The sequence below is a fragment of the Phyllobates terribilis genome, unplaced genomic scaffold, assembly GCF_046119375.1.
Source record: "Phyllobates terribilis strain yellow unplaced genomic scaffold, ASM4611937v1 Scaffold_4__5_contigs__length_816908805, whole genome shotgun sequence".
Classification (NCBI taxonomy): Eukaryota; Metazoa; Chordata; class Amphibia; order Anura; family Dendrobatidae; genus Phyllobates; species Phyllobates terribilis.
This window is the reverse complement of record NW_027362764.1, coordinates 704998625-705246824: the sequence shown is the minus strand read 5'-3', so window position 1 is coordinate 705246824 and position 248200 is coordinate 704998625. Positions and strand designations below refer to the sequence as shown.

The 248200-nt window shown below is 44.5% G+C and overlaps 3 protein-coding genes across 5 annotated transcripts; 2 read left to right on the top strand and 1 right to left on the bottom strand.

The window, feature by feature from the left end:
- Positions 1 to 15154: 15154 nt before the first annotated feature.
- POLR2K (RNA polymerase II, I and III subunit K) lies at positions 15155 to 20088 on the bottom strand. Its single transcript, XM_073676774.1, has 4 exons — positions 20000 to 20088; positions 19834 to 19901; positions 17277 to 17369; positions 15155 to 15330 (listed from the first exon to the last, which is right to left on the bottom strand). Exons 2-4 carry the CDS (start codon positions 19892 to 19894, stop codon positions 15308 to 15310), a joined length of 177 nt encoding a protein of 58 aa, XP_073532875.1. The 5' UTR covers positions 19895 to 19901; positions 20000 to 20088; the 3' UTR covers positions 15155 to 15307.
- Positions 20089 to 26850: 6762 nt separating this feature from the next.
- On the top strand, positions 26851 to 48733 carry FBXO43 (F-box protein 43). The gene is made up of 5 exons (XM_073679622.1): positions 26851 to 27152; positions 38813 to 40296; positions 43091 to 43193; positions 44581 to 44766; positions 46462 to 48733. The coding sequence occupies exons 1-5, from the start codon at positions 27102 to 27104 to the stop codon at positions 46708 to 46710; spliced, it is 2073 nt and encodes a 690-aa protein (XP_073535723.1). The 5' UTR covers positions 26851 to 27101; the 3' UTR covers positions 46711 to 48733.
- Positions 48734 to 61521: 12788 nt separating this feature from the next.
- RGS22 (regulator of G protein signaling 22) lies at positions 61522 to 226465 on the top strand. Of its 3 annotated transcripts, XM_073679619.1 has the most exons (26): positions 61522 to 61689; positions 63741 to 63769; positions 66579 to 66641; positions 87226 to 87438; positions 89220 to 89305; positions 93436 to 93601; positions 97115 to 97226; positions 102661 to 103246; positions 109432 to 109593; positions 113326 to 113506; positions 118341 to 118489; positions 120423 to 120534; positions 130823 to 130945; positions 136549 to 136650; positions 163450 to 163644; positions 165237 to 165329; positions 176961 to 177127; positions 181734 to 181896; positions 190320 to 190478; positions 192273 to 192341; positions 192845 to 193006; positions 193918 to 194097; positions 206684 to 206842; positions 209122 to 209247; positions 219069 to 219174; positions 222883 to 226460. In XM_073679619.1, the coding sequence occupies exons 1-26, from the start codon at positions 61665 to 61667 to the stop codon at positions 222996 to 222998; spliced, it is 3804 nt and encodes a 1267-aa protein (XP_073535720.1). In that variant the 5' UTR covers positions 61522 to 61664; the 3' UTR covers positions 222999 to 226460. The 3 variants fall into 3 exon arrangements, with proteins under 3 accessions (XP_073535720.1, XP_073535721.1, XP_073535722.1); XM_073679620.1 differs by lacking the exon at positions 190320 to 190478 and having other exon boundaries at positions 222883 to 226465; XM_073679621.1 differs by lacking the exon at positions 163450 to 163644 and having other exon boundaries at positions 222883 to 226461.
- The last annotated feature ends 21735 nt before the right edge of the window (positions 226466 to 248200 follow it).

Genomic DNA, 248200 nt, shown 5'->3' with positions numbered 1-248200 from the left:
GCATCTCCCTGGCAGAAAAAAACGCATGCAGATTGTGCATGCGTTTTTCCTGCAGAATACATGCGGATCCACATGCAGATTGACAAGCGCTTTCCAGGCGATAGCATCACTTGGAAAGTGCTTGACAACTAGGTCACACTATATAAATCCATGCAAACAGCACGGATTTCTACAGTATGAACCGTAAAAATTAAAACAAATAAAGCTATACTCACCCCCGAGGCCCCGGCGTGGCTGCAGCGCTGTGACGTCACCGCAGGTCTTCAAGCGATGCCGGCATTCAGAGAGAAGACGCCGGACAGGTGAGTATAAACTTTATTTGTTATTTTATTCTTTTTTTACAGGTACAATGGTACCCAGGTCTGGATGAGAGTCTCCTCTCCTCCAGAACTGGGTACCATCCGCACATAGAGACGCATAGAAGCCGCTTCTACAAATGTACAGTCGCGGTTTCTGTGCGTCTCAATGCAAGTCAATGGCGGGAGTTCCGCTGCACTTCCGCAAAATTAAATGACATGCTGCGGATTTTTGTATGCAGCATAAACGCTGTGGAAAAATCCGCAGCATGTGCATAGAACATGCGGAATCCCCTTGGGGACCATGGGGTGCGGATTACCTAGCGTTTAACAAGTGTTTCCGCTGCGGAAATTCCGCAGCATAAACGCTTGAAAAACGCTACGTGGGCACTCAGCCTAATTGTCATTTTTTTCTGCGGCTTTGCATGCAGTTTTGGTCACTACAGTTTTTACATGTGAAATACAAAAATGTGTACTTAAAAAAAAACTGATGCAGATTTCAAAATGCAATCTTCCCTGCATGGAATAAGCACATAAAATCGTGATAAAAACGTATGTGTGTGTATAAAGCCTAAGAATAATAGGAATTTTAACATGAAAAAATGCAGCAAAACAAACAAACAAACCCCAAAACGACTTTTGTTTTAATCCAGGGACCACAAAGAAAATGCAATGGTCAAAACTGTTTGAGAAGACGCCGCAGCGCTCGCTGCTTTGAGCTGGCGTGTTGTCATCCTGAGTGGGATTTTTTGCGTTTTTGGGCATTTTTTTATTGCCGTTTTTAAAATCCATTAAGCAATAAAGAAGAAGCGGTTTTTGAGGGGGGGGGGGGCTCAAACGGACGTCAAGACGCCTCCCGGGCGATTTGTTTTTTTTTTGCCCCCCATTACTATCGTAGACTCCGACACTGACTGACAGCCGTCACTAATGCGGAGCTGCTGTCAGTCAGTGCCGGGGTGGAGTTACAGCCAACGCTCTCTATACACAGAACGGTGACTGGACCCACACCGACGCCACACCTGTGACTGAATAACAAACGCTGCCAGGGCGAATAAGGCCACGTTCACACGTTCAGTATTTGGTATCAGAGTATTTGTAAGCCAAAACCAGGAGTGGAACAATCAGAGGAAAAGTAGAATAGAAACACGTCACCGCTCCTGTATTTATCACCCACTCCTGGTTTTGGCTTAGAAATAAAGAGGTAAAATACTGACCAAATACTGAACGTGTGAACGTGGCCTTAAAGCAGACCTATCACCAGGTTTGTCCCACATGAGATAAGGCCACCACCTTTCAGCCCTGATATACAGCATTATATAATGCTGTGTATATGCCCTCAACCCAGCCTGCAAGACAAGAAAAAGACGTTTTAATTAGTGCTGGGCAGTCCGGCTCTTTTTGGTGATCTGGCCCCGCTCACCAAAAACAGCCGGCTCCTTTGGATCCTAACTGGATCCCTATTAAATGAGTGTTCACAGTAGGTGAATACATATTTAAGGTGATGTTAACACTGCCTACTTGCAATCAGCCAATTAAATTGATGAGCGGGCGGAGTTTTGTTTTGGTGGGTGGAGTTACATCCTCTGAACACTGGAATTTTACGCCCAGTGAGAGCCATTCTTAGAATTTAGTGCCTCTCTCTGGGATGCCGGCTCCCATAGTTTGTCTCGGATCATTCACGAACGACCCATCACTAGTTTTATTATACTCACTAGTGATGGGTCCAGTCCGAGGGGCGTTGCTCGTCCTGGTCCGGCACCTCCCTTCTTCTTGCGATACGGTCCTCCTTCGTTGAGTGGATGACACGTCCCCTACGTCGTCCACACAGAGTCCCCGGCATTGCGCTGCTGCGCAGGCGTACTTCTCTGCTCTGCATGCGCCGGGGCTTTTTGACCTTTCCGGCGCATACACACTGCACAAAGTGACTGCAGACTTATCGGTTTTGAGCAGACAGCCCCTTTAAGCTCATTTCCTCCCGGCAGCGGGGCTCTCAGTGCAGGCGCTGCACGGTGTCAGAACGCTGTTAATACCTGCAGGTTAATAGCGTTATTTTACATGACAGGTTCCCTTTAAAAGATGCTCAAAAACCTGAGCATATGAACAGCAAGTGGTTTTGCAGAGAAATTAATAGGAAGATGCTTTTGAACACTTTTTCTGACATTTTAGGAGAGGAGCTGCTCAAAAAGCGCCAGAAGTAAGACAGCGTGAACATACACTGTATTTTTCAAGTACATGGATTGCGGCTTTGCAGGAGGAATTTTGTTACACTGCAGTTTTTTTCTGATTCAGCCGAGTCCCAAACGGTTAGGCCCCATTCAGTTTTGTGATTTTTTTATTTTTATTTTAGAGCCGGGGTGGGGAACCTTAGCCCCGTGGGCAGTTTACGGCCCTCAATGACCTTTTATCCAGCCCCCAGGCAGATTGCCGGGGACCACAGTGCTTGGCCCGGCAGCTGTATTTTATATGCTATAAACATATTTAAAAGAAAATCTCGGCCCTCCATGCCCTCCGACTGACCGATGTATGGCGGATAATGAACCCTCAGGGTAAGGATTATACATATTTTTCACATATACATAACTCATAGTAGTCGCAGAGACCTCTTTCTTTTGAGCCATCACGCTTTGTCTTGGCAACCCAAGACCACAATTAGAGATATTTTGTGGTCGGACCACGCTCCGGTTTTTCTGACAATATCTCTTCCATCCCTGGCCCAACGCTCCTGGACTTGGAGATTAAATGATAACCTTATTAAAGATGTTCTGTGTGAATCAGAGTTAAGGGAGTCTATCGGCTCATTCAGACTCACGCTTCTGATCAAACCTCAATCCCTTTACAGTGGGAGACTTTGAAATGAGTCATGAGAGGGATCCTGATAAAGCATGGCTCAAGGCTAAGGAAAGAGAGGGCTCGGAAAATATGAGAATTATTAAATCAAATTCACTCCCCTGAAATTTTACATAAACAAAACCTCTCTGTCTCCACTCTTGTTGAGTTGACAAAGAAAAGAGACGAATTAAAAGAAATTCTAGATAAAAAATATTTGCAATCCAAGGAAAAATCAATACGTTTCTTCTACAATTTTTCAGATAAACACAGGAGACCATTGGTCAGAATGCTCCACCCACGTATGACGGCTACTTTTATCCCAAATGTTAAGGGGAAAGAGGGCAGGGATGAACATAATCCCCAAAAAATTGTAGATCTTTTTCAGTCTTACTATGAGAACTTATATAATATTAAGAATCAATTTGCAGACATATCCTTCTTAGACCGATCCAATAAGATTAAAGAATATATCCAAGAAACACCTCTACCCAAGTTGAGCAATTCAATGGTGGAAGCTCTGGAAGAGGTGATATCCATAAATGAAATTGACTCTGCGATACGGGCCTCCCATTCATCTAAATGTCCTGGCCCAGAAGGCTTTACGCCGGCATTTTACAAACAGTTTAGAGAGCAACTCTCTCCAATAATGGCTAAAACCCTTAATGCAATTGATGGAAACACTGGATTTGTCCCCCATTCTCTAGAAGCACACATCAGCGTACTTCCCAAACCAGGAAAAGACCCCTCAATAATTGCTAATTTTAGACCAATCTCTTTATTAAATATATATATTAAACTATTTTCAAAAATACTGGCTGACAGGTTAGCTCCTTTACTCCTCTCTATAGTCAACAATGATCAGGTAGGCTTCATCAATGGATGAGAGGCTAGGGACAATACCATTAAGACGCTACTCATTATCTCCAAAGCAAGAAGTGGCTCCACTCCATTAGGTCTTCTATCTATAGATGCAGAGAAGGCTTTCGATAGAGTTCACTGGGGGTTTATGGAGGAAGCCTTAAAACAGATGGGTTTTTATACAAGGCCATTATTTTCCGTAGGTAACAAAGGGCCCAAATCTATCAGCACGGGTAAGAGTAAACAATTCTCTTTCTGCCCCATTTGCAATTAACAATGGAACCAGACACTGGTGCTCCTTGTCCCCATTGTTCTATGTAGTGGTAATGGAGCATTTGGCCAATGCCCTCAGAAACAATAGTGATATTCATGGATACAAAGTGGGATCTAAGTCTTATAAAGCAGCTCTGTATGCAGATGATTTGCTTCTGTACATATCCCAACCACAAATATCATTCCCAATGATCCTAAAAGAATTTGATAGGTTTGGAGCAGTTAGTAATTTTAAAGTCAATTACTCTAAAACAGAGGCCTTGAATAAATCTCTTCCACAGACTGAAATCTCACAAGTTATGACTAAATTCCCATTTAAATGGCAGAAAGAATCATTGAAATATTTAGGGTTTCATATTCCCTCGGACCCTAATAAATTATTTGAGCTTAATCATCAAGCTTTATTGCACAAAACATATGGAGATTTATTGAAATATGGCAAACTGAAGCCATCTTGGTTTGGAAGAACGAATGCCATCAAGATGGATATATTACCTCGTTTTTTACATATTTTTCAAACAGTTCTGATCTCTCCAACTCATAGATTCTTTCGTAAACTAAGATCAGCTTTAAGCAAATTCATTTGGGGTAAGATTAAACCCTGTATAAACATACAGGTTCTCTCTCGTCACAAATCATTAGCAGGAGCGGGCTTTCCGAATTTCTATAGGTACTTTCATGCTTCAGCCTTGATGAGGATTTTAGATTGGCACTTTCATGCAGACTCTAAACAATGGGTAGGGGTGGAACAGGAGGGCTCAGATGTCCCTTTACGACATTTACCATGGTGCCAAGAAGACTCAGTGACCTTGGCCAAAGGGAAACACTCAAAACATGGCACTCTCTGAGGAAAAAGATATTTCCAGGTAGAACTATTAGCCCACTCACATCAATATTCTATAACCCTTCCTTCCTACCCGGATATTTGCGCAGATCTTTCCTCGGTCGGAGGGCAGTGAAGGACACCCAATTGTTTCAGATTTTGGAAAATGGCATGATACCTACTTTTGTATCTTTACAAACAAAATCCCCAAATGTTAAAATCAAGTGGTTCGAATATTTGCAAATGTGATCCTTTCTAGAAGCACACAATCCTAATGTAAATTCATTCTCAAACTACACCGTCTTTGAAAACATGTTCCTTCAGGAAAGTGGTCCAGCTCATGCTAGCTCCATGATATACAGTGAGTACGGAAAGTATTCAGACCCCTTTAAATGTTTCACTCTTTGTTTCATTGCAGCCATTTGGTAAATTCTAAAAAGTTCATTTTTTTTCTCATTAAAGTACACTCTGCACCCCATCTTGACTGAAAAAACCCAGAAATGTATAAATTTTTGCAAATTGATTAAAAAAGAAAAACTGAAATATCACGTGGTCATAAGTATTCAGACCCTTTGCTCAGTATTGAGAAGCCCCTTTTGAGCTAGTACAGCCATGAGTCTTCTTGGGAATGATGCAACAAGTTTTTCACTCCTGGATTTGGGGATCCTCTGCCATTCTTCCTTGCAGATCCTCTCCAGTTCCGTCAGGTTGGATGGTGAACGTTGGTGGACAGCCATTTTCAGGTCTCTCCATAGATGCTCAATTGGGTTTAGGTCAGGGCTCCGGCTGGGCCAGTCAAGAATGGTCACAGAGTTCTGAAGTCACTCCTTTGTAATTTTAGCTGTGTGCATAGGGTCATTGTCTTGTTGGAAGGTGAACCTTCAGCCAAGTGTGAGGTCCAGAGCTCTCTGGAAGAGGTTTTCATCCAGGATATCTCTGTACTTGGTCACATTCATGTTTCCTTTAATTGCAACCAGTCATCCTGTCACTGCAGCTGAAAAACACCCCCATAGCATGATGCTGCCACCACCACGTTTCACTGTTGGGATTGTATTGGGCAGGTGATGAGCAGTGCCTGGTTTTCTCCACACATACCGCTTAGAATTATCATCACCAAAAAGTTCTTTGTCTCATCAGACCAGAGAATCTTATTTCTCATAGTCTAGAAGTCCTTAGAGTTTGCTCAAAAACACACGATGGGGGCTTCCGTCGGGCCACTCTGCCATAAACGTCCGACTGGTGGAGGGCTGCAGTGATAGTTGACTTTGTGGAACTTTCTCCCATCTCCCTACTGCATCTCTGGAGCTCAGCCACAGTGATTTTGGGGTTCTTCTTTACCTCTCACCGAGGCTCTTTGCCCACAATTGCTCAGTTTGGGTGGACGGCCAGGTTTAGGAAGACTTCTGGTGGTCCCAAACTTCTTCCATTTAGGGATTATGGAGGCCACTGTGCTCTTAGGAACCTTGAGTAATGCAGAAATTCTTATGTATCCTTGGCCAGCTCTGTGCCTTGCGACAATTCTGTCTCTGAGCTCCTTGGGCAGTTCCTTTGCGCTCATGATTCTCACTTGGTCTGACATGCACTGTGAGCTGTGAGGTCTTATATAGACAGGTGTGTGCCTTTCCAAATCAAGTCCTATCAGTTTAATTAAACACAACTGGACTCCAATGAAGGAGTAGAACCATCTCAAGGAGGATCACAAGGAAATGAACAGCATGTGACTTAAATATGAGTGTCTGAGCAAAGGGTCTGAACACGTATGTCAGTTTTTCTTTAATAAATTTGCAACAATTTCTACATTTCTGGCTTTTTTCAGTCAAGATTGGGTGCAGAGTGTACTTTAATGAGAAAAAAAAATTAACTTTTTAGAATTTACCAAATGAGTGAAAAATTTAAAGGGGTCTGAATACTTTCCGTACCCACTGTATGAGGGATTGGGTAGAGAGGAGGGAACGGACAAACTGCCATTTCAGCGAGCATGGGAGTGGGATTTGGAGGTTAGTTTGTCCCCTCTTGAGTGGGCAAAAGGGTTCCTCTTCACACATAAGCTCACTAATGCTGCGACTGCACAAGAAAAGAACTATAAAAGAGTAGTTACTTACCGGTAACGAAATTTCTCGGAACCCATGACGGCACCACGGAGAGAGGGGATCCGCCCTTCAAGGACAGGAAACCTACAGATAAAAAGGGCAGCACCTCTCTCCCGCATCAGTTGGTTTACAGAGCACCGAGAGGACCGCCAGGTTAGTAACACCAAATATGGCATTTTTATTATATATACTATATATGTATATATATATTTTTTTTTTTAGACACACCCTGTGACTAAACAACAGGTAGTAACGATTGTGCACACCCATGTGTAAGAAAAAAGGGGAGGGAATGTACGGGTGCCGTCATGGGTTCCGAGAAATTTCGTTACCGGTAAGTAACTACTCTTTCTCTTTCCCCATGACGGCACCACGGAGAGATTGCAGAGCAGTGAAGATTAGGGAGGGAGCACCGCTTCCAGAACCCTTCTGCCAAAGGTAAGATCTGAAGATGATGTTAGATCCAGCCGGTAGTGTTTAAAGAACGTGGAGGGAGAAGACCAGGTCGCCGCTCTACATATCTGTTCGATTGAAGCTCCGGCCTTCTCCGCCCAGGAGGCTGCCACTGCCCTTGTCGAGTGCGCCCTTAAGCCCACCGGCGCTGTTTCCCCGCTTGAGGAATAAGCCAGGGAAATGGCTTCCCTTATCCACCTTGCCAGGGTTCCTTTGGAAGCTTTCTGTCCCTTCCGAGATCCCTGGAAGCACACAAAAAGAGCCCTGTCCTTCCTACACTCCCGTGTGGCCTCTAAATATTGCATAATGCACCTCCTGACGTCCAAGGTGTGAAGGGCCTCTTCCCCCTTGTTTTTTGGGGCTGCGCAGAAGGAAGGGAGGGTAACCTCCTGTGACCTGTGAAAAAGGGATCCCACCTTAGGAAGGTACGCAGGGTCGGTCCTAAGCGTCACTCTGTCGTCTAGTATTTGTGTAAAAGGGGGTCCTGCGGATAGTGCTTGGATATCACTAATGCGGCGAGCCGAGGTGAGGGCTACCAGAAGGGACGTCTTAAGGGACAAGATTTTAAGGGACGCTTCCCCTAGAGGTTCAAAGGGGCCTCTGGTCAGGGCTGAAAGAACAAGATTTAAATCCCACGGAGGAGCCTTCCGGGAGGGGATGGGCCTGGATCTATGAGATGCTCTGATGAACCTGGAGACCCATCTATCCCTTGCCAGGTTGCAGTTATACAGGGCTCCCAGAGCTGCCACCTGAACCTTCAGCGTGCTCGTGGCCAACCCCAGTTCCAACCCCTTCTGAAGGAACTCCAGGATGGTAACCACGGGGGCCTCCCCTACTATATCCGTACCTGCAAAGGAAAGGAATTTCTTCCAAGTTTTCCCGTAGAGCCTAGTAGTTACAGGTTTCCTACTCTGCAGCAAGGTAGAGATTAGATTGGGGGAAAACCCTTTATCCCTCAAGAGTGACCTCTCAAATTCCAAGCTGTCAAGTGCAGGTTTGTTACCTGCGGGTGTAGTTCTGGACCCTGAGACAGCAGGTCCGGAATTTCCGGAAGGACCCAGGGGTCGGAGACTGACATGATCCTCAGCCAGGAAAACCAAGGCCTTCTTGGCCAGAAAGGGGCGATCAGGATCGCATTCGCCTCGTCTTCCCTGATCTTCCTCAGAACTGCCGGAATGAGAGCAATCGGAGGAAAGGCATATACTAGCTGGTGGCCCCATGGAATCAAAAAAGCGTCTAGTGCTACTGGGTTCCCCCTGGGGTCGATCGAGCAAAACGTGTCCACCTTTTTGTTTTTTCAGTTGGCGAATAGGTCTATACATGGGATTCCCCAAGCCCTCGTGATTTTTTTTGAACACTAGCTGGTTCAACTCCCATTCGCCCTGTCTCAACTGGGTACGGCTTAGGAAGTCCGCCGTGACGTTCATTGACCCTTTTATGTGCAGAGCTGATAAGGACTCTAGATTCCTCTCTGCTACGTGGAGGATGGAGCTTGACGCCTGAAGAAGGGAGATGGACCGGGTACCCCCCTGGTGATTTAGATATGCCACCACTACTCGGTTGTCCGAGAACACTCTCATGTGGTAACCCTTTAACACGTTTAGAAATTCCAAGAGGCCATACTTCACCGCCAGAAGTTCTTTCATGTTGGAGGAAGAACCTTCCACCCCCTTTGCCCAGACTCCCTGAGCCACTCGGTCGTCTAGATGAGCCCCCCACCCCCTGGGGCTTGCATCTGTCGTCAGAATCTGGGGTGACGGTATTGTCCATGGGACGCCCCTGCCTAGATTTTCTTTCTTTCTAACCCGAAGGGAAGGGCCCCATACTGGAAGTGTCTGATTGTGCCCCTTATTGGTATGGCTACCCTCAGGAATTTCTGGTAGTCCCTGTGAATGGGGACATGATAGTAGGCGTCTTTTAGGTCTAAGACAGTCATGAAACAGCCTGGAAACAGTAATTTCACACACGTTTTTATTGACTCCATCTTGAAAGGTTGTATATTTAGAAACTTGTTTAATTTCTTCAGGTTCACGATAGTCCTAAGTGTACCATCCGGTTTTCTCCTGAGGAATAGTGGGGAGTAAAACCCCTCGCCTGCTTCCTGAGCTGGGACCTCCTGCAGGACTGCTCTGTCCACTAGGTCTAGGACTTCCTGTTCTAGAGCCAACTGCTCTACCGCTGAGGACCTTACGGGGGTTACTGTGAAATTTCCTCGGGGAGTGGAGAGGAACTGGAGTTTTAGCCCAGATCTTATCAGGCCCAAAATCCAGCCCACATTTGAAATCTTTTCCCAGGCTGGGAGGAAATGGAGCAGCCTTCCCCCCACCTGGGGCTGCGTTTCATTGGGCGGGCTTCTTGCTGTCACTAAGGGGCCTGTTGAACATAAACCCCCTTGGCTTTCTTCTGTCTCCTATCTTCTCACCTGTCCTGATCTTTGGAGGGCCTCTTTCGCATGAAATTTTTGCTCCGAAAACCCTTCCTGAATGATGAACCGGAGAGGACCGGGAATCGTTTTTTGTCATCCCCGGCTTTATCCAGGATGTCATCCAGGGTAGGTCCGAACAAAAATTCCCCTTCACACGGGATGGAGCACAGTTTGGATTTCGTTTGGAGGTCGCCTGGCCAGCATTTGAGCCATAGGGCCCGTCTAGCTGCATTTGAAAAACTCCCTGCTCTGGCTGCCAGTCTGACGGAGTCGGCTGAGGCGTCTGCCAGAAAAGCCGCTGCGCCTTTCATCACAAGGATGGTCCCTATAATATCCTCCCTTGAAGCCTTGTCTTTTAGCTGAGATTCCAGCTGGTCCAGCCAAACTATCAAGGATCTGGCTGTGCAAGTGGCTGCCACTGCCGGTTTTAACTCCCCCCCTGCCGCTTCCCAGGCTCCTTTCAGAAAGGAGTCCGCTTTTTTGTCCATAGGGTCTTTAAGTACCCCCATGTCTTCAAACGGCAGGGAATATTTTTTAGAGGCTTTGGCTACCACCACGTCAATTTTTGGCGCTTTATTCCAGAAAGAGCATACAGGGTCCTCAAAGGGGTATTTCCTTTTTGGGGTCAACAACCCTTTTCTCTCTGGCTTCTTCCATTCTCTCTTAATCAGGTCGTGAACCTGATCATTAAGAGGGAAGGATCTCTTTCTTTTCTGACCTAAGCCACTGAACATTATGTCTTGGATGGACTTTTTGGGATGAGGGTCTACAAACCCCATGGTGGCCCTAACTGCTTTGATTAAGCTATCTGTTCCGTCTATAGGGAAACAGTTACGACCACCGTCCTCTGAAGATGAGGAAGCAGATGATGAACAGGATGATTCAGACCCCGCAACTTCCTCATCTGATTTACTAGACTCTGACTCCGGGGAAAGGTGCCTAGTTTTTTTTATGCTTCTTCCCCCCCTTTTGGAGGGATTTGAAGGTATCTTCGACTTGTGATTTTATCAGGGATCTGAGCTCGGTAGCAAACTTAGGGGTCTCCTCACAGATGGTTTGCTCGATGCATGAGCTACATAGTCTCTTCTGCCATGTGGTGGGTAGATCTGCTGCGCAAAGTGCGCAGGCCCTGTTTTTAAACTTCCCCGTGCTCTTCCTTCCCGCATTCGAAGAGGAACCTGCTCTGGTAGCTGGGTCTTTCGCCGAGGCTGATGCCGTGCCGGAATCTTTGCCATGCTGAGAAGACCTGCCGGACCGACCGCTTCCTCCGTCACCTTGATTATGTTGACGCGGAGGGCCGCTGGAGGGTCCTTTCGTGCGTTTACTCTGAGGCGATGGAGATGGTGAGTGGGGGCGCAGGGACTGCACCTCCTGGGGCTCCTGGTCACTCATACTGCTGATTTTCACGTATGCCAGGAAGCATTTTCCCTTTGCTTCCCTGACAATTTAAGCTATGCAGGTGACCGCCCCCTCCCCCTCCAACACCGCTGTGGGGAGCGCCCCCCTCTGGCCAGGACACCGCTGTGTCCTCCATGTTAGGCCTTTCCCGCGCGCGCGTTTGAATTCGCCGCTCCTGCGGCCGCGTCACTTCCGGCGCGCGCGCGAGGGGGAGCGTTGGTGAGCGCGCGCACCCGCCCAAACGCCGAATCGCTATCCGGCAAGCATGCGGGGCGCGCGCTGCAAAAGGTCCAGATCCTGACCCAGGGCTCAGGCCAACCCGAGCCCTGAGCCTTCTATACTTACCGCCTGGGCCCGACGCCACAGGAGACCGCGGCTTGCTTCGCGTCTCCCTGCCACCCTAGAGGCCCGCTGACCCCAGCTGTGGCGCTTCAGGACACCGCACCAGCCGAGGCAGGGAACCCCCGCTGCCTGAGCCGGACTGGTCGGGCCTGGTAAGTAAAATCTTCTTTCTTCAGGATTTCATCCGTAGGTCCCGGTCCCTGTCAAGGACAGGAAACCAACTGATGCGGGAGAGAGGTGCCGCCCTTTTTATCTGTAGGTTTCCTGTCCTTGAAGGGCAGATCCCCTCTCTCCGTGGTGCCGTCATGGGGAAAGAGAAATACTTACACGATGGTATCACTACCCATCTAAACTACATGCAATGTTCCCTACAGTTTTGGAAACATGTTGGAGATGTGAAAGTGAAGTGGGTTCTATGATTCATATATGATGGGAGTGTTCTAGAATTAAACCATTTTGGGAGAAGGTATTTGACAATTACCAACGTATCACAGGAAACAAGAGTATTGGGGTCTCCTCAAACAGCCCTTCTGCCAATCCTCCCTTCCTCAATAGGTGTACAAAAGAAGGATTTATGTTGATTTTGCTTAACAGCGGCACGGACGGTAATTCCACGGTTTTGGAAACTTAAAAACCCCTCAACATATTATATTGGTACAAGGAAATGGTGAATCTATGTAGAATAGAAGAGCTGTCTGTAGAATGTAATGGAACCAATGATAAATTCAGAAGGGTTTGGAGCCGATGGATTCTGTTCCAGGACTCACCTGATTTTCATACCCTGTTCGAATAGTTTCAACAGATACATGTGATTGTGTTCATAATTAGTCACACAGGTATAAGGACCTCACCCTTTGCCTTTTCTTCTCTCCTTTCTCCATTCTTTTCTTCTTATATGGGCTGTTCAGATTTAATATATAATTTTCCTCAACATATATGATTCTCTTATAGGCAGCTACCTTACAAATATTATATTGTTCAATATACTACCATTTGAATTATTTGAAAAAAGTGACCCCATTTGAACTTTGGACATTTTTCTATAATTCTTTTTTGTTATATTTTCTTCAATATTGAATACAATATATTTTTCTTGATTTGCAAAATGTAAAATGATTAATGCTTAATTGATGTTTAATAAAACAGATTGAATATAAAAGAATCTCCTCATGAAATAATTTGGTGAGATACAGATAGGAAAAAATGGTCTCAGACCATAAATGAATGATTTTTTTTTTTGTTTCAACACGTGTGAATCTGGGCTGAGGCTGGAATCACTTGCAAACACCATTGAACGCAGCAGTTTGCAGTAACACTGAGGTCTTACCATCGCACCTGGATACTTCGTCACCCCTGCAGCTGTTCTAGCTACCGCAATAGTGTAATGAGCGAATGCAGCTGTAGTAAAGCCCGGAAAACCCCTTTAAGGCTGAGTTCACACGATGCGTTTTTCATGCGTTTCCGCGGCGTTTTTGCAGTTGCGTAAACGCCGCGGAAACGCATGAAAAACGCATGGTAGAAGGGCAGCAATGTTCCCCAATGGAAATCCGCATGTGCTGTGCCCATGATGCGGATTTTTCCGCAGCGTAAACGCTGCGGTCAAAAATCCGCAGCATGTCAATTAATTTTGCGGAAACGCTGCTCTTTTGCCACCATTGACTTGCATTAGACCGCATGGATTACGCATCACTGTATATGTTGATACGCTTTTCATGTGGTCTAATGTGCGGATGGTACCCGGGTGTGGATGAGAGGACTCTCATCCAGACCCAGGTACCATTAAAAAAAAAAAGAATAAAATAAAAAATATATATATTCTCACCTTCTGACGGCCCGCGCTGCGTCCTGCTGGCTTCCCGGGCACTTCACGGTTGAATGAAGGACCTTCGCTGACGTCAGAGTCATGTGACGCTGACGTCGGAAGGTCCTAAAGTCTTCACTGCCGGCAGCCGGGACCGATGAAGCAGGACACCGGGGGCCATCAGAGGGTAAAGTATAGATTTATTTTTTATTTTTTGACATACACACTATATAAATCCATGCCGGTTGCATGGATTTATATAGTGTAAAGTTGACAAGCACTTTCCAAGTGATGCTAAAATCGCTTGGGAAGCGCTTGTCAACCCGCATGCGGAAATGAAAGTGAAGACCGCTTCATTTCCGCATGTCCCTGGCAGGAAACCGCATGTACAATCCGCATGCGTTTTTTCCTGCCAGAGAGATGCAGAAACGCTCAGGAAAAAATCCTGAGCATTTCTGCATCGTGTGCACATACCCTAAATGGTCATCAAATGGTCAGAATATGTGATAAATTTATAATTGCTGGAACTCCCATCAATAACTGGAAAGGGGATCTTGTGATCCCCATTAAAAAGAAAGTGGTGGTCATATTTATAGTGCTGCTCCATTCATTGTATGTTAAGTCACATTCATTTTTTTTCTGCAATATACTCCATACTTCCTATCAGATACTAACAGGTTAATGCAAAGAAAATGTGATGGTGAAATAGTAGATATAATGATGCACACTGTCTGTTCTCTCAATAGGAATAGAAATACAATATGCAGCACAATCTGAGCAAAACCTACATGTTACCTAATGCCAGGTGCTGCCACCCTGTGGACACATTTGGGAACAGCACTCAGCTACTGCAGGTAGACAAGCAGGCCTAATATGCACAAAAAAAATCATTACATTTAAGTGGAAGCTGAAAGGACACTGATGATTTTACCTTGTCTAGTAGAAGTGCTCAGAGGTTCCAGGCTGCAGCAGATGGCATCTATAATCAGCTGCTGATGCAATAGTGGCTGTTCCTGAAGAATTTCTCCATTTTTGTTTTCTATCTCCAACATGCGGTTTTTTTGTCCTCCCTGGAGGACGTGCTCACACTGCATCTTTTTATAGCAAAAGCTGACGTTTTATAAACCTGAAGCATCTTTAGCTAGTGTTTTTTCGTTGTTTCCTTAACACCCCCCCCCACCACCACCAATTTGAACTCCAATAAGCAATAATGAAAACGCTAGCTTTTTTTCTGTAGTGAAATGACTTGCCAAACGTGCAAAAAATGCCGTGCATTGTTTTAGCCTTCTATTTGACTTATATTGTATTTATTCTACTTACTGAGAGCCTTTAACTTCCACCACGCTTTATAGACATCATCATCACTGTCCCCATTGGGGCTCGCAATCTACATTCCCTATCAGTATGTCTTTGGAGTGTGGGAGAATCAGGAGGAACCCCGCACAAACACAGGGAGAACATACAGACTCTTGGCATGTTTCTTTCATGTTCTGTAAAATGCATAATGATCAGCGATTTCCCTTAGGGCTGTAGTAGTAAGTCAATAAATTAATGGACATTGAAAAGTTATTTACATCTTAAATTTTTTTATTACAAAGCATGTAATAATTTATAACTTCACATAATGACATCCGAAACAATAAAAGTAGAGAGAGAAAAAAAAAAAAAAAAAAAAAAACACGGGGAAAATTTTTCAGGGCAGATGAAGTTGGAGATTTTTTAACGAGCATCAAAAACAACCACTGAAAATTCATTAAGGAAACGTAACAAATCAATAAGCATAACAAAGTACAGGTACAAGTAGCGGTGCCACATCCACGCGCATCAAGCAGTAAGAGGTTTACTTGGCTGCATAATTTACAATCAAGTTAATAGCCGCCTGGTCTTGCAGCTATGGCTATGTTCACACTTTTTTGGGAATCAAATCAATTTCAAAATTCACCTCAAAAACCTTTGGAAAACTTTTCCTATTTATTTCTATGGGAAATCTACTATGTTGACCATATGATGAGTTTAAAGGGGTTGTCCACTACTTTTACATTACAATGTATGATCGGCCAGGGTCCCGGACGCGGCACCCCCGCTGATCAGTTGTTATCGAGTCAATTGAATGGGAGGCAGATGTGCAGTAGATTGCAGCGGCCACTACCACTTGACGGCAGAGCCCCGCAGGTGAGGACTTCCGGCCGGCGGCACAGATAACAGCTGATCGGCGGGGGTGCCAGCCAATCATACACTGATGCCCTGCTGAGAGGGCATCAGTGTAAAAAGTAGTGGACAACTTCAAGGTTTTTTTTTTTTTTTTACCAAAAAAGAGGTTTTGAAAAACGTCTGGTGAAAAGATAAAAAAGTGCACATCACTTCCTTGAAGTGGATTCTGAAAGAAACCTCTCCAAACTAGGCACCATCCAATCTAGAGGCTACGAAGAACGCTTCAGGAAAAAAACACCAAACTCTTCCATAAATGAAGCATTTCCAATTGAAAAGCTCATAGTTTTTAATGACCAAAAAAAACAAACAAAAAAAAAATCAGTGTGAACATAGTTGAAAACTGTGATACTAGCAGCAAAATAACACTCCATTTATAAAACCCCACTCACTACGATTATAAGTTACAATGAGCAATTTCTGACTCATTGTAACAGATACACAAAAACATTACAGGGGGTTTCCAATACTCAGGCAACCTATATTCTCCATTATAAAGTAATAGCAGCTTTATTCACCTCTGCAGTCGGCGCCATTCCAGCAATGACGGGCACAGGCTCTCCCAGGACTCGCGTTATGCTGTTTTGCCACACAAGCCCTGTAGCCAGTCAGTGGCAGCAAAACCAGCTTCTTTCAGATGTACTGGACATCTGTAGCAATTCAGTCCTCCCTTCTGGGTGTCAGTTTCATCCAAACAGGCCGCTGATTGGTTGCAGGGCTTGGATGGCAAAACAGCATCACGCAAGCCCCGGGAGAGCCACTGCCAACATTGCTAGAATGGTGCCAACACCAAAGGCAGGTATTCTACAACGGTGAATAAAAATTGACTTAAATAGGTGATCCTTATCTGGATTATGGAATAAACTATTTTTATTTCACATGCAGATTCGGTCAGAAAATAAAAAAAAGAATATAGCTCATCTATCTACACTGCCCCATTAACATTGGTCCAAATGAGGTCTGTTTTATTCACGGGCAGCACTTGGCTCGAAAATACGTTCACGTGAACGACCCCTCAGTAAAAGTGAATAACTGGTTATTTTGTAGCAGTGGTACCTGTAAGGGGGTTGGATATATTAGGCAGCAAGTAAACAGTCAGTTCTTAAAGTTGATGTGTTAAAAGGAAAAATGAAAAGGGGAGTGTACAAACCTAACAATGGACAAATTGTGATGGTAGATGACTGGCTCAGAGCAGTACAGTACGTACCAATATTACATATATTTTTCTTGACGTTTGTCATTGTATATTTATGACATTTTCCCATTAGATCTTAAAAAATGTGCACAAGACTGCATTGCTTAGAACGCATCTGAGATTTTTATGACCTATGGGAAAATCAATGCCGGTAAAAAAAAAAAAAAAATCAGGCGAGTCACGCCTGTAAATTGTGGACTCGACTGACTCTGTGCAGCACAGACCGGTGTAGGAGCTGCCTGGAACACATCAACTATTACACCAAACTGCATTGTAAAAGGATACACCTCTTTGTTCTTTTCTTATACATAATTCTGTAGCCACATTCTCGACATCTGATCGGATCTCTGGCTTTTATTTCATTTTCTGTGTGACATTCTAATAAAGAAAAGAAAAAAGGAAATAGCAGAAAGAAAATAAGACAGCAATCAGATACAAGTACACTGTGCAACCAAAGTCCAAGCCAAAGGAATCTATGTAGGATTGGTTTTGGCATAAGTATTAAAAACAATAAAAAATAAATAAAACTACGGCAATCCACCTTACTGCACACTCAACTGTCTGTGAGCTCTCAGTCCAGGGGTCCATTCACACAGATAAAAGACACTATGTGCCCACATAGCAGATTTGATGCAGAGCGTTTTTGCCTCTCTCTGGCAGAAAAAAAATGCATGCAGATTTACATGCGGTTTTTCTGCCAGAGAGGTGTTTTTTCAGCGTTTTTACATGCGTTTTCGTATGAGTTTTTTCAAGCACTTTTCCAAGCGATTTTAAGCATCACTTGGAAAAGTGCTTGACAAGTTAGTCACACAATATAAATCCATGCAACCGGCATGGATTTATATTGTGTGACCAACTTGGATGCTTTAAATGCTGCATCTATAGTATAAAAAAAAATAAAAAAATAATAGGCTTCATGTAGCTACTATTTAAAGAGCATGTCTCTCAAATGTGTCAGAAATATAAATAGTTAAGAAGGAAATGCACCCCCCACCCCCACTATTGGACTGCTGGAGAAAGCCTCACACTGATCTCGGTAGGTAATAACTAGATTGGAGAAACGATTTGCTGGACTCCAGTCCATCAGCCAGATCAGTAATCTGTGACCTCTGAACGTGAGCCCTACAAATCTCCTCATCTCCCCTTGCGTGTAGCCTGTGAGGCGATTTGCAGGGTTCCCATCCAGCGGTCACAGATTACTGAACTGGCCGATGGACGGGAGTCCTGCAAATCGATTCTCCCATCTCTAGTAATAACCCTTTGTAACCATTAAATATATATATAGCTACACTTATTTAATCTTTAGCCCCTTCCTGATGCGTAAAAAAGTACATGACACATCAAGTGTGGTTATATGGAGAAGGGGCTCAGGAGCCAATTTGTACAGCCGTCACTTACCTCTAATGATAGAGACCCGAGCTAACTCAATTCTCTGATGTTTAACTGCTTAATGGGATTCTGACAGCAGAACTGTTCAAACCAAGTGCAGGTGCTCTTGCCCACCCTTGGCGGGGCCAATCATTTATCATTTATACTTTCTCACCATCTCCGCCCCTATGAAACCAGAGCTGTCAAAGAAGAGGGGGTGTGGAGATTGAGGGAAAACAAGCAGGTGGGAAGGTGTATATAAATGCTTACCATGCCAAGGGTAGACAAACCACCTGTGCTTGGTTTGAACAGTTATTCTGTGCCAACAGAGTCCCTTTAAATATTTGTCAGTCTGTGATAGCAGCAATTAAAGGGATAGATAGATAGATATACACACACACACACACTTTACTCACCCTTGCCAGGTCCAGCTCTGATTCTCCATTGTTGCTTCTGGTCTCTGTTATGGCCTGCAGTGCTGGCGTCACTTGAACAGCGCTGCAGCCAGACAGTGAGTGCAGCGGCTCTGATCATGTTGACTGTTATGTTCTGCTACCAGAGCTAAGGAAAGAGAGGAGATCTGTCCCTACGATAGAACTCAGCTTAATCCCTACGATGTAACAGGGGACCTGATCCTGCGATCAGACCTGCTAAAGTCCTAAGCTAGTCTGTACGGAGACCTATAGATGTGGGGAAGGAATCCCTACAAGTACTAAGGACTGGGAGGAATATGGGACACCTCCTAACATAAATAGTAGCAGACAGACGAACAAACAAAATATATAGAACATAGGAGGTCAGTAGACCAAGCAAACTAACAGAGCAAGACACAGAGCACAGGCTAGCTAGAAAGTAGATATACAATGAAGTCCAGCAAAGCCAGAAGGGCGGAGCAGGATTAAATAGGCCAACAAGGTCATGTGACCAGCAAAGGAAAAAAAACCTAAGAGCAAGGTTCTAACATTGACAGCATGAGCAGCTCACAGTCATTGATTGGCTGCAGCGCTGTTGACATGACGTCAGTGCTGCAGAAAATATGTCATCAGTAGAAGAGTGTTGGACCTGGAGAAAGTGAGTAAACCAAACAGCAACCAGGAGACACTAGTTTTCTGAAACTGTAAAACCTTCATAAATGGAGAGATCGCATTACACGACTGTTCCCAAGGAAGGATGCCCATGTGTTACCATGGGGTGAGCCGCAGTCTGGGCTTCATATGACGATTGTTATTTCTAAGAGAGAAGTATAGCGGTACAGAGAACAAGGGACAAGACCCCTGCAGGGACTAAAAATGTAAAATAAAATAAAATAAAAAAAACAAACAAACACTTTTTTGTACAATTAATTTCTGGAAAAAGCAAAGATAAAACTGAAGTGTAAAAATGAAAAGTCCTCAGTGATGAATGGGTTAATGTCCCAGGCTACATGATGTCATCATCCTATAAACAAATGACCCCAGGAGCCCCCACTTCTCACCTCCACATATGTAGATCATAGGCTGCTGCTTCGGTGGGGGGGCGTCCTTCTGGGGCTCCATATCTACCCTACAATACAAGAACAAGAAGGGTCGTCCACCTTACTGACGAGACACAGACCACAAGACGTGAAACACGGGACAAAGCGACATAAACGCTCGGCGTACCGGACAGCGCGGAGCTCACAGCCCAACGTGCGCTCCAAGCAGACGGTCGCAAAGTTATGACGTACACGGAAATGAGCAGTGTACAGAGCGCGCTCTTCACTGACGTCACTGTTTTGGGCGGAAGTGCCGCGGTGGCCATTTTTATTGTGGGTAGAATTAAGTTTTATACTGCAAACTTTATTTTAAGGGTTTTGAGGATTCACTGGACGTTATTCAACAAGTGTGTGCGCTTATTCCTCCTCCGCAGTATCCAGACTGTGCGGCTTACAAGTATATTTATGTAGTTTTCTATTTACAGCATGTGGTTGTAAGCTGTAAACCATAAGAAAGGTTAGAGGTCCTGAGATCACCCCCTTTATTCTGTGACTCTTACACCCTTCAGTGTAGGAATAAATGTACTGCATCTGAGTCATAAAGCTGTCTAAAAGAAACCCGGTTGCCCATAGCAACCAATCACAGTTTGACTTTCATTCTGAGTCGTGCTGTTTAAAAATAAAAGCTGTACTGTGATTGGTTGAAAAATAAACCCAATATCTGAATATATAAGGACGCACCAACTGTAGCCAGAGCACCTTCATATACAGTGGGTACTTTTAGGGTAAGGTCCAAGAATTAGTTTTTTGACGCTGCATATTTTCACTGAGCAAAAAAAAAAAAACGCGGCGACTTACTGTTCCCGCAAAGTGCATGGGATTTATAGAAATCTCCTGCCCACTGTGCGTAAACTGACCTGCAGTGTGTGTTTCAGATCTGTAATATGTCAATTTCTTGTTCAGATTTTCTCAACGGGACACTTAACTGTAAAAAATCCGCAGGTAAAAAAAAACTGCGGCAACACACAAAAACAGCATGTAATACACACATGAACCATTCATAAATTTAGTGAGCCGGGTTTGTCACACTTCTGTTGAGCCCCAGCTTGCCCACTTTGCTAGAACTGGGCGAAAAGAGAAAGCCATAAAAAAAGTCTCAAAATTTTAAACACAGCCTCACACTGCACCAAAATTTTTCAACTTTTCTAAGCTTTTTACGGGAGTAAAAGCTTTGATGAACCGGGCCCTGTGTCTTAAAAGATATTTAGGGGTGCAATTTAACATATTAATACATTCTTTTTATTGCTTATTTTCCCTGTAATTGGGGTTGATATATTAGCCCAAGTTACAGGGGAATTTCAGCTTCCTGCCTGCATAGCAGAAGTGTCTGGGTCTGACACTGCAGCGTCTGCTCTTTTCTTACACCCTGCAATCTTATGACCACTGGGTCCGAAGGCTAATCTGTATACACAAGTACTGGTTCAGCTCTGTGCATACAGAGATCGAGAAGGTAAACACGGTAATAAACCATATTTCTCCTTTCTGGGGTGTCTGACAGCTGCTCCATCTTATACAAGATGATTACACTGCATTGACATTTTAGAACATCAATGCAGAGCAATATGTGGACTGCTCAGGCAATGAGCAATGTAGAAGTAATCGGGGGGGGGGGGGGGGGTCAGATTGATAAGACTCACACCCGATCGACAGAACAGGGCAATTTTATCCCTTTGAGGCTGAAGCAGCAGTGTGCATGCCCGACTACCGCTTCATTCATTCCCTATTTGGTTGCTGAGCCCTGTGCACGTCTTTTTCCAACAGTCCCATGAATGAATGGAGCGGCGGTGAACATCTGACCGGTTGCTCCATTTTGTAACCGGTATAATTGCCCCATCGGGAATAAAAATATCCCCTTCTGCCAAATCGTTCAGATCCCAGCAGTTGGCCGTCCACCGAACAGTAATAAGAGGGTTGTCCGGTGAAATAAAGTCAAGATGATTCTGTGATTGTACTAAAAAGAAAAAACACTTTCTTCTGCCTTTCCCACAATGAGTATTTGTCCTTTATTTCTTTTTCTGCTTGATAAGTTTTTGTCTGAAAATAAGCACAGATTTTTTTTTAAAAAAAACTCCCCAAAGTAAAAAAAAAAGTTATAAGAAAGAAATATAAAAAATGCTTAAGATTTTTGATGCTATTTTTTTCTAGAAAATTCTTTGCCTTGCATGAACCTACCTTCTCAGAATGCTATAGTACTAGCTATGGTTCATCCCATCTAAGATAAATCACTTTCTGCTTTAAAAACAAAAGTAAAAAAAAAAACAACCCTATTGAACGTCTAGTTGTCTGGAAATAATCAATGGACGCTCTGTACCAAAAGGAAGTAAAAAATCATGTGACCTGTGATACTTACTAATGTGAAACTAGGTTAATTAGCAGTGCCAGGCTAATTAGTAATTGCAGGTTGTTGATGCCTCACTTTTCCTAGATTGTTGGCTCAGGAATAGATTCTGTTTTATTTGCTGGAGAAGACTTCAGGTGACGAAAGGCCTATGGATATGCAGGTCTGCAAAACATCACTGCTCAAACTAACTCATTTATATTGTTTGATGGAGTAAATGTCTCTGATGAAAAAAGAGTGAAAACCGCCCATATCCATACATTTGATATATACGTGTTGCCTTGTTTTCCATGACTTTATTATGCTGGTAAATGAGGGATGGGAGGTTAAACCCACAATGGTAAAAGATTGATAGCCTCTCCCGAGGACTGGACAGCAGGTTTTTCAGTCTCAGATAATTTTTCTCTCATGAGCCCTATAAGGCTATGTTCCCACGATGAGCTTTTGATGTTGAAGATTTTCTGCACCGTTTCTGCATTTGTTGGGTTACTTGTGTGTTTTTTTTTTTTTTGTTATTGCATTTGTGTGCGTCTTTTTTACATGCGTTTTTATCACGTATTTGATGTTGCAGGTTTTGTCTCTGCTTGGTGTTCATGGTATTTGGCATTGACATACTTGGGTGAGAATTACGTATGTATGTGTGCATTTAATGTGTGCATTTCCGCCCCAGAAACTCACTTTAAACTCCTGTGCGTTTTTTACCTGCGGAATTTCCGCTTCTATTGCAAATCTATGGGAACATTTCACACACACAACTCCACGTACCAGCAAGAGAAATTGACATGCTGCGGATTCCAAACACGCCCCACAGGTCAGCTTATGCTGCGTAAAAAAGCACAGTGGGCAGGAGATTTCTATAAATCCACCCGTTTGTTGGTCCCATTGGGCACTTGTGAATTATTATTTATTTTTTTTTTTTCATATGAAGGGGAAAAAAAAAAAAAAATTCACTAGTCTGATCAGTTATGTGTTTTTTTTTGTTTTTGTGTCTTTACCATCCGTACGGAATCTGATTTTCCAGATGCATTGCAATTATTTAACACAGAAAGCTGTTTTTGGACTATAAACAATTTTAAGATATTGTATTTATAAAACAGAAGCCATACGGATGTGGGGAAAAAAAAAACAAACACCTATAGATGAAAAATGGACGCATTTTTATACACTCGTCTGACCCTGGGTTTTTCACTACATTGAAGTTGATCCTTAAGTCATCAATACTAGATTGAAGGGGAGCACGATAAGTCACCCTAATTGATCAACTGTAATTGTCTCCTGCAGATCAGCTCCTTTTCAAGTAATAGACAAGCAAATTTAAGTGGCCACCTCCCTATTATTGACACAAGCAGGATCGACACTTGACTACATGTATGTAATTCCCATACTTGCGATCACGTGATGAATGCTCAAACCAACAAGCAGAGCCGAATCCACTGATTTGACATGTTACAGTGCTTGCAAAAAAATTTGCCCTGGTCTGGAAAACATATCATTCAGATGTCTGTATTTCTTCACATATGCAAAAAAAAAAAAAAAAAAAAAAAAGGTCCAAGTATTATCAGTGGTTTTTTTTTTGATCCAGCTTTCATCAGTGTTTGGTCGGTTTCTACTATTGGGTATTCATTAGATTTTCATGTACGGAAAAAAAAATAAATGACAAAGCTTCTTCTACCCGTTGCAGTGTGACTCATGGACACCACACCGATACCATCCATGACAGTGGTGTAACCTGAAGCTCATGGGCCCCAATGCAAATCTCCAACGGGGCCCCCAATTATTGCAAATCTCTAATGCACACGATGCGTTTTTGATGCGGTAAATCTACGTGGAATTGGCCCCAAAAAATGCATTGCAAACCTTAACCCAGCATTTTCTTTTAGAATTTGCAAGATCTGTGCACATGATCAGGAATTTTCCTGACAGAATTTTAGTGCTTTTAAACAAGCAGCATGTCCATTCTTTGAGGATTTGCCTGCGTTTTTCCTATACAGTGCATTGGAAAAAAGGCATGGCAAAAACGCTGCGTAATTTCAGCAACATTTTTGCTGCCAAGAGGTGCAGAATCTAGCATGAAACGCTGCAGAAATTTCTGCAAGCAAATACTGATGGTGCGCGCATACCCTAATTATATTGGTCTTTTCATATTGGCCAAAGGGACTTTTGGGGCCCCTCGGCTCCAGTGCCCAGGTGCGATTGTAACCCCTGCACCTATTGTAAGTATACCCCTGATCCATGTGCTGTCCGTAACTTGAATTGGTACTTTTTATCTGTAATGTTGGTAAAAAAAAAAACAACCCAGACATGTCTTTGTGATTTGTGCACACTGTTTGCAAAAAAAAAAGAACATAAACAGCCCCATAGACTCAGACTATCCGTGAAAGTCACTGACAGAATAAGTATGTGAAAAATGGACATCAGCCTGAGGCAAAGAGGTATGTTCCCACGGTCAGGAGCCACTGTGGATTGGACACTGCGTGTTATGCCACGTCACACCCGCAGCTGCCAGCTGTTACAGCATAGTGGATGGGATTTGTAAAAATCCCATGTACACTATGCATCTACGGCACACCCGCGGAGACTGACATGTCTTTCCAGACCGCAGCATGTTAATTTCTCTGGCGGGTCCGCATGCGGGCTTTCCCCATAGACCTATCCTCTAGGGGGAAAATCCGCCTAGGTGGAAATAAAAATTTGGCCCCGCTCATTTGCACAAAATGAGCGGAAGCTGCTGCCGGCTATCCTGCTGCGTCGGGGCGCAGGCAGCTCAAAACAGTGTGCACATACTCTAAAGGGGTTCTCCATCGTCTCTCAATATGTTGTGTCTTGGTGCGCGCATGTATCCTGGCAGGATCCTGTTGACGTAATATCATCCGCGACTCACCTTCTGATGCAGAACTGAGACACCAGAGAACACCTTTTAATTATTGCTGCTCCTTTTCCTCACAGAAGCAGCAGTGAGCACTTAAACCTTCACCATATTCCCAGATTGTGGGCAATATATTGTGCGCAGCAGATGATGAACTAAAATACTGTTTCACTTCATCATACAGCCTCAATAACACATCCATACAGCACAGGCTAGGAGAAAAATATTGTTTTGTATATCAGATTTGGGCTGTGTGTTTTATACTATCCAGGTTTTGCCTCCAAACTGGAGGTTTCCGAACCTCCTGCGAGTATGTGTGCGCCGTCCATGTTTTTTTTATATTTTTTTCTGTATGAGCAAAAAAGTGATGTGTGAATTTGGCCTTATGTTAAAGAAGTTGTATAGTACTTTATATTACCCCCCCACCACCACCCAATGTATCCCTAAGACTTTTTGTAACTACCTTACGTTGCTGATAGCGCCGCTCACAGATATTATTGCTGGCCGCTCACAGGCATCACGTGACACCGCGCTGACATCACGACAAGTGAGGCGTGACTCTGCCCTGGGGTCCCTGCGGTGGCTGCTGGGTTGTGGGCAGGGTTACCCCCCGCGTCACACCCGTCATCCACCGCGCGCTTTCCCAATGAATGGGGAGAGGCAGAGCGCGCGGTGGATGGCAGGTGTGATGCGTGGGGGGGGGGGGGTAACCCCGCCCACAGCCTGGCATCCACCTGGAACGAGCAAGACAAAGACCCCCGGCTGCTGCCAGCACTTGTCGTGACAAGCGGATGTCAGAGCCGGCTGCAGCCGGGGGTCACGAGATGCCAGTGATAGCGCCGCTCACAGGCAGTATCTGCAACGTAAGGTAATTACAAAAATCCTTATGGGCCCCGGGGGAATATATATTTTGGGGGTGGGGTAATAAGTACTGGACAACCCCTTTAAGAATATTGTCCACATTGATTAAGAAAAAAAGCTTTAAAAAGTTGCTATGTTTTTGCGCAAGAAATATGCAACTTATGCTGTTTTCGTCGAGCTTTAACAAAGTGGGCAGAGATCAGGCAGGACGGGGGCCACTATGCGCCTTGCCTGAGGCATGTGCCGATGACTCGGGAGCGATGGCTCCCACAGGTACCCTCATCAAAAATAGTGAGAGAATCGCCCCCTATGTGTCGCAGATGGTATCAGTGCGCCATCCGTTATTAACCCTGTAATGCACAGGAGAAACTATATATTTCTCCATGAGAAAATTAGAAAATCACTGGTGGGAAAAACTGACCAAACACTGAGGACACGCAGAAAAAAAAAAAAAAAAAAAAAAATATATATATATATATATATAGGTTTCTGCTCCCAAAAACCTTCTCAAACTCTGGTTGTAATAAATGTTGTCGCTTTTGCTTAATTTTTGCCCATTTTGGCAGAGCGGCTTCAAACTGGAGATGCCGAAAGTCGCAAAAATGATTGCAATTTTTTCTAAAGTGTTTTACGCTTGACATAAAAAAGTTGAATTTGCTCCCCTACCCCTAGAAAAAAGGAATAAATAAAATCTGCTGCAAAATCTATGTTTTGGTTGCGGCTTTAGATGTGGATATTAAGAGAATTGAAAAAGATAAATGTAAACTCTTTATTTAATTGGTGGAGGTCCTGCCCGGTGCTGAGACCCCCATCCCACCCCATGCTTGGTACAGCTGCACTTTCAGGAGACCTTTCCTCCTCACTGCTCTGAGCCCATGCGCGCCCCCAGCTCGCTGCGCGCTCCCGCGCCTCCTCAGGTGGTGGCGGTTGGGAATGGCGGGCGATTTGAAGGTGTGTGAGGGAAAGCTGCCGCTTGTGGCTCGCAGTTCCCATAGAGAGCGCAGTAGCCACAGGCGCCGGATTGGCGTTGCCATAGGGAGGCTGGCATGTCCTTGGCTCATTAGTGTGGTGAGGGGACTGCCGTGTTATTCCTGTGTGACAGCGGCTGCCACTGACCAGCTTCTGCCATCTTTGCTGTCTGCTTCCTGCAGACGATAGTTTATTATGGAGGAGAAGTATGAGGCCGGCTGCTGGAGTTTCCTGCACGGACTGAAGGTGACATATGGAGGGAATGCTGGGAGTTGTAGTGACAGGACAGCTGCCAGGCTTATTACAGAAGGGTCCATATGTCTTCATGTTTGAGATATAGATATTTACAACCATTTTTTATTTTTGCGCTTTTGTTTTTTCTTCCCCCTCCTTCCAAGATCCATAGCTTTAATTTTTCCATCAACATCGCCGTATGGGGGAAAAAAAAAATATATATTTTTTTTGTACTTTGTCCCAGTTCATTTTACCGTATAATGTACTGAATAGCGATAACAATTCCAAATTAAACAAATGGGGAGGAAAAACAAAATTTCTGTCTTTTTTTTATTGTGGTAAAAAAAAAAAGAGTAGGATGGTGACGGCGAAGCTGAACTTTGTAGGTTTTGTTCACACATTGCGTTTTTTTTTTTTTTTTCACCCGCAGGCGAAACCTGCTCTCTTGGCAATAAAGAAGCAATGTCAAAAAAGCAGGTTTTGATGAGTTTTTGCTGTGGTGTTTTTTTTTTTTTCATTGCTTTCAATGAGTTAAAAACGCTGAAAGAACTAGAAGTGACCGGCTGCATTTTTGCAAAAACACAACTCTGACAAAACAGGGGGAAAAAAAAAAAGTTGTGTGCATGAGATTTCTGAAATCTCATAGACTTTGCTGGAACTGTAAAACGCAGCTGAAAATTTGCATAAATGCATTTGAAAAAAAAGAAAAAACGCAACTTGTGAACAAAGCTGTATAGTGTTTTTTGTTAGTTTTTTTTAAAGTGGTCAAAAAAAAATTGTCACCATTTTCTGAGACCTGTAACAGTACGTCACCTGGAGGGCCTGATGTTGGATGATGCTGTCAGAGACTGAGAGCAGCATTGAATGGGTTAATTGCAGCGTTTGGAGCTACCGTAGATCCTGCCGCTTTTGTTAGAGTAGGATGTCTGCTGGGAAAGGGTTATAACTTTTTTTTTTTTTTTTTTTTTCTCTCTTCCCTCGCCGTATGAGGGCTTGTTTGGCTACACGGCAAGTTGTAGTTTTTAGAAGTATTATTTTAGGGTTTATGGTGTGTGTGTTTTTTTTTTTTTTTTTTTGTATGGTGCACAACCAAACAGATATTATCCATTTGTAAAGACAGGCTTGTCAGTGGGTGGGGAGAAGCCACCGGGGACCGCCTGTCTGACTAATCTCCCATGCAACACAGTCCCCTGCGGCATTTCAGAGTAAAGCATACATGGCTGTGATCGTACAAGCAGGGCCTGATATGTGCTGTCCACGGTTTTCGCAGCATGTGTCAGCTGACAGGTTCCCTTTAAACCCTTTCTGACATACTACGTAATGATACATCCCTGGGCCTTATGGACCAGGTACGTATTATTACAACCAGGGGCGGACACAGACTGTAGTGGGCCCCTGTGCAAGAATTTTTGCCCCCGCCCTTCATAGGGGGCATGAAGGCCCCCCCCCCCCCCCGTGCATCTCTGATTCACCCCACTCTTAGTTAATTAATTGTATTTAAAAAAAATAAAACTTGTTCTACTTACCCCCAGGGCCGGCTCCAGGTTTTTGTGGGCCCCTTTAACACATACCATGATTCATGATACACAGATACCGCAGAGATATATATATATATATATATATATATATATATATATATATATATATATATATATATATATATATATATATATATATATATAGCCAAGGATTTCACTTCTTACATTACATGAGCGATATCTATTGTAAATTCCTCAATAGCTCAGAAACCGGCGAATCCTCACAGCGCACAGTGCAGACCAGACAGTATAGTCCTCCATACAGGAAACTGGTCCCCATATAACACTGCATACAGAATACTGGCCCCGATAAAATGCTCCATGCAGAATTCTGACCCCCATGTAACGCTCCATGCAGAATGCTGACCCCCATGTAACGCTCCATGCAGAATGCTGACCGCCATGTAACGCTCCATGCAGAATGTCACCTCTACCCCCCCCTCCTTATAATGTCCCCATGCATGAAAAAAATAAAAAAATCCAATACTCACCTCACTTCTTACCTGCTGCTTGCGCTGCTCCGGACTCCAGCGTCGCCCACGTCTTCCCGCTCTGCACTGTGACAGGTCAGGAGAGAGGGCACGCGGTGTAAAGACATCACCGCGCCCTCTGACCTGAGACGTCAGTCAGAGGATGCGGAAGACTCTGCGGAGGCACGGGGAGGGGTAAGCATTGTGCCGGCGCCGTCACATGACCGGAGATGACTCTGTGCTCAGCGTGGGGCCGGGGGCCCATGCTGAGCGCAGGGACATCTCCGGTCATGTGACGGCAGGGGGGCCCCATGAGGAGACGCGCAAGAGGGGGGCCCCGACCGGCCGGGCCCATGCTGGAGTCAGGGCATGATTGCCCTGATGGCTGCCCTGCTGGAGGGGCCCCCTCTCCCTCAGGGGCCCCCGTTCAATGAACCGGCTGCACGGGCGGTAGGTCCGCCCCTGATTACAACATGGCCATCGCCGCTGATTCTGACACTGTGCCAGGAGCAGTCCTGGCAAATTAACTTTGATTGCAGAATTTCGGGAGCAGGCAGAGATAAGACAGCCCATCTTACCTTGGATCGGAGACCCCACGACGTCATCGTGGGGTCCGATCGTTGCCATGGTGACTTGATGTCGTCATGACGACATCCGGGTCACCAGGCACCAGCAAATTAGTTAGATCATGTGCAGTGCATGATCTATCTAACTTGTCAGTGCAGCGCTGACAGCCCGCATAGCATAGGGATGCTGCTGCATCCCTATGCTATAAAAGCGATGAATCCGGTAAAAAAAGAAAGTCGCCCCCCACCCCCCCCAAAAAAAACAAAAAAACGTTTCTTAGTGTGACAGCAACCAAACATAAAAACCCCAATATAAATCCGGTATCTCTGTAATTGCACCAACCTGAAGAATAAAGTCGTCTAATCACTTATACAGCGCGAGGAACGGTGTAAAAAAATAAATAAAACCAGTTCTTCACCTGCTTCTGATTTGTTCATTCTGCCTCCCAAAGATCGCAGGGGTGTGTTGGGTTGGGATTTTTTCAAAAGTAAAGAGAAAAAAAATAATAATGATGCTATGGCGACTAGTGTTGAGCATAAGAGCTCGCTACTTGAGTTTGCATCAGGTACTCAGGTATGCACCATGTATTGCGGGTGCTGGAGTGACATGCTCGAGTCTCCGCCCCATATGTTTCACGGCTGTTACACAGCCAAAAAGAACATGCGGGGATTGCCTGCCATGCACGGGCAATCCCTGTATGTTATTTTATTTTTTTTGTCTAACAATCGTGAAACATGCGGCCGGGAACTTGAGCATATCACTCGAGCACCCGCAATACATGGTGCATACCTGAGTACCCGATGCAAACTCAAGTAGCGAGCAATTGCGCTCAAGACTAATGACAACTTATTCAATATCATGACCTAATGTTATCAAATTCTGTGTCGTACCTCTGGGTTCAAAATGTTCATTATACCCTTTGATAAAATCCTTGAGGGGTCTAGTTTCCAAAATGGTGTCACTTGTGGGCTGTTTCCACTGTTTAGGCACAGCAGGGGCTCCCCAAACGTGACATGGGGTCCGCTAATTATTCAAGCAAATTTTACATTCAAAAAGTCAAATGGCGCTCCTTCCCCGCTGTGCGCCCAAACAGTGGTTTTCCCCCACATATGGAGTATCGGTGTGCTCAGAAGAAATTGCACAACAAATTTTGTGGTCCATTTTTTCTTGTTACCCTTGTGAAAAAAAAAATTGGGTCTAAAGTAACATTTTTGTGAAGAAAAGAAAAGGTTAAATGTTCATTTTTTTTCTTCCACATTCCAAAAATTCCTGTGAAGCACCTGAAGGGTTAATAAAGTTCTTGAATGTGTTTTTGAACACCATGAGGGGTGCAGTTTTTAGAATGGTGTCACTTTTGGGTATGTTCTGTCATAAAGGCCCCTCAGTCACTTCAAATGTGATGTGGTCGCTATAAAAAAAAAAAAGAAATGGTTTTGTAAATTTTGTTGGAGAAATCGCTGGTCAACTTTTTAACCCTTATAACTTCCTAAGAAAAACAAATTTTGGCTATAAAATTGTGCTGATGTGGGAAATGTTGTTTAGTAAATATTTTGTGTGACACATCTCTCTGATTTAAGGGCTTGAAAATTAAGAGTTTGAATATTTCAAAATTTTCCATTTTTTTTCATAAAGGAACGCAAGTCAGATCGAAGAAATTTTACCACTATCATAAAGTACAATATGTCACGAAAAAAAAACTCAGTGGGATCCGTTGAAGCGTTCCAGAGTTATTACCTCATAAAGTGACAGTGGTCAGAATTGTAAAAATTTGGGCTGTTCATTAACGTGCAAACCACATTCAGGGGTAAAGGGGTTAATGTGAATGTGTTTCCAAGGCATGCACAGGTCCCACTGTGTGATAAATGGGACTGTTGCAGAAATATGCACCACATATGATCTTTTAATAGAAACATTTTTTTTTTACATCTTTTGAGCTTTCTGCAGTATTGATTTACATGTGTTGTCCAGGGCTGAGATGTTGCTATTTCCCCAGAATAGATCATCAATATCTGATCAGCAGGAGTCTGTACGTTGTGTAGTGGCAGTTCTCGAGTACTGCAGCTGTGAACCAATTGAAGTGAATATGATCTTAGCTGCAGTATCTGAGAACAACCACTACAGTGTATGATTCTGGGGTCCCAGCACTGTATTCTGTGAACTTCCAATACCCTCACTTCCAGGTATAAGCTGGTGACAGTCTGACACCTGGCACCTACTCAATCTGATATTAATGACCTATCCCAAAGGACAATTCCTTAAGTTTTCCCTGTTACACAGCTATCCAAGGATTTGCTGATGGACATATTTACACTATGTTCACACACGTTGTGTTTTGCTGCAAATTTTCAGCTGCTTCTACCAGTACCAGCAAAGTCTATGAGCAACCAGACTTCTCTGTTCACACATGTTGCTTTTTGTTTGCTGTGTATTTTCTGCCTTGCTTGCGTATTTGGAAAATAGAGCATGTCACTTCTTTCAGCGTTTCTGCAGCAGAAAACGCACCTGCGTTTTTCACCCACAGGAAGTAATGGGTGGTCAAAAATACGCAGCAAATATGCGCGTTTTTTACGCAGCGGTTTTCCTGCCAGAGAAAAGTTAGCTGCAGAAAAAAACACAACGTGTGTGTACATAGCCTTAGGTTACGTTCACACGATGCGTATTTTTGCGCGCTTTTTCAAAATACGCAATGTGCCTTGTGTCTGCCGGCAAAGTGAATGGGAAATTCACTTTGCTGTTCAGACACTGTTTAGTTTTACGCAGCGCAAAAGCGCAGCTGCGTAAAGAATTGACATGCGCTTTCTCCCATATTGTGCCCATTATAAGCGATGGAATTACGCAGCGGTGTTCGCACACTGCGTAATTCCAGCGTTTTTTTACGGAGGTGCAGGAGAAATGTGTAGCACCCTGAGGATTCGGCTGCTACAGGGGTATTACACCTCAAGCCAGAGGTGTGGTATTCCACTCCCGGGTAAGGATGGAGTGTGGGACTGAGCTCAGTAAGCTGCATGCACTACATACATCCCATTTCCGGGGGACAGAACTACGGTACTCCCACCAAGTAAATGTGCAGGTACGACAGCGTCTGTCCCTGGCTGGAGTGGGAGGGGGGTGGAACATCCCAGTAGTGTAGGGGCAGATAGGGGGAGTACTCTGGGTAAAGCTAGGAGCTCATTGGGTGCTAGTCACCTGGGCTCACACATAGAGGGAGTATATAAGGTGGGCACCATCTTAGGACAGGGTCTTTTTAGCCTGAGGAGCAGAGCAGAGGAGTTCAGCCAGGAGGGCTGACAGGGAGCTGTGGCTCCGGCTGGGCCCAGCTCCAGAGCTAAGCCTGCAGAGGAGAGAGGAGAAAGAAGGACCCAGAGAGAAAGACAAGAAGGGAACCCCAAGATCCCAGAATAAAGACAAAAGGGTGAAGGGTTGGCGGACAAGGGTACCGGATCCCAAGCTGGCAGAGGCCAAAACAAACCTTAGCCAGGAACCGGAGGTTGTGGGCAGGATCTGCCACGACCCTCACCAAATCCACCAGAATGGCACACCGAGCATAGGGTCAGGGAAGACAGGGAAGGTTCAACCAACAAGAGACCCGAGGGAGCCGGACACGGGTGGATCCCTGGTGGGAACGGCCAGAGAGAGAGAGAGAGTCAGAAGGGAGCTCAGGACCACGCTCCGGAATCGCCTGGGGGGTTAGCCGAGTCCAGGACCTGGTGGACGCAGCACGGCTCGGGTGGTCACTCAAGGCCAGAGTGACCAAAAGAACACCAGTAAGTAAAAACCCTGAACTGCATCTCCTGACTCTGAGTCTTCTTTCTGCATCATCACAACCCCCATCATCCACACCTGCTGCCCTGAGGCCATACCCCTCCCGTTGGGGGTTATACCATCACTGCTGCACATATACCACCGGCCTCAGCGGACTGCTCTGCAGCGGCGGCGTCAAAGCCGCACTCAACGGGTGGCGTAGTCGACAATCAAGTTAACATCTACTGCCATAGACTGCCACTTAGTTTGACACCCTGGGCACGGACCGGGTCATCGCCACAAAGACTACTACCCCTATCCAGATCCGGCTCCGGGTATCCCTTGCACATGGCCCAGGGGGTGTGTCAAATGAAGGATGTGACGTCACACGGGGGCAGCCCTAGGGAAAACAGGAACCGGAAATCCCACTATTTTGGGATTCTTTGTTCCTGGTTCCCCGCCGCTGCTCACGTGTGACGAGCATGGACACCTTCAACAGAATGTCCATCAATGTCGGTGTCCTCATCGAGGCCATTGCAGTTGCCAGATTAGCCATGCTGTATACTCCAGTGTATAATCTCTTCTCAGTAGAGAAGACAGGAAATGACATCAATGACACTTTTTTTTTTTTCAACAAACTTTGTCGGTCTTTGTAGTGTACACTGCAGAAAAAAAACGCATGCGTAAAAAAACGCAGCAAAAAACGCAGTGTGTGAATGGAGGTGTTTTTTTTTTTTTTTTTTTTTTTTTTTTTACCTGCCTAAAAACTGCCGGAAAATACCCGCGCGTAAAAAAAAAAAAAAAAAAAGCAGCAAATACGCAGTGTGTGAACGTAGCTTAAGGCGATTGTTCACACACGTTGTGTTTTTTTTCTGCAGCTAAATTTGCTGACAACTTTTCTCTGGCAGGAAAACCGCTGTATCAAAAAGCAGGTTTTCCTGCGTTTTTTGCTGTGTTTTTTTTTTCACTGTCCTTCTGTCTCTATTTAGGCATGTACACAAAGATCTGTGAAAAAAAAAGAATCCCATTCTATTTTGCCATCAAAAACACTGCAAATGCGCAGCAAAAACGTAGGTGCATTTTTTTGGTGCGTATTTGCTGCGTTTTTTCACCACCCATTACTTCCGTATGGGTGCAAAAACTTTGAAAGAAGTGACATGCTCTATTTTCCAAATATGCAAGCAAGGCAGAAAATATGCATCAGTCAAAAAGCAACATGCGTGAACAGAGAATTATGGTTTCTCATACACTTTGCTGCAAAAAAACGCAGCAAAACACGAGTCTGAACATAGCCTAATGAATTCTTTTTGGAGCTAAATAAAGTTATTTGAAAAAGAACATGCTTTAACCCTTGAATTACCTTCAGAACTGGGGTGAGTATATTGGTTAATTTTAAGAATGTGTCTGTTGTATTTCAAATAAAGTGTTTGCTCTGTGTGTTTAACTATTCACTTTACTTTAATTAGGTTTGGTGATGAAAGGGTCTGATTTACACCTTGTCATCATCAAACAAAAGAGCTAGGTGTCCGCTAATCCAATAAACCCAATCTTCATTAGCATTTCCTTTCATGTAATTTCTGGGGCAACTGTGAGCTGCAGCTCACAGCTGTTTGGTTAGCCGCTACGTCCCCACGAACATCAAGAAGCAGCACTTTGGACGCAGCGTATTTTTGATGCGTCCAAAACGCGGTGTTCTGATGCCGCACTTTTGTTGTCGGTACATGTGAATCGACCGCATATAATGACACTTCAATCCGTCAAAATCTGTAGCGGAGACTAGCGTGTCTGCTACAGAAATTGACATGCTGCGGGTGAGTTTGGGTACGTGGCCATGATCAGGAGCCGCTGCATGCTTATGCAGCGTCAAACCCGCAGCGTCCAGATGTTACAGCATAGTGGATTGCATTTCTAGAAATCCCATGTCCACTATGCGTGCATCTGAGGCTGCGGATCACCCGTGGACACTGACATGCGGCGCGTCTTTCAGAACCGCAGGGGACAATGGATTCAGATTGGGAGTAATGGTAAATAGGGTTTAATTTAGAATATTTAGAGGAGTCTGTGTGTTTATTTCAAATAAAATATTTTATTCTCTGTGTGGGTGTTTATAGTTCACATTCACTATGGGGTTAGTAATGGGGGCGTCTTATAGACGCCTCTCCATTACTAACCTGGGCTTGATGTCAGCTGGCATTATAAGCTGACATCAACCCCAGCCCTATTACCCCACTTGCCACCACCACAGGACAATGGGCAGAGCGAGGCCAAGGGCCAGAATTGGCGCATCCTATGGATGCGCCATTTCTGGGGCGGCTTAGGGCTGGTGTTTCTAGCCTGGGAGAGGACCAATATTCATGGCCCCTTCCTAGGCTATTAATATGAGCCCCCAGCTGTCTGCATAGCCTTTGCGAGCTGTTAAAATAGGGGGACTCCACATCAATTTTTTTTTTTTTTGGGGGGGGGGGGGGCGTGTCCCCCATTTTAATAGCCAGTAGAGGCTAAGTATTCAGCTGGGGGCTGATATTAGGGGCCTGGGAAGATCCATGTGTATTACCCCCTTCCCAAGCTAAAAACAACATCTTCCCAAGCTGTCTGCTTAACCTCTTGCTAGAGAATAAAATTACGGGGGACCCCACGCCGTTTATTTATACAATCTTTAACCAATAAAATACAGAAAATAAATTTCACCTATTTATATCTGTGTGTAAAATATATATTATAATCTCATTTTGTGTATTTATCGATCAATCGGTGTATAGATAGATATATACATATTTATATATGTAGTGTAGAATATTGTCATAGGAAACTGTAAATGACCTAGACAATTCCCCAATATAAAGGCCCATGTTAAAATCGCATTGCATATGGATGCTAGGTGAGAAAATCGCATTGCACTCGTCTGTTTTTTAAGTCCAGAAATCAGAACTTTTTTTTTTTTTCTCACATGAGTATGTGCCCTTAAATGGAATCTGTCACCAGGTTTTTGCTACCTCATCTGAGAGTAGCATATTGTAGAAAAAGAGACCCCGATTCCAAGGATGTATTCGCACGTCAGTTTATGTGCACCTCATTCACAAATCTGTGTAACCAGTACATGTGGTGCCAGTTTTCACACTTACTGGAGACACTTACACATAGACCCATTCAAATGAATGGGTCTGTGCACATGTCAGTCTGTTTCCACGGACCGTGTGTCCATGTGCAAAACACGTTGACATGTCCGTTTTCTACATGCAGCACGGCTGCAAAACGTCCCACACACTTTCACACTGACACATGGATGTCATCGGTGTGACACGTACTGGCGCTTAGAAATCAGCGGTACAGTTAGCGCTATTCCCAAGTGCAGGAGGCAAGTCTCATCATTGTCCCCTGCTTGCACTGCGATCAGCATGAGCAAGTGACAATGTTGAGTAGTATTCTTCTCCCGCTGTCTCCAAGTGTAAAAATAAGAATAAAATAAAAAAATCATTAAACTCATTTGTCCGAAGATTAAATAACTGTCCCACTCTGTAATCCATCTGACCGGCATTTCTGTCACATCAGTGTGAGTGGTGGCTTGAGGATCAGACCCCTGACACTGAGCTCACTGAGTGACAGGACACTGCTCAGTGAGCTGAGCTCAGGGGCCCGCTCGCTGCAGCGTGCCTCTGGAGCAGTGGTTGGGCATGTGTGCAGCTGCTCTTCATAGTCTATGGACTGATTGTCTCTCTCAATCAAAGAGCTTCTAACTGAGTCTTATAGAGTTTATCTGAGCTAAAACGTGTGTGCCCAGCCACTCCTACTTTCACATGTGGGACACTGATCCCTATTATAAAATATGGAGATCTCAATGGCGTTGCTCTGAGCAATCAGACAATTATCACCAATGTGGCACGTTTTTTGATCATTTTATCAAATCTCTTCCAAACAACATCGAAAAAATATGCACGCTATTGATACATGGTACGTATTTGAAAGCCACAGCATGTCAATTTATGTTGCATATTTCAACTTTCTATAAACAGCCACAGTCCACGTGTAATACAAAATATTTTGTAAAAAGTAATAGATGGCCAGAATTGGGACTAAAAAAAAAAAAAATATGGTCCCATTCATTGTTTATAAATCCATTCATTAGAAATTTGTATAACTTTTTAATATACACTAGTTCTAGATTTATTTTTCTTCATTTCTCACATATGAGTATGTGTCCTTAAATGGAATCTGTCACCAGGTTTTTGATGCCTCATTTGAGAGCAGCAATTTGTAAAAACAGTTTAAGACCTCTTTCAGATGTAAGGACATTTCCGATACTGGAAAAAAACAGATGTCCGTGTGCCTCATCAGGATCACACGTACCGGCGCTTGGGAATCAGCTGTACAGTTGGCGCTGTTCCCAAGTGCCGGGCACTGAACGCTGCCCTCATCATTGTCCACTGCTGGCGCTGCGATCAGCACCAGCAGGGGACAATGTTGAGAGTAGTAGTCTGCTCTCACTGTGTCCTGTTGTAAAAATAATAATAATAATAAAAAAAAAAATTTACTCACCTGTCTGAAGATGTCCTCCGCTGTAACCCATCTGACCGCTCACGCCGGGGAGAATGACTGACTCGCTGCAGCGAGCGGTGTCCTGTCACTCACCGAGCTCAGCACAGGTCAGGGACCTGCTCGCTGCAGCGAGTCCTTCTCATTGGCTTGAGCGGTCAGATGGGTTACAGTGGGGGACATCTTTGGACAGGTGAGTATAATGGTTTTCTGATTTTGTTCTTATTTTTACACCAGGACACAGTAATCGCAGCTCAAGCAGGGGACAATGATGACAGATGCCTGTAACACCCGGCGCTTGGGAACAGCACTAACTGTACCGCTGATTCCCAGGCGCGAGTATGTGTCACATGGATGTCATCCATGTGTCATCACTGTGCACGTGTGCGGGACGTTTTGCAGCCTGCGCGGCAAGAAAGACTGACATGTCAGCGTGTTTTGCCCACGATCAGTGGAAACACACTGATGTGCGCAGACCCATTCATTTGAATGGGGCTACATGTGTTAGTTTCTCCAGTACATGTGGAAACGGACACCTCACTTACTCAAAACACTGATGTCTGAAAGGCGCCCAAGTATGTGTTCCATTGTAATTCCTCATGAAGTTCCCATTCATGTCCTTTCAGTGGTAAAAAGTCTGAGTGAGTGGTGTCCGTTAGTGTCTGCCATTATATTTTCTTAGGCAGAACTTCTATTCAGAAGTCTTTGTGCAGTGATGCAGCTTATACTTGAGCAATATAAGTAGATAACAGAAATCTTTACCTTTTTTTTTCTATAATTGCCATCTTTTACAACAAATGTAATATTGGTCAAACCTATTTTACAGGCTTACAGAAGAAAGAAATCAGAAATGGCATACAAAAGATCCATTTTAGACAGTCCTGCTGTGAATCAAGCAAGTTATGTAGCAGGTTCAAAGAAGCATGTTGACTACAGAAACCGCCTCATGTATTTATCTCAAGATAGTGGGTACAATGAATCTCTAAAGGCATTCAGCTCAGACTCTGGAGAAAGAAGCAGTGATTCATTAGAAAGTGGAACACCATCACAAGACTTGGAAAACTCTGAAAACGTAGATCCTACTTTGGGATGCTCTCCGATACGTAAAATCTTTCTGGAGCCTGGAGCACGCTCAAAGAACAGTAGTCAGGCTACAGAAATATATGAAACTCCAAAAGCTGCTAAAAAAGACTTCTCCTTGAGACGCAGACTCCTTCTTTCTAAGGCGACATCTGGTGGAAACTTGGATTTTGAAGCATCAAACAGTTCAGCTGAAATATTGGGAAGAGAGACAACATTTCAAAGAGTTCCTAGTTTCGAGGCAGTCCTTTACAACCACATCTCCCCAAGAGATGTGGCCTACAAACCAATAGCAACAAGCACTTTAAAAACAGAAAGTGATTCTAGCATGTCATGTAAAAAGTGGAGACTGTCTTTTGCCCAGCAGAGGAGTTCTACCATAGATGAATGTAAAGGTGACGCTCTTGCTTTTCCAGAGGTTGAAAACCTGTCTCCAGTCCGTCACTCCACAGAATCGCCGGACGATAGCATTCTGAGCAATGATGAAGGAAACATTACGGAATTGCATGTCACACCTTCACGCATCCTAATTTCAGATGCCAAAGAAGCATTTCAGACTCCCATTAGTAACCTTGCTGCCAGTTTTCAATTTAATTTATGTACCCCAACTTGTACGCCAGTAACGGATCTTGAAAATTCGATAACTGAGGACAGCGCTTTTCATTCACTCAGCCCAGACAAATCGCAAGACTCTATAAGCGATCATGAAGGCTCTTTTCAGGAACTTATTCAGAAGCAAAAAGAAGGCCCTAAATCTACTCAGAATAAAATTCGGCTGCGGAAACTAGATCGATGCAGGAGATTATCAACCCTGCGTGAACGAGGATCTCAGTCAGAAGTCGAGGATGAAAGTAAGGAAATTCGCATCTTGAGTTCATCGTACAAGTCAAAATTGTCAAGGAACTCTGTAACTGAGGAAAGTGAATTCAGTTTTGACGATAGCGCAAATAGTTCTCTCCTAAAGGTTGAGGATTTAACCGGCACGCCTGCCTTGCGGGTAGTTCGTGATATGCTAGTAAGAAGCACCCGGAAAAGGGCTCAACAGGCCACCGTACAGGAACTTTTGGGCAGCCTGGATTATTCAGATGGATCTGAAGATGAACTGACAAGACTCATTGGCCGGAAAATGGGTTTGGAAACTATAGATATTTTATCAGAGTTGAAATACAGAAATTTGAAGCATATAATAGCATTTATATTTAAACTTTTGAACGTGGAAAGTATATGCAGGTAAATGGGGCTGATTTTCATTAATTTTGCGTGCAATTGGTACTAAAGTAATTATCTAAATTCTGAAAAAAATGGGCCCCTAATTAGTGCAAAATTCATTGTACCTCTACTCACGGTGAAGGTTTGAGTGGAGAAGTCTTTTGCAAGGACTGAAGACCTGATTCATCATGAACACTTGATGACACTACATTAGTGTTTTGCACTCTTTACCACTGTACTTGAATATTTTCTTACAAATAGATACACTTAGTATCCAATTTATGTCAGTGAGGCCTCACAGGAGCGAGAAGAAACGCTCGGATTTGGCTTGCTGGGAAGGCGTATTTGCCTCGTAGAGCACTGGCTTCACTGTAATTGCACCAAATCCTCATTAGTATTGGGAGCAGAGCTGATCCATGGCTTTTACCAGTCAACTCAGACTAACTATTAGGACCCAGGCTGCTGAAGGAAGTGGAAACCTAAGGCTGAGTTCACACGATGCGTATTTAATGCGTTTCCGCGACGTTTTTGCAGTTGCGGAAACGCATGAAAAACGCATGGTAGAAGGGAAGCAATGTTCCCCAATTGAAATCTGCATGTGCTGTGCCCATGATGCGGATTTTTCCGCAGCGTAAACGCTGCGCTCAAAAATCCGCAGCATGTCAATTAATTTTGCGTAAACGCGGCGTTTTCGCCGCCATTGACTTGCATTAGAACGCGCCAATTCCTCAAGACTGCATCTGTACTTGCGTTATTGGCGCGTTCTAATGTGCGGATGGTACCCGGGTATAGAGGAGAGGAGAGTCTCATCCGCACCCAGGTACCATTGAAAAAGCTGTAAAACAAGAATAAAATAAAAGATATATATATATATACTTACCATCTGTCGGCCCGCGCAGCGCTCCTGCTTGGTTCCCGGCACTTGCAGGGAGTTGAAGGACCTGCGCTGACGTCAGTCATGTGACGGGTCACGTGACGCTGACGTCAACAGGTCTTTCAATTCAAAGTTGCCGGCAGCTGGGAGAACGGATTGAGCGGGACACCGGGGGCCATCGGAGGGTAAAGTATACATGTATTTTTTATTTTTACCATTCTCTGGTCACACTATATAAATCCATGCTGTTTGCATGGATTTATATAGTGTGACCTAGTTGTCAAGCACTTTCCAGGTGATGCTAAAATCGCCTGGAAAGCGCTTGTCAATCCACATGCGGAAACGCATGTGAATCCGCAGGAAAAACGCATGCACAATCTGCATGCGTTTTTTCTGCCAGGGAGATGCAGAAATGATGCAGAAATTTTCTGCTTCATTTCTGCATCGTGCGCACATACCCTAAGGATCTGTGCACACATTATGATTTTGTCTAATTTTTTTTTTCACAAAACCTGAAGAATTTCCTAGTACTAGCAAAGTGAATAAGACTAATGAAGTCTCCTACACACGTTGCTTATTTTTTCCTTGCAGATTTAAATCTGCAGCATTTCGATTGTTTCAGCATTTTTGCTGCAGATTTCACCCATACTAATGAATGGGTAAAATGCTTCAAAAGGCATGTATTTTATACTGCGTTTTTCCTGCCAACACATCAGTATTTTTGTAGCAGACTATTCTGTTGCAAATACCGAACATATGCACATAACCTTAAACATCCTTTTATATAGCCCAAGGGCGGGCAACCATACTATTGGTTAGGGGACTGTTCCATTCCCTGGAAGAGAAGGAGGGGGTAAGGGGATGGGCAGGAACCAGGATAATGACAGTGAGAAGAATGACTCATAAGTCTGGAGCACTTTCTTTAAGGGAATCTATCGCCACATTTGAGCTATCTAATGTAACCTATTAATATGGGCATACAGGTTACAGACTGCTGAAAAAGTCCTTCCTGTATCCTTCATACCAGATGTGTTGGTGAGGAAACCGCTTTTATCTGATTTATGTAAATGAGTTATTCCAGGCTATGGGGAGGATTCTGCCGAGATGATAACTCTGCCTCTGCACTTTATTCTCCTATGTATCACCTCCCACAGCGTCACTCTGTCCATGTGACTTTGGGTGCTCATCCGGAAATCTCGCGCCTGCACATTCCATCTCCCGGCATTCCACTCCCTTATGGGCGTAGGTTTCACTTTCATTCTGTGCAGGAGCCAGCAGCGAGCCACTGGTACTTCCACTCCAAACGTTCTCTGTCGCGCGGAAACCTAGCACTACACGAGTACCAGTGACCCGTCTGCTCATGTGCAGAAGGAACGTGAAGCCCATTCCCATAGGAGCAATGTCGGGAGGTGGGAATGCACATGCGTGAGATTTCTGGATGAGCACCCGACGTCACAGGGACAGAGTGACGCGTTGGGAGGTGATACATAGGATAATGAAGTGCGAAGGCAGAGTTATCTTCTGGGCAGCGTATTAATATTCCTAGCAACATAATGGGTTAGATTGCTCAAATGTGGTAAGAGATCACCTTTAACCCCTACAATCCTTCATATTCTTTCATTATTGGAGGGTTTTGTGTTGTGCCCCCATCTTACCATGTAGCCAACATGACTACACTGCCAGACTACAGGAAAAAATAAATTGTCTTAGTAGTGTTTGTTGGTCATGTCATTGTGTTATCCATTACGTACAATGCCAATCCTAACTGATGACCTTTTGAGTGGTGTATAGATGTTTTCAGTTGAATTTTTAATGTTTGGATTACAATTTCTGCATGCTCTTGGAAGTCCATTCACCCGAATAAACAACTTACAGTTTTATATTTAGATTCTTGTTATGTATATTAAACATGTACAGTAAATATATATATTTTTTTATCAGCATTTGGAAAGTTAGTAAGGAATGGCGTGAAATAATAATTCAAGATAAAGATGCTTATCAAAGAAGAATATCATTCCTGAAGAAGGTCAAAGTTGAAACTGAGGTAATGAGTACTTTACCCACCTAATCTTTAGAAAACTGGCATAAAACACTTTGAAATGTAACAACTTTTTCTGGTTTCACACCAGTTTTGTCTGACTTCGCCAAAATGGGTGGAGCTGTAGAGGGGACAGGACATGGTGTAATTCATGACTAGTTGTGCCCTACCTCATGCAACGAATTTTACGCCAGAAAAATTAATCGGGCATCTCTGACTCCACCATGCCCCCTCATCAAAACCAGGCTCCCAGAAGCTATGCTGCTGTGTTGTTTCACTACCCATTTTCTGCTCCTTTTAGATGGTGTTTTCACCTCCTGTTTAGCAAGAAACCAAACCCTATATTTAAATATTGGGTGTATGGGACTTTCCCTTTCTGAGCCTCTGTGCTCCCCTACCCCGTTCTCACAGTGGAATTGCATCGTAAAGAAGCACTCCCAATCGTTTATTAGCTAAACCTATGTGTGTGTGTGCGTGAATATCAGTCTTTCCCACTCTTATCCAGTCCTCTTCTCGTGATTTCTATTCTGACTCGCTGGCTGGCTCACACTCGCCTCTGTTTGAGGTGGAAGTGGCTTATACAATGTAAGTCTATGGAGCGACAGCACGAAGCTCCATGGACTTGCATTGTAAGCAACTTCCAACTCGCACACATACCACCCCCCCACCCCCCAGTGCGATCCATCGAGTCGGAATAGGTGTAGCTATATACATATACACACACACATATCATTGTATCACACTCTCATTTAAGAAAAATATCTATATATATTCACTTATATATATGTTCACTTATGTTTAAAGATGCCCACATAAGTAGAGCCACACATCTTCATAATTATCTGGGCTCATTTACTTAAAGGGGTTGTCCACTACTTTTACATTGATGCCCTATCAATGTATGATCGGCCGGGGTCCCGCACGCGGCACCCCCGCTGATCAGTCTTAATCGGCGGCCGCTAGCCGGAAGTGCTCACCTGCGGGGCTCCGCTGTCAAGTGGTAGTGGCCGCCGTGGTGTACTGCACATCCGCCTCCTATTCAATTCAATGGGAGGCAGATGTCCAGTACACGGCGGCGGCCACTACCACTTGACGGCGGAGCCCCGCAGGTGAGCACTTGCGGCTGCCGCCACCAATACCAGCTGACCGGCGGGGGTGCCACGTGCAGGACCCCGGCCGATCATACCGTATGGATAGGGCATCAATGTGAAAGTAGTGGACAACTTCTTTAAGATAGTGGTAAAGGTAATCTCTTCACCCCTGCAGATGTTCAGTTGTTTTTTTTTTTTTTGGTGGGCTGTTACTATATTCACTAAATATGGTGGAAAGGTGCTATAAATACAACATAGTCCAAACCACTCATCTCCTTTTTAATTGTTCTTAACTTTCCTAGCAAGGATGGATTTTCTCAACTGAAGATTCTGGAACCAGATTAAATCTCCTTAACAGATCCGCTCTGAAATCAGTTCAAGCACAAGCCGGATCAGTATTTCACACCCCAATTTCATGTGGGATTTTCACACCAAAAAATGCTGCTCCCATTCCTCAGTCTGCAAGCAAACAACAAGAATATATTAAGGTCAGTGGATCTATTTTCCATTGGTGTGGATGAAAGGCGAAAAAGTGCTGGTTGGTACACATGGTGTATGTACTATGCATGTAAAATAGATATATATATATTCCACGATATTGAAAGTGCAACACCAAGGAGTAAAAGTCATGGAACTATGCAAATCACAGAATGTATAGACATGTTAGTGATATGCAAATTATGAAAAAAGTATAAACCTTTTCAAAACCTCTTCATTTATTCAGTATCAAGTATGAACGCCAAATGCAGAAATCCCCACACTTACACAAATTGGCTGCTATCACTGAGGTTATTAATGGTCGTCTGAGGAATGTTCTGCCATGCTAAATTCACTTGAGCAAGACCTCAAGATCCGCTGCTGGCAGCTTCATTTGCAATTGGCAAGTAGTAACGTCCCAGATAATAAAGTCTGGAGACGCTGCAGGCCATGGTAGTGCGTTTAGGCCTTGCAGTCTGCTCACAGTAACACAAGGAACATGTGACCTGTCGTTGTGTTGAAAAAACGGCTCTTGTGACACTTTGGAGAAATTAATAACCTCGTGGATAGCTGCCAAGGCATGAAAGTGCGTGCATTTCTGTGAGTGGCACTCATACTCTGAATAAATTGAGATGTTTTGTAAAAGTTAATTCTCTTCTTTTCATCATATGCATATCATTAACATGTCTATCCATCCAACAATTTAAATTTGTCACCTATGTGTGAACGATTGCTTTTTGTACAGGGTGATTTGCTTGCTACTTTACCCGGAAAAATTGTAACTTCTAAGACGATCTATCGCACTGAAATTTGGACTGTACGTGCCTTGACTCATGAGAAACTGATGTTAAAGCAGATGTTGAAAATGTCCATGCTCCGTTCCATATTCCGCAGGACGTCTGGGGTCTTAGCCTGAATTTCTCACTGTATTTTCTCTCGTAGTGCATGTAATGTTCGTGGCTTGTTACTGTACACCCGACCTTTCAAATGGCCCCTAAGGAAAAAATGAGACTGTTGTAAATCGGGCGATCTTGGTGTCCACAGTCCCTTGGTGATTACTGTCATCTAAGGAAGCTTCAATATACTGTTTGGATGGCAGATTTTGACCTCCAAACTTCTTTAGAAACTTACTGTACTTTGGCACCTCTTTAAGGACTCTATTTTCCAATAAGTTTTCACAATGAAAGCACGCTCCTCCAATTCCTCTTACAAGGGGCATTATTGAAATGCCCCAGCCACACTAGATGATCTGTAAATTCATCTAATCTGTGTGTGGTCAGCTTAAAACTAACGACGGTCTTCTCCAATCTTAGCTGTGGTGTTAACAAAAAAAAAAAACAACCCTGTCTGCAAACTAGCTTTGGAGAATCTAACTTGTATTCGCCACTGGTTTCTGACAGAACGTCTGTCGCTTGATCTTGGTTTAGGGAGCTTGGAATATTTGCTGGTCATCTTCTAGAATGCACTCTGATGTTACTATAGGTCCTTCTTCAGAGAAACACAACCTGCAGCTCGCGGATTTTACTCCCGCTTCCAAGAGCAATAACTTTTTGTCCATCATCTTAGCCATGTGATGGCTTGCATTTTTTTTTGCAGGGCGATTTGTAGTTTTGAATGACATATGATCATTTCCCCAATGACCTGCTGTCAGTGATTCATGTCTAAATTAAGGGATATGCCATTTATTTTTTTATCTTTTTCTGCAGATTGCCAAAACCTTATTCACAGATGAAGCTTTGAAACCATGTCCACAGTGCCAGTACCCTGCAAAGTATCAACCTCTCAAGAAGCGAGGGAAGTGCAGCAAAAAAGACTGTGGGTTTGACTTTTGCATCCTTTGCTTGTGCGCTTTTCATGGCTCTAAGGAATGTAGTGCGGGATCAGGGAAGCGAGCCCATAAAAAAGATGTACTCCCTGGAAGTGCGCAGAGCAAGCGCAATTTGAAAAGGCTCTAAAAGATTTCTTTTTTTTTGTAATACCAGTGTTTGTTTTTGTGGGCGGTTTTATGCCCTTTTTAAATCTTGTCTAACAATGTTTGCTTATTTTGCACATCAACATGGCTATTGTAAGGATTAAAGAAAGTTTGTGGTTGGAAAGATTGCTGCATAACAGGGCAAAATGTATCACAACACCGGAAGTGTGTTGCAACTGTAGGTAGCACTTACTGCCGCTGTTTTGTATTTAGATTCCTTAAGTGTTAGACTGTCATGTAAGTTTAATGTTTTATATTGTGTATACATTTACTTTGTCTACAGATGATTTTCTAACTTATTTTTTAATTTATTCTTGTTACAATTTTTTTGTTTTGATGCAATTTTTAAATAAAATTTTTAAAAACCTTCCATATTTTATTGCTATCTGTACAATATTAAACTCTGTATGTGTCTTTCTTTTGTTGCTGTTTTATTTCACACATTAAATCCATGTTTATAGGTACCATACTGACCTAGTTTCTGTTTTTCTTCCTTGAGGAATTCCTGTGAGTGATATGTACCAAAATGGGGCAAGGCATATCCAGAGCTCACGTTTATAGCACTTATAATGTAGTTCCAGACATGGGAACACCTCTCTAATATTCTGAATTTCACCAGTAAGTAAGATATTTTTTTTCTCCATCTACAATCGCTCTTTTTTTTTTCTTCTCTAGAATTGTACTTTGTTTACAGCCGTTAAAGGCTCTTCGTGTGGGAGTGTCTGGAAACCTGATAACTCCCATCACCGAGCACTAATCAATGACTAAAGGAATGGAAGCAGCTCTTGGGAGTTGCATTGTTCTTATTTAATGATCTAGTCATGCTCTGGTTACAGTGCTAAGTGGTAGTACGTTGACTCAAAGGACACAGAATACGGCATCTAATATGTAAGATGTTCTGTCACAAGGTAATTAATTGCCATGCTGTCCCCATTAAAAACCTCTCATTACACTGTATTTAATAACCACTCTTATGTCTTAGCTCTTCATACAAGCAGCACAGGAACTTATTTCTTGGTAGGACATTTATTGCATAGGCATGAGAAGCATGATATTGCTATTATATAATAGAGCTTTACAGTTAGGATTTTCTGCCCAAGTAGTATACACTATATCCTGCTATCCTCTCCCCATATGCCAATATTTTGCATATATATTCAAACTGCCCAGAGTAGATCACTTATTGCAGATCTGTCACCACATTTCCAATTTTCTCTATTATAAAATACCTTACGCTTTTCCCTTTCCTGCTAATCTCTAAATGAGTATTCTTTTACTTCACTTCCTGTGACTTTGTTTGAAAGGAGTGTCAAATGTGATGTCAGAAGAGTCTGACACTGCACTCATTTCCCTGCATCATCTATCGCCCCTCCTGGAACAGGGTGTCATCAGTTACTACAGTTTCTTGCAGTGCCGCCCTCTGAAAACGTTCTGGTTTCACAACGCTGACAAGCTGAGGGAGAGGTGAACGCAGCGCCAGCTTCTATCTTTGCTGCCATAGCTTCTAACTGTGAAGCAAGATCTCATCAGGGGGCGGAGATGGAAGTAGTGAGTGACACCAGTGCTGCCCCACATCTTCTAGCACTGCCTTCAAAAGAATCATCAGGGAGCGGTGATAGAACCAGTGAGTGACACCAGCGCTGCCCCCTTATGACTATTTGAGGGCAGTGCTAGAAGCTGTGTGGCAGCACTGGTGACACTCGCTGCTTCTATCTCCGTCCTCAACGACATCCTGCTTCACAGTTAAAAGGGGTGGAGCTATAAGCAGAGTGCTGGCGCTGCACTCGCCTATCACGCAGCTTCTATCGGTGCCGTGTCAAAGGGCAGCGATGCAAGAAACTGTAGTAAGTAACTTGAGCGCTGCCCCCTGATGACATCCTGTTCCAGGAGGGATGGTAGACGCTGCAGAGAAATGGGATGTACATCCCGAAAACTAAAAAAAAAAAAAAAATTTCCAAACATTTGTCTGATATTTTTAGAACCGGGTTCCCCAACTCCAGTCCTCAAGGCCCACCAACAGGTCATGTTTTCAGGATTTCCTTAGTATTACACAGGTGATAATTCAATCACCTGCACAGGCAATAATTCCATCACCTGTGCAATGCTAAGGAAATCCTGAAAACATGACCTGTTGGTGGGCCTTGAGGACTGGAGTTGGGGAACCCTGTTCTAGAATACATCTAATACCCATCGTGCGGTTTCCCATGCGTCAATGCATTTTATTCAGCAGCATAATCGCCAGACTTCCTCTTTCCAGGTATTCGGCATAGAGAGAGTTATCGCAACTTCTAGGGGTGGAGACGTCAGGAAATGTCTTTTAGGTCATGAAGCATTTTGGATGTATAATTTGGGTACGTGCAGCCTGAATTGTTTGAGTACACGTAAGGAGTTAATGTTCCATTATTAAATCATCATACACTGTCTATTGCTAATGTACCGTATATATTTTGTATGTAATTGAGTTTTATTTTTTCTTCTGTAATTTGATTTTATTCAGTTTGTCATGTGATAAAACAAAAATTTTCCTGCAAACTCGTTGGTGCTTTGTTGTATAAATGTGACGTGGTCACTTGGATATGCAGCTTGAGTTCAAAACGCGTTGACGCTTCTGTAACACTATAGAAAAATGCTCAAAAAAAATTCCAAATAAAGTTGCAATTTTAAAGAAGCTGGATGTTTTTTCTGTTGTGTTTCACTGGTTAGGATGTAAAGATAGATATTTAGAAAAGACATTTTAGGTACAGCACTAACCAATTAAGGATTATTGCCAGAATTACTAGTCTGCTCTACTCATTCCCTATGTACCACTGGAGACAGCCCAGTACAATGCTCTATTTCTGGCAGTCTGAAAGATAAAAGGTCATATGTGCACCTCCATTCCAGCTGCAGGGCCTCACTCGCTACATTAATGGGGTTTTTAGAAGTTGGACCTCAGTGAACAAGAAGTTATCTCCTATGCTACGAATAGGGAACAACTTGCAGTTCTAGGAATAATCCTTTAACTACTAGGTGACGGACATTTTTTTTTTTTCTGTTGTCATCCTCTCTAAGAGCCATAACTTTTCTTATTTTTATGTTGAGATAGCTTTTCTTTTTTTTCCCAAAAAGGATGAGTAGTTTTGAATTCTGTCATTCATTTTAATATATACAGTGGCATGTAATAGTTTGGGCACCCCTGGTCAAAATCACTGTTATTTTGAACAGTTAATCAAGTAGAAGATGAAATAATCTCTAAAAGGCATAAAGTTAAAGATGACACCTTTACTTTGTATTTTAAGCAAATAAATCTATAATATATTATTATATATCTTCATCTTTAACATTTTAAAAATTCCTAAAAGGAAAATGGGCCAATGCAAAAGTTTGGGCACCCTGCATGGTTAGTACCTAGTAGCTCCTCCTTTTGAAAGGATCACAGCTTTTAAACACTTTTTGTAGCCAGACAAGAGTCTTTCAATTCTTGCTTGAGGGATTTTCATCCATTCTTCCTTGGGGAATTCTTCCAGTTCTGTGAGATTCCTGGGTCGTCTTGCATGCTCTATTTTGAGGTCTAGCCACAGATTTTCAATGATGATGTTCAAATCTGGGAGCTGTGAGAGTTATTGTAAAACCTTGCGACTTTTGAGGTAGTCTATTGTGGATTTTGACGTGTTTTTAGGATCATTATCCATTTGTAGAAGCCATCCTCTTTTCAACTTCAGCTTTTTTTTTTTTTTTTTATACAGATGGTGTTATGTTTGCTTCAAGAATTTGTTGAAACGTCATTGAATCCTTCCTTCCCTCTACCCGTGAAATATTCCCCGTGCCATTGACTGCAAGAGAACCCTATAGCATGATTGATCCACCCCCATGCTTAAAGGGAATCTGCCACCACTTTGGAGTTATCAGACCTCTACTATGGGCATACAGGGTATAGAAAAGTAAATGTATGGCCCATGGTAGAGGTCTGAATGCAGAGAAATGTAGTTTTATCTCCTTTGTTTTTCACAGGCTTGGTGTCCCCCGGACACCAAGCTATCCCTGCCCATCTGCTTATTATTCCACCAATTCCCTGCCTATGTGGGACCTGTGACGTGCACTTTTTTCCCTCACTACCCAGCGCATGCGCAAAGTGCAGCTCACAGGGCGCACACTATTTCCTCCCGGGCCCGTTTGGCTGAGCACAGTGCTCTATTGCGCAGGCGCCGGGGAGTCACTGTGGACTCCCCGGCACTGTGGATGGGCTGCTGAGTCACTGTGGACTCCCTGGAACTGTGGATGGGCTGCTGAGTCACTGTGGACTCCCCGGCACTGTGGATGAGCTGCTGAGTCACTGTGGACTCCCCGGCACTGTGGATGAGCTGCTGAGTCACTGTGGACTCCCCGGCACTGTGGATGGACTGCTGAGTCACTGTGGACTTCCCGATGCCTGCGCAATAGAGCACTGTGCTCAGCCAAACGGGCCCAGGAGGAAACAAACGAAGCGTGCTGCCTGTGAGCCGTGCTTTTCGCCGGGAGGTGAGGGGAAAAAAACGCGCGTCACAGGAACCTATGACGTGCGGGGAGCGGGGGAAATATGGTAAACGTGGACATAGGCGGGGAATTGGTGGAATAATAAGCAGATGGGGAGGGATAGCTTTGCGTCCGGGGACGCCAAGCCTGTGAAAAACCAAGGAGGTAAAACTACATTTCTCTGCATTCAGACCTCTACCATGAACCATACAGGTATGTATAGATTTACTTTTCTATATCCTGTATATCCATAGTAGGGGTCTGATAACTCCAATAGGTGACAAATTCCCTTTAATGGTTGGCGCTATATACTTTTCCTAAAATTCTGCCCTTTTTTCTCCACACATACCTTTGATCATCGTGGCCAAAGAGTTCTATTTCAACCTCATCGGTCCATAGGACATGTTTCCAAAATGCATCAGCTTGTTTAGATTTTCATTTGAATACTTCTGATACTGAGTTTTATGGTGAGGATGCAGGTGAGGTTTTCTTCTGATGACTTTTCCATGAAGGCCATATTTGTGTAGGTGTCTCTGAACAGTAGAACAATGTAACACAACTCCAGAGTCTGCTAAATCTTTCTGAAGGTCTTTTGCAGTCACGCGGGGGTTCTGAGTTGCCTCTCTTGCAATCCTACGAGCAGCTCTAACTGAAATTTTGCTTGGTGTTCCAGATCTTATCTTGACCTCCACTGTTCCTGTTAATTGCAATCTCATAATGCCCTTTCCTCAGTTTGAAATGTAGTCTTTGCTAGCTTCTTATAGTCTTCTCCGCCATTTTCATTGTCAGAGTGCTGCCAGTTGCTTAGAAGAACCCATGGCTGCTGTTTTTCCCCTCCCCCCATGACGGCACACCTTGAGAGAGGATCCGCCCCACCAAGGACAGGAAACCGTCTGAAATAAAAGGGCGGCACCTCTCCCTCGCTTCAGTTGGTTTCCTGTCCTTGATGGGGAACCTGTCTGGAAGAAAGAAGACTTACCTGGGGCTGTCCCGGTGTGGAAGAGCAGGCACTGGCCTGTGCACCGGGTTCAGTATCCCAGAAGTGCCGTCCGCAGCTTCCCCTGGGGTCTCTGCGCCGAGCGAGGCGCACGCGGTGAGGCAGGCTCTGTCCTCCCAGAGACCGCGGCGCTGTCCTCCCCCTGCAGTGTGGAACGCTTCCGGGTGTGACGTGCCTGACGTCACGGCGCAGGGCATGCTGGGAGCGGCGCACTGGGTGACGTCAGGAGGCGGCGCCGATCCAAGATGGCGGCGCCCATCGGAGCGTCCCAGGCCGGTTTTTTTCAACGGAGCTCTGGCCTGAGGAAGGGGGAGGGCCCACAGACCGGAGGAGGCTGGATGGCCCTATATTTAAGGGGGGGGGAGCTATCCTGGAAGCATGGTGTGCTTCTGAGACATGGCTGATCCAGATAGCCGGGAGCAGCAGCTTACCCCCCCCACCTCAGCAACAGAAAAAGCAGAGGGATGCATCGTACACAGACAGCCGCTCGAGTAATCGTAGTGGCAGCCGCAGGAGTAAAGCTTCGTGTGCCTCGGGACCATCCAGAATGGAATCATCGGTTCTGCAACAGCCTCCGAATCCGGTACCTGTTTGTGACCTCCGGGGGTGAGTGAGCTTCGTGACTGTCACTGGTTAGTAACGGGAAGTCTCTTATGTGCTTCCTTTTTTTAGGAGCCTAAGAAGAGTAGTGCCAAGCAAAAGCATAGAATATGTGCCCTTTGCCAAGCTTCTCTCTGTCGAGTGGCAGAAAACACTTTGCCAGGGCTGTGTGACCAAAACCATAGCTGAGAATTCCCGGGATTTTGCTGCAAATTTAAAGTCCATAGTACATGCAGAAGTTCAGGGGTCCCTGAAAGGGTTCCTTAGAGGGAAGAAAAGACCCCGTAGAGAGGTTTCCTCCATCTCTGATTCCTCCCAGTCCGAGGAGCAGTGGGATTCATCGTCCTCTTCCTCATCGGGGGGTGGTAGACCCTGCTTCCCCATTGAGAATACAGACAGACTGGTTAGGGCAGTAAGATCAACCATGGGTCTGGAGGAAGAGAGAGCATCTAAATCCCGGGAGGACATCATGTTTGCGGGCTTGGGAGAGAAGAAGAGACGCTCATTTCCGGTTAACAGTAAAATTCAGGGCCTCTTTGACCGGGAGTGGAGGAGACCTGAGAGATCAGGGGCTTTACCCTCCTTCTCCAAAAGAAGGTATCCCTTCGAAGAGAAGGATGCGGAACCTTGGGATAAGATCCCCAAGGTGGACGGGACTGTGGCAAGGTCATCGAAAAGATCTTCCCTGCCCCTGGAGGACTCTGGCGTCCTAAAGGATGCACTGGATAAAAGAGCTGACTCCTTCCTGCGCCACACGTGGGAGGCGGCGGCAGGCGGCCTAAAACCAGCGGTGGCTAGCACCTGTGTGGCGAGGTCCTTGATGGTGTGGCTCCAACAGCTGGAAGACCAGCTTAAAGATAAAAAGGTCTCCAGACAGGCAATACTTGCAGAGCTACCTCTAATACAAACAGCATCGGCCTTCCTGGCCGACTCTTCAGCTGACTCTGTCAGACTGTCAGCTAGGGCAGCGGGACTATCCAACGCAGCCAGGCGGGCCTTGTGGCTCAAAGGTTGCCCAGGCGACCTACCTTCGAAACAGAAACTGTGCTCCCTCCCGTGTGACGGTAGACTCCTGTTTGGCCAAAAATTAGAAGACCTGTTAGAAAAAGCAGGCGATAAAAGCAAAGGGTTCCCGGGATTTTCGGGGGAGCCAAGAAGATTTAGTTTTCGGATGAGAAAATTTAACCGGGGTCGTCCTCCGGGAGACAAAAAGAGATGGGAAGCCAAGTCCAAAAAAGAATCGGGCTACATGTTTGGAGGACCATCCTCGAGTTCGAAGAGATCCTCCCAATGACGCCAGGCTGGAAGTGGGTGGAAGGCTTTCCCACTTTTTTCCAGCTTGGGACGCGATAACAACAAACCCCTGGATTCTGAAAATTATCAGTGGGGGCCTGAAGATCCGGTTCAGCCAGACCCCCTGGCGGACCTCTGTGGTTACCCCCCTACGAAAGGTCCAGGAAGAACAATTAGCCCTGGAAACAGAAGTGTTAGAGTTAGTACGAAAGCAGGTCCTTCTCGAAGTACCAGCAACACAGAGAGGGAGGGGGTTCTATTCCCCACTATTCATGATAAAAAAAACAAACGGGTCCTTAAGGACCATCATCAACCTCAGGAGTCTGAACCAAGTAGTAGAAAAACAGACTTTCAAGATGGAGTCAGTAAGCTCGGCAGTGAAGCTCTTACATCGCAACTGCTTTATGGCTGTAATAGACTCGAAGGACGCATATTATCATGTCCCAATCCATCCGGAGTATCAGAAGTATCTGAGAGTAGCCCTGTTTATTCAGGGGAAGCTGAGGCATTTTCAGTTTGCTGCCCTACCCTTTGGCCTCTCCATTGCCCCGAGAATATTTACGAAACTAATAGCAGAAGTGACAGCCTTCCTACGGATCAAGAATGTAGTGATCGTGCCATATTTAGACGACTTCTTGATAATAGGGAAAACAGAAGCCCACTGCTCCAGTCAGCTCCTAGTGGTCACGGAAGTGTTGCATCAGCTGGGGTGGTTAGTAAATTTCCAAAAATCAAGACTAACCCCCTCCAGGACTCAGACCTTTCTGGGTCTAATCCTAGACTCTCGTCGCCAAACCTGCTTCCTCCCAGAGGACAAAATCTGCAGGTTGATTGCATTAGTCTCGAAGGCCATTCAAGCTCCGGAGATGTCTCTGAGAGAGGCAATGTCCCTCCTGGGTTCTATGACGGCCTGTCTCCCAGCAGTTATGTGGGCCCAGGGGCATGTGAGGCGGCTTCAGTGGGAGGTCCTGTCAGCACAGAGGTCCTGCAACGGGCATTTAGAAGGCAGGCTCTCTCCCCAGAAGTAGTAGATTCCCTTTAGTGGTGGACAGTCAGGGGAAATCTGACCGCAGGCGTTCAATGGTCCAGACCAGTAGATCGGGTAATTACGACCGACGCAAGCAGTTCCGGATGGGGGGGTCATCTGGCAGAACTCTCAATACAGGGTCACTGGGCTTACCACGAGAGGGGAGCATCCTCAAACTTAAAGGAGCTTTGGGCAGTAGAAAGATCCCTCAGGGGCTTCCTCCCTCACATCCAAAATCGCCATGTCCAGGTCAGGTCCGACAACCGGACAGCCGTAGCCTATGTGAATCACCAGGGAGGGACAAGGTCACGCCCTCTGATGGTGGTGGCAGACAGGATCCTTGGTCTAGCAGAGCGAAACCTCCTATCCCTCAGCGCCCTTCACATAAAGGGGGTAGAAAATGTGAAAGCAGATTTTCTAAGCCGCCATACCCTAAGACAGGGGGAGTGGGGGTTGAACCCGGAGGTCTTCCATCAGATTGTCCAGTTATGGGGGCAGCTAGACATAGACCTGTTCGCCACAAGGGCAAACAGAAAGGTGCAGAGATTTTGCTCCCTAAATCCGGCAGAAAATCCCCATGCCGTAGATGCCCTCCAGATTCCTTGGGGGTTCAGGAAGGCCTATGCCTTTCCGCCATTAGTGATGATTCCAGTAGTGGTGAGGAAGATCCGCGAGGAAGGCGCCAGGGTGATTTTGATAGCCCCTTTTTGGCCCAAGAGGCCTTGGTTCTCTCTGCTTCGGCTAATGTCGGTGTCAGATCTCTGGATTCTACCAGAGAGGCCGGACCTTCTCATGCAGGGACCAGTATTCCATGCCCAGGCCAGGGGGTTCCATCTTTCGGCATGGAATTTGAGAGGTCGCTATTGAGTAGCAAGGGGTTTTCACCAGGCTTAGTTTCTACTTTATTGGGGAGTAGAAAACCAATTACAACCAAGATTTATAGCAGAGTTTGGGGTAAATTCCTAGAGTTTATAGATATCCCGCTATCGAGCAAACCTCCGATCAGGGGGATCCTGGAATTTCTGCAAAAGGGGCGGGACCTGGGTCTAGCTACAGGGACCCTTAAGGTTCAAGTTTCAGCTTTGGGAGCACTCTACAATTGTAATCTGGCTGGGAATAGGTGGATCTCGAGGTTTATCAAGTCCTGTGCCAGAGCAGGACCGGTTAGGTCCATGGGTGTTCCTCCTTGGGACCTGAATTTAGTCTTGAATGCTCTTACTAGTGAGCCATTCGAACCCCTACACAAGGTTTCTCCAAAAATTCTCACCCTTAAGACCATCCTCCTAGTGGCCTTAACGTCAGCCCGTAGGGTGGGTGATCTGCAGGCCCTCTCGGTTAATCCTCCTTACACACAAATCTTTGAGGATAGGGTCACCTTGCGGCCAGATCCAGCGTACCTTCCCAAGGTGGTATCTAGATTTCACCGTAGTCAGGAGATTGTGCTACCCTCGTTCTGCAGCAATCTCAAGAACCCAGGGAAGTCAGGTTCCATAGCCTAGATGTTAGGAGGTCCCTGCTACAGTACATTCACATGACTAGTCTGTGGAGGAAAGACTGTTCTCTGTTCCTGGCCTTTCAAGGGTGTAGGAAAGGTCATGGGGTGTCCAAGGGTACCATCTCTAGGTGGCTCAGGGAGGCCATTTGCTTAGCCTATACGTCCACAGGGGTTCCAGCCCCGGACAATGTGAGGGCTCATTCCACCAGAGCCGTTGCAACCTCCTGGGCAGAGAGAGCAGACGTCTCGATCGAGCAGATATGTAGGGCTGCTACTTGGTCTACACCATCCACCTTCTTTAAGCACTATCGGTTGGATCTGTCCTCTTCTGATCTCACCTTTGGGAGAAGGGTACTTCAGGCGGTGGTCCCTCCCTAGGGTGCTCATAAATTCTCCAAAATTCTCTCAAGGTGTGCTGTCATGGGGGAGGGGAAAACACCAAGGTTACTTACCGGTAGCCGGTTTTTCCTGAGCCCATGACAGCACCCGTAGTTTCCCCCCCTTATTTTTTCTATGTTTCTCACACCCTGGTGTGCACTGTTTTGGGTGGTGTGTATATGTATATTGTGGGTGTTGGTTATATGCCTAACCTGTTTAGGGAGGTCCTCTCAATGCTCTGTAAACAACTGAAGCGAGGGAGAGGTGCCGCCCTTTTATTTCAGATGGTTTCCTGTCCTTGGTGGGGCGGATCCTCTCTCAAGGTGTGCTGTCATGGGCTCAGGAAAAACCGGCTACCGGTAAGTAACCTTGGTGTTTTTGGCACAAGGTTAGAGGAGGCTTGGTTTTTATAAAGCTGGGAAATTTGCATCACCAGGCCTTTCCTAACGATGATAGTGAACAAGCCATAACCCTACCAGACTGTCCAAGGTTTCAGACCTTAATTAAAGTTATCTGAGCACAAAAATCTCCTCGGGTGCCCAAACTTTTGCATCGGCACATTTTTCTTGTTGTAATTTTTAAAATGTAAAAGATGAAAATTTATATATATGTGTGTGTGTGTGTGTGTGTATATATATATGTATATATGTATGTATGTGTATATATATATATATATATATATATATATATATATAAATTTTTACTTAAAATACAAAGGAAATGTCATTTTTAACTTTAGGCCTTTTTAGAGATCATTTCATGCCAAACGTTTACATGTCACTGTAATGTACTGAAAAACAAACAAAATCCAAGTGAATAAAATTGAAGAAAAAAAAAAAAAGCAATTCTGCTGCTATCATTTGGTTTTGTTTTTATGATGTTCACTTGGCAGTAAATTTGTAGTGGTGGCAGTGTCCTTATGTGGGGCTGCAAGAGCGCTGCTGGTGTCAGGGAGATGCGTTTCATTGCCGGTATCATGAATTCACAGATGTACTGCTCTGTATTGAAAGAGATGACGCTCCGATCACTCCTTTGGTAGACGTGCACTTTTCCAACATTACAGTGATCCAAAAAAACACAGGCTACTGTTGCATTTCTGAAGAAGACCAGGGTGAAAGTGATTCAGTGGCCAAATATGTCTCCTGATCTGAACACCTATCGCGAATCCTGAATAGACAAGTTGTCAATCACTCTCCATCTGGCATCCAGGCTCTAAAAGAGGGAAGAATGTAAAAAAAAAAAGATTAATAGAGCGAGCACAATTTTCTTTAACAATTGAGATGCCTCAACTCTCTTAAAATATTTTCGTAAAAGTTTCCAATTGCTGATTTCAAGAGCTATGCCTGCAGGCAGTGGTCATGGATAAATTGTATAAATACATTGAAGCATGAGGACAATCATTAATGTCAGGGAAAAAAACTTTTGTGCATGGTCTTATCACAATGAGCGTTCTTACCAAAGAAAATATTGTACCACTCATTACTCAGGTAAGATGAGGAAACTGTTGCATTGCTTAGCTTTACCAGAGACCGTATAAGGCTATGTGCCCACGTAGCAGATTTGATGCAGAGCGTTTTTGCCTCTCTGGCAGAAAAAAAACGCATGCAGATTTACATGCGTTTTCTCAAGCACTTTTCCAAGCTATTTTGAGCATCACTTGGAAAAGTGCTTGACAAGTTGGTCACACAATATAAATCCATGCAACCGGCATGGATTTATATTGTGTGACCAACTTAGATGCTTTAAATGCTGCATCTATAGTAAAAAACAAACAAACTGTATATTCACCTCTCCAGTCTCCTCCCGGCGGCATCCTCTCTCTTCGGTGTCCCGCGGTGTACTGCCAGGACCTGCAGTGACGTCATTTAGTCACCTGATCGTCCCGTGACCATCACCTGACTGCTGACGTCAGCGGTCGCGTGACCATCAGGTGACTAAATGACGTTACCGCAGGACCTGGCAGTACACCGCGGGACGCCAAGGAGAGAGGACGCCGCCGGGAGCAGACTGGGGGCCGCCGGAGAGGTGAATATACAGGTTTTTTTTTTTTTTTTTAACTTTTTTATTTCTTTTTTTCACCGCGTGGTAGCCGGGATGTGAAGAGGAGTTGTAGTCTCCCCTTCATCCCGGGTACCACACGCACTGCGATTATGCTGCAAATTCGCGCCCATTGAATTTAATTGAAACACAGCAAATCCACATATACCTGCGGGTTTGCTGCGTTTCAATGTTCCTCAATGGCCGCGAAGTTGCAGCGTAATCGCGGTAGAAATGGTCATGCTGCGTTTTGCAACGCAATGCGAATTTGGCGCGCCAATTAGCGCATCATGTGCACAGCACATCCAAATTCACATTGCTTTGCATGGCAGATGGTTTTACAAGCGTTTTCGCGGCCGCAAAAACGGTATGTGGGCACATAGCCTAAGGCCTCATATAAACACCTGTTTACGTAAGTGTGCTGTCTGTATTTTCAAAGATGGAGCACATAGCCATAATAATATATGGAACAGTTCACATGTCCATGTTTGTTTGCAGCCCGAGTGGTCAGCAAAAAAAAAAAATCACGTTTTTGCATTTGGAATTTGGGCGTATGCACCAACAGGGCCATTAACTGGAATGATGCCGACGGACTAACTTTGTGCTCTGTCAGACATCATTATTCAGCAGTTGAGGCAGGCACCAAAATGCAGTTGACAATGTCTTGGAGCCCACCTCAAATAGGCAGATATGGCTGAAAATTATATTCAACAGTGTACACCGTGCCTTCAAGGCCTACTTGTCTATTTAACCCCTTCATGACATGTACATGGGCTTACAGCCAGGACCTGCCTCTAAAAATCGCAGGTGGAATGGAGCTTCGCCCACAATTGTTAACCTGTTAATTGCTACTGTGTATCTGACAGCGGCATTTAACGCACATCAGCATGGGGGCGCATCATTCAAAGCGCCCTTCGGCATGCCTGTGACATTGTCGCAGGTCGCCGATGGCTTGCTATGACAACCGGAGGTCTGATGAAGACCCTGGTGATTGTCATTATGGAGCTCCTTCGAAAACCCTGCCTGTGGCCGGGCTTCAAAGGAGACCGTGATTTCTGCTATATACAGCGATGCTGTGGCATCTCTGTGTATAGCACAAATGATTAGACGATCACATCTTCAAGTCTCCTAGGGGGACTAACAAGAACAGTGAAAAGTTAAAAAATAAATACATTTTTTTTTAGAAAATATGAAAAAAAATCAAAAATACTTAAAATGTTAAAATCACCCTCCTTTTCCCCCCATTAAAATAAATATATTAAAAAAAATTGTGGTATCGCCACGTTCAAAAAAGTCTGATATATCAAAATATAAAAATAATTAACCTGGTATCGATAAACACCATAAAAGAAAAAAATTGGACACCAAAATTACGTTTTTTGGTTGCTGCAATTCCACAAAAAAAATGCTGTAACAAGCGATCAAAAAGTCACATCTATCCCAAAATGGTATCAATAAAAATGCCGTCTCACCCTGCAAAAAAATAAGCCTTCACACGGCTCAATCGTCCGAAAAATGAAAAGGTTACGGGTCTCAGGAAATGACGGAACAATATACTATTTTTTTTTTGCAAACATTTTTTCACCACTAAAATAATAGAAAACTGGACATGTTTGTTATCGCCGTAATCGTACTGATGAGCAGAATCATATTGCGAGGTCATTTTTACCACAAAATGTACACCAAAAAAAACAATGTCAGAATTGTGTTTTTTTTTTCACAATTTCTCCCCACTTGGAGTTTATTTTCCAGTACACTATGTGGTAAAATGAATGGTGTCATTCAAAAGTACATTATTTGAATATATAATTATTTTTGCACACGCTCATTAGATGCTTCAAAACAAACAATAGAGTCAGGGTCTGTTCATTGTGGCTAATATACATGTGAAGACTAAAATAGCCTCAGTGGCCAATGTGAAAATTGCAAGATTTCTAATTTTTATTTTTTAATACAGATTGTGATATGGAATAAAAATAAATAATAGTTCATTTTCTGATGATAGTTTCCCTTTAAAGTCCTCAAAGCGAAGGTAACGGAGTGATCTCAATCCCATATAAAAAGCATAGGTAGAACTGAGAAATGTACAGTATATAGACTTCCGAAGTAGTGGGAAGAAAGAAACAGCTTTAATCCTTGTCTCCAGTATTATGGAGATGTGTCACATTCCTGAAATATAGTAGTGATCCCGACTGACCTAAGAGAGGGAATGTGGATTAGGATGAAGTGTCAGGAATTGTTAAAAAATTGGCTTTTGGCCACTGACTGCTGAAAAGAAGACAGCGCTGCTGGGGCACCATTGTTGGCATTCCGCCTTCTCTTGCCCTTATTATGAATCACAATGCCAGACCCCGGATTCATTGTGACAGAGGGAAAGCAGAAAGTTTATAACCTGCCCAGATTAAACCATGTTTTGAACTAGGCAGTGGGAGGAGAGGAGCTCTCACCATTCATTACAACCGTGAACTCCATAGCAACATTCAGTCACACACACACCCAGGAAGAAAGCGAGCAGCTCCTGCACATCTATGATTTTCTTCCCAGTCACCTTTTAGGATCCTCACTATGCAGATGGACGCCTCTATCAATTCCCCTGAGGACTGAACACCGCCACTTACCATGGGGCACAAGCGGCTGGCCATTGGTAGGCGAGGAATGCAGGGGCACTGTTGTGTTGGGCTAGTACCATGCTGGGTGTACTGCTGAGCTGGGTATATAGTCCGATGGAGGGAGAGAGAAGGATAAACGTTGCCTGCCGATTCATTACTAATTATTTCCTGTCAACTTTTTGTATTATTCTGGGTTTTGATTGGCCTGTAGATCGCTCTTGTGATGACCACTTTTTAGTTCATTTTATTTTGTAATTATATAACAATTTCCTTTCTATTTTATCAGCTAAGATTTTCCATCAATTATAAGACCTAAATGTTATTCCCAAAGTATGAAGTTATATACTATGTATAGGATCGATCAATGATAACTTACTGATCAATGGGGGGTCCATCCGCAAGGATCTCCAGCAATTCGGAGCATGGGTCTATTTATTCTGTATGGGGCTGCAAGAATCAGCCACTTGATGTAGCACTAGCACCCACGTGCATTGTACTAGGAAAAAAGTAAAAAAAAAAATAAAAATTATTTGAACAAGTATATATTCCATCTCCAGGATTTTACGGATGCACAATTGTACTCAGCTTTCTCTGTCCCGTAGAGAATGAATGGAGCAGAAGTCGAGCACGCTCATCTCCGCTCCTTTCAAGACCGTCCATGGGTTCCAGAGACCCATTCTCAGGATAGTTGTGGATCCAAGCAGTCAGACCCCCCTGAAGTCAGTAAGCTGTCCCCTATCTGTAAAGGCAATAAATTCATATTTTGGTAATAACCTTTAATTTCTCATACGTTTAGGGCTTGTTCACACATAGCGGTTTTGCTGCATTTTTTCCTGTGTCCTGCCCTGATTTTGGCACATATGAAATGTGAATGAAGCCTGTGGATGTCATTGATCAAGAGATGGACTTACCAATGGTGAAACCTGTGCATCCACTCAGGGGCCCAAGACATAAGGGGCCACTTCCACCCCCAAGCAGCTTCTGTCTCAGACATGTAAAGGGGTGTTTTATGATGAGATATTGGACTGCAAAGGGCCCATATACTGTTCCTGCACAGGGGCCCTCTTTCCCTGTGTCTGCTACTGTAAGGGACGCTTTTCTTTGGATCTACAAGCGCTAGCATGGGAATCATAAATGTCTTTACCAGTTTGCCCAAATTTGAGCTGATGGAAATAGGTTGTTTCTATTATTTTACACTGTGCTGAAAAGTGTAGTTGACTGTGATATTTAATAGTGCAAAAAAATATACATTTTATACAACTGAAATAGGCAGTTTGTGGTATAAGCCCTCCAGGGGGTACACATCATGTCTCATCTAATACTTTCACTTTCTTATGTTGTGCTTTCAAAAGAAGCAGCACAGTGTTTTATCGTAGCGTTTGGGCACCTCTCCTCCTCCCTGCTGTCACACACATGCTGGGATGTGTTACTTCGCTGTGAGCACGCAGGTCTGCGTGGGATATAGCCATGATTTCACTTTGTTCCCTCACTAGTCTGATACCTGTAGGGAGGATTTAAACACACACATGTAGTGTTTATGTATAACTCATGGATCATGCCACTAGGATGACTAATCCAAGACACAGGGCCCCAGCAGAAGATTCACTTTAAAGGGTTTTTCCGGTCTTAAACTACAAGTCTACAGTCACTCTCTGTGACTGCAGATTTGCCAATCCTCACATCATGAGCACTGCACGCTGTGAGGATTTACTGGCGCTGGGAGTGGCGGACATGTGACTGCAAGTATGCGATATGGCCACATTCCGACTAGATGGGCACAGCCTCGCTCAATGCAAGTAAAAACAGTCTAGTCGGAATGTGGCCGAGAGTATGCATATCGCATGCTTACAGTCACGTGTCTGCCGCTCCCGATACCGGATAATCCTGACAGACAGTGCACAATATGAGGATTCTCAAGTCTGCTGTCACATAGATTGACTGCAGAGTTGTAGCTTAAGACCGGACAACCCGTTTAATGATAAAAATTGTTTTGGGAATATTATTTTTTTTTATATATGTAAACTTTTTTTTTTTAACTAACTACATGCTTAATCATTAATTAAATATCTTGTTTCTTAATTACCAGGGCCACCCAATATTACAGAAGATGATTTTGTAAGTATCTTAAGTACACTTGTAAATATTGTCAGGAACGAAGATCATAATTTGTAGAAAATAAACCACCTATTGTTTGTTTTTTTTCCTTCCCAAGAAACATGTTGCATCAAACAAACTTAGATTCTGATTCTTTACAGAGGACCCGTCAGCAGGGCAAAAGTGATCAGTTTTTGCTCTTATTTTATTCCTGCCGCTCTCCTGGAAACTGCGTTTCTAGTCTTTTTTTAAATCTGATATACGGTTCCAGAGATAAGGGCCTCTTTATTTAGTGCTATTTTTAATGCTGTTAAGTGGGCGATGCTCACGGGATCCTCTGGGGCGTGTCTTTAGGCTGCTCTGTGAGCCACACTCCCTTAGTAAAGACCATTAAAAGCACCACTAAATAAAAAGGCCCATAGCTCTGAAACCGTATGTCGGATGTAGAAAACAAAGAAACCCCACAATACTCAGGGGAGTAGCAGAATTAAAATAGCATCAAAAACTGTCCACTGGTGACAGGTCCTCTTTAAGACTCTTTTCCCATATGTGTTTTATTACAGAAACCACAAAGAGGTGCCCTACCCGTGACACGAGTACCCGATGCAGTACTAACAACCACATGCATTGTACTAGTGTTTATCCCATCATCATGATTATACGGATGCACTAGAAAGTTTGCAACTTTGAAGGTCTTGCCATCAGAAAGCACTAACCCAAAAGTAAAAAGCCCCTTGCAGCACGTGATCCACTCCATTGCCATGGCTGGAATTTAGGGGCCTTGTAGTATCTACACCATCGGCATTGCTGGAATTTAGGGGCCTTGTTGCCTCTTTTGCTGTAATTTATCATTCTGAAAAAAAGTACAGTAAAATATTTTACATTCTCCACTCCCACAATGTTCCATTTTATATTGTTAGTAAATTAGGTGTTGGTGGATGTGTGTTCCTAGGTTGGATTTAATGTCTCCTTGCCGATTATTTCATTACCTTAAATACCTAGTAATGAATGACAATTCATAGATGCTTAAAGTAATATTCTAACTTGTGGTATTTTCTTTTGACCTTACAATAATCCCTAGAGTCTCCTATAATTAGTGCAATTTGACAGAATAAGTTCTGGTCTAGTAAGCGCTGACAGTCACGTAGAAGCTCCTAGATCTCCCTAGATACGGCGGTGGCTGCATTTGAGAACCTTACATTCCTGCACACCAACAATATAGCAAATCCTGTATTGTCTATACGTTCTCATGTCCTTTCAGTTGTAGAATTGTAAAGTGCTAGAAATAACAAGTAACTTTGCAATTTACTTGCTACTAAAAATATTTTTTTAATTTTACTTTTTACTGCTCATTGCCTTACATACTGGCCACATCTTCAGTGGTGGCACTGCAGCGGTGGACAAATATGTGTGAATATTGTGATTCAGTATGCTAAGGCCTCATTCAGACGTCTGTTTTTCTCGAGTACGAGTGCTATCTGTGGTTGTCATAAATAGTACTCGTACCTGTTATAGTATTTGGGGGCTAGATGTCACCATAGACTATAACAGATACGAGTACTATCCGTGAATAATTCAGATGTCTGTGATTTTCAGATGTCCATAGAAATCGCGGAGACATATTCGATTTTGATCCACAAGGCAAGTCTATGAGTCAGTGAAAGAATCGAACCATGCTCGGATGACATCCGAGTGTAATACGATTTTTTCGGACTGGCACATAGGTCAAGATGAAGGATTTTTTTTTTCTCCACGTACAAAAAAAACTGGTGGCACTTGGACTACACTTTGATCAAAGTCTGATAGATGGGTCAATTTTTCTCGTACGTGAGAAAAACGGACATCTGAATGAGGCCTGACAGTGCGCTTCAGCGATCTGGCCAGATTGTTGGAGTGCACTGATAGCTCCCAATCCCAAATAAGCTTCACTACCCCTGTGCTCCTAATGTACTAGAACGGCAAAGCTGCCTCTTCTTACAGTTTCCGAGATTTCACACTGGGCCACCGGTGCAATGACACTGCTATCTTGAACTGTTTGTCAAGCAGGAGCGCACTGCCCCCTCAGCAAGCAGGAGGCAGGGAACAGTGCGCTCCTGCAGAAGAAGATGAGACAAGCCCTGTAAAGATGCCTATATGCATCAGATAGATGTCACCCAGATGTCCGTTTGGCCAACACCTGTTCCACCCTACTCACTTTAGACTTAGGTTTGAAACATTTCTTTCCCTGGAAGTCTCCAGTGAAAAGAAAGTCAGGACACCCCATGCATATGGGGTTGGTGGATTTGGTCGACTTTTGTCTAATGTCTGTAGGCACCTTTTAGGTTTTTCATGAGAAGGATCATGTATAGAAACCAGAAAATGAAGCTGAGAAAAAACTATTTTTAGAAAAATCTGGTATACTCCAAAAATGTTATTTTAAAGGAGTTGCTTAGTTTACAAAAAACTTTTTAAGGAAATTATGATTATTTATAGGGGAACTCTTGTTCAAACCCTTGGTAACCTAAGCTCTGTCTGGAGGTCCCAGCAACTTTTTTGGAGGGGCTGCCCAGAACAAATAGGTTAACAGAACTTGCAAAGCTTATCAGAAAGAGGAATGCAGTATATTAATCATGTGGGTCAACTCAGCAGAGCTCCATTCACCCCACACATGATGGATCGCACGGAAGGATGTCTGCATGGCGATAAAGGATTGCATAGGAGATCGATTATGGTGTTATACGCTTTCTTATTTGTTGCCGTGTCTCTTGGTGTTTGCTCTCTTCTATAAATCAGCTCTGAACATAACTACAGTGGTTTGTGTTTCAAGCTCTGTTTTGTTCTATTTGCTTAGGAAGATTTCCTAGTAACAGATGAACTGCTTGTAGATTTCTTCAATGAATTCTTAAGTCTACCAGTAAGTAAACATGGCTGAATATCCCTATATTGCTCAATCTCCATGTACCTATTCATTGTGTAATACAATTGTATACTCATATAATGCACTTACTGGAATTGTATTACATTTACTTACATTGTTTATTTTTTTTCCATAGTATTATACAATGCTGTAGGAATGTAAATTGTCTGTTGTCAGACCTGTCAGCAGACACAATTCCTGTGTGAAGAACATGTCAGATCTGCAAAATACGTGACCAGGACAGTGATCAGATGTACGGGCCCATGTAATAATGTTCTCCGTCCAGGCCCACATCCTGTAATAATATTCCCCGTCTAGTAATAATATCTCCATCCTGGTCCTTTCCAGTAATAATGTCCCCGTTCCTGGCCCCCATCCTGTAATAATGTCCCCTGTCTTGTAATAATGTCCCCCATCCTGTAATAATATCTCCCGTCTAGTAATAATGTCCCCACAATGGTCCTTTCCTATAATAATGTCCTCGTCCTTGCTCTCATCCTGTAATAATGTCACCTGTCTAATAATAATGTCCCCATCCTGATTCTTTCCTGTAATAAAGTCCGTCATCATGTAACAAGATCTCCTGTTCAGTAATCATGTCCCCATCCTGCCCCTTTCATGTAATAATGTCCTCGTTCTGGCCCTTTCCTGTAAAAATTACCCCCATCTTGGCGCTTGTCTCCAATACATTTACAAAAAAATTCTCCTCACCTGTCCCTGCTACTCATAGCATGCAGCATCCTCTTTCTCCGCTATAGCCGGCGCAGGGATTGAGTAGGTGCCTGCGGCGTATGATTGGCAGGTGGCCTATATAGCTATTGTGCTGTCACATTGCGACCTCAGACTGTAATACAAAGTTGCAAACCTTTATACATGTGCTTGATGTTTGATTCATTCGCCATAGACTTCAGTGATTTGATTTGTCTGTGATTTGGGTGTGAAAGCTGCTCACTGCTCTAAACAAGACGCATAAGTTGAAACCTTAAGACTGGGCCAAGAAATGGCTCGCCAAGCACTGTAGGACTTTGCTTCATGCAATGGAGCATTGTCCTGCATAAAACTCATGGTTTCCTTGAAGATGCACACTTTTTCCTGTACCACTGCTTGAAGAACGTGTCTTCTAAAAACTGGCAGTCGATTTGCGAGTTGATTTCGAGTCCATCTTAAACCCAAAAAGGTCCAACTATCTCATCTTTTGTAATACCAGGCCAGAGCAGTGCTCCACCTCTACCTCACTGGCGTCTGTGTTGGAGTGGAGGTCTGTGCCCGTTACTGATCCGGTCACAAGCCCATTAATCTTGTCCGTTAAGTGTCACTTTTATTTCTCAGTCTATAAAACCCTTGAAAAATCTGTATTCAGATATTTCTTTGCCCAGTCTTGACGTTTCCCCTTTTGTGTCTTGCTCAGTGGTGGTCGGGTTCAGCCTCACTTACCTCGGCCGTGTCTCTGAACACCTTGTACTTCTGGGTTCCAGGGATTCTGCAGTTCTGGAATATGACAGTACTGGAGGATAATGGCTTCCTGGTCACTTCACGTTTGATTCTTCTCAAATCTTTGGCAGATAATATTTGTCTTTTTTTCTTAACACGTTTTTTGCGACCCTTGTTGACTATTTGCCATAAAACTCTTGATGGTTTTGTGATCGGTACCCCAATATCTTAGTAATTTCAAGACTGCTGCATCCCTCTGTAAGACTTTTAACTGTTTTTGACTTTTCAGAGTCATTTAAATCTCTTTTTTTGCCCCATTTTGCCTGAGGAAAATAAGCTGCCTAATAATTCTGCTCACCTTGATAAAGGGCGTTGTGCCCTTAGGCCTCACCCTCCTCATTACACAATTACACATCACCTGATCTGCTTCATTCAATGAGCACTCAAGTGTGAAAATCTGCCTAAAAATTATAAGGTCAAAATCTTCATTTGCCTAATAATTCTGCACAGTGTAGTGCACAGCAATGTAGTTTTGATATTGCTGCGTATGTGTTCCATCCTATGTTAAGCAGTTAAAAAAAGTGTTTTTTAACTTCTTCAGGGTTTGGAAACACTAAAGGGGTTAAAAGAAGTGACCTGCCAATTCTTTGTGTGGCTTCCGCCAAGAAGCCGTCCGCTCCGTATACTTAAAATAATAGAGTAATAGATGCTTGCAAAGTCGCTTTAGGAAAATGACCACCGGCATTTTCTTGAAACGGCTTCACCTGGAAAAACTTGGCAGGTGCGCCGGCATCTAAAGTGGTTAAAGGAAACCTAACAGCTGATACTTGCCCGATCCACAGGTAGCATGCATCAAGCACTGACTGTATGATTTCAGCCAGGTGTATTTGACTCTGAAATGCTGCACAGAAAATCATATTTGGTGACTTAGCTGCACACAAGGCAAGCTGGACAGATGGGTTCTCAGTGGCTTCTCTTCTTTTGTTGCCCTTGAGTGACAGATCTCTCTCTATACAAACATACAGAGACCTGCCATTCAAGGGAAGCTGGCGGAGTGAAGCTATGGGAGATCCGCCTGTCTGACTAGTCTCCTGTGCGACTCGGTCCCTGGAGGCTTCTAAAGTATATTTTTCTCCTAAACACCGCAGTTTTCACAGTCAAAAATCATACAGCCAGTGTCTGATTACTGCTGCCCATGGATCAGGCAGCGTTTATCAGTTGTCAGGTTGCCTTTAAAAGAATCTCAAAAAAGATTGAACATATGCACAACAAGTCATTTTTAGATTGCTATACATACGTTTATTCTTTTTAGCTTTTTTTTCCAGCTCTTTTTTACACGGAATCTGCCTGAAAAATAAGTTGTGTGCACATACCATTATAGGGCAATCGTTACTCCATGGGCAAAATGGTATGCAAATTAGCAGTCCCCCTTTAGGAAGCCGTCTCTCTAGAGCCACCGATTAGTAGCTTGTAGAAGTAGCTACTTTATAAGTCAATTGCCAACACAAGCCTTGCCACATGATATTAATCATACTACATTTATTTCCTTTGGAAAAGAGCTCATTTACAAATTCATACATGCATATTTTATTATGGATTTGTTGTGAATTCTCTACATGTGCTCATAGTCTTAGATTCGGTTCAGACAGACATACAGTACAGACCAAAAGTTTGGACACACCTTCTCATTTAAAGATTTTTCTGTATTTTCATGACTTTGAAAATTGTACATTCACACTGAAGGCATCAAAACTATGAATTAACACATGTGGAATTATATACTTAACAAAAAAGTGTGAAACAACTGAAAATATGTCTTATATTCTAGGTTCTTCAAAGTAGCCACCTTTTGCTTTGATGACTGCTTTGCACAGTCTTGGCATTCTCTTGATGAGCTTCAAGAGGTAGTCACCGGAAATGGTTTTCACTTCACAGGTGTGCCCTGTCAGGTTTAATAAGTGGGATTTATTGCCTTATAAATGGGGTTGGGACCATCAGTTGTGTTGTGCAGAAATCAGGTGGATACACAGCTGATAGTCCTACTGAATAGACTGTTGGAATTTGTATTATAGCAAGAAAAAAGCAGCTAAGTAAAGAAAAACGAGTGGCCATCATTACTTTAAGAAATGAAGGTCAGTCAGTCTGAAAAATTGGGCAAACTTTGAAAGTGTCCCCAAGTGCAGTTGCAAAAAACCATCAAGCGTTACAAAGAAACTGGCTCACATGAGGACCGCCCCAGGAAAGGAAGACCAAGAGTCACCTCTGCTTCTGAGGATAAGTTTATCCGAGTCACCAGCCTCAGAAATCGCAGGTTAACAGCAGCTCAGATTAGAGACCAGGTCAATGCCACACAGAGTTCTAGCAGCAGACACATCTCTACAACAACTGTTAAGAGGAGACTTTGTGCAGCAGGCCTTCATGGTAAAATAGCTGCTAGGAAACCACTACTAAGGACAGGCAACAAGCAGAAGAGATTTGTTTGGGCTAAAGAACACAAGGAATGGACATTAGACCAGTGGAAATCTGTGCTTTGGTCTGATGAGTCCAAATTTGAGATCTTTGGTTCCAACCACCGTGTCTTTGTGCCACTCAGAAAAGGTGAACGGATGGACTCTACATGCCTGGTTCCCACCGTGAAGCATGGAGGAGGAGGTGTGATGGTGTGGGGGTGCTTTGCTGGTGACACTGTTGAGGATTTATTCAAAATTGAAGGCATACTGAACCAGCATGGCTACCACAGCATCTTGCAGCAGCATGCTATTCCATCCGGTTTGCGTTTAGTTGGACCATCATTTATTTTTCAACAGGACAATGACCCCAAACACACCTAAAGCTGTGTAAGGGCTATTTGACCAAGATAGAGAGTGATGGGGTGCTACGCTAAATGACCTGGCCTCCACAGTCACCAGACCTGAACCCAATCGAGATGGTTTGTGGTGAGCTGGACCGCAGAGTGAAGGCAAAAGGGCCAACAAGTGCTAAGCATCTCTGGGAACTCCTACAAGATTGTTGGAAGACCATTTCCGGTGACTACCTCTTGAAGCTCATCAGGAGAATGCCAAGAGTGTGCAAAGCAGTCATCAAAGCAAAAGGTGGCTACTTTGAAGAACCTAGAATATAAGACATATTTTCAGTTGTTTCACACTTTTTTGTTAAGTATATAATTCCACATGTGTTAATTCATAGTTTTGATACCTTCAGTGTGAATGTACAATTTTCATAGTCATGAAAATACAGAAAAATCTTTAAATGAGAAGGTGTGTCCAAACTTTTGGTCTGTACTGTATTTCACAGCATAAACGAGGTTGTACACTTGGGTTACAAGACCCACAGTCAACACGGGCATGGACAGCGAGATACAGCCTCTGAATACCAGTGTAACAGGCCAAATTAACCCCTGTCCAGATTAAACTCGGGTATAGTTTGGCCCAGGCCAGAGTATACCCCTGTTCTAGGCCAAACTCTCAGTAGTGTTTTCCCAATTTAATTTAAAAGCACTTATCTTAAACCTTAGAATACAATTGTAACTTGGTCTTAATCATTTCACTGGTTTTGTCACCCTGTGTCTGATTGGTTAAAAATATTGTTGAGCGAACATGCTCGACACTGCTCGGTACTCGCCCGAGCATCACGCTACTCGGGATGTTCGGCGAACACCGAGCATTTCCGGGTTACTCGGGCGGGAGCTCGGGTCTCCGCCTCTTTACAGAGCCAATGAACATGCAGGGATTGCCAGCCAGTCACTGTAATGCCGCAGCCATGTTGTTTGTGGGCATTACAGTGATTGGCTGGCCGCACAGCGTCACCTCGAGTATTTAAAACCGGGCGCCGCCATCTTGGACACAGTCACTCCGGATCAGACAGTGTAGGGACAGCGCTGCTGATTTAGGGAGAGATATATCCTGCAAAATAGTTAGTGTAGGGTCTGTAAAGGCTGCCAGATCAAGCAAACAGTCCTTCTCAGGACTAATATCCATCCCAGGTATATCAGGCAGGCAGGCAGGCAGGCTGTATAGGAGACGCAGTGGTTATACCATCAAACGCTGCATTACAGTCCTGTGTGCTGCTCCTGTTGCTGAAATTGCTGGACTTAGCTCCAGGTCCCGGGGGCCAGGAAAAATCCTTTTTTTTTATCTAAATCCTCTTTTTTTTTTCCTCCTTCACAATGTACAAATACCCATATTATTAACCTTTTGGTGCCCCCCCCAAAAAAAAGTGTGCCTCTGATTTTTCAGACACAAATATATCTGTTGAAAATAGTCTGGTGTAGGCCAGAGAAATATAAGTGTGGTTTTGCAGTTCTATGGGCCATTTGTATCTAAAAAAAAATAGTTTGAGTGTGTCGCTCACTGTTCAGCCGCAAATATATATATATTTTAAAAAGCCTGGTATACACCAGTAAATTATTACTGTGGTTTTGATGTTCCACGGTAAAACATCTCTATTATCCTGTTTTTGGCATTTTTTGCTGTATAAAAATAATAAGTGTCTCCCTGATTTTTCAGACACAAATATATCTGTTGAAAATAGTCTGGTGTAGGCCAGAGAGACAGAAGTGTGCTTTTGCTGTTCCACGGTAAAAAATCTCTATTATCCTGCTTTTTGCATTTTTTGCTGTAAAAAAAAAAAAATAGTGTCTCCCTGATTTTTCAGACACAAATATATCTGTGGAAAATAGTCTGGTGTAGGCCCGAGAAATACAAGTGTGGTTTTGCAGTTCCACGGTACAAACCTCTGTATTATCCACTTTTGGGCCATTTGTATCTAAAAAAACAGTTTGAGTGTGTCGCTCACTGTTCAGCTGCAAATATATATATATTTTAAAAAGCCTGGTATACACCAGTAAATTATTACTGTGGTTTTGATGTTCCACGGTAAAACATCTCTATTATCCTGTTTTTGGCATTTTTTGCTGTATAAAAATAATAATAGTGTCTCCCTGATTTTTCCGACACAAATATATCTGTTGAAAATAGTCTGGTGTAGGCCAGAGAGACAGAAGTGTGCTTTTGCTGTTCCACGGTAAAAAATCTCTATTATCCTGCTTTTTGCATTTTTTGCTGTAAAAAAAAAAAAATTAGTGTCTCCCTGATTTTTCAGACACAAATATATCTGTTGAAAATAGTCTGGTGTAGGCCCGAGAAATATAAGTGTGGTTTTGCAGTTCTATGGGCCATTTGTATCTAAAAAAAAATAGTTTGAGTGTGTCGCTCACTGTTCAGCCGCAAATATATATATATTTTAAAAAGCCTGGTATACACCAGTAAATTATTACTGTGGTTTTGATGTTCCACGGTAAAACATCTCTATTATCCTGTTTTTGGCATTTTTTGCTGTATAAAAATAATAAGTGTCTCCCTGATTTTTCAGACACAAATATATCTGTTGAAAATAGTCTGGTGTAGGCCAGAGAGACAGAAGTGTGCTTTTGCTTTTCCACGGTAAAAAATCTCTATTATCCTGCTTTTTGCATTTTTTGCTGTAAAAAAAAAAAAATAGTGTCTCCCTGATTTTTCAGACACAAATATATCTGTTGAAAATAGTCTGGTGTAGGCCCGAGAAATACAAGTGTGGTTTTGCAGTTCCACGGTACAAACCTCTGTATTATCCACTTTTGGGCCATTTGTATCTAAAAAAAACAGTTTGAGTGTGTCGCTCACTGTTCAGCCGCAAATATATATATATTTTAAAAAGCCTGGTATACACCAGTAAATTATAACTGTGGTTTTGCTGTTCCACGGTAAAAAATCTCTATTATTCAGGTTTTGGTAGTTTTTTCCGTAAAGAAAAACAGTAGTGTCTCCTGACTGTTGTGACACAAAAATATATCTGTTGAAAATAGTCTTGTGTAGACCCGACATCCCAGTGTGGTTTCGCAGTTCCACGGGTCAAATCGCTGTACTATCCAGTTTTGGGCCTTTGGTATCTAAAAAAAAAGCAGTTTGAGTGTGTCGCTCACTGTTCAGCTGCAAATATCTCTATTTAAAAAAGTGTGGTATACCCCAGCAAACAATAACTGTGGTTTTCCTCTTCCACGGTTCTAATCTACTCTTTATTACCCTTTTTCCATTGATAGTGCAAGTGTAAGCTATTTTACTTCATTTACAATGGGCAAGGCGCGTGGCAAGGGACGTGGAAGTGGACGTTCTGGTGATGGTTCGTGCAGAGGACGGGGCCGTGGCCAAGGTGAAAATGTGCCACAACCAACAGCCACATCTTCTCGCTCCCACTTCTTGACCGAATTACTAGGGAAGCACAGAACAACACCAGTATTGAGAACTGATCAGTGTGAACAGGTTATTAATTGGATAACAGACATTACTTCCAGTTACCTGGGAACCACCACCTCCGGTCTGTCTTCCACACGGTCAACTCTTAGTAGCCGTGAGTCTCGACCGCATACTCCTCCTCACCCTGATGCTCCTTCCTCCCACCATGCCGAGTGTCGTCAGACAGCAAGTGATTTCCATATTTGGGCCCCTCGCCTGATACGCTTGAAGTGGTGGAAGAGGAGATCCCATGTTGCGATGCCCAAATATTTGAACAGCCACGGCCACAGGAAGTCGACGTTGGCAATCTGTCACAAGAGGTGGACGATGACGAGACACAATTGCCAGGAAGTGAGGAGGAGGATCGTGGTGCGCAAGTGGAAGAGGAGGAGGTGGTGGATGATCTAGTAACTGACCCAACGTGGAAGGAGGACATGCAGAGTGAGGCCAGCAGCACACAGGGGGAGGGAGGCAGAGTACCCCAACAGGCAGGAAGAAGCAGTGTGGTGGCCGCAGACAGAAGGCAGGCAACCGTTCCCCGTAACACCAACACGAGGGACGTGTACAAGCGGTAGGTCTTCCAGAGTCTGGAATTTTTTTAAAGACTCTGCTGATAACCCCAAAAAGGCCATATGTTCCACCTGCCATGCCAGCATCAGCAGGGGTGACAAATCTACCAGCCTGACCACCACCAGCATGATCAGGCACATGGCAGCAAAGCACCCGACTTTGTGGGGCAAAACCCAGGGTCCACGACCAGTGTCAGCGGGTGTCACCACTGCTTCTTCCACTTTTGTGCGTGCAATAGAACCCCCTGTTGTGTGTGCAAGGCAATCCCCTGTCCATACTGCATGTAAAGATGCCCCCTCCTCTCAGTCTTCACTTGTTATGGCAGTTTCTCAAGAAACAGCATCAACGTCCACGTCCACGTCCCACCGCAGCGTTCAATTGTCCATATCCCAGACCTTTGAACGAAAGCGGAAATTCGCAGCTAACGCCCCACAGGCCACAGTCCTAAATTCGCACATTTCACGACTGCTTGCATTGGAAATGCTGCCTTTTAGGCTGGTGGAGACGGAATCCTTCCGCAATCTTATGGCGGTGGCCGTCCCTCGGTACTCGGTCCCCAGCCGACACTATTTTGCCCGGTGTGCCATCCCCGCACTACACAAGCACGTGTCCCAAAGCATCTGCCATGCCCTCAACAACGGAGTTACTGGGAGAGTCCACCTGACAACGGACACGTGGACAAGTGCTTGTGGCCAGGGACGGTACATCTCTCTGACGGCACACTGGGTAAACATAGTGGAAGCCGGGACCCAGTCGGACCTTGGGACGGAACACATCCTCCCCACACCGAGGATTGCGGGCCCTATGTCAGTCAGAGTTGCCCCCACAGTGTACAGCTCCTGCGCATCCTCCTCCTCCTTCTCCTCATGTTCAGCCTCCATCTCAGATATCACCACATCAGTTACAAGCTGGAAGCATTGCAGTACTGCCTCCGCCAAGCGGCAACAGGCTGTGCTGAAACTCATAAGCTTAGGTGATAAACCTCACACTGCTTGTGAGTTGTGGACAGCTGTGAAAGAGCAGGCTGATCTGTGGCTGAGACCGCTGAACCTACATCCCGGCATGGTCGTGTGTGACAATGGCCGTAACCTGGTGGCGGCTCTGAGGCGAGGCGAGATCACACACGTACCATGCCTGGCTCATGTGCTTAACCTCGTGGTTCAGCGGTTTCTTAAATCGTACCCCGAGTTGCCAGATCTGCTCGTGAAAGTACGCCGCCTGTCAGCTCATTTTCGCAAATCGGCTACAGCTTCCGCCGCCCTTGCTGTGTTGCAGCAGCGTTTGCAGCTTCCGGCACACCGACTGGTGTGTGATGTCCCCACATGTTGGAACTCTACCCTCCACATGTTGCAAAGGATTTGTGAGCAGAAGAGAGCAGTTGTGGAGTACCAGTTGCAACAAGGCCGTCGATATTCAGGTCAGACTCCACACATAAGACCTCAGGAGTGGACCTGGATGTCTGACATATGTACCATTCTGACAAACTTTGAGGAGGCCACCAAGATGGTGAGTGGCGATGACGCCATCATTAGTGTCAGCATCCCACTTGTCTGTCTTTTGCAACGCTCTCTGCAGAGAATTAAAGAGGAGGCATTGCAGCCAGAGTATGATGAGATGGATCAAGAAGCCGTAGCGGGCGATTACACACAGCCCAGCCTCATCTCATCCCAACGTGCATTGGGGGACAATGAGGGAGAGGAGGAGGAGGAGGAAGAACAGGAGCTGCTATCATGCGTTGTAGACGGTAGTACCTGTACAAGTGTCATACCGTCGGTTCAGCGTGGGTGGCCTGAGGACAGGGGGGAGGAGGAAGAGGAGGAGGAGGAGGAGAGCATGGTCAGTCGTCATCTTGGTGAGGACACGGAAATCTTGCCCGTTACCAGTCTGGCACGCATGGCTGACTTTATGTTACACTGCCTTAACCGTGACCCTCGCGTTGTCAAAATGTTGGGTGACAGTCATTACTGGTTGGTGACACTTGTAGACCCCCGCTACAAGGAGTACTTTCACTCTCTTATTCCTGAGGTGGAGAGGTCTACAAAAATGGGGCAATACCAGAAGGCCCTTGCTGCAGAACTCTTAAAAAAATTCCCATCTGAACACGCTAGCGGCAGAGGTCACAGTTCGTTGCCCAACCAAGGCGTACAGGCGAGAGAGATGCAACTCCAATCCAGCAGAGGCAGGGGAACACTGTCAACGTTCTGGGACAGTTTTCTGACACCCGCCCAGCTTACAGGCCCTGAGGCGCGGGGTACTCTCACAAGGAGTGGAAAGTTTCAAAAGATGGTGAGGGAGTACCTTGCCGATCGTACCAGCGTCCTCCGTGATTCCTCTGTGCCTTTTAATTATTGGGTATCCAAGCTGGACACTTGGAATGATCTCGCTCTGTACGCCTTGGAGGTCCTGGCCTGCCCTGCCGCTAGCGTGTTATCGGAGCGTGTTTTTAGTGCCGCTGGGGGAATTATAACTGATAAGCGCACTCGCCTGTCAACTGACAATGCTGACAAGCTGACCCTTATCAAAACGAACAAGGGCTGGATTGGGCCAGACTTCTCATCACCACCAAATGACAGCAGAGTAACAAAGTCAAATCCACTGTGTTATTTCGGGAGGTGTATTCACATGCACCGCTTCACACCCACACATGGGTATACGCTTCCTTGTTTCGGCTGTTTAATCTTCTTCTCCTTATCCTCAGCCTCCACCACCACTATACCACCAGGGTGCCAGCATTGCAAGTTCCTCCGTCCTTATTTTTGGCAGCTTTTGCTTGCAAGGCATAAGCAAATACTATGGGACACCCACTCCCCAATAATGGGACTTATGTTTGTAATATGCTGTACTGCATGGCTCTTGTAAGGGGCATTGCAAGTTGCTCCGTCCTAATTTTTGGCAGCTTTTGCTTGGAAAGCATAAGCAAATACCATGGGACACCCACTCCCCAATAATGGGACTTATGTTTGTAATATGCTGTACTGCATGGCTCTTGTAAGGGGCATTGCAAGTTGCTCCGTCCTAATTTTTGGCAGCTTTTGCTGGGAAAGCAAAAGCAAATACTATGGGACACCCACTCCCCAATAATGGGACTTATGTTTGTAATATGCTGTACTGCATGGCTCTTGTAAGGGGCATTGCAAGTTGCTCCGTCCTAATTTTTGGCAGCTTTTGCTAGGAAAGCATAAGCAAATACTATGGGACACCCACTCCCCAATAATGGGACTTATGTTTGTAATATGCTGTACTGCATGGCTCTTGTAAGGGGCATTGCAAGTTGCTCCGTCCTAATTTTTGGCAGCTTCTGCTTGGAAAGCATAAGCAAATACTATGGGACACCCACTCCCCAATAATGGGACTTATGTTTGTAATATGCTGTACTGCATGGCTCTTGTAAGGGGCATTGCAAGTTGCTCCGTCCTAATTTTTGGCAGCTTTTGCTGGGAAAGCATAAGCAAATACTATGGGACACCCACTCCCCAATAATGGGACTTATGTTTGTAATATGCTGTACTGCATGGCTCTTGTAAGGGGCATTGCAAGTTGCTCCGTCCTAATTTTTGGCAACTTTTGCTTGGAAAGCATAAGCAAATACCATGGGACACCCACTCCCCAATAATGGGACTTATGTTTGTAATATGCTGTACTGCATGTGACGCGCCCCCTGGGCCGTGTGTACACGTGTGTGGGATACCTGGTGCCGGGTCTCTGGGGTCTGTAGTCTCCGTGGCGGTGACCCGGTCCCGTGGCTCAGGCTGGTCAAACCAGTGGCAGTCTTTCTTAGGTTTTGAGGTTAATTGTCCGACTGCGCCACCCGTGGATTGCGGTCAGGGAGTACCACCGCTGCGAGGCAGACCGCTGAGGCTGGTGTTGTGTGCGCAGCATAGAATGGGATTACTCCCCTCGGGAGGAGTGTAGCCTCAGGGCAGTGAGTGTGGATGATGGGGGTGATGGTGCACGAGCGCAGCAGGAATGACTCAGAGTCTTTGCAGTGCAGTTCAGGGTCTTTACTGATGATTATAAGGTAGACCCTCCCGGGAGTACTGGCTAGCATAAGAGGCCTGGTCAGTCTGTGAGCAAGCAGGAGTTCCCCTGGCCAGGTGGAGTTGTAGGCCTCCCCGTCTGTCTGCACTCTTCCTGGCTACCTTGCTGTAAGCGGGTAGAAGTAGCCCACGTCCCTGAGTGTACCGTGTAGTGCTCACCCGTATGGTTGGTGACTTGGGGCCTTCTGTTAGCCTCCGCTCCACGACGGCGGTGCTGGCCCCTTGCTTGTGACTGAGCCTCCGGGCTTCTATGGCCAGAGGACCTGAAATCCCCTGCCGGCTGGTTTCTGCTGCTGGATATATAAGTCCTCACAGCTTCGGACTCCTGTGTCCGGTTCCTGTTGTCTTCTGCCAGGGCGAGCTCTGCTCAGCTTCCAGCCCCTGGTCTTTAGCTCCTAGCTCATACAGAGCTCCTTGCTGTTACTTTCCCTTGCTCTCACTCTGACTCTGACTGTTCTCTGACTCACTCAACCCCGCCCCAGATCCAGTTTATAAGGGCAGAATTCTCCCCTCCCAGGATTGGGGCAGGAGGATGTTGCATGTTTAAGGGATCCTGACCAGGAAACCTCCCACTTGCTCTCCGACGTAATATCTCTATTACTGTGGTGACCAGACCCCTGGGGTGCCACACATGGCTCTTGTAAGGGGCATTGCAGTTCCTCATAATTTTTGGAAAGCCTTCCATTCACTGCTTAGGCCAACAGTGCACGGGAGACCCAGTTGCTATAAATGGAAAAAAAGGTTTAGTTAACGCCTTCTGACCTCCATGTCATTTCCAAGGGGCATTGGAGTGGCTCGAAATTTTTGGCAGGCATTGCACTCACTGTATGCCCTATAACTGTGTAGCCGAACCACTCCTTTTGTTACAGAAACATATCCTACAAGACATATCTGGTTGACTGGCCTGATATTGATGTGAATGGTCCCTGTTCCTCCTGCTCTTTCTCCTTTGCCACTACCTCATCCATCATTTATCACCTGAAGCTTTGTTTTAACGGGAGTCATAGAACTTGGATAGTAGCAGGAAAACATCCAGCACTCCTCGGAGGAGGTAGGATATGCGCCAAAACGCTGACCACCTCAGGCCTAGCCGCTACTACATACATGCGCTTGCATTACAACAAAACAAAGCAGATGCTAACTTCTATCATCCTCATCATGCTCCTCACCTTGGCACTCTCAACTCCCCTGATGGAGAAGCCAGGGCCCACCGGAGGAGTCTGATAGTCCGGTGGGCTCGGCCAATGCTGCCCTAAAGCAGGCCAGGCTGAGAAAAGTGTGGGAAAGGTTACCGGGACAAATAGGGGTGGCTGGGGACCGAGTATGGACACCCGGCCACCCCCTGGAGGCTGGGGAGCAAGCGGGGACACCCGGCCACCAGGCGGCTGGGGACTGAGTATGGATACCAGGCCGCCGACACAGCCATGGCGTGGTGGCCAGATTCCGCCTCCACATGCCTAAAAGGCCCAATTTAAAGTGCAAGCAAGCAAGCAGTATGGTATTGCAGCCTGGGGGTGGGTGGGTGGCAGGCAGCATACTTGAGCTTGTATTGCAAGGAATGGGGGAGGTACAATTGAACACTGCCCTGGGACTAGAACTTGCATGGGGATAGTTGCAAGTCTGCATCTTCTGATGCGGTAAGGATCACTTATGATGGGCACACTTTTAGACAGTGACCTGGGAGTCAGAAATGCTTCCAGGGGTCTTCCCCATGCTGTTCCCTTGTCTTTTCAGCACTTTATGCATGTGTCACACAGCACATGGCCAGATAAGGTTGTAAAATGTTAAAATGACATTTCACGGTGAATGCATTTGTCATAGTTGAAAGCAATACAAAAGTGCAAAAACGCATAAAAAATGCTACTTGTGAACATAGCCGAAGGTGTGGAGGAGTATTTTTGTTTTTGGTCATTTATTTTAACTTATACACAAGTCTTTTCCCTGGAAAGGATGTTCCTTAACTAGTGTTGAGCATTCTGATACTGAAATATCGGGTATCGGCCGATATTCGCGGTATTGGAATTCCGATACTTAATTCCGATACTTTTACAATATCGAATGCCGGAATCGGAAGTTCCCATAATGCCCGCGCTCTGCAGTGTCTCTGAATTATGACAAGCTGGATGGCAGCACTCAGCTGAGATCCAGCCTGTCATCAGAATGCCATCCCAGCGTGGGAGAATTCTCCTGATCGTTTAAAAGCCGGCGGGCGGTAAAAAGCCGCCGGCTTTTAAACAATCACACAGCCCCATACTGCTTCCCCGCAGCCTCCCACCCCGATCCTCCGCTCCCCTCGCCACCTCCCATCCCGATCGTAAGTTAGGACCGGGCGGGGAGCGCAGCACCAAGGAGCGGGGAGCAAAGGACCCGGGCTTGGAAGCCGGCAGTGAAAAGACTTCACCGCCGGCTTTCCCGTTCTGTGCTGCGCTTTCCCGCCGGTTATTTCAAATGAACAGCTGAGGTATCAGGTGATGCTGATCAGCTGTTCATTTGAAGTAGCTGCGGTGCCCTCAGAGGGTTCACGTGAGTTCATGCTTGACTGCATTGCATGAACTCACATGAACTTTCCCACGGCCGCACAGGTCAGCCTCACCTCCCAGACGATCAGCCCGTCATGATTGGTGTGTGTGGGTGTCTGTGCGTGTGTCTGCGAGTGTGTGCGGGGTGTCTGTGCGTGTGTCTGCAAGTGTGTGCGGGGTGTCTCTGCAATGTCTGCGCGTGTGTGTGATGTCTGCGGGTGTGTGCGATGTCTGTGCGATGTGTGCGGGTGTGCGCGGTGTCTGTGCGATGTCTGCGGTGTCTGTGCGATGTCTGCGAGTGTGTGCGGTGTCTGTGCGATGTCTGCGAGTGTGTACGGTGTCTGTGCGATGTCTGCGGGTGTGTGCGGTGTCTGTGCTATGTCTGCGAGTGTGTGCTGTGTCTGTGCGATGTCTGCGGGTGTGTGCGTGCAGGCAGACATAGGCCGATGTGACACTACTACTCCCATCGGCCTATGTCTGTCCCCCATCCACTCGTGCCAGCAGGATCAGCTCGATGGGAGCAGTAGTTCCCATCAGCCTGATCCTGCTATTTAAATTGCCCTACTGTGTCCCCAATAAATGTTAGATACATGTCATTGGTGGCCAGTGGTTACCTACAATAAATTAGTTCATACATTACCTGTCCCCGCCGATCGCCACCTAAAATAAAGTAAAAAATAAAAAACTACACCTATACTCACCTAGACACCTAATTCCCCGAAGCCATCGATCTCCTGTAATAAAATATAAAATAATAAACCACAACCTTATCCTTACCCCTCCGTAGTAGTCCACGAGTGTCCCACGAAGATCTCCAGTTTAGAGCAGCCACATAGAATGTGACCGCTCTGAACCGCTGCCGCCGCTAGAATGATGGGGCTGTAAAGCAGCCCCGTCATTGCATAAGCGGGTTCGCCGGAGTTCAGGCAGCGCTGCTCCGGTTAGCTCCTTTACGGCCCTGCTGTATCGTGAGAAATTCCCACGGTACAGCAGTGCCGTAAAGGAGGTCTCCGGAGCTGCGCTGCCTGAATGCACTCCAGTGACCTCAGTCAGTGGCTCCCGCTGCCGGGAGCGGACGTGTTCCCGGCAGCGTGAGCTTACAGCAGCCATGCACAGCTGTCACCATCTCCAGATGTGACAGCTGTGCATGGGAAATCAGCGCAGGAACGTGGACAGGTAACTATTTTTTTTTAGTAAACTAAGAATTAAATAAAATTGTGTGTTTTATTTCAAATAAATTATTTTTTTCTGGGTGTAGTGTGTTTTTTCTTTTTAACACTTTGTAGGTTAGTAATGGGGGTGTCTTATAGACGCCCATCATTACTAACCTGGGCTTCATGGCAGCTGGCGCTGACATGAACCCCAACCCTATTACCCCCTGCCACCGCACCAGGGCAGCGTGGAAGAGCGAGGCTAAGTGCCAGAGTTGGCGCATCCTATGGATGCGCCATTTCTGGGGCGGATGACGGCTGGTGTTTCTAGCCTGGGAGGGGGCCAATATTCATGGCACCCTTCCTGGGCTATTAATATCAGCCCCCAGCTGTCTGCCTAGCCTTTGCTAGCTATTAAATAGGGGGTACCCCACGTCATTTTTTGGGGGGGTCCCCCATTTTAATAGCTAGTAAAGGCTAGGTATTCAGCTGGGGGCTGATATTAGTAGTCTGGGAAGCTCCATGGGTATTACCCACTTCCCAGGCTTCAAACATCTGCCCCAGCCGTCTGCTTAACCTCCGCTAGAGACTAAAATTATGGGGGATCCCACGCCAATTTTTTTTAAATAAATCATTTATTTTAACACTAAATGACATTTGAGGAGTTAATAAAGATGCAGTCCCTAAATTATTATTTATTTTTTAATTAATTTTTCCCAAAAATTTTGACGTGGGCTTTGCCATATTTTTGTATGCCAGCCAGGTACAGCATCCAGCTTCTATGAACGCGCCATTTTCCGGGGTGGCTGCGGACTGCAATTTGCCTCGGGGGGGGGGCAGAAAGCTTGGGCCTCCCTGCGCTGCAGATTCCATCCCCCAGCTGCCTAGTTGTACCTGGCTGGACACACAAATAGGGAGAAGCCCCACGTATTTTTTTTTTAAATTATTTCATGAAATAATAAAGAAAAAAAGGGCTTCCCTATATTGTTGTGTCCGGCCAGGTACAAATAGGCAGCTGGTGGTTGGGCGCAGCCCGTTCCTGCCTGCTGTACCTGGCTGGACACAAATATAGTGCGAAGCCCCACGTCAATTTTTTTTTAATTATTTCAGGAAATTCATGAAATAATTAAAAAAATATTGATGCGGGGCTTCGCCCCATATTTGTGTCCAGCCAGGTACAGCAGGCAGGAACGGGCTGCGCCCAACCACCAGCTGCCTATTTGTACCTGGCCGGACACAACAATATAGGGAAGCCCTTTTTTAAAAAAATTATTTCATGAAATAATTTAAAAAAAATTGAAGCGGGGCTTCGCACTATATTTGTGTCCAGCCCGGTACAGCAGGCAGGAACGGGCTGCCCCCAACCACCGGCTGCCTATTTGTACCTGGTTGGACACAATATAGGGAAGCCCTTTTTTTCTTAATTATTTCATGAATTTCATGAAATAATTAAAAAAAAAAATACGTGGGGCTTCGCCCTATTTTTGTGTCCAGCCAGGTACAACTAGGCAGCTGGGGGCTGGAATCCGCAGCGCAGGGAGGCCCAAGCTTTCTGGGCCCCACCCGCTGCAAATTGCAGTCCGCAGCCACCCTGGAAAATGGCACGTTCATAGAAGCGCCATCTTCTGGCGCTGTACCCAACTCATCCAGGGCCCTGGTGCGGTGGCTCACTGGGTAATAAAGGGGTTAAGGCCAGCTTGGCATTATCAGCTGGCCCTAAGCCCGAAATTCATGGGGTCACGCCAATATTAGACATGACCACCATGAATTTCTAGTAAAGTATTTAAAAAAAACACAACACACAGAAAAAAGTCCTTTAATTGAAATAAACACACAATTCTTTATTGTTCTAAATTAAACTATACTTACCATCACGCCCATTCCAGCTGAAGCCAACGATCTCCTGCAATAAAAGAAAAATAATAAAGCAACCTCATCCTTACCTTTCCATGGTTCCCACGACAGCTTCAGCTCTGCTACATCGAGATGACAGGCTGGACCGCAGCAGAACGCTGCCATCCAGCCTGTCATCCCGCAGACACTGAGAAGCGCAGGCATGCTTGCGCTCCTCAGTGTCTCTCTGTGACGGCATAAAGATGAGCCGAGGTCATGTCCAATGAACTCGGCTCACCTCATGCACGTCACTGACAGCGTGGGAAAATTCTCCTGCACTCAGCGCTTCAGCGTGAGAATTTTCCCACGCTGTCAGTGACGTGAATGAGGTGAGGTCATGTCCAATGAACTCAGCTCACCTCATGCACGTCACTGACAGCGTGGGAAAATTCTCACGCTGAAGCGCTGAGTGCAGGAGAATTCTCCCACGCTGTCAGTGACGTGCATGAGGTGAGCCGAGTTCATTGGACATGACCTCGGCTCATCTTTATGCCGTCACAGAGAGACACTGAGGAGCGCAAGCATGCCTGCGCTTCTCAGTGTCTGCGGGATGACAGGCTGGATGGCAGCGTTCTGCTGCGGTCCAGCCTGTCATCTCGATGTAGCAGAACTGAAGCTGTCCTGGGAACCATGGAAAGGTAAGGATGAGGTTGCTTTATTATTTTTCTTTTATTGCAGGAGATCGTTGGCTTCAGCTGGAATGGGCGTGATGGTAAGTATGGTTTAATTTAGAACAATAAAGAATTGTGTGTTTATTTCAATTAAAGGACTTTATTCTGGGTGTTTGTGTTTTTTTTTTAACTTTGACTATGGGGTTAGTAATGGGGGTGTCTTATAGACGCCTCTCCATTACTAACCTGGGCTTGATGTCAGCTGGCATTATAAGCTGACATCAACCCCAGCCCTATTACCCCACTGCCACCGCTACAGGGCAGTGGGAAGAGCGAGGCTAAGTGCCAGAATTGGCGCATCCTATGGATGCGCCATTTCTGGGGCGGCTGACGGCTGGTGTTTCTAGCCTGGGAGGGGGCCAATATTCATGGCACCCTTCCTTGGCTATTAATATCAGCCCCCAGCTGTCTGCCTAGCCTTTGCTAGCTATTAAATTAGGGGGGACCACACGTCATTTTTTTGAGGGGGTCCCCCATTTTAATAGCTAGTAAAGGCTAGGTATTCAGCTGGGGGCTCATATTAGTAGCCTGGGAAGCTCCGTGGGTATTACCCCCTTCCCAGACTTCAAACATCTGCCCCAGCTGTCTGCTTAACCTCCGCTAGAGACTAAAATTAAGGGGAACCCCACGCCATTTTTTTTAAAATAAATCCTTTATTTTAACACTAAATGACAAGTACAGTAATCAACACTGTCACTGTACTTCATATATATGTGACTGACATGTTTCTATCTATCTAATCTATGTATGATTCTCTATTCCTTCTATTCTAAATTGTCGGGTACAGATGCTGAATTGCCGGCCGGCTTTTTTAAAGAGACGGTGCATGAAAACACTATTATATTTTTAAATAAATCCTTTACACTAAATGACAAGTACAGTAAGCAACACTGTCACTGTACTTCATATATATGTGACTGACATGTTTCTATCTATCTAATCTATGTGTGAAGCTCTATTCTTTCTGTTGTAAATTGTCGGGTACCGGTGTATGCCGCTGCTGAATTGCCGGCTTTTCATGTAATACATTCTACATTATTCTTAGTTGTTTTACTTCATGTAGAATTAACCGACAAGGAAAGAAAGGGTTTATTTTCATTCCGATATTTGTGTCCCATTGACTTGCATTGGTTTCCGGTATCGGAATAGGCGATATCCGATACTTTTTGGGTATCGGTCCGATCCAATCCGATACGATATTTCCTGATATCGGAAGGTATCGCTCAACACTATACTTAACATATTTCACAGAAAAAAAGTTTCACTTTTGTTTTTGAACGTTTTATTGTGAGCCCGTAAAAGTGGCTTAATACCTCTGACCACGTTGTTGACAGCAGTGACCTGGGGGTCAAAAATGCTTCCTGGGGCGACCCCCATGCTGTCCCCATGTCATTTGAGCACTGTCACTATCGTTTTGGGCACTTGTTAGGCTTTTAAAAGACTGCCGGGGGTGCCACCGCAAAAATGCTCGAGTCTCCCATAGACTAACATTGGGCTCGTTGCTCGGGTCGAGCACCCGAGTATCACGGCGAGCTCGGCCCGAGCTTCGAGCACCCGAGCATTTTAGTGCTCGCTCAACACTAGTTAAAAAGTGTTCAGATCTCTTTCTATCATATTCAGACACACAGCTGCTTTTAATGTGTAACTACTGAGAAGTGCGGTAGGATTCTTTACCTCATATCTTTGTGGAAGTCTAATATTTTTAGTTTTGAAGTTTTTCAGCTTCAAGTAATAAATGTCTATGTGTTTAGAACTTTAAGATTTAAGTCAGTTATCTTCGCACATACAGTGCAGACCAAAAGTTTGGACACACCTTCTCATTTAAAGATTTTTCTGTATTTTCATGACTATGAAAATTGTACATTCACACTGAAGGCATCAAAACCCGGGGTATAATCAAGCCTAGGCCGCTATAGCCCCAGGTATAGTCTGGACTCGGGATATACTATGGCCTGCTACGCCCAAAGTAGAGATTCTAAATTTGGGCACCTAACTGAGCTCGTTGCAACATTTACATCTTTGTATATTGTATTTTTGCAGACTTTCTCCGAAACCATCCAGTTCAACAAAATATATGGCATTTTTGAAGTGGTCAGTAGTGTACCCCATCTTTTGGAACAGCAAATAAAAAAAGTGTTACGTGATCTCCAGTCATCAAATCCCATCTACAATGCAACCAGAAGTGTCTCTGGACGGAGCCCCAAAAAATCCTCTGTTATTGATGTCAAAATTGACAACAACTACAGTGTTATGGTAAGTTGAGGACATTGAGCTATGGGTAGATTTGCTTTATCTTTTTTATTAGTTATTTATTAATGCAGCCAAATTGTAACAATTGTTACAATGGGGAGAAGGTTCATTGGCTGCTGTTCCGGTGCCGACTCTCCATCGCTGCTACTTGGAGATTAAAGGTGAATAATGCTGATTTTATTATTTTAAACTAGCATAAGTCTATGCACTGAAGAAGTTTGAAAACAGAAAAGTAATCCCTGATGGAGCATGTGATTTTTTATTTTTTTTTTTGCCTTTGTGCTTTCATTTTTTCTTCCCACTTCTTCCAGGAGTGAAATAGTGAAAAAAAAATGAAAAAAACAAAATACAATTCTGCCATTGTGTTCTTGTTTTTTTTTTTTTTTTAAGGTGCTAATTGTGCGGTAAAAATTACCTGGCAATATGTTTCTTCAGGTCAGTACAATTATGATGATTCCAAACTTATATTTTAGTGGATAAAAAAAAAAATCTGTATTTGTAATTATTTGAAAAATGTTTAATAAAAAGAATCTGATTTTAAAAAAAAAGCACACAAATGCAGAACTTTGTAAAAAAAAAAATATTTAGTTTGTGTTGCTGTTTTCTGAGACCTTGTTGAGTGAGGACTTGTTTTTTGCATGACAATTTGTAGTTTTTATTAATGGAATTTTTGGGGACCGACAATTTTTTGATTCCTTTTTATTGCATTTTTTGGTGGAAGTGCTGCAATGAAAAAAGTCAAATCTGGCGTTCCATTTTTCTTTAATTTTGTCGTTCACACTATGGCATGAGTATTTTCTTATTTTATTAGTTCGGGCAATTATGCACATGGCAATACCAAATATGTGTCTTTGTTTTTTTTTTTTTGTATTTCTACATTTTGCTATTTACTTTTGGGGAAAAGGGGAGTGATTTAAACTTTTATTTTTTATTTTATTTTTGTTTTTATATTTTAATTACTGTATGTAATGAATAGACCATATATGCGAAAATAAACTGCACTTACATGTAGAACTTTGAAATTTTTAACATACTGGAGTTTTTATTGGTGCAAAAAAACAAATCAGCATGGTGCTGGGTATGAGGACAAAAAGCAACAAGTAACGTGATGTTTCGACCCTTCTCAGGTCTTCATTCAGTAGTCGCTGGGTGCAGAGAACAAGGGGATTGGTGTGAAAAGCGCAGCGTGCGTTCCAGTGTGTGTGTGTGTGTGTGTGTGTTGTTTTTTTTTATATTTCTACATTTTGCTATTTACATTTGGGGAAAACGGAAGTGATTTAAACTTTTTTTATTATTATTATTTATTTTGTTTTTATATTTTAATTACTGTATGTATTGAATAGACTTTTGCCTGTTCAATACACTGCAATACAATTCTTGATGAATCAGGCCCATGTATTTGCCAGAGAAACAAACTCAGATGAATGGAAATGATTTTCAATCGCTCACATTTCTGCAATAAAACGTGTTGTGCGTGTATGTACCCTTACCATAAAATTTATTTGGGTGCCGAGAGGAAAAAGGGTGGGAGCCCTTTTGCACCAAAATGCACCTAAAAATGCATTTAATTAGGAGAAATGCATGAAAAAAACACAGCAAAAACACAATAGTCAAAAGATTGCTTTTGTGTAGAAAAAAATGCAATAGTAAAAAATTGTGTTTATGCTATTGCTCATATGTCTATGTGGTTTATTCAAAAACATAAAATACTCACAATGCAAATGTTAATAACTTGAAATCTACAACTACATATAAATGTATTTTTTTACATTGTAATCTTCAAGTGTTTGAATCGGGAACAAGGCGTTGAATGGATCAAGAAGGAAAGACTTCCAGCGTTTCTGAAGAGTGACTGCTATTCTGAATACAGGTACAGTAACATGGAAGAAATCCTATTACTGTGAATATAATCTAATATAATTAAATCTGCAGCAATAGCTAAAACATTCCAATCTTAAAGGGAATCTGTCAGTAAGGTTAACTCACCTAAACCATCTATACGGGCACGTAGATCATACAAAATTGAATAAAATTATACCTTGATATCTGCAATCCCAAATCTTATTCCAGAGAAATCCACGGTTTCCTTAAATTAGCTGTTAAGATCTATAGGCCGGACATAGATCTACTTGAGAATCTGCCTCCAGAGCTTATTGTCAAAATTCCACCACTTGCTGTGTCCTAGACGCAGTGAGTGACAGCTCAGCCGCCCTATAGGATCAGTATCGTGCTGAGCTGTCAGTATTGTAAGTGGCAGCTCAGCTGTCCAATCTGGGGTAGGGGCGTTCTTGAGCTGTCAGTATTGTGAGTGACAGCTCAGCCTTCCAATGTGAAGCAGAGGCATGCTGAGCTGTTAGTATTGAGGATGACACTCTAGCCGCAAATTAGGGCAAGGGCGTGCTGGATTTCTTCCTGGTGTCTCCCGTTCTGGGTGATTACCTGGCTATTTAGCTGGCTGTCCGTGTCTAATTATTGCCAGTCATAGCGTTAGCTCGGTGGTGTTTGTTCACCTTGTTTTCCAGTACTCTGTTTCTGATCTTTTACTGCCCGAACTGGGACCTTGGCTTTGACCATCTGTTTGCCTTGCCCCTTTTGTCTTGATCCTCTACCTTCCTGGAATTCTGACCCCCGACTGTGACCTGACTACGCCTTTGTCTTACCCCTCTGTTTATGATGAGCTCTCTTGGTATCTAACCCCCAACCTCTTGACTTCCCTGTCTCACGGCTTGTCCGTGAGCAGTCACTCAGCATCACATTTGTGACTCAGTGTCACACTTATTTTAGATGAGAGGGGGCGTTACACCGGGGGCAGTGGGACTGAATGGAAAGACCTAAATGCAATGATTAAGATGTGTGTCCTACTTTTGTTCATTTAGAGACCAATTTATTATTGCATTTGCAAATTGTTTTGTCTTAGTTTCTGGAGTTTTTTGCCTGTTTTTCATTTGCAACTTATTCTTTATTTCATTTGAGCCTTTTTTAAGTCTATTTTATATGTGTTCTCCTGTTTTGTTTAGTTTTTGATAACATTGCTATATATCCTGTACGTGTGACCACAATGAATCCGCTCTTTTTATATTGCAGTGTCTAGAAGCTGGTAATGGGTAAACATTGTATCACATATTTCATGGGTAGATACCAAATGTATCCAGGGTTAACCGAAAACATCCCATTGTTAACAGCTACTAAGTCTCAGTGCTGCGGAGGGAGTAATAAAATAGTGGCAGAGCCATGTTTAATGGTATCAGGGGAAACGGGAAGCTACATGCAATGTGTTATATGGAAACTTATTTTACACTTTACAGAAAATTCATGTCTCGGTCTCATCAGCACTGAGCAGGTCACGTAGTATGCTAATTTTCTTCCCAGTCTAATATTTTTACACACAAATCCAAGTAAAAGATTTGGAGAACTTCTAGAGCATACAGTAATAATGTATAAAATATTCCTATCATTATTATTTTCAACCTTCTTTTTTAGAAAGTTAGTTCCACGATTAGAGGAGGTGGCAATGATTTCTCAGTCGCTAGCACTGTTAATTTGCAGTGCTGGGGTCCTGGGACCACATTTCCATGGAATTAGTGTATTTTTCCCTTGTTTGCATTGGTTTTCACCAAGGTTTCTGTAGCGCCCCGAGGGTTCGGCTGCTACAGGGGTATTGCAGCTCTGCCAGAGGTGTGGTATTCCACTCCCGGGTAAGGATGGAGTATGGACCAGGGCTCAGTTAGCTGCACACATATACACTCCTCATTTCCGGGGGACAGCTCTACGGTGCTCCCATTAGTATGCAGAAACGACTGACTATGTCCCTGGCTGGAGTGGAGAGGGGGGGAACCCTAGTGATGTGGGAGCAGATAGGGGTTGGTTCCTGGGCATAGGAAGGAGCTCATTGGTTGCAGGTCACCTGGGCTCAGACAGAGAGGAGGAGGTATATAAGGTGGGCACCATCTTAGTTCCAGGAGAGGAGAGAGGAGAGAAGTTCAGTCTGTGAGGAGGAAGTGAAAGTGGAGGAGGAGGGGAGCAGAGGCTCCGCTGGAGTTCTGCTCCAGAGCCAGGCCTCGGGACACGGGCCAGGCGGGAAGAAGAGAAGGAAAGGAACGGAACAGAAAGAGAAAGGAACCGAAGAGAAAGGCCCAGGAACACGAAGGAAGAAGGGACCCTAAAGACCCAGGAAATTACGGGTGACAGGTCAGGCAAGGAAAGGGTACCGGATCCCAAGTTGGTGGAGGCAAATAATCCTCAGCCAAGAACCGGAGGTCGTGATCATATATTGGTGCGACCCCTCGCTAAACCTGCTAGGAAGGCACCATATAGGATAGCGGGAAATGGGGCCCACGTTTGCCCGCATAAATCCGCGGCAGCTGGACAGAAGTTTGGTCACTGGTGGGGCACGAGCCAGAGAAAGGACAGAAGGGGGTCCTGTACCATGCTCCTGAATTGCCTGGGAGTTGACCGAGCCCCTCACCTGGTGGACGCAGCACGGCTTGGGCAGTGACTACCTGTACAGAAGTGGCTTGGAGTATACGAACTGTGAGTAAAAGACCCTGGACTGCAACACGTTGTCTTTGTGCTTCTTACTTCGCCAGCACTAACAGTACTGGGACTCCCTGCACCACAACCCCCACCATCTACCCCTCGCTGCCCTGAGGCTACACTCCTCCCGTGGGGAGTCGTACTATTTTCTGCCGCACCCACAACACCAGCCTCAGTGGTCTGCACTGCAGCGGCGGTTAGCCCTGACCGCAATCCACGGGTGGCATAGTCGGACATTACAAAGCACATAGTAGACTACCACTGGCCTGACCACCCTGAGCCACAGACCGGGTTGCCACTACTACCCCCATCATCACACTGAAGCCCGGTTCCGAGTGCCCCAAGGCCCAGGGGGCGAGTCATTTCCATTTTTCAAAACAACAAGTCCATACAATAGTGCTGGTTAGCCCTCCTGGCTTAGAGTCCAGCTTCTTAGTCCTTTTAGCAAAGGTACTCAATCCAGGAGGTCTGCACACCTCCATACACACAGCCATGTGTGAGACAAACAGGTCTCATTTTACCAAGTGAACCACACCCAGGGGTGGAGATATGGTGAGCAGCCGTTCAGCTGCTCATAATCAACCTGTCATGGCCGATTAACCCCTTTTTGCCCTATATGTACTAAAGCACTACTCCAGGTTTATCTTCCGTCCACTATGTGTCTAGCAGCCACCTTACAATGTGTATGAACACACGCTGGAGTGACCAAAATCCACATTGGCATGTGCTCGGTCATATTTTCATTTATGGTTTGGCAGACAAATATCATATTACCCATAAAAACGTGCATCTGTTAACATTTTTAAAGGGAATCTGTCACCTGGTTTTTGCCACCTAACCTGAGAGCAGCATAATGTAGAAAGAGACCCTGATTCCAGTGATCTGTCACTTACTGGGCTACTTGCTGCAGTTATGATAAAATCACTGTTTCATCTGCAGGAGATTATCAAAAAAGGACTAGTAAACTTGCTGCCATGTAATTTTATATGCATATCAAATTTTTTTGAGTGAGTCAAAAACTGCTTCAGAATATGCTCCTTCTTGGGGAAGTATTTTGAGCAGTTCTTTGTTTCGTTAAGTGGTTTTGGAAACTTTTTGAAGCACTTTGGAAGATTTTTTTTTCCTTTTTATTGATGCTTTTTCTTTGCGTCCTTCTAATTGGACAACGCTTTGTTTGTTAGGAGGTACTTAAATGAAGATTCATTTGTGTGTTTTTTTCTACCAACGGGTGTTTTTCAAAACCTGAAGCATAAAAGAAAACTCAAATGACAGAAAATATAATCAGTAAAATATTTTTACAATAGAAATGAATAGAAAGAGTATTTTAAATGTTTTTTTTCAACGATTTTTCAGGTGTTCATTGGAGCAAACTTGCTCCAAAAGACTCCTAAAAAGCCTCTGTGTGCATAGACCCTATGCAAATTCTGTATAATGTTAGTAATAATTGTTTTTCTTCTGTAATTACAGACTTGCTAAGTTGCTGTCCCAGGTGAAAGTGAGTAATACCGGAGTGAGTCTAGAGATTGATGTACATTACCAGCCCTGGACAGTGAGAAGGGTGGCAGCTGCCTCTCCATCCCCTGAGACTGAGAACGAGGAAATTATGAGGAGGTTCTTTGTTACTCTGGGTCAGGTAAGGCCTTTAAAATAGTTTTGTCATTGTTTACAGATGGAAAGTAATATTTGCCATGTGCACCTTTTTGGCATCTTCAGTGTAAATCCACACACGTCAAATTTGCAATCTATTCTGTGCGGAGTTGCCGATGTGGATTCTCCTGCTGTTTTCACTTTACGTTTCATTGCAACAGTATATATACGCATCTGAATAGTTGAAAATAACTTTTTTTCAGCTAAACTAGGGGTTGTCCAGGACTTCAACATTAATGGCCTACCTTAGTCTGATAAGTGGGGCTGCCACCAGGAATTTCAGGGCCCCATACTGGCAAAATTTTCGGGCCCCCTTGAGACTCCGCCCAGACTCCACCCCATCTCCGCCTCCATCCCTCGACCTTTCTACAGTCTCACCGCCCACGCTTGGAAAAACTCCGCTTCTGCACCACGTCCTCACCAGTCACACATTACCAGTTCCCAGTGAACACTAGATTACACACATAGCCATCAGCTTTTGTGTTGGCCAAAAGATTTTTACCACGATAAGGTAGACTCTTCTGGCCAGGCCCTACTCTACTCTAACCTGTTAAAAATTTCTTAAAATATCTAATACTCTTTTTAGGTATATTTTTCTTTATTTTTCTTTAAGGAAATGTGTCATATCCATTTTTTAAAATGACCAATAATACCACATACAAGGGACAAATACCACCACACCATGACCACACCACATGTTACCACCACATAGTGACCGAATAATACCGCATTCAAGGATCAAATACCACCACACCATGACTAGGCCACATATTACCACCACATAGTGACCGAATAATTCCACATACAAGAGACAAAAAACGCCACACCATGACCAGACCACATATTACCACCACATTGTCACCGAATAATACCACATACAAGGGACAAATACCGCCACACCATGACTGGACCACATATTACTACCACATTGTGACTGAATACTATAATATTGATCATTAATAAAAAAACACAATATTACCATAAGTGCCATTATATACAGGAGCTCTGTACATGGTATACAGTGTATAATGTAAGTGTACAGGTAATATATTGATCACCATGTGCTCATCCCCCCACTCCCAATTCTCCATGTGCTCATCCCCCCACTCCCAATTCTCCATGTGCTCATCCCCCACACCCAATGCATCATGTGCTCATCCCCCCACTCCCAATTCTCCATGTGCTCATCCCCCACACCCAATGCATCATGTGCTCATCCCCCCACTTCCAATTCTCCATGTGCTCATCCCCCCACTCCCAATTCTCCATGTGCTCATCCCCCCACTCCCAATTCTCCATGTGCTCATCTCCCCACTCCCAATCCCCCATGTGCTCATCCCCCCACTCCCAGTTCTCCATGTGCTCATCTCCCCACTCCCAATTCTCCATGTGCTCATCCCCCCACTCCCAATTCTCAATGTGCTGATCCCCCATACCCAATGCATCATGTGCTCATCCCCCCACACCCAATGCATCATTTGCTCTCCCCCAACTCTCAATTCATCATTTGCTCTCGCCATCCCCCATTCACCATTTGCTCTCCCCACCCCCACTCCCTGTTCATCATTTTCTGTAATCACTCCCCACTCCCAATTCACTATTTGCTCTCCCCACCCCCCACTCTCAATTCACCATTTGCTCTCCCCACCCCCCACTCTCAATTCACCATTTGCTCTCACCACCCCCCACTCCCAATTCACCATTTGCTCTTCCCACCCTCCACTCCTAATTCTCCATGTGGCCTCCTCACCCTCCACACCCAATTCTCCATGTGCTCTCCCCACCCTCCACTCCCAATTCTCCATGTGCTCTCCCCACCCTCCACTCCCAATTCTCCATGTGCTCTCCCCACCCTCCACTCCCAATCCTCCATGTGCTCACCCCCCCCACTGCCACTCCCAATCTTCCATGTGCTCTTCCAAACCTCCACTCCCAATTCCCCATGTTCTCTTCCCACCCTCCATGTGCTCATCCCCCACTCCCAATTCCTCATGTGCTCATCCCCCCACTCCCAATTTTCCATGTGCTCATCCCACCACTCCCAATTCTCCATGTGCTCATCCCCCACTCCCAATTCTCCATGTGCTCATCCCCCCACTCCCAATTTTCCATTTGCTCATCCCCCCACTCCCAATTCTCCATGTGCTCATCTCCCCACTCCCAATCCCCCATGTGCTCATCCTCCCACTCCCAGTTCTCCATGTGCTCATCCCCCCACTCCCAATTTTCCATGAGCTCATCCCTCCCACTCCCAATTCTCCATGTGCTCATCCCCCCACACCCAATGCATCATGTGCTCATCCCCCCACACCCAATGCATCATGTGCTCATCCCCCCACTCCCAATTCTCTATGTGCTCATCCCCCCACTCCCAATTCTCAATGTGCTCATCCCCCCACACCCAATGCATAATGTGCTCTCCCCAAGACCATTTAATTAATTCTATTTTAAAAAATAATGATGTTTTCATGCTTACCTCTCATAGGATCCCTGCAGCTGTACTGGCATCCTAGCCCTGAGATGCCCAATAAAGCTCCGTCTACGGAATAGTCCGTGGCCGGGTACTGCACATCCACACCCTATTCTGTGGTCAACCCCTTTAAGGCTCTTTCTGGCCTGCTCACTAAAGAATTAACACAGAATTCCTTTAATAGAGTGTTTATCTGTTTTCTAAATTTTTAAATAGGTTTTCAAAACCAAACATCCCCCTTCATAATTCATTCATGCTCAGAAACCCAATCCCACTTGTGAAAAAATCCACAATAGTATATTCTTTATTAGCATATTTTTTTCTATTTTGAGGTCTGTGCGGTCTGTTTGGTTTTTAGTTCTATTATATTGATTACTTAATTTTTATATGTTGCTGCCTATTTTTTGTTTACTTCATCCAGTGATTGATAGGCTGTAATTTTTATTGTATTTCTGGCTTAATAAAGGCCTGTTAGGGCCAAAATGTTGCACCATCTACCTCATTTTTTGATTTGTCACTATGCCATTTTAAGGATTGAATAAAGGCTATGTCTTATTCCTAAATTACTCCCTGGTGCCTTGGAATCTTTGGAACTTCTCCTATTTTTTTTCCTGATTTCTTGGGTTATGAAAATAGAACCCAGCTCACTGTGATGACATCTTGGTAATGTTCAGAGTCCGAAAATGCCGCGTCAAGGAGTGAGGCAAGCAAATGAAATAGGGATAATCTGGCTCAACAAATTGAGAACAATTTTTTATCAACGCGTTTCGACGGGCAACGCACTCTTAGTCATGAGTGCATTACAACTCGAAATGTGTTGATGTCGCATTTTAACTAGCTGTACTGCTGATCTGGCTAGCACTTTATGTGAATAAAAAATTGCTAACGATTCGTTGAGCCTGGTTATCCCTATTTATTTCTTGGATTATGCTTTCTTTGTGCAGCCAGATGGTTGATTATTGGCTGAGCAGTTCACTTTCTTCTTCTGTAAGCCAATTTTGTCACTGCGTTCATGTATATATTTTACAGGCTTCTTTTACACAGACAAAAGAATGGTTTACAATAGCAAAACAAAGTACAATTCTCAATACCACAAATTCGGTGTCTGGTACCATCGCCTGGGGTGATACTTGTAGCCAAGGTAAGTAACCACATTCAGCACTTGTATTTAGGACCATACTTAAATGTCCAAAATTGTAGTCATTTTTCATTGCTCCAATGCATCTCAAATTAAAGAAAAAAAAAAACAGTTTTGTAAATAGTTTCCATTACAGAACTCTACCATTTTGTATCCACAGCTCCATTGACCAATGTGTCTTCATCATTTATTTTAATAATATGTCCCTGGGTACAAGATGTGTTTCATTCTTACAGTTAGGCTATGTTTAGGCTACGTTCACACGACTGTATTTTCAGTCCTAGTGCTGTCCGTGGAAATAAGTTAATGCACTCCGGTCAACGTTATTCAATTGGGCTGTTCAGATGGCCGTTTTTCTTTTTTCCATGGATCGAATGTCTGCGTGAAAAGAATCGCAGCATGTACTAGTGTCTTCCGTATTTCAGATGACATTCGCTTATTGAGTGCACAAAAAATCGAAACCCATATGGATCATTTGTATGGCATTCAATTTTTACAGATACATCGCCATTATTAACATAGGAAGCTATCTGTGTTCTTGCAAATTGTAATAACAGCTGATGTGTAAAACAGGATACCGTATAGATTGCATATGGATGACAATGATGTAAAATCAGAATTTTTTTTATATACTCTTGTGAACATAGCCTGATACTGATGTTTTTGGAGCGTACAGTGATGGCAAAAAGTATTGGCAATTCTGTCAGATAATACTCAGTTTCTTCCTGAAAATGATTGCAATCACAAATTCTTTGGTCTTATTATCTTCATTTAATTTGCTTGCAAGGAGAAAAACACAAAAGAGAATGAAGCAAAAATCAAATCATTGATCATTTCACACAAAACTCCAAAAATGGGCCAGACAAAAGTATTGGCACCCTCAGCCTAATACTTGGTTGCACAACCTTTAGCCAAAATAACTGCGAACAACCGCTTCTGGTAACCATCAATGAGTTTCTTACAATGCTCTGCTGGAATTGTAGACCATTCTTCTTTGGCAAACTGCTCCAGGTCCCTGATATTTGAAGGGTGCCTTCTCCAAACTGCCATTTTGAGATCACTCCACTGGTGTTCTATGGGATTTAGGTCTGGACTCATTGCTGGCCACCTTAGAAGTCTCCAGTGCTTTCTCTCAAACCATTTTATAGTGCTTTTGGAAGTGTGTTTTGGGTCATTGTCCTGCTGGAAGACCCATGACCTCTGAGGGAGACACAGCTTTCTCACACTGGGCCCTACATTATGCTGTAAAATTTGTTGGTAGTCTTCAGACTTCATAATGCCATGCACACAGTCAAGCAGTCCAGTGCCATAGGCAGCAAAGCAACCCCAAAACATCAGGGATCCTCTGCCATGTTTGACTGTAGGGACCGTGTTCTTTTCTTTGAATGCCTCTTTTTTTTTTCCTGTACACTCTATGTTGATGCTTTTTCCCAAAAAGCTCTACTTTTGTCTCATCTGACCAGAGAACATTCTTCCAAAACGTTTTAGGCTTTCTCAGGTAAGTTTTGGCAAACTCCAGCCTGGCTTTTTTATGTCTCGGGGTAAGAAATGGGGTCTTCCTGGGTATCCTACCATAAAGTCCCTTTTCATTCAGACGCCGATGGATAGTATGGGTTGACACTGTTGTACCCTCGGACTGCAGGGCAGTTTGAACTTGTTTGGATGTTAGTCGAGGTTCTTTATCCACCATCCGCACAATCTTGCGTTGAAATCTCTCGTCAATTTTTCTTTTCCGTCCACATCTAGGGAGGTTAGCCACAGTGCCATGGGCTTTACACTTCTTGATGACACTGCGCACGGAAGACACAGGAACATTCAGGTCTTTGGAGATGGACTTGTAGCCTTGAGATTGCTCATGCTTCCTCACAATTTGGTTTCTCAAGTCCTCAGACAGTTCTTTGGTCTTCTTTCTTTTCTCCATGCTCAATGTGGTACACACAAGGACACAGGACAGAGGTTGAGTCAACTTTAATCCATGTTAACTGGCTGCAAGTGTGATTTAGTTATTGCCAACACCTGTTAGGTGCCACAGGTAAGTTACAGGTGCTGTTAATTACACGAATTAGAGAAGCATCACATGATTTTTCAAACAGTGCCAATACTTTTGCCCACCCCCTTTTTTTACGTTTGGTGTGGAATTATATCCAATTTGGCTTTAGGACAATTCTTTTTGTGTTTTTTCATTGAAGACAAATTAAATGAAGATATGAATACCAAAGAATTTGTGATTGCAATCATTTTCAGGAAGAAACTGAGTATTATCTGACAGAATTGCAGGGGTGCCAATACTTTTGGCCACCACTGTATGTGCTCCAAAATCCTCTTGAAAAAAATTGCTTCAAAAAATTACTTTGAAAATTCTTCTTATTAATTTTTGTGGGAATTCCACTTTGCTGTTCTTATGAGTGTTTTTGAGCTGTTTTTTTTCCGAAGATATTTGAAAAAATGCGTGGTGAAAATATAGAAAGTGAATGTAACTTCTTTGAATCTGATCCTAATGTAATCTGCTACTTTCTAGGCGCCATCAAATCAAAAGACTGCAAAGAATGCTTCCGGATGAAAACTCTTCTCAAACTCTTCAAAACCTCTTCAAAAATGCTTAGGAAAAAAAGGCAATGGTCACATGGTGTTTTTGAGTAGTTGAAAAACCACAAGTTTTTCAAGTGGAAACCACTTCAGGAAATTCCTTTTGGCTATGTGTACACAATGTCATTAATCCAGCGGTGGTGCCGCCAGAGTTTTCTTTCACAACGCCGCTTCAGGAAAAAGCATGAGCCTTTTTTCCTGAAGCCGCACCACCAGAGGTGTTGCTGATGTTTTGTGGGGGCTTTTACTATATCTATATTAAGAGAGCTTCCAAGCGGAAGCTGCCCGAAGAATGAACATGATACTTCTTTTAACCACTCCAGGGTTTCTGAATCCTGAAACGGTTAAAAGTAACAAAACACTGAACATGTGCCCAGCAAGTTGTTTTTTTTCCATAGACATGTATGTTGTAGCAAGGCCAGGTAGGTGAGGGTTAAGTCCTAGCACTGCAGGGCTTGATTAGGAGTGCATCTGCAGTGTTTGGCTAAGAACCAGGAAATGGGTTACATGTGTGTTGCTTGTCAGTGACCAGCTAAGATGTGTGCTGTAGCTGAGAGAGAGACAACTGAGGGTGTCTCTCTAACTGGAGTGACTGGGGAATCAGCTAAGGAGCTGAGCAGTCTTTGGTCCTAGAGAAAAAAAAGGATCATTTAATGGTGGACAGTCTACCAGAGTGTGGGAGCTGGGGAGATTCTATACTGACCTGTGCGTGGGTGGACGTATATGTCACGGGTGTGTCAGGTTTGACAGACAGTCATTCTGGATCCGGCTGTAGAAGGTCGCTGCGCTTGGCCTTGCAAACACCTTCTTGATCCTTTCATCATCCCTCCCTTTCTAGGACCCAGCGGTGATCTCCACCTTGTGCTGCTAATTAACACACCCATGCTGGATCTTTAAATACACTTAGTTTCTCCAGAGAGTTGCTAGTGATAGAGTTAATTCCTCTGTTCAGGTCTGGAATTCTAGCAGTCGGCTAGATTCTCCTTGGAGTTCCTTTTTGGATTGTAGTTGTGATCTCTCTGGTATCTTCTTAAAGCTAAGTATATCCCCTTGTCTGTTTCACTGGTTTGTCTTTAGTTGCAGTGGGGCTGACTAGTGCTCACCCCTCCCCCTCACTACCTAGCGCCTAGCTCTAGGGTCAGCCAGGGCTAAGTTATCTGCTCAGCGATAGGTGCAGAACCTATTTAGAGACGATAGAGGAGTCAGGGTGTTGTTAGATCTGCTTAGGGGTCTCCACTCCCCCTTTCCCTAGTTGCTGGGCTTACTCCCTTTTCCCATTGTCGTATGCTGGGTTCTTCCCATATCTAGCATGACAGTATACCTGCTGGAGTATTGGATGTGTACCTGCCAGAGTATTGACCTGCCATATATACTGTACTTTCCTGCTGTGTTCACCTTTGTGCCGGAACACAGCTGTTTTGTGTTTAAAGTCCCTTTATGGAACTAATAAACCTCACCTTGCTGGACTAAAAACGTTGCCTGTGTAAATGCTGCCTAACGCCTACCGGAGCGAATCCCTATAAGTGTGCATTCCTTTTTAAAAATTTTTCTAAAATTTTCAGGCGGTTTCCGTAGTGGAAATGACGCGACCAGGGGATGGGGGAACGACTCGGCGCCCGGGCCTTCTTGTTGCCTGATCTTGGGGGATGTCGCGGTGGTCGGCTCCCGGGCCCGTACCCTGGGGTCACTCTTAAAAGAAGGGGGAAAGTTGTATGGGATAAGGGTGTTCGTGACACCACCTGTGGTGTCTGGTGAGGATCACCAGCGCTGCGACAGACCTCTGAGGCCGGTGTTCAGGCAGCTTAGTTGGTGCGGCTCCCCACAGGTGGAGCGGGGCCTCAGGGCAGCGTAGGTGTAGGGATGCAGGACAGAGGGGACCCAGCTGGGTCAGAGGAAGAATAGGCACACACACGACAGTTCACTTCAGTACCTTTACTGGTGGTGTTTCAGGCACGATCCAGGGCACTTTAGGGTGAAGGGTGCATATCAGGACTCTCCCCAGTGAGCGGGTGTGGGGCCTCCTGTTCCTTGCCTTTCCTTGATAAGTATCTGACCTGCCTGGAACTAGGCCTAACTTGGTCTCTGTCTTGCACCTGCTGACCTGGTGGTAGGGCCTTCTATTGGAGTTCACACTCCCTGGTCTCTGGGGCCTCCGTGACTCCTGACCCTGGTACGTAATCAGCTTTTGGTGTTCCTGGGACATATAGTTCACCAGGGGGTCTGGACTGGACTGACTGAGCTCCACTGCAGGCTAGCTTCTGCAGGAGCTCCTCTCAACAGACTGACCTGACAACCTCTCTGGCTACAGCAGACTCCAGACTCCAGACTGAACTGCCTAACTCCACTCTCCAGTATATATATCCCTATCCGGCTCCCTCTGGTGGTCTGAGGTGGTAGGGTGGAGGTGTGTGAATGCTATGAGGGCCTCTTGTGGAGAAGTCTATCCATGCACCCCTCTGGGTTCTGTGGCACCAATGCGCAGCAGGGCGCCACAGAAACTGACTGAAAAAGACGTGTGTGCACATAGCCTTTTTGGGAGTTTTCCTTTTCCTGAATTAGTTCTAAAAAGTTATTTTATAAAGCATTTTTTTGCAGTCTTTTCACTTGAGAGTGCCTAGTTTGGAATGGATGAGTTTAAAAAGAAGGCGCATGCAGTTTGTAAAACCACTTTAGTGGGAAAAACTCCCCAGATGAAAAGTGGATTTCCCATGGAAATGAATAGCAAAAGCTTTCCAAATGTTTTTGAAGAAGTTATTGAGTATTTTGTAGCGGATCCGCTCAAAAAAAAATCCTCAAGAAGCTCAGTATGAATATAGCCTAAGTGATTAATATTACTTCTTCTTTTACCAAGCTTCTCAGAGTCTTTCAAGTCACCAAAAACCAAGTCCTTCCCACACTAATAAGAATTCGCTGTTTGCTAAATCTCAGAGGAACGATAAGATAATGCAGGATACATGGGAGAAGGACGAATATTCTGTATCTATTGCACCTTCCCCAACTCCAAGCCCGATAAGACTTTATGTTGAACAGAAACCAGAAGACACTCAAGTTCCCGTCTTTCCAACCATGGAGGACTTTGCTTTTTACTATGTCGATCAAATTATGAAGTCTGCAGTTAACAAGCTGAATGGTAACCTTATGAAGAAAATTGTAAATGAAGTGGATATTTTTGACTTGTCTCAGGTGACAATCCAAAAACTGCCTAGTACAGGGGTCTCCTCTACCTCCTCTATTGAAGAAGAGTTTGATATCTCCGAGTCAGATAACGATGAATTGGACATTTTGGATACTTCTCATAAAACACAGGAATATTCCTATATTCGCTGCTGGGAAGAGTTTGAAAAGTTTAAGTCCTTTATTAGGGGAACTTCAGGAGAAAAACTTTTTTTGCTATGGATGGATATTGAGAGGCTGAAGTCTATTAAAAGAAAGCAGAGGTGAGTCTTATTATTGTTTATTATAATTATCTAATTTATATGGTGCGGAAATCTCATAAATGTGACAAAAATAGTCCCATGCAAGAAAAAAAACAAAATACTTGGGTGCTGGTTGGGTGTCTGGTAATAAATCACTTTTTTACCTTGTGGGGGCAGGGCTGGTCTCTGCTTGCCGGGTTTTCTCCTTACAATGCGCATTGACAGTGCACTCTCTTTCCGGCTCGTCATTTCTCATTAGAGGTGGCAAGGGAGTGCACTGCCAATGTGCATTAGAACGAATATCGCACAGTGACAAGTTCCTATTGAGCATCTGTCTGAATTGACAACCGACACATGCTCAGTAGAGTAGGGAAGAGCCCAGCCCCTGAAATGGACATAATTGATGACGCTTCATTTCAGGGTCTCGACGTCTCGTTTAACTATCCCAGAATGAACATGTCACCAATTTTCTAAGTAAATAAATTTCTAAAGATGCTATTGACATGAAATTCTCACCAGATGTCTGTAACAACCCATCCAATCCACACAGGCAACGACATCAAACCATGTAGATGTCGATAAATAAAGCTATGGGTAATAATGAGAAATGATACAGGGAAAAAGTATTGAACACGCTTACTGAAATATATTTAATACTTCGTAAAAAGCTTTCTTGGTGATGACAGCTGCAAGACACCTCCTGTATGGAGAAACTAGATGCATGCACCATTACACACATCCCCTCTTTAATAATTGCCATCCTCACCTATCCAGGAACTGAAATAGATAAAAGCAATACTGCAATACATTTAAACAATACTCAATTCTTGGACTGGGGACCTCTGGATGTCTTCTTCAAGAGGCACAGCATCCAGTCCTTCTTGGTTAAGGACCCCGGAACAGGATATAGTGAAAGTCCATCCCAGTCCTTAAGCATAATTGGTCTGGTCCTTCTTGGTAAGGACCCCGGAACATGAGGTAGAAGACAGTCAAGAAATCACCAACAGTCCATTGCTGAGAGTGTAGAACGTTTAAGCCGCACTAGCACCCTTAATCCAGTAGAAAAGGGCGCAACAAAAAAAAAAAAATTATAAATTATAAATTGTGTAACCTCTGGGGCAGGTAGTCATGTTTGACCTCCCTCCTGCTGACGAACACATCGTCCCCGGTTCTGTATTTTTGGATGAATCCAAACCTTCTTTTGACATCAACACTGAGGACTTCACCGGGTGAATACTGCTCCTTATAAACCATAGCCTGCCCCCTCTCTCTATTTGTGTGCCATCTGTGTTAGAACCTTGCTCTTAGGTTTTTTCTATTGCTGGTCACATGACCTTGTTGGCCTATTTAGTCCTGCTCCGCCCTTCTGGCTTTGCTGGACTTCATTGTATTACTACTCTTTAGCTAGCCTGTGCTCAGTATCTAACTCTGTTAGTTTGCTTGGTCTTCGGACCTCTGTGTTCTATATATTTTGTTTGTTTGTCTGTCTGCTACTATTTCTGTTAGGAGGTGTCCATTTTGCTCCCAGTCCCTAGTACTTGTAGGGATTCCTTCCCCACATCTATAGGTCTCCGTACAGACTAGCTGAGGACTTTAGCAGGTCTGATCGCAGGATCAGGTTCCCTGTTACATCGTAGGGATCAAGCTGAGTTCTATCGTAGGGACAGATCTCCTCTCTTTCCTTAGCTCTGGTAGCAGAACATAACAATCTGCTTGGCTTGCCTCTTCTCTTCCATCACCTTATTCAACCCGAGGACATAATCCACCATCTTGCTCAATAACCCTCTACTTTCTCCTTTTGGCAGGGGACTAAATTTGGGCCTTCTCGGAGCCTCTGGCCACGAGCTGCGGTCTGGGGCTTCGGAACCTAGGTTTTGGTGGGTTCTGCCTTCTCCAGTGCTAAGTGGACCAACAGTTCCGGTTCACCGCCGAACCACCAGCGCCTGGCATATAACGGGCGCCGGTCTACGTCACGTGGAACCACCACTTGTTGTGATTTTGTAACTATTTACATGGGAAAATAGGTAAAACACTAAAAAACTGCAACTGACCCTGCCGGTTCCTGTACAGACTAGAGATTCAGATCCTGCAGTTCCTAGCAGTTCCTTTGTGGGCTGGAATAGCCCTAACAGACTTAACGATGGCAGCATGGGCCTATGCTGCCTGAAAAGCCGTCGAGCACTTCACGTTCCTACTAAGGAACCGGAGGCAGAGCAGAGTGCAATTTACTTACAGAAGGTAAGGAGTGCTGAGATAGAAAAAGATCCCAGACTGAGTTAAAACAGTCCACGAAATACCAAGTGAAAAGATAAGGTAATTACTGCTAATAAGTATGCAGTCTACTTCCTAAACAAGAAACAAAAGATAGGTGCAGGGTAAAAAGCATAATCAGCAGAGAGATAAACCTTAGCTGGTCTTTCACTGACTGGCTTAAACAACGGCAGTATTGCTGGACATCCAAATGAGAATATCATATCGCCAGCAGGAAACACCAGCAGGGGAAAGTATCTATAGCCGCACCCCAAAGGTGATTGGGCAGACAAATGAATAAACGATAACATCTGTCAACCTAAAAAGACTAAAGCAAGGATACCAGGCAATAAACACCTGGAGAAAAAGGTGTAACTGTTGTGGCTCAGAGGATAGAGAAGCCTACCACAAAGCACAGGCTCAAGGGTTCGATTTTTAATTATCCCCCCCCCCCCAGTCAGCGACTGCTTCTGACAGCACTAGCTTCATCCTGCAAGGCCTTCATCACTGACTGACTAGCCGGCTCCCAGGTAGCAGCTGCCTGTGGACTCGTATTCTCCTTCGTTGTATCTTCCCAGTTCCAACACAGGACCCGGAATTCCTGGAGCAAAACCACCAACTGATTTAGCCGACTGCTGCCCCTTCCAACGGTCTCTCGGCCCTTCTCTGCCTTCCTCACTCTGGGGGTTCCAACTCCACCGCTTTCTTCTGCCCAAACAGGGCAGACAGCATCATATCCTCTCTGCCGTCCTCTGCTCCTCCAACCGCCATCTTCCTGGTTGCCATCTCACTGTACAGATCACACGCTGCTTGCCTCTCCACATCCAGCAGGGTAAGGGTGCCAGCTTTATCTTCCTGGAGGTCTTTGTCCACTAGCTCCACCCTTCCAGGGGCCGTACTTCTGACATGTCTGCTGCGTTACTTGTAATTTCGCATATCTCTGCCTTCAGCCACTTTCCCTGAGCTCTCCAGGTATTCCCTGGTGGCCAGGATTTTCTCTTCCACTGCACCTTCTGTCGGTGCGCACCTCCCACAGCGGGTTGGATCTTCGCTTCAGGTCATACACTGTTCTGGGCTGGATTGCTAGTGGGCAGGACATTTCTTCATACTCTTCTGCACCCTCCACTCCCACGATGGGCGGTACCTGCTCTTACTACTGCGAAACCATTCACTCTCCAGGCTCCATCTTTGCAGCGCTACTCAGCCACTCCTCCTGTACTCGTCAATTACTTTCTGGTGGGCAAAACTTTTTCCTTTGCGTTTTTTGCTGACACGCACCTCCCACAGCAAGTTAGGCTCTCTCCACAGGGCATTTTCTTCCTTGAGCTGTACATCTTATGGAATGGGCAAACTTTTGCGCTCTTCTGAGTCCTCCACTACCACAATGAGCGGTACCCTCTATCTTCACTGCAACACCATCCGCCATCTTGGTGCTGTGTTCAGGTGCCATATTCACTGCGCCATATGTCTTACCCCCCCAAAAAAATTTTGCAACGAAAATCTATCCTGATGACTACACTAATTCAGGTGTAAGGCATGAGACTGGCCAATGGTTACTTCCGTGGTGGCGAATTTTGCTTTGCCGTCCTTAAACACCCTATTACAATACCCTGAGTGTGTGTATGAGCGGTGAGCGGCCACCGATAGCGCCACTCACAGGCAGAAACAGCACCAGGAGGTAATTAGAAAGAAGCTTCTGTTTATCATTAAAACACATTGGCATATTTTTAATAGTACTGGACAACCCCTTTGATTTCAGGGAGGCCGACAACATTTTTAAAAAGTTAAAAACGTCTTTACTTGAATTCTTGAACCAGATCATCAACATTTGATAAATGGCATGAATTTGTTCGAACATTTCTTCTGCATAAGGCAGAGGTTCGTACTTTAGTTTTATAGCTAATGACATATCAATGTTCAGGTATAGTTCCAGAGTGACAGAATATTTCTTCCAAGAGCTTCCGTGCCCTATCCTCCCGTTGATATTATCCTCCACTACGGTGCAGCACCCCATGCTCCTTCCCGGTCGGAAAAGACTTTTTTCTAGACCTCCAGGACTGGTTTGACACATTGCCCTGTAGCCTACCCTTCTAGCTCCCTATGGAAATTATGCCTTCCTCAGGTCTGTTTAATGCTACAGCAGGTACTCACTGTTGGTGAAGGATCTTTCTTATTAGTATGAGCCACACGGTCAATGTGTGTCCCCGTGACTTCCTTTCTGTCTCTGCACTGCAGCCTTTAGATGGTAATAGGCTTCCACAACACTGTTCTAAACTTTAATCCTTCAATTCCTCAGTCGCCACACACTCTCCACTTGTGGCCTACCAATCAACAGTACTTCTTATCTCTTCAGAATCTATTCCATAACTCCTTAATTAACCAGGAGCTAGCTTCCCGAAATGCCCATGTAACGCCTTCCCACCTGGGCTGACACTAACTGTTCACCCTGTCATAGCCTACCAAACCGCTGCAGAGCACAGTACATGTAAAATCAAATATAAAACTGGTTATTGTAATACATTAATACAAGAAGTCTTCAGAGAGGGTGTCAGGACGACTTCTCCACACAATGATCGAAAAACAACAATTATGATATTTTGATTTTTATTTTCTTTATGATGTTTATTGCATGGGGTAACTACTTTTTTTTATTTTCATAGAGCGGACTTTTATGGACATGGCAATACCAAATATGTTTCTCTTTTTATATTTTTTCATTTCTTTTGTATTAAGAAAATGGGGGTGATTCAAACTTTTTCATTATTTTTTTAAATATTTTGAAAACTTTTTTTTTAATAATTTACTTTTTTTAGTCCCACTAGGAGACATGAACCTGCAGTTGCTGGTATTAGATACTACAATGCTACAGTATTACAGTATGTAGGGAAATTAACGTTACAGTGCAACGTACATTGATTGTGGATGTCGAGAAGGGGTTAAAGGATAATAGATGGATATTGTCAGATCGTGGTTACAAAAACAATCTCTTTTGCACTTTACTGCTTATTAAAATATGCAGCCATTGCTGAAATATTAAAATTATTATTTTTTTGTTTACAGCTCATTGCCCAGGAGACCGACCACTGCTGTTGTCTACCTTGTAAGCACTTCTCTGCAGCGGGCCAGGGCTAGGAAATAAAATCGCGCTCCAGTGATCCTGGTCAGCTTGAAAACAGTGCTTACAAGCTCAACAGCAAAGAGCTTGTAATCCCTACACATGTTCTGCTGTCTAGCATTGGTGGTCAGTGTTCAAGGCAACGAGCTGTAAACAAAAGAAATATTAATATCTTAAGAACGGCTGAAAATTTTAATAAGTAAATTGCAAAATTGGTTGTATTCACAAACACTATCCAACAATGGAGGATTGGTGTCACCAAAAAGAAAAATTCTTTATTCTTTTCATTGTTCATTTTCCTTACCTGTACCTAATAATGTAAGTTTAAGATTGGCTGCAGATGAGTGTATGAAAAGTGATCCAAGTTTCAATCAGAAAATTCGATTTACAACAAATTTTTATCCAGTTTCCATTCATGTGCGTCAGTTTTTTAAGTCCGTGTGATATCTGTGTGCGATCTGTTTTCATACATTTACATTAAAAAATGTACATGATCAAATCCAGTTTCCTAGGTTAATAACAGAAATGCAGCCGTAATAATTGGATTCCACACAGATGTTCTGTGCGAGATCCATTTTCTTTTTTTACGCATGTATAGACTTGAATGAGTGAGTCTCAACCAAGACTGAGAAGAAGGTAGTGCATGCTGTGATTTTTTTTTTTTCTCACGGACAATCAGACCAAGAGAAAAATCGCTCATCTGAACAGCACTATTGAATAGCATGCGTCAGTGTGCTATCCAATCAAAAATCGGATAGTACACGTCCGATTTATACGCTAGTGTGCTAAGTCCTAATGCATATTGTAATAAGACATAAACAGTGATTTTAATTTTTTCAAGACATCTTAGCAAGATGAAAAATCTCTATATGGTAGTATCTGGTGACCAATACCTTCACGCTGAGGTCCTGGCAAGACTGAACCTTCTAGATACAAATCAGTGGCATGAAAATCATCTACAAAATGTCCAGAGTGAAATAACCAAACCATTGCTCCTGTACTGGTAAGAACAGACAATGACCGAGTCTCCTCATCTTTTCTCTGTGTCAATCTACACCACACATGTCAAACTCTGGCCCGTGGGCCCTCATGGTGATTATATTTGCCCCGCGACGCCATATGGAGGACTGTGTGGGGCCATTATTCTGAATGGAGGACTATGTGGGGCCCATTATACTGAGTGAAGGGCTGTATGGGGATAACAGTTGGGGCATCATACTGTGTTGGGGTCACCATACTTTGCCAGGGGAGTTGAGGGGGCGTACAGTAGGGACATCATACCATACTTGTGAAGGATACTGTAGAGAAATTCGCTGTGGGGGTATCATACTGTGTTTGGGGGGCACTTTTGTTGGCATCATATTTTATGGGGGCAATCTAGGGGCTTCAATAGGAGGAAAATTACCCTGTTAGGGCAGCAAAGTTGTGCGATATGCTCCTCTGTGGCCCCAGCAAAATATTATGTTTTTTTTAATTTTTTTTAAAATAAATATCAAGGTTGGCCTGCGACTTTGTCCAAGTTTTTAATTTTGGCCTTGTGTGTATTTGAATTTGACATCCCTGATCTACACTCTTCAAAACGGAAAAGTTGTGGAATTATGGAAATCACAGCCTACATAGGCATGTTAATCATGTGAAAATGATGAAAAAATAGGAACAAGATTTTCAAAATACCGTATTTTTTGGACTATAAGACTCACCGGAGCATAAGACACACCTAGGTTTTAGAGGAGGAAAATAGGAAACAAAAAATGTGGTCATGATGCCTTGTTATGGGGTAGGGGGTCTGCTGCTGACACTGGTATTGGGGTAATGTTCCCCAATTCTGTTAATATCCTCCATCCTGGCATAAGTGGCCCCCATCCCATCCTGGTATGCATGGCACCCCTTTATCCCCATCCTGGTATGCATGGCACCCCTTTATCCCCCATCCTGGTATGCATGGCACCCATTTATACCCCATCTTGGTATGCATGGCACCCCTTTCCCCCATCCTGGTATGCATGGCACCCCTTGAGCCCCCATCCTGGTATGCATGGCACCCCTTGAGCCCCCATTCTGGTATGCATGGCACCCTCTGAGCCCCCATCCTGGTATGCATGGCACCCTCTGAGCCCCCATCCTTGTATGCATGGCACCCCTTGAGCCCCCATCCTGGTATGCATGGCAACCCTTGAGCCCCTATCCTGGTATGCATGGCAACCCTTGAGCCCCTATCCTGGTATGCATGGCACCCACCCCTTGAGCCCCCATCCTGGTATGCATGGCACCCCTTGAGCCCCCATCCTGGTATGCATGGCACCCCTTTATACCCCATCCTGGTATGCATGGCACCCTCTGAGCCCCCATCCTGGTATGTATGGCACCTTCTGAGCCCCCATCCTGGTATGCATGGCACCCTCTGAGCCCCCATCCTGGTATGTATGGCACCTTCTGAGCCCCCATCCTGGTATGCATGGCACCCTCTGAGCCCCCATCCTGGTATGTATGGCACCCTCTGAGCCCCCATCCTGATATGTATGGCACCTTCTGAGCCCCCATCCTGGTACGTATGGCACCTTCTGAGCCCCCATCCTGGTATGTATGGCACCTTCTGAGCCCCCATCCTGGTATGCATGGCACTCTCTGAGCCCCCATCCTGGTATGTATGGCACCTTCTGAGTGATCCCCCATCCTGGTATGTATGGCACCTTGTGAGCCCCCATCCTGGTATGCATGGCACCCTCTGAGCCCCCATCCTGGTATGTATGGCACCCTCTGAGCCCCCATCCTGATATGTATGGCACCCTCTGAGCCCCATCACGCTGCCTACAAAAAAAAATCAACGATCATACTCACCTCCTCTCTCCTCCAGCGCTGTACCTCTTTGCTGCCGACACTCTCACTGTGTGAGCGGCGCATGGCAGGGCGCGCATGGCGTCCCTGCCATGCGCCCTCACACAGTGTGAAACGCTGTGCTGGAATAGTCACTGCTCCCCACGCCGGGACTCTGTGTGTGGGGAGCAGTGACCATTCAGTCTGTTCAATAGCCGGCACACTATACCGCAGCGCGGCTCCTGCTGCCGCTCTGCAGTCAGAGTGCCTGCTATTAAAGACCATGGATATTCACTACAACCCATGGGAGTGGGTTGTAACGAATATTCATGACCTTTAATAGCGGGCACACTGACCACAGAGCGACAGCAGGAGCCGCACTGCGGCTCCAGTGTGCCGGCTATTAAGAGAAATGAATATTCATTGCTCTCTACGCCCATGGGCGTGGGGAGCAGGAAATATTCATTTTCTTTAGTAGCGGGCACAGCTAGCCTGCAGCAGTTGGCTGCTGCCTCCTGTGCCCCACTGATCCCCCTCTGCCGCTCCCCCACACCCACCACCATGCGGCCATACAATAATATAGTATTTGGACTATAAGACGTACCCCCCTCTTTCCTCCAAAATTTTGGAGGAAAAAAGTGCGTCTTATAGTCCGAAAAATACGGTATATCAGTTTATTCAGTATTGAGTTATGAGCGCCACGTGCAGAAATTCCCGCACTTACATGCCTTGGCCGCTATCAGTTAAGTTATTAATAGTGGCATGAGGAATGTTCTGTTCAGCTGAATGTACTTGGGCATGGAAATAGTCAAGATCCGCTGTTGGCAGCTCCCTTTGCAATTGCAACAAATGATGTTCCAGATGTATTCGATGGGAGAAAAGACCAGAGACTCTGCAAGCTGCCAACCATCGCACGAGTAACAGCCTGTCGTATTGAAAGAAGGCTCCAGGGACACTTTGGAGAAATGGCTGAACCACTGGTTTTATCATCAAATCAATAGAATGCCGAGTTGTTAGTCGGGTCCGGTTATCTCACATTATGCCATCCCACACTGTAATCCTGGTAGTAGGACTGGTGTGACATGCCCTTGTAAAGGCCTCTTCATGGTGTTGCCCATGTGGTCTCCATCTTAATCTCCGGCTATCATTGCATCCAAGACAAAAATGGGACTCATCACTGAACAGGATAGACGTCTGTTATAGCCTCCATTGAAACTTGCTCTCCACCATGATTGCCTTTGAGACCGGTGGTGTGAGGTCAATGGAGCACCTGTAGCTGGACATCTGTCTCGTGGCCCAATGTTATGCAACTACTTTACGATGGTTTATGTAGACCCTGATGCCTTAGGGTTGTTATGTGACATCGAGTTTCACTTGCAGTACAGAATGGATCAGTCATGAAACCAGTGGTACAGTCGTTTCTCCGAACTGTGCCAAGAACCATTTGTTTACTCAATTATGACAGGCCTCATTTTGCTAGTGCAATTATGAGCTGCCTGTGTGGCCTACACGCACTACCATGGCCTGCAGCATCCCCGAACTTGTCTCCCATTGAGCACATGGGAGGTCATTGATCAGCCATTGGAAAGGGAGCTGCCAGCAGCGGATCTTGATAATTTTCTGCCCAAGTGCATTCAGAGGGGCAGAATAATCCTCAGACAACCATTAATAATCTCATTGATGGCAGCCAAGGCTTGGAAGTGCAGCGATTTCTGCACCTGGCACTCATACTCAACACTTGAGATGTTTTGAATATTTTGTTTACATTTTTTCATAATTTGCATATAATTAACATGTCGAACCATCCTGTGATTTCCATAATTCCATGATTTTTCCTTTTTGGTGTTGCAATTTCAATGTTTAGGGGTGTGTTATAAAGCTTTGCTTTACTAACTTAAACATCTCAATTTTTCTTTTTAAGGGGTCCACGATTTTGTTTGTCCAGTTCTGTACTGGCTAATAAAGTTGGTACTGAACTCAAATTACGTTGTGACCGCCAGCTGAGGCCAAAGAGAGATGCTGACCCTTTTGCACAGACGATTACCCTACTACCTCTCAGACCCAAATCTTGCATGCCAAGAATTGCCACCTCAAATTTCCCGGTAGGTGAACTTACATTTGGTTTCATGTTAGCTGATGAGGCACAAAATATTTCAATATCACAAATCGCCCACTCACAGCACACAGCCGGGAGACCCGCGGTCAGTCTAGGCATTGTGGTCCATATACAGACTGTGAATTACACTTGTACGAACCCAGCCTTATTCGTCTTTTCACACTCTTCCACGCCTGTATCACAACAGACAAACAAAATATACAGCGCTTTCAAAAATACTACTTTTGTTGTAGCTTCATGAACAATTTTAAACCTGACCCCTCAACCCTCCTCCTGGCCAGATGAAAGGAGAATGGCTCATTATTTATTTTTATTTATTTTACTCAATTATATAGTGCCATTAATTCCACAGCGCTTTACAGACATTATGGGCACTGTCCCCATCGGGGCTCACAATCTAAATTCCCTATCAGTATGTATTTGGAGTGTGGGAGGAAACCAGAGAACCCCGAGGAAACCCACGCAAACACGGGGAGAACATACAAACTCCTTGCAGATGGTTGTCCTTGGTGGGATTTGAACCCAGGACCCCAGTTCTGCAAGGCTGCAGTGCTAACCACTGAGCCACCATGCTGCCCTTATCTACAAGAAATGGAGGTTGCGTGATGTAAACCTAATTTATCATATTTTCCCATGGGACCGTAGTAACAGAATTATCTAACCATCATGTTTCCAAGCATATTTTTACCATCCATGATACACCAGACATCAGTATGACACATCCATAATTTTGGTCAATAGTACATTTCTAGGGCTTCCCAAGGTCAATAATCTCAGCACTTGAAACCAGAAAAACAATTATGTTCCCTTATCACAGATATATCTGTGGATTGTTTGGAACATGGATTATGAAACAGATGGCATTGAAATATTAAATTTTCATTGTCCCATACTGATAAACACGGTAACGGCTGGAGATGACCAATCTAAGTAAGGGGCAGTTATCTTTACATGTTCGTTAGCATCTCTTTCTTAACGAGGAAGCACACAGACTGTTGACTTCAGACTAAAGTAGTTATATCCAAATTGATGATTATGCTTACAGTTGTGTAGTGACATTTAATTTGGATTTTTATTCACATAACCCATAACATTCACTATTAATTTTACCAATATACTATTACCAAAATTACTCCTTTTATGAATTGGACAGTACGTGGTGTAATGTAGTAAATAGAGGCGGCTTCCTTAGCTTTCACAGTTTTTAGACTTTTACCTGGCTCCGCTCCTGTACCAATTGCCTCTGTCAGACACCGCCACCTTAGTCTATATTGTGTGTGTATACAGTGGTGGAAATAAGTATTTGATCCCTTGCTGTTTTTGTAAGTTTGCCCACTGACAAAGACATGAACAGTCTATAATTATAAGGGTATGTTAATTTTAACTTTGAGAGATAGAATATCCCCAAAAAAAAGCAAGAAAATCCTGGATTTGGAGTCACCCCCAAAATTAAAGTGGAAAAACACACTACAGGCTTTGATGTAATGTCCTTAAAACAAGTCAAAATGAGGCTCAGTATTGTGTGTGACCTCCACGTACCTGTATGACCTCCCTACAATGCCCGGGCATGCTCCTGATGAGGTTGCGGATGGTCTCCTGTGGGATCTCCTCCCAGACCTGGACTAAAGCATCCGCCAGCTCCTGCACAATCTGTGGGCAACGTGACATTGGTGGATGGAGCAAGACATGATGTCCCAGATGTGCTCAATCGGATTCAGGTCTGGGGAACGGGCGGGCCAGTCCATAGCTTCAATGCCTTCATCTTGCAGGAACTGCTGAGATACTCCAGCCACATGAGGTCTGGCATTGTCCTGCATTAGGAGGAACCCAGGGCCAACCGCACCAGCATATGGTCTCACAAGGGGTCTGAGGATCTCATCTCGGTACCTAATGGCAGTCAGGCTACCTCTGGCGAGCACATGGAGGGCTGTGCGGCCCTCCAAAGAAATGCCACCCCACACCATTACTGACCCACTGCCAAACCGGTCATGCTGAAGGATGTTGCAGGCAGCAGATCACTCTCCACGGCGTCTCCAGACTCTGTCACGTCTGTCACATGTGCTCAGTGTGAACCCGCTTTCATCTGTGAAGAGCACAGGGCGCCAGTGGTGACTTTGCCAATCCTGGTGTTCTGTGGCAAATGCCAAGCGTCCTGCACGGTGTTGGGCTGTGAGCACAACCCCCATCTGTGGACGTCGGACCCTCATACCACCCTCATCGAGTCGGTTTCTAACCGTTTGTGCAGACACATGCACATTTGTGGCCTGCTGGAGGTCATTTTGCAGGGCTCTGGCTGTGCTCCTCCTGTTCGTCCTTGCACAAAGGCGAAGATAGTGGTCCTGCTGCTGGGTTGTTACCCTCCTACGGCCCCCTCCACGTCTCCTGGTGTACTGGCCTGTCTCCTGTTAGCGCCTCCAGCCTCTGGACACTACGCTGACAGACACAGCAAACCTTCTTGCCACAGCTCGCATTGATGTGCCATCCTGGATGAGCTGCACTACCTGAGCAACTTCTGTGGGTTGTAGAGTCCGTCTCATGCTACCACGAGTGTGAAAGCACAACAAACATTCAAAAGTGACCAAAACATCAGCTAGAAAGCATTGGTACTGAGATGTGGTCTGTGGTCCCCACCTGCAGAACCACTCCTTTATTGAGGGTGTCTTGATAATTGCCAATAATTTCCATCTATTGTCTATTCCATTTGCATAACAGCATGTAAAATTGATTGTCAATCAGTGTTGCTTCCTAAGTGGACAGTTTGATTTCACAGTAGTTTGATTCACTTGGAGTTATATTCTGTAGTTTAAGTGTTACCTTTATTTTTTTGAGCAGTGTATATATATATGTGTGTGTGTGTGTGTGTGTGTGTGTATATGTGTGTGTGTGTGTATATATATATATATATATATATATATATATATATACACACACACACACACACACACACATATACAGTACAGACCAAAAGTTTGGACACACCTTCTCATTTAAAGATTTTTTTCTGTATTTTCATGACTTTGAAAATTGTACATTTACACTGAAGGCATCAAAACTATGAATTAACACATGTGGAATTATATACTTAACAAAAAAGTGTGAAACAACTGAAAATATGTCTTATATTCTAGGTTCTTCAAAGTAGCCACCTTTTGCTTTGATGACTGCTTTGTACACTCTTGGCATTCTCTTGATGAGCTTCAAGAGGTAGTCACCAGAAATGGTCTTCCAACAATCTTGAAGGAGTTCCCAGAGATGCTTAGCACTTGTTGGCCCTTTTGCCTTCACTCTGCGGTCCAGCTCACCCCAAACAATCTCGATTGGATTCAGGTCTGGTGACTGTGGAGGCCAGGTCATCTGGCGTAGCACCCCATCACTCTCTTTCTTGGTCAAATAGCCCTTACAGAGCCTGGAGGTGTGTTTGGGGTCATTGTCCTGTTGAAAAATAAATGATGGTCCAACTAAACGCAAACCGGATGGAATAGCATGCCGCTGCAAGATGCTGTGGTAACCATGCTGGTTCAGTATGCCTTCCATTTTGAATAAATGCCCAACATTGTCACCAGCAAAGTACCCCCACAACATCACACCTCCTCCTCCATGCTTCATGGTGGGAACCAGGCATGTAGAGTCCATCTGTTCACCTTTTCTGCATCGCACAAAGATACGGTGGTTGGAACCAAAGATCTCAAATTTGGACTCATCAGACCAAAGCACTGATTTCCACTGGTCAAATGTCCATTCCTTGTGTTCTTTAGCCCAAACAAGTCTCTTCTGCTTGTTGCCTGTCCTTAGCAGTGGTTTCCTAGCAGCTATTTTACCATGAAGGCCTGCTGCACAAAGTCTCCTCTTAACAGTTGTTGAAGAGATGTGTCTGCTGCTAGAACTCTGTGTGGCATTGACCTGGTCTCTAATCTGAGCTGCTGTTAACCTGTGATTTCTGAGGCTGGTGACCCGGATAAACTTATCCTCAGAAGCAGAGGTGACTCTTGGTCTTCCTTTCCTGGGACGGTCCTCATGTGAGCCAGTTTCTTTGTAGCGCTTGATATTTTTTGCAACTGTACTTGGGGACACTTTCAAAGTTTGCCCAATTTTTCACACTGACTGACCTTCATTTCTTAAAGTAATGATGGCCACTCCTTTTTCTTTACTTAGCTGCTTTTTTCTTGCCATAATACAAATTCTAACAGTCTATTCAGTAGGACTTTATAAGGCAAGAAATCCCATTTATTAAACCTGACAGGGCACACCTGTGAAGTGAAAACCATTTACGGTGACTACCTCTTGAAGCTCATCAACAGAATGCAAAGAGTGTGCAAAGCAGTCATCAAAGCAAAAGGTGGCTACTTTGAAGAACCTAGAATATAAGACATATTTTCAGTTGTTTCACACTTTTTTTGTTAAGTATATAATTCCACATGTGGTAATTCATAGTTTTGATGCCTTCAGTGTGAATGTACAATTTTCATAGTCATGAAAATACAGATAAATATTTAAAAGAGGTGTGTCCAAACTTTTGGTCTGTACTGTACATATACATATACATTTTTTAAATGTATTTATTTATTCATACACACACCCACAACATGCTTTTCTGCCAGCTACATCGCAGAGACTGAAGCCGCAGTGTCTGATGGAGACGCTTGGAACAGGAGTGGAGCCAAGTAAGTTTATGACAATGGTCAAAGCTAAAGAAGCATCCACTCAATTACCAAAATATGTGTCTTTCGAGGCACTATGCTGTATAAATAGTTGGAAACAGCATGTTTCCTAGTAAAAATTTTTACATTGCTTTGTAATATGCTAATAGTACATTTTTACAGGCGCACAAGAAGAATGAAGCATATCCTAAAGTGATTAAAAGTGCCGCTTCACCTCGGATGTCTGGCCGACTAATATCTGCAAATTTATTGCCACAAAAAAGACAAACTAGGAGCCTACCTGGCAGTGCCACACAGGCTAATAAACACAGGTGAATTACTGTCCTTCATCTGACAACGAGGTGGCTAGCTCTGGGAACCACTGGCTATTCAGCAGCTTCAACCTTGGAATCATAGAAATAAATGCCACACTCCTTGGATTACTGAAATCTATATACTGTTTTATTTGAGTGTCCAGCTGTAATGACATCAATGAATCCACTAATTTCTTCCGAAAAGCAGTGTTCACATCTAACTGTGCATATACAGGGTCTATAATGTATCTACACCGTGGTACCTCCTTGCAACTATTCCCCACCGTATAGATTTACCCTTATAACTGTGCCATACTGTCCATAAAAGAAGTAACTGCGATGCAGAGTGGACCTGAACATGGTTCTAGACTGCTTTATGCACCTACAACATGAAATTTATTTTGAAAAGCTGACCTATCAGAGTAGATGTTTATTATTCTGGGACAACATCTGTTTCACAATCTGCTACTAGCGATTGTGTCGTCAGTCTTAACCTTCCCACTCTGATGGTCTCCTGCTGCTTTCAAGTGGCCATTAGCACTCCCTTTTTTGCGAAAACCTATAGTACTGCCAAAGTCTGTCTTTCCCAACCAGTGCTCAACTGACCCTGGATTCTTTTACTAACCTCCCCCATCACTATTTGCTTGTTCCTATCTGTACAAGTGTTCTAAGTTTTTTTCTTTACTAACCCAACATGTGTCCTGATTTTGTCAACCGCCTTCCCTGACCTCCTTCTAGTCCAACTTTTTTATCTTGATTAATCACACCTGGGATCTTGCCATCCATCATCTGTTAGCCAACAATGATTACTCTGTGGTTGTGTCTAGAGTAAACCACTGCAAAATCCAGATTGCCCAACATGGTTTAATGGATGAATATCAGGGGGTCCTTTAATATTGCAAAATCCTGTTTGCTCTACATGGGTTAATAGGTGAATATTAATGGGCCTCTTAATCTACATTCCTCAATTTAGCCCTAAATCAAATGTGTTGCAACCTAAGAGATCCGCTACTTCCAAGAAGGCATTGTATCAGATGGGAAATTATGATTATCTCCCTGTTTGTCATTGAGTTGGGAGGTCACAAGTCAGATATAGTTATCCTACTTATATGGTAATGAAAACACTGTATTATAGTGGTCACAATAATGAAATATACCTAGGAAATGTACCAGAGATCACACAAATTGAACATGTTTCATAGATTCATAGGCATTCATTATAAAATACCAGTTACCCTATATACAATAACTGGATGGAGAAATTCATCGAGACTAGCGCTTTATATGCCAGTTTTAATGAAAGATCTGCTGAAGTAAGATATGCCAAATTCGATAATGGGCGTCCACCTCCTAATGAATTTACGGCATCTTTTTGGCTGCCTGTGCACCAAAGTTAGAAAATGTGCTCCAGTCATGGCCTTATAGTGAATCTGTCAGGCAATATTAGGTCACACTACTCCAGCTAAGGTTCACCAAATAACAGAGCTGTTTTATAGAAATTCTCAGGACGTCAGGCCAGTGACCACGTCAGTATTATTTGTGTGCTGGACGGGAGCCCTGTGAACCTCCTCCTATTTGCCGGCAACCGCAACTCCTCTTTTGACTAGTCGGCCTGTGGGCATCACACCACAACGATACATCGCTCCAGGCCGGCAAATCAAAAGAAGAACTCGGGATACCGGCAGGTATGAGGCGATTCATAGAGCTCCAGTCCAGCATCTACAGAATACTGACCTGGCAGCTGGACCGGGGACCTGCGAATCAATTCGCTATTCTCTTCTAGCCTACAAATGCCAAAGTCAACATTGTTTTTCACACAAAAATGTTCAACTTTGATATTATAGTTTTCTTGCTTAAAATTAATAATGAATTTCAGCCTAAGACTAAAAACATTGTCTCATGTTAGCTATGTAACACATTATCTAATAGGGATACTCATATTTTTTAATAGGACACAAGTAATACCCATGAGCCCCAGGCTGGAAACTGTACAGACAAATGTTGACACGGAAAAAGACAGACCAAAGTCTCATCGTACTGATGTAGAAGAAGATGCTGTATCAGTAAGTACACACTTAAGAACATGTATGGTTTTTGTCTGTTTAACAAAAATGTTTGGTAACTCAAAGACGCACAATTTCTAATTAAGTAAATTTATTTAATTAAACGTTTGGTATTACAAGTATATTTTACATACTTGTAGTATATGGAAGTTTTTGTGCAGGGAGGGAAAATAATTATCAGTTTCGTAGGATTTACCTTCCAAGGGCTTTTTCACACATTGCGTCTTAGCTCCGTTTTTTCCCTTCAAAAAGTTTTTTCAAATCTGCAGCATGTAAATTCTTTCATCTGCAGATTTACTAAACAAAGCCTTTTGAGGGAAACTGTCACCTCATACGACCACAATAAGCCGCTCACTCCATAGACGTTGCCTAGTGGGCAGAAGAAAACCTTTACTTACACACAAAAATTGTAAGGCTCATTTTGAATTTGCAAACAACATGTAGGAGACTTCCCAAATGTAAGGAGGAAGGTGCTGTGGTCAGATGAGACCAAAACTGAACTTTTTGGCCACCAAGGTAAAAGCTATTTCTGGCGCCAAACCAACACAGCTCATCACCCTAAGAACACCATCCTCACAGTGAAACATGGTGGTGGCAGCATCATGCTGTGGGGATGTATGTATGTGTGTGTGTGTATGGATGTACGTACAGTGAGGGAAATAAGTACTTGATCCCTTGCTGTTTTTGTAAGTTTGAAAACTGACAAAGACATGAACAGTCTATAATTTTAAGTGTAGGTTAATTTTAACATTGAGAGATAGAATATCCAAAAAAAAATCAAGAAAATCACATTGTATAAATTTGATAAATGTATTTGCATTTTGCAGTGAGAAATAAGTATTTGATCTCCTACAAACCATTATGAGTTCTGGCTTCTACAGACCAGTTAGACTCTCCTAATCAACTCGTTACCTGCATTAAAGACAGCTGTCTTACATAGCCACCTTTATAAAAGACTCCTGTCCACAGACTCAATTAATCTGTCAGACTCTAACCTCTACAACATGGGCGAGACCAAAGAGCTTTCTAAGGATATCAGGGACAAGATCATAGACCTGCACAAAGCTGGAATGGCCTACAACACCATAAGTAAGATGCTGGGTGAGAAGGAGACAACTGTTGGTGCAATAGTAAGAAAATGGAAGATTGTCAATCAACATTGATCTGGGGCACCATGCAAAATCTCACCTCGTGGGGTATCCTTGATCATGAGGAAGGTGAGAGATTAGCCTAAAACTACACGGGGGGAACTTGTTAATGATCTCGAGGCAGCTGGAAGCACAGTCACCAAGAAAACCATTGGTAACACATTATGCCTTAAAGGTTTAAAATCCTGCAGTGCCCGCAAGGTCCCCCTGCTCAAGAAGGCACATGTGCAGGCCCATCTGAAGTTTGCCAATGAACACCTGGATGATTCTGTGAGTTATTGGGAGAAGGTGCTGTGGTCAGATGAGACAAAAATTGAGCTCTTTGGCATTAACTCAACTCGCCGTGTTTGGAGGAAGAAGAAGGATGAGTACAACCCTAAGAACATCGTCCCAACCATGAAGCATGGTGGGGAAACATTATACTTTGGGGGTGCTTTTCTGCAAAGGGGACATGACGACTGCACCGTACTGAAGGGAAGACCGATAGGGTAATGTATCGCGAGATTTTGGCCAACAACCTCCTTCCCTCAGTAAGAGCATTGAAGATGGGTCGTGGCTGGGTCTTCCAGCAAGACAATGACCCAAAACATACAGCCAAGACAACAAAGAAGTGGCTCAAAAAGAAGCACAGTAAAGTTATGGAGTGGCCTAGCCAGTCTCCAGACCTTAATCCCATAGAAAACTTATGGAGGGAGTTAAAGCTCCGAGTTGCCAAGTGACAGCCTCAAAATCTTAATGATTTAGAGATGATCTGCAAAGAGGAGTGGACCAAAATTCCTCCTGACATGTGCGCAACCCTCATCATCATGACTGCTGTGCCCCACTTTATGTGAAATATATATACCGTATATATATATATATATATGTATATATATATATATATATATATATATATATATATATATATATATATATATATATATAACATGTATATACATGTATATATATTATACTTTACTACTTTTGCACAAGAATATCACTTTTTTTTTTAGGGGGGTTTTCGTATTGAGAGCCCTAACTTTTTTATTTTTCTGAGGAAAGAGCTGTATGAGGGCTTGTTTTCTGCAACAAGCTATATATTTTATTGATTTATTTTACTTTGCACTATATATATGATTTTTTAAATAACTTTTCCTTAAGTGTTTGTATGGAATAATTAACAGAAAAGCAGTTCTGGCACAAATTTTTTTTTGTAAAACAGTACTCATCATGCACAATCATTGAAAAGATAGTTTTATAGTACGGGTCATTACGAATGCGGCAATACCAAATATGTGTTGTTTTTATGGAGGATTGGGGATTTTTTACAATTAACCATTTTTTTAACATTAAAACTGGGAGTTGAGTTTTTAAATGTTTTATTTTTCACACTTAAAAACTTTTTTTTTTTACAACACTTATTAGTCCCAAAAGGGGACTTGAACATGCGATTCTTTGATCCTGTATTGTACAGTATATTATCTAACCTATCAGACCCCGCCCAGGAAGATCTGATAGACTTAGGCTAATGGCAGACACAGCGACCAATGTTAGTCCTGTTTGTTGCGTTATCAACCATCGGCAACGCGAAATCGCACTACGAAGGTGTCGATCGGCTGACAAATGGAGTAATTTCACCTTGTTCAACTCCCCACTTGCTGTGGTCAATACTGTCAGCATCATTGGATGGGTGAAAGTGCTGGGATCGGAGCTAGGTCCAGTCCCAAGCGCATGCAGGACGAGCTCAACTGTGCATAACAGCCGGCTCCTGCTGCGAATGGCAGGGGCACAACTTTTCAACCTGACACACCTGTTGTCATATTGCGGGAAATCACTTGCAATCTTGATGTACGGTTAAATCATTTTGTGTGAAAGGGTTAATATAAATTGGTTTGCTGTCGAAAACAGCGTCTTCGTCACAAATTCCATCATATTTACCATATCTACCAGAAAAAGAGCACAGCGTGCTGCAATATTTATATTATTTTTTTCGTTAAATGATGGAAACCATGACAGAAACCTAACAGATCCCGTTAGAGCTTAATCTGGGGTGTCTTTGTCATCTTAAATGTGAAGAATCCTGCCCACTGTCAACTGAATAATATAGTTTTTTTTTTTTTTTTTGGTCTTTCAAGAATAAATAATTGCGATCTGACTTTTACTCCAGGGGCTGTCCCAGGCCACCCGTGAAATCCAGCCTTAAAATAGTGTAAAAAAAAGGGAAGATCTAAAGACAAGAGTAAACCGAGTCTTCTAAACTTTTGGTATTGATTTAGCATTCTTGGAATATGAGACTTTTCGTTCCATCAGCAATTTGTAATTGTAAGAGGATTGTGTGTAAATAGTTGGAGGCTTATACAGCTTGTTATAAATCCCAAATGCTTAAAGATGGATTATGGGGATCTAGGGAAGTGATGACTGTCTTCTTGAGACTGTAAGAACACTGCCAGGGTGGGAGTTCCAGCCCAGGTTCCATACGTTACTAGCATATGCTGCTACTCTGGTCTTGTGCCACGGACGTGTCCCCCTGACAACTGTGCTGAGACTCTTTTCAATACAAACATTAGTATTAAACTCATGACCTCATAGGATTAGTTGAATGTACTACAAATAAACTCTTTGCCAGTACAAATAATCCATTCCCCAAGTAAAATTTGATTCCATCAGTTTCTTAATCTGGATTTAGGTCTTCCAGGAAAAAAAAAACTAATTTACATTACAAATTTTTGTGCTAAGTATTTTCACCCAGAAGTGCATGTACGTCAGGGAGGTTAAGATTGTTTGCAGGTTTGCTCTTAGCTGTTAATATTTTCTGAGTGACTTAATTTTGTTGAAAATGATAGAGTACACCCTGGGAAAAAAAAATCTGAACAGTGGAGGTATCACATCATAGTGTTTTTTATCAATTAGAGCTGAGCAGGACTAGTTTATAACCCTAGTGATAGAGAACAACTTGTGAAAATCAAGGGTTACGGGCATATATTACTCCTCGATGGAGATAATGAAAAGTAACCAGAGATTTGAGCCACTAACCAGAACAGAACCCCAAAAGAGCTGTCTACTGACAAATCTCTTTTTTAAGGAAGAAACTCTTGGTTTGGCCTATGTCATTTTTTCTAATTTTTTTTTTATAGTATTATTATTTATCAAAGTGCTCAAAAGTGAAGCATGCCACAAAAAAAGTGCACAAGGATACAGTCTATGGGAAGCCCTATTTGAACTCGATGGACTTATGTTTACCTTCAACCTTACAAAACCATGAAACTATGAAACATGTCCCCAGCACTCCAGACCAGAAAGCCACCTGAAGTGTAAAGGTCCGTTTACATTAGTCAATCAGCGGCACTAAACAACCACCGATCAGCTACTTTTTTGCTGACCAAAAGATGTGTACTGATCATTCATTGTGCATAGGCTGCCATTGTTCTCTGCAGTATGATGCACTGCCGAGAATAATGATTTTTTGGGCAGACCAAACAATAATTTCACTGAACAAACAAGGTGATCGGCAGCCTGTTTATTCAGTATGATATCATGAAACAAACAATTCATGCAGAGGAAATAGACCTTTAGGCAAAAGTGGCCTCCCCTTGTCGAAGCTTAGGAAGAGCCCACCTAGGCTGCTACCCCCACTTTCCCTTCCTGTGTCGTTCAAAGCCAAAATCGACGTCTGCTCATCTGCCAGAGGTGACATAGGAATTGAGGAACATAACAGTCAAACACCCCCCCTAGATCTCTGGATGGACACACTTTAAGGGTACCATACCACCATATGTACTGTGAATACGGTCCATACATTCGATCTGAATTCTAAAAAAATAATCTTTGCTTTGCCCAGCTAAATGGTCCAGAATAGAGGCGAATGTCCTGCAATTGAGTGAAAATGAAGTGTGTGCAAAATTTCCAAACTCAGTGGGGTTACCACATTCAGTGAGTTACAGCAACTCAGGGTCACTACTTCTTGGCCACTTCTCTATCTTGGACGTGAAAACAACCTAACCCATGGCTCCCTCCACAAATGGAGACAGTTTCTGCCAAGCCAAACAGCATCCTAAAAACATTTCATAATGCGCCAGTCCTCCTGGATGGCCCCAATAGAATGAACCCCAAGAAATAGTCTGTAAAGTACCGAGTAGTATCATAGGCTCCTCCTCGGTACAGAGTCTTTGAGTTCATGTTCCAACAGGACCCATGCAAAGCGGAAAGCTCAAAAGTTGTGTGAAGATATATCCTCCATGAAGGGGCATATTGGGCAATACTAGGTTTTGGACAGGTTTCATTTCAGTGGTGCAAAAATGCCCAGATGGGCACTCTGCCCTGTAATGCCATTCATGACAAGTCCTTGAGCCCATTAGTCAACCTGCCAGAAGACATATCAGTGCATACAGTCTTTATCGTGTTGGCAGAGAATACACTCCGTCAAGTCCTTGGCTCTGATGAGCTTGTGGACTGCCTTCGGTTTCCATAAGTCAGGCTTCAGTCCTTTCAGTTAGTGTATACCCTCAAAACATCTCCATAAAACTAGGGAGTCCTCCGGTTATAAGGTTAGGGAACCTTCTGAAAATGTAGAATGCAAGTCATTCTACATAGTGTTATTCCTCAGTGTACTCACACAGGACAGCTAGTCCTGTAACGTTACCTGTAAGTGCAGTTATACTTTAATGCATCTACAAAATGTATATGTCCTAACCATTTTGGTTTGGGATGATACTTGAAATGAATTGGGTGGTTTGATTGCAGTGGTGTGAGGAGATTGTGGCATGTCCCCATCTATATATATAATCGTCTTATCCCGTCTGTCTGTCTGTCTGTCTGTGTGTCTGTCTGTCCAGGAAATCCCACGTCGCTCTTTGTTCCGGCAGCGGCCAATCAGCGCCGCGGGATTTCTGAAAAAAGATGGCGGCCGTTAGCGGCTCATCTGCGGGACGGAGCTGAGCGGCGATGCAGCCGGGACATGAGCGCCACGAGGCGCTCATCTCCCGGCCGGCAACAGCAGAAGGAACCCGACCGCCGGACCCATCTGCGGGACGGAGATGCAGCTGGGAGATGAGCGTCGCGAGGCGCTCATCTCCCGGCTGGTAGCAGTGGATGGACCGCCGGCGCCGCTGACCTCCATGCGGAAGGGAGGACCGGGGAGCGGCGCTGCGGGTCGGGATACTTCTCCTGCGAGCGCCCGCTCATGTCCCGGGTTCTCGCAGCGGAAGTACCCGCACAGGCAGCGGCGCTCCCCGGTCCTCACCAAGACGATTCGATGATTGGTCGCGGTCTTCGGACCCGGCCAATCACTGATCTTAGCGCAAAAGTTAAACACCGCTGTACTGATTGGTCTCCGACGCTGCCCGCGACCAATCACCGATTTGGGCGCCACATTTAAATATCGGCCGCGACCAATCAGCACAGCGGTGTTTAAATATGGAGCCAAGATCGGTGATTGGTCGCGGCCGATATTTAAATTTGGCGCCCAAATCGGTGATTGGTCGCGGGCAGCGTCCGCGACCAATCAGCACAGTAGTGGTTAACTTTAGCCGCAAGATCAGTGATTGGTCGCGGGCCAAGACCGCGACCAATCACCGATTTGTGCGGCACATTTAAATAGCGGCCGCGACCAATTGGATGTCAACGCCGCTCCCCGGTCCTCCCTTCACACCCTAGCCGCATGGATGTCAGCGGCGCTGCCTGTGCGGATACTTCCGCTGCGAGAACCCGGGACATGAGCGGGCGCTCGCAGGAGAAGTATCCCGACCCGCAGCGCCGCTCCCCGGTCCTCCCTTCACACCATAGCCGCTGATGTCCCCACAGTATCCGCATGGTGTTACAAAGGTCCGGACATTTGTGTTAAAAATCGCTGATTGGTCGCTGGCGCTGTCCGCGACCAATCACCGATTTGGGCGCCAAATTTAAATATCGGCCGCGACCAATCACCGATCTTGGCTCCACATTTAAACACCGCTGTACTGATTGGTCGCGGACCCTATTTAAATGTGGCGCCAAAATCGGTGATTGGTCGCGCCCAGCGTCGGCGACCAATCAGCACAGCGGTGTTTAAATGTGGAGCCAAGATCGGTGATTGGTCGCGGCCGATATTTAAATTTGGCGCCCAAATCGGTGATTGGTCGCGGGCAGCGCCAGCGACCAATCAGCGATTTTTAACACAAATGTCCGGACCTTTGTAACACCATGCGGATACTGTGGGGACATCAGCGGTTAGGGTGTGAAGGGAGGACCGGGGAGCGGCGCTGCGGGTCGGGATTCTTCGCTCATGTCCCGGGTTCTCGCAGCGGAAGTAGCCGCACAGGCAGTGGCGCTCCCCGGTCCTCACTAATACGATTCCGCTCCCCGCTCCTCACCAATACGATTCGCTGATTGGTCGCGCTCTCTGCACGCGACCAATCAGTGATCTTGGCGCTAAAGTTAAACACCGCTCTGCTGATTGGTCGCGGCCGCTGCCCGCGACCAATCACCGATTTGGGCGCCACATTTAAATAGCGGCCGCGACCAATCACCGATCTTGCCGCCACATTTAAACACTGCTGTGCTAATTGGTCGCAGACGCCAGCCGCGACCAATCAGCGAGCTTGGCGCCAAATTTAAACAGCGCTCTGCTGATTGGTCGCGGACGCCAGACGCGTCCAATCAGCGAGATTGGCGCCAAATTTAAACAACACTCTGCTGATTGGTCGCGGTCGCTGGCCGAGATCAATCAGCAGTATTGGCGCAAAATTTAAACAATGCTCTGCTGATTGGTCGCGGCCTTCAGCCGCGACTAATCAGCGATTTTGGCGCCAAATTTAAACACCGCTCTGCATCGCTCTGCTGATTGGTCGCGGTCACCGGCCGCGACCAATCAGCAGTATTGTCGCAAAATTTAAACACCTCTTTGCTGATTGGTCGCGGTCGCGACTAATCAGCGATTTTGGTGCCAAATTTAAACACGCTCTCCATTCCTCACTAACACAGTTCGCTGATTGGTCACGGTCGCCGCCCGCGACCAATCAGCGATTTTGCCGCCAAATTTAAACACCTCTCTGCTGATTGGTCGCGGCCGCCATCCCTGACCAATCATCGAAATTGATGCCAAATTTAAACAACGCTCTGCTGATTGGTCGAGGCCGGCGACCGCGACCAATCAGCAGAGCGATGCAGAGCGGGGTTTAAATTTGGCCCCAAAGTCGCTGATTAGTCGCGTCTGACGGCCGCGACCAATCAACAGAGCGTTGTTTAAAATTTGCGCCAAAATCGCTGATTGGTCGCGGCCGTCAGACGCGACTAATCATCGACTTTGGGGCCAAATTTAAACCCCGCTCTGCATCGCTCTGCTGATTGGTCGCGGTCGGCGGCCGCGACCAATCAGCAGTATTGGCGCCAAATTTAAACACCGCTCTGCTGATAGGTCGCGACTAATCAGCGATTTTGGTGCCAAATTTAAACACGCTCTCCAGTCCTCACTAACACGGTTCGCAGATTGGTCGCGGCCACCGCCTGCGACCAATCACCGATATTGCCGCCAAATTTAAACACCGCTTTGCTGATTGGTCGCGGTTGCCGAACGCGAGCAATCAGCGATTTGGGCGCCAAATTTAAACGCCGCTCTGCTAATTGCGCCCCGTCGGCCGCATACCTATTCTAGAATACCCGATGCATTAGAATCGGGCCACCATCTAGTAACTATAATATTGATTGATGCCTATTCTGCATTGTTATATATCTTCATTTCTTATATGCCATCTAATGCACTGTGTTCCCTAACAGCATTGAGCTACCTCGCTGGAGGATTATATATGAAGTAACCTATCTTATCACTTTGTAGAATAGTGACCTCTTGTGCTGTAGGCCCTTTATAGCACTTCTTACATTTGCACTGCACTTTACTTTTGTAAGCACTACACTTTGGATTTAATCAGTATCCTCATAAGAGAATCGCTTGTCAATACTACCATTCATTTTATAATTATGTGTAATAGCAGTGCCTAATATTTCATTGGATTCAGTGCAATTTGATTATTTAATGTAGTATATTGAACATATTGCTGTTTTGATGGAATGAACTCAATATTTAAATATTTATGAATGAATTTTATGATATTGATTATATGGGTCCGGTGCATTAATTTTTAGTTTGATTTTTTGCATATGACAATGAATTGAATGTATTTATTCGGGACATACCCATCCCCCTCCTACATCAATTTTTCATTTGTATATATGTGTATCTTTAAATGTCCTTGTGTCTGTGTATGTGTGCATTTTTAGCATTCTGTTTAATAAAGATTATATTCTGATATAAATGCCTGTTGTGGATACCCCTTTTGTAGGTTTTCTGTCTTTTGAGGTATTCTTGGGCATATGATTATCTAAAAATTTGGTATTTCTTTCTTTAATAGGATTCTCTCTTGTTATAGCAAGGATCTGCATGAATGAATATGTCTCATGTACACTGTGTATTGTGATATTGAACCTTCTGTAATAATTGGAAAATTGTTAAAATATAAAACTTAGTAACCCGCCACACTTAGCGATGCTGCAATGATCCCGACAACGATACGACCTGTCAGGGATCGTTGCTGATTCGCTATGTGGTCGCTGGTGAGCTGTCAAACAGGCAGGCTCACCAACGATCAGGGGAGCAGCGACATCGTGGAAAGAATCTTTCCACGATGTCCTGCTCCTGGTTACCAGCCTGCTGAAGCAGGAGCAGGCTGGTAACCATGATAAACAGCGGGTTACTAGGGGCACACGCGCACCTAGTAACCCGCTGTTTATCATAGTTACCACTCTGCTATGGTGAGCGGGAGGTTACCGCTCACTTTAGCAGGCTCGTAACCATGATAAACAGCGGGTTACTAAGAGAGCGTGTGCCCCTAGTAACCCACTGTTTATCATGGATACCAGCCTGATCGCTGCTCCCGCTGGTCACACACAGCGATGTGTGCAGACCAGCGGGAGGGCAACGACCAAAAAATGGTCCAGGACACTTTGCAGCGATCAGCGACCTCACAGCGGGGGCCTGATCGCTGCAAAGTGTCACACATAGCGACATCGCTGGTGAGGTCGCTGTTGCGTCACTAAAACCGTGACTCAGCAGCGATCTCGCTATGTGAGACGGGGGCTTAAAATGACCAGGCACTTACAGAGATAAATCATGCTGTTTTGCTTGTTTACAGAGTGCAGATACAAATTACAGTGTACTGAAGAGTTCCAAAATGGAAGAAATGTTGCAAGCCATGTTTCTGGATTCTCGGGCCGGTTATTTCTTTACAACATTCTGTGAGCAGTCCGGGAACAAGGTATGCTAGAGAGTAGCCTACAAAGAACTAATTGTAATTAGACATAAGGAAAATGTGGAGCGGGTTGTACCAGTACATGAGAATCCCAGTCAAGAACACTGTGTCTCATTATTACAGAGACAGTTCATGGATATATGCCCAAGACTATGATAAATCATGAAAATGACTGAATACTCTTTGTTGGTCTGAATGTTGTGTTCTAAGCTCTGCTACTTATCTATCCACAGGACCTTCTTTCTTTATCTCTAATATCCTCCTTTAATCATAGTCTTAAAGCCCATTTAGTCCAGCGAATAAATGGGGGGAATTTTTGGGTGCTTAAAAATCATCGTTCTTGTCACTATATCACCCAGTATAAACAGGATATGTGCTGCTGATAACGTAATGTCCTATATGCACAGAACAATCATATTAGCCATCGTACTGTGCGATTCTGGTCAGCCTGTCTAAACAGGCCATTAAATGATCTCTGATCGGCTTGCATGGAGTTGATCGCTGGTTGTATAACGGTCACTGCTGGCACATCTAAAGGGGCGATTACTGTTCTGGCTCTGGTGGCCAGCAAGGCAATGACTTATACTCACATCTCACAATAGGTACTATAGGTTAAAGGTGTGTCCGAAGCACAAATACATTTTCATACTAAATGCCTATCAATTTAATGCCATAATCAAATCTATTTTCTAATATACTTTAATTAAAAAGTCCCTATCTCCTCTATTGACTGCTTTATTTTAGTTTTTACTACTTCCTTATTGATGATGCTTTGCTTGAGAATTCAAGTGCATGCTGGGATACTCAAACAAACTTCCTCAGGGGGCAGAGGCTGAGGTCACTGCCGCAGCCTCTGCCCCCTTCCCTGAAACATAGCTTCATCAGTGACCTTCATTTCAGGGGCTGCGCTTGTACCAGCTCTACTGAGCATGTGTCGATTGTCAATTCTCAGTAAATTCTTGTCATTGTGTGATGTGCACAATGACAGTGTGCTTCCTCACCAGCTCTAATCAAAAATAACGAGCTGGCAACAGTGCACACTGGCAGTGCATGTTGTAAGAGGATTACCTGGCATGCAGAGACCAGCGCCGCCCCCGCAAGTGACATCAGATGCAGGGGCAGCCCAGGTCTCGGCTTTTCCAGCATGCCAGGTAATCCTCTTTCAACGCGCACTGACAGTGCACTCTGTTGCAGGCTTGTTACTTCTGATCAGAGAGGGCGAGGGAGCACACTGTCATTGTGCTCATCGCACAGTGACAAGATCCTACTGAGCAGCCTTCAGAATGGACTACCGACGCATACTCAGTAGAGCAGAGACTAGCCCAGCCCCAGAAATGAAGGTCACTGATGACTCAACATTTCAGGGAAGGGGAAGAGGCTGCAGCAGTGACCGCATCCTCTGCCTCTGCATGCACTGGGATTCTCAAACAAAGCGTCATCAAAAAAGATGTAGTAAAAAAATAAATAAAGCAGTTAGATAGTGTAATGAGGAAAGGATGGGGACTTTTTATTAGAAAATAGATTATATCATGGCATTAAATAGATATGGATTTATAATGAAAATTAATTTGTGTTTCGGATCACCCCTTTAAGGCTTTGTCTAATATCATGAAGTATGAAACAAATTTGGTCAGGCTATAAAAAAAGTCCCTACTGACCATATTCTAAATGTTATTTTTAAGAAAAGAGGGTTCGCCATCCAATTTAACATGGTACCATTGCCTTCATGTATGTAGGACCTCCGAACTTTTACATAACAAATGATGTTGGGAAAAGAAGGATTGGGCATTTTGAATTTCAAAAACCGATCCTTTCACTCTCTCTGTAGATACAGTGGCTTTTTACTTAATTTGTTACATTACAACTTTTTAAATATTTTTGTAATCCGATTTGTGTGTGTTGCATCAGCACTAAATAGCCTAAGATGCTGAAGTGAGAAAAATATAGGCTTACATTTCTGGGATCAAATGACTAATTACCGTCATAAGTCATATGCTTAGTGAAAGGAAGTCCACCTGTGTGCAATCTAAGTGTCATATGGTCTGTCAGTATATACACACACAAAAAGCCTTTAGTTACACACACAAAATGAAAGACTTGTTTTTTAGTTTGCCAAAAGACAAGTGGGAGACTCCCCAAATGTACAGGTGCATCTCACCAAATTAGAATATCATCAAAAAGTTAATTTATTTCAGTTCTTCAATACAAAAAGTGAAACATCATATAGAGTCATTACAAACAGAGTGATCTATTTCAAGTGTTTATTTCTGTTAATGTTGATAATTATGACTTACAGCCAATGAAAACACAAAAGTCATTATGTAAATTAGAATAATTAACAAAAAACACCTGAAAAGGCTTCATAAACGTTTAAAAAGGTCCCTTAGTCTGTTTCAGTAGGCTCCACAATCTTGGGGAAGACTGCTGACATGACAGATGTCCAGAAGGCAGTCATTGACACACTCCACAAGGTCCCAGAGTTCCAATTTTCATTTGGAAATCAAGGTCCCAGAGTCTGGAGGAAGAGAGGAGAGGAACACAATCCAACTGCTGGAGGTCTAGTGTGAAGTTTCCACAATCAGTGATGGTTTGGGGAGCCATGTCATCTGCTGGTGTAGGTCCACTGTGTTTTATCAAGACCATAGTCAGTGCAGCCGTCTACCAGGAAATTTTAGAGCACTTCATGCTTCCCTCTGCCGACAAGCTTTTTGGAGATGGAAATTTCATTCTCCAGCAGGACTTGGCACCTGTCCACACTGCCAAAAGTACCAATACCTGGTTTAAAAACAACAGTATCACTGTGCTTGATTGGCCAGCAAACTCGCCTGACCTTAACCCCATAGAGAATCTATAGGGTATTGTCAAGAGGAAGATGAGAGACACTAGACCCAACAATGCAGACGAGCTGAAGGCTGCTATCAAAGCAACCTGGGCTTCCATAACACCTCAGCAGTGCCACAGATCGACTCCATGCCACACCGCATTGATGCAGTAATTGATGCAAAAAGAGCCCCGACCAAGTATTGAGTGCATTTACTGAACATACATTTCAGTAGGCCAACATTTCGGATTTTAAAATCATTTTTCAAGCTGTTGTTATAAAGTATTCTAATTTACTGAGATAATGATTTTTGTGTTTTGACTAGCTGTAAGCCATAATCATCAACATTAACAGAAATAAATACTTGAAATAGATCACTCTGTTTGTAATGACTCTATATAATATATGAGTTTTACTTTTTGTATTGAAGAACTGAAATAAATTAACTTTTTGATGATATTCTAATTTAGTGAGATGCACCTGTATGTAAGGTGCTGTGGTCAGATGAGACCAACATTGAACATTTTTGGCCACCAAGGCAAAACGCTATATCTGGCGCCAAACGAACACAGATGATCACCCCAAGAACACCATCCCCACAGTCAAACATGGTGGTAGCAGCATCATGCTGTGGGAATGTTTTTCAGCAGCAGGAACAGGGAAAATTGTCCAACGAGGGGAAGATGGATGGTGCAAAATACAGGGGATATTCTTAAGCAAAACCTTTTTCAAGTTTGTCAGTGATTTGAGACTTGAACGGAGGTTCACCTTCCAACAAGGCAATGACCCAAAGCATACTGCTAAAGCAACACTCGAGTGGTTTAATGGGAAACGCATAAATGTTTTGGAGTGGCCTAGTCAAAGCCGAGACCTTAAACCAATTGAGAATCTGTAGTCAGACTTGAAGATTGCTGTTCACCAGAGGAAACCATCTAACTTGATGGAGCTGGAACCGTTTTGCCTTGAGGAATGGGCAAAAATCCCAGTGGCAAGATGTGGAAAGCTCATAGAGACTCATCCAAAGCAACTTTCAGCTGTAATTGCCCCAAAAAGAGGGTCTACAAAGTACTGACTTTAGGGGGTGAATAGTCATGCACACTGAAGTTTTCAGTTATTTCAACCTATTTGTTGTTTGCTTCACAATAAAAAGAAAAACAAATGTTCAGAGTTGTAAGCATGTTCTTTACATGAACTGATTCAAACCCTCCAAAAAAGGTAGCAAAACACAAAAAAAAGGCCAAAGGGGTGAATACTTTTGCAAGCCACTCTATCTCACCAGCAGAGCTGTGGCGTACTCTTCTCTTACCATACAGAGCACATGTATGCTCGGCCAAAGCATACATGCATATGTCGGTAGAATTTGCTGCCATCCGAACATGCATTCAACCCACATCATAACTACACCTCCCCAGTGGTACCCTACCACTTGACCCCTTCCATGTTTTTAGGAAAACAGCTTTGCCTTAGCCTAACCATACATAGGATTGAAGGTATAAGTAAGATCACCAAGAAAATAATCTGTACAAATTTTATTGACCTTATCACATTGAGGAAATTTTTTAATGAAGATCAGATTGGTTAACGTTAATCCCAGTGCCCCCATAATAACACAACTATGCTAATTCAGGACAGGCGAAGGACATAAACCCTTATGACTGGCCACATTTTTTTTTTTATTTTTGCCTTCCACTTTTCTGCAGCCATAGCTTTATTAGCTTTATTTTTTTCACTGATGTAACTACATGAGGATTTCCTTTATATCAGACAAATTATATCATTTTCTTTAGTGCGGTTTTGGGGTACCTTTTCTTTTTGCAACGCAAATTTTAAAAAGGCAATTTTTCGCTTAGTTTTGTCTTTATACTGTTTAGTGTTCATGTTTCACACCAAATAAATCTTTGAATGAATTCTTCCAGTTATTACAGTCGTGTGGATAACAAATGTAGTTTTTTTTATTATAGTATTAAAAGTAGAAGGAGTAAAATATATTTTATTAAAAAAAATTGGATTATTTTACATTTTGTTGCAGTGGGGATTTTTATTGCCTTAAATTTTTACAGATCATATATACTGTATATATAAAATCAAAAACTATGGGGAACATACAATTTTTTCCTTTTATAGTTAATTTTTTGTCCTTTTTTCCACTGTAACTGGGGCATCCACATGAGTTACAGAGGGAAAACAGCTCCATATAGTGACAGAAGTCCCTGGCTGTGTCCAACAGACAAAGAACTTGCTCTTGCTCGATTGCAGGAGTTGTAATCCTGCAACATAAATTTGCAATGGCACGGGATTAGAGCCCAAGATCCCTTGAATTTATGACAATTTCTCGTTATTTTGTTAAAGGAAAATTACATATTAAAACATTCTAAAAGGTCTTTGGTATAGATCATCTTGTAGTCCTGGATTAGAAATAACAAACAAACCAGAAACAGCACCACTCTTTCACATAGACTGTGTCTGGTATTGCAGATCAATCTCATTGAAATAATGAAAATGAGCTGCAATACTGGACACCTATGAATTTCTGGAACATAGAGATTTTATAATCCTTGACAAGCCACTAGAAATAGTTTTTTTTTCTTGGAGGATTGCCAGAAGAAGAACCAAACCAGTACCTTCTAAGAGTTACATCAACGGCCTCTCACCCAGCCAACCAATACACCTGCTCTTTATTGATGAGCGGCTTGTACTCTGAACCAGCTGTCTACAGATGGGCGTTTCTTGCAGTTATAAAATTAATGATGTCTTCATAGCTAACAATGCGATCGATCTTGTATTTCAGCTGTGGGAGAATGGTGTCCACTTCTGGTTTGATCTACAGTCCTATCATCACATGTTCTACCAAGAGACTCTGCAACCTTTTAAACTACGCAGACATTCCCAAGTAAGTGGTAAATCTAAGGAACGGGATGTTGTGTGCCGAGCATGAACAGATTGCATAATGCTCTTTTAGATTTTATGAGTCTTTTGAATTCCACTTAGGGAATATTTTCGTTATTAGTGAGATGGACCCTTAAATGAACCCAAAACATATGATGTATAGCCCTATCAGATCTCACTACAGGATTATTAGATATTGTGCTTGTGACTTTATCACAAATCATCAAAAATATAAGCATCCAAAGACATAAAGGAAAAAGACGCTTATTTTTATGAAATAGATTTCCATGCTATGAGCATTAAATTATTGGATATAGATTATTATTTTGATTAAGGGATCAGTCATACAAGATTGTTAGAAAAACATTATGACTTCAGTTCATTAAAGGGGTGATCTGGGCTTGGGCCAAAAATCTGCATTCACTCTATGTGACTGCATACTGTCCCGGTATTCCCAGTGTCAGCCGATGGTCTCATGAGCACGTTTGTGATTCGTACTCTTGCGATCACATGCCAATTAGACTAGTTGGTATGTGACTGCAAGTGTGTGCATTGGATACATGCAATAATGTCACTGCCCGCTCATACCACTGGGAATACTGAGGAATTCGACAGTCACATAGGGCGACTGCAGACTTTTGTCCGAAGCATGGTCAACCTCTTTAAAACTGGTGTTTTGTTAGCCAGTCTTAACGAAGGAAGAGACGGACTAAGATGCTCCAAATTCAAGAGACATGTGCCTCTAAATGAACTTAGCACATCTTAGAACTGCTGTACGATAAGTGCGCCTCTGCCACATATGTTACTCCAGCCAGGGGCAAGTATACATTTGGTGCAGAATTTACGCGACTTTTCTGTAATAAATTATGATAAATTTATATAGCGGTTTCACACCGTCCCCAACAACTTTTCTAAAAGTTGTCAAAGCTGGCCAGACCTTCAAGTTGTGCAAAAATTATGCAACATTTCAAGGAGTTTTACTCCAAAATTCTGTCAAAAACGCCTTGATGAATTGGGGCCTTTGTTTTTGGGCAGGAGCGGGACTAAATCTTTTGGTGCCAAAAGCAGGAGTTTCAGAGTGCACCTCTTTCTTCTTCTAATGAACTGTTATTAATTTTATTTCATGAAAAGGAAAGTGTTCCTCATACCTGAAACTATTTATCAACTACTTGAACTCAGTGGAAAATGTTATGTCTTATACCATAAATGTCTAAAAATGACTTTGACTGCACATTGTTATTATTATTTATTATTATAGCACCTTTACATGTGAAAAAGGGGTATACATACATGAACAATTATAATGATCTTTAACAAAACGTGACGGCGACTGGTACAGGAGGAGCGAGGACCCTGCCCGAGAGAGCTCACAATCTACAGGGGATGGGTGAGGATACAGTAGGTGAGGGTAGAGCTGGTCGTGCAATGGTATGGTGGAGCAATGGTTACTGCAGGTTGTAGGACTGTCAGAAGAGGTGGGTCTTCAGGTTCTTTTTGACGTTTTCCATGGTAGGCGAGAGTCTGATATGCTGGGGAAGAGAGTTCCAGAGTAGGGGGGATGCACGGGAGAAATCTTGTATACGATTGTGGGAAGAGGGGTTAAAAGGGGAGTAGAGCAGGAGATCTTGTGAGGATCAGAGGTTGCATGCAAGTATGTACTGAGAGACTAGATCACAGATATATGGAGGAGACAGGTTGTGAATGGCTTTGTATGCCATTGTTAGGGTTTTGAACTGGAGTCTCTGGGCAATGGGGAGCCAGTGAAGGGATTGGCAGAGAGGAGAGGCAGGGGAATAGCGGGGGGACAGGTGGATTAGTCGGGCAGCAGAGTTTAGGATAGATTAGGATTGCAACTAAGCAAATTTTTCAAAACTGACCATGAGGTTCTTAGTTAACATTCTGATCAAACTGAATGAAGCCCACTGCCACGTCACAGCGAACTTCTTAGTGGGTCGCTCACCTGTTGAATGTAGCATAGTGAGGCAACAGTCACCGCAACACCATGCCAGCAGTGGGAGAAACCAAGGTGCCTCACAGTACCCATGCTGTAGAGGCAATGCCCCCATGGTTCTGGGTCACAGCACCGACTGTAGAGCAGCCATAGCCGCAAACACAGCACCAGCACCAAGTGAATAGATCTAAAAACTCACCTTCCTTGTGGCCTCAAACAAAAAGCTGAAAACAAAATATGTGGGAACCTTTTTGCAGTCTCCTCATAATTTAAATACACCTGGGCCAAATGGGTGGAGTGCTGGAACCAAGGGAATCAAAAAATGAGTGGACAGGCCATGCAATTTATGTTTCACTCAATATCTCTCTGACCTGTTGAGATGGATACTCAAAGCCCCTGGTTCAGATGAGCAGTTCTTGAGCAAAACAGACAGATGCCTCTGGTGCAGCAGGATGGCAGAGACCTGGTGCAGTAGTGTTGAAGATGTAATGGGCTCTACAGGAGATGTTTAACTAGTATAGCAAAGTCGGATGATGGATGAAGAAGAGCTGGAATGGATATGACTGATGAAACAGAGCTGGATCAGAGATGACTAATGCAGAAGAGCTGGAACAGCAATAACTAATGCAGCAGAGCTGGAACAGTGATGATTGATGCAGCAGAACTGAAACAGCTTTGTTTGGTGAAGGAAAGCTGGAGCCGCAGTGACTGATGAAGCAGAGCTAGAAAAGCAAAGACTAATGAAGCAGAGATGGAACAGCATTGACTACTGAAGCAGAGATGGAACAGCACTGACTGATGCAGCAGAGATGAAACAATGATGACTGGAATAGCAGGGTTGTAGCATTATTTGCTGATGTAGCAATGTTGGAGCAATGATGACAGAAATAGCAAGGTTTCAGCAGCGGTGGCTGGAATAGTAGAGATGTAACAACAGAGTGGAACTGATGCAGCAGAGCTGAGGATGCAGTGGTGGTACCGTATAGTGTCAGGAATATTAATTTAACTACCTGAATACACAGATGACATCCTGCTGTTTGAACCATCTTAAATTACCCAATGAGATGTCTTCATTGGGCTACTGCAGCCAAGATGAGATTAGGGTACAGCATTCGGTTTTGGAGGTAGGGCAGGTGAGAAACAGAAAAACAGATAAAAAACAACTATATTTTGTGTCCCTTTCCAAATTGGCATCTTAAGTTGCTGAACACTCATCTGTGTCAAAGCCCAATGACAACTGAAATAATGGAATAAACCAGAGTAGCAAGAACTGATCTGTACTCATTTTGTTGACCGCCGTCATACACCACTACAAGTTTCACTGTTTCTGGATCATATTCTAATGAAATGAAAATAGTTTACGATATTTCAATATAAAGTGTAAAAGAATTGCAAACTGTGTCACACATGACTTCACTGTAACTTAGTGCAATCCATTCTGGTATATTTAGCACATAACAGTTGTATATACCCTCATATACATAGCATATATAGTAGCAAGATCATTAAAGAGGTATTCCGGCCTATATAAATGATCATCTAGCCACTGGGATCTAAGGGCTAACGTCTCTCCTTATGGATAATGACATGCCTGACATGCCAGTGTAAGGACACTTATAGGCCATGCAAATTGCTTCTTCAGATAGGAACAGAACTTGAACTCTAGTGCCACCTATTGAAAATAGCAACTCTAAAAGTCAATATCGATCCTGTAACAAGCCTTGCCACATAACTTGGGATAAAATCCAAACCAGTATCTCTATTTGCAGACACGTGTTATTCAGAGGCCTCTCATGCAACTAAATCAAATCAGATCTCTAGCTTTGCACTGAGGAGGGGGCAACACTCTGCAAATAGAGATTCCGGTCAAGGAGTCGGGCGTAGCTAGAGGGAAGCCCCCCATGACTGGGATTGGCCGGGAGGATTTGAGTTTGGAAGATGCGGGGGTTTAGGATTGGGTATTGAAGTATAGGGGCGGGCACCATAAGGACTGAGGGGTGGCTATGGGGAATAGTGTGGGAAGGGCCATTCTTCTGTAGGATTCGGACAGAGAAGTCCCACCCACTCACCCTCTTCTTTACTGCGTTATTTAAATGTTTTGTAATGCAGGGAATAGGGCTAGTTGGTATAGGGCAGTTTTTTAGATGGGTGGTGAGATTTAGTGACTGTCACAGTGGCTGGATTGGCGGGGGGTGGGGTTCTTGGAGTTGGTACGGATTTGTTGATGCAAGGAATTTGCGAGAATTCTGGGTAATTTGAAGTTACATGGGGGGTGGTCTGGCAATTTTTGGTCAGGGCTCTGGACGGGGTTTTTACCCTGGGAGCTCTTAGGTGATTAATCTTTCACGTATTGTGGAAGTATGGTGCCCTCGAGCTGGTGGTGCACGGCTGAGGGTAAGATGGCGGTTGGATTTCTTTCGTGTTATAAAAGCCAGACTTATTAGCTCCAAGAACCCTCCCCTCTTAATTTATCTGGTATTATTATTATGCTTAATATGTTAATGTTTGTTTGTTAATAAAATGGCCGCTGTGGCCAAATTTATCCAAAGAATCCTGTATAGAAGTGTTTTTATTTGTGGGGGGGTAAGGTGTAGCGTTGGAGAAGGTGGAACCAGTTAAATATGGTAAGAAAGCCATACTGGCCGTACCCTGTCATGACTGACTTATCTATATATTTGTAGCAAAGGTCAATTTCCTCTGTGGATTTTATCTGCGATTTTGGAATAGGTGTATTTTCATGCTCTGCAGCAAAATATATAAATGTTATAATCAACTGTAGTGTGGGAGCCTGAAAAGCAAATGTTTGCGGGGTCAGACTGAACTACTTTAAGCTAGCCAAAAATGTTATACATCTTTAAAGCTCAGTCTTTCACTTATAACGAACCTTGCATATTTTGGCATCGTTTCTTTTTTAAACATGTCATGAACGTTAGTGAACCTTGACAATTTCTTTATTACATCATTGAAAAACATCACATAAAAAGTGGGCTGTTTATATGGGATTTTTATGGCGCTAATTAAAATATATCTTGGAACAAAGTTCTCCAAGAGCAAAGCAAAGTTTGATAAGTTTACCAGGAAGCAGTGCATGGTACTATGAAGCACTATACTACAGTATATATTACACTGATATTCCTACAGTAAGTCTGGTAACATTCCAGATCCACTGTACGACGTTTATGTGCATTATGGCTAGTGTTATTATATATGCACCATGTCTTCCACAATTACATAGGCACTAAGGCAGGTAGTATAAGGGTATGTTCACACACTGCGTTTTTGCAGCATTTTTTTCTGCACCAAAAAGCCGTGTTGGCAGGAAAATTACTGTGTACAATACATGTGTTTTTGTTACGTTCTGATTTATTTTCATTTGCATTTTTTACCCATTAATTTGATTTGGTGAAAAATCACTGCAAAAATGCTGAAAAAATTGACATGCTGCTGTTAGCTATACAGAGTGTTACGGGTCCGGGTGGTGGAACCTCTGTGCCGAGGTGCAAGGAGGGACCCAGAGGGGCGTGACTAAGTATCCACCCGAACTGACCCTGGTCGTATGGCAGCTAACGACACCGTGACCAGGGAGGATCCTAGCAGGAGGCAGAGACGCCGATGCAACAGTACCCCCCCCTTTAGGCCCCCCTTTTTTAGGCCAGAGAGAAATTTCTCAAGGAGAAGCGAAGCGGAGTGTTGATGTTCTCCCTGGGTTCCCAAGTTCTTTCCTCAGGACCAAACCCCTTCCAATCCACCAGAAAAAAGGTTCTCCCTCTTACCTTCTTGGTGGCCAGGATACTCTCCACTTCTCTGCAGAAGCCGGAGTAGGAGGAGTACCTGGATTGTGGGAAAAAGTGTTAAGGACAACGGGTTTGAGGAGGGATACGTGGAAGGAGTTGGGAATGTGTAGGGTGGCCGGGAGTTTTAATTTGTAGGCCACTGGGTTAATTTGCCTGAGGACTTCGAAGGGTCCGATGAACCGAGGGCCCAACTTGTAGGAGGGTACTTTGAGCCGCACATATTTGGAAGAGAGCCAAACCTTGTCTCCCGGACGGAATTGAGGTGGATCCAGACTTCTCTTATCAGCATATCTCTTCATCCGCTCGGAGGACAGAAGAAGAGCGGACCTGGTACTCTCCCAAATAGCAGAAAATTCGCTGATAAGAGACTCTGCGGCAGGGTTGTCCACAGAAGCGGAGACAGGAACTGGAATCCGGGGATGTTGGCCACCGACTATAAAGAACGGGGATTTGGAAGAAGATTCGCTCTCATGGTTATTATAAGAGAACTCGGCCCATGGTAGGAGATCCACCCAATCCGAATGGTGGTCATTAACGAAGTGCCGGAGGTAGCTGGTCAGGATCTGATTGATCCGCTCCACTTGACCATTGGACTGTGGGTGGTAAGCGGAGGAGAAATCCAGGGTGACGTCTAGCAGCTTACATGTGGCTCTCCAGAAGCGTGAGGTGAACTGAACCCCACGATCCGACACGATGTGGAGGGGTAGACCATGGAGACGGAAGATGTGGCGGATAAAGTCTTTAGCCAGCTCGGGTGCAGATGGGAGACCAGGCAGGGGAATGAAGTGGGCCATTTTAGAAAAGCGGTCAACAACCACCCAAATGACTGTACAACCGGTAGAAACAGGAAGATCGGTGATAAAGTCCATAGCAATGTGCTGCCATGGAGCAGCAGGTATGGGCAGGGGCAGGAGATGGCTAGCTGGTAGATGTCTGGGAACTTAGTTACGGGCACAGGATGAACAGGCCGCGACGAAGTCTACAACGTCCTTACGCAGGGTAGGCCACCAGTAATGCCGAGTAATGAGCTGGAAGGTCTTCTTTTGGCCAGCATGGCCAGCTAGTTTAGAAGAATGTCCCCAGCGAAGAACCCTCTCCCGATCTGGTACTGCTACAAACGTCTTACCGGGTGGAAGACGAGTCAGATCCAAGGGGGCCACATTCATCACCTTGGAGGAGTCAATGATGTGCGTAGGCTCCTCCTCTTGATCGGAGGACAGGAAGGACCGGGACAAGGCATCAGCTTTGACGTTCTTGTCCGCCGGGCGGAAATGAAGAATGAAGTCGAAGCGGGCAAAAAACAACGACCACCGGGCCTGGCGAGGATTGAGTCTCTGGGCATTTTGGAGATATGCCAGGTTTTTGTGATCCGTGTAGATGATTACCGGGTAAAGAGCCCCTTCTAGCAGATATCGCCACTCCCCCAGTGCCAACTTGACGGCTAGCAATTCACGGTCTCCTATGGAGTAGTTGCGCTCAGACGAGGAGAAGATTTTGGAGAAGAAGCTGCAGGTTACCATTCTCCCGGTAGAAGATTTTTGGGTTAGTACTGCTCCGGCTCCGGCTCCGGAGGCATCAACCTCCAGGGAGAATTGTTTATTACAGTCCGGACGATGCAGGACGGGGGCAGAGGCGAAGGCTCTCTTTAAGGAAAGGAAGGCCTCCTCGGCTTCAGGCGACCATACCTTGGGATTTGCCCCCTTACGGGTAAGCGCAGATATGGGAGCAGTCCGGGACGAGAAGTGTGGGATGAAAAGACGATAGTAATTGGCGAAGCCCAGGAATCGCTGTATCGCCTTCAAACCTTCTGGACGGGGCCATTTTAGAACAGAAGAGAGCTTCTCGGGGTCCATTTGCAGACCTGTCTGGGAGATAACATAGCCCAAGAATGGAAGGGAGGTCTGGTCGAAGAGGCACTTCTCGTATTTGGCATAGAGGTGGTTCTGCCGAAGCCTAAGCAGGACCTGACGAACATCCCTCCGGTGTGTGGGGAGATCCAGAGAGAAGACCAAGATATCGTCCAGGTAAACCACTACGCAGGAGTACAGGAGGTCACGGAAGATGTCGTTGACCAGCTCTTGCAAGACAGCGGGGGCATTACAGAGACCAAAGGGCATCACAAGGTACTCATAGTGACCGTCCCGGGTATTGAATGCTGTCTTCCACTCGTCTCCTTGACGGATACGGGCCAGGTTATATGCTCCTCGTAGATCCAGCTTGGAGAAGATCCTGGCACCCTTGAGACGGTCAAACAATTCGGAGATGAGCGGCAGGGGGTATTTGTTTTTTACAGTGATTAGATTGAGTCCTCTATAGTCAATACAGGGACGTAGCGAGCCGTCTTTCTTTTTGACAAAGAAGAATCCGGCCCCAGCTGGGGAGGTAGATTTTCGGATAAATCCCCTAGCCAGATTTTCTTCAATGTATTCAGACATGGCCCAGGTTTCGGCCGCAGACAACGGGTAGATACGCCCACGGGGAGGAGTGGCGCCAGGTACTAGGTCGATCGGGCAGTCATATGGCCTATGGGGTGGCAACGTCTCTGCTTCCTTTTTACCGAAGACGTCCGCATAGGGCCAGTATGGAGCCGGGAGACCAGGTAGATTAGCTGGAGTAGGCGGAGGGCGAGCTGGGCGGACCGGAACCAGGCAGGTCTTATGGCAGTCTGAACCCCACCGGAGTACTTCGCCGGATCGCCAGTTCAATACGGGTTCATGTGTCTGAAGCCAAGGTAGACCTAGCAACAGGGAGTGAGAGAGTCCGGATAGCACATGGAAGGAGATCTTCTCAGAGTGCAGCATTCCCACCTGCAGAGTTAAGGGTTCAGTGACGAGCAGGATGGGTACTGGAAGGAGTTTACCATCCACGGAGGCAACTGACAAAGGTTCAGTGAGAGGCTTGGTGGGAATATGGTATCTCTCTACTAAGGACTGGGAGATGAGGTTCCCAGCCGCTCCAGAGTCCAGGTGAGCGATTTCAAAGTGCCGATCCTCTCCCCAGGAGAGAGAGACAGACAAAGTCAGGGAGGGAGAGGACTTACTTTTGTCTAGGACGACCTCTCCGAGCGATCCTAGACACCGGCGTTTCCCGGCCTCTCCGGGCAGGAACGGATCAGGTGCTCCTTGCTGCCACAATAGAAACAGCTCCCCTCGGCCCGGCGTGACTCCTGGCGGGATTTGACCAACTTGGTCTGGTCGACCTGCATGGGCTCGGGTGAGTGCGCCCGGGGAGTGACTGAAGAAGAGACAGGTTTCTGGAAGTTAGGAGCAAGGCGGAGAAACCTTCTCTCACGGGTGGTTTCCTTGGTACGTTCCTGGAACCGGATGTCAATCCGGGTAGCAAGTGACACCAGGTCGTCCAGGGTGGTAGGGATGTCCCGACCGGCAAGCTCATCTTTAATCCGACCGGAAAGACCCTCCCAGAAGACGGACAGCAGGGCCTCGTTATCCCAGGCAAGCTCAGAAGCGAGGGTACGGAACCGTATGGCATATTGGCCTACGGTGAGACTCCCTTGGCGGAGACGTAGCAGAGAGGAGGCTGACGAGGTCTTTCATCCCGGTTCATCAAAGACTTTCCGGAAAGCAGTAAGGAAAGCTGACAAGTTGGATACCAGGGGATCCCCTCTCTCCCACAGGGGATTTAGCCAAGCCAGTGCTTCCCCAGTGAGATGGGACATGATGATAGCCACTTTGGCCCGGTCAGTGGTAAAGTGATGTGCCAAGAGTTCAAAGTGCAGGGTGCACTGGTTTATGAAGCCCCGAGCTTGAGCTGGGTCGCCTCCGAAACGAGGAGGTGCAGAAAGCCGGGGTCCGGAGCAGGATGCCATGGTATTGGTGGGCAGCGGCGCTGCCGGGGTGCGAGTCGTGCAACTAACGGTGGTTGCTGGTGGAGCAGTCAGTGTGTCCAGGCGGGAGTTGACATTCCGCAGGTGGTTCAGGATGGACTCCTGCTGGGATCTCTGACGGGAGACTTCCTGGTATAGGTCAGAAAGCGAGGGAGCTTGGGTGCCACCGGGTTCCATGGCCCGAGCAAACTGTTACGGGTCCGAGTGGTGGAACCTCTGTGCCGAGGTGCAAGGAGGGACCCAGAGGGGCGTGACTAAGTATCCACCCGAACCGACCCTGGTCGTACGGCAGCTAACGACACCGTGACCAGGGAGGATCCGGGCTGAGGGACCAGGTGCTACTCTGGGGACGACCTTGTAAGAGAGCAGGTGACTCCCACGGGTCAGATGGCTGGGAATGACCGGTATGGCGGATGGACACGGCAAGCAGGCGGAAGTCTCTGGTAGCTGACAGGTGGACACAGTTCGTGAAAGCAGGGCAAGTAGCAGTCTTTAGTTTTACCAGGAAGGTGGTCACAGCAAGTGACGGCAGGGTCCCCAGGCAGGCTGGCAGGAAACAGGCGGGTGCTCCCAGGTGAGTGGACAGACAGACGAGGCAGGTAACCGGCAGGTAACAGGTGGGCGCTCCCAGGTGAGCGGGCTGACGGACACAGCAGGTAACAGGCGGGTGCTCCCAGGTGAGTGGACAGACAGGCGAGGCAGGTAACTGGCAGGTAACTGGGGGGCGCTCCCAGGTGAGCGGGCTGACGGACTCAGCAGGTAACAGGCGGGTGCTCCCAGGTGAGTGGACTGATAGCCAAGACAGGTAACGGGCAGGTAACAGGAGAGCGCTCCAGGAGAGCAGGCTAGCAGGCTCGGCAGGTAACGGGCAGATAACAGGCTGGCAGGCAGGACGAGGAGTCAGGCTAGCAGCGGAACCTGAGGGCTGAAGCAGAGATCAGACACAGCGCAAACAACTTTGCTCGGGCACCTCCATTTTGGAGGAGGTGCCTTATATATGGGAAGTCCTCCGGCTATTGGCCGGGGACTCCTTAGGACGACGCGCGCGGTCCCTTTAAGAGAGGGGGAGCGCGCGCGCGCGCCCTAAGCACAGTGCCCGGGAAGGAGCGCACGCCGGCAGCAGCGAGGGATGGAGCGCTGGAAGTAGCCGCGCGCTGAACAGGAAGGTGAGAGGGACGGCGTCTCTGCCTAGCAGGAGGCAGAGACGCCGATGCAACACAGAGACCATAACCTCAACGCTAAGGGGGGTACCGAGTAAATAAACAATAGAATCCAAAAAGTGACCTTCAAATTTAGGGGTCACCCTTCCTGTGGAGTACCAAACCCTTGAAATACACTTAGTGGATAAAGTGCAATGTGCATACAGATTGATTTATATACCATGCTCAAAATATGTAGTAGATTGCATTTTGTTCTATATGGGCACTATAGTGGAATCTTCATACAGAATCCCAGCAGGGCTATATCACCACCATATTTGATGTCCCACTAGCGGTGATTGCCATACAATAGCTCACAATCAAAATCATATAAAGCGCACAGTGCTTTCCTGGAAAGATCTCCCTTATAGATACACAGTCACAAATTGAGTAGATACTTCCAATGATTGATAAAGTGCACAGTGCTAGATAAATAGATAGCGTAATATAAAAATCATAGCAATGGATGAAACTGAACAAATCTTTTACCAGCTCGGCCACTGGTACGCCACAGGAAGGGTGACCCGTCAATTTGAAGGTCACTTTTTGGACTATCACAATATCAATATATCTGACGCTATTGTTTATTTCCTCTGTGCCCCCCTCTAGTGTTGAGGTTATGGTCTCTGTATAGTTTTAGGTATTCCCATTGTATCATAGTGTTTAGCAAAGGGATACGGAGGGACTCTAGGGAAAGCCGCCGAGGAGCGGGGGCGCCACAACGATATCCCACTAGGATGTCAACCTCCGCTGGTAGGAAGGGTCAGTCAAGGGGCAGTCTAGGTTATCAGCCAGCTGCAAATTTAACAGTATAGAGTATTTTGTCTTTTTTTGGGATGGTGGTGGTTCTATGGTTTTATAGATTGGGGTCGCTTTTTGACCTTTTTAGGATTGATATCAATAAAGGTTATCTTTTAAAGTTAAGATTTTTCTTATGATTCACTAACAGTTGCGACCTTACAGACTTTATACATACATAATAGTTAATGCTGCTGTTAAATAAAAAAAAATGCACCACACCTCAAAAATGCAAGGAAAAAAATGAAACTTTAGAAATGTAATTTTTATTGCTGCTAGTGTAAAACGCAGAGATTTTTTTACGCACTAAAAAAAAATGAAGTGTGTGAACATGTCACCCTTATAAGTAAAACTGCAGCTGGTGAATATATATTGTATAACATATTGTATATGCACAACAGGCAGGTCTATGGAATGAATATTGTGGTGCGTACGTAGTATCATGTGGCCACTAAAGACAAAAGTATATGGGCACCATGTGCCTGATTTAGCGAGGTTTTTTTTAGCAACTTTTTGCTTTTTTACACTACTCCTGATACCTTTTAAAAAGTGAGCGGAGCTTTGAGGGATTTGTGGCCAAGCACGTCCGACAATTTGAGGGTAAATTATGACAAAAATGTAGCCGATGACTGGGGTACTTTTCTGGAGAGGGCTCATGCCTCTTTAAAAATTTGGTGCACCTTACTCCAGATCACAGTTCATCAAGACCGGCATTTAAAACGCCATTCTTGCTAAATCGGGGCTTAGGTTTAGTACTCTTTTATGTGAAGGATAAATGATTATTATGCAAAAAGCATTCAGGGTGCTACTATTGGTACATTATCTCAGATGTCACTGTGTTTTTTCGTATGCGATAATTTCGATCAGTGTGGCTGAATCAGATTTTCATCAGTGTCACTTTTTTCCATCACTGATTCATCTTTTATTTTTCTTTCATGAGACAAAAAGCTGATGGAGATTTCTCAAGCTTCTCATAGCAAACAAATATGAAAAAAGAACAGCACTAGGGTGCAACTAGAATGCCATCAAGTTTTTTTTTTCTGAGCCATGCAGTCCGCAAAATAAACACGGATGTGTGAACAACCCCATGAACTATAATGTGTACGTGTGCTGTGAAAAAAATGTATCGAACACGGGCGTGAAAAATGGATGTCTGAATAAGATTGTCTTTAGTCTGGTTGAGTGCTCCTGTTCCTTCGTTTTAGCAATTAATGAAGTGTCTCAGCATACAAACACCAACGATCAAAACTTCTAATTTGTCACCACGACATGTCAAAAGTTTTGTAAAACTGGAATTGCACTTAAAAAAAACATAATGCACAGAAAAATAATAATGAATATATAAAAACAGAATAAAAAGGAAAACAATTCAAAGAAACAACGTGAATCGTGCCGATGATTCCTCTCTCCGGCCTCTGGGTGACAGCAGATCTCTATATTACACATTAATAAGCTAGTGGACATCATTATACATAATGTGACCCCTAAAATAAATCCAGGAATCCTAAACAGACCTCATGGCATCGCTCACATACGAGAATGTTCAGACAGATCAGCCGCTTGGCCTGGATACTGACTTTTGTTCTCTTGATAGCTTTTTAAGCCCTTTGCACATACAAGATTTGTTTTCATTGGAACAAATGTGAGCGTTAATCTGATTCCTCACCAAAAGCGGCTGCAAGCTAAGCGTTCACGATATCTGTGCGCCTCTGGCATAACACGGTGTCATGACTGTGAGAAAAATAATTTCAATGGATTTAGATATCACAGGCATGTTACCAGCCTTCGTTCCTGGCTCAAAACACAAGTCTATAGAGATGTTCTTTGGCCTCTGGATATGGTTCAATTTCACTACTTTTGTGGCTTTTGACACATTTTTGGTGTCTTTGGCCATTGTTGTATGCAAAGAGTACGTCATTTTTTTTGGAATACTACCAGTAGCTAAAGATTAAGATACGATAACATCGCCACATCATGAAAACATTCAGTGGAACACCTGTTGCTGGGCTACAATGTGGGTTCCATGTGAAAACAGGGTCTGCAGTTCACCTACAATTGACTGAAAAAGGAAAATCAAGTTTAATATATGTGGACATCACCAAAATTTAATCTCAATAGATTACCTGGCTCCTTTGAATCTATCCATCACGTAGGGGCCACACTTGTGCTTCAGGCCTCATTCAGATGACCATTTTTCATGTACATGTTTTTTCACAGATCGAACACGTACCTATTATAGACTATGGGGCTGTTCACATGTCTGTGGGGTTTTTTTTTCGGACCGTGCAGCCACGGAGAAATCAAAATGTTACACACCAGTCGCAGGCTCCGTTTCCTTCCCCTGGGTCCACTGCCCTCTGCTGTGCTTCACGTTGGGCTTTGCAAGTTGCCCGGACTGGATCTATGGCATCATCTCCCTGTGTCTTGGGCTTAAGACTCCAGCCCTATGTTTGGTGGCTCCACCATCTGGGCTTTTTGTGTTTGTGCCTGCATTCATCCCTGCTGGATGCCACTTTGTCCATCCTGCAGCTCCTGAGATTCCTGTGTGTGCCAAGTCCTCGCTACCCACGTGCCTTCTTCCGTATGGGTCCACCCTCTGTGACTGCGAACGTTAGGCCCCTGATTGGATGTCATAAAAGCGCCTCTACCACCTTACTATAAGACAATAGGTGGGACTTAGTAGGAGGGGCAAGGGTAACCACACTAAGAAAATTAACAGAATTTACTCCAGAAAGTGAAATAAATATAGTAGAAATCTAAGATACAATGTAAAAATATAAATGGAACTCCCACACTTCCTATTCAATCCACCGCCATAAATCCCTATTTGAAGGGTGACCGTCCTCTGGACCACCAGTTAACAAGCCAAATGAAAATAAAAGCAGGTTCGGCACAACCATATTTCAGGATATAAAATATGAAAAAAAATTAAATGTAAAATCTGTCTTATGAAGGGTGTATTTATTTCATACACCACTGACAAATACAGCACAAATTTTGCATAACTTACATTCAGATTTTGATGTACATTTGCTATGGACTTTATTGTGCCTTTCACGCTTTGCATTGGCTATATTATTAGCAAGTCTACAGAAAATCCATATGTAAATCAGCATCAAAATCTGCATGTAAGACCGGCATAATTGTCCATGGCTAAGGCTAAATATACACATTGCTTTTTTGGTATGGATTTTCTGTGCTGACTTGCATGCACTAAATCTTCAGCATAATACAGTTCCAGCTAAAGGTTTCCACAAACTAAATTTTGCAATGCAAGGAAGAAATCACTACAAAATCCACATTAAAATCCTCATGTAACATGAGCAGATTTTGCTGCAGATAAGATGCAAAAAAAAACAAGTATGCAGTGTATGAACTCGGCTTTAAAATGACTGGGAATCCACAGTTTAAACTTTATCCCTATCAAAATCAGTAGGCCTATGTTCCCACGTAGCAAAAAAGCAGCGGATTTTCTGCTGCATGTTCACTTGCAGAAAACTGCTGCATTTTACAGTGCTATCAAAATGCATGATATTTTAAGAAATCTCATGCACATGCTGCAAACAATATCCGCAATGTAAACTCATAAGATCTGCGGCTTTGTGATCCACAGCTTGTCAGTTTAGGCCTCTTTCACACGTCCTGATATTTCTGGTACCGGAAAAAACAGTATCGGAGATATCCCTGTCCGTGTACTGCCTGTGTGTCGCATCAGGAGCACACTTACCAGCGTCTGGGAATCATCGGTACAGTTAGCGCTGTTCCATAGCGCCGGGTGCTGAACGCTGCCCTCATCATAGTCCCCTGCTTGCGCTGCAATCAGCACCAGCAGGGGACCATGATGAGAGTAGTAGTCTGCTGCCGCTTTGTCCACCTGTAAACATAAGAATAACATAAAAAAAATCTATATAGTCACCTGTCCTAAATGTTCCCCGCTGTAATCCATGCGACCGCTCACACCAAGGAGCTGGGGAAAATGACTCCTGCAGCAAGCAAGCCCCGGAGCTGCGCTGAGCTCAGTGAGTGACAGGACACCACTCGCTGAGCGCAGTTCCAGGGCCCGCTCACTGCAGGAGTCATTCTCCCCGGCTCCTCTGTGTGAGCGTTCACATGAGTTACCGTGGGGGACACTTAGGACAGGTGAATATATGGATGTTTTTAGTTTACTCTTATTTTTACAGGTGGAGACAGTGGGAGCAGACTACTACTCTCATCATTATCCCCTGCTGGTGTTGATCGCAGCGCCAGCAGGGGACTATGATGAGGGCAGCGTTCAGCACCTGGCGCTTGGGAGAAGCGCTAACTGTACCACTGATTCCCAAGCGCCGGTACGTGTCACACAGATGGCATCCGTGTACGGTACATGTTTTGACGGACACATTGACTTGAATGGGTCCGTGTGATTTGTGCTGCCGGCCAACCAAAAACTATCATGTCTACGTGTGGATCACACGGACACACGGTCCATGGAAACACACTGACATGTGTGTCAGTGTCTTCGGTACGTGTGGAAACTGCCAACACACGTACCGGACACACTGACGTGTGAAAGAGCCCTTATACTGCGGAAGTCAGAGCAAAGGTTAAAATGTGCTGCTCCCCCACACCGTTCTTGCAATGATATCTGCAGTGGTAAGTACCATTGCCAATATCATTGTGGGAGATCCTCAGTAAATATGTCCCGTGGGAATGTAGCCTTAGGGTCCGCTCACACTTGCATATAAATCGGACGAGTGCAATTCGATAAATAATTTTATTGCACTCGGACCAATGTTATTTAATGAGACACGTTACAGACAATTGTGGGTCCTGGCTGCGTGTTAGTGTTGTGAGGGCTTTTGACTTGTGCACTCCGCTAGTAGCCAATGGTATTGGCAGCCAGAACTGCGACTTCCACAGATCAGTGAAGGAGACTTCCGTTCAAACATGGGAACTTTACTGAACTTGATAAGAGTTACGTACAAGGGATAGCGATAGCGAGTGCACAGTCTTAAGCGTGTTTCATTCACAGCAAGAAGTCTTTTCACAGACATTGTTTCCTTCCACTGTTAGTCTACTCCAGGGCCGATATAGCACACTGTGTCGCCCTACTTCATCACAGCCTTGCTTGTCGCCACAGTCCTGTTTAACGAGTTTCTCTACACCTGCTCAGCGGCTCCGCGTCCTATCACTATGGACGCCCTGGATCTGCCACTCAGGACCCTCACTAGTCCCGCAGTCTTGGTCCTCTTTAGGTCCGTACCTTCAGCTTTTATAAAGCTCAGTTTCTCTCATGGCATGTCGTCCTATCCAAGGACCCCTATAAGGTGGAAGGACACTCTCTTCTGTCAGTTCCCGGTCATGCTATCTCAGTGTCCCTTCGTCTCCTTTGATGTAGTTCACCAAAACGGCAGCACTACACACTTTGCACTTCTTTAGACTCTAACTCCTATCTAACTAACTTCAGGAAGCAGGTCCCCTGCACCAGCACTAAGCCCTCCCCCTATGGGTGTATGGATTACATTATACTATCAATACTGATCACACTCTAAATATGCTTCGCAATATATGTAAAAGACGCAGAACACTTATTCATATAATGCAACTGGTGTCTTTAGGGAAAGGAATGCGAGAGTCATTGTCCACGCCTCTTACACAGATCTGCTATTTTTTATTTACCTACAGTACAGACCAAAAGTTTGGACACACCTTCTCATTTAAAGATTTTTCTGTATTTTCATGATTATGAAAATTGTACATTCACACTGAAAGCACCAAAACTATGAATTAACACATGTGGAATTATATACTTAACAAAAAAGTGTGAAACAACTGAAAATATGTCTTATATTCTAGGTTCTTCAAAGTAGCCACCTTTTGCTTTGATGACTGCTTTGCACACTCTTGGCATTCTCTTGATGAGCTTCAAGAGGTAGTCACCGAAAATGGTCTTCCAACAATCTTGAAGGAGTTCCCAGAGATGCTTAGCACTTGTTGGCCCTTTTGCCTTCACTCTGCGGTCCAGCTCACCCCAAACCATCTCGATTGGGTTCAGGTCTGGTGACTGTGGAGGCCAGGTCATCTGGCGTAGCACCCCATCACTCTCTTTCATGGTCAAATAGCCCTAACACAGCCTGGAAGTGTGTTTGGGGTCATTGACCTGTTGAAAAATAAATGATGGTCCAACTAAACACAAACCGGATGGAATAGCATGCCGCTGCAAGATGCTGTGGTAGCCATGCTGGTTCAGTATGCCTTCAATTGTGAATAAATCCCCAACAGTGTCACCAGCAAATCACCCCCACACCATCACACCTCCTCCTCCATGCTTCACGGTGGGAACCAGGCATGTAGAGTCCATCCGTTCACCTTTTCTGCATCGCACAAAGACACGGTGGTTGGAACTAAAGATCTCAAATTTGGACTTATCAGACCAAAGCACAGATTTCCACTGGTCTAATGTCCATTCCTTGTGTTCTTTAGCCCAAACAAGTCTCTTCTGCTTGTTGCCTGTCCTTAGCAGTGGTTTCCTAGCAGCTATTTTACCATGAATGCCTGCTGCACAAAGTCTCCTCTTAACAGTTGTTATAGAGATGTGTCTGCTGCTAGAACTCTGTGTGGCATTGACCTGGTCTCTAATCTGAGCTGCTGTTAACCTGCGATTTCTGAGGCTGGTGATTCGGATAAACTTATCCTCAGAAGCAGAGGTGACTCTTGGTCTTCCTTTCCTGGGGTGGTCCTCATGTGAGCCAGTTTCTTTGTAGCGCTTGATGGTTTTTGCAACTGCATTTTGAGACACTTTCAAAGTTTTCCCAATTTTTCGGACTGACTGACCTTCATTTCTTAAAGTAATGATGGCCACTCGTTTTTCTTTACTTAGCTGCTTTTTTCTTGCCATAATACAAACAGTCTATTCAGTAGGACTATCAGCTGTGTATCCACCAGAGTTCTGCACAACACAACTGATGGTCCCAACCCCATTTATAAGGCAAGAAATCCCACTTATTAAACCTGACAGGGCACACCTGTGAAATGAAAACCATTTCCGGTGACTACCTCTTGAAGCTCATCAAGAGAATGCCAAGAGTGTGCAAAGCAGTCATCAAAGCAAAAGGTGGCTACTTTGAAGAACCTAGAATATAAGACATATTTTCAGTTGTTTCACACTTTTTTGTTAAGTATATAATTCCACATGTGTTAATTCATAGTTTTGATGCCTTCAGTGTGAATGTACTATTTTCATAGTCATGAAAATACAGAAAAATCTTTAAATGAGAAGGTGTGTCCAAACTTTTGGTCTGTACTGTATATTCAGCGTGAGGACAAAAAAATCGCAACATGCTGCATATGGATGCATAAATTGGATGAGACTTGCTAATGCAAGTCTATGGTCTTGCACATGGACCATGCGTATGACGTCCGAATTTTACGCATACATCTCAAAGGAACCAGAAAATTGCATCCTTCCAAGTACAGGAAGTTACACGAACTAGAGAAGCATCGCATGAGTTTTCAAAGGGTGCCAATACTTTTGTCCACCCCCTTCTTTTAGGTTTGGTGTGGAATTATATCCAATTTGGCTTTAGGACAATTCTTTTTGTGTTTTTTTCATTGAAGACAAATTAAATGAAGATAATAATACCAAAGAATTTGTGATTGCAATCATTTTCAGGAAGAAACTGAGTATTATCTGACAGAATTGCAGGGGTGCCAATACTTTTGGCCAGCACTGTATATAATTTCACAAGCCCCCTACATATTATAAACTTGCACCTTTTAGTGCCTTTCATGTGGAGTTAATTGTTGAGCTTTTTAGATTTAACCTAATAAATAAACTCAAAAAATGAGGTTGGGATCCCCTATTTTATGAAATCAGCAAAGGTAAAGCAGATAGCTGTGAGCTGATATTATCAGGCTGGGAAGATACATGGTTATTGGACCCTTCCCAGCCTAAAAATACCAGCATATACAGTTGAAACCAGAAGTTTATATACACTATATAAAAAGATACATATATATGTTTTTCTCAATATCTGCCATGAAATCAGAATAAACCTTTCCCACTTTAGGTCAATTAGGATTATCATACTTTTTAATATTTGCTAAATGCCAGAATAATGAGAGAGAGAGAAAATGTTTTAAGGCATTTTTAGTACTTACTGCAAAGTCAAAAGTTTACATACACTAAGATTACTACAGTTAGGTCCATATACAGTTATATGAAAAAGTTTGGGCACCCCTATTAATCTTAAGCTTAATGTTTTATAAAAATTGGTGTTTTTGCAACAGCTATTTCAGTTTGATATATGTAATAACTGTTGGAAACAGTAATGTTTCTGCCTTGAAATGCGGTTTATTGTACTAACAGAAAATGTGCAATCTGCATTCAAACAAAATTTGACAGGTGCATAAGTATGGGCACCTCACCAGAAAAGTGACATTAATATTTAGTAGATCCTCCTTTTGCAAAAATAACAGCCTCTAGTCGCTTCCTGTAGCTTTAAATGAGTTCCTGGATCCTGGATGAAGGTATTTTTGACCATTCCTCTTTACAAAACAATTCCAGTTCAGTTAAGTTTGATGGTCGCCGAGTATGGACTGCCCTCTTCAAATGATCCCACAGATGTTCAATGATATTCAGGTCTGGGGACTGGGATGGCCATTCCAGAACATTGTAATTGTTCCTCTGCATGAATACCTAAGTAGATTTGGAGCGGTGTTTTGGATCATTGTCTTGCTGAAAGATCTATCCCCTGCGTAACTTCAACTTTATCACTGATTCTTGAACATTATTGTCAAAAATCTGCTGATACGGAGTGGAATCCATGCGTCCCTCAACTTTAACAAGATTCCCGGTGCCGGTATTGGCCATACAGCCCCAAAGCATGATGGAACCTTCACCAAATTTTACTGTGGGTAGCAAGTGTTTTTCTTGGAATGCTGTGTTTTTTTGCCGCCATGCATAACGCCTTTTTGTATGACCAAACAACTCAATCTTGGTTTCATCAGTCCACAGGACCTTCTTCCAAAAGAAATTGGCTTCTCCAAATGTGCTTTTGCATACCTCAGCCGACTCTGTTTGTGGCGTGCTTGCAGAAACGGCTTCTTTCGTATCACTCTCCCATACAGCTTCTCCTTGTGCAAAGTTCGTTGTATAGTTGACCGATGCACAGTGACACCATCTGCAGCAAGTTGATGCTGCAGCTCTCTGGAGGTTGCCTGAGGATTGTCCTTGACTGATCTCACCATTCTTCTTCTCTGCCTTTATGATGTTTTTCTTGGCCTGCCACTTCTGGCCTTAACAAGAACTGTCCCTGTGTTCTTCCATTTCCTTACTATGTTCCTCACAGTGGAAACTGACAGGTTAAATCTCTGAGACAGCTTTTTGTATCCTTCCCCTGAACAACTGTGTTGAATAATCTTTGTTTTCAGATCATTTGACAGTTGTTTTGAGGAGCCCATGATGCCACTCTTCAGAGGAGATTCAAACAGGAGAACAACTTGCAAGTGGCCACTTTAAGTAGCTTTTCTCATGACTGCATACACCTGGCTATGAAGTTCAAAGCTCAATGAGGTTACAAAACCCAAAAAAGTGCTTTAGTAAGTCAGTAAAAAGTATGTAGGAGTATTTAAAACAAGAAAATGATAAGGGTGCCCATACTTATGCACCTGTCAAATTTTGTTTGAATGCAGATTGCACATTTTCTGTTAGTACAATAAACCTCATTTCAAGGCAGAAACATTACTGTGTCCAACAGTTATTACATACAGTCATATGAAAAAGTTTGGGCACCCCTATTAATCTTAAGCTTAATGTTTTATAAAAATTGGTGTTTTTGCAACAGCTATTTCAGTTTGATATATGTAATAACTGTTGGATACAGTAATGTTTCTGCCTTGAAATGAGGTTTATTGTACTAACAGAAAATGTGCAATCTGCATTCAAACAAAATTTGACAGGTGCATAAGTATGGGCACCTCACCAGAAAAGTGACATTAATATTTAGTAGATCCTCCTTTTGCAAAAATAACAGCCTCTAGTCGCTTCCTGTAGCTCTTAATGAGTTCCTGGATCCTGGATGAAGGTATTTTTGACCATTCCTCTTTACAAAACAATTCCAGTTCAGTTAAGTTTGATGGTCGCCGAGCATGGACAGCCTCTTCAAATGATCCCACAGATGTTCAATGATATTCAGGTCTGGGGACTGGGATGGCCATTCCAGAACATTGTAATTGTTCCTCTGCATGAATGCCTGAGTAGATTTGGAGCGGTGTTTTGGATCATTGTCTTGCTGAAAGATCCATCCACTGCGTAACTTCAACTTTATCACTGATTCTTGAACACTATTGCCAAGAATCTGCTGATACTGAGTGGAATCCATGCGTCCCTCAACTTTAACAAGATTCCCAGTGCCGGCATTGACCACACAGCCCCAAAGCATGATGGAACCTCCACCAAATTTTACTGTGGGTAGCAAGTGTTTTTCTTGGAATGCTGTGTTTTTTTGCCACCATGCATAACGCCTTTTTGTATGACCAAACAACTCAATCTTGGTTTCATCAGTCCACAGGACCTTCTTCCAAAAAGAAATAGGCTTCTTCAAATGTGCTTTTGCATACCTCAGCCGACTCTGTTTGTGCGTACTTGCAGAAACGGCTTCTTTCGCATCACTCTCCCATACAGCTTCTCCTTGTGCAAAGTGCGTTGTATAGTTGACCGATGCACAGTGACACCATCTGCAGCAAGTTGATGCTGCAGCTCTCTGGAGGTGGTCTGAGGATTGTCCTTGACTGATCTCACCATTCTTCTTCCCTGCCTTTCTGATGTTTTTCTTGTCCTGACACTTCTGGCCTTAACAAGAACTGTCCCTATGTTCTTCCATTTCCTTACTATGTTCCTCACAGTGGAAACTGACAGGTTAAATCTCTGAGACAGCTTTTTGTATCCTTCCCCTGAACAACTATGTTGAATAATCTTTGTTTTCAGATCATTTGACAGTTGTTTTGAGGAGCCCATGATGCCACTCTTCAGAGGAGATTCAAACAGGAGAACAACTTGCAAGTGGCCACTTTAAGTAGCTTTTCTCATGATTGCATACACCTGGCTATAAAGTTCAAAGCTCAATGAGGTTACAAAACCAAAAAAAGTGCTTTAGTAAGTCAGTAAAAAGTAGGCAGGAGTATTTAAAACAAGAAAATGATAAGGGTGCCCATACTTATGCACAGGTCAAATTTTGTTTGAATGCAGATTGCACATTTTCTGTTAGCACAATAAACCTCATTTCAAGGCAGAAACATTACTGTGTCCAACAGTTATTACATATATCAAACTGAAATAGCTGTTGCAAAAACACCAATTTTTATAAAACATTAAGCTTAAGATTAATAGGGGTGCCCAAACTTTTTCATATGACTGTATATCAAACTGAAATAGCTGTTGCAAAAACACCAATTTTTATAAAACATTAAGCTTAAGATTAATAGGGGTGCCCAAACTTTTTCATATAACTGTATATTTGGACAGAGACAACATTTTTCTAATTTTGGTTCTAGACATTACCACAATGAATTTTAAACAAAACAATTCAGATGCAGCTGAAGTTCAGACTTTCAGCTTTCATTTGAGGGTATCCACATTAAAATTGGATGAAGGGTTTAGGAGTTTCAGCTCCTTAACATGTGCCACCCTGTTTTTAAAGGGACCAAAAGTAATTGGACAGATTAAATAATTGTTAATAAAATGTTCATTTCTAGTACTTGGTTGAAAACCCTTTGTTGGCAATGACTGCCTGAAGTCTTGAACTCATGGACATCACCAGACGCTGTGTTTCCTCCTTTTTGATGCTCTGCCAGGCCTTCACTGCGGTGGTTTTCAGTTGCTGTTTGTTTGTGGGCCTTTCTGTCTGAAGTTTAGTCTTTAACAAGTGAAATGCATGCTCAATTGGGTTGAGATCAGGTGACTGACTTGGCCATTCAAGAATATTCCACTTCTTTGCTTTAATAAACTCCTGGGCTGCTTTGGCTTTATGTTTTGGGTCATTGTCCATCTGTAGTATGAAACGACGACCAATCAGTTTGGCTGCATTTGGCTGGATCTGAGCACACAGTATGGCTCTGAATACATCAGAATTTATTCGGCTGCTTCTGTCCTTGTCACATCATCAATAAACACTAGTGACCCAGTGCCACTGGCAGCCATGCATGCCCAAGCCATCACACTGCCTCCTCCGTGTTTTACAGATGATGTGGTATGCTTTGGATCATGAGCTGTACCACGCCTTTGCCATACTTTTCTCTTTCCATCATTCTGGTAGAGGTTGATCTTGGTTTCATCTGTCTAAAGAATGTTCTTCCAGAACTGTGCTGGTTTTTTTAGATATTTTTTAGCAAAGTCCAGTGTAGCCTTTTTATTCTTGATGCTTATGAGTGGCTTGCACCATGCAGTGAACCCTCTGTATTTACTTTCATGCAGTCTTCTCTTTATGGTAGATTTGGATATTGATACGCCTACCTCCTGGAGAGTGTTGTTCACTTGGTTGGCTGTTGTGAAGGGGTTTCTCTTCACCATGGAGATTATTCTGCGATCATCCTCCACTGTTGTCTTCCGTGGACGCCCAGGTCTTTTTGCATTGATGAGTTCACCAGTGCTTTCTTTCTTTCTCAGGATGTACCAAACTGTAGATTTTGCCACTCCTAATATTGTAGCAATTTCTCGGATGGGTTTTTTCTGTTTTTGCAGCTTAAGGATGGCTTGTTTCACCTGCATGGAGAGCTCCTTTGACCGCATGTTTACTTCACAGCAAAACCTTCCAAATGCAAGCACCACACCTCAAATCAACTCCAGGCCTTTTATCTGCTTAATTGAGAATGATATAATGAAGGGATTGCCCACACCTGTCCATGAAATAGCCTTGGAGTCAATTGTCCAATTACTTTTGGTCCCTTTAAAAACAGGGTGGCACATGTTAAGGAGCTGAAACTCCTAAACCCTTCATCCAATTTTAATGTGGATACCCTCAAATGAAAGCTGAAAGTCTGAACTTCAACTGCATCTGAATTGTTTTGTTTAAAATTCATTGTGGTAATGTCTAGAACCAAAATTAGAAAAATGTTGTCTCTGTCCAAATATATATGGACCTAACTGTATGCCTTTAAACAATTATGGACTGCCCATATGATGATGTCATGTGTTTGAAAGCTTCTCATAGTTTTTCTGCCAAAATTTGAGTTAATTAGAGACACACCTGTCTCTGCACCATGTATTTTAATGCACACCTGAAACACACTGCTTCTTTGTGCATCATCATGGGAAAGTCTAAAGAAATCAGCCAAGATATCAGGAAGAGAATTGTGGACTTTCACAAGTCTTGGTCATCCTTGGGTGCAATTTCAAGATACCTGAAGGTGCCTTGTTCATCCGTACAAACAATTATACGCAAGCACAAACAAGACGGGAATGTCCAGCCATCATACCGCTCAGGAAGGAGACGGGTTCTGTGTCCCAGAGATGAACGTGCTTTGGTCCGACATGTGCATATCAACCCAAGGACAAAAGCTAAAGACCTTGTGAAGATGATGGCGGAAGCTGGTAAGATTGTGTCAATATCCACAGTGAAATGAGTACTGTATCAACATGGGCTGAAAGGCCACTCTGCCAGGAAGAAGCCATTACTCCAAAAGAAACATAAAAAAACCAGATTAATGTTTGCAAATGCACACAGGAACAAAGACCTTAATTTTTGGAGACATGTCCTGTGGTTTGATGAAACTAAAATTGAACTTTTTGGGCATAATGACCATTGTTACATTTGGACGAAAAAGGGAGAAGCTTAGAAGCCTAAGAACACCATCCCAACTGTGAAACACATGGATGGCAGCATCATCTTGTGGGGTTGTTTTGCTGCAGGAGGGACTGGTGCACTTCACAAAATAGATGGCATCATGAGAAAAGAAGATTATGTGGCAATACTGAAGCAACATCTCAAGACATCAGCCAGGAAATGAAAACTTAGGCGGAAGTGGGTCTTCCAAATGGACAACGACCTGAAGCATACTGCCAAAATGGTAACAAAGTGAATGTTTTGGAGTGGCCATCAAAAAGCCCTGATCTCAATCCTATTGAAACTTTATGGGCAAAGCTGAAAAGGCAGGTGCGAGCAAGGCGGCCTACAAACCTGGATCAGTTACACCAGTTTTGTCAGGAGGAATGGGCCCAAATTCCGACCAACTATTGTGAGAAGCTTGTGGAAGGATTTCCCAAATGATTGACCCAAGTTATTCAGTTTAAGGGCAATGGTAGCAAATACTAATGAAATGTATGTAAACTTTTGACTTTGCAGTAAGTAATAAAAATACCTTAAAACATTCTCTCTCTCTCTCTCTCTCTCATTATTCTGCCATTTGGCAAATATTAAAAATGATGGTAATCCTAATTGACCTAAAACGGGAAAGGTTTATTCTGATTTCATGTCAGATATTAAGAAAAACATGCATATGTGTCTTTTTATATAGTGTATGTAAACTTCTGGTTTAAAATGTATTTCTATGCAGCTGCCATGGTCGGGTCAGGAAAGCCGACGGCTGGTCCGTGCATTGCGATGCGATCGTCGTCCATCTGACTGCGCCCGTACTCTGAGTGTCAAGGACCAGCTCCTTTTTTAATACAGATATGTGTATGGATCAATAAAAATATATTTAAGCATAAAAGCCCTGTGAGCATCACCATTCTTGATGGGGTGAGCTGGAGTCAGACCCTCCTGACTCATTAAGAATTGCAATTAATGAATCAGGAGCGCCTAACGAGTGTTGTGCACCTCGCCACAAATCTTACTTTAGTCGCAATTTTTTTTGCGTAACCTCAAGTTGCAATTCAAATTTTGCAACTTATTAAAGTGTTTTATACTAGATTCATGGTGAAAACACTTTGCTGAATCAGAGCCAAAGGTTTTCCTTTCAGTCACTGCTGTCTAGTGTCATACCTGGCCAATTTAAACAACGGACATAGACAACCCGTCGTTCAGCCTGCTGTGAAACTACAAGTCTTATCAAGTCCCTCAGTCCTTGCAGCCGCACAGGTTACACACATTCGTTTTAAAACTTGGGCTTTTTCCACCCCTCCAAGCATTCACAATAGATACAACTAAGCGTCTGTTGTCAAGTTCTTTCATTCAACAAAATTCGAATCCCACATTGAAGTCACAGAATGATTTATTGACCTGAATTTGGTTTTCTCCTCCAGCTCATTTTTGGCACATACCTTGCTCCTTCAGCTTCCATGGACATCGGTGTTGAGCAGAACATAAGGAAAGAGATTTACCAGAGATCTGATCCACCTTTTGAGGATTTATTCGACTCAGCTGAAGAATACGTCCTCACGATTCTACTCGCCGCCTGGACACAGATGACTGAGTTAGACAGACAGAGCTTTGAGAAAGTATGTGTTTTACCATGTATGGGGCTAAATATCAACATACAGGGTCAACGTACAGTTCTGTGTGAAATACAGTTTGTGTATAGATGGGCAGCGGTTCGATCCACAAACAAGACCAACCACTATGACTTCTTTTATACAGTAACATGGAAAAATTCTATTCACAGCCTAAACATCTGAACCTCCTATGGCCTACAGAAATACCGTATTTACAAATGTGTTCTTTTCCTTTAGGTTTCATTTAGATGTCCGTGTTTTTCACATACTAGAAAAACAAACATCAATATTTTTGATCCAAGTTTCATCAGATTTTCAGCTTGGTCCAAGTTTCATCAATTTTACTTGGATAAGAAAAAAAAATATCTCCAATTTTTCCTATTGATCAGTCTGTGAAAAACAGACAGCACTCGGATGGCATTGAAGTGTTGTCCAATTTTTTTCATTGACCCATGGACTTGCATTGCCAATTTTGATCCATCACTCGGATCAACATTGGACACGTCTCTGTGATTTTGCACAGATCGCTTGTTCCAATAAAAAAATCGGATATGTGAACAGACCCATAGACTATCATAGGTACAAGGTCTATGTGTGAAAATCACAGATAGAACTCTTACGTCAAAAACGGACGTCTGAATGAGTCCTTATTAAGGGTATATTGAAATTTACCTATTTTCGGTCCGAATGCGCAATAGACTGCACGCAGCAGCATACGGACTGATTGTATCCTATGTGCTGGTACACATATGGGGTTTTCCACATGGACATCTGGTCTGCGTGAAAAAAATTGCACCTTGCACTAGTCTGGTCTAGGTTATGGACCAGACAATTGTATGTAAAAGCCCTCAGTTCCTGCAGCTGTCTGCTATGCGGTCGAGTACACAGAGCCCGTTGTGTCTGCAATTTGTGGATTGTGACTGCAAAGTTCAGAACTTAATCTTGCATTCATTCTTGTTTCTAATATATGCAGCAAAGGCAGAGCTGACCTTGTAATACTAATCTGCTGGAGCAGAAGGGTGACAAAAGCAAATGGAGGGGTGGGCATCATTGCTCTGGGTAGTTGGTAGTGTTGGTGCAAATCGATGTGCACATCCCGTTCCATCGGCTATGACACGTTTGTGGCCACTGGACTGAACCAGGAGGAGCGCCTCTCACCTGCCGGCATCTGCAGATTGCTGAGAGCGGATAGCTGGCTAATCAAAAGAAGAGCCAGGATGGCAGGAGGTAAGAGGTGGTACTGCCTCTCCCGTGCAGCTGTCACAGTCCGCTGCCATGGTCGATGGAATGGAACATGGAAATCGATTAACACCGACTCTTCTAGTTGGCCATTTAACAGTATAAATAGTTTTTCGCTCGTTTTATAGTGAGAATTACTATTTGGTACAGTCAGCTGCTCCACATCACATCCCACAATAGTCAGAGTAAAATAACTGCTGTTAGCAGAGCGATGACAGATTTATCATTATAAACACATCAGGATTTCTGTGTCACAACAATGGACAGATGGTCTTCACATTCGTTTGTCAATGTATCCCCTGCACTGGCAGAGAAGTCGGCAGGATTTCTTCATCGCTTTGTTTTATTCCTTTTATTAGGTAGAGCTGGTTGAAGAATCACGACAGCTGGAGTCCGCCAACTATCGAAAGCTGCAAGCTCTGCAACAGGAGAAGGCGTCCAAGAAAGATGAGGTAAGATAATAGCTTTGCCACATTAGTTTGGAGCAATGTTCTCCAAGTTTTTCATGTAAGAGGCAAAATTTAGGGTTGAATGTTTAACAAAAGTTTGTAAAAAAAAAAAATGTAAGACACGTGTTTTGAAATTTGGTTGCAAAATATGAGCTTTGTACAACTATGTTTTGTGCTTTGAACAAAAATCTATGAAGTTATTCTCTTCTCTTGAATTGCCCAAATTCTTAGAGCAGACAGTGATATAAATGTAAAAAAAGGATCATGACGCCTTTTATTTTAAACAATCAATAACATTTGAATTCTTCTACCAATGTGCCTATAAGGGCAAATTGAGTATGTGATTGGCTTCTTGTGATCGCCTGCATAGACGACGGGTGCAGGAGCTGGCCACTATTTACATGCACTAGTCTGATCCATAAATCGGACCAGGCTGGCACATGCTGCATTTACTTTTGCACTGGCACATAGGTTACAATTGGTCCATGTGATGTCAGTGAGCACATAGAGCACTGAGCACATGGACACAACACAGATCAAAAATACATTAGTGAGAACATAACCCTAAGGATACATTCACACCAGTGTATTTTCAAGTGCTGTCTGTGTAAAAAAAAAAAAAAAAAAAAAAATGGATCTCACTGATTCCAGCAATGTCACTTGCTGGGCTGCTTGCTGCAGTTTTGATAAAACCCTTGTTCTATCTGCTGCAGATCTATCAGTTCTCTGAATGCTGAGCTTTGTATAACCCCACCCACACCACTGATTGGCAGCTTTCTGTGTACACTGCGAATAGGCAGAATGGGCGGGGTTATACACAACTCATGAATATGGAGGACTACGTAGCAGCAGGTTTACTAGTCCTCTAGTGATAATCTACTGCTGATAAAACACCAATTTTATAGAAACTGCAGTGGGCGGCCCGGTCACTGGAATCGGAGTCTCTGCCTCAGCATTATGCTGCTCTCAGATTACGTAGCAAAAAACAAGTAACAGATTCCATTTTATAGTCAGTATACAAACATATAAAGCAGTTTTCATAAAAAAATGCTTCAGAAATGCGATTGTGGTTCTTGTGAAAAAAAAATGCAGATGCAATGTTTTTCTTTTTTTCACAAGAATACAATTAAAAACAGATACTTTATATCTAAGGTGGACAGCTAATTATGAATTAAATTGGCTCAGTTGGATAATGTAAGGGCTCCACGTGTCCACTGTTAAACCTGGATTCTAACTATTTTAGAATATTTTATTGTACTCCATGTAATCTAGCGTTGTATTTATTATTTTCATTATTTTTTTGTACAGCTTTTAATTCTGTTTAATTTTTTTTCACTAAATAATTACAATTTTCTACTTTAAAAAAAAGCATCTCACACTGGCAGCACTCAATTAATGTTAAGTTATGTTAGTAGCGCATGTGGTAGTGCATGACTAGTGGTGGCACCAGAGTAGTGCATATACATATCACGCAGCGCCTGCACACATCCCCTATGCGGTTCAGCACATGGAGGTGCACACATAGCCAATCTCATCCACAATTTGTAGTCGTAATTGGTCCTATAAATTCTGCAGTCGTGTGACCTTACCTTAAGGATGACCTATAGGATTTGGATAGGTAAGGAGGCAGAAGTTATTGTCTAATGTTTTTCTTTCTAATAAGGTTTTTCAGTAAATAGATGAAACATAAATTTAATTTTTACGGTGGACTTCGACCACTGATGAGGCACAATAAATAATAGAAGATAAATCTCCAGTAGAATAGACTGAGAATGCTTGCTGCACACCATGGGTACAGAGGTTTCCTTAACGTATTTATCAAGCACTATGGCCAATATTTTATGATATTTGCACATCAAACATCCAATATAAGGTTAAGTGCACACAATGCGTTTTTGATGCGTTACGCGGAAAACCGCCACGGAAACACTGCAAAAACACATGTTAATAGGTCTCCCAGCTGTGCACATGATGTTGAAATTTCCACTCAGGATTAGCATTGCGGGAAAAAAAACGCAGTATGACCATTATGCCCAGCGTTTCCCGCCCATTGAATTTAATTGAAACGCAGCAAATCCCCAGGTATAAATCGGATTTTCTGCATTTCAGTTAAAGCCAATGAGTTGGAAACGCTCTGTAAACGCTGTGCAAGAGCGGCGTGGCTGGGAGGAGCAGTAGTCTGCTCTGCCCAGTCCGCGTGCCCACGGTGAAAAAAATAAAAATAAAAATAACCTCATACTCACCTGTTCGACAGCCCCCGGGGTCCTCCTGGTCCTCGGTGGCGATCCGATGCTCCCGGCGGCTAGCAGTGTACTGAGCTGCCAGGACCTGAGGTGACGTGAGCGATCAGCTCATCGCTCACGTGACCTCACCATGGGAACATTCAGAAGAACGTTCCCATGGTGGTAAGTTTGCCGGGGCTTATCAGCTGATCTTCAGCTGATGAACCCCAGTGACCTCTTGCAGCATGATTTTACACCCCTGTCAGTATACAGTGCTGTCTTCTACAGCAGTGACATCAGTGATTGCTGATGTCACTGCTGTAGAAGTGATACGGATCGTCGTGGGACACTCGTTGGCGGTGATCGTGGACTACGTCGTTGACGGCGGACAATTGAGGAATATGGTTGTTTGTTATTTTACTTTTTTTCAGAAGATCGAGGGCTTCGCGGACGGAGTGTAAAAAAAAAAATGTAGAACCGTGTGTTTTTTATTTCATTAAAATACTTTATTCTGGCCGTGTCTTTTATTGAAAAAGCATCGCCAGTTTACTACACGGTAAGTAATGGGGCGTCTTATAGACGCCCTCCATTACTAACCTGGGCTTCATGCCAGCCGCCAATACCAGACTGATGTAAACCTCAACCCCATTACCCCACTCGCTACAGCTACAGGGCAGTGGGAAGAGTGGAGGCTAAGCGCCAGATTTGGCGCATCTTAGGGATGCGCCATTTCTGGGACTGCTGGGGGGGATATTAATGGCGGCGGAGGGGGCTACTATTCAAGGCCCCTTCCCTGGCTGTTAATATCAGCCCGCAGCTGTCTAGTTTAGCCTTTGCTGGTTAGATTTTATAGGAGGACCCCACGTCAATTTTATTTTCTGGGGTTCCCCTTTAATCTAGCCAGTAAAGGCCAAACAAACAGCTGTGGGCTGATATTAATTGTCACGGAACATTTTTTGGCTAATGGCCCCTTCCCCGGCTACTAATATCAGCCCCCAGTGGTCGACTTTCCCTCTGCTAGTTATAAAAATGACGCGGTAGCCCACGCCATTTTTTTTTTTATTTTAGGCTCTGTGCCCACGATCCGGACGTAGCAGTGCTTTTGACGCATATTTTTTGCTGCGTCCAAAACGTTGCATTCTATTGAATGCAGGTAAATCCACATGTGTTCACTGAACCATGCATATTTACCGCATTCTATACTTTCTAGTATTCAAATTTATGTTGCGAAGACTAGCGACTACACAAGAGAATTTGACATGCTGCAGTCCTGAAAGACGTGCCACATGTCAGTGTTCACGGGTGATTCGCAGCCTTAGATGCACTCATAGTGGTGATGGGATTTCTAGAGATCCCATCCACAATGCTGTAACATCTGTACGCTACGGGTTTGACACTGTATAGACACGCCACGTACCCAAACTCACCCGCAGCATGTCAATTTCTGTAGTGGACACGCTAGTCTCCTATGCAGATTTTGATTAATTGAAGTGTCATTATATGCGGTGGATTCACATTTACCGACAACAAAAGTGCGGCATTAGAACACCGCGTTTTGGACTCAACAAAAATACGCTGCGTCCAAAGCGCTGCTGAGTGCTGATCGGGGGGGATGTAGCTGCTAACAAACCAGCTATGAGCTGTTAATTATAGCCAGGGACCATGTTTGCAAATAGCACCTTGCCAGCAGCCACTGAAATAACATGAATAGAAATGCTAATGAAGATTGGGTGAATGGAACTAGCTGACACCTAGCTTTTTTGTTTGGTGATGACAAGGTGTCAATCAGACCTTTTCATGACCAAACCTAATTAAAGTAAAAGTAAAGAATTAAATAAACACACAGACACAGCGTAACCATTTTATTTGAAATACAATAGACACATTCTTTAATCATTTAAATTAACCAATATACTCACCCCAGTTCTGATGGTAATCCAAGGTTTAAGCAATGTCCTACTAAATAACTTTATTTAGCTCCAAAAAGCATTCATTGATGCACAAAAAAACACTTCAAAAAACGCGTCACAAACGCATGGAATTTCCGCATAGTTTTTCCTGCCAAGGAGATGCAGAAACACTCAGGAAATTTCTGCTTCAAATCCTGATCGTGCGCACATAGCCTAATGATGAAGAAGAATGAGGATTTCCTAGGCTGAAGACTTAACTAGTGAAGAAGTCTGTGCCAAGCAGCATCATGGTTCCAGACAGAAATGTAATGGTCTTAGATAGATGCACATACTTCTAGCTAGCCAATAACTGAGCGCTGAAAAGGTCCAGCCATGAAAATGTTTGTTAATATGGAATTCAACTAGCAATGTGTGGATGAGTAGTACTATTCCCTCCTCCACACAACCGGTCTGTACAGAGCCGTAACAGGGCTTCTTTACAGAAGCAGAAGGCTTTTACTGTAGCATTTCGTGTTTCTCATATCTTGGCGTTCAGAGGTTTTATCCCATGGATTTTACATGCATATGACAGAAAATGAAAAAAAAAATGTTTTTTTTCCCCATCAGTATAGAGAATCTCAGTATGGCCGGAGTTCATAAAGGCTGCACGTCTCCATCACCATTGTACTGGCTCCATAGCAGTGTACATGGTTCCTCAGTAGTGTTGTACCTTTAAGAGGCTTTCCAGGGAGTAATAATATATCCTAAATCCTTTGTAACTATACAATTTTTTTCTAATTTTATAATCTATTAGAGAAACTATATTAGATATCAATATAAACTATGTGTGTCTGTTTGGAAAGGTGCCCAGGTCCTCTCCCATTTTCCAGATGCTCTGCTTCTGGCGCTCATCGGCATGTGACCAGAGCATTGTGTGAAGGGGGCTTCTGATCTTAATAGCTAAGCCAGCCTCTTTCTCAGGCTCTGCATGCGCTGTGATATAGAAGGGGGCTGGCTTTGCTATTGAATATTGATGTAAATATTATATATAAATAAGTAAATGGTCTCATACATAAAGTTCCATACAAATATCAAATTCATACAGAAGCATTCATCTTTTTTCCACAGATCCATAAACAATCAAAAGTCTATTAGATCCTGGGTTACAGTAATATTCTTAATTTTCTTCCCTACAAGCATTACTTCTTTAAGAGAGTAGTTCTGCATTACAGCGTCATATGCCTAAGGCCATGGCCCCACTATCAGTATTTGGTCAGTATTCGGTCAGTATTTTTTCTCAGGAGAGGGAGCCAAAACCAGGAGTGGGTGATAAATGCGGAATTGGTGACTTGTTTCTATTATACCTTTTCTCTGATTGTTCCTCACCTGGTTTTGGCTCCCACTCCTGAGAAAAAATACTGACCGAATACTGATAGTGGGGCCGTGGCCTAAGACTAGGGATGAGCGAACCCGTGGAAGTTCGGGTTCTGGTACCCGACCCGAACTTTATTTCAAAGTTCGGTTCGGGTACCAGAACTGTACCCGAATTTAAACCAGAACCTGGACCCCATTGAAAACAATAAGGGCCCTTCCAGATTTCCCCTGGAACTCAGAACATTGCAACTGAGTTCCGGAAGAAGTCCATGTTCAGAGTTTAGCTCCGGACACTAACTATCCGGTGCGAACCCCAAACTTTTAAGTTCGCTTATCTCTGCCTAAGACACCTCTGAACCATTTTCTGTTGAGCACTCTGAATGGTTTTGATTCCAAAGAAACATTTTCATGTATTTTATTTATTTTTATTTTTTTAAGGATTGCTTTGTCTGTAGTAGAATATCAGATGGAAAACGCCATGTGTAAAACCTCTTACGTCAGAGGCCAGACTACTATACAATATGTTCTTTTGCAGTCCAGTCCGAGTAAATATGCGAAGAAACAAACAGAATTTTACACTTTGATACAATTGACGTTGCAAAGAATCCAAGAAACATCATTAAATTAATCTCCCAGATTCTTCGGAACAGATGTCAGGCGTGAATGACAAACATAATGTACTGAAAATCACAGCACCGACTACACCGCAACGTCCAAACCGTATAATCCTTTTTTATACAATCATACTTCATTCTTGAAGTATAGAGATTAATCGACAGAACGGAACAACCTCATTTATCATCTCCTCTTAATGACAGCGTCAGTTTTAAATACATTTAGTAAAAACAGTGCTTGAAATCCCATGAAACACCCACACGAGCATTAAAAGTGTCAGGAATACAGAATATAATGTGTAACTGTATCTTTTTGTCTGTAGAATGGACTGCCAAGACCTCCCTATGAATACAACACGTATAATATAAATCACAGTGATGGATTGTGCGGCTTGATATAGTTCTGCTATTCATAATCAACTATTACTGAACAGATGTCCACCCCCGGCAGAATGTACACTAAGGCTTATGTAAAGGCAGTCTTTCACGTTTACTAATTCTACAGTTGTGGCCAAAAGTTTTGAGACTGACACAAATTTTTGTTTTCACAGGTTGTTGCTTCATTGTTTTAAGATCTATTACTCAGATGTTTCTATAGTTACTGATGTACAATTCTCAGCATTTCATACGTTTTTCAACTTTTATTGACATATACATCAAGTTTATGCAAAGACTCCATATTTACAGTATTGACCCTTATTTTTCCAAGACTTCTGCCCTTCACCCTGAAAGCTAGATATCAGCTCCTGACCTGACTCCTGACTGATGACAGCTCATTCTTGTCTAATCAGTGCTTGGGGCTTATCACATTTTCTGTGTTTTTGTACACCTGCTTTTTGAGTATTACAGCAGGTTCTTTATGGGATTAAGAACTGGGGGGGAAGGTTTCTGGCCATGAACTCAAAATTTCAAAGTTTTGTTCACCGGGCCACTTGGTTAGCAAAATTTTGTCTTGTGGCATGGTCTCCACCATGCTGGAGAAAGCATTGATCATCACCAAGTGGCTCCTGAATCGTTGGGAGAAGTTGCTCTTGGAGGATGTTTAGATACCATTCTTTATTCATACCAAAATTGTGATATAGCCCCCTCCATGGATGAAAAGCCCTCACAAATGAATGTTCTCAGGATGCTCTACTGCTGGCATGACACAGGACTCATTGTAGTGCTCACATTTTCTTCTCCAGACAATCATTTTTTCAGATGTAACAAACAGTCTGAAGGGGACTTCACAAGAGAAAATAACTTCACCCCAGTCCTCTGCAGTCCAATCTCTGTACTTCCTGCAGAAATCTGCCATTGATGTTTTTCATGGAGAAAAGTGGCTCCTTTGCTGCATTTCTTGACCCCAGGCCGGCCCCAAAAGACTCCACCTCACTCTGCATGCAGATACGCTGACGCCTGCCTACTGCCATTCCTTCTTCACAGAAATTGAACATCTCTCCTTGAAGTTCTTGATGATCCTATAAATGGTTGATTTAGTGGGCAATCTGACAAGCATCAACCATGGATAACAGAAGATGACAATGATTTTATGTACCAGTCCAGCACCCTTTTAAGGCAACCAGCATGACAGAGTGATATCAGATCCGTGTCCTTATTAACACTTTCTCTTGAACTAAAGAGAAGATTCACTGAAAAGATATAAGCAAATCTTTTTGTGGCATGGCTGAAATCAGTCGAAATGGGATTTTTGTGATTTAAGTTAATTTTCATGGCAAGGAATGACTGCAATTTTTTGCAGTTCATCTGATCACTCTTCATAAAAATGTAGAGTTAATGCAAATCGCCACTATAAAACTGAAGCAGGAGACTTTGTGAAAACCAAAATTTGTGTTAGTCTTAAATAAAATGGGCTCCCCAAGACTAGTGTTGAGCGAATTTGTTCGGCATTTCTAATTTGGGTTCGTGTTCGGGGTTTCGGCTTGTTTGCGCCAAAAAAAATCGTCTCCGCCCATGAACATCCCTGATTTGCCAGGCTGTCACGCGAAAAAGCCGGAGCCCCGAACACGAATTTGAAATGCCAAACAAATTCGCTCAACACTACCCAAGACATTGGACTCTAGTATCTGTTCCTTCAAGTTCACAAGCTCTATTACCCTGGGGCCAGGTTCAGGTGACTGTATTTCAGTCAGTGCTGTCCATGTGCCCAATAACAAGCACACTGATCCAGTAATAAACGGCTGCCTCTGCACACCAGTGATTTTTCACACAATGATCAATGGAAAAATTAGGGAATGCACTAAACTGCTCTGTTTTTATATGGCGGTCTGAACCTGGCCTGAAGCCAACTACTATCCCCAACATTTGCTAAGGTATAGAAAATATATAGTCAGTCAGTCTCTATGGTATGTATGCCCTTGATTAAAGTGTGGTCAAGCAGCTCAGTCTTTGTTTACGTGTTCCCTGTAATATTGCAGTCTTGACTGTCCCAGTGGTGGAAGCAAGAAATACAAAGTATTGTAGGGCCACCATTTAAAGAGAACCTTTCACTAGATTTTTAAATTTACACAGAGTACCTCCTCCAATTGGTCCCACTGATTTTGGAGCAGTTTTTCATTATCCTCTGTGCCTCTCATTTCCAAAAGTTATGTCCCTTGGTAATAATGGTGCAAATTTTCCCTTCAACCAACTGGGCGTGTAGCACAGAACTTTTCTGCGAACGTGGTCATGTTTTTATTGGACAGTATCAGAGCAGAAAAAGCAAAACCATGAAGACGTTATGTGGTATACACCCAGTTGGCTAAAGGGAAAATTTGCATCTTTATTAACTTTGGAATGGAGGAGCACAAAGTAAAGCTGTTCCTGAATTAGTGTAGCAGTCACTTAAAGAAGCACTCCTCCCATTAAATTTTTCATCCTCTTAATACACTGCTCAAAAAAATAAAGGGAACACACAAATAACACATCCTAGATCTGAATGAATGAAATATTCTCATTGAATACTTAAGTTGAATGTGCTGACAACAAAATCACACAAAAATCATCAATGGAAATCAAATTTATTAACCAATGGAGGCCTGGATTTGGAGTCACCCCCAAAATTAAAGTGGAAAAACACACTACAGGCTGATCCATCTTTGATGTAATGTCCTTAAAACAAGTCAAAATGAGGCTTAGTATTGTGTGTGGCCTCCACGTGCCTGTATGACCTCCCTACAATGCCTGGGCATGCTCCTGATGAGGTTGCGGATGGTCTCCTGTGGGATCTCCTCCCAGACCTGGACTAAAGCATCCGCCAACTCCTGGACAGTCTGTGGTGCAATGTGACGTTGGTGGATAGAGCGAGACATGATGTCCCAGATGTGCTCAATCGGATTCAGGTCTGGGGAACGGGCGGGCCAGTCCATAGCTTCAATGCCTTCATCTTGCAGGAACTGCTGAGATACTCCAGCCACATGAGGTCTGGCATTGTCCTGCATTAGGAGGAACCCAGGGCCAACCGCACCAGCATATGGTCTCACAAGGGGTCTGAGGATATCATCCCGGTACCTAATGGCAGTCAGGCTACCTCTGGCGAGCACATGGAGGGCTGTGCGGCCCTCCAAAGAAATGCCACCCCACACCATTACTGACCCACTGCCAAAATGGTCATGCTGAAAGATGTTGCAGGCAGCAGATCGCTCTCCACGGTGTCTCCAGACTCTGTCACGTCTGTCACATGTGCTCAGTGTGAACCTGCTTTCATTTGTGAAGAGCACAGGGCGCCAGTGGCGACTTTGCCAATCCTGGTGTTCTGTGGCAAATGCCAAGCGTCCTGCACGGTGTTGGGCTGTGAGCAAAACCCCCATCTGTGGTCGTCAGGCCCTCATACCACCCTCATGGAGTCGGTTTCTAACCGTTTGTGCAGACACATGCACATTTGTGGCCTGCTGGAGGTCATTTTCCAGGGCTCTGGCAGTGCTCGTCCTGTTCTTCCTTGCACAGAGGCAGAGGTAGCGGTCCTGCTGCTGGATTGTTGCCCTCCTACGGCCCCCTCCACGTCTCCTGGTGTACCGGCCTGTCTCCTGGTAGCGCCTCCAGCCTTTGGACACTACGCTGACAGACACAGCAAACCTTCTTGCCACAGCTGGCATTGATGTGCCATCCTGGATGAGCTGCACTACCTGAGCAACTTCTGTGGGTTGTAGAGTCCTTCTCATGCTACCACGAGTGTGAAAGCACAACCAACATTCAAAAGTGACCAAAACATCAGCCAGAAAGCATTGGTACTGAGATGTGGTCTGTGGTCCCCACCTGCAGAACCACTCCTTTATTGAGGGTGCCTTGATTATTGCCAATAATTTCCATCTATTGTCTATTCTATTTGCACAACAGCATGTGAAATTGGTTGTCAATCAGTGTTGCAGTGCTCGTCCTGTTCCTCCTTGCACAAAGGCAGAGGTAGCGGTCCTGCTGCTGGGTTGTTGCCCTCCTACGGCCCCCTCCACGTCTCTTGGTGTACCGGCCTGTCTCCTGGTAGCGCCTCCAGCCTTTGGACACTACGCTGACAGACACAGCAAACCTTCTTGCCACAGCTTGCTTTGATGTGCCATCCTGGATGAGCTGCACTACCTGAGCAACTTCTGTGGGTTGTAGAGTCCTTCTCATGCTACCACGAGTGTGAAAGCACAACCAACATTCAAAAGTGACCAAAACATCAGCCAGAAAACATTGGTACTGAGATGTGGTCTGTGGTCCCCACCTGCAGAACCACTCCTTTATTGAGGGTGTCTTGATTATTGCCAATAATTTCCATCTATTGTCTATTCCATTTGCACAACAGCATGTGAAATTGATTGTCAATCAGTGTTGCTTCCTAAGTGGACAGTTTGAGTTCACAGAAGTTTGATTCACTTGGAGTTATATTCTGTTGTTTAAGTGTTCCCTTTATTTTTTTGAGCAGTGTATATTGCAGTCATCATATTATATAGCACCGTGTACTTACAATTGCTTATTTTGCCTTTCTACTCAGATAATTCTTCTCTTTTTTCTACGCTATGTAGAAACAAGAATTCTCTTGTCCCTGCGTTTATCATCTCCCTTTACAACTCCTGACCCAGTTACTACCTCGTTCTTTGCCCGGGACTTTTGCAGTGACTCATGACTTAGGGAAAATTGACCTCCTGTTTCTACATAGAGCTTAGAATATTTCAGCTCGTCAGTTTTCAATCCCGTGATGTCATAGACCTAATGGAAAATAGAAGAATTGACTGATAGAAAGACAAAATGAGCAATTGTAAGTACACAGTGCCATATAATATAACTGCAATATATTAAGAGGATAAAAATTTTGATGGGAATGCTTCTTTAAATAAAAAAAATCCAGTGAAAGGTCCTCTTTAAATCATCACTTGTTCATTGTTTTCTGTGGCAGCGTCCTCTAGAGCAGAAATCTGCATTTTATCCAGTTCACTTTATTAACTTCCAATCAGAAAACCCCATCCTTTTATATATGCATACATTCTTGACTGAGTTAATAAAATTAATTCTGTAAATTTTGGAAAAATGTTTAATATTTTATTTCTGAAGTGGTAAGGAATTAACTTGATTTTTCAGGATCAGGTCCACAAGTCTACGTTTGTTCCACCTCCTGATGTTCCTAAAGAGCCCAATCTGTGGGAGCTGGTTCCTGAAGAATTCAGAAATTACAACCTGGACACATTACTCCGGAACAGGATGGAGCTACAGCACTTCCTCTCCTTTCTGGATGAGCATTTTGCAAGGTAAAATATTAGAATTTACAACAAGAGAACAACTACAAAGTCTGAGACTGACCGATCTGCCCCTGATCTGAGAATAATTTGAGAATAATTTTACTACTTTTTGCTCTAAGGCTGTAATTGTTGTAAATGCAGATGCTTTCATGAAAAAAAAAACATTTGAAGCACCAAATTGTTTTCTCGCCACAATAAATATTCCTGGCTTTGCCATTGCCTTGATTCAAATGAATCTGTTAACAGGTTTTGTGCTACTCCATCTGAGAGCAGCATGATGTAAGAGTAGAGACCCTGATTCCAGAGATGTCACTTACTGGGTTGCTTGCTGCAGCTTTGATAAAATCACTGTTCAATCTGCTGCAGATACCAGTTCTCTCAATGCTGAGCTCTGTATAACCCGTCCACACCATTAATTGACAGCTTTCTGCCTATGCACAGTGTACACAAAAAGCTGCCAATCGGTGGGGGCGGGAATATTTAGAGCTCGGTAATATGTTGGACTACATGGCAGCAAGATTACTAGTCCTCTAGTGATTAAACAGTGATTATATCAAAACAACAGCAAGCAGCCCTGTAAGTGATACATTATTGGAATCAGGGTCTCTATCTCTACATTATGCTGTTCTCAGATTAGGTGGCAAAAACTGAGTGATCGATTCCATTTAAAGAGGTTGTCTAGGTTTTACATATTGATGACATGCTTTCAGCAATATCTGATCAATGTGGGTCTGACACCAGGCACCCCTACCAATCAGTTGTTTACAGGTCCTACATTGGCCAAAAGGAAACATTGTATAGAGTTGGGAAACAGCATGCTACCCTGTTTAGTGGTCATTCTACGGTACTGCAGTTCAGCTATTATTGAAGTGAATGGGAGCTAAGATGCAGTACTTGGGAATTTTCTCACATTTTGCTTGGAAAAGAAGTATGCATTTAGATGAAAGTGGGACAGCATTTCCTGCATTGACAAATGACTAGGAGTGAAGGAGGCTGGCTGAATGCTTATTTCAATAGCTAAGCCAGCCTCCTTCTGTGACAGAGAAGGGGGCTGGCCTAGTTAGTGAAATGCTCTATGTTAACCCTAAGATAGTTCTCTGCATAAAAGTGTCTTGTGATTGAGCTCTTACTATATGTAATGCTGCCAAGCAATAATAGAGAGAAGGAAAGTTGTGGAGAGTCCTGTCTAGTATTTTAACTATATGTATGGAGGACTGTCTGGGGCCCATAATACTGTATGAAGGAATATGTGTATAATTGCTTGCATACAGTATAATGACCCTCATAGGGGCAGACACTGACAGCTTGGGGCCCCTGTGCAAGAAATATGTATGGGCCCCCCTCCTTTTATGGCGACAAAGCTGCAGATGTATATATAGTCAGACAGACACACATATATATCTCCCCCACCACCCCCATCATTGCTCTTCCCCACCACCTCCATTATTGCTCTTCCCCACCACCTCCATTATTGCTCTCCCCCACCACCTCCATCATTGCTCTCCCCCACCACCTCCATCATTGCCCTCCCCACCCCCATCATTGCTCACCCCCACCACCCCCATCATTGCTCACCCCCATCATTGCTCTCCCCCACCACCCCCATCCTTGCTCACCCCCATCATTGCTCTCCCCCACCACCCCCATCATTGCTCTCCCCCACCACCCCCATCATTTCTCTCCCCCACCACCCTCATCATTGCTCTCCCCCACCACCCTCATCATTGCTCTCCCCCACCACCTCCCTCATTGCTCTCCCCCACCACCCCCATCATTGCTCTCCCCTGAGCATTGGTTAAAAAACCACACTTACCTCTCAGCCCGTTCCCCTGCAGCATCTTAGTCCCTGGTAACTTTCTCACTGACACAGGCGCGCGGTGTACTGACGTCATCAAGCCGAGCGTGCCTGTCTCAGAGAGAAAGCGCTGAACAGGCAGGAGGCAAAGGACGGATCCCTGTAGCTCCACTCCGCTGCCATTTTATCCTGTCTGCAGTGGAGCTGCAGGGATCGCTCCCTGTCTGCCGCACATGAGAGGGCAATCTGGTCATGGGCCCCCCCAGAGTCTCGGGCTTCCAGAAGCAGACCAGATTGCCCCCAGTATTAGCTGCCCGGCATAGGCCCCCCTGCACCTCCGGGCCCCAGTGCAGCTGCACCGGCGGTATGTCCGCCCCTGGACCCTCACATAGCCCTCCAAACATTAAAGGATTTATCCTATCTTCTAAAGCAGAAGTGCGCTGCTCCCCAGCCTACCGATATCCTGATTGCTTTGGGTACAGGGCAGGCACTCCTGCTTGAGTGACAGTTTGGGCCAGTATTGCTGGCCTGAATTATGCACTTCTAATGCTGCTATATGAGGCAGTCTCCTCTCAGTAATGGAAGCTGATGCTGACCGGCAATGGTATCTAACAGTGCACTCCAGCATGGCTTGTCAGCATCAAAGCAGCGCTTACAAGCTTAGTATCATAGAGCTTGTAAGCACTGCACATATTTGGCCACCACTCCTAGACAGTGTTGGCCAATCCCCTGGACAACGAGCAGCAAGCAATAAAATACTGAAGCAGTGGTAATCATGAAGACAGTGGCAATTTTTAATAAAAATACATTGCAAAATTGCTAGTTTTTACAAGAACTCTTCAAATGTTCCCATCTAAGAAGATGGGAATAACCTTTTCTGTCCCATATATATAACTGCACCCACAGAACACTACCTATATATGGAATTGCAGTTAATGATGGAGTACTCCTATCTGTGCTACATTATTATATACTTACGTATTATTGACCTTACTTTCTACCTTCACAAGAGACCAGCAATGAACATTATTCCAATATAAGAATGTATTTCTTTTGGACGTTTATTTTCTTTGCAGTTTTGCCAGTTTACCGAGACCCATAAATCATTACATTTTTTATGTGTCTTATAACATGAAGCTTGTCATACTAAAGTGCCCAGTAAATTAGAATTGCTGAAACATGTAATGGGACTCAGTTACCATTACATTGCTCAATAAGAATTAATAATGAGCCTGCTAATTCCCCAATACCCATTTTATCATTGTCATACAGAATAAAAACATCTGCCCCCAGCAGACACCGGCACATAATAGAATCAGTGCCAGGATATTAATTGGCAGCCATGTGCTACATTAACTCTGTGCAGCGTCCACGCAGCTGACATAGGAGAGGGCTGAAAACAGCTACAATGTTAGATTGCTTTATTTGGCGGAAGATATCTGATCTGCATTTTCCACTCTTTGGTGCTACTATGTAACATTTCTCATGGAGTAATAGGACAAACTGTCTTACTGATGTATCTGACACCAAAGCACAATCTGCTGCAGTCATAGCCATGTGAGACATCTCATAATTATAGCAGAATTAAGACACATTCTGCCAATGGCAGGGATCTGGGACTTTAACTTGTCAAGTTATCAAACTTTCTATTGTGGATAAGTTAAAAAGTAACTTTAAGTAATGTTGTCCAGCATGGAAAGTTATGAAACTTTTCAAAATTGCCTTATTAGGAAATGTGTCTTCATTCCTTTAAAACAAATTATTTGAAAGTGGCTTCAAAAATGTTTTTCCCCAGTCTTTTTGCCTACCTCTAGCTGCACTGATACCGGAACTAACTCATTTGGAGTACAGATGCTGGCAGTGAAACGGTCAGCACCTACATCCTCTTTTGTTGCAGAACACATAGAAGACAAACGTGCTGAGCCGACCCTTTCACTGTCAGCATGATGAAATACGTTTTCTCTGGCGGCGTGCACATTAATTCCTCCCTCCAAATTGCTGCCAATCACAACTCGGAAGCTGATCTATCAGGTGACGGCCCCACTATCGGTTTTTGGTCAGTATTTTTTCTCAGGAGTGGGAGACAAAACCAGGTGAGGAACAATCAGAGAAAAGGTAATAATAGAAACAAGTCACCAATTCTGCATTCATCACCCTCTCCTGGTTTTGGCTCCCACTCCTGAGAAAAAATACTGACCAAATACTGACCAAATACTGATAGTGGGGCCGTGGCCTTAGAACGAGACTCTACTGATCTGTGATTGGCAGTGCCTCGGAGTAGAAAGCGAATGCTCCCAGCGAAATTCCCGGTTGAACTGCTAACTGAGATTTCACATACTGCGCAAGAGAAGAAAGAAATATGAATATCTCTGCAATGGACTGATGAAGTGCAAAATGAAAAAGAGCTTCAGAATCAGGGGAGCTCAGGGACTTTTACAAGATATTTATCTCTATTTTTTTGAGTAGGTGACAGGTCCTCTTTAAAGGTGATTGTATGTAGAATATTCACTTATTAAAATTATTCTTCTCAACAGCTATCGGCCTAGCAAATTAAATTAAATCACATCTGATCTAGTATTTATTAAGTAGGCCACAATATAGAGCAATGGTCATTAGTCCTTTTATTAAACTAAAATTGTAATTTGTTTGTACAGCTTCTCTTCTTCGGTCACAATTATCACATATTTGTGTGTTTTTTCATTTCTACGTAGCAGTGTTTTTGTTCTCCGCTTTCTCGCATATAAGTTGTTACTGCTTTTTCTATGCCATTTTCATATGGTTCATGGTCAGTTTGTTCACTATACTTTGTTACTTTTTTAGCATGGATCTCAGATGCTGGTTGGACCTTGAACATCTCAGAAGAGGTTCGCACAAAAATAAGGAGGAACGGCTAGAAGCTTCTAAGGATATAAAGGACAAATACTTAAATAAAAAATATTTCTTTGGACCTAATAGTCCGGCTACAAGTGATCAGCAGGAGCAGGTGAGACATGGGGCAAAAAAGTAATTCTGTCTTTCTTCTTGTCAGATACTAATTATAATTTGTTTGTGTAATTTCATAGTATGCACAGTTTTATTTGTTAGAGCACCAGTTTGTGCTTCAGAGCTACTTTTCCTACTGCCAAGGAACAAAATATTTCAATTGTGGTCTTCCATTTTGGAGATTAGTAGGATGATCTACTGGTCATTAAGTATGAGTTAAAGCAATCCTGAAACAGGGATGATGTTCGGCAGTCCATATGCACCGAGAATCTAAGAATGCAAAACATTCTTAAAGGGCATGTGTGACATGTAGAAGTAGTGCTGTTGCTTCCAAAGCATCCAGCAACTGTTACTAATAACACAAGTACAGGAGACAGGAAGTGTTGTACTTCAGAAGCATCCAGCAACTAGAGGGGTTAACACAGTCACAAGAGACAGGGAGTGTTTTAGCAGAGCCCCAGGGGGATTGTGGGGAACTTGTTATTATATTCTGGCTGCATCCAACGGGAGAAGTGGTGTGTGTGATCTGTATCTCACGGAAGTGCAGAAAAGAGAACAGGATTCAAGTCCAGGGTGAAGCTCAACACAGATCAGGGTCAGATAGCCTTCCTGAACTAACAGTGCAGGGTATCATCGGACAGGAAGATAAGGACTGGAAGGAATTATGTCACAGGGATTATCTCCCTCATCAAACCCTCCCCCCTCCATCTCCATGCAGGATAAATAATGCTGTGTACTATTGTGTCCTTGTGAAGGAAAAGCCTGTGGTTGTGTATGCATAGAAGTGTGCTGCTAATAGATCTAATCTATGCTGAATTATGCTACTGAAGAGACTGTAATACTGTGCCTTGTGAAGAAACTACAGTATTGTTACTGGAGCCGGTTGCTCAAGAAACTCAAAATGTACTGTAATGAAGATTTTTGCTGTAATATCCCTGAATTGCACTGCCCGTGCTTCAGATTAAACTTCACTGTTAAACTGTTGAAAAAGACTCTTGTCAGATGAGTCTGGTCAGCAATTGAATCTATTGTGTGCCTGAGAGAAGCTGCAGCCTATGGTTGCCCTGAGTAAAGGTTCCCCCAGGATTCCAAAGAATTCTTGAAACCCATCTCCCCTATCTGAACCTAGCGGTATGCGTGTAACAGATGTTCATAGGAGATTGATTTGATCCTAGCACCCCCCCCCCCTCACTATATATACACATCAGAAATGTAATTATTATAAAGTTATATAATAAAATTAATTAAAACAAACTTTTGGAGAGACACAACAGGTGAGGTAACTGTATGTAAGCTAGCGAGTATCCAACTAACTTGAATAGAACCCATGTAAGATACCCACTGACATCGTACAATTGTCTCTGCCGCTGTACCACCCAATGCGTCGTTGTGTCTTTCCACATCCAATGACAGATCGGCACAAGACTATGGCTGGAGAGACACATCAAATTAAATAAATATATACACACGTGGTCAAAAAATTGTTGGTACCCCTTGTTTAATGAAAGAAAAACCCACAATGGTCACAGAAATAACTTGAATCTGACAAAAGTAATAATAAATTAAAAATCTATGAAAATGAACAAATGAAAGTCACACATTGCTTTTCAACCCTGCTTCCACAGAATTTAAAAAAAAAATTAAACTCATGAAATAGGTCTGGACAGAAATTATGATACTCTTAACTTAATATTTTGTTGAACAACCTTTTGAGGCAATCACTGCAATCAAACGATTCCTGTAACTGTCAATGAGACTTCTGCACCTCTCGACAGGTATTTTGGCCACTCCTCATGAGCAAACTGCTCCAGTTGTCTCGTGTTTGAAGGTTTCCTTTTCCAGACGGCATGTTTCAGCTCTTTCCAAAGATGCTCAATAGGATTTAGGTCAGGGCTCATAGAAGGCCACTTCAGAATAGTCCAATGTTTTCCTCTTAGCCATTCTTGGGTGTTTTAAGTTGTGTGTTTTGGGTCATTATCCTGTTGCAAGACCCATGACCTGCGACTGAGACCAAGCTTTCGGCCACTGGGCAGCATATTTCTCTCTAGAATCCCTTGATAGTCTTGAGATTTCATTGTACCCTGCACAGATTCAAGTCACCCTGTGCAAGATGCAGCAAAGCAGCCCCAGAACATAACAGAGCCTCCTCCATGTTTCACAGTAGGGACAGTGTTCTTTTCTTGATATGCTTTATTTTTCCATCTGTGAACATAGAGCTGATGTGCCTTGCCAAAACCTCCATTTTTGTCTCATCTGTCCATAGGACATTCTCCCGGAAGCTTTGTGGCTTGTCAACATGTAGTTTGGCAAATTCCAGTCTGGCTTTTTTATGATTTTTTTTCAACAATGGTGTTCTCCTTGGTCAACTCACATGAAGTCCACTTTGGATCAATCAACGACGGATGGTGCGATCTGACACTGATGTTCCTTGAGCTTGAAGTTCACCTTTAATCTCTTTAGAAGTTAGCCTGGGCTCTTTTGTTACCATTCGTATTATCCATCTCTTTGATTTGTCATCAATTTTCCTCCTGCGGGCACGTCCAGGAAGGTTGGCTACAGTCCCATGGATCTTAAATATCTGAATAATATGTGCAACTGTAGTCATAGGAACATCAAGCTGCTTGGAGATGGTCTTATAACCTTTACCTTTAACATGCTTGTCTATAATTTTCTTTGTAATCTCCTGAGACAACTCTTTCCTTTGCTTCCTCTGCTCCATGTTGAGTTTGGTACACACCATGTCACCAAACAGCCCAGTGAGTATCTGTACCCCTATATACAGGCCCACCGACTGATTACAAGATTGTAGACACAACTTGATTAAACATGTCCCTTTTGTCACATTATTTTCAGGGGTACCATCATTTCTATCCAGGCCTATTTCATGAGTTTAATTTTTTTTTAAATTCTGTGGAAGCGGGGTTGAAAAGCAATGACTGACTTTCATTTGTTAATTTTCATAGATTTTTATTTATTATTACTTTTGTCAGATTCAAGTTATTTCTGTGACCATTGTGGGTTTTTCTTTCATTAAACGAGGGGTACCAACAATTTTGACCAAGTGTGTAAATTTTCACCTGAGCCCTTTGATGCTTGCGACAGCCTCTGCTAGAGCTGTTAACCCCATAACCATCCTAAACCACTAAGAAAATTAGGTCCTGACTAGTGATGAGCGAGCACTAAACTGCTCGGGTGCTCGTTGCTCTGGTCGAGCAAATCGTAATGCTCGGGTGCTCGACCCAAGTAACGAGCCCTATATAAGTCAATGGGAAATTCGAGCATTTTTTCCCTGCATCTCCCCCACCCCCTGGGAGGTCTGGAGGGGGCCTAAAAATTGGTCAAATCGATGGAAACAGAGCTCAAATGACATGGGAACAGTATGGGGTAGACCTCTGGAAGCATCTCTGACTCCCAGGTCACTGCTGTGAACAATGTCAGAGTATTACGCCACTTTTACGGACTCACAATAAAACATACATAAACAAAGCCAAAATGGATTTTCCTGGAAAAAATGTTAAGGAGCATTCTTTCCAGTGTAATGACTTGTATATAAGGCAAAATAAATAATCAAAAACAAAAATGCTCCTCCACACCTTGGGCTATGTTCACACGTAGCGTTTTTGATGCATTTTTGCACTTTTGAATTGCTTTCAATGGTGAAAAATACATTCACTAAGTGCATGGGCTGAAAAATATTTACCCCTGGGGGGTATACATGAATATACTGTATAATATACAGAATGTTAGGAGTAGGCCTCTAAAAATATTTCCTACGGGCATCATAAACACCCTTAAAAAAGTATGTGGGTGTTGCATGATGGTCACCCTGTTGATATGGTGGTGGAGTATGAGGAGAAGGAGAAGGAAGAGGGTGACATAAAATAGACAAAATCAGGAAGCGTATACCCATGTCTGGTTGTGAAGAGGTGCATGGGAATAGACCCCCCCCAAAAAAAACACTGGATTTGACTTTATGTTCCGCTGCTATCATCCGGTGGTGTTGAGAAGTTTGGCCCAATCCAGCCTTTGTTCATTTTTATAAGAGTCAGCCTGTCAGCATTTACAGTTGACAGGCGGATGCGCCTATTAGTTATAATACCCCCAGTGGCACTAAAAACCCTCTCTGACAAAACACTAGTGACAGGGCAGGTCAAGACCTCCAAGGCATAGAGAGAAAATTCATGCCACGTGTCCAGCTTGGATACCCAATAGTTATAAGGCACATAGGAATCACGGAGGACCTTGGTACGGTTGGCAAGGTACTCCTTCAGCATCTTCCAAAACGTTTCCCTCCTTGTCAGAGCACTCCGCGCATCAGGGCCTGGGCACTGGGAGAGTCTGAGAAAACTGTCCCAGACCTTTGACATTGTTCCCCTGCCTCTGCTGCATCGTATTTTTGTCTACCTCGCCTGTATTCCTTGGTTGTCCAACAAACTGACCTCTGTCGCCAGCGTTTTCAGATGGGAATTTTTTTAATAATGCTTTAAAAAGGACCTCCTGGTACTGCAACATTTTATTAGACCTCTCCGCCACGGGAAGGAGAGATAGAAAGTTCTCCTTGTAGCGTGGGTCTACAAGTGTGACCAACCAGTAATTAGTGTTGGCCAAAATGCATACGACGCAAGAGTCACGGGAAAGGCAGCGGAACATAAAGTCAGCCATGTGTGCCAGACTGCCAACAGCCTAGACTTCCCTGTCCTGACCAAGAGGACGAATGTCCATGCTCTCCTTCTCCTCCTGGTCTACCTCCTCATTCTCCCCCTCCTCAGGCCATCAACGCTGAACAGACGGTATGACTGTTGTGTGGGTAGTACCGTCTGTAGTGCAGGAAACCAGCTCCTGTTCCTCCTCCTCATTATCACCCAATCCGTGTTGAGATAAGATGAGGCTGGCCTGTGTAGTATCACCCTGCATAATTCCCTGCTCCATCTCATCGTGCTCCGCCTGCAATGCCTCCTCTTTAATTGTGAGCAGCGAGACAGAGAAGCGGGATGGTGATGCTAATTATGGCGCCATCACCGCTCACCATCTTGGTGGAGTCCTCAAAGTTTTGGAGGACTGCACAGATGTCAGACATCCATGCCCACTCATCAGCTCTTATGTGCGAAGGCTGACCTGAATACCGACGGGCGTGTTGAAGCTGGTACTCAACAACTGCCCTCTGCTGCGTACAAATCGTTCCCAACTTATGCAATGTTGAGTTCCAACGCGTAGTAATATCGCACACCAGTCTGAGAGCTGGAAGCGGCAAACGCTGCTGAAGCACAGCGAGGGAGGCAGAAGTTGTTGCGGACTTTCTGAAATGGGCACACAAGCGGCATACTTTCACAAGTTGCTCATGCAGATCCAGGTAGGTTTTGAGAAACCGCTGAACCACTAGGTTGAGCACATGGGCCAGGCATGTTATGTGTGCGAGGTTGCCAAGCCTCAGAGCCGCCACCAGGTTCCAGCCACTGTCACATACGATCATGCCTGGCCATAGGTTCAGCGGTGACAGCCACAGATCTGCCTGCTCTGTTACAGCTTTCAACAACTCTGCAGCCTTGTGTCACCTAAACACATTAGCTTCAGCACAACCTGTTGCCGCTTAGCCGAGGCAGTGCTGCAGTGCTTCCAGCTTCCGACTGATGTGGTCATTTCGAAGAAGGAGGCTGAAGAGGAGGACGAGGTGCTGGAGCTGTAGAATATGGGGGCAACCCTGATTGACCCAGGGCCCGCAATACTCGGTGTCGGGAGGACGTGTTCCGTCCCAGGGTCCGACTGGCTCCCAGCTTCCACAATATTAACCCAGTGTGCCGTCAGTGAGATGTACCATCCCTGGCCACAAGCACTTGTCCACGTGTCCATGGTTAGGTGGACCTTCCCAGTAACTGCATTGGTGAGGGCATGGGTAATGTTGTGGAACACGTGTAAGGTGGGGACAGCACACCAGGAGAAATAGTGTTGGCTGGGAACAGAGTACCGAGGGACAGCTGCCGACATGAGGTTGTGGAAATATTCCATCTTCACAAGCCTAAAAGGCAACATTTCAAGTGTAAGCATTTGAGAAATGTGGCAATTTAGTATTGTGGCCTGTGGGGCGCTGGCTTCGTATTTGCGCTTGCGTTCAAAGTACTGGGGTAGGGACAACTGAACGCTGCACTGGGACAAGGACATGGACGTGGTTGCTGTTGGTGGTGGTTGCAAGTGTGCAACGACAGGCGCAGGGCGGGAGGCATCTTCGCCTGTGCCATGGACAGGGGATTGGCGTGCACGCACAACAGTGGAATAGGCTGTGGTGGCACCTGCAGACACTGTTTCTGGACCCTGGTGTTCGGCCCAACTAGTCGGGTGCTTTGCTGTCATGTCCCTGAGCATGCTGGTGGCGGTCAGGCTGGTAGTTTTGCTGCCCCGGCTGATGCTGGCATGGCAGATGTTGCAAATGGCCTTTTTGGGGTTAACTTGACAGTCTTTAAAAAAGGCCAGACTTGGGAAGACCTAACAGTTGGACTGGCAACTTCCCTCGTGTTGGTGTTCTGGGGAACAGTTGCCTGCCTTGTGTCTGTGGCCACCCCACTGCTTGTTCCGGCCTGTTGTGGTGCTATGCCTCCCTCCCTCTCTGTGCTGATGTCCTCGCTATGCATGTCACCTTGCCAGGTTGGGTCAGTGACTTCATCGTCCACCACCTCGTCTTCCACGTACACACCATGAGTCTCCTCCTGACTTGCTGGCACTTGTGTCTCATCATCATCATCCACCTCTTGCGACATTAATTGCACTTTCCCACCGTTGCCTTCATGTAACTGTGGCTGCTCAAATATTTGGGCATCGCTACGTGCGATCTCCTCATGCCCTGCTTCAAGCAGGCCGGGTGAGAGGCCCGAATCTATAAATGGAAAAGTGAACAGCACTTCGGAGTGTCCAAGTGTGGGATCACTTGTCTCCGGCCACTCGGCACGGTGGGAGGAAGGAAGATCAGGGTGAGGAATATGTGGTCCAGAGTCATGGCTACTGAGAGTGGACCCTGTGGAAGACAGGGTGGTGGTGGCAAACTGACTGGAAGCATTATCTGCTATCCAACCAACAACCATTTCACACTGCTCTGGCTTCAATAGGGGTGTTCCATGGCCCCCTACAAAGTGGGACAGGAAGGTAGGACGACATGATGCGGGTGCTTGTTGTGCTCCCTCCGCAGCCACAACCTCAGCCTCTGCATGCACCATCACATCCACTTCCCCGTCCCTTGCCACACTCCTTTCCCATTTTAAATGGAGTATAATATTTGTCACGTTCCCAAAAATGTCTGTATTATTACCGCAGTAATATAGGATCACGTCTGATGACCACGGTTTTAGGCAGTGGCCTAATAATATGGTATTGGTCAGCAACCAAGTGTGAATAGGTTTGAACAACACACAACTGGCAGACTTTAAATGGAGTATAATATTTTTCACGTTCCCAAAAATGTCAGGATTATTACCGCAGTAATATAGGATCACCTGAGATGGACAAGTTTCTCTGCTTCCACAGTGCAGCAATGATATTAAAATCAAACAAATCTGGCAGTATGCTGCTAACAAGCAAATGTAGCAGTAAAAATGGTGTATTATATTGGTTTTTAACAAAATAATCAGGATTAAGAACAAAAAGAGTACTAGCCCTAAATATCTAGGGCTATGGATATCTGTAACAGCAGCAAACAGAATGTGCAATGGACCCTATTCTGTTCTATACACTCTCCACAAACTATACCTGCCTAAGTCCTGCTATCACCAGGATTGATATGCATCTGAATTAGTTCTTAGAAGGACTGTTAGTTTAGATGTATATTGCTGTGGAATACCTGACTCAATCAACCGCCAATTCTCTCCCTCATTCAGCTGCATCTCTCCTACTCTGCCTGTCTGAAGGGTAGACTGTGACAAGCATAGAGTCAACCGGGTTTTATATAGACCCGATGACGCTATGCTGCCAGCCAGTCACTGTAATGGCACAACCAACATGGCTGCAGCATTACAGTATCTGGCAGGCAATCCCCGCATGTTATTTCACTGTCTAAACAGAACCAAACATGCGGTGCAGGGAGTCAAGCTCCTGCCCGAACATTCAGGAAGTACTCACCGAGCACCGAGCATCTCGAACACTGAGATGCTAAGGGCGAGTACCAAGCAGTTGCGAGCATGCTCGCTCATCACTAGTCCTGACCTCTAACCAACCCCTGACTTACAGGACATTGGGTATTAATTCACAACTGCCCTTAGACATCACAAGTATTCCCTAGATGACCAGTTAATAACCCCTAAACATTTCTAGGAATACTTTCACTAACACCTAACATACCCTATGTAAAAAAAAAAAGTCCATTGTTTTTACGCGTAGCTGGTAACATGAGTAAAATTTGTATAAATCTTGTTCAGGGCACCAACAAATTGATTTATTGCACAGGTCATGATGCTGGCAGGAGGCTGGGGAAAGCTTCTACATGATCGTCTGCCATTAATCGTCATTACCGAGATACAGAAATATGTGCGTATGAGGATCGAGAAGAAATGGCTTCCCTTGTTTCTAGCAACTGAAGAATTTAGAGAACGCCGGAAACATAAAGTAGGATCTGCATCTTATTCTTTAGGTTATTGAGACATGAAATTATTATCAGTCAACTTTTTAAGATGAATTAGGAAATGTGGCACAGTGGGTTTTTTCTACTCGTACTGATGCTTAGATATAGAGAAGACTAAAGATTTTAAAGCAAAACCACATAAAAAAGGAAAGAAGACAAATATGAGAGATAAACAAGAAATGAGAAACACACTCTATTGACACACGTTGACCAGGGATGAGCGGACCCGTGGAAGTTCGGGTTCTGGTACCCGACCCGAACTTTATTCCAAAGTTTGGTTCGAGTACCAGAACTGTACCCAAACTTGAACCAGAACCCGAACCCCATTAAAAACAATGGGAACCCAAACTTTTGAGCTGGAAAATTCTGTCTCACGGACTTCCCCCGGAACTCCGAACATTGCAATAGACTTCCGGGAGAAGTCCGTGTTCGGTGTTCAGCACCGGACACTAACTTTTAAGTTCAGGTTCACTCATCTCTAATATTGACCCATTAATACATATTCATCCTCCCTTGCAACCTTATAGTTCTTTGCTTCAAGCCTTGAAAGGTATAATAGCCTACAGGACATCACGTTCCATTCATCCTAAACCTGCATTCTACCAAAATCTGCCTCTCAGAAGTCATTCTGAACTTTGATCTTCAGTCGTGCACCCCTGATGACAGGCAGTTTGGACCAATGGCATAGCTCAGCTGTTGGCTCGAAATGTGCGCTCTCCCATGTAGCATCAGAGGAGTGCAGTGGTACTCCAGCGATCCAGTCAGCTTCAGAGCAGCGCTTGAATGCTCCATAGCATAGACAAGTGTGCATTACTTGCAAGCTCTAAGAGACCACTGTAGCTATTGCCGGTGACTTAGGCAGCGAGCAGTAAACTATAAAATTAAAGATACCTCTGTGTCTTGAGAACGTTGCAGATTTTCAATAAGAGCTAAGTTGCAAAGTTATCTGTTTTCACAAGCACTTTGCAGTTTTACCCATTCAGAAAGTTGAGGCCAATCCCTTTAATGCAAACCTGAATTCCAGCCTATAGAAAGGGGGACTAATATCATACAAACATGTTCATCCACATCTATTTTACTCATTTCAAAGTACAATTACAGTCATGACTACTTAGTTTTTGTCTGATCTTAATGATAACTGGACAGTGTGAGCAAAGAAGAAGATGACCAACTAGTAAATAATAACGTTTTTAAAACAAAAACACTTTTTTGAACTGTGTTTGCCAGTAGCTAGATAAGTTGAAAGTCATCAGTAGTTGATTCTAGGATACCGAGCTACAAGTGAAATGATGAGCTGGAGTATGTGAGATTAGAGATGAGAATTTCTCTGGACTTCTTAGCAAAAATTTCAGTAGCCGGAAATGACTATGAACAATAAATTGTATTTAGTCGAATACATACACTTTAGAGAGCTGTTGTACCAACGATGGTTCAGCTGATCGATCGGATGGCAATTACGTCCCCAGACTCTCCCTTACACAGGAACGCTCACTCTTCCGAGCTGTCCTGTGTTCCCTATGAGAGAGTCCCAGCCAAACATTTCTGGTGATGGCTTATCTCTTATAGAACCAGACGATCGGCTGTTCAAAATCAGACATGCCAGATGCTTTTCTCCGACAATTTTCTTTTGGAAGGAAGTCCGAGACCCGAATACACATCAAACTGTCAGCTGAACCCAACGACAATGGCCGGCTCAGCCGCTTTTAGTCTAGTGTGTATGGGGCACTTCAATAGGTTAAACTGTAAATATTTACTTGGTTTATGTGTTTTTCCTCCAGTCAGAGATGAAAGATGTGGTGGAAGATGTCCTATTCCAAACAAGTAAGAAGAAATTGGGAGTGTGGAAGGTAAATATACTTGACTTCTAAATCCATCCGTCCAGTTCTGTCTGACCCTTGGATACTCTATAGGCCATTTCTCGCAATGCTTCCTGTTTTCCATGGCTTCTTTCAATTGCTTGATGTTTATTCCCGTATCATTATTGATGGTGTGCAGCCAACGGGCATTCAGTTTACCATTGACCATTCTGAGCAGCATCCCTCTTTCTTTTCCCCTCATCAAATGTCCAAAATAGATCAGTTTCTGTCTGATGATCTTGAAAAAAAATATACTTATATTACTTTATTTCATCTATACATTTTGTCATATTGTATTTTTTATTTTTAGTTATTGCACTTGTAAGCTGCAAAATGAATCAAGGGATATTTTTTTTTATTCATCTGTGACAGCTATGTATAAGAGATTACTCATTTTCTTCTATCTGTGACAGCTATTTATAGGAAATTACTAATTGTTTTCTATCTATGACAGCTATGCCTAGGAGATTACTAATTTGGACTTTTCTCTTTAGCAATTGGACAGCAAGTGGATTACTTCCTCCAAAGAAATCATAGCTTTCCGCAAAGCATTACTGAACTCTGTGACGGCCAGCCAATTTCAGCGCTTTATATCTTTAAAGGGAGATTTTCTAGAAAATGGACTCCTCTTCTGGCAAGAGGTGCAGAAGTATAAGGTGAGATGGAACCAATTGTTTCATTGTCATAGACATAACACAGGAGCACTGTTAAAGATGGATTGGTGGGGCATGTGCTCTGGGTGCAGGGAGCCAAGGGAAGCACCGACAAGCCACTTTGCCTTAGCCAGAGTATTTAGATCTAAGGCTGCAAGCTAAAATTTTTGTCTCAAGTGATGAAAAGCGTAGATACAACTTTTTGTTCTCAATCTTCTTGTAGGCCACTTTCACAAGGCAGTATTAGTCAGTGCATTGCAGCAATATTTGTAAGTCAAAATCATGAGTGGGTCTAAAATGCAAATACTGAACAAAATGCTGCCATGTGAGAATGGTAATGCAGGTTTAGAAAACCTAAACCAAGCAGGGCACATTGCGCTACATCGATGGTGCAACATTTGTATGTTTATACAGTAGATCACGTCCGCTCATTTACTTCATATTGGGGTGGCATTGCTATTCAGATTACATATGAGCACTCAGTGATTCAAATGTGTCTGTGGGCTGCTGTATGTTCATTTAAAGATTGGTATATCCGTATATTTGGAGTGTTAATAAATACCGTGGTATCTATGAATAATTATCATTATATCTACCGTATGAGTTTAGCTACAACTGTTTTCAGTCTCATGGAATCCATTTAATATTAGAGATTACAATTAGATTCATGCTCCCCTGGTCCAGTGTCTGGTCCTCCGAGGCACCCAGTTTTCACTTCAGTGCAAGGCATCCTTGACTCCTTGGCCCGGCATCACTAGCCCTCACATGACGTATGTCACACCGCAACATCATGATGTTGCAGGACCTTGTAAGTGCAAGAGGTGCCAAAGATTCCCAGCGCAGAGGTGAAGTCCGGCTACTACGAATTGCTCATCTCTTCCTAACACAATTTTTTTCTGTTACGTGTCCTTCAGGAATTGTGCCACTCGCACTGTGATGAGTCTACAATTCAGAACAAGATCACAGCTATCATCAACTGTTTCATCAACTCCTCCATCCCTCCAGCTCTGCAGATAGACATTCCTCCAGAGCAAGCAGAAAAAATTATAGAGCGACGTCGGGATCTTGGACCATATGTGTTTCGGGAAGCAGAGGTCAGCTGAAGCAGATGAATACATCTGTATACTTGAGTTACTGGAGGAGGCCTATATATAAACATTAACCTCATCTTACTGGAGCGGGCCTATATATACACATTCATCTCACATTGTAGCACACCTGGCACCAGCTAATCAGGGGGAGTCCTAGGTGTAAATTCTGACTTTCATTGAACACTCATAGTTCCCTGGCATACAGTAACACACATGGCTTCTACTAATAGAGGGGTGATAAATTGGGGGCCTTATTTACCATAAAAGCTATAGTGAGCCCACGACAGGGGTTTCATTAACTCTTTAAAGGGAACCTGTTACCAGGTTTTCCCTGAATAACCTTAATCCATCACTATCAAGTCATTTTGAACAGCACTCCAGCAACCCGCTTATATGTGCCCAACTCCTACACATATTTAAGAAAATACCTTTTATAATCCTTCTGCGCCATATGCTAATTGGTCCAGTCCGATGGATGTCGTTGGTCGGTGCTTGCTGCCTCCTGTCTCTCTGCAATTACCAGCCCTCCTGGCTGACATCTTCTACGTCATCCACATAGCCTGTCGCATCAGCGCAGCTCCTGTTTTCTACTGTGCAGGTGTGTGAGTTGAACAGACTGTGGATAACGTAGGAGATAGCAGCCACATCAATCAAGGCAGGAGGATGGCAATTTTGGGGAATGAGGAGGCGCCGAGCACTGACCAGTGACACCCATCAGATCGGACAACACCGATAAGCATGTTAAGTATTGAGTATGCAATCAGGCCTATTCAATACACAATTAAAAATATAAAAACAAAAGAAAATGTAAAAAAAAATATATAAAAATGAATATGTATGAATTAATATATATTAAAAGTTGAAATTCCCCATCTCCTCCTCAAACATAAATAGCATAAATGGGTTCCTTAGCAGATTATTAATTTCACATTACACTGCGATGCTGTAGTATTACAGTATATTGTATAGTATAATGACTGCACAAGCACATGCAGACAGGTAGTGTACAAAACAGGGGGTAATGTACCTGAACCTGACGGATCTCAGTTCAGACTGGTAAAAGCCCTACTCTGACCCTGGTCTATCCCTACCTGACCACCCAGGTTGGCACCCTAAGATAATGCAGTGGCGCACTCACTCGACAGCGGCTCACCCCGAATGCTCCTAACTAGTGTTGAGCGATACCTTCCGATATCGGGAAATATCGGATCGGATTGGATCGGACCGATACCGAAAAAGTATCGGATATCGCCGATTCCGATACCGGAAACCAATGCAAGTCAATGGGACATAAATATCGGAATTAAAATAAACCCTTTCTTTCCTTGTAGGTTATTTCTACATGAAGGAAAACAACTAAGAATAATGTAGAATGTATTGGGGGAGGTGGGGGAGACAATAAAGGCATAGAGGTTTAGCCCAGTCAAATGGAATAGCAGGAATTAATATTTTTTTATTATGTTCTGAGTTACGGAAATATTAACTATGTTAAGTATTTTTATATTTTGTCAGATATTTATGTTTCACTACTTCCATGCTCTTCACCTTCTTTTTTACTTCTCCCACACTTTCTCCTTCATCATCCTCAGCATCTTTTTCATCCACTTCTTCTTCACCTTCTTCTTCTTCACCTTCTTCGTATTATTCTTTTTTTTACATTCTTCATATTCTACTTCTTCATCTTCTTCGTATTCTTCATCATATTCTTATTTGTGACAGGCATTCCTGTAGTTGTTATCTATAAAAGGTTGGACATTACACCTTTCGTTCTGCCCGTCACAAAAGATTTACAACAGGATTTGTCCGCGTTCAGTTTGGCCTGCAGCAGCAGGTCTTTTCCAGGGGCACCACGAGGAGGAACGGACTCACCCCCATACACTGCTTAGTCATCTTCTGCTTATAATTTAGATATTATCTTTTGCTCTGATTTTTAGTCTTATGCTTAATGTTCTTCCGCTTTTTGTTCTGCAGCTTCTTGTATTTCTGCTTCTTGGTTTTCTGTATCTTGGTGCTTGTCTTCTCTTCTTTGTCTTCTTGGTCAACTTCTTCAGGGTCATCTTCTTGGTCTTCTTCGGGGTGGTCTTCAGGGTCGTCGTCTTCGGGGGTCCTCGTCTTCGGGGTCCTCGTCTTCTTCGGGTTGGTCTTCTGGGTCCTCGTCTTCGGGGTCCTCGTCTTCTTCGGGGTGGTCTTCAGGGTCCTCGTCTTCTTCGGGGTGGTCTTCAGGGTCCTCGTCTTCTTCGGGGTGGTCTTCAGGGTCCTCGTCTTCAGGGTCATTGTCTTCGGGGTCCTCGTCTTCTTAGGGTTGGTCTTCAGGGTCCTCGTCTTCAGGGTCCTCGTCAGGGAGATCCAGAGTGATTACCAAGAACCATTTCAAAAAGCTTGAACTTGGAAATGTAGCAGAAGGTACAAGAAAGCTGAGGAACTACCGAGGACCAGCTGACGGTACTGGAACCCGGATGGGTAGCAGAAGATACAAGAGCAAATGGAACTACCGAGGACCAGCTGACGGTACTGGAACCCGGATGGGTAGCAGAAGGTACAAGAGCCAATGGAACTACCGAGGACCAGCTGATGTTACTGGAACTCGGTTACTAAGCAGGAGGTACCTGTGCCAGAAAGCACTACCAAGGACCAGCAGACGTTGGTGGAACTTGGATACCGAGAAGGAGGCACCTAATCCAAAGGCACTGCCGAGAACCAGCTGACGGTACTGGAACCCGGATGGGTAGCAGAAGGTACCCATGTAAAAAAAAAGTTCAAGGCCGCGAGCCGGCCGCAGTTACCAAAACCCACAGTCCTACAGAGGGTGCTTGTCCTATTGGCACTATGGAACCAGCCTTCATTGCCAGATCCCGCAGCCCACATAGGAGTCACCTAAACTGCAGGCACCATAGAGTCGGCTAACCCGACCGCAACACGACAGGACAACGCATTGGAGGCAAAGTGACGTTGACACTACCCGGAAACAGCTGGCGTGCTGGAACCAGGCTGGGCAGGAGGGAGTACCCGTGCCAAAGACACTGCCGAGAACCAGCTGACGGTACTGGAACCCGGATGGGTAGCAGAAGGTACAAGAGCCAATGGAACTGCCGAGAACCAGCTGGCGGTGCTGGAGCCCAGGGTAAATACTAAAAACAGAAGAGCCAGAGGTGTATTTGGAGGAGGTTTTAAATCCGTACTACAGTGGATGTGGACAAAGCAGGAGAATTTGCCGGACACACAGCTGGGGATCAGCTGACGTTACTGAATCCCAATAACACTGGAGCAAGCGTTGACTGTGCAGACGGCACTTCTGAGCAGCAACTAGCGGTATTGGAGCCCAGGGTAAATACTAAAAACGGAGGAGCCAGAGGTGTAATTGGAGCAAGTTTTAAATAAGTAGCACAGTGAATATGGACAGAGCAGGAGAAATTGCCGTGAACACAGCAGGGGAACAGCTGACGTTACCGAACCCCAATAACACCGCAGCAAGTGTTGACTGTGCAGACGGCACTTCCGAGCGCCAACTGGCGGTGCTGGAGCCCAGGGATAAGAATGAAAACAGAGGAGCCAGAGGTGTAATTGGAGCAACTTTAAAATCTGTAGTAGTGAGAATGTGGACAGAGCAGGAGAAATTGCCGTCCGCACAGCAGGGGAACAGCTGACGTTACTGAACCCCAATAACATGGTAGCAAGTGTTGACTGTGCAGACAGCACTTCCGAGCGCCAACTGGCGGTGCTGGAGCCCAGGGATAAGAATGAAAACAGAGGAGCCAGAGGTGTAATTCGAGCAACTTTAAAATCTGTAGTAGTGAGAATGTGGACAGAGCAGGAGAAATTGCCGTCCGCACAGCAGGGGAACAGCTGACGTTACTGAACCCCAATAACACGGCAGCAAGTGTTGACTGTGCAGACAGCACTTCCGAGCGCCAACTGGCGGTGTTGGAGCCCAGGGTAAATACTAAAAACGGAGGAGCCAGAGGTGTAATTGGAGCAAGTTTTAAATAAGTAGCACAGTGAATATGGACAGAGCAGGAGAAATTGCCGTGAACACAGCAGGGGAACAGCTGACGTTACTGAACCCCAATAACATGGTAGCAAGTGTTGACTGTGCAGACGGCACTTCCGAGCGCCAACTGGCGGTGCTGGAGCCCAGGGATAAGAATGAAAACAGAGGAGCCAGAGGTGTAATTCGAGCAACTTTAAAATGTGTAGTACAGTGGATGTGGACAAAGCAGGAGAAATTGCCGTCCGCACAGCAGGAGAACAGCTGACGTTACTGAACCCCAATAACACGGCAGCAAGTGTTGACTGTGCAGACGGCACTTCCGAGCGCCAACTGGCGGTGCTGGAGCCCAGGGATAAGAATGAAAACAGAGGAGCCAGAGGTGTAATTCGAGCAACTTTAAAATGTGTAGTACAGTGGATTTGGACAAAGCAGGAGAAATTGCCGTCCGCACAGCAGGAGAACAGCTGACGTTACTGAACCCCAATAACACGGCAGCAAGTGTTGACTGTGCAGACGGCACTTCCGTGCGCCAACTGGCGGTGTTGGAGCTCAGGGATAATACTGAAAACAGAGGAGCCAGAGGTGTAATTGGAGCAACTTTAAAATCTGTAGTAGTGAGAATGTGGACAGAGCAGGAGAAATTGCCGTCCGCACAGCAGGGGAACAGCTGACGTTACTGAACCCCAATAACATGGTAGCAAGTGTTGACTGTGCAGACAGCACTTCCGAGCGCCAACTGGCGGTGCTGGAGCCCAGGGATAAGAATGAAAACAGAGGAGCCAGAGGAGTAATTGGAGCAACTTTAAAATGTGTAGTACAGTGGATGTGGACAAATCAGGAGAAATTGCCGTCCGCACAGCAGGAGAACAGCTGACGTTACTGAACCCCAATAACACGGCAGCAAGTGTTGACTGTGCAGACGGCACTTCCGAGCGCCAACTGGCGGTGCTGGAGCCCAGGGATAAGAATGAAAACAGAGGAGCCAGAGGAGTAATTGGAGCAACTTTAAAATGTGTAGTACAGTGGATGTGGACAAATCAGGAGAAATTGCCGTCCGCACAGCAGGAGAACAGCTGACGTTACTGAACCCCAATAACACGGCAGCAAGTGTTGACTGTGCAGACGGCACTTCCGAGCGCCAACTGGCGGTGCTGGAGCCCAGGGATAAGAATGAAAACAGAGGAGCCAGAGGTGTAATTGGAGCAACTTTAAAATCTGTAGTAGTGAGAATGTGGACAGAGCAGGAGAAATTGCCGTCCGCACAGCAGGGGAACAGCTGACGTTACTGAACCCCAATAACATGGTAGCAAGTGTTGACTGTGCAGACAGCACTTCCGAGCGCCAACTGGCGGTGCTGGAGCCCAGGGATAAGAATGAAAACAGAGGAGCCAGAGGTGTAATTCGAGCAACTTTAAAATCTGTAGTAGTGAGAATGTGGACAGAGCAGGAGAAATTGCCGTCCGCACAGCAGGGGAACAGCTGACGTTACTGAACCCCAATAACACGGCAGCAAGTGTTGACTGTGCAGACAGCACTTCCGAGCGCCAACTGGCGGTGCTGGAGCCCAGGGATAAGAATGAAAACAGAGGAGCCAGAGGAGTAATTGGAGCAACTTTAAAATGTGTAGTACAGTGGATGTGGACAAAGCAGGAGAAATTGCCGTCCGCACAGCAGGAGAACAGCTGACGTTACTGAACCCCAATAACACGGCAGCAAGTGTTGACTGTGCAGACGGCACTTCCGAGCGCCAACTGGCGGTGTTGGAGCTCAGGGATTACAGTTCAGGTGGTAGAAACATGAACAGAACAGGAGACCTGGATACTGTTGCCAACCAATTATTTATTCTGGAAGAGGACTGGCAAATTCATGAGAGATCCAGGCCTTGTTCATTTTGAGAAAAGTAAGCCGGTCAACGTTATCGGAGGATAGTCGCATGCGACGGTCTGTTAGTACACCACCTGCGGCACTAAAGACGCGTTCCGATAATACACTAGCAGCAGGGCAAGCTAGCACCTCCAGTGCATACTGACTAAGCTCTGGCCATGTATCCAGCTTACAGACCCAAAACTTGAAGGGAGAAGAGCCGTCTGGGAGTACACTAAGAGGGCAAGACATGTAGTCTGTCACCATCTGACGGAAACGTTGCCTCCTGCTGACTGGAGCTGTCTGTGATGGTGTAGACATTTGTGGCGGCGGGGACACAAAACTTTGCCACATTTCGGCCATACTGGTCTTGCCTTGTGCTGAGGCGCTGCTTCTGCTCCCTCTTTGTGCAGAGCTTCCTCCACTGCCTCGACGCACTGAGCTGCTTTGTAAAGCACTAGCAGCACTGCTCTCGGTTGGAATGGAGAACATGATGGAATGCACCAGTGCGTCTTGGTACTCCCGCATTTTACGCTCCCGGTTCAATGGTGTTATGAGGCTTTGTAAGTTGTCCCGGTAGCGAGGATCTAGGAGGGTGGACACCCAATAATCAGCCGTGTTGAGAATGTGGGCGATGCGGCGGTCGTTTCTGAGGCACTGCAGCATGAAATCAACCATGTGCTGCAGACTGCCAACTGGCCAAGAAACGCTGTCCCCTGCTTGAGGCGTGATCTCTGCCTGCTCTGCATCACCCCACCCTCGCTCTAGATACTGACTACTAGAGCATTGTGTACCTCCCTCCTCTGGACAGATGTCTTCCTCATCCATTGACTCCTCCTCATCCTCCTCACAAAGTGTCCCCTGCCTAGGCCTTTGTGAGGAACCACGTTGCGCAGACTGTAGAGAAGCAGATGGCATTTGTGACTCCTCATCCTCCACCTCTTCCAAAACCTCGTCCCTTAGTGCTTGCAGTGTTTTTTCAAGCAGGCAGATAAGGGGGATAGTCATGCTGACTAGTGCATCATCTGCACTCGCCATCCGCGTGGAATAATCGAAGGCACGCAAAACGTGGCAAATGTCCTTCATAGAGGCCCACTCAGTGGTGGTGAAGTGTGAACGGCGCGCACTGCGACTTGTTTGCGCCTGCTGCAGCTGGTACTCCATTACTGCTGCCTGCTGCTCACACAACCTCTCCAACATATGTAACGTTGAATTCCACCTGGTGGGTAGGTCACATATGATGCGATGTTCCGGAAGACATAATCGGCGCTGCAGAGCTGCAATGCGTGATCTTGCATTGCTGGAACGCCGCAAGTGAGCGCACTCTATGCGGACCTTGTGAAGCAGTGCATCAAGATCCGGATAGTCCCTCAAAAAACTCTGCACGACCAAGTTGAGCACATGTGCCAGACATGGGATGTGAGTGAGGTTGCCTAGGCCCAGAGCTGCCACCAGATTTCGGCCATTGTCACACACTACCATGCCTGGCTGGAGATTCGCTGGCACAAACCACACGTCACTCTGCTGCTTGATGGCATTCCAGAGCTCCTGCGCTGTGTGGCTTCGATTCCCCAAAGAAATTAATTTTAATACGGCCTGTTGACGTTTGGCCACGGCTGTGCTCATATCGGTCATCATAACAGGTAACCGTTCACGGGTCGATGTGGAGGTAGACCGTGACGGCTCCTGCAGCGCTGATTCAGAGGAACTGGAGTATGAGGAGGAGTCAATGTGTACAGACTGGATTCCTGCAATCCTTGGAGTTGGCAGAACACGTACAGCGCCACTCTCAAGATCTGTACCCGGCTCCACAACATTTACCCAATGGGCAGTGAGGGAAAGGTATCGTCCCTGTCCATGCTTACTGGTCCACGCATCAGTGGTCAGGTGGACCTTGCTACTGACGGCGTTTTGTAGCGCATGTTTAATTTTTCCCTCCACATGATGTTGCAGGGCAGGGACGGCTTGCCTGCTGAAATAAAAGCGGCTGGGCACGTTGTATTGTGGGACTGCCAATGCCATAAAGTTACGGAATGTGTCAGTCTCCACCAGCCTGAATGATAGCATTTCAAGGGCCAGTAGTTTAGCAATGCCAGCATTCAGAGCCTGTGCTCGGGGGTGGTTTGCCGAGTATGGGCGCCTTTTCTCCCATGCCTGTGCTAACGATGGCTGTAGACTGGCCTGGGAGTGTGAGGATGACTGGGAAAGTGGTGCTGTGGGTGGAATTACACTGTGTCTCTGTACAACAGTGCCAGAGATTCTTCCATGGCGATCCTGTGAGGAAGCCGAACCAGCTGTGTGTGAGCTGGAGGAAGAGGCTACAACACGAGCTGAAGAGGTGGTAGGTGGCGCTGTAGGTTGGCCTAGGTCTTCAGTGTGTTTGTGTAACTCCACCACGTGCTTGGTCCGCACATGTTTCCACATATTTGTGGTATTGAGGTTGCTGACACTTTTCCCTCTTTTCACCTTCTGATTACACAGCTTGCATTTGACAAAGCAAATGTCATCTGCAACTGTGTCAAAAAAGGACCAGGCACTGCAAGTCTTGGGAGCGCCCGCTTTGGATTTTGGAAGAGCCATGCTCCTAATGGGTGCCGAAGTGGAGGCTACAGGCAACCAAGTCTGCCCCCTCCCTCTCCCTCCTTTTTGGGCCGTTCGGGGAATCTCTTCCTCAGAGCTGCTCCCACCACCTTCCTGTCCCTCACGCCATGATGGGTCAAGGACCTCATCATCTACACCACCCTCTTCAAACAACTGCTTCTCCTGGGTAGTCTCGACAGCACAGTACGCACCAGAAAGTGGCACCTGAGTCTCATCATCAGATGCGTACTGAGGTGTGCTGCTGACCATAGGCACTGGCCCACCCGCCTCTTCAGATTCAGAGAGACAAAACGGTTGCGCATCACTGCATACTACCTCTTCTTCAAATTCTCGAATTCTGCTTGGCTGGCCCCCTCTTTCCAAGCCAAGAGATTCAGAGAACAGAAGTAGAGATGGCTCCTGTCCAGGGCTCTCTGACTGCCTGGGCAATTTGGCAGGTGGTGAAGAGACAGATGGGTGCTCTTCAGTGCTCAGGACCTGAGAGGATCTGGAACTAATTGAAGTCGATGCGTTAGCTGCCATCCATCCGACAACGGCTTCAATTTGGTCCTCGCGCAGCAGTGGGGTACGGCTAGCTCCTACAAAGCTGCGCATAAAGGACTGTTCCCTGGTAAAACTGGGGGATGCTGAGTCACTGGTGCCCGCAGCAGGCACAGAATCCCCACGTCCTCTCCCTGCAGGCACAGAATCCTCACGTCCTCTCCCTGCAGAAACTCCACGCCCACGCCCACGACCACGACCACATGCCTTACTCCCTGCCTTCTTCATCTTGGTAGACTGATAAAGATAGGCAGAAAAGTACTAAGGGCTTAGTGTGCTTATTCCTGAACAGCTGCTAACAGGTATAAGAAACACTAATTTTATAAAGTGTGGACTAGACTTTAATATGAGCTAATGTGGCCTACACAACTGTAAAGTGGAGTGTTTGGTGAACTTTATTTAGGTTTTTTTTGTCACAAAAAGACACTGGATGTGCCTAAAGATGTAATAACGATAGTATCACAAACTTTTTGTAGCTATTACAATGTAGGAAGGTAACCTACAATGCAATAGATGAGGCTGCAAAAAATAGGCTAATACTAATCTGGCTGGGGCTGCAGGGCCCAATGCTGCAGAAAGGCTCCTCTATCTACTCCTATATAGTGTGTTTGGAATCAATTTAGCTGAATATGGATGGAACCACCACACTAATAGGAGATATCAGGAAAAATTATGAATTGGCAATAAAGGACAATGTATGAGGCAGTGACACACACTGAGTGCACTACAACCAGACGGGGTTGAAGCACACACTACAGGGTGAGCTGCACTCACACACCAGACCTTGCAGACAGCGGTGAACAGTACAGATGCAGAGCACTGTGCACTAGTGCTGCAAGACGGAAAAAAATTTCTCTATCTACTCCTATATAGTGTGTTTGGAACCAATTTAGCTGAATACAGATGGAACCACCACACTAATAGGAGATATCAGGAAAAATTATGAATTGGCAATAAAGGACAATGTATGAGGCAGTGACACACACTGAGTGCACTACAACCAGACGGGGTTGAAGCACACACTACAGGGTGAGCTGCACTCACACACCAGACCTTGCAGACAGCGGTGAACAGTACAGATGCAGAGCACTGTGCACTAGTGCTGCAAGACGGAAAAAAATTTCTCTATCTACTCCTATATAGTGTGTTTGGAACCAATTTAGCTGAATACAGATGGAACCACCACACTAATAGGAGATATCAGGAAAAATTATGAATTGGCAATAAAGGACAATGTATGAGGCAGTGACACACACTGAGTGCACTACAACCAGACGGGGTTGAAGCACACACTACAGGGTGAGCTGCACTCACACACCAGACCTTGCAGACAGCGGTGAACAGTACAGATGCAGAGCACTGTGCACTAGTGCTGCAAGACGGAAAAAAATTTCTCTATCTACTCCTATATAGTGTGTTTGGAACCAATTTAGCTGAATACAGATGGAACCACCACACTAATAGGAGATATCAGGAAAAATTATGAATTGGCAAAAAAGGACAATGTATGAGGCAGTGACACACACTGAGTGCACTACAACCAGACTTGGCTGAAGCACACACTACAGGGTGAGCTGCACTCACACACACAGACCTTGCAGATAGCGGTGAACAGCACAGGGAACTGTGCACTAGCACTGCAAGGCACAGTGATTTAGAAAGTAGCTTGGGTAAAGCAGTATAGAGCAAATAGGTAGCTAAAACTGTCCCTCAGAACAACAGCGTCCTATCCCTAACTGAATTCACAGCAGAGTGAGCTCAAAATGGCGGCGGTGGCTTTTATAGTGCATCATGACATCATTTCAGCAGCCAATCACAGCCATGCCATTAGTTAAGATGCCTACATGCCTAACAGGATGTGCCCACACTTCTTAGGATCCTCATTGGCTGAATAAAATGAAAATGTCTCATTGCATTATGGGAACTTCCGATTCCGGTATACGATATTGCAATAGTATCGGAATTAAGTATCGGAATTCCGATACCGCGAATATCGGCCGATACCCGATATTTCAGTATCGGAATGCTCAACACTACTCCTAACAGATCTTAGTATAGCTATGCCTGTTTAGCAACTCACTCGGGAAAATAGGTTATACACTAAAAAGTGCAACTGACCCTGCCAGTTCCTGTACAGACTAGAGATCCAGTTTCCGCAGTCCCTAGTGGAACATGCGGGTGCAGAGACCACAGACTTGGAGATGGCAACTCTGGCCCAAACTGACTAAAAGACTGGTGAGTTGCATCATGTTCCTCCTAAAGAAATGGAGGGCAGAGCAGAGTGTGAATTACTTAGTGTTCTGAACAAAGGAAAGATCCCAAATTGAGTAAAGAAAATAACAAAATACCAAACAAAGAATAAAGCAAGTACTGTTAACAAATATACTGCCACAGAAGATAGGTGCAAAGAAACAGCAAAGCGAAAACCCTTAGCTGGAATCTCACAGACTGGCTCCAAACATCAATAGCATGTCAGAAAATCCAAAAGAATCTGTTACGGTGCTGGGTGGTGGAACCATTGTGCTGTGGTACAAGGAGGGACCGAAGGGGCGTAACTAGGGCCTCACCAAGACCGACCTTGGCTATACGGCGGCTTACTCGACTCCGTGAATCAAGGAAGGACCGGGAAGGTGGACCAGGTGCTACTCCGAGACCGACCTCATGTGAGAGCAAGTGACTCCCACGGGACTGATGACAGGCGCTGACTGGCACAGCAGATAGGCAGGCACAGCTGGTAGGCAGGCAGGTGGGCATGGCTGATAGACAGGCTGGTGGGCAGCACTGGGACCTGAAGGCTGACAGGAGTGTTAGACACTAACAGACAACATTGCACAGGCACCTCCATGTTGGGGGAGGTGCCTTAAATGATACCTGTCCTCCGGCCATTGGCTGAGGACATCTTAGGATGGCGCGCGCGGGCACTTTAAGAGACAGGGAGCACGCGCGCGCCCTAAGCACAGTGCCCAGGGATCTACGCGGGGTGTGCGCACCCCAGACACAGCCGGCGTGAGAGACAGCAGGCGGAGCGGGAGACACCAGCTGGGGGCCGCAGCGGTAAGGGGATCAGCGTCTCTGCCGGGCAGGAGGCAGAGACGCCGACAGTACAGAATCTATCACCAGCAGGAAACACCAGCAGGAGGACTGAATATATAGCTGCACACAAGTGAAAAAAAACTGCGTTAAGCTAAGCAGATTGCAGCCAGAAAAGCAGAAACCAAACACCCAGAGAAAAGGTGTGTATCCTGTGGCTCGGCAGAAAAAGAAGCTGACCACAGAACACACTCAAGCGATTAAATCCAGGATTATGACAGTAGGCAATAAAGCGATCTCACGTTCAAGTTCCCTAATTTAAAATGTAAATAAACATTAAGAAATCTAAAAAAAAATTAAAAAACGGCCAGACTGTTGCTCACTTCCTTCCTTCTGCTGAGATCTCAACCGAGTGTGCACATGTATGGGGGCATCAGCAGATATAGCCATTAACTAACCCAACTTTCTGCTGACGGCTGTTTATTGCATGTGGCCAGCTAAAATCTGTCAACTTTTTGCAATTGTCTAAAATACAAATACAAACTGTGAATGTATCTGTTCACCTAGATGACAATCTTCAGCATACTGTTCAAGTTTTGGCCCGAGTTCTGTGAATTCCGGAATCGTCTGACAGATGAGAAGATTGTGCCTCACCTGGAGCGAAAAAAGGCAAAGAAAACAGAACAAATGAAACAGAAGATGAGGGAGCAAGAGAAACTCGCCAAGGTGGGTAAATCTACAGTACATCTAATATGTAGAATTACAAATTTTGAGGTTTTCCAGAAAGAGGCATGTCCCTTAGAGTAAGTTAAAGGGAATCTGTCACCACTTTGGAGTTATCAGACCTCTACGATGGCCGTATAGGGTATAGAAAAGTAAATCTATGCATACCTGTATGGCCCATAGTAGAGGTCTGATTGCAGAGAAAAGCGCTTTAATCAATTCTATTCTGTACAGGCTTGGCGCCCGGGGGACGCCAAGAAATCCCCGCCTATGTGCTTATTATTCCCCCAAATATCCGCCTATATGCTTAATTATCATATTCCCCCCTCCCCTGCACATCACAGGGCCCTGTGACCGTGACTCCCCGGCGCCTGCGCAATAGAAACCTGCAGCGCAGAGCACAGGTAGACGGGGCCGGGATGAAGCAAAGCGCGCTCTATGTGAGTGGCGCTTTGCGCATGCCTGGGTAGTCAGGGAGCACAGTGCACGTCACAGGGTCTGTCACAGGGGAGGGGGGAATATGATAATTAAGTATATAGGTGGAGATTTGGGGGAATAATAAGCACATAGGCGGGGATTGCTTGGCATCCACCGGACGCCAAGCCTGTACGAAATAGAATTGATTAAAGCCCTTTTCTCTGCAATCAGACCTCTACTATAGGCCATACAGGTATGTATAGATTTACTTTTCTATACCCTGTATGGCCATAGTAGAGGTCTGATAACTCCCTTTAACTCGTGGAAAAATCTATCTAGCATATGTCTGCAGATTTGTGACAGATTTCACCCATTTAAATTGCAGGAGGGAAATTCCGCAATGGAAAATCTGCAATGGAAATTGACAGTCTGTGGATTTTAGAATCAACACCATGGGTCAATTTTTATGGCAAAACAATTTTCAGCATATGGATGGAATTTGTTATTTCATCCACTTTGCTGCTATTTTTAATTCCCAAATTAGGACAAAAAAATTATAGCATTTCTATCTCGTGTTAACATACCCTTATGATACTAAATCACTGGAATTTTCTGGACTTATATCAGGAGAGAATTATCGATATAATCATGAAAGCTTTGAAGAATTTTTTATATCCAAAACCATCTTGCGTTAATTGGATTTCTATATAGACATTTTATGGCCGTGACATTGGCCAGAACTTTAGTCCTTCTTTGATTTTCTGTCTATTAGTTGGATTGTATGAACTTTTCGTTGATCCAGTATGAACATTATAAAATATTACAAACTATAGATTATTAATACAACTGGAATCTATCATTTTATGACCCATCAAAGACTTCTCTATACATACTTTTAAGGAGATTGGGTACCGGTTGAATTAAAGGGGTATTCTAAAGTTTTTACATTACTTCTGGCCAGCCTCTTCTGAATCCAAGAATTCCTCTTCTGGAACCAGGGCAGCAATCAATTCAGAGGACACAGAGTTTATAAAAACAACCAGAACTTTACTTGGTAACTGGCATCATTTACAGGCAGGTATAAAGGATAAGGCCCAACGGGTTGTCATCTTTCCCACAGGTACCGAAAACAACTTCAGCCCTGGTTCCCGATCTAGGTGAAGCATCTCTGTTGCTTTCTTCTCTAGCCCTAAAGACTCTTCCTCACCAATAACATGAGGCGGAGAGAAATGGGATCCAGATATACTGACTACTTGAGTCCTGACTTCTTCTGCAGCCTCACAGACACAATGTGCCCCCAGGCCCCGACGAGTATCTTGAGGTTCCCAGGCCGGCTAAGGGAACTCTTGCAGAGTGATTCTTTGGCGATCCACTGTCCGTGAGTGATACTAGGCCCACGTCTACCCTAGCAACCCCAATGTGCCTGCTAGTTTCTACAGTACTGCACACTACTGACTGTGCTCACTTCCTGCACTTGACACTAGCACTCACTTCCCCCTCCTTCTACTCGGTCGGGTCTTACAGTTAACCCTGCCTAGGCTAAACTGCAGCCTCAGAGGGTTCTAACTTCAGGAATGTACTTTTAACCCTTTTTAGTATCGGGGCAGACAATCACCTCCACCACTACTACACTTTCACAGCTTCCTCAGTCAGTCACATGGACAACAAAAGGGGCACTCATTTTGTGAGGTCCTGGCGGTTGGACTCCCACCTATTATGTTCTCTACTTTACTTTTCAGTGATCAGTGTATTTTCTTCTTACTACTGCAAGAAGGAAATAACAAAGTTTTACTTAAATGGGAACTCAGTATTTGTACTGTGTGTTGCTCCTTTGATTTGATCTCAGCTACATTCTACATTTACAGCTGCAGCAACGTGAACGTGAAGGCTCAAAGAGAAAGGGCACCTATTCAGACTTGTATGATGACAACGATAGTGCATACAGCGAAGAGACATTTTCTGTCCGCGACACTTTTGAACGTAGCAGACATGTGAGTACATTTCATTCTAAATTTATTATGTTATTGTCTACAGTAATAGATGAATAGATGATGGTTACTTAAGTGGTAGTAGTCGGGGGTGTATCTGGGAGGGGGGTCCGGGGCATTTGCCCTGAGCGCAGCCGGCAGGGGGACGCCGTCGGGCTGAGGTGTCTCCCCGGCGGCTGCCATTTGTCGTCCCCCGGAGTGGGATTCGAACGTTCTCCCAGTTTTCAATTATATTCACAACTTTCAAGCCCCTCTGTAGTAGTCATTATTAGAGATGAGCGTTGTTCTACTCGAACTGTTCGCCAATCTCAAATTCGAGCTGTTTTGGGCGGTGTTCGAGCCGGTCGGCGAACACGAACAATTTGAGAAAAATTCGGCTGTTCGAGGTTATGTTCGATAACTGTTCGTGCACCAAAATCATAACTGGATTTTTTCTCAGTAATGATGAAAATTAATGTTAATACGCAGTTTGAGTGTACAGCGGGGTGGGGGGAGGGGCAGGGGATGGATCTCTGCAGGAACAATGAAGATCTCCATTTTTTTTTCTCTTTCCCGCATTTGCAGTGGGGAGGTGCAATCTGTCAGCCTATCAGCAGCGCACACACGGAGCGAAGTGCTTTTTTTCACACAAGCAAGGGCATGTGTGATTGGCAGTGTATGTCACATGTCCTTGCCCTATAAGACCAAGCCATTTTCCCCGTCGCCACCATTTTCTCACTGCTGCAGCTGCGTGTTAGACGGCACCGCTGTTGCTGTGTGCGCTATACCTTGTTAATTTCAAGCCAATTTTCGCACAAATATACAGATAGCTTGGGAGTAGGGAATAGTTGTGATTGCAGTCCTTTTAAGGACTAGGTTACAGCATTTCCTACGACTTTTATCAGGCAGGTCTGTGCTCTTAAATAGATAGATTGTGGGAGTAAAGACTAATTGTAATTGGAGTCCTTTTCAGGACTAGGTTACATCAGTTCCTATCAGTTTTTGCCAGGCAGGTCTGTGCCAGTGCTGTGCAAGTTTTTTTCACAGCATTTGGCTGAATCTAGCAAAGCTAATCCTTTTTGGCCTATTGCAGAGTGTGTTAGTCAGTGGAGTAGCCTATCTGTGTTGCAAGATATACCACCTGTGTATAGAATACCAATTTTTTTACTGCACCTAGTGAAGTAAAATCTTTTGGGCATAGCATCATTCTATTAGTCCATCTATACTGACCTCCATCAGGTTGCAAACTGAATATAATTTTTTTCTGCATCTAGCTCTGAAAAAATATTTGGGCTTCTAGCAGTGTGTGGGACTTGGTCTATTAGTCCATCTATACTGACCTCCATCAGGTTGCAAATTGAATAAAAAAAATTTCTGCATCTAGCTCTGAAAAAATATTTGGGCTTCTAGCGGTGTGTGGGACTTGGTCTATTAGTCCATCTATACTGACCTCCATCAGGTTGCAAATTAAAAATAATTTTTTTCTGCATCTAACCCAGCCAATAGTTTTGGCCTAATACCACAGTTTGGCCACTCAGCTCTGCTCGGTTACCATCCATTGTTTTTTTGTGCAAACAACTCCAGAGTTGTGAATTAGTTAACCACCAAAATGAGTGGAAAAAGGCCTGCTGCTGGTGGAAAGGGGAATAGGCGTGTTGGGAAGGGGAAAAAAGGTTGTGTCCGTGGGGTAGGTGCAGAAGAAAGACCATCTTCCAGCCAAACTAAAATGTCTACTTCTTTTAGCGGACAATGTGATAAGATCCCTTTCTTACGGCCACGCCAATCGCTACAAATTCCAGATGAGGCACAAAAACAGCAGGTGCTTCAACGGATATCAAGTGCTCCTTTAAGTGGGCTCTCCTCCACATCAACTTCAACATCACAAATACTCCAGTCCTCAAAGGTGTCACCCAAATCGCACTTGCTTCCTCACAGCTCCCAAATCTCCAGCTGCCCGTCTGAGTATGAGGTAGAACAGATGGTTGAGTCTGCAGAGCTGTTTACTCATACTATAGCCTGGGAATCAGAGGTCGACTCCAGCGCTTCTGTGAATCCAGACGAGGAAATGATCTGCACTGATGCCCAGAATCTTTATGAGTCGGATTCAGGACCAGACGCAGAAGGTTCTGACCATAATGTAGACCCTCATTCCCAAACTGTAACTCCTGTTGGTGGAGACAATGAGGAAGACGATGATAAGACTCAAATACCTGATTGGAGCGACAACTTTAGTTTTTTGTCAGGGCAGGAACAGGTTGGCTCTGAGGACGACGGGTGTGATAACGCACAGGGTGATGATGATGAGGTCGGAGATCCCACTTACTGTCAACCCACAGTCAGCCAAGAGATGAGGTCAGCAGAGGAGGTGGAGGAAGATGCTAGTGACGACGAGGTCAGGTTGCGCCTTCCTGGACAGAGACGTAGTACTGGAAGCACGTCAACAACTGCATCCTCAAACACAACTCTGCCTCTCACCACAAGTCGTGGTGGCTCTTCAGGTCGCATGGGTGCTAAGCCTTGCATAGCCTGGGCATTTTTTCAGATCGATAAAGATGACCCAACTCGTGTTATCTGTAACATTTGTCAGCAAAAGCTAAGTAGAGGCCAAAAAATACATAGTTTGAGTACTTCATGCATGAACCGGCACATGGACATGAAGCATAAGTTGCAGTGGGAAGCTCAGTGTGCTACAATGCGGTCTAGCCGGCCGGGCCAACCACCGTCTGCCATATCTTGTGCATCCGCGGCCTCTTCATCCTCTGTGACTGGGGGGACAGCAGTCACACCTGTTTTGGGGCGCAGACCTGCCACCTCTTTACCCGCAACAGCCAGCGTGATTGGCAGGTCATCATTTTCTTTGGAGGTGGTAACACCAGCTGGTCTTGAGCGCTGTCCGACATCGATAGCACCACCTTTGGATCAAGGCAACCTAACATGTCCGCCTGCATCTTCCTCACAGACCGGCAGTTTGCCGGGGACACCCTTATCAACCCCGTCTAAGCACAATAGCCAGCCCTCGGTCCCTCAGATGTGGACAAGTAAAAGACCATTTCCTCCTAGCCATGAGAAAGCTAAGAGGTTGAATTTCACCATCTGCAAGCTCTTGGCTACAGAAATGCTGCCTTTCCGCCTGGTGGACACAGAGGATTTTCGAGACCTTATGTCCGTCGCAGTGCCCCAGTACCACATGCCCAGTCGGCACTACTTCTCAAAGAAAGGTGTGCCTGCGCTCCACCAGCATGTCGCACACAACATCACCGCTTCTTTGAGAAACTCTGTGTGTGACAGGGTGCATTTCACCACAGACACTTGGACGAGTAGGCATGGACAGGGGCGTTACATGTCGCTGACTGGGCACTGGGTAACTATGGTGACAGCAGGACAAGGGGCTGCTGTCCAAGTCTTGCCGTCCCCACGAGTTGTGCGTCAATCCTCTTTATGTCATTTTTCCTCCACTGCTTCTGCCTCCTCAACCTCCTCTCGGTCTTCCACCTGCACCCAAAGCCTGTCTGGTCATGCCACAAGCTTTCTAACTGCGCAGAAGGGATCCTGCACACCTCCTTACTATGCTGGCAGTAGGGCTCAACGTCATCAGGCGGTTTTTACATTGAAATGTCTGGGAAATGTGAGTCACACAGCTGAGGAGTTGTGGTCAGCTCTGGAGAACCAATTTCATGAATGGTTGTCTCCACTGGACCTGAAGCCAGGGAAGGCCGTGTGCGACAATGCTGCAAACCTGGGTGCGGCCCTTCGCCGGGGCAATGTCACACACGTGCCTTGTATGGCTCACGTGTTGAACCTGGTTGTCCAGCAATTTTTAGCCCACTATCCCAGACTAGATGGCCTTCTGCAGAGGGCACGGTCGCTGTGTGCTCACTTCCGCCGTTCGCATCCCGCAGCTCAGCGACTTACATCTCTACAGAAGTCGTTGGGCCTGCCACTTCACCGGCTAAAATGCGATGTGCCTACCCGGTGGAATTCAACTCTGCACATGTTGCAGCGACTGTGGCAGCACCGACAAGCCCTGGTGCAATACGTTCTGACGTATAGCCTGGGCCAACGAGATTCAGAGGTGGGGCAAATCACGCTGGAGGAGTGGTCTCAGATCAGGGACCTATGCACCCTTCTGCACAGTTTTGAAATGGCGACGAAGATGTTTAGTGCTGACGATGCCATTATCAGCATGACTATTCCGGTGATTTACATGCTGGAGCACATGTTAAACAGAATTCGGAGTCAGGTGGTGGCACAAGAGGAGGTGGAGGAAGTAGAGGAGGAGGAGTTGTATGCGGAAGGGCTAACATCTGCAAGGTCCAGACGGTCGGCAGCACCAGGGCGGCAGGCATGTGAGGGTGGGGGAGATGATTTTACCAGGGCGCATGGTAGCAGCCAAACTAGTGAGGAAGGTGCAGGAGCCCAGGAAGAAGTGGAGGACGAACTGATGGAAGACTCATCAGATGAGGGAGACCTTGATCACATTTCTGTTGTGCGAGGTTGGGGGGAGAGGACAGAGGAAGGAAGCATGATTGTTACCTCGCCACCAACACAACAGGGACTTGGTGCTCCTGGATGCGCAACACACATGAGTGCCTTCTTGCTGCACTACCTGCAACATGACCCTCGAATTGTGAGAATTAGAAATAATCCTGACTACTGGGTTGCCACACTGTTAGATCCCCGGTACAAAAGTAAATTTGCAGAAATTATTCCTGCCATAGAAAGGGATGCACGCATGCAGGAGTATCAGCAGAGACTGTTGCAGAATCTTACATGTGCTTTTCCACAAAATACCAGTGGTGCACGTAGTGAATCTCACAGTTCCAACTTGCCAACCGTGGTCTGTATGGAATTGTTCAATAAAGGGCCCAAAATTAAGATAACATAGATGGGAGAGGTCTCTATGAATAGGAATTCCTAAGTATTTGATACCCTGTGAGGGCCAGGCAAAGGGAAAGTTGGACTGGATGGAATCCTATATGGATTTAGGGAGGGAGACATCGAGGGCCTCAGACTTCGCTGCATTGATTTTAAAATTTTACCATGTAACAAAGTGATCTATTTCAGCCATAACAGCATGGATGGATATATGTGATTGAGTGATATATACTAGGACATCATCAGCAAATAGAGAGCACTTGTACTCGGTGCCTCCCACCTCAATCCACCTAATATTGGGGTTATGGCGAATTGATGAGAGCAGGTGCTCCGTCACTAGGATGTATAAGAGAGGGGACAGAGGACATCCCTGCCTTGTCCCATTGGTGATTGTGAAAGGTGATGAAAATGTTCTCACGCACCCCCTGGGCCTTGGGACACCCGGAGCCGGACCCTTTTTGGTGGATGCTGGTGGTTGTAGTCTTCGTGGCGGCGATCCGGTTCCGTGGCTCAGGGCGGTCAAACCAGTGGCGGAACTATTTATGTGGTTTTGATGTTTAAATGTCCGACTACGCCACCCGTGGATTGCGGTCAGAGTGAACCGCCGCTACAGGGCAGACCGCTAAGGCTGGTGTTGTGGGTGCAGCAGAGCGTAGCATAACTCCCCACGGGAGGAGTATAGCCTCAGGGCAGTGTATGCGGAGGATGGGGGTGATGGTGCAGGGCAGCAGCAGTAACGACACGGAGTCAGTGATGCAGTTCAGGGCCTTTACTCACAGTTCTTATTATCCAGACCACGTCTGCAGGTAACGGCTGCCCACGTCGTACTGTGCTCACCAGGTGAGGGGCTCAGACAACTCCCAGATAACTTTGGAGCGCTTCACAGGACCCCCTTTGTGTGTCCTTTGTCTGGCCTTTCTTACCAACACTTCTGTCCGGCTGCCTCGGGCCTCCTCTTGGTAAACTTGGCGCCAGTTTCCCTGACCCTATGTGGTGCCTTCCTAGCGGGTGGAGCAAGGGGCTGCGCCACATAAAATGTCAGAGCCTCCGGTTTCTAGCTGAGGGTCGTTTCCTGCCTCCACTAGTTCGGGGACCGGTCTCCCCCTTTGGCCTGACCCCTCCACGCAGGTGGATTCGGGCGTGCGGTGGCGACTCGCCCGTCCGCACCCCTGGGATCCCTTCATTCCTCGTTCCTGGAGCCTTCTCCGCTCCTCTTCCTTCCTTCTCCCTCTTGCAGGCCTGGGCCTCTGTTACTAGGCCCGCCTCCGGAGCAGAGCTCATGCAGAGCCCCTGCTCCCTGCCACTTCTGCTCAGACTTCTCTGCACTGAACTAAGATGGTGCCCACCTTTTATACTCCCTTCTCAATGCACCCAGGAACTGCTTCCTCCCTGCTCCTGCACTGCAGGGTTCCCCTTCCTCAGTGTTCCCTCCCCCCACTCCAGCCAGGGACAGGGACTGTCGTGCCCATCTCAGGGGCATATTGGTCGCCCTGCCCCACGGCAATGTGGTGTAATGCATGCAGGTGTCGGGTCCTGATCCACACTCCATCCTTATCTGAGAGTGAGATATCACACCTCTGGGTGAGGTGCAATACGTTCCATTTATCTTCAGCCTAGGTGACGTATTGTGATACAGGGCCGTGATTTTGGCTATAAAAGGGTCCCCTAGACCCCTACCCCAAGCTTTTTAAGAGAATCATATATGGCGTGCCAGGAGACTCTATGGAATGCTTTCTCAGCATCCAACGAGAGTATCTACTTACAAATTTTTAACTGCATCTAGCCCAGGAAATACTTTGTGCCTAGTAGCAGTGTCTGCTAGTCAGCGGATTATCCCGGCTGTTAAGCAAGCTACACCACCTGTAGTTTGGACACTTAATTTTTTCAAAGGAAATGCTTCGGGACCACGGGATACTTAGTGAAGAGCATCAGGAGGCACCCCAAGGCATAGGGGCTGGGACTGGCACTAGGATGCCTTGCGGTGGACAGCCGAGCTCGATCCTTATAAAAGCTTTTTAACTGCAGCAGCTTTAGTGGACGCTACTGGAGCTGGAATTACGCGGCTGCTGGCATGAGACTTGCCCTCCAATAGATCCTTGTAAATGGATTTAAAGTGTATTCATTCAAATTAGAGGGACAATTTAAATTAAAAAGCTTAGAGCTGCCTCCACCACAGGGGGGCTCTCTCGACCCACCAGCGGACAGGCACCAGTATTGGGAGAGGGGGGCTGGCCGTCAGGGTTCACCGCGGCTCTGGCACAAACCCGGCGACACGGAGGTGGCACGGGCAGGAGCGGACTGGCCGTCTCGGCTTCTCACTTTTTGGATTTTAGAAGGGCATGACATGCCTATATCTGTGTCTCCCCCTCCTTTTACTCCTCCACCTCTTTTCTTTTCGCATGACTATATGTACTTGTCACTTTTCCATGTGTTAGTTGTGTCTTCTGAGCAGTTTGTCAGCTTTTGGACACCTTTGAAGGTGTTTTCTATGTGTTTCTATGTGTTTTTGTTTGCCTGCCATTGGTTTTAACGGTGTTCGAAGGTGTTCGACGAACAGTTCGACGAACAGTTCGGCGAACACACGGGTGTTCGACGAACCGAACCGAACTCGAACACTACGGGGGTGGCTCAACACTAGTCATTATACTGTGTAATATCATAGAGAGGGTTCCCCACTCAGGACCTCCCTCTATAGACCAGAATAAAGAGCCACTTCATGAAAGCACTCCAGAGTTAAAGGAGTTGTCCTAATTTTGGAAATTATTCCCTATCTATAGGAATGATTTACTAATCAATGGGGGCCAGATCACTGGGATCCCACTGGGGATCTGACTGCTGGGACCTCTATTCAGATGGGCCATACTCAGAATCGGTGGGGTCCCAGTGGGTCAAGCGGCCTGCAATCAGAAAATTATCACCTATCCTATGGATACTGGATAACTTACATACTTTGTCCAAACACTTTAAGCAGACCTCGTAATACATGGATGGCCATCCTACTGAATGGCTGCAACGTAAAACTACATTTCAACTGTTGCGGCCACTGAAGAGAAAATGCCTGGTTGGTGAAATAACCTATTTGCCAGAGATTTTTGGAACTGCACCCGAACGACCAGCCGATTGCTGCAGTGTCTTTAATTTGAAATGTGTTGTCTATGGTAATATAACCATCTTTGATACTTGGTCTATGCAGAATAATTGAGCTCCCACTGCTATACAGATACAGGAGATATGACAAAATGTAAATGTGGCGCCCCTGAGGGTTCAGTCGCCACAGGGGTACTGCACCTCAGCTTGAGGTGTGGTATCTCCTCTTCCAGGTAAGGATGGAGTATCACCCAGGACCCCTCTTCACCGCTCAACACTACACCACTCCTGTCCTGTAGGGGGTCTAAATGCACCAGGGTGCTGACCCGGCCCGGGATAGAGGAGATGGGGGGAACCAAAGATAGGGGGAACCATGTAGTGGGTGAGGGTGGAGGACACACTTTTAGGAAACACTTATTGATTCATATTTAATCTACGGCCATCTTTAGTTCAAGGTCTTTGATTGTGGTCTTCTGCCAGGGTCCAGCAAGAGTCTGCAGCTGACTGAAGATACACGGTCCTCGTTCTCTGGCCTTGAGACGAGGAGCGGGTCAGAGTTAACCACTGTCTCTACCCGGTCAGGGTGCTGTCCTAAGAAGGCCGTGGAGGGGAGCAGAGGAGACAGGCTCCACAGGCAAAAGGATCCCAGGGGGATACGGACGGAGCGGAGTCTCCACCTGTATTCTTTACTCTGGCCTAGTCAGAGAGATTCCTGCTGCAAGAGGGGTGACCGGCCCCCGATATCTGACTTTGTTACTTCACGTCTCAGTCAGAAAAGCCCGCAGGCTTAGTGGATCCCAGGGGGATACGGACGGAGCGGAGTTGCCACCTGTATCTCTCACACTGCGTTTATCCAGTGGGACCCGGCCTTACACCACATTCGTACCACACACAGTCAGGAGAAGACTTAGTGGGAGAACTTACCAAGGAGAGGAACACACACCAGGGGGGTCTCGACAGGTACTCCTGATCTACCTGGGAAGTGCTGAACCCCCCCTTCCCAGTGGACGCAGTACGCCGTGTGTAGCAGAGAGAAGCTTTGCAGCTGAAAGTTCATCTAAAGTGAGTAAAGACCCGGATGACTTCACACCCCGCCTCAGCCTGTTGTTTCCTGCGCGGCACTGCACCCACCATTCCTCCTCACACTGCCCTGAGGCCTGCTCCGCCTGTGGGGAGCCGTCCCATCTTAGCTGCCCGTAACACCAGCCTCAGTGGACTGTTGCAATGCTGCTGTCTATCACTGGAAACCACAGGTGGCGTAGTCGAAATACCACTCAACCCTGAAAGCCCAATATTTTTATGTGACAGCCCTGGGCACGGAACGGGTCCAGGCCACGACTGCTCCCCCCAACATCTACATTGACCCGGCTCCGAGTAACCCTGCAGCTCAGGGAGGGTGTCGCATAATTGATAAACAAAACACCCACTAAAAGACTTGGCATCATGCATCTACAAAAGTACAGGAAAAACTGCAGCTATTAATCTTACAAGACAGGAAACGGTTCCTAATTAACAATCATTAACATTTCTCATTATATGATGAAGTTACATCTGATGTTTCATTACCCAGACACTGTTTTCACAGCTGTGTTGTCCCACGCATTTCTGTGCCAGTCTGCTTTCCGGGAGGAATCAGTGGCACAGCTGTCACTTCCTTTATAAACCAGTTATCAGAATCCATCGGTTGTAGCTAGTGACTCCAAGTGAATACTTAGCACACAGAGGGATGGCCACTTTTGGATTTAACACTTTTGATTGTGCACTTACTAAGTATGTTCCTAATGTACATTTTACTGTATACAAGTATCTTTGTATTATATTTCCTAGTTTTTTTTATACTATATATTATAGCTAATTAGTTAACTATGGCACTGCTCACATAGATATCGTGGAGATATTCAAAATACCTGGATGCTTTCGAGCGGGAAAGGATGCTTCTAAAGATACAGCAAGACTTGGAAAATAAAGCAAATTCAAGTGTCATGTCAGGTACGGAATAATTCGAGCATAAAGTATGGTCCCAAGATTTACAATTATCACCTATCCTTTAGAAAGTGTCTCTACACTAGGGGTCTGACCACTGGGACCCTCACGATTTTATGTCTCCTGTGTGAATGGATTGGTGGTCGGTATACACAAGGTCACTCCATTCCAAGTCTTTGGGGCTGACGTAGCTGACTGCTGTACTTGGTTAGCCATCTCCGTCAACCCCATAGGCGTTGAGTGCAGTGACAGCATCCAGACATAATTGCTGCTTCATTCAAACAGGTACAAAACCCCCACTCTCATGATCAGTGGGGGACCCAGTGATTGTACCTCCAGCAATCAGATATTTGCCACCTATTCTTTAACCCTTTCCCAACGTAGGATATAATACTTTGTCCTACATAGGGTCCACACATACGGATTGAGCTCAGGAGCGACCAAGCTTGTTCCAATTGCTGACTATTTATCCATTAAAATGCCACTGTCGATCTCTGACAACACCATTTAAATGGGCCGATTGCTGATGCAGGCAGATGCCTGTACCGACTCCCATCATTATTCACCCATTGACATGACCGTGGGGTGGGTGCCTATGGATCATAGCAGCGCTGCTCTTGCAATTTTGCTAAAGGCCCCTATCACAGTCATCTTAGTCCTTCTGTGAAGCCCAGCCGATGACTGACAGGACTTCATAGGAGAATGTCACTTTACCTATATACTGCAATACAGTAATCAAATGGTCTCAGTTCAAGTCCCCTAAGGGGTCTATAAAAGAAAGTAAAAAAAAAAAATCAAATTAACCCCTTTTCCCTCTTTAAATATAAATAAATAACAAACTGATATTTGGCATTGCAATGTCTATAAAGTCTGATCTACAAAAATATAAAATGTTTGAACTTGTACAGTAAATAGCGTAAAGGGATAAAGAAAATCAGAATTCAAGAATTGCATTTTTACCCCTAAAAATGCAATCAAAATGAATCAAAACATCATATGTTCCTCAATAACATATTAATGGAAATCTGTCAGCAGGTTTTTTGCTATGTAATCTCACAGCAGCGTGGGGTAGGGGCAGAGACCCTGATTCCAGCGATGTATCACATAATTTACTGGATGCAGCAGCTGTGATAGAATCAGTTTTCTCTGATGCAGATCTAGCAGTGCTCTGAATGCTGAGCTGTGTATAACCCCGCCCACATCAATGATTGGCTGCTTTCTTTATATAACCCCTCACGCAACAAAGATTGGCTGCTTTCTGTGTACAACCCCGCCCACACCACTGATTGGCAGCTTTCCGAGTACATTGTATATTGAGAGGAAACTGCTAATCAGTGGTGGTGTCACGCATTGTGTGGGAAAGACTTAGTGCAACACAGAGGGAAGAGGGAAAGGGAGCCCAAACACTAGGGAAAGGGGGGAGTGGAGACCTCCTAGTCTGGTCTAGTGTCACCCTGTCTCAACTACTGTCCCTATATTGGCTCTGCACCAATCGCCGCACGCGTGCCTCTCCCTGACTTTCCCTGGCGTATAGCTATGGCTAGGGAAGGTAGGAGGTGAGCACTAGTCTATCTCCACTAAACTCTATAGACAACAAGGGTAGACAAACGGGGGGGGGATTGCTTAGCTTTAGACGACTCCTAATGTGCACATGGCCTCAAGCTCCAGAGAGGACGAAGTACTGCCCTTGCTAAAGTCTCACAAGTAGTAATAAATATCGCCAGCACCTCCCTCTCAGACACACCAGGTATTTATACACCCAGGCCAGGGAACTAATTAAGCAGAGGGAGGTAGCCACTGGGTCCTAGAGACAGACAGCCTCTAAGAAGATGTCTGTAATGCCAAACGTAGATATCCCCTGCAACAAACTGCAGGGTGACTGTGTCACCTCTGATACACCTGTGACAGGTGGGGGTGTTGATACACAGCGCAGGAGGACTACATGGCATGAGACACTTAGTCCTCTAGTGATAATCTCCTACTGATAAAACACAGCCTAGTAACGGACACATTGCTGGAATCAGGGTCTCTGCTTCTACATGGTGCTCTCAGATTACATACCAAAGACCTGATGACAGATTCCCTTTAATAAAAATGCCACCTCACAACACATAAACAAACCTTTATGCAGTTCCATCAAAAGAAATACAAAATTAAGGGTCTCAGTACATAGGAACACAAACCAATTTTTTTTTATTTTACAAATTTGCAACTTTTTTAACCTCTTTAAAAGGGAACGTGTCATGAGAAAATGATCTATTGTTTAAATCAGTTTTTTTTATTAACTGTATTATAGAAAGAAAATGTCAGACATTTTTTTAACCACAACTTTTATTAAACATTTTAAATAAAGTCATGCAATTTTCACACTGGCCACTAGGGCTTTTTTTTAGCCCCTTTCACAACATATGACACACATTTATGTAATATTCTGTGTCCTTGACTTTGATGCGTGAAAGCCAGCCTGTAGCTGGTGTTTATAGGACATTGTGATTTTCACTATACATAGCAGTGCATCAGCTTGTACTATGTATAGTAAATAAATAAACATATATTTAAAAATTTGAAAAAAAAAAACCAAAAAAAAAAACACAAGTTGAAATCCACCCCCTTTTGCCCCATTAAACATAATACAATAAAACAAAATTACACATATTTGGTATCGCTGCGTTTGCAAAAGTCTGATCTATGAAAATATAAAGTAAATTAGTCCAAATGGTAAATGACGTAACGTGAAAAAAATCAAAACTGTAATTTCGGTAAAAAAAAAAATCTGTAGAAAAATCTAAATCTGTAATTTCCCTCGGGATGAATAAACAGTATCATATCGTAAAACACCAGAATTACGTTTTTTTTTGGCCGTTAAAACATTGCAATAAAATTCAATACGTGACAATCAAAACATCATATATATTCCCCAAAATGGTATCAGTAAAAACGTCAGCTTAGGGCACTAAAAATAAGCCGTTGTACAGCCCCAAATACCGAAAATTTAAAGCGTTACGGGTCTCAAAAATGGCGACACAAGCAAAGTTGTGTTTTTTTTTTTGTTTTACAAATTTTAGATTTTTTTTTCACCACTGAAAAAAAAAACTGTATAACTTTGTTATTTGTGTAATTGTACTGACCCGCAGCATCATGTTGCCAAGTCAGTTTTACCATATAGTGAACATGCTAAATGAACCAACCCCCCCCACCCCCAAAATAAATATTGTAAAATTGTACTTTTTTGTAATTTCAAAGAACTTGTAATTTTGAACAACACCATTCAGTTTATCATTTGATACACCGGAAAGCAGGGAAAAAAATTCCAACTCGTCTGGCAAAAAAACAAGCCCTCGTATGTCAATGTGATCACTGACAAACATTTTTAAAAATACACGTAACACAAAAACCTGATTTAAACGATCGCTCATTTTCTGATGACACGTTGAAATATTTTTTCTTAATTGAAAGTTTGATATCGCTATAATCGTACTGACCTGAAGAACCCCTTTGCCAGATCATTTTTATCTCACAATGACCATGGCAAAAGCAAACCCCCCAAAAAACACTGACGGAATTGTGTTTTTTTTTCATCATTTCACCGCACTTGGAATTTTTTTCTGTGTTCCTATAAAGCATTTTGTGTGTTGCGACAATAGGATTATCATTGTTTTTCTGGGATGGTGAGATCACGTCTCATGTGTTTTTGTTTTCTGATTAATTTCTTAGAGGGCACGTCAATCTACAGCGTGAAAACTGAGGAATCAAAAAGAACTGGCAAGACCGTCAGCTCAGCACGCCAGTCCAGACAGGCGCAGAGCGTTTCATCAGCTGCAAGAAGATAACATTGCTGGGGCTGTAGATCAGGCTGAATCATGGCCGTCGTCATTTCATTAAACTTTAATTCCTTGTTGACTGAACTTTGTATCAAGATTAATATTAGAATCAAATGTTAGTTACCCCTTTACCTTGTGTCCTACATCCCAAATTGTAGAAGTATTTGAAAATCTATTTGTTATATTTTTATAGTACATATTTTACATTTTCTCTATTGTTCGACTGCAGCGGTGATATCTCAATCGACAGCCCTGCAGTTAATCACTGAACTAGGCGGCTCACATCGTCAGAGCTGCTAACTCAGTGATTTTGACTGCAAAAGTGAAGGTGACGTCACAAACACTGGTGCATCAGTAGAGACACAGCAAGGGAATCGGGAAGGAAAAGTAAAGGTTTTCTACACCTAACTGAACCTCTGGGCAAAATATTGTTCAAAGTGGATGTGTTTAGACCGGAGGCTTGGTCAGAAGCAGAGGAGAAGCGGGCGCTACCCGCGGTCACAGCGGCCGTGGCCGCTGTCACATGCAGTGATGGCACCCGGGCCTCATGGGCCCCCCGGGAGTTAGATTGCTTCTCCTCTTCCGACCAAGTGGTTGCTGGGTCAGACGGAGGCCAGGAGACAGGTCTCGGGAAACTGACAGAAGACGTGGCAGTTTCATCTATTCTGGCCACGTTCAGTCAGAGGTTTCAGGCGGCGTTGGAGACTGGCGACAGCCTGAAAGCTCTCAAGGAGCAGGCGGCACAGCCTCCCTCGGACTCAGACCTCGAGCGGGTGGTCTGGGACCAAGGACGGCTGTACCGGGTAACGTTCCAGCGAGGTTCACCAGAGGTGTGGCCCAGGGACCGACAGTTAGTGGTACAATATCTGTTCAGGGTAGAGTTGTTTCGGATGGCACACAAGATTCCGATGGCCGGACATCGAGGGATCACTAAGACCAAGGCCAGGCTAGCCCAGCATTTCTACTGGCCAAGGATGGGGGACGAGGTGACTGCCTACTGCCTGTCATGTGACATCTGTCAGAGGGTGTTGAAGGCGGGGCAGCGGTCCAAAGCCCCACTGGTAACTCTGCCCATCATTTCAGGAGGGTGGCTGTGGATTTAGTTGGCCCGATGGCCACTCCCAGCAGCTCCGGGAAATGCTTCATACTGACGGTAGTAGACTATGCCACCCGGTACCCGGAAGCGGTAGCCTTGTCGTCCATTCGGGCAGACAAGGTGGCCACCGCCTTACTGGAGATTTTTTCCCGAGTGAGTTTTCCCCAGGAAATGCTCACCGACCGGGGGATCCAGTTCATGTCGCAGCTGATGGAGTCCCTCTGTAAGCAAATACAGGTGTAACATCTGGTGACCAGCCCGTACCACCCACAGACCAATGGCCTGTGCAAACAGTTCAATGGCACCTTGAAGCAGATGCTTAAGATGTTGGTCAACTCCCACGGGCACAACTGGGAGTGGTACCTCCCACATCTTCTATTTGCCTACCGGGAGGTTCCACAGGCCTCAACGGGGTTCTCCCCCTTTGAGCTCCAGTACGGCTGGTGTGCACGGGGTCCTCTGACTCTGGCGAAGGATGTCTGGGAAGGGGACTTAGCCACTCCTGGAGTGTCAATGTCCGTGTCAAAATGCAGGCTTTGGGGCAGCTGGTGCATATGACGCGAGCCCAGGCCAACCAGAAGCGATGGTACGACCACAATGCTTGTGTGAGGACCTACCAGGTGGGTCAAAAGGTGTGGGTACTGGTCCCCATACCCCAGGACAAGCTTCAGGCAGCCTGGGAAGGCCCGTACCTTGTGCACCAGCCGCTCAGCGCCATAACGTACCTGGTCACCCTGGACCACGCCCAGGGTAGGCGGAAGGCCTTCCACTTAAACATGATGAAGGCTCATCATGAGCGGGAGGCCTGCACCCTCCCCATGTAACCTGCCAGAGGAGGGAGAGGCAGAGACCCTCCCGGCATTACTCGCCTAGGCTAGGGCGGGTGGGACCATCGAGGACGTGGAGGTTTGACACCAGCTGTTGTCGGACCAATGGTCCCAGCTGTGGGCAACCCTACACCCCTTCCGGGATGTGTGCAGCAACAAGCCCAGAAGGAAGAGACAGCTGTCCATCACCGGGTCTCCCTGGAGGTACAGCTGTACATGCGCCAGGAGATTGACAATATGCTGAAGCTGGGGGTTATTCAACCATCCAGCAGCTCTTGGCCTCGCCTGTGGTCCTCGTCCCAAAGAAGGACCGGACAACCCGATTCTGGGTGGGATTCTGTGGGGTCCCTCTGGTGCCATGCTTCCCAAGTGGTGGCAGCGGTGGGATTCTGCAGGGTCTCTCTGCTGCCATTTCATCACATTGGTGGCAGCGGTGGGATCGAGATAGTGTGTGTGAGTGTGGAACACATACTCACAGACACTAAGGTCTGCCAGTAGTAGCTTTTGCTGCTGGGGTCTTAAGATCAGCTCAGCACTAGACAGTCAGAGTACAAATACTGCAAGGTGTGTGGGTGCGTCAGGTTGCAGTTTGGTGTCAGTGACCAGAGAGTGCAAGGATGGCCAGTGGCACCAGGGGCAGAACCAAGGAGATGTCCAATGCTCGGGATGGTAGGGAGGAGGTGGAAGACAATGTCAATCCAGAAGAAGGGGAGCCCCGCCTATGCTCCCCAGAGAGAGATTTGCAAGCGGTCGGTCCCGCAGTGGGCCACCCACCACCTGACCATCACCCCAGCCGGGCAGGCTCGGATGCCCTCATGCAAGTTGCCCTGGCGAGTCTCCAGGCTGGGGACAGGGCCACCTACGAGACCCTCATGGTGGAACATCAGCGGGAGCAGAATCACCAGAAAAATATGCTTCAGCTCTAGCTCCAGCTGCAGGGCCCAGCCAGTTGCGAGTCCCAGAGATCCGAATCCCGAAGCTACGGGCGGAGGACGTCCCTGCTGGACAAAAGTCTCTCCCAAGCAAAACACTAGCGGGAATGTTCGGAGTTACCCCCCACCTCCCGCACTCCCCTACCGGCGACCCAGTCCAAATACACCTTGGCGAAGGGCAGCGCCGACTCGATGCCTCCAATCCTGGAGACGGCGAGAGTTTTCCCAGGTATCAAATCCTGAGGTGAAACCAGTTCAGGCCGCACAAGAGTCACCTCAGCGCCGGTGTCTCGCAGGCCCATGGCCCTGGCGTGGCCTATGGTGACGGTCTGAAGGTTGTCAAGGGACCTCCCACCACCCGCACTCACACACAAAACAGTAGATGGTATCTGGGACGGGCCCCTCTGGTGCTGTGGACACATGGCTTTGAAGTGGCCCAGCTGCAAAGGTGACACAGTCGGGGCTCTCCTACTGACGTGGAGAGGAAAGCATGGGTAGGTGCTCCCTTGGGCTTGAGGGCAGGGACAGCAGGCACCAATTTTAAGTCCCATACTAGTGCAGACCAATATACCGGCATTGAGGCAGAAAAAAGTTTGCAAACAAAGTATCACAAAGACACATTGGGTTTTTATACCGATTTACACAAATAAATAACAGATTTTGACATGATTGATATCTCCAGTAGCTTCTATCCCAACTTATCTGCTCTATGGATTTCTCCAGTATAAGTTGTATATCTGCACGTACATGTGAAATACTGTACATTAACATCTATGTCTTCCTAAGTTTACATCACATCATAATAGCATCTCCCCAAGGCACCTCTGTTGGGCCCTAGAGAACTATTTAATAATGTATGCAATCTGTTGTGAATTCTGCTGATAGCTCCCACTTATAACAATTCACCCTCTAATATAATTTTAGAGCTTAAATACAAAACATACCTGGAAAAGCAATTGTTAAATACACAGGTAGGCATCTTGAAGTCAGAAGGAAACGAAAGTAAAAGACAGCATCCATATCAGGGTGCTCAGTTGCAAAAGAGGTGTTTATTCCACCATCCCAAAACACAACATTTCGACCCTGTGTGGGTCTTTGTCAAGCAAGACCCACACAGGGTCGAAACGTGTGTTTGGGATGGCGAAATAAACACCTCTTTTGCAACTGAACGCCCTGGTATGGACGCTGTCTTTTACTTTTGTATGCTGATATTTCCTCTAGTGGGTTCCTTGAGGATTATGGACGTGTGGCCCTTGCAGTGAGTGCTGCTGACCACCATCTTTCCTGGACACTGAAGTCAGAAGAAAGTCTAAAATGTAAGCATACGGTTTCTAATTAGTTTTATAAACTCATGCTACTTTCTACATAGATCCATCTTATCCACAGGCTCTGCTTCAGTGCTGCTACTCACTTGCTCTCAACTGGTACACAGCTCAGGTTAAAAGCTATAAAATCACTTCCAAGCTAGCTTGACAATATGATATCAGCTACTCAGTATGATGCCCCCACAGCCATCACTCAGTATGATACCCCCACACAGTATCATTGCCCCCACAACAAAACCCCACACAGTATCATGATCTCTTCCGCCCCATACAAAGTATGATTGCTCCTCAGTATGATGTTCCCACAGCCCCTACACAAAATGATTGCCGCTCAGTATGTTGCTCCCACCACCCATCAGTATGATGTCCTCCCACAAACCCCATAGCAGTATGATGGCCCTTCATTATGATGCTTCCACAATCCTCACTGTCTGATACCCCACAGCCCCCACCCCACACAGTTTCATGAGCCGTACAGCACCCTGAACAGTATGATGCTTTCACAGCCCCCACACAGTATAATACCCCACCACCCCACACAGTATCATGGATCTTACAGCACTCTTCACAGTATGATCGCCCTTAAGTATATTGCTCCCACAGCCCCCTTACTCAATATGATGGCCCCCATAGCCCGCCCTCTCTCAGTATGATGACCCCCAATACCAGTCCTCTACTCAGTATGATGACTACCAATGCCAACCCCCTCACTAAGCATGATGGGCCCCAGTGCTCCAATCAGTATTATAACCCCAAAAACCCCACTCAGCAAAACGTCCCCCCACAGCCCACCCCCACTCAGTATGATGCAGGGTTGGACTGGGGTGCCTAGGGCCTACCAGGGAAATTGACTCTAGGGGCCCACACTACAGACACCATAAATGGTTTTATTACTTGTTCTGTTTTTCTATAGTGTAAGGACAGAGATGTTAAACATATTTGTAATATACTTTATTAGGAAAATAAGTTTCTGTCAGCAGTGAATGACGAGTCCTGGTGTCCTGAGCTCCCGGCTTTCTCCTGTCCTAAACTGATTTACAAGTTTTTTTTAAACTGAATTAGCAGCGGAGGACAAAGAAAGTCAGGAACTTGTGAATATTCAGGACTCATCATTGTGTGCTGGAGCTGTCCAATACAGGATTTTGGTACAACTGAGTGACCCAGCATTTTGCTAGGGGGGTCTGCCACTAGTTTGTTACCCTTAGTTCAGATACCATAACATTTGTGACAGATTCCCTATAACAAAATCCTTGGATAACATCATTAGACTAGTTTCACATGAGCGAGTCCACTGCAGGATGCCTGCTGCTTGTATCCTGCAGTGGACCCGCCCTGGAGGAGAATCGTGCCGGCATTATACTGATATATACTCATATAATGCCGGGTGCATTATGTACAATGTTATGAGTCAGAGTGAAATCTTTCAAGTGTATCAGACTCCTCTTTAAGGAGACTGTCAGCACAGAATGACTATGCAGCCAGAGCTGTCAAAGAAGAGTAAGGGTAGAGACAGAGGGAAAACAAGCAAGGGGCAAGGTGAATTTACTTGAATGGCCGCACCGTGGAGCACAGAGCAGCAGGACTTAGCTTGAACAGTCATTCCGTAGTGCCAGAGTCCCTATAATGGTAACTTGTCACCTTGAGAAACACTATTTATCTGCAGATCTAGGGTTAATCTACAGGTAAATAGTGTTTAAAGCCTGGTTAGACAGCTTAATGGAAAAGCGTTGGCTACAGGGAGAAAATTAAGTTTTATTCTCCCTGCCGCCACTCGCTTCCTGTCACAGGGTCGGGGCAAGGAGGGAGACGTTGCAGTCACCACTAACTACAAAGTGAGTGTGCTGCAATAACGTCCGGCACCTTGATTGTGACATCTTCCATGGAGTCCAACCTCAGGCTGAGCTTCATTGAACCACTAACATGGCAGCTGCACCTGGCAACTAGTGCTTAGCAAGCTTGGTCGGATAAGGTGTTACTGTGACGCTGAGTCACTTTTCCCGGCCAGACCGTGAGACGAAAAAGTTCAAGGACACCGAAGTTAAAGCCAGGAGGGTATGTCATAAACAGAGGGAAGAGGCAAAGGCGTAGACAGATAACGTTCCGTAAGTCAGAATACCAGGAGGAAAGCGGATCAGAGCAGAAGGAGTTAAACAGACGGATGGTCAGAACAAGGTCCAAGGTGAGGCAACAGAAGATCAATAAATCACGCAAATCATGTTCACGGAGCGACGAAAACTTAACCCCCGAGCACGCTGAAGATAATAGGTGCTTGCCTGAGCATGCTCGTAAATCGCGAGCAACGAGCATGCTCGATCATCACTACTCGCATCCCATCAGCAACCTGCAACTGCGTCACAGGTTGCTGAAGGAAGAAGGTGAGTGCATGCGCAGGCCATCGTGCTATCTAAATGCCGTTGACAAGTGATTGACAAGGACACTTAAATACTGATCACTGCTGTTACAGGCAGACTCCGGCGATGAATCACAGCCGACATCTGCCTGGTATGGTGAAGGCTCAGCTCCTGATCCCGCTCCATAAAAGCACAACCCTAAGGTGACAGTTAAGGTTAGCAAATTTCACTTGTCTGTTCCTAAATATGGAAAGACAAATGGAATTCCCTATCACATGTGAAAGAGCCGTAATAGATTTAGTAAATGCGCCCCAAGTATGTGAATGTTATTACACACCACAATGCACCATTACATACACGCATCTTACAAAAATACATATAATTTCAGATACGCAAACACGCACAAACACGCAGACGCGCACAAACACGCCAGTACATGAATACATCATCTGAACCACCATCTGTATCTGGTACATCAATTGTAATGTGAAGTCAACCCCATATACCTTTGTATAGTATGAACCTACAACTGCCAGAATGTAATTAACAATAGAGATACTGGGAGTTGTTGTTACCAGTCATCATCAGGCTGTGGACCATACAAGAACCACAGTACTGATGAGATGCAGGCAGGATGACAAACATTTACATCCAGGTATCTTACCTGAGACCTATTCTCTGATTAGAGTCGTTCTCTTTCTTTTCGTCTCCATCTTGTCCAGTCTCCATGATGACTTTTCCCATCTACAACTCGTCTCTGCAGACTTCCATCTTGTCCAGTCTTCTGCAACACATCCCCACACGATGCCCTTAAAGATAGCAGTGTCATTATAATGCTCCTGAATAAAAATATCAGCCCTACACTGAGCCCCTGAATAAACTTAACTCTCACAATGCTCCCTGCACAAAATATGTCCCACACTCTACTCCTCTTATGGTACATGCCCTCCACACAGCCCCCTCCTTACCATACTGGGCCACCTCTTCATACTGTCCTCTCACACGGTGACTCCCCCTATACTGCCCAGTCTCTATACTGTGCCCCTTCATCACACTCCCCCTCCTCAGCATACTGTTCCCTCCTTGCTGTGCCCTCACACTGTCCCCACCATACTGCCGCATCTCTATACCTTCCCTCACACTACCTAGTCTCTGTTCTGTGTCACCTCACAATTTTCTCCCTCCATACTGTCTCCTCACACCATTCCCCTACTCTCCATACTGTTTGCTCATACATCCCCCTTCCCCATTCTGTTCCCGCACCCATTCCCACCCCTCTCCTCGTTCACCATACTGTTTCTTCACACATCTCCTCATACTGTCTCCTAAAATTTCTCTCCCATCTTTCCCCAAATATAATAAATCTTCGGAAGAGACATGCACAAAGACACACACAAACATGCAGAAGCGTGCTTACACACACAAAAATATTCACACATACAGACACATACTAAGGCCTCTTTCACACGTCAGTATCTCCGGTACATCTGATGACAGTTTCCACATGTACTGGAGACACTGACACACGTAGACCCATTCAAGTGAACCATGTCATTCCAATGTGCTTCCACGGACCGTGTGTCAATGGGCAAAACATGCTGACATGTCTGTGTTTTACCTGCTGCACGGTCCACAAAATGTCCCACACTAATGACACATGGATGAGATCAGTACCGGCGCCTGGGAATCAGTGTACAGGTAGCGCTGTTCCCAAATGCTGCCCTCATCATTGTTCCCTGCCGTTGCTGTGATCAGCACTATCAGGGACAATGATGAGAGTAGTTGTGTCTGCTACTGCAGCGTCCAACTGTAAAAATAAAATTAAAAAAATCCTTATACTCACTTAAGTCTCCCTCGCTGTAATCCATGCGACCAATCACACCGAGGAGTCGGGTAGAAAGAAGCGCTGCAGCGAGCGGGCGAGCTGCGCTCAGTGAGTGACAGGACACTGCTCACTTAGAGCAGCTCCGGGGCTCGGTCACTGCAGGAGTCATTCTCCCCGGCTCCTCTGCTGAGTGGTTGCATGGATTGCAGCGGGGGACACTTACGACAGGTGAGTATAAGGATTTTTTTTTATTTTATTCTTATTTTTACACCAGGACACTGCGGGAGCAGACACTACTACTCTCATCATGGTCCCTGTTGATGCTGATTGCAGCGCCGAAAGGGAACCATGATGAGGGCAGTGTTTAGCACCTGGCGCTTGGGAACAGCATGAACTGTACACTGATTCCAAGGCGCTGGTACGTGTACATGTACTCCTGATGCAGCACATGGGCGGCATACGGTTGTCACACAGGTGCACACGGATATCTCCGATACTGGTTTCTCCAGTACTGGAAATATCAGGATGTGTGAAAGAGCCCTAATATACACACTGTAAGGCAGCGCTCGTCATCATACTGGGGGTAACTCGCTTCGCTGCGTCAATCAATGCACACGTGCAATGTCTTTACGTTTTTTCACACAGTGTTGCAGTTTATTATGGCACTTCATAAACCGCTGTTCACACACAGTTCATCTTAGTTCACCACCGGCAGGTTTACACACATAAACAATTCATGAGCCAAGTGGCACACCGGCCCACTTGCTCCAGGGTACAGCTTACGGCAAGGTAATAAAGTAGCAATGTTCATATCACAATGTCCATATAGCACCGGGTATTACCTTTGCCGGGTATAGCTGTCTCAGTCCGTTACTCTGCCACCACTGTGGCTCTGCGGCTTCCCAGGTGGGGGTCTCCAGCCGTCGTTCCGTCTAAGGCTACTGGTATGTCTCCACTCACATCCAGCCTGCGCCTTTCAGGACTCTTCCACAAGCCGGCTTTCCCTCAAAGGCCACTGACATCCATGCATCGGATCCAGGCTTGGCCTTTCAGGCTGCCAGGCTTCACTCTCGGCCTCACTAGGCCTCTCACAAACGGTATCACGGTATCCCACACACATGGGGAACATGCCTCACACCGAACACACCTGTCTCAAATTAAGCAGGTTTATATATGCTGTGCACAGACAGCCACATACTGACAGGACCTTGCTGATGTCACAGTCATGTGATCAGTCAGCTGTGTGTATAGGTCCTGTGTGCTGTCCCAGTCATGTATACAGAGCTTTACTGTGCATGCAGGACCTGGGTGATGTCACAGTCATGTGACCAGTCAGATAAAGGGGAAGGTACATGGTCCGGTAAGCACATCCTGGACCATTTACAGTAATGCTAGCAACCTACTGCATTACAACACACGCAGATACACACACTCACAGAAATGGGGACACGTATACATACGTGTATACACTCGTGTATACACAATCAGCCAAGCACACACAGAAATGCACATGCAGTCATGTACTCTCAGACAATCACATACACAAAAATGACACATGCACACACGCAGGGAAGCACGCACACTTGTATGAAGACATATACACGTATACACGTAAACACACAGACATGCAGACACTCAAAGACATACATGCGCAGAAATGCACATGTTAACACGGATGCACGTGCAGAAATGCTGCGCAGACACGCAAAGACATACACACACAAAGAAATGCACACGTCAACACAGACACATGCATGCAGACACATGCACAGAAATACATAAGCAGACACACACAGGTACATACATAAAAATTCATACAAACACACACAAATATTACCCTACCTTGGCTTGTCTCCAGTGCGGCCCATATACTTTGTTGAAGTGCTCCTACAGCGGGAGACTGCAGCGCTGCGTGGTGAGTGACGTCACTTTTAGCAGACGTGGCTGCGCCCGCGGCTGCTAAGTGTGATGCTGCCATGCAGCCGCTGCTCTCCGGCTCTCCTGCTCCCTGGCCCCGCCCGCCACTGTCCTGGGCATCGTGGTGGTTAAAGGGCCCGCGGCCACTATGTCCCCCCCCCTTTTTTTTTAATTCAACGCTTACTCCTACTCTCCTCTTCAAGGGCCCACCGGGGATTTCCCCAGCACCCCGCTAGGCCAGTCTGACCCTGGTATGATGTTCCCCACAGCTCACCCTCACTCAGTATGATGTCCCTCAAAGCCCACTCCCCACTCAGTATAATGTTCCCCACTACCTCCCACTCAGCAAGATGTTCTCCACAGCACAGCCCACCGTCCCCACTGCTACTGACATTAAAAAAAAAAAAAAAAACATTACTCAAATTGCTCCCATTCTCCCCGGCATACTGCTTTGTTCTAAGCAGTGCAAGTACTGAGGCACTGATCTTGTGAAGTCATCGCACGTGCAGTGCACTGCAGCTAAGCCAGTTATGCAGATGTGGCGCCCCTGAGGGTTCAGTCGCCACAGAGGTACTACAATTAGTGGTGTCTCACTTTCTGGTAAGGATAGGGTACAGCTCGGGACCCCAACACCTGCATCCAACACTACACTGCTCCAGGCCGGCTGGAAGGGCAAGATGCACTGTGTTCTGCTGAGCCCTGTCCCTGGCTGGAGTGGGGAGAACCAAAGAGAGGGGGAACCAGTAGTGGGTGTGGGTGAAGGACGCAGCACAGGTGAGCACTTTTATAGGAGGTATATATAAAGGGAAGCCTTCTTAGGGTGGCAGTGCAGTGGAGTACTGTGCAGTGAAGTGAGTAGTAAGGAGAGGAGGATAGCAGAGTCTCTTCAGGAGCTCTGCTCCACAGTGGGGCCTGGTGAGAGAGGCCCAGGAGGGGAGCAGAGGAGGAAGGCTCCGGTAACTGAAGGGGTCCCAGGGATATGGAAGGAGCAGGAAGCCACCCGTACGCTCTAATCTGTCACGTGTCAGAGGGACCAGGCCGCAAGAAGGGAACTGGTCCCTGGGCTAGTCGTGTCACTACAGGTCTCGGCTAGGAAACTGGAGGCTTCTGACTTTTATGGTGCAGTTGCCATACTCGCATCTGAGTAGCCAAGAAGGGAAGCCGTGTAGGATCAGGGAACTCCAGGTGACCCTGAGGGATCCGAGGACGCCATCTTGGGACTCAGTTTGTGAGGCGTAGGGCAGGAGGGAGAGACCCAGCGCGGAAAGTCGGCTGAGGAATGGAAAATATGGAAAGGGGGTCCCGATAAGTACTCTCGAATTGCCGGAGGGACTTCTGAACCCCTGCTTGGTGAACGCAGCACGACACGGGAAGCGATAACCTGTACAGTGTACCTGTGGAACCTAAAAAGAACTGTGAGTAAAATCGGACAACTGCACTCCACTGTCTCTGTCGGTTATTGCTGCTGTGCCATCATCCCTCCTACTTTACAAGTCCCTGCATCCCTTCTATCAACCCTGCCCCAGGGGCCCACTCCGCCTGTGGGGAGCAGAAACATCCCAGCTGCCATCCCATCACCCCCAGAGGTCTGCAGCAGCCCTGGTACCTATTACCAGAAACCACAGGTGGCGTCACGAGACAAACTATTAACAAAAACAAAAAAGGCAGCCTCACCGTGTCCTATTTGTATAGCTCAGTCCGTTTTGTAATGCTGTGGGTCTCCAACCAATAGCCGTGACTTAAGGCTTCACATAAGAAAAATACATTTGGTGAGTCCCAAGAATAATTAAAATCCTCAATTTATTAGAAAATAATTAAAAGATCATACAGGTTGGGGATACATCTCAATGCGTTTCTGGCAAAAGCCCTTATTCACTGAGATACAGATTCCTTATGATACATGGTATAAAAACAAATAGTGACCAACCGTTGATCAATAAACACGTATGTTAGCAATCAATCACACTTGAGAATAATCAGCATAATCACAAGGCTAAATCCAAGAAAGCCAGAGGGAAGAAAAAAACAAACAAACAAACAAAAAAAACCCCGACATTAAATTCTCTGAGATCTAATATAGATAAAGGGTATCATTCCTATAGTTCATGCCATTGGGGTATTTTGTATCCAGTTTGATAATCCAAAATAACTATAAAACCAAGAAAGAGGGGGATTATATGGGAAAATAACCAGCAACCAGATGATGGATACCCAATCCCGAGAAAAGACAGCCAGAGAAAAAAGCCATTAAATAGTTATACAATTTATTAAGTCTAGAATAGGACAAATATCAGAATATAAAATTACAACTAGTAAAAAATGGTTTTCATAAGAGGCATGACTAGATGTGGTAGATGAATATAAGCAGAAGAAGGAAACAATATCCCTATAAGCTGCCCCAAACACCAACCAAACATGTATAAGGCATGTACATATAGACTGACTAAGATCAAGTGCTACAGATATCATATAATACTAGTTAATAAAATGGTCAATATTATAGAAGTCAGAGCAGTGGTATAGAATAGGGCTGCAGTGATATTCTAATATCATCAATGGTAGCAACTAGGCACCTGGCATATAAACAACACAAATCAGCGGTATATACCAGAGCTCCTTGATACATTTAGGTAGCCAGAAAGTTAATAACCCCTAAAGTAACACTATATAAATATGTAAGTGACGCACCCCCTGGGCCATATTCTTTAGGGGAATACCCGGAGCCGGATCAGATGGGGGTTGTAGTCTCCGAGTGGCTGTGACCCGGTCCGTGCCCAGGGTGTCAAGCTCAGTGTATGTGGCAGTCCTTACTGATGTTACAAAGTTCTTTATGTCGACTACGCCACCCGTTGGATTGCGGTCACTACGGCCGCCGCTGCAGCAGGGTCCGCTGAGGCTGATGGTGTTGGTGCAGCTTTAGATAGTATAACCCCCAACGGGAGGGGTATGGCCTCAGGGGGTCAGGTGCAGAGGATGGGGGTTGTGGTGGTGCAGCGTAGATGATAAGTAAAGACAGAGTCGGGTTGTGCAGTTCAGGGTGTTTACTTACTGCAGATATTCCGGTCACTCCGGCCTTGAGTGACCACCCGAGCCGTGCTGCGTCCACCAGGTCCTGGATTCAGCCAACCCCCAAGCAAGTCCGGAGCGTGTCCCTGAGCCCTCCTTCTTGTCCTTTCTTCTGGCCGTCCCCACCAGGGATCCACCTAGGTCCAGCTCCCTCGGGCCTTCTGTTGGGAGACCCTTGGCCTTGGGTTCCCTGACCCTACACGTGGTTTGCCTTCAGGGTGGATGTGGTGGGTGGCCGTGGCAGATCCTGCCCACGGCCTCCGGTCTCTGGCTGAGGTATGCTTTAGCCCCCACCAGTTTGGGATCCGGTACCCTGTTGCCAACTCTTCACCCTGTGTTTGTATGTGGGTTCTCAGAGTTCCTTCTGTCTCCCCCTCTGGGTCTTTCTTGCTCCACTCTCACTCTCTCTGGGGCTGCTCTGCTCTTCTGCTCTCTTCCTCTGACTTCTCTGCAAAAGGCTGACTTCTCTCAGACTGACCCTGATCTTAGATGGTGCCCACCTTAAATACTCCCTCTATGTGTGAGCTCAGGTGACCAGCACCCAATGAGCTCCTATCTTTACCCAGGCTGCTCCCCCTATCTGCCCCTACACTACTGGGATGTACCACCCCCCTCCCACTCCAGCCAGGAACAGACTCGGTCGTACCTGCACATTTCTAAGTGGGAGTACCGTTGGTCCGTTCCTCGGAAATGGGATGTGTGTAGTGCATGCAGCTTTCTGAGCTCAGATCCACACTCCATCCTTACCCGGGAGTGGAATACCACACCTCTGGTTGAGGTGCAATACCCCTGTAGCAGCCGAATCCTCAGGGTGCTACATAAGTGTCTTAAGGGTTATAGAAAATACTAGGTATAAATGCAAACAACATTACCTAGAGACATGTTGAAGGTGCGGTGTGCAGGCATAGCTGACAGGGAGCTGATAGCGCGCCTCAACACGCGTTTCGCCTTGATAGCTTCGTCAGGAGGCGTGGCTTTGTGATGTGTAGGTAGGTCTATATATATGACTCAACGTGAAACCCGACCAATGGGCATCGAGTGAATCCCGATGCCACACCCTCTCCAGGCAGCCGGGCGGGCCCCGAGCACGTCATGCAGTGCAGGGCGGAAGTAATAACAACCGGCCCGCTGTCATGGCAACCCAGGCCCGTCCCAGATACTGATGATGCACCGGATCAGATGCAACAAGGAGGGGGATTAGATACCGACCGCTGCAGCAAACAGGGGCATACAACCGGACAACAGGAGGGTGGCCAGTTCAGAGGTGCCTGGGACGCCCATGAGCCGCAGCAGGCGGCATCAAGAGAGAAAGTGTCAAAACATATATAAAGAAAGTGTCAGAATATATAAAGAAGCCTGCTCGTTAGTAATCATATATCCCCATAATCCAAAATAACTCTCTTAGGAGGAGTTTTTTCATCCAATCCCCTCCTCTAATAGGAATATCCACTTTTTCTAACCCATAGAAAGAAAATTATTTAATTATTTAATTCCTGAATAGGATGCATTTTTATTTTTGATGTTGGTGACATGTTCTGCCATACTTTTCTTTAATTTGCGTATTGTGCAGCCAATGAATTTAATTTTATATTCTTTGCAAAATATGCAATACACAACATAGTTAGTATTGCAATTAATAAATCTTTTTATATCATTGGCTGCATCAATTTTTTGAGTTTGCAATGTATACTGGCACATCGTGCATTTGGAACATGCACATTTAAAAAAACCTTTACAACTAAGCCAGATTTTTTTATCACTTTTTTGTGGCATGTATAGACTTGGGGAAAGAGTAGCACCTAATGATCTCCCTTTTCTCGGCACACATACTAATCCATTTTCCAGGATTTTGTTTAAATCTCGATCCTGAAATAATATAGGGACATATCTGTTTACAATATTTTTTATTTCCTGAAATTGGCAGCTATATGGGGTACTGAAGATGGTTTTTTTGTCCATATTGTTTGTTTTTTTTTGTTATTAGTTTCTGGCTGTTATTAATACCATCATCTCTGTTATTTAAATGAGTGTTTCTTGCAAGAACTTTATTTAATGCTGAATCAATATGTTTTTTCTTATACCCTATTTCCATTAATCTAGATGTTGCTACCTTTGCTTGTTCATTAAATAGTGTGATATCAGAACTATTTCTATAGATTCTATTTAATTCCCCATAGGGGATTGAATTCACAGTATGGGCGGGGTGGCAGCTGTCTGCTCTAAGTGTAGTGTTCCCACTGACAGGTTTTCTATAGTTGCAATATTTAACCCTTTGTTGTTTTACATCCCCCATGAGATGCAAATCCAAAAAGCTAATTTTATCCTGCGGTTCAGTATAAGTAAATTTTAGATTTACATCATTAGCATTAATATAAGATAAAAAGTATGGAATTTTTTCCACTTCTCCTACCCATATTAACAAAACATCGTCCAAATATCTAACATATAATTCAATGTCATTTTTGAAAGGATTTGTGTCTGTAAAAATAGTACTATCTTCCCACCATGATACAAAAAGTACGGCTAAGGATGGGGAGAAACATGAGCCCATTGTGCAACCTTTGATTTGGAAATAATATTCTTCATTGAACATAAAAAAATTATGCTCCAGAAGATATTCAATACTCCGGATAATCATTTCTTTTGTTTCGTCCGTATAGCCGCTATATTTTTGTAGATGGTGGAACACAGCAGTTAATGCCAGATTATGTGGAATAGATGAAAACTGATTTACCACATCACAAGACAGAAATTTAGATTTTTCAGACCATTTTACATTTTTCATATAATCAATCACTGATGACGTGTCTTTTAAATAACCCGGTGTTCTGGGAATTAATGGCTGTAGATAAAATTCTACCCACCAACTTAAATTTTCGTTCAAAGAAGAAAATACTCGATATGATGGGGCGTAAAGGTGTAGGAAATTCTAGTTTGTGGGTTTTGGGGAGCCCATGAAAAATTGGTGTCATCGGATTATCAGGTATTATATTATAACTCATTTTTTCAGTAAACACCCCCATTTTATCTCCATCTTCAACCAATTTACTCAAGATTTTCCTGCATGATTCTGTAGGATTAAATTGTATCCTTTTATACGTCTCATTATCATCCAGGATATCATAAACACATTTTTCATAGAGTTTCTTATCCATAACAACAATACAGCCTGCTTTGTCGGATTTTTTAATCACCAGGTCATCTCTCTTAAGCTGGTGATTGCTTTTTTCTCATCTATGGTTAAATAATTTTTTTTATTTGATACATTCTGTTTAATTTTTTGAGAAAGTTCTATCAAATCTCTTTCAATTAAAGACTGAAAAGTTGAAATACATTCAGCCTTAGAATCTTTTGGATAGAAAGATGGATTCAAAATAGGAAAATCCTTAGTATCAACATGTATAAGATCAACATCACCTGATTCACCTTTTAAATCCTCCAAAGCAAGCCGTGCACATTGTTCATCAAACGTCAATTGTGCAAGGGTTTCACAATTATCCTCCTCCTAATCCATCTTTCTATCCAAAAGATTCTAAGGCTGAATGCATTTCAACTTTTCAGTCTTTAATTGAAAGAGATTTAATAGAACTTTCTCAAAAAATTAAACAGAATGTATCAAATAAAAAAAATAATTTAACCATAGATGAGAAAAAAAGCAATCACCAGCTTATCAAAGAGAGATGACCTGGTGATTAAAAAATCCGACAAAGCAGGCTGTATTGTTGTTATGGATAAGAAACTCTATGAAAAATGTGTTTATGATATCCTGGATGATAATGAGACGTATAAAAGGATACAATTTAATCCTACAGAATCATGCAGGAAAATCTTGAGTAAATTGGTTGAAGATGGAGATAAAATGGGGGGTTTACTGAAAAAATGAGTTATAATATAATACCTGATAATCCGATGACACCAATTTTTCATGGGCTCCCCAAAACCCACAAACTAGAATTTCCTACACCTTTACGCCCCATCATATCGAGTATTTTCTTCTTTGAACGAAAATTTAAGTTGGTGGGTAGAATTTTATCTACAGCCATTAATTCCCAGAACACCGGGTTATTTAAAAGACACGTCATCAGTGATTGATTATATGAAAAATGTAAAATGGTCTGAAAAATCTAAATTTCTGTCTTGTGATGTGGTAAATCAGTTTTCATCTATTCCACATAATCTGGCATTAACTGCTGTGTTCCACCATCTACAAAAATATAGCGGCTATACGGACGAAACAAAAGAAATGATTATCCGGAGTATTGAATATCTTCTGGAGCATAATTTTTTTATGTTCAATGAAGAATATTATTTCCAAATCAAAGGTTGCCCAATGGGCTCATGTTTCTCCCCATCCTTAGCCGTACTTTTTGTATCATGGTGGGAAGATAGTACTATTTTTACAGACACAAATCCTTTCAAAAATGACATTGAATTATATGTTAGATATTTGGACGATGTTTTGTTAATATGGGTAGGAGAAGTGGAAAAAATTCCATACTTTTTATCTTATATTAATGCTAATGATGTAAATCTAAAATTTACTTATACTGAACCGCAGGATAAAATTAGCTTTTTGGATTTGTATCTCATGGGGGATGTAAAACAACAAAGGGTTAAATATCGCAACTATAGAAAACCTGTCAGTGGGAACACTACACTTAGAGCAGACAGCTGCCACCCCGCCCATACTGTGAATTCAATCCCCTATGGGGAATTAAATAGAATCTATAGAAATAGTTCTGATATCACACTATTTAATGAACAAGCAAAGGTAGCAACATCTAGATTAATGGAAATAGGGTATAAGAAAAAACATATTGATTCAGCATTAAAAAAAAGTTCTTGCAAGAAACACTCATTTAAATAACAGAGATGATGGTATTAATAACAGCCAGAAACTAATAACAAAAAAAAACAAACAATATGGACAAAAAAAACATCTTCAGTACCCCATATAGCTGCCAATTTCAGGAAATAAAAAATATTGTAAACAGATATGTCCCTATATTATTTCAGGATCGAGATTTAAACAAAATCCTGGAAAATGGATTAGTATGTGTGCCGAGAAAAGGGAGATCATTAGGTGCTACTCTTTCCCCAAGTCTATACATGCCACAAAAAAGTGATAAAAAAATCTGGTTTAGTTGTAAAGGTTTTTTTAAATGTGCATGTTCCAAATGCACGATGTGCCAGTATACATTGCAAACTCAAAAAATTGATGCAGCCAATGATATAAAAAGATTTATTAATTGCAATACTAACTATGTTGTGTATTGCATATTTTGCAAAGAATGTAAAATTAAATACATTGGCTGCACAATACGCAAATTAAAGAAAAGGATGGCAGAACATGTCACCAACATCAAAAATAAAAATGCATCCTATTCAGGAGCTTGCAACCATTTTGTAGAGAGACATAAAGGGGAATTAAATAATTTTTCTTTCTATGGGTTAGAAAAAGTGGATATTCCTATTAGAGGAGGGGATTGGAGGAAAAAACTCCTCCTAAGAGAGTTATTTTGGATTATCAAACTGGACACAAAATACCCCAATGGCATGAACTATAGGAATGATACCCTTTATCTATGTTAGATCTCAGAGAATTTAATGTTGTTTTTTTTTTTTTTTTTTAAATTATTATTTATTTATTTATTTATTTTTTGTTTGTTTGTTTGTTTTTTTCTTCCCTCTGGCTTTCTTGGATTTAGCCTTGTGATTATGCTGATTATTCTCAAGTCTGATTGATTGCTAACATATGTGTTTATTGATCAACGGTTGGTCACTATATGTTTTTATACCATGTATCATAAGGAATCTGTATCTCAGTGAATAAGGGCTTTTGCCAGAAACGCGTTGAGATGTATCCCCAACCTGTATGATCTTTGAATTATTTTCTAATAAATTGAGGATTTTAATTATTCTTGGGACTCACCAAATGTATTTTTCTTATTAACAAAAACACTAAAACCCCCTTTTAAAGAGTGACCCACAGGACGGGCCCGGGAGCCGACCGCCGTGACATCCCAAGAAGGTAAAGGCCCGGGTACCGAGTCCCCTATATTCCCCTGGGGCGAGACACAGACAACATCAAATACTAATATATACAGTTGAAGCCAGAAGTTTAAATACACTATATTAGAAGACAAATATGCACGTTTTTCTCAATATCTCACATGAAATCAGAATAAATCTTTCACGTTTTAGGTCAATTAGGAATACCATTATTTTTAATATTTGCCTGATGCCAAAATAATGACAGAGAGAATGTTTTAAGGCATTTTTATTACTTACTGCAAATTCAAAAGTTTACATACATTTCATTAGTATTTGGTACCATTGCCCTTAAACTGAAAGACTTGGGTCAAACGTTTGGGATACCCTTCCACAAGCTTCTCACAATATTTGGTCGGAATTTGGGCCCATTCCTCCTGACAAACCTGGTGTAACTGATCCAGGTTTGTAGGTCGCCTTGTTCGCACTACCCTTAACTTAAGTTCTGCGGTAGAGCAGGGAGCTTGCTGTTCTGTAGATTGCAGGTCGGCCTATAGAACGGCAGGGTGATTCAGTGGGTAAGACTCTGACGTCCTGTGAGTACGCCAATGCAATAACATCAGCAGGTTGTTCCACCCACGCTTTGGTGGTGGACTCGTCAGGATCCTGGATTAGGTGAGTATATGATGTTTTTTTTTTCATTTTAATTAGTGCTTGAAGTGTCGGGAAATCATATCATAAAGTATGGGGGACCTTTATACTATGTGGGGACTACTGTGGTGGGCCCTCATACAGTGTGGGAGCTATTGTGAGGACCAGGATCTGCATCAGCACCCGGCACCCCCGGGCAAGTGCCGAGGCCCTGAGCAAGTGTGGGGGGGGGCACTCGCAGTCAGAACCCTGGCACTTGATGGGGCCGGTGAATTGAGAGAGCATGATGCCAGCGCCCGCGAGTGGGCTCCCCTGCTGTGCTCAGGGCCCCCGCACTTATACTTACCTCTCCTCGATCCTCCACAGGTCCAGTGTCTTCTGACACTGTGACATGTCAGGGACAGAGGGAGCGATGACATCAATCAAGTGCGCTCTCTGCTCTGACAGTGCACAGAGCCGGAAGACGCTGAGGAGTCCTGGACTGCCACCAGCAAGGAGAGGTGAGTATTTGATCTTTTTTTTAAATGTATAGAGCTATATATGGGGCCCATTCTGTATGGAGCATAATATGGGGCCCATTCTCTATGGAGCATTATATGGAGCCCATTCTATATGGAGCATAATATGGGGCCCTTTCTCTATGGAGCATAATATGGAGCCCATTCTCTATGGAGCATTATATCGGTCCTATACTGTATGGAGTAATATATGGGGCCCATACTGTATGGAGCTATATATGGGGCCCATTCTCTATGGAGCATTATATGTGGCCCATTATTCTGTATAGATCATTATATGGGGTCCATTATTCTGTATGGAGCATTATATGGGGCCCATTATTCTGTATGGGGCATTATATTGGGCCCATTATTCTGTATGGAGTATTATATGGGGTCCATTATTTTGCATGGAGCATTATATGGGGTTCATTATACTTTATGGAGCAATATATCTGACTCATTATTCTGTATGGAGCACTATATGGGATCCATTATTCTGTATGGAGCAATATATGGGGCCCATTATATACTATATGGGGCTCATTATTCTGTATGGAGCATTATATGGGGTCCATTATCCTGTATGGAGCATTATATGGGGTTCATTATTCTGTATGGAGCATTACATGGGGCAAATTATACTGTATGAAGGACTATGTGGTGCCCATAATAATGTATGGAGGTCGATGTGGTGCCCAAAATACTATATGGAGGACTATACTGTCCGGTCTAAAATGAAAACATTTGAATCGCCGGTTTCTGAGCTGTTGTAGAATTTACAATAGATATCACTCATGTAAGAAGTAAGTGAAATCTTTGGTATTGTACTATCCAGGGCCGGCTCCTGGTTTTGGTGGGCCCTGGGCGAAAGAGTCTCAGTGGGCCACTTTAACACATACCACGATTCATAATGCACAGATACCGCAGAGAAATATATCTATAGTACAAGGCCAAAGATTTCACTTCTTACATTACATGAGTGATATCTATTGTAGATTCTACAATAGCTAAGAAACCAGAGAATCCTCGCAACGCACAGTGCAAACTGGACAGTATAGTCCTCCATACAGTATTATGGGCCACATATATTGCTCCAAACAGAATAATGGACCCCATATAACACTCCATGCAGAATACTGGTCCCCATTTAACGCTCCATACAGGATACTGACCCCCATATAACGCTCCATAGAGGATACTGGCCCCCTTATAATGCCCCATACAGAATACTGGTCCCCACATAATGCCCCATGCAGGCTGTGCCCCCACATAATGCCCCATGCAGGATGTCACCCCACCCCCCATACAATGCCCCCTGCAGGATGTCACCCCACCCCCCATATAATGCCTCATGCAGGATGTCACCCCCCCCATATAATGCCCCATGCAGGATGTCACCTCTCTCCCCCATATAATGCCCCATGCAGGATGTCACTCCCCCCCCCATATAATGCCCCATGCAGGATGTCACTTCCCCCCCATATAATGCCCCCTGCAGGATGTCACCCCCCCATCCGAAAAAGATTTCCTCCAGGCTATTTGCGCTCCCGAATAACTTGTAAGTACAAGCTATAGTATTATCCTATATGGATCTTTATTATTTCTTCAAAAACATGTACATACAACGCGTTTCGACAAATAAAATGTCTTCCTCAAGTATTTGCGGGCACCTGAAGAAAAGAAAAAAACACAGTATTTATGCAACGTGTGAACACAGCCTTACAGACACCAAAAAGCAACATGTCATATAGTGAAGCTTACATAAAAATGAGAAAGTTCTGGCTGCTACGGCTATGAATAAATGACCAAAAAATAAATCCAAAAGGTCCCAACTAGAGATGAGCATTACGCAATGATGACATCGCACTGGCGCTGGATAATCCTGCTCTTCTTTCTTGACATGAGTACACTGCAATAACACATCTGCAATCTTGCACACTCCTGCAGCCTACTCACATTGCACATATCAGACCCTCACACTCAGACACTAATCTGCCCCCTATCTCACCTGTGACAACCGTTTTCAAGCCCGTCTGCCATCCTTTGTAGTGGCAATCCTTGCCCTTTCTTCAGTGGTAGACACAGACAAAATATAGTCCCTATACAAGAACAGTATATGGGATGGGGACCCTTTGTTGTCCAATTGTTCATCCTAATGCACAATTCCACTTGTTTTGGAGGTGGAAGTGGCCCCTTTACTTCTTGGGTCAATATGTAGCTGCACAGGTTGCACCAATGGGATGTCCACCCCTGCCTCTCTATGTAACAGCACCACTCTCTTCCAGGTGTGTTAGTGTTCCCCACCTGGGAAAACTACAATAACAGAAGTACAAGATGGAGCTTTCTTCTGATTTCCTTTGGCCCATACTATAGCTCAGTATGGGTATTTTAATCTCTTTTTTTCAATGTAAAATTCTGCACAACCCTTTAAGCCTTTATGCACAGATTGATCGATGAGCATGGTAGCATGGATCAGACACAGTATAGGCACAGAGTGGGTATGACAGGATTGGGCAGGAAGGTGTTAATGATATTATGCTCAAAGAAAGAAAGGTCTGGATAGGTGGAGGATATAGTCTGTGGGTCGGGTAGTAGAACAGAATATATATATATGTATATATACAGTGCCTACAAGTAGTATTCAACCCCCTGCAGATTTAGCTGGTTTGATAAGATGCAAATAAGTTAGAGCCTTCAAACTGCAAACGAGAGTAGGTTTTATGAACAGAAGCATAAATCTTACAAACCAAAAAGTTATGTTGCTCAGTTGAATTTTACTAAATTTTAAACATTAAAGTGTGGGTCAATTATTATACAACCCCTATGTTTAATATTTTGTGGAATAACCCTTGTTTGCAATTACAGCTAATAATCGTCTTTTATAAGACCTGATCAGGCCGGCACAGGTCTGTGGAGTTATCTTGGCCCACTCCTCCATGCAGATCTTCTCCAAGTTATCTAGGTTCTTTGGGTGTCTCATGTGGACTTTATTCTTGAGCTCCTTCCACAAGTTTTCAATTGGGTTAAGGTCAGGAGACTGACTAGGCCACTCCAACACCTTGACTTTTTCCCTCTTGAACCAGGCCTTGGTTTTCTTGGCTGTGTGCTTTGGGTCGTTGTCTTGTTGGAAGATGAAATTACGACCCATCTTAAGATCCTTGATGGAGGAGCGGAGGTTCTTGGCCAAAATCTCCAGGTAGGCCGTGCTATCCATCTTCCCATGGATGCGGACCAGATGGCCAGGCCCCTTGGCAGAGAAACAGCCCCATAGCATGATGCTGCCACCACCATGCTTGACTGTAGGGATGGTATTTTTGGGGTCGTATGCAGTGCCATCCAGTCTCCAAACGTCACGTGTGTGGTTGGCACCAAAGATCTCGATCTTGGTCTCATCAGACCATAGAACCTTGAACCAGTCTGTCTCAGAGTCCTCCAAGTGATCATGAGCAAACTGTAGACGAGCCTTGACATGACGCTTTGAAAGTAAAGGTACCTTACGGGCTTGTCTGGAACGGAGACCATTGCGGTGGAGTACGTTACTTATGGTATTGACTGAAACCAATGTCCCCACTGCCATGAGATCTTCCCGGAGCTCCTTCCTTGTTGTCCTTGGGTTAGCCTTGACTCTTCGGACAAGCCTGGCCTCGGCACGGGAGGACACTTTCAAAGGCTGTCCTGGCCGTGGAAGGCTAACAGTAGTTCCATACGCCTTCCACTTACGGATGATGCTCCCAACAGTGGAGACAGGTAGGCCCAACTCCTTGGAAAGGGTTTTGTACCCCTTGCCAGCCTTGTGACCCTCAACGATCTTATCTCTGATGGCCTTGGAATGCTCCTTTGTCTTTCCCATGTTGACCATGTCTGAGTGCTGTTCACAAGTTTGGGGAGGGTCTTAAATAGTCAGAAAAGGCTGGCAAAAGAGATCTTTAATCCACACATGTGAAGCTCATTATTCTTGGTGCCTGAACTACTTCTTAATACTTTTGGGGGACCAAACAGAATTCTTGTGGTTTGAGGGGTTGAATAATAAATGACACTCTGAATTAACTTTTAACGTTTTAAAAAAAAAAAAAAAAAAAAAAATTTGCTGCAGTGCATTTCCCACTTCCAGGCTGATCTACAGTACAAATGTCACAATGCCAAGTTAATTCCGCATGTGTCAACCAGCTAAATCTGCAGGGGGTTGAATACTACTTGTAGGCACTGTGTATATATATATATATATATATATATTACAGTTCTGCTCAAAAGTTTACATACCCCGGCAGAATTTTTCCTTTTTTGGCCTTGTTTCAGATAATATCAATGATAACAAAAAACCTTTTTCTCCACTCATGGTTATTGGTTGGGTGAAGCCATTTATTGTCAAACTATTGTGTTTTCTCTTTTTAAATCTTAATGACAACCAAAAATATCTAAGTGACCCTGATTAAAAGTTCACATACCCTGGTGATTTTGGCCTGATAACATGCACAGAATTTGACACAAATGGGTTTGAATGGCTACTAAAGGTAAAATCCTCACCTGTGACCTGTTTGCTTGTAATTAGAGTGTGTGCATAAAAGCTGAGTGAGTTTCTGGGATCCAGACAGACTCTTGCATCTTTCATCCAGCCACTGACATTTCTGGATTGTGAGTCATGGGGAAAGCAAAAGAATTGTCAACGAATCTACGGGAAAAGGTAGGTGAACTGTGTAACACAGGAAAGGGATAGAAAAAGACATCCAAGG

Coding starts and splice junctions, on each gene's coding strand:
- POLR2K (XM_073676774.1), bottom strand. CDS start 19,894: ATGGAGCCCCAGAAGGACGCCCCCCCACCGAAGCAGCAGCCTATGATC. Junction 17,370..19,833: donor TATGATCTACATATGTGGAG/GTGAGAAGTGGG, acceptor TTTCTTTATTAG/AATGTCACACAGAAAATGAA. Junction 15,331..17,276: donor TAAGAAAAGAACAAAGAGGT/GTATCCTTTTAC, acceptor ATGAATTTTCAG/TGGTTGTTTTTGATGCTCGT.
- FBXO43 (XM_073679622.1), top strand. CDS start 27,102: ATGGAGGAGAAGTATGAGGCCGGCTGCTGGAGTTTCCTGCACGGACTG. Junction 27,153..38,812: donor GTTTCCTGCACGGACTGAAG/GTGACATATGGA, acceptor CCTATTTTACAG/GCTTACAGAAGAAAGAAATC. Junction 44,767..46,461: donor AACAACAAGAATATATTAAG/GTCAGTGGATCT, acceptor CTTTTTCTGCAG/ATTGCCAAAACCTTATTCAC.
- RGS22 (XM_073679619.1), top strand. CDS start 61,665: ATGGGGCACAAGCGGCTGGCCATTG. Junction 66,642..87,225: donor ATGAATTCTTAAGTCTACCA/GTAAGTAAACAT, acceptor GTATTTTTGCAG/ACTTTCTCCGAAACCATCCA. Junction 163,645..165,236: donor ACAGACAGAGCTTTGAGAAA/GTATGTGTTTTA, acceptor TCCTTTTATTAG/GTAGAGCTGGTTGAAGAATC.